At 39.8% G+C, this 288,358-nt stretch overlaps 10 protein-coding genes across 11 annotated transcripts in view; 4 read left to right on the forward strand and 6 right to left on the reverse strand.

Moving 5' to 3' along the window:
* The first annotated feature begins 5,260 nt into the window (after window positions 1–5,260).
* On the forward strand, window positions 5,261–13,307 carry LOC134537173 (uncharacterized). Its single transcript, XM_063377433.1, has 3 exons — window positions 5,261–5,714; window positions 11,247–11,435; window positions 12,825–13,307. The coding sequence occupies exons 1-3, from the start codon at window positions 5,618–5,620 to the stop codon at window positions 13,064–13,066; spliced, it is 528 nt and encodes a 175-aa protein (XP_063233503.1). The 5' UTR covers window positions 5,261–5,617; the 3' UTR covers window positions 13,067–13,307.
* Window positions 13,308–15,139: 1,832 nt separating this feature from the next.
* On the reverse strand, window positions 15,140–19,976 carry LOC134537174 (uncharacterized). The gene is made up of 3 exons (XM_063377434.1): window positions 19,831–19,976; window positions 18,643–18,834; window positions 15,140–16,189 (listed from the first exon to the last, which is right to left on the reverse strand). The coding sequence occupies exons 1-3, from the start codon at window positions 19,889–19,891 to the stop codon at window positions 15,954–15,956; spliced, it is 489 nt and encodes a 162-aa protein (XP_063233504.1). The 5' UTR covers window positions 19,892–19,976; the 3' UTR covers window positions 15,140–15,953.
* A 3,448-nt stretch (window positions 19,977–23,424) lies between these two features.
* LOC134537454 (protein catecholamines up) lies at window positions 23,425–37,620 on the reverse strand. Its single transcript, XM_063377910.1, has 4 exons — window positions 36,491–37,620; window positions 32,479–32,678; window positions 30,274–30,349; window positions 23,425–28,692 (listed from the first exon to the last, which is right to left on the reverse strand). The coding sequence occupies exons 1-4, from the start codon at window positions 37,191–37,193 to the stop codon at window positions 28,517–28,519; spliced, it is 1,155 nt and encodes a 384-aa protein (XP_063233980.1). The 5' UTR covers window positions 37,194–37,620; the 3' UTR covers window positions 23,425–28,516.
* On the forward strand, window positions 37,536–147,504 carry LOC134537453 (kinesin-like protein klp-20). 2 transcript variants are annotated; one of them, XM_063377909.1, is made up of 14 exons: window positions 37,536–37,993; window positions 57,216–57,870; window positions 58,794–59,067; window positions 60,376–60,483; window positions 62,426–62,542; window positions 66,295–66,420; window positions 134,376–134,536; window positions 138,673–138,886; window positions 139,542–139,693; window positions 142,305–142,443; window positions 143,267–143,437; window positions 143,894–143,998; window positions 144,801–144,945; window positions 146,678–147,504. In XM_063377909.1, exons 1-14 carry the CDS (start codon window positions 37,897–37,899, stop codon window positions 146,983–146,985), a joined length of 2,772 nt encoding a protein of 923 aa, XP_063233979.1. In that variant the 5' UTR covers window positions 37,536–37,896; the 3' UTR covers window positions 146,986–147,504. The 2 variants fall into 2 exon arrangements, with proteins under 2 accessions (XP_063233979.1, XP_063233978.1); XM_063377908.1 differs by having other exon boundaries at window positions 37,537–37,993; window positions 138,670–138,886.
* On the forward strand, window positions 45,704–52,836 carry LOC134537455 (uncharacterized). Its single transcript, XM_063377911.1, has 2 exons — window positions 45,704–47,616; window positions 51,306–52,836. Exons 1-2 carry the CDS (start codon window positions 47,269–47,271, stop codon window positions 51,792–51,794), a joined length of 837 nt encoding a protein of 278 aa, XP_063233981.1. The 5' UTR covers window positions 45,704–47,268; the 3' UTR covers window positions 51,795–52,836.
* LOC134537456 (uncharacterized) lies at window positions 67,424–98,323 on the reverse strand. The gene is made up of 2 exons (XM_063377912.1): window positions 97,939–98,323; window positions 67,424–69,506 (listed from the first exon to the last, which is right to left on the reverse strand). Exons 1-2 carry the CDS (start codon window positions 98,039–98,041, stop codon window positions 69,199–69,201), a joined length of 411 nt encoding a protein of 136 aa, XP_063233982.1. The 5' UTR covers window positions 98,042–98,323; the 3' UTR covers window positions 67,424–69,198.
* Window positions 147,505–150,108: 2,604 nt separating the features above from the next.
* LOC134537457 (pyridine nucleotide-disulfide oxidoreductase domain-containing protein 1) lies at window positions 150,109–151,621 on the reverse strand. The gene has a single exon (XM_063377913.1). It carries the CDS (start codon window positions 151,619–151,621, stop codon window positions 150,227–150,229), a length of 1,395 nt encoding a protein of 464 aa, XP_063233983.1. The 3' UTR covers window positions 150,109–150,226.
* Window positions 151,622–151,637: 16 nt separating this feature from the next.
* LOC134537458 (small ribosomal subunit protein mS40) lies at window positions 151,638–159,221 on the reverse strand. Its single transcript, XM_063377914.1, has 5 exons — window positions 159,040–159,221; window positions 155,058–155,211; window positions 154,617–154,714; window positions 153,336–153,466; window positions 151,638–151,779 (listed from the first exon to the last, which is right to left on the reverse strand). The coding sequence occupies exons 1-5, from the start codon at window positions 159,118–159,120 to the stop codon at window positions 151,638–151,640; spliced, it is 606 nt and encodes a 201-aa protein (XP_063233984.1). The 5' UTR covers window positions 159,121–159,221.
* A 6,698-nt stretch (window positions 159,222–165,919) lies between these two features.
* LOC134537175 (sialin-like) lies at window positions 165,920–194,082 on the reverse strand. The gene is made up of 9 exons (XM_063377435.1): window positions 194,016–194,082; window positions 184,875–185,080; window positions 182,542–182,781; window positions 180,508–180,595; window positions 176,908–177,119; window positions 174,846–174,998; window positions 172,989–173,118; window positions 168,042–168,286; window positions 165,920–166,159 (listed from the first exon to the last, which is right to left on the reverse strand). The coding sequence occupies exons 1-9, from the start codon at window positions 194,029–194,031 to the stop codon at window positions 165,965–165,967; spliced, it is 1,485 nt and encodes a 494-aa protein (XP_063233505.1). The 5' UTR covers window positions 194,032–194,082; the 3' UTR covers window positions 165,920–165,964.
* Window positions 194,083–244,269: 50,187 nt separating this feature from the next.
* The window catches only part of LOC134537243 (zwei Ig domain protein zig-8-like), a 474,593-nt gene continuing 430,504 nt past the window's right edge, over window positions 244,270–288,358 (forward strand). Inside the window, exon 1 of the mRNA XM_063377511.1 lies at window positions 244,270–244,781. The gene's annotated coding sequence lies outside the window, so the exon portion shown is untranslated. The remainder of the gene's footprint in view (window positions 244,782–288,358) is intronic.

Here is a 288,358-nt window from a genome sequence, read left to right on the forward strand (position 1 = left end):
AACTTTTCTGAACGATTCATGTGTGCTACGTATTTTCCTGATGTTTTAATTTACATAAGCGCATATCCACGAGTCATGTTCAGTATCGTTAGGATTGTTTTTCTGTGATTTTTTTTATCTAATTATATTAATATTGATTTTTATCTCTACACATATGTTAGTTGTCCCTGATGAATAGCAATTTTTATTATTAATAAAAACCTGAATTCTATCCCTATGTGTTGATATATGTTACCTAGCTACCTGTGTCCAAGAGTGTGTGTTTTATGATAAATAACATTTTTTTTTGCATGTTTCTAAGGGTCAGAGTACAAGAGCATAACAGTACCATTGACACATATATATATGTCTATATATATATTTTGAAAAATAGATGACAGCCAGTGTATATCGTCCCGACAACACACACACACAACAAAAGGGTCTATATATAAATAAACGAGTACTATTAATGGTACTGGCACCAGCAGTAAGAACACACCGAAGAAGTTTAGCAGCAGTATAGTATAAGAGGTACTTAGAGCCTTTTATAATCTCTAAAAGGCTTTTAAACATTATAGTGAATATTAGAGACTTGCCGTCACCCGGTCTCTGTGGAAGGCCCGGGAAGTATCTGACGGGCGCTACGGGCGTCGCGGTGCTGCTGTTGTCCGAGGGGGCGCCAGACTAGTGAGACACTAGGCCGTTAATGGTGGGTCGTGGGTACTCTGCCCCCGCGTGCCCCACCAGATACGCAGCTTGAAGTCTACCCTGAAATCCCCTGAAGCCGCTCGGCCGTGTAGAGGACGGGGTGGCACGAAATAATTGTATGCAACACCGGTTACATTGATTTATGTTTATGCTAATGCGCTATGCAGCGTCTGAGCCGTTGTACAGTACATGAACATACATTACTTACACAACACACATGACACTAATCTCACACAATGAACTCGCAATGGCAGTAGCGCGGGACGCGGTTAGGAGTGTTCTGGAGACGGCCAGTACCGAAAGTCTTAGGGTGGCTCAGTGAGCGTGACCTTAAATTGCACTTACTTGTAGTTGCAGCTGGCAGGCGTATGCACAGCGGATTATGAAAAATGTGTTGGCTGGAGTCGGCCAGTGCCGTACGTAGCGTGGTCCGCGACGCGGTGCGGAACCACTAACGAAGGCGGTCGGGATAAGCCCGGGCCCCCAAAATACACACCGAGTCGATGTGAGCAGCGATGAAATAAAATAAAAGGTTTAGGTTTTCAAAATGACTGCAGAATGACTGGTCGGTGAAACAAAGTGAAGGGCTGCTCACGGACACACGTCTTGACCTGGTGCAGAGTGGTTGGAGACTGCCAAACATGGCCGCCTCACAAGGGAGAGAAACTTTCTCTTCTTTGTGAGTTGGCGCCAAAAAACTTATATTAATTTAATTTACTCTATTATCAGTTAAAACACGTTCCAGGTGCCCAATTGTAGCACCTGGTAATTGGGTGCTTAAAGCCTAACAATGGTTTTAATGTATTTAATTATTCAAATTGTGACAGCAAGTTGGCGACTGTAAATTTACTAATATATTGTCCCACTGCGAATTGTTTTAGAGGGATTTCTCCTAGTCTGACTTGAGCATATAGTCACGGGCACTTTAATTAAGGCCAGTGGCCGTGGTGAATATTAATAAGGTTTGTTGTCTGCTCCGTGCGTGCGGTACTCGCCCGGAGTGGCTACGACGCACTTATTACATGTCGGGTAATTAGTAATTTCGTACTAAGGGCTTTTCCCTTAATTGAATTATAGGTTCGAGCCCCCAGGGTTCCGTGCCCTTAAGTTTAATTACGTCTATTGGGGTCACGCATGAGGCGCTCGCTTGACTCATTCCCGCTGGCCTGGGGGTGCGCTCCGAAAATGGGATCGGGTACTAACGGTGCAGAGCACGGGCTTAGAGGCCATGGTCGGTACGACGTCAGACTCTTAGGGCGGTATTCCAAGATGTTCGGGTAAGGTAGCGAATAAGCATTGCTTTGTTGGGATACAACCATATCCCAACTCGCCGGCCGTATTCGAGAATGTGTCCAAAGTGAATCCCAGTAAGGAAACATTTCGGCAGCCGTTTTAATAAATAATGTCCTGAACGTGGCTAGAAACTGGTTCCAACACATTCTAGTGGACTTTTCCATTAACAGATACAATTATTACGGCAAAAATCCTAGAGATAGCAGCACCATCACATAAAAATAGAACTGCCCAGGGCCGCAACTAGAGTCTCTGGCAACCGGGGCATGAATGGATTCATGCGACCCCCCCTCTTTTTTTGCACATACACACCAATAAAGCGGATATCCGGGGGCCCTCCCACGGAAAAATGGTGCTATTTAAGCATTTTCCATACCTACATGTAACATTTTCTGTGTTACTGTAACTTCCATGCAAAAACCTTTTACCATTTTCCAGTTGAAGTAGGAATTACAATGCAAGCTATTTCGGCACCCCCCACAGCTTTGTGCCCGTATGCCCCGCTTTCCCCCCCCCCCCCCCCTTAGTAACTGCCCTGGAACTGCCTAAATACACAAAGCAGATACAGCAGTAGGCTCCATGCCCAGGTAACAGGAGGAGTAATGTTGGTTGCCATTGCTAGATAGTAAAAATGTACCTATGCAAAATGTTGTTTTAAAATAAAAATATCATTACATTATACATATACACTAAATATACTTGAAAATAAGCAGATGTTGATCCACCTGTAAAGTTATTGAAATTTTTGTATTGTATTTTGTATTTACTGTATTTTGGCAAAGCGACGATATACATTAGAATTTATTATCAGTGCTAAAGTGAGCTCTGCACATAATGTGTGTTTACTGGGCCACAGATAGGTACCTAACGGATAGGACACCAAAATCCCATGTCTTATCTAAGGGTTTGGAAGCAATTTTGTGCACTTGGGATATAGTTAGGGTACAGGTGTAGCATATTCAAAACCTAATCCCTCTTTTTTTGGTCTTGGAATACCGGTCTTAGAGCAGATCTTAGAGACTCTAGAAGTCTCCAGAATGGCCGTTAGACACAATAATGTATTCTTACATGTTCAAACATTGTTCTAATAATGCTTTAAGAGGCGATATAGTTTTATTTAGATGGTCCGGAATGGCTCATAGACACTTTAGTGTAGTTGTCGATGGTTCTTTGGGGTTATAGAGAAGCTCTAAGAATGTGTTTAGTTCCTCTTGTTGTTGAACTAAGAGTTTCTTTATTATTTCTATAATTATTCTAAGGGGTATCCGGGTTATCTCAAAGGCACTAAATTTGCACTTAGTTCAGTATTTCAAGACATTCGGGTAAGGTACCTAGTGAATAAGCACTATATTGTTGGGATACATCTGTAACCTAACTCGCGGGCCATATTCCAGAACTGTCCAAACTCAATCCCTGTTAGGTAACGAAAAAGCAACAGTTTTAATACATTGTGCCCTGAACTAGGCTAAAAACTGATAACAATGCATTTTAGTGGAATTTGGCAACCATCGATAAATTCGCTACACCAAATATCCTTCATATAGCAGCACTATCATGCGAATTAAATTGTGTAATTTTAATTATCTCAAGTAATTGCAATTATTTCTTGTTATGATAATTAAAGTGTTCAAAATGTATTCCAGAATAGTTTCACCACCATTAAGTTCAATTTGGCACACCAATATGCTTGGTACGTCCCCCGATGATCATAAAAATTACTATATACGATTTAATGGCGCCAGATGCGATTCAGCCATCTGGATAACATCAACGAAAAAGTGAGCTCTGCGCATGCGTGTAATTTTGGGTAACAGAACGGCAACAGATAGGATACCAAAATAGGTTGCATAAAAATTAGGGACTAACCATGTCCTATCGTGAACTAGGAATATGGTTAGGATACAGGTGTAGCATATAAACACCTAAACCCTTAAATTTTTGTCTTGAAATACCGAACTTAGAGTTTCTTAGAGGTACTAGAGTGGCTCTTAGTGGCTCTTCAAGACTCAAGAGTGTGTCTTATAAGTTTTAGAGTGGCTTCTAAAGGATTTAAAGTGGCATTTGTCACTCAGAGATTATAGAGTGGCTAGGAGAGTGCTTTCAGTGGCTCTTTTACACACTCTTTGTAGCTATAGAGTGGCTCGTAGAGGCTTAAAAATTACTCTTATGTTCTCTTAGATCCTCTTAAAGGCTATACTGGTTTTTAAGATTAGTTTGGCTCCTAGATGCTCTTAAAAATCTATAGTGGTCCTTAGAGGCTATAGAGTAATTTTTACAGCCTTTAAAGTGGCACCTAGTGGCTCTAGGGTGGCTCTTATAATATCTCTTTTATGGCTATAAAATCTCTAAATTGGTTCTTAGAGGCGATCTGGAAGTACTAATGTGGCTGCAGATGCTTTTGGGTGTCTTCTACTAGTTCTAAGAGGCTCTATATTGGCTCTTACAAGCTTTTATAGGCTCCTTAGTGACATTAAGAGTTTCTAAGTGCAATTTTAAATTCAAGGTTAGCTCTAAATGTCTTTAGAGGCTCGTGATTGCTTCTAAGAATTTAAGAGTAGCTCAAAAATGATTCTAGATGCTTTTAAAGGTACCTTCTAAAGTGACTATTAGAAGCTTTTAATTTGGCTCTGAGATGTTCTTTAGTGGATATTAGAGGTTTTAGAATGGTTTTAGAAGGACCTAGAGTTGTTTCTATATGCACTTAAAGGTTATAAAGTAGAAGAGATACTTATACTCTTTATGGGCTTAAGAGTGGCTCTTAGAGGTTCTAGAGTAGATCTTAGAGGTTCTAGAGTAGCTTTTATAGGATATGAACGGGTATTTATTGCTGTTAGAGGATCTAGAGTGATTTGTAGAGATTTTGAGTGCGGCTATTAAATAATCTTAGAGGCTCTAGAGTGTCTCTTAGAGGCTTTCGATTTAATTTTAGAAGTTCTTAGATTTCTCTACTGGTTTTTCATGACCTTAGTGTTGCTTCTAGATGCTCTAAGAAATTCTATAGTAGCTCTTAGATACTCTAAAGTAGTTTTTAGAGCCATTAAAGTGTTTCTTATATGAAATTAAAATTTTTAATTTTAAAGGTAATTTATCATCAATAAAGTGGATCTTAGAAGCTCTAGAGTGGTTCTTAGAAGCTTTTAGATGGTTTAAATTGGCTTTAAGAGGATATAATTTATTATTCTTGGCTATAAGTGCATCTAGAGTAGCTCATATTAGCTATAGATTGCTTTTAGTGGCTCTATTAGAGTCTAAGAGGCCATTAAAAGTTTTAAGATGGCATTTTATTTGTGGTTCACATACGTCGTATTATCTATAACAGTGCAGTAAAACAATACTTTAGAATGGTTTCCAAAGTATGATAAGGAATGTGGAGAAAATCTGAAAATAATTCATGTCTCAGGGGAGGGGGAGGCGTGCCAGTATGCCCCCCTCCCTTCTCCCTAGGATCCACCAGTGGTGTCTACTCGTGCGTGGCCACGTGCCACAGGTAGGTTCCAGATCGCGCTTTTTTTTTTTAATCCGTTCCGTCGGCGTGGTGCGGGATTCGGGAAGATAAACAGCATAATCTCTAAATTTAACCGGACATTATTTCTGTCGGAGCGAGCGCAGGCGCGGCTCTTCTGACGCCAGTCACATGTGTCGCGTCCCGACGGGCGGTCGTCGGACGATGGCGCTGGGCGTCGGGCGTTGTCTGCGCCGCGCGTGGGTTCTGCTGGGAGTCGTGGCTGCAGGTACGCACAGGAGGGGACACATCTGACCTCGGTAACTAGCAAATTTGTGTGTTCTCGAATACGCCTATAATACGAATCTCGGACACGAATATTAACTTAACATTTTTTAAAAAAATAATGCCGAGCATTATAAATATAACTGTCGCTGCCGGAGCAAGTACGTTGACTACTGAATCATTTGATTAGCAGACCAAAAATTTAAAATATAAACCTAAACACGGCTTTGACAAAAGCGAAAAAACCTTGAAAAAAAAATTGGTTGTCTATAAAGTAGGTTTACGGACGATAGTTTAACGTGACAACGTCATAACAAAACATTGATGAAATGATTGCATACTTTTATGAATAAAATCGAATAATTTTTATTGAATTATCACTATTTTGTATGGATACAAAGAAGGAGTGAAATGAAATCTACAATTTAATTGATACATTTACTTTTATTTGCACTCATTAATTCAAATATGTTTATTACTTTAACGAAGAGATTATTTTAATTATAACTTTCATACATGTTTGCTATTTAACTTGTTCCAATCTGTGTTATTCTGATAAGGATAGGACGATGATAGGAAAAGTAGGAAACGAATGGGAGTGTTTCAAGTTTAATGTGCCTCGAAAAAGTCAAATCGATGGTTGTTCCAATTGAGTGGAAGAGAGATAGATGCGGCGCAAGCGTACAATGAGCATAACGGGACACAGCGTAACGGGATAATGTGCGTTACGGGACACTTTTTCGTGCGTGCAGCCGGCGTTCATTGATTTATTAGACGCTGTCACGTCAATAACAGAATCCCGGCTTTTGACCTGATTAATTGACGGAATTTTATTAAAATACTGTCCTTCTTGTAAAAAATCACTAAAACAGTTAATACTATATAGTGTCCGCACACACTAGAATTTATACTTCTACATTACTAAAATATTAACCATAAACATTTCAGAATACATATTATAATACCGTAAGTATATTTTTGTAATTTTTTTTTTTGCTTAAACGACTGAAAGCAGTCCGTAAATACTTCCTAAAAACAAACCCTAACCTTATTGACCTAAGTTAATATTATTATATGTAATTAAAAAAATTAAAAAAAAAATTCTAGTGACTAGGTTTGAACCACGTCCTTTAAGGTTAATAAGCGCGCTCTACAACTGTGCTACCGCAAATATTGACATAGGTTAAGGAGAATATGTATTAAAATAATTGAAATGTCAATTTTTTTTAATACTTAAGTATTTTAATACCTGAGATTATTTTTTCTATGGCTATTTTCATTTATCAGATATATTCCAGGGTATTTCACCATCATAAAGTTTAACACACCGACGTTGCGCGCGAACATGTTAGGCGGCAAACGCGCGTAGAAGTTCTATCATGAGGCCGGCAGTGACAAAACTAAGGCCGCGGCGAAACATTGCAGCACTGAAAAGTTGCAAATAAATTTATGTAATGACTGAAATTGAATATGAAATGTCAAAAGTACCCGATCAACAGTTATTAAACAGGAATGCAACTACATATATTTATAAGTCAAAGTTCGTGATGGATTGCAAATACGTTTAGATGTACGTGAAAATATACTGCCAGACGTGACTGTTACTGATGACTGCCGTGACGCGGCTGGATTGCGAATACAAAAGTCCTTACTTATGATGCTCTTACGTCATGTCGCCTAGATGCTGGTTTCGGCGCGTTGATGTCTGAGCGACGGGTGCGGAACGACATTCCCTAATGAGCGCCGGAAGGCAACTGGGGCTAGAGCGCCGCGCGATCTCGCGCCAAGACGCACGTAGCGCGGGAAAACAGCCACGACCAGTTATGGACTTAACTGTTAAATTTGATATTAGATGATTATTTTACAATTGCACATAATTATCATATTCTTTCTGTATATTTTAATTGTTATTATTATTTTGGTTTTGAAAAGAGGAATTACTTATTTACTTACACACTAGCGCATTGCCACACCCGGCCGGGCGCTGTAGTCGGCTTGCTGTTCGTCGCGGCGCACTTCACGCACGGGCGTGTTCGTTGCACTTACGAGTAAGTGTTGGGACGTAACGGCCTGTGCGACCCAGAGGGAGCACCGGCGGCTGGCGTCAAAGATGAGGTATTTGTCATTATAGTTAAGTTTTGATTGAAAATGCTGTTTAGTTTGATCATTTTAATTGCATTTCAGTGCTTTGTGGTATATTTTCTTTGATTCCGTCGTTATATCGTGTGTTGGCATACTTTTCGGCGTCATTTCTGTTTCATCGCAAATTCGCCGTATAATATTGTCCCTAACGATGAGGCACGAGAACAAGGTTGGGTTAGAAAGGCGCACCGACGGAATGAACGGGCGGAAACTCTAGCAAGCTCGCGGCGACGTCCGACACTTTTCCCAGTCGCGGGAGACCCCGTCTGGACTAGAACCCGGGCCGCATTGTTGGAAGACGAGTGATCTGACCGTTCCCGCGCCGTGCTCCCTCTGGTCAGCGATAACATGTGTGGGAAATTGGTGGGGGGGGGGGGGGGGGGGGAGAGAGAGAGAGAAAGACGGGGCTTACCGATTTGGCTTCAACTGCGTAAGCAGAAGGCAGGTGCTTCTTTCATCGTCCTAAAATATCTCGCCCGAGTGGGCACTAGTAAGCCAGAAAAAGCTCTTTTAATATTTTAAAGTGAAGTTTGACAGATATATTTTTTTTTTCAACACTGGTTAAGTTTGCGGCGTGGTGCAATGGTCATGCGCTATCTGTGACGAGTAACCAGCTCGGGTTCGTTACCAGATAGTGACATTTGTATTATTTTTTCTCTCGCAATGTTATACTATTAATTACGGAATTTAAATTTATCCAAACAGTTAACTGTATATGTTTAAAATGAATACATTCAATTTAGTAAAGTTTATAGTAATTTAATGTAAGTATTTGAACATAATTTTTTATATACCTTTTTTAATTGTGTTTACTGTAGAGCGTGGTTTGTGATTTTAACTTTTATCTTTCAATAGCAACGTTTAGCAAACGGTTAGAAACGTTTTCTTTTCGTTATATCCCCATTTGATCCTTTTTTATTTATTCTCTTACGTGCGTTCAGCGCACATGGCTCTGGCAGCTGTTCCAATTCCCTTTTTTCCTTCACTTTGTAACAGTCTCTACAGTTGTGAACAGCGTCTCGCCACATTTCTGCAGTGATTGATCATAAAAACGTATTATTTTATGGAAAACATGTAACGTTTCTGTTGATAATAAATAATATTCTGTGTAGATAAATACTTGCTGGAATTTTCGCAAATGTTTCTTTCATCCAAAGCATCAACAGTAGATACTATATAATAGCTGGAGCTAGTGCCGGGGCCATGACCCGGAGCCGACCGCCATATTGGATTGTGACGTCACGACTGCAATCTTGGATGAACTTGACCTTGACCTTAGTCGGCATCTTTAATTCTTCCAGGGACTGACGGCCCTGAAGGACAAAGCGCAGGGAAGCTTGTTTACCGCGTGTGTGTTGTGCAGGGAAGCCTAAGATGTCCATCAAGTTCTGTCCCTGCCCGAACACGCGCGAATATTCACCTTCGGCCAACCTCGGGATTCTGTTTTATTTTTGCGCAGGAAAAATGAATTCAAATATTTAAAGTGGTCGGTTAGGTTAGCTACATTAAAACACTTTAAAACACTAGGGACGGTTAGTTAGGTTAGTATAGCTACATTAAAATAGAGAAATATAAATATATATAAATAAACCCGAGGTTGGCCGAAGGTGAATATTCGGGCGTGTTCGGGCAGGGACAGTACTTCATGTACATCTTGTCGGTGGTCGTCTCTCGGGGCGTGCGCATCTCTCTCGCGGGCTGTTGGCTGGGAGTTCCCTGCGACCTATTGGGTAACCGAAGGCTGGCAGTGCGTGTTGGTTTTGTGTGCGTGCTGGGGGCGGCCTAGCAGCGCCATCTGCTACCGACCGCGTCCCGCGGGTGGCGGATACGGGAGCCCAGCCCGAGAGTTGCAATCTCGCTGGGGTGGCTGTGAATAACCAATAGCAGTCCGCGGACCAATGGCCGGCCTGTGGAGTCGTTATCACGGCTGTCGGGGAGAAAGGTAGCCTGAATGTAGCTCGGCGCGCGGCAGAAAGCAGCTTCGTCGGCGAAGGCACCGCAGGGGAGCTCGATGTGCCTTAGTAGCGAAGTGTAGACGAACTGCGGGCTGGAACTTGCGGAACTGTGGACTGCCGCGCGCGCAACGGAACTGAACAGCGTCGGAATTCTGAAGGAAGAGATGGCGGCGCCTTCAAGTTGGGGCCCTGTTGGAGCCAGTGGTAGCCTGGGCGGCGCGACCTTCAACCGACCCGGGAATTTGGGGGGCAAGAGGGTCCGACTCGCAAGATACTTCATTCGCCTGAACGACTTACCCCCACCCTGGCTTGAAAGGTCGTTGGCTGTTGACTGGAAGAAGGAAGATGAAGATGGCGCAATGTCAGGCTGCCTTTCGCTCCGAGAGCCAGCAGTTCGAGCCGGTTTACTGGCTCGTCTGCCCACTTCTGTTTTAACTGTGGCTGCCTGGGCAGCTGTGGCTGGGCTGACGAGTGAAGTCGCCCGCCCCTGGGGGTGCTTGCGCCCCTGGTTAATAATAACCCAGGAGTTCCCAACCTTTAAATGCGGGCCGCAAGGCCCAAGCACCCAACTCCAGCATGGTTGATTTTTCAGCCCCTCCAACTCTTCTTACCTGGACCCTTCTTCCTCTTGTCCAGTAGTTACCTGCTTGCTTAATGCATGTTAATTGATCCCCGCATGAACCGGCCCAGGGTTTTCCCTGTGTCTATGCAGGTTTTACCTGGGTCACATTAGCTAGCTTTTAAGCTAGGCGACCAATGGGGCGTCAGTCATGGCGCCAATTGCAGCCATGGCTGGCCAGTAAACCCCAATAGCACACGATGCACGCGCCCTTGTCCTGCATGGTTAAAAACCCGCATGGTAGAGTGTATAGGCTTCGGCCTGAGACACACTTAGGTCCTCCCCTAACCTGGACCCTCCCCTACACACTTAGAATTAACTTAGGCTAGGAAAAAAAAAAAATAAAAAATTTGTACATCTTAGGACCACGAGTCCAAGTGCCCAACCCCCGCATGGTAGATTCTTTTCTACTCTGTCCAACACTTCATCCAGACCATCCTCTGTCTCCTGTAAATTCCTACACGTAATGCATGCCAAATTGCATCCCGCATGAATGTGCCCAGGGTTTTCCCTGTGTCTATGCAGGTTTTACCTGAGCCCAACCTATATCTAGTTATACTCTAGATTTAAGAGTGAGGGGAGTTAGTCATGGTGCCAATCGTTGCCATGGCTGGCCAATCCCCTCCTAGGAGCACATGATGCATGCGACCCTCTCCCTGCATGGCTAATCCCAGCATGACTAGGCGTATAGGCTTCGGCCTGAGACGCACCTAGGTCCCTCCCTAACCTGGACCCCTTCAAAATACACTTAGTTTTAGTTAGGTTAAGAAAAAAAAAATGTACATCTTAGGCTTCCCGGGTTGTCTGTTGTGTACGGCAGCGGCGGGGCTGCAGTGCTACGAGTCGGCGTGTCTGCGCCGGGACCTCGCCGACTGCCTGGAGGACGGCCGCGCAGTGCTGAGGGACTGCGAGGTGGCGACCTTCGTCTCCCTGCTGCGCGCCATCCGCGCTCCCCTGCTCGACAAGTCCATAGAGTACAGCATGACGTGCGGCAAGCTGGGCTGGGAAGGTAGGCCTGCGTGCGTCCCCGCCCGAGATGGGCCGCCAACAAATTTTTTTGCTTTAGTACTGAACAGCTTTGTTGCCAACATCTTCAAAAAAATGTTTCCCTTTTCTCATGAAAGTTTCGGAAGAAATACTGAAGCTCATTCCATAGGTCTTCATTTAAAAATCCCACAACTAACAAACAACCCCCGATAAAACGTTAAAACAACCACAAATAAATCCGCTACAATATATTTTGTTGCCAACATCTAATAGAAAAAAAACAGCTCCCTTTTCTCCATGAAGGAATTTTTGGAAGAAAGACTTAAGCTCATTCCATACGTCTTCATTTAAAAATACCACAACTAACAAACAACCCCGATAAAAAGTTAAAACAACCACAAATAAATCTGCTACAACATATTTTGTTGCCAACAAGAGCTTTGTTGCCAAAATCTAATAAGAAAAGCTCCCTTTATTCAATGAAGGCATTTTTGGAAGAAAGACTGAAACTCATTCCATAGGTCTTCATTTAAAAATCCCACAACTAACAAACAACCCCGATAAAACATTAAAACAACCACAAATTAATCTGCTACAATATATTTTCTGTCTCTTTCAGATGTGAAACAAAACAGTTGGGACACACATGGCACATTGTGGAATTAGGCTTGTGCGAAGCTTGAACTGAACAAATCAATTGAAGCTCTTTTTAATACTCGGATTTGACTTCACCAGGAAATTTGCTGTTCGTTGTATTTGAAGCCCTGCTTGTAACGCAAAGCTTCACATTTGATGTAAATTTTCAAAATATCGGTATCTTAACATTAACTCATGAAAATGTGTAGTTTTTTTTGTATATGTTTAGCTTGAACAAAGTTGGTTACTTAAAAAAATCAAAAGGTGGCATTTTGTTTGCTTTTATTGAATTATATTCTTATTTTTACTTCAATCATGTATTTTATAAGATAAGTGTAATACAGCTTCGTCGAGAACACTATTTTAAAAATTCAATTTGATATTCGCTAAAGTGTAAATCAGTACAAGTTAGGGAAAGCTAATGGAGATACAATCTAACGAAAAGCTGCGTAGGATGACCAATATACTAGTGAAAATAAGCTGATGAACCAATGCCATTTTAAATTTTCAAATTGTATTTAAATAAACCCACTATTTATTAAAAATTATGAATGAAATTTTTATTTTGACTACATGATTATTATTGTCTACCTGACTAAGACCATCAAACCTTTTCTGCAATTTAAATTGAATATACAAAGTGTAATGAGATTTTATAACCTCAAAAATGTTCAAATTTCTTTAGTCAGTTCTTCTGGAAATAAGCCTTTCAAAGTTGTGCCCGCAAATCAGTTACTGAACGCGCAGCGTGATGTCGCCTTTTCGCTGTCCGCAGGTGACGACCTCGCCCACCGAGCGGCGGTCCTGCGGATGTGCCTCCCGGACGTGCAGGACCTGTGCGAGCGCCTGCAGAACTTCACGGTGCGCCGGTGGACGCATGTGTACCGCCGCCGGCCCCTCGTCGAGTACGGCTGCCACTTCTGCGACACGGACGGCTGCAACTCCGCCACGGCGGGGAGGGCGCTCCTCGCGCTGGCGCCGCTCGCCGCCGCGGGCCTGCTCCTGGCGCTCCGCTGAGCGCCGTGCCGGCACGAGGGAACCTCTCAGCAGCCTGGCTTGCAGGCGTTCAGATGGAGTCCCTGACTTACGCAAGCACGCTCGGTGCCGCCCCACCTCCGAGCGCCGACACCGGAGCAGCCGGACTTACAACGAGCGCGCCAGAATGAGAAGATGCCACGCCTCTCGCCCTAAATGACACTTAGGTTTACTTTCTCAGGGCAAACATCCTGATCCATGACTAGATTTTTTTCCCAATAAAGTTGACAACTATTTTTTTTTCTTTTCCAATTTGATGATTCACTCAACAGTTTCCTTTCGACCTCTTTCTTCTTCTGTTCTCGAGAGAATTTCGCCCGTCTCTTCAGTGTAGCGCTGAGAACATCGACATAGCAACAAGGTTCACTATTCAATAAGAGATGACTTCACAAACTCTGAAACGTTTATTTTCCAATAATACGAGTATAACAGAAGAAAATATTATTCATGATGTATGTTTGTTACTGGCACATTGTTGAGGTTATAAGATCTTACAGCACTCATCTGCGTTTCCTACTTTCAATGCAGGGTGTTAGAATTTATTGCTAGCTACCCTGCATAAAGTTAAAACCTGCACAATGAATAATTTTCACACAGCTGCCCCGGATCTGAAAATGTTGTCCTGGGAAACACGGACAGGGGCGCGGAGAGCAAGGCCATCCGTGGTGTCATGTCCCTTACTGGGGCGTCAGGACGGTCCAACATGCATGCAGCCACGAGGCGAGCTCCGAATACGTATCCACATAGTCATGGATCACGTCGTCTACAAACACCTGGTGAACTCATTCCAGGGCTTTTTCAGGACCTTTAAAATAAGTTTTCTTACAACTCCTTTATAGCACAGGGTCATTTTTATATATAACTAGCTAATGCCCCGCATGCATTGCAATGCCTCGTTAAATTTTTTTTTTGTAATTTATTTGAAGTAAGTACCCATACACAAAGCACCGCGCGCGCGCTCTCTCTCTCTCTCTCTTCTTATATCTCTCTCTCTCTCTCTCTCTCTATCTTCTTATATCTCTCTCTATCTTCTTATATCTCTCTCTATCTTCTTATATCTCTCTCTATATCTTTACATCTTCCTCTATATCTGTCCATCTCACTCTATCTCTATCTATACACTTACATATATGTCTATATATCTCTATTTCTCTATATGTACCTCTATCTCTCTCTATCTCTCCCTCTCAACTTGCGTACCACCATTATTTGGGCCATAGAAAAGAGTAACTGTCATAAAATACTTATTGGTAAGTACTACTCGCACGCCACCTTAAATCCTGCTTTCAGGGTTGGTTTTATAGAAATTTCACCTGACAGTGACCTTCATCGTGTTTCAAAGGTCAAGTTTGAAAAATTTCATTGCAATCGGATGAATGGTTTAGGAACGCATACGATAGAAACAAAAATATATTCATATACATACAGATTATATGCAAATTTAAAGTAATGAAAATAAGTGTATTATTCGGAGGAACGTTTCAATTTTTTTTTTTTTTATAGAAAAGCTACAATTTTTTCAGAGATAATTTTCATTTGATTTAATTATGAATTGATTTAATTATTTATATTTAATGTGGGATGATCCATTGATGTGAGGAGTTAAAAAACATAACACAAGTTAGCAAGCGGCTGCTGAAAATTAGTTTCGTAACTCAGAGCATCGTTACCGGTACTGCTTATTTAGGAATTTTTTTTAGTGACTTTAGTGACCAGTCCTTCAGTTTCTTGATTTTTTCATGATTTCCGGGACACATAGACATCACTTGGACGCTGCGCGCGCTCACTACGACCTGTTGCCGGGCGATCCGCGACTCCTCCATAGTTATCGTTACCTTGCCTGCGACTGATAACGTAGGCCCGGTCTGAGGGCATTCGTGACACAGGGGCGAGAACCACTGTGCAGGGACGATGTACAGGATGTACGACACATAATCCATTGTTTACAACAGAAAATTCCATGGTTCGTACCCTCTCGTGCAATCAAAAATGAAGGAGTTTTTAGGGACCCATTTAGATCATTTCCTTCACCACTCTCAAGAGGTAGAAAACTATTTGAAATAACTCACGAAAATAACCATTATAATATTTAATGCACAAAATAAGTCTTTCATTAGTCATCTCTTACAGATAAGCCCCTATTGTCCAGAAACATCTTTGGAGCCCATATATAACCCAAGCATAGTGTCTGAAATTTGTAGTTCTAACATTTAGTTTGATCACTCATTACATTTACAAGTTCAAATTAAGACAACATAACACACATTTTTAATTTAAAGGTGAGATGCAAAATATGAAAAATTAATTCAAAACTTTTTTATAGATAAAATATAGTTACATGGCCCGAAATTCGCCAATTGTGCTGCACATGCGCGAACATTGTCTGCTGCCAAGTCGGAAACAATAAAAACTTTCAAATACCCTTATTTTTCCATTATTTACGAGCTATCAGTCTTCATTAAGGACTTTTTAAGTATTCTTAGTGAAATTTAAAAAAAATATTTAAGGGCCCTTATTCAATTAAAGACAAAATAAAGGACTTTTAAAGGATATTAAGGAGGTGTAAGGACCCTGAATTCTTAAGAGTTCGTTTGGCAAAACGTACAATTATGATGTGCAGAAAAAAGAAAAATCAGTCTATGTCATCCATAGACTATTATTGAGTTTACTACGCATGACTCCAGCATTAACTTACGATTCGCCGACAGAAATGACATCGGCTAATGTAATGAATGATACACGCGTGTGTTCACAAATGGCACACCAACAGCCAATGATAACAGTTAATCCTGCAACTTGATCAGTGGCAGTTCTTGCTTCAGAGCAGTTCGAGTCTGCTGGCAGAAGGCGGGGAGCCGCGGCACAGCTCTCAGGCGAGGAGGGTCCCGCAGACGGCCGCCAGGAGCGCCGCCAGCCCCGCGGCGGGGCCCCGGGAGACGGCCCCGTTGCAGCCGTCCGAGCCGCACGTGTGGCAGGCGACCCTGAGCGGCCGGCGGTGCTCGTCCACCAGGTCGGTGGGGTCCTCGGCCAGCTTGCGGCAGATCTCGGGCAGGTCCAGGTAGCACATGCGCACCACGCCCGTCGCCTCCTCGCCGCCGACGTAGCCTGCCGGCAGCGACCACGTCCTTTCACTATTTCATTTCCACTTGCATCGTTTTACATTAATTCCGTTATTCCACATTAAGGGCTCTGCCTACCCGGGCACACACACGGTGCGCAGAGCTTCAGGAAAAACAACGCGATTTCAAAACTACTCGAGATATCCGAGTGGGGTCTGCTCACGGAAAACATGTTAAGAGTTTGCTGAGGCCCGAAAAGTACTTTTTTATTTCGGATCAAGTTTTTTTAAACTGTATTTCTAGAAGAATTAAAATGGCCAAAACGCATGTTTTCAGAGTAATTTTTAGGCGTAAAACAACCAGTACAGATTCTTGAAAGCACTTAAGGGACTTGCATTACACCTTTATCTTAGTTTCTCCGCAATATAATGTTACGGTCACCGCTCAAATTTCACAGATGTCCTGTGACGACGAGAAGACTGCGTGTCAATTTAGAGCCTTGCGCATAGAGGCGATACCGCGCTAGAAATACCATCAAGCATCGCGCTTATTATCGCGTCTAACACACATACACCCCTGATGAAGCGGGCCCCTTAATATGTACAGTTAGGAAACATTTCCACACATTTCAGTTCCTTCCTTCGATTTATTTAGTTACAATTCAAGCATTAAATCATTGAAACCCGATTCTATTAGAGTACACTTATTTCGTTATAAATGGGTTCTTCTGATGCCTTTTCATGTAATTTCCTGTGTATGACAGGGATCCTACCGTGACCGATTTTCGGAACCGGGCATTTCGGTACCAAGTCTTCAATGGAACCGACAATGAAGTAGTAATAAGTTAGTTTTGTACGACTAAACAAGTTTTAGTGACCAAAAGTAAAAAAAAGATAAAACATTTTTGATACAACTTTTGATTGTAAAAACGTATCTACTAAAGTGAACAAATCACTTTATTCTCAGTCTTTCTCTCACACTCTATAACTTTGAAAAATAAAACATTTAAACAAATAATAATCTTAACGCATGCAAAATCACAGAATGATTAACTTAAAATAACATTTCTTCTTTTCATAACAAACTTAAAAGAAAAGAATACTGGCCGGGCACTAGCACTGACAGGTGACTGAGGAACGGCCGCCCGCCGCCTCTACGCAATACTCTCTCCCTTCGTCACGCCCGCTGCGGTTGCCTAGCCTGAAGAGAGTATCAAATCAAAGTAACCTCAGTGCATAACAGGAAAACAAAATTTTTTTGCTGTCGATATAGAGTTCCTAAATTACCCAAAGAACCGGGAATTGATTTTAATTTCCCGCTTATTTTACTATATCAAAAGTGCCACAAATCCCCGGTTCTGAACCCTAGTTCGCACAATTCCTTAATATCCTTGAAAAAGTTCATAAATTGATTAAGGGCCCTTAAAAGTCCTTAAATTTCACTACGAATACCTTAAAACTACTTAATAAAGACTTATAGCTTGCAAGTAATGGATTAAAGCAGGTATTTCAATGTTATTTTGTTCCTGTCTTGGCAGCAAACAACCCTTTGTGCATGCCCAGTGCAATTGGCAAATTTTGAGCCATGTGATTAGATTTTATGCACAAAAAAAAAAAAACAGTTTTAATAACAATGATAAATAGTTAATGCACAGAAAATAATTTAGCTGGTTTGTTCAATTCTTACAGATAAGCCCCTATTGTCCGGAATCATCTCTGAAACACATCTAACCCAAGCAGTGTCAATCTGAATTTTATACCCCTGCCATTTGCTATGATCCCTAGTTATATTTACTTTAAAAGTTCGAAGTAAGCCAGTGAAACACACTATTTTTTAGTTTAAAGATGATAATAATTGAGAATTTTATAGGTGGGTACGACATACAAAAAAGTACCTACACAGGACAGTGTAGTCCCTACAGTCATGCAAGTGCCAAACCTATAAAGTCACTAAGTCACCAACTGACCCTAGCAGGCACTCCATTCCCGCAGGGATTACGACACACAAGACAAACACAAAGAACACAAAAACAAGCAAATAGATACAGATATCAGAAAGTAATAATATCCAATCCATCTTTAATATATATGTATAGATAAACAATTCCCCCCCCCCCCTTTTTTAAAGACATTTTAGGTGGTATGTAGTATAAAATGGAGTTATTTATCATCGTTATATATATATATATATATACATACATACATATATATATATATATATGTATATATATATATATATATATATATATATATATATATATATATATATATATATATATATATATATATATATATATATATATAATATGATTAACAAGGCCTGATTGAAATGTTTTATTTATGTAGACTAGCATACTGACCCAATGTTTCCGTCACATGTTGTGAGGATACTCACTGCGACAGTGGATCACACAGTCCTGCAGCGGTTGCCAAGAGGGAAGAGGGAAGAGGGAAGAGGGAAGAAGGGGAGAGGGGGAGAGAAACGGCTACTCGCGCGCACCTTCCTCCTCGATCTTGATGCAGGTGGTGGGCAGGTTGGTGACGATGCGGTGCCACGGACGGTTCATGCGGCGCGACGCCTCGCGGAACGTCTCGAGGTCGCACTCCTTCAGCACGGTGTCGTTGTTGAAGGCGCACGCCGTCAGCGGGTCCTCGTCCAGGCATGTGGACTCGTGGCACAGCAGCGCCGCGCCTGTGCTCGCGACCCGACCTCCGACATGTTCCCACCTCAACATCCCACTGAAGGGAAGCCTAAGATGCACATAAAGTTCTGCCGTTCCCGATCATACCCGAACAATTCACCTTCGGCCAAACTCGGCTTTATTATTTATATACATTTATATTTATCTGTTTATTTCAATGCAGCTACACCAACCTAACTAACCGTCCGTAGTGTCTTTAAAGTGTTTCAATGTAGCTAACCTAACCGACCACTTTCAATATTTGAATTTAATTTTTCCTGCGAAAAAAATAAAACAAATCCCGAAGTTGGCCAAAGGTGAATGAATTGTTCGGGTGTGATCGGGAACAGCAGAACTTTATGTGCTGCATCTTAGGTCTCCCGTTCGCCTAATAGAACTGTCAGGCAGGTGAAAGTTTCCAAAAACTGTCCCAACGAGGCTGCACATGGTACCAAACGGAGAAAACCTACGCTTAGGCTGGCCGGCAAGCAGGCAAGCTTATTCTAAACAACAACAATTTTTTTCGAAACCTTTTTTACTGCACATCATATAATTCTTTTGAATTACAAGACATATTAACTTCCTTCAAATCGGTCAGTGCCAAAACTCATATCTTAAAATATATTTGATTTTAAGGGGTGTAGAGAGGGGGGGAATCCCTCCACTCCAGCGATGATCTGGAGAGGTATAGAAGGGTCACGTTCGTTGCTAACATTACATGTCACTTTCCTACAGTAACTTACATGCTTCCTAACCAAACATCTACAATTGTTTAGTATTCTTTTAATTTACGGCTTAACGACAGTGGAGGCAAGCTAATGTAATTAATACTTCATTTATTTAAAAAAATCAGTTTTTTAATGTGCTGTCATGAAAAAAAAATGAAATAAGCTTGCCTCATTTCATTAGTTTTTTTCAGTTTGCATCAGTTGCTTATCTTTTGAACTTTCAGAAATTAAATTTGCCCCCTCGGGAACTCGGCCGGAGCGTAGCGTGGCCTACGGTACCTTCTGTGTACGCGAGGCCGAGCAGGAAGATGGTCGCCAGCAGACGGTGGCAGCACGCCATCTTCTGCCCGCGGCTCGGACCCGACTTCCGAGTGCCGGCACCGCAGCCGCGTCTATTCTTGATCTGGCAGCCCGGGCCCTTCCGTCACGCGGGGTGGGGGAAATGAAGGGAGGGGGAGAGGCTGGGAGGCTATCACGCCTCTCCGTCATGTCAACAACGCTGTTACCCCGGGTTCAACTCATTCCCTCCATCACACACTCCGTCACTGCTTCATCTCAGGCTCTTTTTTTTTTTTTTTTTTTTTTTTTTAGTACAGTCGAATCTCAATGATAAAATCCTGAAGGGACCATAAATTTGTCACTTTACAATAAAAAGGTTTGTAATAACCAAACTATTACAACAGTTAATCAATTTTTATTTATTTAGTTTTTTGTAATTTCCAAATCTAATTAAAAACTTGCACACAATTTCATACCACACCAAATGTACTGTTTTTTAGGGTAGTAAAATACAATTTTAGGATGGCTACACCTAGGGCTCAACAAAATTTTTTCTCATGTTTCACACTTAAAAGGATTAAATGAAGTAGAATAACGCAAAGGTTTACAAATGACCTACAAACAGACATAAAAATTTCTAGGATTTTCCCCCAACCTACTATGAACCAAAGTAATGGCATAAGTATAATTTTAGTTGAAACTTCAAATTGTTTTTTTTTTTTTTTTTTACATTGATCCTTTACTAGGTATAGGTAATAGTTTACTCTTAAAACAAAAACAATATTGTATTACTCAATAACCATATTTTTGTAATTAAATTGCTATGTTATTTCTGTGAAAACACTTTGCATTAATGAGGCTTTTGTACTAACAGGGTTTTTATTAATGAGGTTTCAATGTATGAGGCACTGCGTAGACAACTAAGGCAGGGTTCCCACTCATACTCTAAACCATTTCCCTGAGTTTTCCCTGATTTTCCTATTCAACCAAGCATATTTTTTCTGTCTCATAAATCAATCTTGTACGGCAGCATTTACATATTAAACTGCAAATGCTTATCAAAACACATTCCAACCACACTCAACATGTCAAACTGACCATGAAATTTTTTTCCAACACAATACATAGTTTGAACTGTTATCACTTCCATTAATGCTAAGCACACACCACCACATCTCGAATACAAAACCACAATATCTGCTCAAACTTTGAAAGGACAAGATTCTATGGTTTTAGTTCTAGGTAAATTCACGCTATTAAAACAGGAGATTTAGGTGTTATTTTTACTTTCATAAAACTAGTGTATTATTCAGCAAATCTGAATCTCAAATATTTCTTAATACTTCTTCCACCAAAATATTCACATTTTGACTGGCACATGATGCACCCATACAATAAAATCATCCGTAACAAGCATGTCTGGAACCAAACTCTAAGAAAAATAAAAATAAATCTGCAAACTTTTGTGTATAAAAAATGTGCTATCATTAATGTAAATAGTGTTACTAAAAAGTGATGAAAGATAAAAAATTTAATATTAATTTTTTCCAATCCATTTAGTTCATCAGTTTTGTTAAAAATTGATGCTAAATAAAATGCATTCAATGAATTTACCGTGATAAAAGATTAACATTTATTTTGCAATTAGATTTTACTGCTGTCAAACTGTAGATTGATTTTATGTTTTTAGTTAAATTTTGCTGCTGAATGGTGTGTTAAACATGCATTTTGGTGTTATCTGATATGTTATTTAGACTTGCTTTGTTGTGTTATTTCGGTTTTATTACAAATAACCATATAATCTTGTCCCCATAAATTACTGAAAATAACCAGGTGAATGACAATCCACATTTTTTGATTATGCTTCAAATAATTCAATTGGTACACAATTGATTAATCAATGGTTCTCTTATAAAACAGAAGGTTTTTAAACTACACATGAATCTATAATTTAAATACAGAGTGGTTTATAAGGAACACTAGTATTCAAAATTAATATACCAGTTTGGAAAACTTACCATTTGGTCAATTTCCCAGTGTCCTATAGATAGGTTTTGAAGATATCTTAAAAATTACCAGTGCATCACTGTCTGCGGGAACAACTACAAGGTAATTCGAAATATACGACCAAGATCAGGGGAGTTGAGGAAGGAATCTTTCACGACCTCAAAAATAAAAATTGGCTAGATCTGAATTTGAACCCTGGTTCTCTGAAATGCGAATTCAGTATTCTACCATCAAACCAACTCACTGATGTTTCTTTTGGAGTGAACTTCTTAAACAGTCATGGATGAATAAAAGGAAGGATATTGCTTCCACCCCCCCCCCCCCCATCAACACCATCACACAACTTCCTTAGGGATCGTCCATTAATCACGTGAGGCTCGAAAGTGTTTGGGGGGGGGGGGGGGGGGCAGGAAAAATCACGAAATATCACAAGGGGGGAGGGGGGGGGGTGTAGAGAGATATCACGTGTATTTATTTTTTAGCCCAATTTCTACTAAACCGAAAAGCGACGCGTGACCTCGACTCGCCGTAGCCAGGCAACAATATCCCCGCCCGCTGCAACATGAACCACCTGGCTCGGCTTGCCAGTCGCCAGTAAGACTGTGATTTTGGCGCCGAATACATGCGTAAATCACATATAAGCCTTTCCTTTATTATTTTTATGCCAGTGAGAATAAACCTGCAACCTTCATGTGTGTCTGGACATTTTTATAACTGTGCTTAATTTTCCAGAATTAAGATTTTAGATTATACCCATATTTAAAGATAATATTCTGAAATTTTTAAAAATATTTTGTACCATAAAAATACAAGTGATTTATTGGGGGGGGGGGGGGGGGGGGGGGGGGTGTTAAAAAATTTGCTAAAAAAACATCACGTGATTAATGGACGACCTTTACAAGGAAAGATATTTTATGAGTCACGCAAAATGTTGGGATTTGACTTTCTATGTGAGCACACTGGCGGATCCAGAACATGGGGAAGAGGAAGGAAGAGGGGAGGAAGGTATGTTGGAAATAAATTTTATTTCTGTTATTACCAGGAAACACAATTATATCCGGTTCAAGTTCTTCCTTGCCAACCCTTTCCCCCGTCATGCGGATTCAGGAAGGAATGGCGTAGATATGCCCAAACGAGAGCAACAACCACACTGAAGAACACACAGCAGCGTCAGCCAAACTGCTACACAGGGTTATAAAGCCAGTGTGTACCTTTTCGGAATGAAACATGATCCGGTACACTTTCACATTTTGTTTTGCAAGAAAAACTAAATTTAAATTATCGATAATAAATACTCTAGAAACAAACACCAAACAGCTCTAAGCTATTTACAGATAAAGCCTGAACTCACGAGGCTTTACAAAGATTAATTTATGAATAGTAAAATAGCTGATTTTATTATCTGGTGAAAAACTGTTTCCCTATTATTAGGATATTTGAAACACTGGAGGTTTAGTTTTAACATAAATTTTAATAATTACGAAAAAAAGTTTTGCCAAAAGAATAAAAAATTTGTTTTCACTGCCAAAATGTTGGTATCAACATCTTAAACAAAGGTACGGGAAAAAATATACTAGAACGGTTGTGTATTGGTCTCTTAAAGAGTATTTTTTATAACAATCACTTTGAACACCCAAGCCTTTGAAGTATTAAACTTCAAATTATGTATTTATTTAATAATTTATGGTTGCTCATTATTAGACTGATTTACTACATAGATGCCACACAGATGTAAAAAAAAAAACTTATTTTTTTCCAAAAAAACACCAATTTTATTTACTTTCAATTGTATACATACAATATATATTATAAACGATTTTTTTTTCTCCAACTAGTGAATCTAATCTGTACAACAAGTATACGTACTCTCACCAACATTAGTACATAATAGCATCCACACCATCTTTCCACCGAGACTTAATACTGCACAGCTTCGAGACGCGTGCACACCGATATCTTTGCTTCAGACTCGTTGGGAGGCTGAGGTCCTCACACACTGATGCTCAGCCTGAGCACACTGGGCCAGAACCTGTGTCTCAGAATGCTCGTGCCATGTCTGAACATTTGAGCTGGACCACACTTTGCCACTTGTTTTATCTAACTGTTCAACGCCCTCCAAGCAAGACAAGGAACACTAGTTGACAGAGGCCTTTTTCACACGGTCAAATCTGGCTTTGAATTAAAAAAAAAATATTGACTTCATCATCTTACCAATCAATAAGGACAAAATTATATGATGAATTGCGATAAAACCCAAATAACACCGAAAAGCATCACAATATAGCTTATATCAAAGAAATGCAAGTTATAAACACCACATCACAGAAATGCAGGTTGTATCATGGAATTAAGCAGCATTTAACTAGTAATTTTTTATTGTTTGAAATTCAACGAATGTCATTTCCAGACAAAAGATTGTACGAAAGTGCACAGGTCAGAAAAATTAATTGTTTTTTGTTTTATTGTGCATCTCTTATTGAATCACTTCTAAATCACAAATTCTCGCCAACTGATTTATATATTTTTTTGGACGTATCTGTTTCAGACCAATTTATTACAAATTATTTTATCGTAAAAATGCAACATATAAATATTACCACTATTTTGTGGAGTAACTATTACAAAACAATAACAAGAAAATATTCTCTTTATAAAACAAAATTGGACTAAAAATTAAACCATAAAATTTTGTCTCTATAGATCACATCATCATTGGTGTTTTGAATGATGGTTAAAAAAAAAATTAATTTTTTTTTTATCTACCCACCAAGCTGGTACCCCATACATTCACCAAACATTTTTTTCCAACCCCAACGCAGTCATTTAATATTGCACAAGGATTTAAAAAAAAAATGATGAATAACTGTACTGAAAGATAAGGGACTGGTGTAAAATTAATGCATGTGAAACCAAAGAGCTTTTTTAAAATGGGATATCCTAAACTGAATGAAAACAAAACCAACAAAACCCAAGGAAAAATGAATTGATGCTTTACTAGGACTTGTTTACCTAAGATACCATAATTTAGCTCATTTAAAACTAACCTTCGTATTGTACAAATTTTTATTAAAATCCATATTGAAATATCAATAAATTTAATTCATAATACTGAAGTCAATACAGCTTTGATCATGTAAAAAGGCCTTCCGTCTAACCCAGGGCTGCCCAAGATACAAAATTCTCTCCGGTCACTTACACATAACCCAAATAAAAACTATACCTTCACAATTATAGTTCAAACTGTGACAAAGACATCACAAACATTAAGTAACCATTCTTTAAGGGCAAGACTATGACAGGCAGATCCCAATATTTTACCATCCCTTAACCAAATGAAAAATTTGTCCATATAAAATCTTGATTGTCTATGTTATTACGAACAAACGACTTAAACTAGGTTTGTGGTAAAAAAATGTTAACCACCTGATTAAGAATCTGTTATAATCTATACCTACAGCATAAACTACATAATTACAGTAAATCAACTTAATGAACATAATATGCAATTTGGGTTTGTTTACTTTAAATTAGCATAAATCATTCATTTATTTTCTTTTAATAGCTGCAATATTATTAAAGTCATTCAAAAAGCCTTTGAAATCAGATATCAAGGACAACAGAAGCCATTGAATGATGTCTACCCCACTCCTTCCCCAAAATCTTTCAAGGAGCAATAATAATGACGTTAATCATGTTGAATGTCTAGGTTACAAAATATTTTAATTATTAGGTATATCATTATGTCTACTTAATTCTTCAGTCATCTCAGCCTTTGACATTTGGCTTGAAACTTTCCAGGTTAAAAAGTTCCATATCAAGAGGACAATCTTTAGTAACAATGCCAATACAGCTGAAAAAAGCAAGACTCACAGGAAAGTTTAAATGTCAATTTTGTGTACATGAGGACATTACTAAAATCAATTACATTTGACACTATTCATTAAAATTCTTTGTTACAAAAATACTGAAAAACAATGCACTACACAGCCAAGTGTATTTAAATTCTAAATTGTAAAGCTGAAATTAAAATTTCAATGATAGGCATCACAGAATATGACTAACAAAAAAATTATAAAAATTTCAAAACTTAAACATTTCCTGTAGACAGTTTTTAGTTAAGTGTATGTATGTATGTATGTATAAATGACTAATAAGCATCTTCATTCCTCTCCAAATTCATCATAACAAAACAAGTAATTTCTATCGTGCAAAATGACATGAAGACATCTTATACTAGAAACCTTCTTAAGGGCCCCTTTTACCCGGGCACACACATGGTGCGCAGAGCTTCAGGAAAAACCACGTTATTTCACAACCACTCAAGCTATCCGAGTGGGGTTTGATCACGAATAGCATTTAAGAGTTCGCTGAGGGCCAAAAAGAAGTTTTTATTTTGGATGAAGTTTTTAAACTGTATTTTTAAAAGATTTAAAATGACTAAAACACATGTTTTCAGAGTAATTTTTAGGCATAAAAAAACAGATTCTTGAAAGCACTTAAGGGACTTGCATTACTCCTGTATCTTCACTTCTCCGCCATATAGTGTTACAGTTACTGCTAAAATCTCATAGTTGCCTTATTCACGATGAGAAGACTGCGCTCAGAGGCAACACCGCGTGCGAGCGTCGCACTTACCATCCCCGCCTCACTGACACAGTGACACCCCTGAATAGGCAGACCCCTTAACCAACAAACTTGGGCAACCCTGGTTCCGCCCAGATAACAGTGGCATGCAGTACATTGTGTACCAGGCTTTCGACAACACACACTGAGATAACTGAACGAAAGCATCACACAAAATTGTATTGTTTTATTGAGCCAAGTAGTTGTTTGTAGGCATCTCCAAAGCAAACCATACTGAAGTTCTGATAAATATTAATCATATCCATCCTAATATTCTAGAACTCAGTCATGAAAGACAACTTGAAATAAAACAAAATACTCAATACAAAATAAAAAAAAATATGTTTTCCCGGTGGCACTTTACAATAAAATATTATGTCCTAATGATACAGTGTACATACAAATTTAAGTCTTGTCATAAAGTACATTTAGATACATGATACTATGAAATCACATTTCAAAAAACCCCTTACAAGTTTTATTTGTAAAAATACATGACTTTTCGGAGGTAATGTTTGCAATATCATTAGTTTATAAGTAATATAAAGCAACATAATGAGAATTTAAATGTCCTGCATGTTTACATACAATCACATTATGAATTACGCATGTAAAAATAAAAAATCTAAGAAAACCAAGAAAAAATGTACAAAAAAGGTACATCATACACTGCTGGTATCATGAAAACAAATGTTTAAGTAAAACCAGAAATTGACTCCATTCACAAATTTAAATGCAATAATTTCATTTATAATCAGTTCACATTCACAAACACATTTGAAAACTAAATCATTGACACTGGATTTAGAATATGGAATGTTTATTTATTAAGATACATATATTTTTATACTTACAAACCAAAATGAATTTTTTTTTGTGCATTACAGATAATGTCTGCAAATTAAATAATTAAATATTTTCCAATATGTAAAATTCACAGACAACTGTTTTTTTTTATTCTAGTGACAAGCAGTACAAATAGGCAAAAATTTACCTGATAGTAGTAGCAAATCAAATTTTATTACAATCATACACTCAAGTCTTCAATGTTAAACCAACCTTTAATAACATTAGCATCAAAACATTTGTCTAAAGAAAAAGCCTGTGAAAATTTTAAAAGCACAACTTCAAAAGAGCACACAGCATCTGGAATTGTGCGGAGTGAAACCACACTCTGCAGGCCTATCTGGAACAACTATGTTTAGAAACTTTCCAGGTAAAAGAAATTCTTTAAAAACATAACCAAACACAAGAGGGCTGATAAACGTTAAAACAATCAAGCCTACTTACAGAACTGTCACTGTAATCTACACCAGACATTGCGCATCTTATATTATTAAAATGTACATTACCTAAATTTCAAAACAATTTTTTTTTTCTCTATTAAGGTAATGCTTTAAGTGGTCGTAGGTAACTCTTAATGGTCTTCATTTGATATTTATGATAGTAAAACTATCACGGTAGGTCGAAACGAAAAGACATAAATATAATTAGGTACTTTAATTTTCACCCTTCCAAATAATAGCTCCAGGTACAGAATTTCCAGATAAAGGGTGCTCAAATATGTTAACTTTATTCGATTGTAAGCAGCAATTCCAGGTCTCACATACACCTATACATAAAGAATACAAAAAAAAAAATACTATGCTAACTAACCAGAAAAAAAAAAGGCAGAAATGGACGTAGTTATGCAAAAAGTAACCAACCCACATGAAACCTATTCTGAGTATTTTGAAGTTAAAGTTAATTATAAATTGTAATTCTCGTATTGATAACATAATGTGGGTATAATTTTAATGGTATAGTATAAATTCTGATATAATAATGGCAACGACGGTACGATCAAACCTTGTACTATTTTAATTTATTTGCAAACAAATATAACAAAATTGTGGGATGGTTCCTTTTTTTCATAATTACGTCCAAATATTCCTCGATATTCATCCTAAAAACTTAAGAAAGAAAATTGCACTACAAATCTCTGTGATGTTGGCTCGTCGAGGGAACAGCACCGTGGAGCGCCGGAGCGCCGCGGGGCAGGGAGGACGGGCGCGCGTCACTCGATGGACGCGATGAGCACCATCATGTAGACGCCGACGACGAGGGCCGCCATCTCCTTGACGGACTGCCACAGCTTCGTGTCGGACAGCAGCTCCGGGATCACCGACACCGTCGCAATGTAGATGAACCCGCCCGCCGTGAACGGCAGGATGCCTCCCGTGGCGAGGTTACCTGGCGCGCGCACGGGGAGACAAGGCAGGCGTGAGGGCTTGCGCGGCACAGCCAGGCCCCCCACATTTGATTATGGACCCTGGATCCTGGATCCAGGATCAGAGCCCCCCCCCCCCCCCCCCCCCCACACACACACACACACAAAATTTTACAGTCACGTGCTACATTATAACTGCATGGTTATTTCTTACCTATACTCTTTTTAAAATGTTACTTAACTTGAAAATACAGGGTATAATTATGGTTACTATTTTTCATGTCCAAACTGAGCTTTATTATAAAATAATTTTTTTTATAAAATGTTTTTATAGTTTGTAAAAAATTATAGTTAAAAATTTTAAAATAAACGGGGCCGGGCCTGGGGGTCCACCCAGACCCACCCTTGTGGGGGCCATGGGAAAGAAGCTCACGTAAACCTAACCCATAGGGTTAACTCGCTAAAGTATTTTACAGAGAAGATAATCCAGCAGTTCGTTAAAAATAGATTAGAACTGACAGCATGCTGATAAGAATAAGTACAGCTCTGTAAAAATCAAAACACCACGCGGGTGTTAAAAGTTGACAGTGGGTGTTAAAAGTTGACAGTTTTATTTATCAGAAGGCAAATCCACAGCATGTCAATCCTGTGATTAGTTTCGTTCTGAAAGGTGCTGCGAAGAGATAAAACTTGTATAGATCTCGTGGAAAACATCTGGTCGCATACCCACAGCAAAGACTCCTAAAGTCTAACAACCTACCACAACGTATTTCTGGTGGATAATACACAGTGCACGATGACCGGATACAGGCCCACACACACACACTCCAAGCGTAGTGACAACTCAGGCAATTATCTTGTCACTTGCAGCCGGAAAAAAAAATAGTCACACTACCAGGACCCGAAAAACTTCATCTTTTTTTTACCAAGAACACATCCCACTGGACAGAAAAACAAAGGAACATTCTAAGCAACTACTATGTTACTATACTTTAGTTAAAACAAGCCAAAAGATATAATCCATAAATGTTAATCTATATTAATATAAATGTTTTATTTTCACATAGTGCACTAAATTTCAAGCCATGCAGAACACTCGGAAAAACAAATACCCCCATCACATGTGTGCTAACACCATATGCGTGGGATAAGGCGATGCATAACATGTTTCTCGATTTTTGGATGACCTTTATGTGTTGTCCTATTTTAGTATGGTCTCTACCTCAGAAAAGTGACGAAACGGAGTGATTTAGTTATATTGTGTCAATTAACCTGATACTACACTCACAGTTTTGTCCCGAGATAAGCCATGTTATAGCCAGCTAACACCGTAAAGCAGCCCCCTCTGTGTTTCGGATACAAATTCACACTTGATAAACTACATTTTTGGATGGATGGGAAAGAAAAAAAAAAAAGATTTTTGATCACCCAATGGTCAGTGTACCATTGCATTGGCCAAAATAACATAACTTACACATATCATTATCTGAGGACATGATTTCCCCATTTGAATCATTCACAATTTATCTCCTCTCCAGCCCACGCATTCCTCACACTGACTTAAGGCCGTACCCGCTGCTGAAAGGGTGAACACACACACTCACCCATCCCTTCCGCCAGGAGAGAGATGACGGTGCCGGACAACGCTCCCAGCGCGGTGGTCAGCTGGAGGTACATGGCCTGGAACAGACAACGTCGTCGTCAGTACGTAGTACCGGAGCTCCGAGTGACGCAGCACAAACTCATCCGGTGCAAGCACTTTCAGGTTGGCAGAACATTACAGAAAATAACTAAGCTCAAAGAGATTACTTTTGATTTATTATAATTACAGTAAACAATGACAATATAGAGATTACTTTTGATTTATTATAATTACAGTAAACAATGCAAAGTGAACAGACTCGTTTGCCACTGTGAACACATGAAGAAAGCACTTAATTATTAATCAGAAATAAATAGATGGGAATTTTATTGGGTATTTTGACTGCCAGCAAAACAGTAGGGAAATGTGAACTGGCTGACACTATACATAGACGGACACATCAATATATGTAGATTTTTTTAATAAAAAAAAATAAAAACCACAAATAAAGATTGTTTGAAAAAGTGATTTCATATTAATTTGTTGTTTTTGTTGTTGTTATTATTATTATTGTCATCACTCGTAAACAATACTGCCTGACATTTTTTTTAAAAAAATTGAGTTTTTTGTTTCAATTGATTCTAGCAGACATTTCCAATCCACCAATACAATTCTTACAGCAAAAAAAATCCTGAAGACTGCAGCACCATCGCACAAAAATTGGAACCGCCTATATACACAGAGCAGACTTACTTACTGCAGCAAGCTCCATGCTGAGGTAATCTGAGGAGTGTAGTAAAAAAAAAAGTATTCAAAGTTGTTTTAAAATAAAAAAAATGCATTACATTAAATACAAACCATACATACTTACGCAGTTTTTGACCCGCCTGTGAAGTTACTGAAATGTAAATTTGGCTGTATTGTCAGCTGAGTGACGATATAAGTCCAGGGTCACCTTCTCATTAAAATTCACGTTTCATTAAGACTTCTCTGCCTGGAGTTCCGTCCAAAGCTAAATCCCGACAGGATTGGGGTGATGAGGATCGTGGTGGGGGAAAAGAGGCGACACCTTCCGGCTGCTCAAACGTAACTGCTTCTGCACGTCACGAGACTAGACGGCGAGATGGACCGGGAGACATGCGTATGACACACGACAGAATTTAACTGAATTAAATATAAAAGAGAGCTATATATAGAGTGATAGAGCTAGGGAGGTATAAAGATAGATAGAGGGTTAGCGAGAGATAGAGATGAAGAGATAGAGGAAGATAGTGTGTGCAGATACACGGCCCACATTAAGTTATACATAATAAATATAAACTTTTAAAACATAATCAAGAACGTGAAAAAACTTTTCTGGTTTACTTCAAAGAAACAGAAAAGAATTTTCTTTCTATTTGAAAAAATTAGGAGATATTTTTTTGCCAAAGACAGTGCAAGATTAATGCCATGAAATAGGATGTTTTCTATTTATGGCATCAAAAAGAAAACTATTACAGATAATAAAATTATTGTAAACATAGAACACACAACCAGCAGGAACCGGGTTTGAATCCTGGTCCGACCATCCTGATATAGGTTTAACTGGGTGACCCAAAAATCACCCTAGATGAACGCTGAGATATTTTCTTGTCACAGGCTGGGGTTGATATCTTCCTCGATTTTCCTGTGTTGCATTAGTTGTATGTTGTTTAGAATAACTATCATCTCACTGCGGGTGAGAGATGTACAGCCAAATAAAACAAACAAATAAAAACATTCATCTCGAGAATACTTCTTACAGATTGCCGGTGTTTTCAGTTTTTGAGTTTTGCGTGTAGTGTTTGTGTGATGTGGGTGTGTGTGATGTGTGATGTGTGATGTGTGATGTGTGATGTGTGATGTTTGTGATGTGTGTGATGTTGTGTGATGTGTGTGATGTGGGTGTGTGATGTTATGTGATGTGTGTGATTTTGTGTGATGTGTGTGATGTTGTGTGATGTGTGTGATGTGTGTGATGTGTGTGATGTTTGTGTGTGATGTGTGTGTGATGTGTGTGATGTGTGTGTGATGTGTGTGATGTGTGTGTGAGAGTGAGTGCTAGCATGTCTGTGAGTGCAATATCTTTCCTACTCCTGATGAAGGTCACCATTTGGTTTAAATTCGGAGTTCTACAATATTGTCCCCAAAACACCCGCCTCTTCAAATGTCCGTAGGTACTACCGTCGCGTGTGAGGGGCCACCGTACCTTCCTGCGGCTGCAACCGGACTGTATGAGGATGGCGAAGTCGCCGATCTCGTGGGGCACCTCGTGCAGCAGGATGGTGAGCGTGGTGACCAGCCCCACATTGCGGCCCGCCAGGTAGGACGCGCCGATCGCCAGCCCGTCCGTGAAGTTGTGGGTGAAGTCCGCGGCCAGGTTCAGGTACCCGGCCACCTTGATGTCTCCTGCGGCACCCGCGGGACACACGCCCGACCACTCGTCAAGCTCTGCCCGTTCGGCACGCAATTTCATGTCGCATTGCAGCCAGCAAGTGCTGCTGTATTTCGCACTGGAAGACATTGTTCTTATTCATAACGTTCTCCTACTAGGTAAGAGAGCAGTACCCAACCACTATAAGCTACCAACCCAGGTCTAGTAACAAGGTGTGTTACTTATAATAAAATATCATAAATGATGCATTTTTACAATGTGCACACGACATTGTTTATTACCATAAATTTATTTAACCATTAATGGTTAGATAATAAAAAAATCAGTACTTTTTTTTTTTTCATTTTTATAATTTATTATTGTTGATTTTAAACAAATATAATACACATAATCAATGGCTATTTTTTCAGTCAAGTTTTCCTGCAAAAATTTGGATTTTCTTTTACTATCCTCAAGCATATTTGGCATGACTTTCACTTGGTTACACAATTTAATTTATTTTAATATTTTATTAATAATACAACTGAATAAGCACTAAAGAAAAAATATTGTAAATGTCATGAACGGTTGACTAGGTTAGCTTTATTTTAAATACTTAATGAGGTTTTCTGAGACAAGAAGTACTTAATACCAACTAAAAATACCATCTTCTGAATAATTTATTTTTTCAGAAGGGAATCATTCTAGGAAATTCTTGTATTTTACACCTTGATTAGGACTAGCACAAACATATCTTTATTACCTACTTACATTATTAAGAATATATTTATAATACTCTATAACAAAATCACTGCTAACTTATAGTGTGAAATATTTAGTTTAAACTGTCCACACTCTGCATATATAAGTGAACCAAAAATATATTTGACTACCATCAAATTAAAACTGTTAAGTTGACCATAAGAGTGAAACAAAGGAAGTTACTATTCTATAAGGTGAGGTCAGTATTAAAACAAAGAACATTATCTTCTCTACAACATGTGACTAAGACAATAATGACAGACTACTGAATAACATAAAAGACCTTGAATTCTCATAGGTTTAGAGATATTTTTCTAATCAGTAGTGATTAAAAACTAGGTTACTATGTTACAGTAGCCAAGTAAAAACTTGAGTAGTGTAGATAAGGTAATAGCAGAGTAAAAAGCAACACCTATAAAACAAATAGAAAAAAAAAAAAGAATTATGGAGAGAAATATATTTTTTTTTGCTGTTAAGTATAATCTACTTAGTAAAACAAATTAATTCTCTACCTTTTGTTTGTTTTTTGAGAATGATTTATTTTTTGGGAAAATTCAAATCTTGATGAATGCTTAGACTAAGTTCTTTTTCGCGTCACGGCTGTCCCGTATATAAAATAATGAAATTCGGGAAATACCTTTTTCGAACCCTAAAGATGTTCGTCTATTTACCCGGTAAACAGTGTGTCTTAATTCCTACTGGTTTCTGAGAAATTACAATTTGTAGTTCACATTTGATAGCCTATGCAGTGAAGCAGCCACCGCCATGTTTTGTTTTAATGGCGTTGCCTATCCTGCGGTTTTCCATACATAAGAATGTGTATATATATTTTTTTAGATATTGTAATGGAATATAATGTAAATAATAACCTAAAAAAAAAAAAATTACAGCACTCCGAACTGTGCATCCAAACACAACCATCAACCCTTGACAGGGATTTTTTTTTTAGCAGTAAACAGGCACAAAGTGCCAAATTGTTACATGCGACACCACCTAACCTGACGTAAAAATGAATTGTCATTGCGTGTATCAAACGTAATAATTCCTTTTATACATCAGGTTACGTACTATCGCACGTAACAAGTCGGCGCATCGCGCCTCTATACTGATAAAAAAAAATTCATCAAGGGTTGACGTTTCTGGTTGGATGCACAGTAGGGACTCATGTAATTTTTCCTTAAGTTTGCATTTACGTTACATTGCATTACAAAATCCAAATTAAAGATATACACATTCTTATGCAAAGAAAACAACAGTATCAGCAACACAATTAACACAAAACTTGGCGGCAGCCGCTTCACTGCATACGCTATCAAATGAAAACTGCAAACTGTATTTTTTCAGAAACCAGTAAAAATAAGAAACACTGTTTACAGGATAAATAAAGGAATGTCTTTAGTAGAAACATTAAAATTTCAGGTAAATATTTACAATCGCGGTAGATGCCAAAAAAAATGCTAAAAATCCGAAAATACTTTTATTCTATGCTCTTTCACTTCCTCTTTTCAAATCAACCGGCGGAGATAAGAAATTCCAAATACTTTAGGAGATATCAAATTTTTTAATTTCATCATATGTAGAGTCGCGGTAGATGCCAAAAAAAATGTAAAAAATCCTAAAATACCTTTATCATATGCTCTTCAACTTCCTCTTTTCATTAAAAGCGGCGGAGATAAGAAATTCCAAATACTTTAGGAGATATCGAATTTTTTAATTTTGCAATACAAGACCTGTGGAACCATTTGAGCGGCGCCATTTTTGTTATTTTGCCGTGTGTTCGTGAATACGTGAATCGTGAATGCGTAATTAATAAAATGGTTGATTAGGTCAGGTCAGTTACATTATTAATACTTTCAAACTTAGCCGACATTAAAAATTATTTTGTGAATTAATTTTAATGGATGTTTAGTTTTAAAATATTTATAATGTAACTGACCTGACCAAACAAACCCGGACAGAGGGTGAACAGTAAACTAAAATGGTCGATTAGGTCAGGTCAGTTACATTATAAATACTTTAAAACTAAGGTGATATTAAAAATAATGTGAATTAATTTTAGTTATTCTTTAGTTTTAAATTATTTATAATGTAACTGACCTTACCTAACAAACCCGTAACAAAGGATGTACAGTAACAACTCACGTAAATTTTTTTTGTTACTTATTACTTGCGCAACAATATCAAAATAACAAATAAGACTTTAAAATTAGAAACGTTAAAAACTCACGTAAGTTGGAGGCGGTAATTAAACACCGTTTTAAACAATAATTGAACTAAATAATCACGTATTAGTTCATTTGAATTCTGGCCTATCACGAACAATCACGTGACATCATTATCCAATAAAAAAATAGATACTCGTACGTAAACAAGAAACAATGGTGCACGCACGCCACAGGAATGCGCTGGTTTTGTGCTGAAATTTAAAAATTCGATATCTCCTAAAGTATTTGGAATTTCTAATCTCCGCCGCTTTTAATGAAAAGAGGAAGTTGAAGAGCATATAATAAAGGTATTTTCAGATGTTTAGCATTTTTTTTGGCATATACCGCGACTCTACATATGATGAAATTAAAAAATTTGATATCTCCTAAAGTATTTGGAATTTATTACCTCCGCCGGTTGTTTTGAAAAGAGGAAGTGAAAGGGCACAGAATAAAAGTATTTTCAGATTTTTAGCATTTTTTTTGGCATCTACCGCGATTGTAAATATTTACCAAATTTCATTATAATTACAATACACTCACAACATTAACTACTTTGATTAACATAATATCTATATTGACTAACAATCTCGTAAACACACACACACTCGGGAAAACAAGGGTAAATAGAGGAATATCTTTAGTGTTTAAAAAAAAAGTGTTCTTGGAATTTAATAATTTATTCACAGAAAGGCTGCAATGTAAAAAAATTACCAGGATTTGAATAAATTAAAATAAATTTTCTCAGTGTTGTTTTGATCCTGATATGGAGGCTTCATTCAAAGCAAACTGCTATGAGAGCAGATTATTACTTATCAGCTTTCGGCTGAATACCTTAATACATTTACATACTAATTAATTAGTTATCTTAGGCTATGTACCATGTTCCTGGTGTTCTTGTTTGTTCTCTTTCTTCTGTTTCTTGCCACTGCCTGCGTTGGCAACACTGCTGCTGGCCGGAGGCGCAGAGGCGGCGTGCGAGTGCCCGTGGTCGCCTTTCACCAGCCGCACGCACTTCTCCACGACCAGGAACACGATGATGCCCGACAGCACCCAGAAGCCCACGCGCATGTCGTGCGGCCCGTGCTCGTGTCCCTCGGGGCCCCCGTGGCTGTGGCTGTGGCTGTGGCTGTGGCTGTGCGAGGGCTCCGCCCCCTCGGGCGGGTGCGGGTGCAGCGCGTGCGGGATGAGGTGCAGGAACGCGTCCCCCAGCAAGCTGCCCGACGCGAAGCTCAGCAGGATCTTCAGCAGCGGCTCCCGCTCCTTGGTGTTGTCCAAGGGCACCAGGTAGAGCACGAAGAAGGGCGCCGCGCTGATGAGCAGCGTGGAGCCCAGCGCCCGCGCCCACAGCGTCAGGGTGTCCTCCTTGGGGGCCGAGCTCTTCACCTTCGCCTCCGGCTTGCCCTCGTCATAGTGCCGAGCGTTCGCCTGCTGCGAGTACTTGAACGCTGGCGAGTCCTCTCCTTCATGCGAGTGTCCGTGACTCTGGCACAGCCACGGGAAGTCCAGGAAAATTAACAAAACTATCAAACCCAGACAAACTTTTCTGACAAAAGACTTGCCGAACACGGCGGACACAGTCATGGTGGTGAATCACGCACTAAACATTCAACCTAAACTCAACATTCTACAGCAAACACTTCAGTAAAACGATTCTGTTAGTCGATCTACGGATGCTCTAAATCTTTTTGTTGTAAGTATACACCATAACTATATGCACTTTCGTTGCTTTGTGGTTTATACACATGTGAAGTTGAAATGTTGAGCACAACAGCTGTGTTAACATTAAACATCAAGAAACTCGTGGAATGTGATGCGGGGTAGCCAACTGCCAACACTTTTTGTAATTGAGTTGTTTTTATCAAATTAATAATAGAATAAATATAAACTGTAAAAAACACTGAAAAATTATTTTTTTTAATATTTATAGGTAGATATAAAAAGCGCAGGAAGTATATGAGTACCTTAGTTAAAAACAAATTTATATTTTCAATGGCTAACGTGGTTTCGATTCTTGTTTATTTTATTTATCGTCAATTGTTTGAAAGAAAGATAGAATCAGTTTGTTAAACCAATCGGTACCAGGTTCAGAAGTAAGCTAGTCCAATATTGCTGATAATATCGTACGAATTTCGTGACTTGTCAGCCGCGAGGTTGGTAAGAGTTCTTTCTGTCTAAAGGCAAATGTTTTTTTCGTTAGTGGTTTTTTCAAACGTCAACGGTAGTGGTTATTTTATGAATTTTGAATTGTGGATAATTTTGAAACGTTGTTGTGTTACTTTAAACAATGTTAGTGTCTAAGAAAAACGTTCCACCGAGAATTAGAACAACACCCTTGTCTATATTTGTTGCTTCTCCATTTAGTGGTGATGGAAGTGTACATGGTAAAGTATATTTAATTCCAGTTAACTTTAACATCTTAGTAACTTTCTAGAGTAGGCACTCTTCTAAAAAAATAATATACTATCAAATATGTATTTATAAGTTCCTCTCATATCTTATTAGTCTTTAAAATAGCATTCCAGTAATTTAAGTATAGTATAGTATAGTAGTTTTGTTGTCCAAGTCGACTACAAACATATACAATTATATTGTACATGTAGTATAGGACTCTTCAAGAATATTAAACATTAGAAATACACATTTAAGTACAATCATATACACATAAACAAAAATAGTAGTAAAAAAACAAATAATGTACACCCGGTCTATGCGACATAGAGGAGCATTGGCGGTCGGCGTCAATATAATAATAATAATACATTTTTAGCATAGTTTTGCTTCCATAAAATCATTAATAGAATAAAAACTGAATTCCAACAGCAAATCTTTCAGTTTTTTTTTAAATGCACAAAGTTGGTTTTCTGATTTAAAATGTGGTGGAAGTTTGTTATAAAGACATATAGCAGAGTATCTCGGACTATTTGCAAAACATTTTGTACAATGTTGTAATATATGAAAACTATTTTTTGTTCTAGTCAAATAATTATGTAAATTGAAATTCTGCAATTCATTCAACTGTGAATGAGCAAATATAAGTAATTCATAAATGTATAATGATGTATAAGTATTGTTAAATCGTGTCACTGTTTGGTTAGATTACCTTCATTACTTTTTAAGTTGATAATGTTTGGTTAGTAACATTAAAAATAATTAACAGTGTTTTTCAAAACAAGTAGTTAGTACTCAAAAACACCAATTTTATTTATTTATTTATTTATTTCCAAAATTCGTTCAACAGATTCTTAAAAGAATATAGAACATGTCAATAAAGTCAACAAAAATGAACAATACAAACAATCAAATTAATTAAATCATATCACATCAAATTAGTACTTACTAATTAAAACAAAAATATAAATACATCAATATACAAACAAATCATCATAAGTTATTCTAAACATTATAATAATATTCATTTAATGTATAAAATGAATTTTCTAATAAATAGTTTTTGAGTAGAACTTTAAGTAGTCTTGGGTTGCAATGGGAGATTGCTTTTAGTTTATGAGGGAGTGCATTGAAAAGTTTTATGCCAGAGTACAGTGCACCTTTTTGATACCTTGATGTATTATTACTTGGCACATGCAAGTCGGATTTATTTCTGGTGTCATAAGTGTGTATTGCACTGTTATTATCAAAACTATCATTATTTTTAACTACAAAATTAATTAATGAGTATATATACTGACACATCATAGTAAGTATCCTTAGATTCTTAAACAATGGTCTACAAGAATCATAGTGATTAACATTAGACATTATTCTAATAATTTTTTTTGTAGTAAAAAAACATCATTAGCATAGGGTGATGATGCCCAAAAAATGATCCCATATGACATTACAGAATGAAAAAATTTTTTGTGGGCGGTAATGTATATATCGTTGCGGCTTTTCTGTAAATAAAATTATAAATTCCGATTTTTAACACTACAAACGTTCTTCTATTTACCATGAGAAGAGTGTCTGGTTTCTGAGAAATTATAGTTTATAGGTTACATGATTAGGAAGTCTGTGCATTGATGCAGCCATAGCCATGTTGTACTTTTTTTTTTAGCATAGCTGAGACAGTTTTCAACAAGAGTGTGGCCTGATTGCCTTTGCTTTCTTTAGTGTGGTAAATTTCTTTTGTCTTTAATAGTGCAGCTGAGACTTTTCAACAAGAGATATGCCTGATCCTTTTGTCGCCGCCGTACTGTTTTCTTGATTCTGTGGTTCTCCAAAGATCCTTAGGAATGCAGCATGGCCGAGACTGTTTTATAAAAGACACAAATGTTTTATGTTAGTTCATTAAGGCTGGGGCCAAGACTCTATTCCACCTTAATTGGTTTTCCATTCTAATGGGTTTTTTTATCATAATTGTTTTTTTTTTTATCCTAATAAGGAACAATTAGGGTGGAATACAGTCTTGGCTCTTGGCTCCAGCCATAACATACTGATATTAAAAATCCCTGTATTTTATAAAACAGCCTTGGCTACACTATATTCCTAAGAATATCTATAGAACCACAGGATTAAGCTATAGCTAGTATTAAATAAACCATAGGGCGGTGACAACAATCAAGCCAATCTCTTGTAGAAAAATGTTTCGGTTATGCTGAAATAGCATAAAATAACTTTGTCACCATAGAAAGCACAGGATATCAGGCCAATATCTTGTTGACATTGTAACTGCTGTGTCATTGCACAAGTTATCATATCTAATGTAACCTATAAACTGTAATTTCTCAGAAACCAGTATAAATTTTGAAATGCTCTTTTCAGGGTAAATAGAGGAACGTCTGTAGTATTTAAAAAAAAAAAACCATTTGGAATTTTACTATTTGGTAATTGTTTTTAGGACTCCAAGTTTATTATAAAATCCTGTCGTACATGATGCTTGATGTTTTAATTTAGCACATCGAGTTATTCTGACCAAACAAAAACTTGAATATCACAATTCAAATAAATATGTCAGGTATTGTTGAAATGTTTTCTTTTGTTTTCAACTTACAATCATAATTCGTTGTTATATCACATATTTAGTTATTGTGTTCTGTTTAGTACCGTTTGACTTAACTAAATCAAGGGATAAAATATTGTACCTACGTGATATGGAAGTTTTTTATGTATTATTTTGTTTTCTGGAAAAGTCACGACATTAGAAATTTACAATTTTTTGTTTTGGATGAGTCCTTACTCTAGGAACTTATAGTATTGTCCTATCAACTCCATATAACCACAATTGTAAAATTTTGTGGCAATTTTCTCATGGCGCTGGCTGGGTATTCAAACCAGCATTAAGGGGGCAGATTATAGATAATCCTTTATAACTCAAACCAACTTTAGGAATCCATTAAATTTCACATGATATTTGGCTGCAAGTTTTATGTTGAAGACATTATTATAGTAATAAACTGTATTAGAGATTTTTATATTTGAGATTTAGTCAGCATGCTGCAATATTAATGCAGTGTTAGCAAGTTATTTTATTTCTTCTGTAAAATTCTGAGCTACTATAATGGTAGTGTTATGTACAAAAATATGCTTTGTGTGGTATTTTGGTTTCAACAGAGCAGCAAGTAATTTGTGTTAAGTTTTTAGAGCAGTGCATTCTGGGAAATAGAGCAAATAATAACATTAATAAGTAAAGTGAAAGGTTATTCAGGTTCATTCAGCTTAAACCTTTCACTTCAGTTATTATTTGCCTTACGTCCAAGAACCACTATTTAAGGTATTCACCATTTAGATAAATAAACAGAAAAGTTCCATGAATTGACTCTATAAGGATAAACAATATTTTTATTTTCTTGTGTTTGAATTAGGCACTGGTTGTCATCTTATTTTCTGCCACATAAAATATCTTAAAGAGTTTTTCTGTTTTATTCTCTGTGTCATTTTAGTTTGTAAACAAGCACATTTTAATTTAAAAATTACCTTACACTAGTGACAGAAAACCTATTTTTTCAGAGATTATATCTCATGAAACAACATTGTGAGCCTTCTTTCCCCCCTCTATCTTTCCATATCTTTACAGACACTACTTCTACATCCAGTTTGATTTGTAGATACCAACAATCATTTTGTAGAAATAAAAAATATTTAGATAGTTCAATCCGTCCAAAATTAACTTTTTTAAAAATTATTTTAACAAAAGAAAAGATTACAAGACAGAGCACACATTCTATGTTTTGGATTAAGTATGTACTCCAAAACATTTTTGTAACTAAATGGGAAAAATAAAATAACCAGTAGATCAAGATGAGATTGTGTCATAAAGTTAACTTAAAGTTGTTCCTGTAAATTGTGTGTGAGATTCGCACACTGCTGTGTCTTGAGAGGAAAATGGAGAGTGTGAAGAGGAGAGCGGTGAAAAAGAAGTAAAGGATAGATGGACATCCTGTTGAATGTAGGAAGTAGAAAAATTGCATTTTCATTTTTTTAAAAGCATTCCTTTGTTAGATAATTAGTGAATTGAAAATGATGCTTATGAGCTTATGAAAAAAATTGGGGTGGTAGACATTTAAGTACAGGAGGTGAACTGAGAAGTTATGTGATGTTAAAAGTACAGAATATATGGAAAGAGATTTATTGAAGCGGGGGGGGGGGGGGGGGGGGGTGATCTATCATTTCCACCAACGAATGGAAAAAATTCGAAAGCAAACACCGGAATACATTCTATTTTCTCCCCTTCGAAAAAATAATTCTTTCACTTCTGTGGAGGGTTCCACAAGCAAAGCCTTTGAGCAAGGAGGGCAAGGAGGCGGAAGACGGTTGGATAAGGGTGAGTCTCTCTGATTATAAGAATAGTTTGGATGAGGAGTGAGTGTAAGTGAGGAATGTGGCACATTGCAGCAGCAGAGTAAGTGAAAGTAGTGTGGAATGCTTGTCACAGGGCATGTGCCCAACAGCAGTACAATTCTATAATAATTACATATCATACAATTCCAAATATCACTAAATTGAAATAATTTTACTTTCAAGGTCTAGAAATGATTATCATACTTCTGTTACTTAAAACTACTATGATTTTTTTTTTTTTGTTAAATTTGCTTGAAACATTTTTTTTTTCTTTGGAGATTTACTTGTGACTAATTGTTTTTAAATACATTAATCAATTTTGTTGTTTTACCATTCTTTAGATAGCCTCAAGGTGGCAAAGTGCTTTTACTTATGGAATAATTAAATAAAACTGACCTGCATTTTGGTTATCAAAACAGAAATAGTTTATGAAAACTTGGCTGAGCATATTCAGTCACCCAATTTCAGGGCATTACTTTTAGTGTCAACCAAAAATATAGTAATTTTTTTAAAAGAATTTCACAAAACAAGTTTATACAGTCAAATAGATACAAGATTTTTAACAGCAAAACTATCATTTAAGTAAAATTATGTTCTTGAACAATCTTATCACTAAGTATTGTTGGAATATGTGCAGAGTACACAATGTAGATCAAAGTGATACTTGTACATAATGCTCAATGTAAGTGTTTCTGCATGGATACAGTGTAGGCTGTCATTAGTATCAATTCATGCAACCCGATTTCTCGGGTAGACCGTTCCTGGCAAAAACTTGAATGTTTCCAATTATTTTGTGACTGTTTAAACATTTTATGGCTTGAAGTACTGATATCAAATACATATTACATAATATAATGGTACCAAAATTCTTATGAAAATTATAGTAAAACAGTAATGGTACATTCTTGATTATGATGTAGATACTATATATAATATGGTAGAATCTAGTTGACAGTACAAATTACAGTAAAAAAAAATTGGTTGTCTGTAAAGTTGGTTTACGGACGATAGTGACGTCATAACAAAACATTGATGAAATTATTGATTCAGAAGAAAAGGAAATATCATATTCGGCCTGAGACTGAGCCGTAATAGGTTTTTGCAACCAAACCATTTAGGCATTAAAAATATTATAATCTTTGAGGAAGAATTTTTTTTAATTTTTCAATCTTTTGCATGATAAAATCTACCTCTGCATACGTTTATCAATAAAATTGAATCATTTTTATTGAATTATCACTAATTTGTATGGATACAAAGGATTGAAATGAAATATGCAATTGAATTAATAAATTTACTTTTATTTGCATTCATTAATTCAAATATATTTATTACTTTTGAAATGTTGCGTGCGCCATATTTATTTTTACAAGTATAAAAAAAAAATTCGAATCTGCCGGGTTTCTAACCGACATCCTTTAGTGTAAGAGTTAGGTACGCTAACCACACGCCCACGAGGCCATACTAAGGTAATGCAGTTTCAAATGTTATATATATATATATATATATATATATATATATATATATATATATATATATATATATATATATAAAAACTTTGTTCACGGTTGGGATATAATATTAACACGATTTTATAACAAATACGCATCCCAAATACACCAAACTTATTTATAATGTGTTACAATATTTTTTAAATCATTGTGCAAAAGATCCCGGGTGTAATTTGAATTATTATGTGTAATTGTAAAACACCATTGTTGGTTCAAAACATATTTGAATTTTCAACATTACTTTTAAATAACCGTACCGATTGTGCTGAAAATCAGTGGACGATCGTTAAATTACATAATATTAATAATTCAAACGACGAAAATATGATTGAAAAGTCAAATCGATGGTTGTTCCAATCGTGTGGAAGAGAGATGCCACGCATGCGTACAATGAGCATGAAGAGAGATGCCACGCATGCGTACAATGAGCAAACAAACACATCCGTAGTGGGACACTTTTTCGTGCGTGCAGCCGGCGTTCATCGATTTATTAGACGTTGTCACGTCAAAAAAATTTAGGAAATTACACGTATGTAATCCATTAAATTTACTGTTTATTTCCCACCATCCAACAAGTGAATAAAGGTGATTATATAAATTGAAATACTATTTGTTTTCACATCGCTGATACCTCTTTGGATCTCTAGAAGCAGAACGCCGAAGATTGCCTCTTTGAGTCTTGAATTGTCACTTGATTGAAATTATTTAAGTAGAGCTTTTTAATTCTCATTTGGTCCTTCTCTCACTTTTTTTTTGGGGCGGGCAACTGATAAAAGAGTGGTGTGTGCTACTATTTCATCATTATATTATATCAAAAATAAATAAGCTTTGTAGTACAATCATGAAATTGTTAAAATTGTATTTTTAAAAATATTGTAGCAGAACAATATAGAAAACTAAGGCTTTTTAAAATGGCGAATGCTGGCGACACCCGACTGTAGCGATCCTAGTGGCTCAGCCTGAAGAACACCTGCAAAATTTTAATTTGACATATTGTTTTCGTAGAAAAATGAATTTACACACCAAGTATTTTTATGAAAAAGGTGAATTTATATTTGAAACAAGTTTTTTGCAATCTACAATAATATATTGATTTAACAATCATGAAAAATTTCTTAACATTGAACATGAAACAACGAAACAATGAAATATATTTAATTTTAAATCTGAATTTTTGTATATTAGTTATTATGTTATTAATAATTTTGTGAAAACATGATAAAATTGATAAAATTTTAAATTATCGGTGTTCAATTGGCTTATGTGTGTGTATACCTACATACCTACCTACCTACATACATACATACATACATACATACAATAATATGAAAATCCCAAAAATGGCATTTTTGTATAACTAATGTTCAGGAAAACATTATTAGGTGATTTTAATGTACATAGCTAATCTAATTGCATCAACTGTTCATAACAGTGAACTATTATTATAGGTACTACTAAAAATATTGCAATGCAATTTAGTAGTCATTAAATAGATTGAGATGAATTAAAAATACAACTTTCAGAATTTTATTTATGTTTTTAAAAGAGCACCTATTCTAGAAAAGTAGTATTTAATATTTGCAAAAAAAAAAAAAACTTTTAAATAGTATTGTATCTAAAATTAATTATTATTTAAAATGATTAAATGTTACAGGTATGTAACTTTGTTACTTCATACTCGGTAAATTAATATTATATATTTGTTTCTATAAAGGTTAACTTTTTTTTACATTTAGATGTAGCCAGTAATAATAATCCTCTTATTTTCAAAGTAAGTTGTATAAATTTTACCATTGAATTTTTTTTTTTTTTTCCTAACCTAACTAAAAACTAAGTGTATTTTGTTTGGGAGGGGTCTGGGTTAGGGAAGACTCTAAGTGCGTCCCAGGCCGAAGCCCTTACGCCTAATCATGCTGGGTTTAAGCCATGCAGAAAGGGAGGCATGCATCGTGTGCTTTGTTCGGGGATTGGCCAACCATGGCAGCAATTGGCGCCATGGCTAACTCCCCTATCTTAATTCTAGACTAATTACTAGATAAGTTGGGCCCAGGTAAAACCTGCATAGACACAGGGAAAACCCTGGGCACTTTCATGCGGGATGCAAAATATCATGCATTATTAGCAGGCAGGTTGAGTACAGGAAAAGGAGGATGGTCCTGGAAGAAGAGTTGGGCAGATAGAAAAATTCTACTAAGCAATTTGGGAGCTTGGACCTTTTGTCCGCATTTGTTTTGGTGGGCACTGGTCTTTAGGGGCAACATGATGTTGTTCCCACCAAGCTGCCAGTCAGCTCGCGTACCTAAAATAAAAAAGAAGAGTGATATGTTGTGTACGCACGATGTTGTTCATTGCATTAATTAACCGCGAGTATTGGCACTGGGTCGTACTCCGGAACAGACATAGCTTCAGGTCGCCTGTCGTTACCATTGAAGTACCAAAATTACTTTTTAAGGGGTGGAAAAGTATAATTGGCGTGGTTTTTAGTAATCTTGTTTGGACAGTGACATTCCTCTTGTTCTGAAATAAGTAGAATGCAAAATTTCATCAAGCTCGGAATAAAACTTTATATTTGTATAAAAAAATACAAACATAATCTCTTCTTTAAATGAATGTATAATACACACATATTCACATACGTATACCCAATCAATCATTTCGAAAGTTACTAAAATTTATTCCAGAATATTTTTGCTATTACAGAGATTTATTTGGCACACCGATACGCTTGATATGTCGCCCGGTGTTCATGTAAGAGCATATAAAATAGGTTAACCCCGTCACACACAACCAAACATTGCACGAACTTTTCCAGCCATAATAAATACAACAGCATAAAACTGGGAAAAAGCGTCGTACATTCAAAACTGTCAAAATACCCTTATCTGAAATGCGCTAACGCGGTAGGATCAGGCGCTGCCGCTAGAATGAGCTGCGGTACGTGTCTCCTGTTTTTTTTTCCCCGACGACTTTCCTAAATTGCTCTACTACAATATTTTATTTTACCGTCTCGAAAACATTTGTGAAGATTTCGTATTTTAGGTACTTCCGGCCATAGATTAAATGATATATATTTTTTGTATGTGATGTAATGTTTTTGTTTTATTACATTTCATCACGGGTTTTGTTGTTATACATACGTTGATAAAGGTTTAAAACATTTAAAGGACGTTATCAACTATATCGCGGTTTTCGCTCGGTTTCGACGGCGTCGGGTTGGCCACCGTGGAAACACTCGGTTGCGCAACGATTTCCGGCCGCCATGTTGTACAGTTGCACCAGATAATTTTTTTGTTGTGTTTGTTGTTGTTCGGCGTGAACATTAAATTGTCGTACGTGGCGGGGCGCCGAGGTCGTACCTTAGTTCACGTATGAATCCCGACAAAAGCCAGCTGGTCGGCGCCTCGGCGGAGATGAAGGCGGGCATGGCGGCGCCTCCCGCTGCTGCGATCCCGGGCCAGAAGCGGAAGAGCGTGAAGCGGGCGCAGCGCTACCGCAAGGAGTGGCAGCGCAACCCCCTGTTCAAGGACTGGCTGCGGCCGCACCCGGAGAACGTGTACAAGGCGTACTGCCGCGTCTGCGACAAGTACCTCGTGTCCGAGGTCACCGTCATCAAGTACCACAGCCAGGGCAAGCGCCACCTCTCCAAGATAGACGCCCTCATCAGCTCCGGGGCGCCAGGCGTCGACCCGGCCGCCTACCGCCGCGGGATGATGAAGGTGACCGTTCAAACTCCCGTCGACCGTCTCCCCACGTCTTGAGTTGTGGTGCCGTCAGGGTCTCCACAGTTAGTACTTTCGTACTAGATCCAGTACTTTCATAACAGATCTAGTACATCTTTCTTTAATATAATAATATTATTGTAACTCCAATATGTTTTATTATTAAGCGTAATTATTTTTAAAAAAACTATGGAGTGTGTGTGGTGTGATGTTTGAGCATTGCAATGTCATAATAACTTCCTAAATTGTTAAAAAAAAACCATAACAAATTATAATTTAGTACTTTTTTTTTCTAATTTAGTACTTTTTTCTCGCCTAAGTTGGTACGAAATATTTTTTCCTTGTGGAGACCCTGGGTGCCGTTGGCCAAAGTGCATGTAAAGCATTAGGCTCAAACGGGTTATTTTGGAATGTAGTGGCTGTTTTTGAAATGAAAAATCCAATATTTCGTTTTTTTTTTTCCTTCAAAATTCAGACTAGATTTGAAGAAACCAAATAGTGGGGAGGGGGTAGAAATTACAACATTTGGGAGGTGTCTGCTTTTTTTTGGGGGGAAGGTGAATTAACTGTCAAGTTAACCTAAAAAAAAGATAAAATGCTTTCATAATGTAGGTATATATATTGCTTTGCCAAGTTGCTGCAGGTAGCACGGCATTGCTGCCACTGGTAGTATGAAATGTCTGCCGGTTACTCTCCTTGAAAGTAAAATGACACAAATTTGTAATAACATGGTGATTATCCTGCATTAGATGGTTCTAGTAGCAAGTTTCTAACGGTGTCTAGGATAATTACCGTCTTTTGCCTTATCATACATCCTTGGAGGTTGCGGTAAGCAATTTAAAGTCGGCTATGTTAGAGCAGTCCAGTGCCATAAACAACCTATTGTGGTAGAGAAAGATATAAGATTGGGCTGCAAAATCTGCACATTCTGTGTGTTCGTTGTGAGCACTTGCTCTTAGCGTGACCGATAACGTTGGTGTTACTGCATGCAGTCTCTGCCCGAGTTCATTATGTGGTGTTGTAACGATTCAGACCTTCAGCCAGCGAAAAATCAATCTAGATTGCACATACTATAAACGCTTGCAGAATTTGTGGAATTCAAAAATACTGTTCAAATTTTGTATAAACGTAGCGCTAAATGATTCATGGTGGAAATAGTCTCTCAGACAAACACTTTTTTTTGCTAATTTTTATTAATGCTTCACAATGGCCCCCATATTTTGACCACAGTAATGTTTCAACTTATCCACAACTTCACTTTTTCCCAATAATTCACATTCCAACTTCCATCGAAACTTCTGGCAAAACAAAGCTGTTAAATATTTTCCTTTATTTCTTGGGCCACCGCCCAGCTCTGACCTTTGGGCCCCACTGCCACAACACATTTAACTTGGCGACCAATGAATACAGCTTCTTGCCAACTGAAAGGAGCTGGACTTATGCCATCAACAAGCAATCACAGTGCAGCTTACTCTATCAACAAATGACACAACATTACACATAGACAAATCAGCCAATACTGGTGCATGGCAACAGCATTTTAACCAAATACTGAGTGTCTTTATCCCATGCATACTGTATCATACAACTGTCTCTGTCTATCCCGAGTTCCTTGTCACGAGACATTGCATCATGTTTTCATACCAAAAACCATAGCACAAAAACAAAACAAAAAAAGTGAAAGCACATAAAAACCTAAAATTAGTAAGGAAAAATTAAGCAAAAGTATCTTAAAATTATTATTTTTTCATAAATTATTATTATTTTAAAAAAACTTTAAATAATTGTAAACTATTTTCATCAAACATTTTGTAAATGCACAAATCTCTCTTAAATTAATAAACAATTTTTTTTAATACGAGAAAACCTAACCAAGTATTATTTCTGTATATAAAACATAATAAATCTTTAATAAAATCAATTAGGAAGTGGGTAGGTCAGTAAGAAACCTGGATTGCTACAGTGTTTTTGAATTATTATTTTTTATTTATTTAAGATTTGTTGTAGCCTATCTACAGTTGGTAGCTTGATATGGTAGCCTCAATACAAAAACACTAATACATAAAAAGAAAGACAAATTAAAGAAAGACATAAGCAGGAGGAATAGACAACATAACATTTGAGAAACAATGTCAAGGACATCACTTTTCACATAGTTTAAATGTGGCTAATATTAGGTATCTTAAGTTAGAATGGAATATTATGAAATATATATTAATGCCTATGTTTACTCAATCTTCACAGAAGTTGCACAACACAATCAACTGCAGTGTTAAATAACTTAAGAATAATGTAAACCACAGGAAAAATGTAGGATATATATGATACAGGTTTTGCGAATTAAATAGGCATAAAATATTAATTATACATATTTTGAGAGAATTTAGATCTTTAAGGAATATATTATTGAAACAGGTTCTTGTTTATTTGTGTAAGGAAGTTGCTAGTAGGAAATACTTATTGGGCCAATCATAACCTACAAAATCAAAGTAAAGCATACTTTCACTATAACATTTACTCATAAAATTTCCCTAATCACAAGAACGTAATAACACTTCCCAAACCATACCTCACCGATATGAGAGCATCTTGTACTCAAGAGGCAAAAATACCCAAATTATCATAATGTTCCAGCAGTCAGTTTGAATCAATACAGAGAAAAACAATAATTGAGTTACCAACACTCTTAGAACATTAAATTATCAAAGCACATGCAGAAAGAATTTTAACTAAAATCATTTATTTTTTTTAGCTATTGTAATCACAGTCAAAAGACTTTGCTGGCCCCTATATTACTAGTCTTTTTTTAGGCATTGCCTTATTCTGGTTCAGCTAGACCACTGAGTTGGTAAATGCCTTGATACTCTGTGAGTTCTGGGAGTGTAAGTTTCTCTCAGCATCAGCCATTTTATGTTGTACATATAGTAACCTACATGGTTTGTATCATTAAGCTTTTGTTCTCCGTCTTTTAGCAAATGGTGTTTTTTTTTCTTTTTTCTTTTAGTGAAGCTGCATGCTTAGATCAGCATTCAAACTGCTTCTCTGGTGGTTCGGGTAGTTTTCTGAATTTCTCAGCAGTCTGGTGTGTGTGTTTTTGACGTGACAACATCTAATAAATCGATGAACGCCGGCTGCACCCACGAAAGAGGGTCCCGTTACGCACATTGTTCAGTTACATTGTGTTCCGTTATGCTGTCGGCGAGTGCAGTAATTATAGGTTATGTTACAATTGACTAAAAAATTATGGTGATTCATATAATCGATGATAGATATTTGATTACAGTTTATTTATATTGAAACTTGTTCATAATTATATTTAAACTTTATAGCTAAACGCCAGTTTTTAAAATTAATTACAAGTCATCTACACGTGTGAACTGTTTCGTCAACTGGTTTATAAAGTGAGGTGAAAAAGTTAATGTGGTTTTCATTGCTTATTACAAGAACAACAATTTCGGCAATGAAGGTTAATTATTCTTGCATTTTAAAAATCTGATTACTATTATTATTATTTTAAGTATTTATTCTTTTATTATTTAAAATAAAAATGATTCAAATTTTATTTATAAAAGTACGCGATCGTTTCATCGATGTTTTGTTGCGACGTTGTCACGTTAAACTATCGTCCGTAAAACCGACTTTACAGACAACCAATTTTTTTTCTGAAAGAGGTGTTCCTACCGCAGGCTGAAGAGGAGAACGTTCACCAGCTGTGCGACCCCGACGACCCGGAGAACCTGCTGCTGATGGACCCCGCCAACGTGTCGAACGAGGGCGCCTGGCCCACGGAGCTGCACAACTACATAAAGCCGGCGTCCAAGGAGGGCAGGGCGGACGCCGGCCGCAGGGGCGACGACGGGATGCACTTCCTCTCGTCCAAGTCCCCGGTGAAGTGCGCGCACAGGGACGACCACACGGTGTACGGGGAGAACGTCGCCAACAGGATAAGGAAGCTGAACGACGAGTACCTGATCTCCATTGCCCGGCACAAGATCGACCAGGCGCTGTTCTCGGTGGAGATGCTCAAGTACAAGGACCAGTCGGTGTCGGTGGTCTCGAGCGACCAGGCGGGGCCCGAGGCGGACCACATGGTGTCGAGCGGTGGCGTGGTCAACAACAACATGGAGATGAGGAGCGACGCGACGGTGATCTACACCATATCTCCCAGCAGTTAAAAGGTCTTTGGTGCGGCTCTTGTTGACAATTTCTGTACCACAGGGGTGGCCAACGGCTGACGCACGGGCGACTCTTCGCCTGACGAGGTTTGGGCAGCGACCCTCTACAATTCAGTCGACAAACACAACAGTCGTTCAGGAATGAACGTATGAATTTGATGATGATGTGTGCAAGCCTTAACGAAAAGGTAAAAATCATGGAAAGATGTGTCCGGCTAGTTTGTTTATTAGCTGTCGTGTACTATAAGGCTGGCCACCTTTACCGTGTTATTTTATTTAATGAGGAATTTTGCTGTGCTCTCAAATGACAGAGCCAGTGGTCTCTTGTGCAGAACATTGACAGTTTTATACGTGACTGGCCTACATCATGTTTGTGTAGGTTCCAAAAACTGGTGTTCTTTATATTAATATCACCACCAGTGGCAGGTTGAACAATTTTTTTGAACTTTTGCCAATAGTATTTAGATTTTATTGTGTTTTAAAGTACCCTCCAATCCCTCTGTGTTTATTAATTCCATGGCTTCTCATTTTCCTTTTCCTTTCACTAAGCTCCAATTTATGTTCTCTTGGAGAACATTAGTAGACTGGTTAAACTTGCCTAATTAGGTGCCCACGTCATTTGATATGCTTCGTGACACTTCAGTGCATAAAAAAAATGATTTATTGTGTTGTTTTAATGATGCCATATGAATTACTAATCAGATAAAGAACTAAGCATTTTATATACTTTTGCATGATTTTGTGTGTAGTTGTTTTTAATTAAGATTTATCAATGTGTCTGATTTCTGTTTATTTAAATGGATTTCAGAATCTCAAAAGATTTTTTTATATATTTTTATGTTTGTATAAAAGAAAATTTATTGTAGTATTTAGTAATAATTGGTAGCAACATTACCAATAATGTTGATTTTTTTTTTTTAGTGAAAGTGTACCTAAAGATGTTATCATTTTTATTTGTAAATAAACATTTAGTATGTGTGTCTGTGTGTATGCAAGCATTTATTGTTTGTCAATTAATCACCAATAAATTTGTTTTATAAAATATTGCTGAGAAAATTTTTTTCTTTATCGTAATTTAATTCTATACGGTCACCATTCTTTTAAGGGCCGGTTTCACCAAAGTTCTTTAAGCCTTTAAATCTTAATTAGTTAGCATGTCTTCAGGAAATTCTATGAATCATGCCCTTAAACTGAACATTTTTTTTTTATAGAAATGTGTTGAATGTTACTGCTAGAGAGTGGGGCCAAAACTAATCTCACTTAAATTGAAAAATATGTAATTATTGTGAGATCTTTGTTTATAATTTATGTGCATCTAAACAATCTGCCTTCAGATTTAGTAAAAAAAATTGTTTGGCATTTCCTTGCAGTTAGGGACAAGATTATAAGGTGAATTGTGATAAAACTGAAGTACACCTAAAAGTATGTTAATGCTCTATATTAACACAGAATTGCAAGTTAATAAACATTCAGTATTGAAATGCAACTAAAATCATGTCAACCAGCATGGAGTTTGTACCAAAAAGTATAGACCAAATTAATTGCACAAATTATTTTTTTTTTTATTGTACATCTCTTATTAGTAACAATTATGTACCATGATGTTGGCACTTTTTTAAAAACACATACAGTTTATTCAGATTTACTTTTATCTTGCTGAGTAGTTCTGTCCCACACTTGCTTATTTCAAATATTTTTATTGTAAAAGTGCATTATGTTAAAGTCAAAATGTGACTATTTTTTTTGAAATAGGTATTTCATATTTTTTGAATGAACTTATATTATTTAATGAAGATGATGTATAACATTTAAACAATAACCCTAAAATATCTTGTTTTAAAAATGAAACTGACCTAAAAATAAAACTATAACTTCTTGCCTCTATGCATGATAGAATGGTTAACATTTTTACCTAGTACCTAACATCAAATTACTGATTGTTTCACGCGAGCAACTTGCAGCCACCATAGTAAATACAATTCACAGGGCCCAGCCACCAGGGGGAGACAGTTTAGGTTTCAAGATATTTTTTTTATGCCCGAGTATCCTGATAGGATGGAAATTACAAGTCTATTGCTAATAGAATACTTTGGAAACTTAACAAGTCATGTGATACTTGCAGATCACATCACAGTTATGACAACGCTTACAGTCTTCAGAATTTTTTTTTAATTTGTAGGTTTTGAGAATTTGTACATTAATTAATGGAGAGGGGGTCAGACAAAATTTGTTATCCCCGGGCACTTTGTTGCGATGACTCGTTGATTAGAACTTGGTGAAAACATAATTTTTGGATGAAGATTAAAAACAAAATTTTAAAAAAGGTTTAAGGAAAATGCTCATGCAGTGACCACAATGTTAAACTTCACATAAAAATTTAATGAGAAAATATATACGTATATAATTTTTGTCCTAATTTTTATTATGCTATTTTTTCATTAAATTATTGTATATCAGTTACAGTTAGTGTTTCAAAACCAGGAAGGTAGTACCTTAAGCAAAAAAACTTAATTTTTTCAAGTTGTTCACTAGTAGCTATAAAACAGGGATGTTAATATAGTGAAAGGTCTTAATGCAGCACGTTCGGCACCACAGCCAAGCCGGACGAACAAATGTCTATGTAATTTCAGGAATACCGAAAGTGGAAATGTGAGGAAACTGGAAACACTGTAATGAAATTAAAACAGACGGTAAATGATAATTCTCTGAGCGAACTACAGATGCCGGCAGCGCAGTAATGTGACTTTTGGCCAAAGTCTAAGAGTCTAAATTCACCCGAAAAAATCTGAACGCAGCGGTTCGTATGGCGCTAGCTTACTGAATGTGCCAAACCAATTGATCCTGGATTAAAGACCTTTCACTTTAATTACTTTTGCTATTTGAGTAGTTAATGTACAATATAATGGATAACTAAATTAATATATTTTCAAATGATGTATTTTATATCAAAATATTGTTAAGGGTAAACTGAAGGAGAGGTGGGCCGGCCAGCCCTGCTGGCCTGTTAGACCGTGGGTTGGGCGTGGTCCATTAGCGCTATACGTCTAGTTCTGATAGAAAATGTGCCTGCAGTGCCCCTCTCCCTTACCGCAGCATTTTTATCATTCGGCCTGGAGAACTCTCCGAGGCTCTGGAGAGTTGGTCACGTTCCCAGAGCCCCGCCTGCACGAAGTGGCATAACTAGGATGCCGCTGTTCTCGCAGCTTCGAGTTTTAAGTTGGGGATTCCGATGTTACACTTCGTAGGACTGAGAGACCTTTCCACGGTGGGGCTGAGACCTGTATAGATGGGAAAATATGACCTGTGAAGAGGGCGAGTGACCCCTTGGCGAGACACAGAGGACGGCAAGCGACAGACCTCGTGTGCGGAGACTGGTGCGTCAGGAATGGTGGGCGTGTGACGCACGAGTGAATAACGCGAGGCAGTGTGAGCGGTAAGAGACCAGCAGTAGGGAGAGCCACAGTCGAGTCGAGCTCCAGTGGGGAGAGTGAAAGAGTGATTCATTTGTGGACAGGAATTTTAAGTGTTGTAATTTAATTGATATATTGTAATTAGTTGTGGATGAATAAAACTGTATTTAATTAATTGGGCTATCCTTTTCGAACCTGTTTTCCCACTTGTGACATTATGTTCCTGCTGGCTACAATATATTCATCACCAATTCAAATAATTACAAACTTAGATCAGACACCACATTTCCCTGAGGAAATTGTTATGGGAAAAGCAACAGAAATTTTGCGATGTGTTGATGTGTGACGGAGACGGTCGCAAGGCCTAAAAGCAGTTTGGTGCCGTTGGCAGGCTCATGTTGCATCTTGGTGCTCCTTTAGTGTTAACACGGACATGTTTAAATCAATTCTTTAAGCATTTATAGCTAATTAATTATATAGTGGCATATTGTTTATATCTATAATGTTATTTTTAAATGATTCTGAATTGATTTTTTTAATTGAGTTAATAGGTGCAGATTGATAAAAATCAACATTTTACTCTCGTAACATAAAATGAATAGAAAAAAACACCTTCGAAAGTAAACATTATATGTTTTTTTTTTGTAGTATTCGCTACAATAAAGTTTTCAATAATCAAGAATGTAAATCAGGATAACTACATACCTTTTGCAGCTATTGGTATGGCGTGAAATTTAGTGCATTACTTGGTAAACAAATTTTAACAGGTGTCCCTAACTCTGTGTATGCTAAAGAGTTTCAAAACATGAACTTATGAAAAGATTTTTTTTTTTTTGCTTATATGTTAATAATGCAATATTTCTCATGCTCTAATGATGTAAAAGTGAAGAACACTCCTACAGAATGATAGCATCTATGTAAAGTTTATGTAAATCTGTTGAAGACACTTGGTGTTCAAACATTTCAGGTATGTTATAATAATGAGGGTGGCCGTGGGCACTTGACACCACAATTAGACTTCTTGTAACACTCTTGTTCTGTCGCCCTTGGGGTCGTGATCGCAGAGGAATGAGGCAGTTAGTCGCTGACTGAGTTGGTGTCATGTCCCGCCGCTTGTGAAAAAGTGGTCATCACATTTTTGCTCAATGCTTGCATGGAGTTGTGGGAGCTTTGTTATCATGTTTAAGTGTTTGTCGGACAGCGTAATTAATCTACACGGTTACAAAACTTGGTTGTAAAATGTCATTTAAGAATGGTAATGAAGTAAACAATAGGTAGTATAGTTAACTGTGCTATCACTGAAATCAAGCGGAAACTACTGCTTGCTCCACATCCCACATGTGATAAAAATTGATAAAGGAAATGTACTTGATATAAGCACTTATCCAGGGCCAGAGTCACAGCAAAAGTAAACATTCCCGAAGTGGTTTTTCTGAAATCTTGTGTTCTTGAGAATATGGTTAAATCTGAAACTTGGGTTTACTGGAAATCAATAGCTTTGTGACATATTTCCCTGTTCTCAGCTGTATACTGTTATACTATATCAATAAATCGAGATCTCCTTACATTTAAATAAAATAAAAATGTATGGAATTAGTAAACTGAAAAAAATTACATATCAACAAATATCAACATCTCTATCAATTTTAGTTAGAAATAGAAATCTTATAACTATACACACTACTTAATATTTATCTAGTAGTAAGTGTGGGTTGGGAAATTTGTTTTCTTTGAGTTAAATGACGAAGGCAGATATGAAAGTGAAAGTGGCTTATGTTATCCAGGGTAAATTTATTTATTTTCAAGTGAGTGATTGGGATGGTGACTTATTTTTCTTTTTTAAAAAAAAAAAAAAATACACCCTACAGCAAAAGTTATTTCAAAATATTTGGTCCTAAAACTGTGAAATCTGAATAAAGTTAAAAATTCCTTTGTGATAAAATAAAGTTAAAAATTCCTTTGTGATAAGTGTGTGTAAATGTGTACAAAATCTTCATAAAACATTTTCCAGGCAAGGCGAAAAGTGTTTCTCCCGGCACTCCGCTCAGAGCTGCGAGCGGCAGAGGTCTGAATGCGTCGGCGAGGACCCCGGACCTGAGGACGGCCGGCCAGCAGCCGAGGAGGATGCCGTCGTCCCGGAGCGGCCTCACCTCGAGGTCTCGGTCCACACCGTCCCTCGTGGACGACCGGGAGACGGAGCGCGGCTCGTCGGTGGAGAAGGGGCGGCTCGCGAGCACCCCGTCTCGCGGCCAGCGGGCCGGCGGCAGAGACAGGCCGGCGGGGGGCGCGCCCCTGAAGAACTACCACAGCGAGACGAGCCTGAACGACCTGGCGTTCGCGCCGGCCGCGCTCGGCGGGGAGGAGGAGACGAGCCGGCTGGCCGTCGCCGTGCGGGTGAGGCCGCTGAGCGCCGCGGAGGCTGCCAACCCCGCGGTGACGAACGTCGTGGCGGTGCAGGGGAACGAGGTCTCGGTGGCCTGCGAGCAGGCGAGGTGCCGGTTCGCGTACGACCACTGCTTCTGGTCGTGCGACCGGGGCCACCCCCAGTTCGCGACCCAGGAGGACGTGTTCGCGACCCTGGTGCGCCCGCTCATCGACAAGGTGCTGGAGGGCTACAACACCTGCTTGTTCGCGTACGGCCAGACGGGCTCCGGGAAGACCTACAGGTAACCGTTCTGTCCCGTGATCTCGGCCCTGCGGGTCGGGTGAATGAATTGTGGCTTAAAGCATCATCGATATCAGGGCCGTGAGGCATGATGAGATGAGAATGTAGCATGAATGTTGAACGAATGAATTTGTTGGGGGAAGAGAGAGTAACTGAGAAAACTCACTGGCTCACTGCAACCTCTCCCACGTTTCCCCACGTCCGAAAAATTCTGAGGTTGTCCCCACAAGGTATTGAACCCAGATTTGGCCACAACCACTGTGTGCAAATTGAGAGATGTTTTTTTAAGTCTGGTAAGCAAGCAATATTTATGCAGTTCTAGAGTTTTCTTAATATTTTTTTTGGTGTGTGTGTGAGAGCCCGTCTACAATAGTCCGAACCTGTGCGTGGTCTGTGTCCTAATCCGAATGTGAGTGACGTCTCATTGTCTCACCGAAAACTGCCCTGTCCACAATTGCGATGTCCGATGTCAGAATGTATTGATTTCTAAAGTTGTCACCAGAGCGCAGTAAATGTGTCAAACCAAATGTTTTTGTTTATTGTTTTGATGCTTTGTAGTTTGAGATTGAACTTATGAAAGTTATATAAGTTACAATTGACTAACAACACCTTCCATTTCCTTCAATAACAAAAACAAACACCACGTTTTCAAACGGGAACCGGAAATTCAAATATCGCGAGTGTTCTGTTCTTTTTTTGTGTCCGAAGTACACAGGTTGGGACAAAACGTTCAAATTGACGAATGTCTTCGGACCAGGTAGGTTCGGACCTTTGCCCGCTGACGTGTGACGTCAGAGGGTCACGTGGACCAATCGGCGACGAGTGTCCTTCGGACGCAGTTTAGGATGTTGCTATTGTAGACGGGCCACGAGCAGGAGAAGCGCGCCTGTAGTTAGTGGGTTTGGACGTCAACTGTCCTGCCAGCATGACGGGCGAGGACCTGGACTCGCCGGAGGGCCCGGGCCCCGGCGCCGGCGTCATCCCGCGCTTCTGCCACGAGCTGTTCGGGCGCGTGGCGGGCGACGGCCGCAAGGTGGAGATGACGTACTGCGAGGTGTACAACGAGAGGATCCACGACCTGCTGGACCGGCGGGAGGCGGCGGGGCGCAAGTGCCTGCGGGTGAGGGAGCACCCGAGCCTCGGCCCCTACGTGGAGGACCTGGCCGTCAAGGAGGTCCGCTCCCTCCGCGAGGTGCTGGTGAGTTGCGATACACCGATACACCATGCAAGTCGATACACCTCGAGGGGCCCGCTTCGTCAGGGGTGTGTGTGTGCTTGTGAGGCGGGACGATAAGCGCGACGCTCGCTGGTGCTTCTAGCGCGGTTTAACCTCTGGACTGGCGCGCAGTCTTCTCGTCGTCACAGCACAACTGTGAAATTTGAGCGGTGACGGTAACATTATATGGCCGAGAAATGAAGATGAAGGTGTAATGCAAGTCCCTTAAGTGCTTTCAAGAATCTGTATTGATTTTTTTACGCCTAAAAATTACCATGAAAACATGCGTTTGATCCATTTAAACTTTACTAAAAATACATTTTAAAAACTTAATCCGAAATCTAAAGTACTTTTCGGTCCTCAGTGAACTCTTAAATGCTTTTCGTAAGCAGACCCCACTCGGATGTCTTTGAGTAGTTTTTTAAATTGCGTTGTTTTTCCTGAAGCTCTGCACACCGTATGTGAGCCCGGTTAGGCGGATCCCTTAAAGCACTGAAATGCAACAAAAAAATCATGAAAATACTTGACGTATTCAATCAAAACTCAACTCTGATTATAAAAATGTAATTTTTAATATACCAAATTCAATAAATGTAAATTATTCAGCATGATATTAGTACCTACCGAAATGTATGTACTAAATAGACTGGGGGGATAAAATTTGATATTGCAACTGTTATTTGTAACTAATGTTTACGTTACGACATCGGTACATTTTTTCAAATGCACATGTACGTGCCAATTTATTTATGTGTAGTTTTACAAGCTTATTACAAATTATTACATTTTAAATTGCGACATGTATTCGTCAAATTGACACTGTTTTGGTAAAGCAAGTAGATATATCATTAAATAAGTAATTTCTTATTTGTTGAAAATGGCAGTATCTTTATGAATAAACTAAGCTCATAAAAAATAGAAATATAAAATCTTGTCTCTATATATGGGTGTAATCTCGTGTGTTTTGATAGTAAGGTATGTTGGTATATCGTAGTTTGTCTGTTACACTGCCAAATACCAATTAGACAGGGAAAAAAATGTTAGTTGGGACAGGGAATACTTAGGGAAATTGGTTGAAGGTCATGTTTAAGGAATTAAATTTTTTGCATACTTTTTTTTTAAGTTTTACAGTGCAGAGTTATAGTACCAGTACAAAAATTTAAATTGGAAAAAATTTTTTTTTCGCACCATTATAAAATGTTAATTTTAACTATCTATAATAATATTATCTTTTATGTGAGAACTTGCATGAAGGTTTATTTTGCATGGCGATGTGCCGTCACTTTGCAGGAGTGGCTGAAGATAGGCAACAACCAGCGCGTCACCGCCTCGACGGAAATGAACGAGAAGAGCTCCCGCTCGCACTCCATATTCAGCCTGACTTTGACACAGACCCAGGTAGTGAAGAGAGAAAGGGCTGTAGTTTGGCTCGCTTAGACTGCAGCCAGATTTATACTACCCGGCTTGTTAAAATTAAATTCTTATTTTGTATACCACCGGTAATCATAATAAGTTTCGATATATTTTTAATTGTACTATTTCTTGTTTACTGGTATTGTATCACAGGAGAAATTATTTATAACAGTCAGTTACTATTAATAACGAAGGCATTCCATGTTAGTATGTGCGTTGCTGAAAAGAACCAAACCTTCTTAAAATTAATTAATATAAACAAAATGTAACAAAAACGGTTGAAACCAAGATGGTGTCTTTTAATTAAATCTTCTTAGAAATAAAATTTAAAAAATAGAAATTATTAGATAATGCTCTTGATGAAATACACCAGGAAAATGTATTTCCATAATTCTCATTCAAAATTTTACCTCACAAAATAAACTTTTTTTCAGTTCATTAAACATATTTTCACTACACCGTAATTTTGTTGTATTAACCTGGATAAGATTTAAAATTTGTACACTTCAACTTCAAACATTAATATAGACTAATGGGCATTCTTCACAAATTCTTACTCAGGGTTCGTACGCCGCCTTAAAATCCTTAGAAAGACCTTAATTTGTTTTAAATGAATAAGGGCCCCTAAATATAGCATTTTTTTTCTCACTGGATTTTGTGATATTATAAATAATTTTTTACCTCTTGATAATGGTGAAGGTGATGAATTAAGGGGTCCTTAAAAACTCCTTAATTCTTGATTGCTAGAGGCAAGATTATATAGTGAATAGCTATAAAAGTGAAATGACAGCGAAACATAAGTCGATACACTGCCAAACACCAAATGCATGAATATACCACGTAACACCGAAATGCAAGGCAAAACACAAAATAAATATATATATAATTGTTTCATGTACACATATTTAATATCCTACCATGAAGAGTTGAAGCAATTGATCAGCATAATTGATTTTGATATGTACTTATTATTAGCCTACATACTGTAACAACCCAGATTACAGCCTTCCTCATGCAATACAGTAATAATTTTTTGTTATAATTTTTTTTGTGAAATTTCAGGTTAGGTTTTCAAATGATGTAAAGTTGTTTCTTTTTTGAAGTTATTGTGAAAATAATTCTCCGGGTTTATTGTTTTTATTTTTAAAATTCACAAGTTTATCTTTGAAGTAATTTTTTTTTTGCTGGCTTCTTTGTGTGGGAAGGCATACGACGTAATTCTCCTTAGTTTTTTCCACGACTGAGTCTTTGTTTCACACGCTAGGCTTGTGAGTCACGGTCACGGGAATGTGATAAAGAGAGAAAATTTCTGCGTTGTGGGAACAGAAGGAGAATTTCGTGGAAGCTTCTGCTGCTATGCGCCGTGATTGGCTGAAAATCACGTCAGCGAGCCCAGGTTACTGCCCGCGCAAAGGGAAGGAAGGCTGTAAATTCAGTCATTGTGCGAACACCGGGCCAGGCAGTCGTTGTTTGAGCGCCGGGCCGAGCAGGCTGTGGCCAGGCGATGGCTCCGCGTTTTTCTTCTTTCTGAATAAACGGTTTAATTTTTTTTTTTTTGTTCTGTTCTGTGTTCTGATTATAGTGTGATTTTTTCATGAATAAAAAAAAGTAGGTAATACATACATCGAACATTGAGTAAGAATTTCTTCGTGACCTGCTACTAACCTGTATGTTCCACTCATCACCTAATTTTCAGCTAGATGGAGGTGGTGAGTGGTAACAATACGTTTTAGGTTTTAATTACGATAAAGGCGTACACACTGTTTTTGAAGACAAAAATTTCGTTTTTTTTTTTTTTGTAATGCCGTGAAATCTCGGCTGTGTTGATTGCGCGAGAGGTGGTTGCTGGGGTGTGGGAGTTGCCGCTCCCCTCCCCCCCTCCGCGAGTGTCCTGCGGGGACTGCAGGGGACACGGGCCTGTCTTCAGGTGGAGCTGGTGATGGGGGAGACCATGGTGAACACCCGCAGCAGCCGGTGCAACCTCGTGGACCTGGCGGGCAGCGAGCGCGTCGCGCAGACCTGCTCGTCCGGGGAGCGGAGGAAGGTTCGTCGCCCGTTCTGTTTCCCTCTGGGCCCGGGGGTGGTCACGGGTCCGGTCACTCCGACCCACTTTTCCTCAAGTACAAATTCAACGATTGATTCTTAACACATTCAGCATGACGCTGCTATATATTCCAGGCGTAGTAGTATGCTCATCCGAACAAGCATCCGTTTTCCTCGTCTTAAATCAGCGGTGCAGAATTATTACGTGTACCATTAACTGAAATATCTTTTCTGAAGTATTTAGTTTACACACAAGAGGATGTGGATGAGGTTTTTCAAGAAGTATGTGTTGAATCTGGTGCAGAAATTGACGATAGTGGTTAGATCTTTCATTTATGCCACATGGAAGTAACTGATTCAGGCATATATTATTATTTTTTAGTTTTTTATTTGTTTTAAAAAAAAACTATCTTCATTGTTTATATGCAAGAAACAGGCACAAATAAAAAAATATTTACACATTTAGGGTTACATTTTTAAAGACAAAGTAAATGATGCAAAAGACAAAGGATTTGATGCAAAACAATAGTACAAATTATATTTATACCTACACATTTTGACTGCAGTTTACATGACATAGAATGTTTTTTTAATTGCCACCATTTTGATTTTTTTTATTTAATTTTTTTTAATACCTGGTCTTACAAATATATGTAAATCACTACATACAATAATGCATCTATTTTGTGATTGATTACAAAGTGCAAGCCTAATGTATTGAAAGTTATTTCATTCAGAACTTTTGAAAGCCAGGGTTCAATAGGTTCAATAGGCCAACCTTCTGCAGTGCATGTATACTTGCAAATCATTTAGGTTTAAGTGTTACAACAGACAGTGGTCTGAAAATTATAAACAACCAAATTAACATGGCAGCCAGGCCCCCCCCTTTTTTTTTTTATATATATAATTTATAACATCTGGAAGTAAAAGTTGAATTAGTATTAATTTAGGTGAGGAAAATATTTATACGGTATAACCTCGTTTATCTGGATCTGATTTGTATGCATTTTATTTAATGTCCACATAGAAATTTTTAACTACGTTAGCAAGAACGAAACTATAAGCATACCAACTATTTACTTTTTAGTTTGTTTAGATGTACAGGTCCTGCATAGTTGGTAGAATTATGGTAATAAAACGCTCCTTGTTAAGTTTAATAAATCACACCAGCTGACAAACATCATGGGGTATTTGGAGTGTCAGCCCGACACCACTCCAGCTGAACTATAAATGATAAAATGTTTGTGTCGCTGTGCTTCATTCAAACACCATTCATGTTTGAAACGGAATACAGTGGATAAATTCTTTGTTAGTAACTTATGTGAAAAGTTATATTTTCTTAATGTCTGGTAACCAACATAGAGCATGTTAATGGGTGTTTTTGTTACAAAACTTAGTTGTTTATTGAAATTATCGGTAAGTTTGCTTATTTAAGGATTTTGTATTGCTTATTGCCCACACTACTCAGATTATCTGGATTTTCAATTGTCCGAATTGCCTTTGGTCCCAGTTCGGAAAGATGAGGTTTTACTGCAATAGGAATTCATTGTGTTATTTATAACCACTTTTCAAAAATGTATTGCAAACTATTTTTAGAGATATCTCTAATCAAAGATAAAAGCAGGCACCTCACTAAGCTTAGTACTAGTTTTAACACTACACTAAGGCCTGCTAAAGTTAGGCGTTGTGCAGTCCTAGAAATACAAGCCCAAGTTTGTCCTGTAAAAATTTAATGTAAAATTCTGCAAAAAAAAAATTGTTAGGAGGTACATGGTACATATGTCTTGTGACACAAAAAAAATGTAAAAACATATATAAATCTATTTAAGCAAATGTGTACAGTTATTAGTTATAAACAGAAACTAGACTCCAGAATGATGTAATACTGTACTAATTCCTTAGTAATGAAGATCTGTATCAAATGTACCTCAGATACTATGTATCATATATGTACATACTGTCTATCCACGTGTGCCATGTGAAACATTTCCTTCATGTTTAATGAAAAATCTTTAAATAACTCAACTGATATTAATGATGGTACTTTGAAATAGTGAACCCTCATTGCAAAGTATGTTTAACTTGAATGGATTTCTATTTTTGAACAAATATATGTATTCTTGTATTCCTACAAGCTGTTTTACATTTAGCAACATTTCAGTTTAATCTTTTTCAATTCTGAATATCATTTTATTTGTGCGCTAATTTTCATATTTACATAATTAAGATGTCAAACGTTTTACATACAATACCCAAGTATTCAATTCTATTTAAAACTCATAAGGACAAAATATCAACTTATTCAAAAGTCACTTACATACATTGTATCAAATCCTGCTACAGTGAAACCTCGTAAAGTACCTCACTATAAAGTATAGTATGTACATTTTCAGGTCCCAGGAAGATGTTTTTCATTTAGTAACAGTTCAGAATAAAGTACTTTCATTTCATTATTAAGTGCCAAAAAGGTGGGATTTTTCAGGTACGTTGCAGAGATTTTACTGTATGCCAATATGACAACATATCCAGACACCTGCTACAGGATAAATCCTTGTAAAGTAGTGTGTACTTTCATTATTAAGTACCAAAACCTGTATTGGGGAAAAAAATTTTTTTTTTGTTTAAACCTGTTTTTTAAGTTAGAATTGGCTTTTGGCTTTCAGTATATTCAGATGAAAGCCATACATCAGCTCTCCGTCACTTACGTTGTACCATAAAGCCAAGGCCACACAGAAAGCTATGCTATGTTCGCTTCACCAGGTGCCACACAGGATAGTCTAGTTCCCGATGTTGGAGAGAATGCTTGCCGTGGGATTTGAGTGATGCCGCCGACAATGATAATATTATGCTGGCTCTCACAGTGTGTAAACTTAAAAAGAAATGGGTTTATTAATTCAAAATAAAAACAAATTAATTTGAAGAATTTCATTTGATGAAACAGTTGCTTGATGTCTAAACCAAATTTATGGATTATTTCAGGATGAATTCAACTCGGTTTCATAGATTCCCTTGGAATCAAATTCCAGGCATTGTCCTGCATATCTGGCCTTCTATCTATATTCTTCCATCAATTTATTCCATAAAGTCGGCGATATTTTATAAAAATAGCCAAGAACCAAATACCTGGCGACATGCCAGTGTAGCGAACACAGCTTTTTGTGGCCAGTGACACCTGAGATACAGCTGTCTATATTTTACTCGCGCAGCGAACATCGTGAACATGGCAAGCATAGCGCCCTGTGTGGCCATAACTTAAAAGTTATAACATCAAAGAACTGAAGACCAGCAAATCTGCACATCCGACTGGGACTTAACGACAGAAAGGATATTTCTGCACAGGAAGAGGATTCTCCATAGAATGGGTGTTTCCCACAGAATGGGGATTTTCCGCAGAATAGGAATGAACTTTTTTCTTCTAATTTTAGAGGTGAATTCATTTGGGTATGATTTACAACTTATTCAGTTAATTTAAATGACAAGTATAATAACCAAACTGGTGTTGTTATTAGATTGGATAAGACGTTTTACTAAAAAAATTAAGATTTTCTATTTAAATATACAATACTGTATTTATTTATTTATTTTTTTTGTGAAAACCACTTTATTTAAACCATGGTAGTTTATATCAGCCAACCTTGACGAAAACAGTACTTTTTTTTCTCGAAATGTAATGAGATTCCACCGTACTGTAATTTTTTGGGGTGTCATGTGGGCATGTGTAACTAGTTCGTTGTGAAACGGTGTGCGTTGAAGGAAGGCGTCAGCATCAACCAATCACTGCTTACCTTGGGGAAGGTGATCTCGTCCCTGGCAGAACACGGGGGCAGCAGGAAGAGCTTCGCGCCGTACCGCGAGTCTCTGCTCACGTTCTTGCTGAAGGTGAGTGCGCTTTGTTTCCAGTAGAACTGGGTGGCGGTGTTCGCAGCTCGGAGAACTATAGCTCCAAGCCAGGGTTAGGGAAGTTTTCTGGCGATTCAGAAATTTTCAAGTCACTTAATCTAGTTCTGAAAATATATTATGATTTACACTTCTAGGCATGTCACATTTCATTTTTCCATCTTTTCCATTCTTGTATGCCTTACCAGAATTAATGAAATGTCTATATTGTTTTTTGTTAATTATGAATTTTCGTTGATTAATCTTTATAGGCAAGTTATATTTTTTTTGTATAAATCTACTTTAACTTGAAGATAGAAGAATCTTAAAGTTATCCGGATACTATACAGTATACACTTTACTTTCAAATAGTTAATTATGATTCTGGCACATACTTCATCTTAATTTTAACAAAAACAAGAGTACATCCATTCGTACAATTATTTCAAATAAATATTTAATGTGTATAAAAGGAACATTCACTTAATCCTCCCCCCCGGGTTTTAGGAGAAGGAAGATGAGAGTAAATGAGAGCAAATAGAGCTTAAAGTTTAATACAAAAAAAAATCATAATCTTCTAAGTTTGGGAAGAGATGCCATCTTGGTATCAACCATTATTGTGGTCAATAACTTTTTTTATCTTTTAATATTAAATTTTTTTTTCTTTCCGAAACCTATAGAACTGAAATAATAATACCAAAAGACTATGTAGTCCTACAAAAACCAGTAATAGTTAAATTGAAAAAATTCTAAAACTTATAAATTTCGGTACTGTACAAAATAAGGTTAACAAGCTCGATAGTACCAGTTTAGAAACAATGGGTGCTATTTTCTCTGTACTGCAATCTAAGCATGATAACAGATTATAGAACAGGTGCAAAGGATGCAGTTTATCTGAGGAGCTAGTATAGTCTTGAAGAACATACAAAAATGCTATAATGATTTTGGTGGTCGCCTTGGGTACATAAATATTTATAGCAATAACAAATAAATACTCAAAAGTGGAGAAAGTAGATGTTTATTAAAGCCTTCACACATTTGCATATTTGTATTATAAATAAGCTTTTATTTAATTACCTTATATTTAACACAAGTTAATTACTTTTTTTTAGTTATAGTACTACTAAATAAATTAAAAATACCGTAATAAATAACTATTATTCAGTCTTTTAAAATCTTATTTTTTTCTGTTATTAAAGTGTTAGCACTAGCAAATGAATACTACTACTTAATCTATATTTATAAACAGAGAGAGACTTATACCTTGTATGTTAGCCAGATAAAAATTTGTCATATGAAAGTAAGAAATATTTATTTTTATAAACAACTGGTCGTACAAATGAAATTACATTTGGCATTTAAGTAGAGTACACAAAAGCAAAAATGTAATCAGTGCTTGCACTTGCTAACAAATAAAAAAAAAAGGCCTTAGTTATCATCAACTATATAATTCTAACTTTAAATAAGAACTTAAGTAAGCAGTTTAAAAATGTTTTTAAATTCACAGACCAGCACTATTTTCAAATAAAAGTAACACTCAGTTGTTTCACAGAAATTTGCAAGTAAAACAAAATGAAGAAACAGTTTTTAAATGCTGCTTAAAATCACATTGAAAATTATTATTTTTGTGTTAAATTAAAAAACCTGTTTTATCAATATGTAGTGGAGATAATGACATGGAATGCTTACATTAGCTTCAATCAGACCATATTCATAATGCTGCAACTAATTTTTTTTTGGGGAAACATTAAACTTTGATATAAAAAATGTGTACAATTACTACAAAAAATTGTACCTAAATCATTTGATCATAATTTATGGTTAAAGCTTGTAAAACAATTTTTTTTTGTGAGATTGGAAAGAATTGTCTTTGTGAGCTGCAGTACCAGCATATTGTACTCTAGCAGGTAACATCTCATTGGTACAACACTGATTGCACAGTTTATTAATTTTTTTAATTTGTAGGTACTGTTTTCATTAACATGACTCAACACAACTGTAATTATGAAGCCCATTAAGCAAAAACTGAGATATTTTTGCTGCGAGCAAAAAATACTTGTAAGTTGTCTACAAAGGGTGTCCAACAAAAATTAAATATTGTGACAGTAGTTGGTCCATTTTGATTTCAAATGCATAGTTTCACAATGAAAATTTCGAAATAATGAAATAATGCAGTAGGTATTCAAAAACAAGTTCATGTTTGTGTACGTGTTTTAAAAGCTGCATGGAAGCAGATATTTTTAACGTCTGTTACCATATAAGATCATGTTAGCATTGACGATCATGTGATTATAATCCTATATCTTTCTTCAGACTGCTTAAATTATATGTTTAATTATTTCCTTTGACAGAAATGAGTAAAAAAAAGTGTGTTAAACTCAAGCTTCTGTTTTTTTTTTTTTTTTGTTAAATTAGGTGGTTGACCTCTGTCATGAGATGGTCATAGTTTTATGTTAGTACAGCCAGTTTTCCCTTCGTGAATGTTTGAACGCAAGGCAAAACTGGGCCCTGGGCTTACAACCTCATCGTTATTACCCCACGTGGTCGCCTCAGTCGAACACAGCTTGCTATGTTTCCGCGCTATCAGAGCAGCTTCGTGCATTCATTGCAACTGCTCGATACCTGGCAGGGGAGGTGCGTGAACACCTCATATCTGCTGGTGGATGGCGTCTCCCCCCCACCCTTTTTCTTAGACCCAACCGTCGCTTTTGTTGGACACCCTTTGGGTGGGAGAAGGCGGTTCAGGTGCGAGCGGGGCGTGCTGGATGGCTCACGCGCCGTTCACTCTGGGCATGGCTGTGGCTGCTGCTGCGGCGGCGTGGCAGCGGCATCCCGCCGGGCCGGCGCGCCTGTCCCCTCGCTCGTCTTGGCGGCTCCCTGCGGCTCTTCGCGCTCCCCCTCCTCCTCCTCCTCCTCCTCGGCCTCTTCGATGCTGGCGTCCAGCTTCTTCTCCTCGCGGGACTTGCTGCGGATGTAGGACGCCAGCGGCCGCCGCTGCCGCTCCTGGCAGATGGGGCAGTTGTCGCGGGAGCTCTTCCCCGAGCAGGCGGGCGTCTTCTTCGCCGGCTTCTTGTTCCCCCGGTAGCAGTCTGCAACACCACGTCCCCATTTCCACATCCCAATCCAGACAATGTCGGTCCACACAGTTAAACAGCTTGAAATTTCCTTTGAGCAACAGGGAGAGTTTCAACACCACATGGTCATGTGCATAAAGGATTATAGACTAGTAATGGGTCAGATCCCAATTTTCTTGAATCCGAATCTAGGTGTCAAGGGTCCAAAATAAAATAATGTACAAGAAATGAAAAAAAAAAATATATATATATTAACTATGGTGTTGAACCTTTTTTTTTTGTGCTGTACTTTAGACACTAATGAACAGAAAACAAATAAAGTGATCCTAATCTCAAAATTAGTATATTAATTTGCCTCATCTTGTTATTTATTGGAAAATAGTTATGTAGTTTATTGATATAAATTCTGAAATTAGTACGGGGAAATAATGGTGAGAGAATGCCAATGGTTGATCATCTACTTAGTTTGACTTAAAACAATTTAGATTTTAATTTAAAAAAAAATTTTAAAATTTTCAAACTGTCTCTAAAACAGTGGCTTTTTCTTATTAGCTTTCATTGTAATGTCTGAAAATCAGTACAAGATATCATATGTTCTACCAACAGATAGCCTGGCCTTAGTATTTCTGAAGTAACATAAAAAATGTTAGTTAATTGATAAATAACTGAACATACACTTTGTGTAAATCTATTGAATGATATATTTAGTTTAAGCTAATTGGTGTTGCATTTCTATAAATTTAAATGAAAACTTTTTTAAACTGATAACTGCTTTTACAGTAGAGGTAAAACAGTCTAAACAAACAAACATGAATTATAAATACCTAATTGAAATATGTTACTCCATCTAGTACAAATTATTCAAAAAAGTGTGTGTGTGTGTGTGTATGTATTTTAACAGGCTTCGGTAAAGCACTTGGGGTCGTACATACTGCGCATCACTTTGAGTTCTTTAGAAAGGTCACATGTGGGTTTCTCCTCGAGTGTGTTTGGATATCTAATCTTTGGTATTTGCTTCTTAATCGCTTGGCGGGGAAGGGGAGGAAACACCATCTTTCTGCTCAATTTCTGTGCTGCTTCCGTCATCAATGTAGTTTAAACAACGCTCAAGACTCCCGCCGTCTGAAGTCATTCTGTACACAATAATGCACCGAGGCAAGCGTTATGCCGGTGTGTGTTCATTGTTAACTTTTGCCTCCAAACGCTAGATATCACCAAGTTATCTGTTCATTCCGCTACTTTGTACTTTTTATTGGCAAAAAGTAGTAGGTACCTGAAACAGCTATTGTTTTCTTTTTGGTACAGTATTAGATAAGCCCTTTTAAGTTGAGTCTTAGTAATTGGCTGTGATTAAGTTGACCTATTTAAGTACAGTAGTTATTCACATTATTAACTTTGATTGTCTATTTTTTTAACATTGAAATATGGCTACTATTGTTATGAGACACATGGAACAGAAGTTTGAATTTTAAAAAAACGTGAAGTTAGTGTTGGGTACATGCTCTTTCTAAAATCGCTGTTGAGTGGTTAAATCACTCTTCTTACACCACTGTGATCTGGGTTGGATTCCTCCTGGCAGGTTCAGTCCAGGATTTTTCCGCAAGTAGGAAACATGGCGAACATTACAGTGAGCCGGTAAATTTTCTCGGAGTACTCCCATTTCCCCATCAACGCTGCATTCTCATCTGAAATGACCTTCGATGTTGGCAAGGCTTTAACTAGGGGTATGCGAGCATTTAAAAAAAAATATTTGATGTTCCTGAATAATTTTATATTTGAGTCAGCATTTCAAATTGAATAATTTTTTAAATTATTCATTACCAATGAATACACAGTCAAGGGCGTCTCCAGGGCAGGGCAAGCTGCCCCGCGCCCCATGCAAGCCTTTTACTATTGATGCAAATTTATGTCATTATTGTAAACCACTTGTCATTGTATCACATTATCATAATATATTCTAATTTCAATAAGAAAATCAAATTTTCAGAAGAAAAATTAGCAACCATTGTCAAAATTTAAGTTACAGGCTGGCTTGAAAACATTGTTTTCACTATTTTTTTGACTTGATGTAATCTTTTGGACATACGCCATTGCATAGCTTAGCAATGGCGTATGTCCAAAAGATTACATCAAGTCATGCACTCCCATTGCACAAATCTTTCAAAGATAATATCTATTTTTTTTTTCCTGAAGGATGGTTCCTGATCTGCTATTTTTCTCTGGGGGCTGTTTCATAAACCCCTCTTCCCCTCCATCAGGCCTCTCTTCAAGATATAAGGGTCCAGGGCCCCGCAAATATTACAGCCACCGCTGCACACAGTGGTATTCATTCACAAAAAATTTAACTGAAAAAAATGTAATCGGTATGAAAGTTAAGCTGATATATCTGGATTTAGATTTGTTTTCTCTATATAATAAGATACTGTTTTTTTTATACAACCAATAATCTGATTTAAAATTATTATTAATATTTTAATTTTATATCTATAAGGTGTTGAATCCAAAAAAAAATTTAAAATTCTAAATTGTAGTAATTTAATAAAATGCAACGGCAGGTTATTATTTTCTTTAATTTTACACCGGTCTATTATGGTTCCATATATGCCTGCATATGTATTTCTCTCTCTTTCGTTTCACTGTATTTTCTTGGACTCTTGCAAAGTTTGAAAAAAAAAATCACTATAAGTTTCTTAAGATTCAATTAGAAAAATATTAATATTATTCTAGAATTATTTTATATTTGATTCTAATTTGCAGAAGCCTAGCTTTAACCCTTAATTAAAGTTGCTTACTCATCCAAAACAACTGCCATGTTTCTTCATAAGGCTTTATTTATTGATCTGTGCTCACAATGAATAATTCACTAGTTGTGAAATTGTATTTTAAAAATGATACTGGCTTGTTCTGCTTGCCCGAACAATGCAGTTGGCCTTGGAAGGAGGCCTCACAAGTTCTCTGTGAGCCCAGCAGGAAATGAGGCTCAATACAATAATGCCTCACTTAAGCTATCATGACCGTTTAACGTAACCACCGCATGCTATTTTGAAGCCGAAAGAAACCATTGTGGTGGACAACTGCCAGCAAACTGGACTGACGCAAGGGTCTAAATTAATTGGCATTGCAATCTTCAAAAACTTGCGCTCTTGTGTGATGGTCGATATTTCTTAAAAATTGCAGTGTTATAGTGAAAACTATTGAAACAGGTCAGGGGTAATGTTAGCAGCATGCTTTAAACTTTTTTTTTTTTATTGTACTTACCTACCTCAAAAAAATTTATGGGAATAGTTTTCAACTAAACATTTTTTTGCAGAAATTCTTGTAATTAATTCTTACTTTCTCATTGGTGGTTAAGTTTAACATTGGAGAATACACTACGCTTAGCAAAAGAAACATTACTTCTCATTCTTTTGCTGACAGTTTGAAACATTTGATCCGGGTTAAGTAAATAAAGAGATCTACAATACAAATTTGTGAAAACAGTGCCACTTTTGTTTGAGAAAATTGTTTAGTTTTTTATCCTTGTTATCACACATGAAGATAAGAGCTCCCTGCTTGGCAACTACTCTGCGATATGCTTTTTTTAACAACCATTCTAGGAGATAAGAAAAGAAAAGAACTGCAAAGAAAATGGAGGGAGAACAACTTGAACTAAGAACTAATGATGCCAGTGCACACTCACCAAGAAAATTATCACCTTAACGTTCGTGCGACACTCATTGTCCTTCAGCGAGTAATCTAATCTGATTCCCTGCAGCTTGCTTTATGTAACACATGCTGAAAACCATGCCTGCTCTTTTTTCAACGGGCGAAATGACTGACACTCCTTGCACACAAGGCTTGAACTGTTTCTTACGAGCCGCGCAACTACTGGAAGTGACTGAACGCACAGCGATAGGCCAGCACCGCAAGCCGCGTGCTCTGATTGGTCGTGGCAGCCAAGGCTGTTGCTGTCCCTTCCCCTCTGCCAGTTGGGCCGGGGAGCTGCACTTGAGACTAGGTTCTCTTGCGCCCGGAATACCACACCCTGGAAAACCCTTCCTAGTCCGTTGTGGCCTGCAGATGGTTTTTATCAGACACCACCACTTTGTGATACAAAGATGAAGTCCTTGTGCGGCTGTGCGATGCTTCTGGGGCGAAGGATGGCCACTAGGACCGTTGGACAATGTGTCTTGACGCAAATTTCATATCGTTAGGACATTAAAAATCTGTACCGTTGACGTATTAAGATTAAAACACATTTGTCTCCTAAAATTATGGTAGACTTATTTAAGCCTCAAAATTATGTAGTTAATTTACTTTTTAAGATTATTATTCAAAAATGATTAAATACTGAGATGGCCTTCAGAAAGTTCAGGTCTGTTTCTGTAGAAGTATAATTTAAATACAATAAACACAGAGAATATTTTCGGGGCCCTGAAAATAACATACGCACTTGGGGATAAGAGAAAGAAAGGTTACAATATTAATTACTGCTTAATAAGGGACGAGGCACTGACTCTACTGTGCCCTTTTGCAGTAGTTTGCGGTATTCGTGGCGCGCTATTCAATAACACGTCACACTTACGTCATTAATGAGAGGTTTTGAAGTGCCATGATAGGAGGGTGAGAGATGAGGCGACATCGGGTTCTGTGGGGGGCCGAAGCCCCGAACAATGTCGCAGCATTATTATAGTTTATGAAAAGTTTGTTTCAATCAAAACTGTGTGTATCGGGAACTCCTAGCCGTTGGGTTTGTGTCGCCGATGCTCATGGTGTGGCTATAATTACACTAGAGACTAATACCACACAGCTCCAGGATGATTTTTGTGTGAAAACCTGGCGTTATCATCAAGTCAGTCCATTAGATGGCAAATGGTATGCCCATTTAATCTATCTATTTAATCTATTTATATCAACATAATGCAAATAATTTTATTTTCTCTTAGAAATTTATTTTTAACCCCACAGTTTTTCGGGAGAATATGAACTATCAGTTCTTCGAATTGCTTAAAAAAAGAAGTTATTCATGTTCAACATCAGATAATATAATATACAATTCAACCATTTACCTACGATATATTTTTGTAGTTGCGCCTCTTGCTGCTAGGTTATTTCTCACCCTCTTGCATGTGTTGTCGGCATAGAGCTGTGCAGTGTTAGCTCCAGTGTATCTGGCAGCTACTTAGCATGCGCTCACCGTGGTCGCAGGAGTCAAGATGACGGACATCGTTGACCTGCCGCCTCGCTAGGGTCAAGCCGCTGGCCTTCCGACACCGAACTTGCCCCCCCCCCCCTCTGCTGGCACGGCCGTGCACGGTCACAGGTCACGGGGGCCTCGCCGGTCATCTCACTAGCTCTCCACTTGGCACTGCCGGTGGGACGTTCTCACACTTGCGAAACTTATGCAGGGCTTTAAAAAATTATGAGCTTGTGTGTGAAAAATACGGACAAAATTATACAGTGGATTGCGATAAAACCAAAATAAAACCACCTAGCACTACACACAACACACAACACCGAAATGTAAGTTACTATGCCATTTAGCACTGAAATGCAACTAAAACATGAATTCAGTCGGCAAACTGACAAAACTTCACTCAAACCACAAAATGTGTTATTTTTTAGTACGGTTAAATTCATTGAATGTAATTGTTTAGCATGACTTTTGTACCAAAATGTAATCAACATGTCACATACTTTGTGTGTTATAATTAGCAGAAGTTATGCTATGTTACAAGTTAGAAATGTTTTTTTTTGCTTGAGAAGATAACCACTTGTCTTGAGTTTCTTTTACAGTTTTTTTTGTACTGAACGTTATATGTAATCCCATGTTTAATTCTTTCCATTCCTACTCATTGTGAATGTTGCTGAAGCATGTCAAAATCAGCATTATGATGGGGCAGACGGCTCATTATTCATCATCTTCCTTGCAAATCTGTGAAGAAGCTGGGAAAAGTAGAAACTGGCTACCATCAGCCCAATGTATATGCTTACAAAAAAAAAAAAAAAACTAACTAAAATTGAAAGTGAACCAACAGAAACAACTCTGCCCTGTAAGTCAACACACTGTTATATATAAATTTTTCTGCAGACAAATCTACTTTGCACACTAGGCAATGTTCAAGTTGAATTATGTGAAGTTGTGAACAGTTTTTTCTTGTTCAATGATTTACTTAAAAAAAAAAAAAAAAAAAAAAAAAAACAGATTAGTGCAAATGTGTATGGGTGCACATGGCATGTAATTCTTTATGGAAAAATAAACAAGAAAACAAGAACGTCTGTTTGACATAAAATGATTGTGAAGGGAAGTACTTAAGTTAAATTAAATATCAGAATTTAAAAAGTTTTTATTTCATAATAAATATAAATAACTTGAAGATTTTGTGTTTGGGCTTAACTTCACGTCGGTAGCGAGTTCATTAGAGACTGAAACAAACACCACGGATTAGGTCATTGAGGAAAGAATTGGTGTGTCTAATTAGTAGGGACAAGTTTTTATGGTTTTCAGATATTTCTTTATACTAACTTCACCAAAGAGCCATTTTGACTAGTATATGATGCACTTTTGCAATAAAATCATACTTCATAATTATGCCAAGGGCAGAACTATTCAGAATAAACATAAATCATCAAGCGTTTGTGCATAGTAGACGTCATGAATGTAAAAACGAATTACTAATAAGAGATGCTAGCTCGAACTACTTAAAAGTTTTTTTTATGATAACTTTGGTACAAACATCATGCTGACAAAATTACATTCATTGAATGTAATGCATGAATATTTACAATTTTGTGATTTAAGAAGAGTTGTGCTAAAAGCTGATTAATTTCATAAGTAAAGTGGAATTTCTTTTTTGCTTTATGGTGTAGTAACTTGCATTTTTGTGTTATACGGTGCCAAGACATGATTTTCAATGTTATTTAGGTTTTATCACAATTCACCATATAATATTTGTCCCTACTAATTAGTAAGGAACAAACCCTGCGATTGCTTGCTGTGTGATTCTGGGAAACCTTGGAAAACTGAAATCAGAATGGTCTGACCAGGATTCGAACCTGGGTCCTCTCAAATGCAAGTCAGTGACTAACCACTGTGCCACCTCGTTCTGTACTTACGGAAAATTAATGTTTATTTTGATGCAAATCTAAACTCTGAAAAAATAGTTGGCCTTGTCACCACGAGTCATTTCAACACCTAAAAAAATTTGTTTATAAACATTTTGTAAACAAAAATTTTAAATGAATGTAATCAGCATACAAGCAAACTGATACAAGATCTTATTTTTATGTGCATTATGCAATAATTTTATCAGGATTTGATAAGCAATGTTGGTTTTTCTTGAATTAACCTAGTGCTTACAGATAATACTTTTTATTTTGGGTGGCCTGAGCTAGTTGAATATAAAACCTATATTGTTGGAATAGTTGCTAGTATCTTTGCGAATTGTGTACATTTTTTTGGGTGAGATTCAATTGATGTTACTTTAAATTTTTATTTTACAATCATACTACTAAAAAAAAGTCAGTTATTGTAATTAGCAAGAAGTACAGACATGTAGTAGCATATATATGACCCTTGTTCCCAAGGTTAGGGTTCAGTGCCTGCTGATAGCAATATGCTGTTTCTTCTTTATGGGTTTTGCAGCCCAGTCACGGACAAACTGAAAATCTTTTGGTAAAAACAACCATAGTCAAAAAATGAAATTTTTTTTCAGAAGCAAAAAATGTTCCACCTTTGCTGGACTAAAATTGTTTTTCAGAAAAAAATGTGTTTGAATGAACAAAAATGAAAAGAATAGTCTTTATTAAATGATTATTGATATAGGAAAGTACTTTGAAACCAAAGAAACTGGTTAACAACAAGTATAGAATAGCCAAATAAATAAATAAAATTAAAAATCAATACTGAGAACAATGGTGGTTTTTGCTTACAATACTGAGGACAATGGTTATTTTTTATGGTGATATGTGGACAATGGTGATTTTGGTTTTAATAGTTGGTTCTATGCATGCCCACCAGGAAGGAGGGGGGGGGGGGGGGTAGGGATGTGCTTTATGTTACACATACATCAATTGAGAACGGGGTTTTCATAAAATCATCTACTATGGACAAAATTTCCCAAATTTCAAGTATATGTCCCGCAGACTTTATCGGGAAGCGCCAGTGTACTTGAGCTATTCTGTAAATAAGTATCTTAAAATTTTTCAGTGACCATTGTAAGTTGTGTTGATTGTTGCTGCAACTAAATAAGTTTCCAGGCATTTCTGAATATGGGCACACACCCTGCATACTCAAGCAGACCTAGGGCTTTGTTCTGCCCATGCATCTCGCACTGGCCTTGAGATGATGGGACAGTTGTTCCCTAATCCCCGCGTGATTCATTCCTGTGTGGACCAGAGTCACATGTGCCAGTAGAAAACACAAGTATAAATTATCTTCTGGCTGCCAGCTGCTGAGTGATAATAATCCATCGGAAATTTATGCAGTAGGATCAGCTATAGTTTTGAGTTGAATTTCTGAGACCATTGCTCTGTAATTAAAAATGAGCTTTATTGTGACATTTCCTGTTAAAAAGATTTTAAATTCATAGTTATATTACCAGATGCTCTAACTGACCAAGTATATGCATAGGTTAGTATCTTATTATATTATTTTGAATGTAACCAAAAGTTTTTTATTTTATTTTAAATTTGAGGTGTAGCAGGGGCATACACAGGGAGGCAGGATCAGGGGATATAACCCCTTCTCCTTTCCGAAATCCTAAATAAAATCTATCTTATTCCCAACAACAAAATAAAAGAATGTGAAAAACAGCGGGCATGGTGGTTATATTCCCCCCTCCCCTTTCTACTCCAAAATTAAATTTCTTTGAATTCTCCTGGAGTGTAGCCATCTCATTTTACTCCAAAAACAATTTTTATTTTTAAGTTGAGCTATTCTGTTTTTCTCCAAAAAAAAAAAAAGTTCTATTTTTTTAGTGTAGCTATTCCGTTTTGTCTCCGAAACTAAATCAAAGATACGGACCGCAGCTTGTCCTTGAAGTTTCCCCCAGCGCCCCTCTGCAGTGTCGGAGGGTTGAGCAACTAGGCTCTCGCGCCTACGTGCCCAAGTTTCACTTCACCCTCGAGTCATTAGTTCACGGTTTCTTTCTGTCCGTGTGGCAACCTTGCACTCACTCCCTGACCGGGAGGGGAAGCCTTCTTTTCACAGACGAGATAGCCAAAACCCGAAGTTCCCCGAAGTTCATGTTTTTTTTCCGTATATTTAATGTAGCTATTATCTTTGAAAGATTTGTGCAATGTATGGGAGTGCATGACTTGATGTAAGCGGACATACGCCATTGCTAAAGCACATGTATGTCTGTAGAAGAAAACTACATTTGTCTTGTGTTTTTTGTAGTTTTCTTCTACAGACATACATGTGCTTTAGCAATGGTTTATGTCCAAAAGTTTTATGTAGCTATCCTAACCAAATCAACCGTCCACAATGTTTTAAATTATTTATAATGTAGCTAACCTAACCTAATTGACCATTAGTTATCATGAGTTAAAATTAACAAAAAAAAAAAAAACGAAGATGCACGATCGGCCGTTTGGCTCTCTCGTCTGTGAAAAGAAGGCTTCCCTGACCGCGAGGACGTGCGGTTTCTCAAGTCCCGCGTGACGTCACGCACGCTTACTGCGTCGTACGAAAGTTTGAAACAGGGCGGGCTGGGGCTTCGCGTTCCCGTGATTGTTAACTGTCGTATCGAAAATCATAAAACGAAAACTCATTAACACAACGAATCAATTTTACGAATACAGTTTATTAACTCGGGGCTGTATGGACTAAAAACAAAATCACGATTCCCCCCCCCCCCCCCAAAATTAAATTAAATGTCTAAACAGATTGCGGTTTTTTTTTTTTAAGAATAAAAGTTTTAAAACATTAACTCTCACGGGAGGAAAATCCTTCAAACTTTTTTTTTTCTTCCGTGGAGTTAGGAGCTGTCAGGTGTCAGAATGCTGTGATGTAGCTAGTCACTTTTTTTTTTTTTTTAACTCGCCATCGCCATATTTTGACGCCCTAAGGTGAGTAAATCGTGATACGTTCTCTTTCCTGGATGATCGCCCTTCGAAGGAATTCCTGCGTACACTCTCGCCATCATGGAGTTGCTAGTCGAAGGGCATCTTCAGTTTTGAAGTCATTCTGCTCTGGCAACAGGTTAGCGAAACACACCGTAGCCCCTCTATAAAGCCTAACGCTATAGAAGTTCGCAGAATCGTTAGAATATCCATCGTGAATGTGGTATTGCTAAGTGGAGATATTAACACATCAGCATTCAATTAGCGTCGGAAGAGGCCCGCCTAGCCCGGGGGGGGGGGGGGGGGGGGGGGGTAATTCGTGTTGGTTGATGTTTAGCGTGGCACAGTCTTATAGTTTACCTATGTACGACGAGGACATTTGAGCGGTAAACGTGACATTATAGGGCAGAGAAAAAAATATACATATAATTGTAATGTAAGTTCCTTGAGTGGTTTCAGAAATCTGTACCGGATGTTTCATATTCAAACATTACTCTGAAAACAAGCTTTTTAACAATTGTTTTTTACTTTTATAAAAATACAGTTTTAAAACTGTACTTTTATAAAAATACAGTTTAAAAACTATATATGAAAACATATTTACTTATATTTGATATATCTCTCGGGCTATTTCAAATCTCATGTTTTTTTTAAAGCTCTGCACAATTGAAACAAATTATATTTAGACGGGAAGAGAGTGGAGGATCGGTTCCAATTTGATTCCAATCAACATGACAAAGATCAAGTCAATATTTTAGCAATGTCATAGAAGTAGTACAACTTTTAACGTGTGCGGAAACTTTATAGTTATCAACTGTTTAGTGAATCTTAGCAAGATGGACAGTATTTTGGTCGAAAATCAGGTCCGAGGCCGGGGGGGTTTCATCGGGGACCGTTTCTAATGGTTTAAAAAAATTTGCTGCTGTTTCGTGTTGATATCTGCGCGTGATGAACCGGCAAGCAACGTTTACGATTCATGCGGCAAATCCTTGCGGCGGGAATTTTGTTATTTGAAAAAATTTAATATTGTGTTTATCACGCTCCGCGTTATTTTAAAGTATTGTACGTTATGTTTCGTGTCCCTAGTTGCGTACACTCGCTCACATATATCGTCGGCTTACTTGTGAAACCTTAGTCCAGATTTTCCCAGTTTTATATTCCGGATGTGTTTGGTGTATTTTTTTTATTTTTTTTTATTTTTTTCATAGTGCATAAATGCTGATAAAACCTCGTAAGTCAACTCTACTTAGTCTCTTTTCTATTCACAAATGATAAAACCTCGCATCTTTGTCAGTCGAAACAGTGCTCCAAAAGCTCATAAGTTCTCCTGTAAAATTGCCTGAAATTGGAGTTACGAGGTTTTAGAAGTAAGCCGACGATATATATATATATATATATATATATATATATATATATATATATATATATATATATATATTTGCCTTCGAGTGTGTCCACATAGGCTCGAATACTCGAGTTCTCGAATGGGAAGAGGTTACGTTGAAGACTTTGGAAAAGGGGGGGGGGGGGGGGGGGTGTCTGTGGAGTGTGTTTGCCCGGCCTTGGCTCTTCGCTATCTCCCGGTTGATGCCCTTGCCCGCATAACCGGAATCAACACGCGCACCCGCTCGGAGAGCTGCCCGCGGCTGGCGTCCGAACTATGTGGAAAAAAATTTATAAAGAAACAGCTTTCGCGCCAATCCGCACGCTTTTGAAATCATCCTACAGAAACCATCTCCGCCGCGCGTTAGGCAATTTACGTTCGCCCGATTCAAAAAGCGGTGGTCCGTTTCTGCGTTATTTTAACGGCCACCGAAATCCAGCAAAATTGGTATTTCGACGGTGTTTTGAAACATTTCTCTTAAACACGGCAAATCGCGCATAATTATACGTGAACGATGACAGTCATTGTCTTCACCATTTTCTTTTTTTACAAGAGGCTAATAAGGACTCATTTTTTACAAATACTGTCAAGAACATTAGCAACTGTTAATTGTAAAAACCTGTAATATTGTGAACATTATGTAAAATACGTCAACACAAATATTAATCAGGAAACCTTTTTTTTAGCTTTTTTAAATATTAAGTAGTTTGCAAACCTGTGCGTTTTTTTAGTAATTGAATGGATTAATTAGTTGGTAATTGTGGGGCGAGTGTTAATTATGTTGTATACAGACTGTTATTTGGTAGTAGAGGTGTTTTATTGTATGCATAACATAAGATTACTGATTGGTGTGCCTTACAGTTGGCAGCAATGAGACGCTGTTCGCATGAAATAAATACACTCTAGACACTGAATTGCTGAGCAACGCTGACGTCATAAGTTAAGACTCCTGGTATATCTCTAAATTAGATAGCGAGAGAGGAAATGCGGTTCGTAGCGGAACACAACAGAAGTACGAACGTTTTTACAGATGACGGTAGGTACCTGTAGGATGACTGTGAATTCCGAGCTTATTCGGTTGTCTACTCTGTGATGAAAGTTGAGACAAAAAACTGTACACATATCAACTTTGTTCAGAGGACAATAACCATAGGAATTCGAAAAGCGAAAGGATTCAATTATGTAACTGCTGTCAATTTCCAGGCACATTAATCTAATTTATACGTTCAATAAAATACGTCTACGTCAAATACTAAACTATAATTTACGCTCACACCACAGTAAGAGACAAATCCATCCTTTAAATTATTTAATAACCATACAGATTTACAAATCTCTCAATATTTTAAAAATGGAAAAAATAATAATTTTTACGTTACCATTTATATTTATTTTCTTTTTAAGACTATAATTTACTGAATATGTTACATGTTTTCACAGCAAGATAAAAGTTTTTTTTTTTTTAATTTTTTTAAGTAAGGCAGGAATAAACAAACTAATTCTATTAGAGAACTATAAACGGTTGCTAATATTGGCTGCTGAGAGTCTCGATCTGCATTGAAAAGCTGTCGGGATTGGCCTTGGGTTTGAAGTGTGTAGCCAGAGTTATCGCCCCGAGTCACATAACTATCGTGCTCTCAGATAAGTCTTACACACCTGTCCACACAGGCGTGCCGGAGAAAATACACCGCAGACTAATGCCGGACAGATCAAATATTTTTTTTTTGTGTGGAAACCTGGCGTTGTCGTCACGTCAGTCCGGTAGGTGGCAGACGGTATGTCCAGTTTGAACCACTGAGGCATCAAGTCTACTTCTTACTTTCACAGTACGAACAATGTATCTGTTAAAAACATGTGGTACCGACATTAAGACAACGCAAATAACTTTCTTTTCCCTTAGAAAAATTCATTTCAGGATTCTGAAATTGCATCTAGCATCCTGGCAATAAACAAGTCTTGAGAAATGTTTATATTTATCATATTGTCACAAGAAACTGTCAAGGTTATTACAATGCTCAGGTGTAGTTCCTATTTTAAAAAAAAATTGATAAATTCTACTAGCAAAAAATGTTTCGTGGTTAGAATTGTTAACTGAAAATTGTATATAACCATTATTTATGTATATGTTGAAAAAAACTGTGCTCACAAATTGCTGGTCAGATGTCACGGGATAATAATTTGGTAGTTAAGGGTGTCCTCCCATTTCAGGTCATGATTTTATATTTATATTAGTCACTGATCAACTTTTAGACTTTTTCAATTGTTCAACTTTCACGAAATGAAAAATATATACAGCGCATACTTGTTGCATAATTAGCTGCCAAAGTTACATTTTTAACGTTTTTTGGGTTGCACAAATAAGGATATTTTAATTTATTGCAGAACTGAAACTTTTTTTTAGGTTTAACTGCAATGACACTGGCTACTTCATGATGTGGTTTGCATTTCTATCACAGAAACTCATTTCATGTTTCTTGGCCGTCGAAATGGTAGCAAATGTGAGAATTTTGAGATGCCAGGTGAAAATTAATTAATTATTTTCTGAAAGAAATTCCTACTTACTAACACCAACAGATGTCGGGGTACGTCACTGGCTGAAATCAACGGTAATATTTCGATAGTGAACAGGTTTGGCACTAGAGCTGTAGCAAACCGCGTGTATTCGGTACTGAGCAACGGGTGCGCCATCTACTACCCAGTAACTAAACGTTACACACGGCCGCATTTCGTTACTCGCATTTTTCGTATGTTTTACGCATGCGCGCGCATATTCGATGAATTCACGTAACAAAGAACGATGTTTGTTTATTAATTAAAGTATAATTTGGAAATTCGTCGTCCCAAGTGTTTTACTGTTTATTAAAGGTATTGTGTGTGTAGACAAAGTTTGAGATTGGAACAGAAACAACGTAAGAAAGTATTTTTTACAAATTAGAAATATGTATGTTTTTGTTTTTTATTGCGTATTTTCACTTTTTTTGTTCTTATCTTAAATGAGATAATATAAAGCCGGTCTAATGAGATTTAATTATTTCTTGGTTAACAAAAACTGTTAATCATCAAATATTGTTAATTGTTTATATTCTATTTATTATTATTTACGCGACGTCATACTGTACGCAATACGACTCGATTCGTTGCTGCAACATAGCATAGCATTTTATGCGGTATCAGAAGTAACGAGTAACGATACGATAGTAACGAGTACTAATTGTTATGGTAACGAATACATACGGGTATGCCCTTTTTCGTTACTTTTACACCTCTGCTTGGCGCATGCGGTGCGCACGGCCTCTGCTTGTCCGACCGGGGACCCCAGCCCGAGAGCTTGTCGGATCGCAGCCGAGGGTAATGGCCGCCGCGCGTTCCTGAAGGACCCGTGACGCGTTACGGCGAGCGAGCACGAACTGCCCCCCCCCCCCTCCCCCCAAACCGCCCTCCCCAGCCAAACACTGCTTCGGTCCATGAAGTGGGAAATTATTCACAGCCGGCGAGAAAAGTCGGGGCGATCGAGGCTGTTGAAAAGCCTGCGTCACACGATGGAAGGTTCTTTCTTATACAGGTCCCCGTACAGAAGCTTCCAGCCTCCGTCGTGGCAGCCGGTATGGGTGTAGGGGGTTTCTGTGGAAAGACCGGTCGTTACCACAACGCCGAACGTACAATAACGCCGAATACCATAACGCCGAATGCCAAATTGACCGCAACGCCGACAGCTAGAAAACTGCTGTGTACCACAACGCCGAAATACAGTAACGCCGAAAAATATACCACAACCTAACCTTACCTTACCTTACTTAACCTAACCTTTGTGGCAGTCCTGCAATGACATATTTCGGCGTTGTGGTACGCAGCAGTTTTCTAGCTGTCGGCGTTGTAGTCAATTTGGCATTCGGCGTTATGGTTTTCGGCGTTATTGTACGTTCGGCGTTGTGGTGCGTCCCAGGAAAGACACTATCACACATTCAATAGTGACTGCGAATACTTCTGTGAACATGCATGTTTATCATAACTGTCGCGTGATGCTGTAAACTGCTTCATAGGACCACATGTTAACTGCGTTTCAAATCAGTAATCGAGAAAATTTTAAAATCCCCTCCCCCCCTTTTTCCCCCCAAATAAATTACCTTATTCAACACCAGGGGCACGCGACCACTTAGTTCCCATTGGACAAAATTTCCACCTTCTACGAAATCTTCCAAAAAAATTCGAACACGACCGATTACAAAAAAAATTGGTTGTCTGTAAAGTCGGTTTACGGACGATAGTTTAACGTGACAACGTCATAACAAAACATTGATGAAATGATTGCATACTTTTATGAATAAAATTGAATCATTTTTATTGAATTATCACTATTTTATATGGATACAAAGAAGGAGTGAAATGAAATCTACAATTTAATTGATACATTTACTTTTATTTGCACTCATTAATTCAAATATGTATATTTAACGAAGAGATTATTTTAACTAAAACTTTTATACATGTTTGCTATTTAACTTCTTCCAATCTGTGTTCTTCTGTTAAGGAAAGGACGATGATAGGAAAAGTAGGAAACGAATGGGAGTAGTTCAAGTTTAATGTGCCTCGAAAAGGTCAAATCGATGGTTGTTCCAATCGAGTGGAAGAGAGATAGATGCGGCGCAAGCGTACAATGAGCGTAACGGGACAATGTGCGTAACGGGACACTTTTTCGTGCGTGAAGCCGGCGTTCATAGATTTATTAGACGTTATCACGTCAAAAACTTCCATGTAAACGGCCAGCGAGCTGCCGTGGAACACCTCGCCAGACAGGCTGTCAACGTGTAGTGAAAGCCGTAAGGCTGGGCGTGCTCTGCATCAGACAAGACACCACGCCGTAGTGTTCCGTTACGTTATTTCTTCCCACATTCTTGGAATCAAATTGCTGTAGCGATTCTCCTTCGAAGATGGATGGCATAAGATAGGTCTTTCGTGTACAAAACACATTAATCGATCTGCATCCAGTTCCATGATGAAAAAAAAAAATCAATCAAAATAATAAATATGAAAAACGGTATTAAACTAGTCAGCTATGAACACACTCCCTTAGAGTAAATACGGCCAAATGCACTGGATAAATATCGGACAGCTCTATGCTAACAACTTAGCCGAGAGAGAAATAACCTAGCGGAGAGAGGTGTAACTACAAAAATACTTTATAGGTGAATTGTTAAACTATAATTATATCATATGCTATCAAACATGAATATCTTCTTTTCAAGCATTTCGAATAACTAGAAGTTATATTCCCCTCAAAAAAATAAAAACGGATACATTCAAACACACATGGTCACACAAAAATTAACACAAATGTTGGTATTTAATCATAAACGTTCACCGATATCTCCCATTCTTTAGGTGCTACACATTATTTAATAGCCATGCAAACTATTTATTTTAAATATACGCATTAGACATTAGATCTTTTGACGAGCGCGATAAAAAAAAAGACATGGACTTCAACCTGACGGTGTAACATTTGTGGATTTGCACTTTTACAAAAAAAAAAAAATTCGTTAAGTGGTTTCCTCAACATTAAAATGCTGTACAAGCCAAAATAATTATATTAAGTAAGCTCATCGTAGGCCCTATCTAGTGACAGGCCCCTAGTATGACTATTTCTATGGTGACTTCGTCATGGTAAATGGTACGGAGGAGGTTCAATAGTGGTAAAAGTGCCATGGTAATAGTACAAATGCCACGGTAATGGCACAAGAGTCGCGTTAATGGTATGAGGGCCACGATAAATAGTACGAGTGCCATTATAATCGCACGAGTGCTGTAAAAATGGTACGTCGAGCAACCGTACCGCAGAGGGGGCTACGTGCAGGCAGTCACGTTCTTTTTTTTTTTATACTTTCTTTCGGATTTTTTTCTCTGTCTCGTATAGTAGCCTCGCCCCAAACAGGTCGTCGTGGAAGGCCAGGAATAGCCGGGAGGGGAAACCAGACGCCTTTAGGGACGTAGGGAGGTAGCACGAGAGGGGAAGCTGTGCCTACCCCCTCCCTTGCACCATCCCATCCGGGGGGGGGGGGGGACCCAAGTAGGCCACCGCGCATGCGCAGTGCCGCCGGCCACACCTCGGTGACGTCACGCGCGTCCGTACGCGACGTCCATCTCCCTTCCCCCTTCAATTCTCCACACTCGGGACCTTCCCAGCAGGCTATATATAGCATAGGCGGCACGACAGCGTTAGTGAATGGAAGACGGCCAAGTAGCACGTGGTTTCGACACGCCCTTTTGCTTTTCGCGCCAAGGGATGGATATACATTGTATCTCTGTCCACTTCTAGGCAAAAAAAAAAAAAAAAAAAAGCACTTATAACCAAAAACTTGTTCACCGTTTGTTGACGTTCGTCAAAAATTCACATAATTTTTGTAGAAATAGTTGAGTAAATAAGTGAGGTACCTGTTATTTAAAATTCTTTAAACTGGTTTCATGAAAAATATGGTTTATGTGACATGGAGTCGTATGACTCCGAGGTGTGTGTAATAAATAAATAAATAAATATATATTACATATATCTCGTGAGAGAAAGAGGACTAGAGAGAGGAGAAAGTCTTCAATCGATGTGGATTTGATCCTAGACTGCAGACTCCAACTCACGCACGACGTTAGAACTTTTAATTTTTTTTTGGATTTAAAGTCTTAACCGCGCGACTTCCGTTCCATTCACGAAATTACTCCTACCAAATGCCGTGTACCGATACCTAAAGACTCTAAAAGTGATCAGAGCATAATCGCATTGATTGTAAGGTTTCCCATGCACCCGGTGGATTTCGCCTGTCGAACCTGCACCGCCGTCGCAGGTTTGCCAACCCTCCAGATCATAAGTAGCGGCGACAGAGCGTGGTTGGCAGCTCCCTGCCGCATTCCCGTCCTCAGGGACATGCTAATACAGTATAAAATTATTACATTATTAAAATTATACAGTATTTTTTTTTTTTGGCTGTTTATGCCTCAGTAGTTTGCTGTAAAAGCCAACGATTAAAACTCATACAACGAAAATTGATGTTTCCACGTGTACAAAGAACATGGATATTAATCATTAAACGATTAATCATTTAAACGACTGTGTTACGTACGTAATTGTAATTGTTTGAAAACAGACTGCTGGGGGTGCCAGCCTGTCGGCAGTAAACAAGGTTTTAAGACGTAACCCTGGGCTATGATATAATAATATTAAAATATCTTGAGGTAAAAAAAGACGACGTAAGATTTCACTTACAATCAATTTTTTCTGGCAGCCTAGAAATAATTTCCTTGTAAGAAATACGTGCAACCGTGTTTTGTTCCGCGTACCTTGGCTGGCAGTTGTCGGCGCCGAGGTGTCGGCCAGCGCTCGCAGAGCACGCACGGCAGTACTTCAGCGGAGGGTAACGGCAGGGGGGAGGGCCTAACCGCACCTAATGACGTCAGTTATCACGGCGCCAATCGCGTCTCGTGACCTCTGCTCTCGCTTCCCCCCCCCCCCCTTCTTTTTATACTCCAACAATCGAACGGTGCTGGGGCCGGTGAAATAAGTGGAAGGTGCGTGTAGTAAAAAAGCACGCGCCTTAGAAGGTTTTCTTCTCTTATGTACACATTCTGGAATATCAGGAAAAAAAACCAGGGCAATTCTATATAGTGATAAGTAATTTAAGGTAGTATGTTCATCACCCAGACTGTTAAAGAATTTTATTTAGACGTTTTAGTGCACAGAAATGCACACTACGAAACGGAGTAAGCTAGGTTCGGCTAAGAAAACAGAATTAAATAAATAGTGATAAATACCTAGGGCAGCTATGGGGATGATAGAGGCTGGATTTTCTTTATTTCTATCAGAAAATTGCCAAATATCTAAGTTATTTTATTTATCAAAAAAGTTAGAAATTTTAGGGCAAAGTTAGGGAAATTTTATGACCGAATTTGTAAAAACACGAGAACCAATAAAGTGGTAACTTATTGGCATCATGTATGTTCTGATACAATTTTCACGGCCAATAAATTGTAAGTAAACCTGAAGGAAAACAAATTGCAGAAACTGTGTTTGCTGTTTTCAGCATAAAAAAAGTTCTAGTAGGTTTAGCTTATATTAAAAATATAATGAGCTAAATAATTCAAATTTGTTTCACTTCAAAGCCCTTAAAAAAATATATAACTTCAAAAACTAGATGATAAAGTTAATTCATGATTCGAAAAAAAAAAAGAAGCTATTTAAATTTGGCAGTATATTTTAAAACCGTTATAATGCTTCAAAGCTACGTTCTTTATTCACATGAGGCCCAATGTTTTGTTTCTTAAATTAACGAGACTAAAATGTCTCTTGTGTGTAAAATTCTGTAAGTAACAGGGAATTTATTTAACAAAACAAACATATTTAATTTTCGCAAATCGTCCTTATTATAGAAATTTGGGTTCAAATATTGGCGCCCTGATTTTAACATATAGTTTAGCCAGTAATTCGCAATTGTTTTGTGTTTTTTTGTATTTGTATAGCATCAGTCTGTTGGCAAAATTCTGACCTACGCTTCCGTGACGGAGACCAAGCGTGCTTGAGCAGGTTGATCTGATCCTTTGAAACTCTTTAGTTCCACTGATGGTCAGGTTTCCAAGAAAGAACATCCAGAAACATTTTACTCCTAAAGTACAGCAAGCCAGAGGGAATTCTGCATACGGGATGTTTCAGCCTCACGCGATGAAACGCAAGTTTACGGAAACCAAAAAAAAAAAAAATTGCAAGGAAGTAATGCCATTGCGCACGGAAGCACAATAAAAAAAAAAAAGTCCAACATCACTCAGGGTACGCAGCTGTTAGCACATGCGTGTACGACGAGTTGCCTATCACGCGAATCCCAGGCAACCCTCAGAGCAGTGGCGTACCTAGTGCTGCGTCGTGCCCCTGTGACTGACTATTTACGAGTGATACGAAAATATATTACTTTTAGTACACTTAAAATGGTATATGTGTGTGTTCGTTCATGAAACTTGGGGAAACTTTTCATTTGTCATGAGAATGAAGAAAACGTATAATGTGCAAGGTTTTTTTTTTGGGAGGCGGTGGAATTTAAGGTTGTAAAACAAAACAAAAAAAATCAAGTTTTGGTACATTATAAGCAAATAAAGCTTTTTTTTTTTTGTACTTTGGCCCGAATGGAAACCAACGCAAGGCGATATTATCCATAGAATAAGTTATATTAATTATTTTAAACTAAAATAAACTTATATTTTTTTTTAAATCGTTTTATTACTTAAAAATTGAGAACAAAAGACAATGAATTTAACTGCGAAACAATTTTACCACTGTTCGTAATCAGGATACGTTTTTCAAGGCAACGACTTTCTTCTCGACCATGTAGTCTTGTGGTAAAGTTACCTCGTCTGCGGATTTTTTAAGTCCTCGAGTTCGATTCGTGGATTAAAAACCGAAATCTTCCCTGGTTCGAAACTTGGCGTATTGCCGTTACTTGCCCACCATTTTTTTTTTCGGGAGGCAACTGCAAACCATCGCAGAATCGCCTTGGCCTGGTGAACTGGAACAGTCTTATCATCAACAGTAATATCGGTTATGTCACCGCACTTGGATCGGCGAACTGTACGTCTTGGCATTGACAACAGCGTCGAGTGCTAGGGGAATTTTCGTTACATCATTCTGCCGCCGATAACCTTCCACTCTCCGCGGTCCACTGCACGTCGAATTTTTCCGCCAGATAAGGGGAGCCATGGGAGGGAGATGGCTTCGCCTCTAGTGCTCCAGGGATGTGGTTCTCCACACGTGACGCCTGGCCGTCAACATGTTTATCCCCCGGGCGACCTTGAGAGTCGGGGCGTGTGTTGGCGCTGGCACCCGGCCACGAGGCGGCTGCATTCCGTTACCGAGCTCGTGCGCACCGTGCGCAAGTTAGGTACAGTGGAATATCTTCAAGTACCCCCGCCCAACCGGGCACGCATACGATGTGCAGAGCTTCAGGAAGAAAAAACTAGAGATACCACGAGTGGCCTCTGTAAGAAAAAAAAAGAGGGGGTTGTCTGTAAAGTCGGTTTACGGACGATAATATAACGTGATAACGTCATAAGAAAACATTGATGAAAAATTGCATACTTTTTTAATTTTCAAATATTATTTACAGTTTTTTTTGCAAATTTAATTTAAATAATTTGTTTAAATATAATCACGAACAATTAGTTAAAAAGCCAGCCTTAACCTGTTTTGATATTATAGAAGATTTTCTGGCACGGTGGTTGGCCGGTTCTTGCACGCTCGGCTCAGGCGGAACGTGACAATTTTTCGTGCGTGCAGCCGACGGTCATCAATTTATAAGACGTTATCACGTCAAAAAAAATTATGAAAACGCTGAGGGTCCGTAATTCCTTTTAAAAATATATATAAATTTTTAGAAACGTGGAAATCGCTAAAACGCGTGTAACACCCGGTACAACAAGAGTCTTGAAACCATTCAAGGGACTTTAATTACAATTGTATATTTATTTCCCTGCCATATAATGTCATGGTTACCGCCCAAATCTCGCACAAGACTGCGCGCCAGTCCACAGCCTTGCGCGCGGAGGCGTCACCGCGCTAGAAGCCTCACTTACACCAGGCGGGCCGCGCCGCACTAGCAATGTTGCCGGATTGTCCAACAATGCAATTGTAATGGTAATACCAAAGCTAAATGGATATACAGTTTTTTTTAAATAGTTGCAATAAGTCGTTCTGTAGGAAAAAAATACAGTTTGTTGGTATTATTCCATAAATCATTACGGTAATGTACCCGTGAAACGCAATACTAAAATGAAAAAAAAAAAAGAAGAAGACAGTAACGATAAAATCTGAGCGAACTGAAACCGCCGGCAGCGCAGTATACCATAAAAATAATTTTATAGTTTTTACCAGGGAAAAATCCGTGGAAACCCGTTTGGCAACGATATCACTCGTTAAACTGCAAAAAGATAAGCTCTACCTTGCAATGTTGCAATGTGGTAGTTGGTAACCGAGTTTCCAAGGACTTAACTTGTAAAAGTACAAAAAAATATTTAGTGTAAAAGCGAACTGGCGACCACGCGAAAAAAAAAATTCTGAACGCGAGGGGCTCGATTGGTGCAGAATTGCAGAATGTGCCGAACCGTAGAATGCCGGATGAAATACCTCTCACTGCAGGTAGTTCAGTTTATTTGCCTGGGCGAGAGCTCCGTCGTCTCCGCCATTACGACCAATCCAACGGTCAGGGGCTTCGACGTACAACCACTTTCGTAAAAACGAAAAGCACACTTAAGGGGCCCGCCTACCTGGGCACACATACGGTGTGCAGAGCTTCAGAAAAAACAACGCGATTTCAAAACTACTCAAGATATCCGAGTGGGGCCTATTTACGAATAGCATTCAAGAGTTCGCTGAGGACCGAAAAGTACTTTTAATTACGGATTAAGTTTTTAAACTGTATGTTTAGAAGCGTTAAAATGCCTAAAACGCGTGTTTCCAGTGTAATTTTTAGGCATAAAACAATCAGTACAGATTCTTGAAAGCACTTAAGGGGCTTGCATAACACCTTTATCTTCATTTCTCCGCCATATAATGTTACGGTCACCGCTCAAATTTCACAGTTATCCTGTGACGACGAGACGAATGCGCGCCAGTTCAGAGACTTGCGCTTAGAGGCTATACCGCGCTGGAAGCACCAGCGAGCGTCGCGCTTATCACCCCGCCTCACTAACACACATACACCCCTGACGAGGCGGGCCCCTTAACTGAAATATTACAGATTCACTCCCAGCAAATTGCAGAACACAAAACGCTTTACTTTCAAGAGTCGCCATTTTGTGTATGTGGCCTTGAAGCGAGAAAACAACAAAACAGTGCATGCTCTTATCTAAAACTGTTTTGAGTTAACTCTTCGTGACCTTGAACCAAAACTATGCAACGCTTTCAGTTGATACTATTAAAATTTATAACTGGGAAATTCTTTTATGGACATACTGTATTTCTGCATAGTTATTACCTGACTACACAAAACTTTGTCCCTGTCTGGAACTCACTGTGCAATGTTGGCACTAAGAAGATGAAAAAAGTGGCTTGACTTGTTAGTCTTATGGGAGGTGCAAGATTTTGAGTTAACTGGAGTTGAAACAGTGCCAAGAAACCAATCGCAAAATATGCATATGCGGCAAGTTTTTTTATTTTAACTTTTTATTTAAAAAAACGTGCTGATGAGCATGAATGCATTATCGTTATATAGTTACTAAAAAAAATACCAGAGTTCAATGCTTCGTAGACTAGATTCTATCGTCCGGGGAAGAGATAGGAACAGAAAGACGCCATATAATTTCCTACAATTTTATTCGATGATTGTTATTACGGTAAATAGTTTAGAACTAGAATTACAGCAAAAATATGGAAGAATCCAAGATGGCGGGGCCTAATCTCTCTTAAGACATTTACAAAGACTTTACCATTTTGACAGTTTTACTAAAGTTGTAGTCATTTTCTAAAAGTGAGGTCAATAATAAAGGCCAATGACCTCACAGGGGAATTATTTGTAACCAGTCATTATTAACTTCAGGCATTTCACTAAATTTTATACTTTGCTTTAACGAAGCCAAAAGACAGAAATTTATGACCAAAAAAATGGTGCATTTCGAAACGAAGATTTCAAGACATCGTGAAATAATGTTATTACTAACTAAAGCTTGTCGCGTTGGTTCACAATACTTGAAAGACGTGACAGATAGACAATGACTCAAATCGCGGAGGCAGCACGTAGCTGGAAGGTTTTTTTTCTTCCTTAGGCAAGTTATGAAAAAAAAAAAAAATATGAGTAAATTTTTGCGATGGGCGCGCACGTGCAACAAAACAATTGACATGATTAAAAAAGGCTACACACAAATAAATTTATGTATGTGCTTTTAAAGAATATACTTTAGTGATTGATACTGAATACTAGTCCATATAGTTAAAAATATCAATATTAGTGGTTGAAATAGTGTTAACAAACTTTTTATATTGTATCTACTTAAGTGAGGTTATGTTCTCGTATGCATAATTTATTTGCATTAAATTTTATCACATTATTAAATAAATATTAAAAATTATAAATTAAAATAAAGTTTTTTAATAATTAAAATTTATTTAAATTATTTTAATAATTTTGATAATTGTATACACCGTCTTTATATTAATACCGAATACTGATTATTTATTTAAAAAATAATAATTTCATTGAATTTATATATCACCAACCGTATTCATATTACTCCAGTTCTTTTATAATTTTATTTCTATTATTTTCATGCAAAAATTAAAGTTAGTTTTTTTTTTTTTAATACGCCAAGCAAGTATAAGTTGAAACGCGCGTACGTAAGTACACGCACCGCAGGACTTGCCAGTGCCCGGCCGTGGTCGGCGTGGCCTTGACTGCAGCGACGCCGGCGTCTAGCTAACCGTCGAAGATTCGGGTCGGGTGGGCGGGCCAAGGCGCCCTGCGAAACCCACATACTGAATCCCTTAATTTACTTCCCTGATCTCTCCAGGTCTTTAAATAATTTTTTTTCCCCCGCGCCGATCAAAATACGCGGTATTTCATGAAAACAAAACAAAAAAAAAAAATTCCGCGTCATTTTCCTGACGCTGCCCTGCAGTCACGGCGTTTTTACGGAAGTCTTTCAATGCCACGACAAAAATGCTGAGACGGTAATAAAAAACCTAGGAATTGAGCACAATTTTTTTTTTTACGTCAACACCAAGGCACAATTACAGATGAAGTTAAGTAGTTACACATGTGGTGATGTGGTGTGGAACAGGGCCGTCTACGGGGGGGGGGGGGGGGAGAATGATTAGCTGGTTGAGTTTCAATTTTTTCCCCCCCTTCCTGTGCTTGTCAAATTCATTGGAAACAACGGGTCCTTCGGCCTTGAGCACGTTCTTAAATGCTTGTCGTAAACAGACGCCACTCGGATATCACGAGCAGTTTTAAAATAGCGAGGTTTCTTAAGACGGCCAAGGTGTCTATTGCGGAGGGGGAGGGGCCGCATACTGCCGTCTGACGTCGAGAAACTACTCTGTGCCCTTCAGGTTGCTGCGCAACAATATCCTCCGGCCTCCGCCATCTTGCATTCTTCACTTACAAGCTTCATCTCACTAGCCATTCAAAGTACACAATTCAAACTCAAGCGCTAGTTAAAAAAAAAAGTTGAAAAACAATAGTTAAATGTTACGAAGTACAAGCAACAACTAATTTACACAGAACTGAAAGATCTTTCATTATTATTAATTCGCGGTTTCATTCGGAGTTAGTCTAGAATAGAAACACCTCCACCTTTCTGCTTCTTTTGCAATTGGCCCCCAGAAAGTGACGTACATCCCTTCAAGCCCACATATCACACACTATTTTTAAAAATTTTAACTAATAATTTTTCGTATATTAAATTTAAAAAAATGTTTTCGCTTACACCCCTTGAAGCCCACGTTCCTCACACTATTTTTAAAATATTACTAAAGTGAATAATTGACTTTACTGATAATTTTTCGTGTATTAAGTAATTTAAAAAAAATGTTTTAGCTTTGCTATATTCCATAGCTTTAGATCGCATGTATTTATTTAATAAATTATTATCAGTTTGTATTCATAACGTTACCTCCCCTGTTTACATAGCACCAAAACAGGCGTGGGTGGGTTTCAACCAAAGCAGGCGGGTCTGGTGACAGTGACCTCTGCGGCCGAGGCCGGTAAGGCTGCACCTTCGAACGGCAAGGTTCCGGGGTTCGATTCCAACCAGGAAGCTTGGAACAGTCGGCGTCAAACCATGGCTACCAGCAACCATACCAGCATCAAAACCATGGCTACGACTGGACCTTGCCATTCAGCTGTGATCACTGCGCGGGGTTTTCAAGCTCGAAGGGGTTGATGTGATATTTAAAAATAAAGTTTTTTTAATTCTCCTAGATTGTTGTATATCCGCACTGTAACTTTACCAACTGTTATTATTTTTCACGAGAAAATCAGTTGCATTTCGTTGTGTTTTTTTTTTTCGTCCCGTGTACCTTTTTACGAATATAGAACAGTAGAACAGTAGAGAACGAGAACAGTGGCTCTGCCAATAGTGATCACTTCCCCATGTCTTATGTCGGCGCTCGGGTTACGAAGTTGTTCAGGAGAAAGGAATGGAAAAAAAAGGGGGAGGGGAGCATTTGGGTGAAAGTTCAGTTAGGCCGGGTTTATAAACTAGAAAAGCACGCAAGAAACGCATTCACCAAATGCAAAAATAAAGAAATAACGACTCTTCAAATACCCAATTTTTAAATTACGTAAGACGCATAAACGCAAAGCAAGCATCGGCAAACATTCAACTAGTTTGCGTTTCGGCTTGTGTTTCTTCCTTCCATGAAGTGGTGTTCCGAAAAAAAATGTTTACAGAGCCAGACATTGCGTGGATAGAAGGCTACGATTTACTTTATTTCTCACACGTGAAATTTTTACTTATTAAAATCCGCACTGTGAAAGTAAATTTCGTTCTTGGATAAAATTAATAATTCAAAAGTTTTAGCTGGAAAAATTTTTTTTATGAAAAAAAGCCTGACGAAGAAAATACTTTTCCTGGTGTTTCAAGTTTTATGGTTAGTGATGTATTGCAACTACCGTAGTTTTCTTCCATATTGCACTCTAGCATAGTTTATAAACCCAGCCTAAAACTATATTATTCCTCGTCGTCGCGTACACACAATGGGTTCTACGACGTACTGTTTCTTATAGCTTTCAGCGACGTTGTTTTTTTATTATTACCTCCCAACTTGTTTACGTTTCTACAATCTGTTTTTGGGAAGGCGCGTTGTCAAGGTCAGTCAGCCCAAGACGGACGGCGTTCCACGAGGCTCAGAAAGGTTCGACTGCCTCAGACATACCTGCTCGAAATGCACAGCGGCGTTTAGGATCAGCTAGCCCAGACGTCAGCTAAGCTAGAAGCTATCGTATACAGTTAGTTAAACCTCGTTCTTCAGGACTGAGACTAAAGGCAGTCCAAACAATCGAAAATCCGGATAATCCGGGTACTATGGATAATAAGCGAACCAAATTCTTTAATAAGCAGACTTACCGTTTACTGCGATAAAAAAGTGTTTTGTAACAAATTCACTATATTGTTTACAACTCATTAAAAACTATATAATTAACTTTTTAACAAAGAATTCGTCACTTTTTTCTGTTTCAAACATGTATGGCGTTTGAATGTTCTAACCGTCTGTGTTTGCATGGGTGTAGAATACAGTTGTAATTTTTATGTGAATATTAACGAGAGCCAGATAAAAGAGGTTTTACTGTATTTAGCAAACCTGTTTTTTTTTATAACCTGCGGTAGGGTTCAGATGAGTGCGGACGCACTTGTTTCACTACCCCGGACACGTGGTTGAAGTTTTACTTAAATGTTTCCATGTTTATTTGAACCATCACGTGTTTGCTTGTAAATCTATGAAAAACACTGAAATGCTAAAGTATTTTTAACATATTAATTTGTTTGAGAAACCGTTACATAAACTATCACACTGTTACTGGTTTTAATCAGGAAATTAAAAGGCGATGTGGGGTAGTTACAAAACAGCGAGCTTTCATTAGTACAATTCACTCACCCCTCGTCTAATACTGGGGTATATTCAACAAGAAATAACTCCATGACTCCATGAAAAAAAAAGTAGTAAGAGTTAATGGGTTTGTATTGTTAGGAAGACGAATATATTATATCTTTATGATTGTTCATAAATTTTGGCAGTTAAATTTTAGAATAGTAATTAAGTAGGTAATTGTAAGGTGTTTTTAAAATGAAGTCAATAAATATTTTCAAACATAAATGAAGAGATTTTCTAATGAGTCACATGTTATAAATCCTGAATCTCATCTGGACCCATATGTCTGATACTATTATCGAAACATTCGTGTGCGTCTGGCGCCCTACGTAATCGTAAACGCGCAGTCCAGACTAGACGGTATAGCTAAGCTAGGCGGCTGTCCTGGAAGGAAGCAGTTAGCTCATGCCTACCTTTCTTGGTGGCGTTTTCGTTGGGCCAGTAGTCGTAGCTCGCGGTGTGCCGGGCCGCCTGGTAGCTGTACACGTCCGGCATGTAGTTGTACACGAGGTCCATCTTGCTTCCTGCGCCCGAAAGGGAAGTCTTCCTGTCGTTCGCGTCGTACACTGTCTACATTCACGCCTTCCTCTGAGCGTCTGTCGCGTTCGCCTTGTTTTGGTTGCCTCCCGCGTCCTCGGAGGTATCTAGATCCCCTTTCCCGCCGTCGCGCGGCGGTGGTTCCCTAGATCCTCTGCTACACCCGCCCCTCCCTGAATTTCTAGATCCTCTGCTACACCCTTCTATCTTCTCTAGCATAGAATACCTACTCGGCGCTAGATCCTAGATCCTGGACGTGTTAACTCGTTCCCTTTCAGTAGACCCCCCCCCCCCTGCTGGTGACGCGTGGGTCACCTAGATCCTCAGCTACACTCGCCCCTTCCGGCGACACTAGATCCCGTCTCCCGCGCGCTCTTGCCACCCCTCCTCCGTTGTGGACTCGCCCGCCCATTGGCCGCGGCGCCACCTACGTCGCATCCACGCCTACGTCCGCGCGTACCGGAATTACGGCGCGTTGTGCCGTGTGCACCTGAAAGTCGCCATCGTGACGCAGGAACAGCATAGTTTTACGTCAGCTGCCTACATAGGCGCCGACTATGGGGGGGCAGGAGGGGCGGTTGCCCCCCCACTGAACAGATAAGAGGGGCGTCGCCCCTCCTCGTTGGTCACAAAAATTATTAGTTACATTCTTGAAGTGTAACATAACTAGAACTTTCAGAATAATTTTAAGGTAAGGTGATTGTCAATCAATGTTTACGTTTTACGACTCATGGTGGTCACGCTATAGACATGGTGCATATCACATGGGCTCCGATTACGACCACAGGATCACTGCGTTGGCAGGATGTGCTGCTATCGGGTGTCACTTATCGGCATAATTTGTGCTCGGACGTTTTACCGCCTTTCACATGCTATCAGGTGTCACTTTCGCTTTCGGTATCTTTTGCTTTCAAATGTTACAACCCTTTACGTTCACGACTGCTATCAGTTGGAACATCAATTTATTTTGTTTTTAAATGTTGCCTTCCCTGCGGTTTGTATTTACCGATGCCGAGTATTTCAATGTTTTTATTGTGAGTGAAAACATGCCAATGTGCACGTTAGAATTTATAAAGTTTTAAGGTGTGTAATATAATTGACTTATTCACTTTAACTGTGGTGCATTATGTGGAAGTACATAAAAAAACTGCCCAGTGATAAAACTGTACAACACACAGATCTGACTGTTACCGACAGCAATCAGCAGACAACTTCTGCCTCATCAACAAAGGAGAAGGAAGAAGCACAAGTTCCTGTTACTGGTGAAGGTGGTGAAGAACGAAAAAAGACTTTCGGAACAAAAAAAGAAGGTAATCGACATTTTATTAGAGACTGGGAAAATAAATTTGCTTGGCTTGAATATGACAATAATAAGGATAAGGTATTTTGTAAAATATGTAAAACTATTTACTCTCAGAATAAGTGTGTGAATAAAACTTTTAGTGCAGCTTTTGTGGAACTAGGATTCTGCAATTGGAAAAAAGCGATTGAGAAATTCAATGAACATGAGAAGTCTCGGTTTCACAGGGAATGCACGGAGGCAGATTTTCATTCTCAAGCTGGTACTAATGTGCTCAAACAATTGTCCACAAAAAAAGCTAAAGAAATGGATGAGGCCCGAATTGCTTTGGGTAAAATTATAGGCAGTGTGCGGTTTCTAGCAACTCAAGGATTGGCAATTCGGGGTCACAATGACGAGTCATCAAATATCCTGAAACTACTGAAATTAAGAGCTGAGGACAGCATGGAACTAGATGCTTGGTTACAAAGAGATGGTTATAAATGGATTTCTCACGACATCGTTAACGAAATATTGTCTATTTTGTCACATGCAGTGGTGAATAAGCTTGTTTTCGAGATTAAAGAGAACCAACATTTTTCATTGATAGTCGATGAAACAACTGACTGTACAACTAAGGAACAAGTGTCATTTTGTGTACGAACAGTAGATACAAATCTTGAAATTCAAGAACTTTTTTTAGGATTCTACGAAACCCCCGACACTACAGCTCAAACCTTATTCAACATAACAAACGATGTTCTAGTTCGTCTTCAGTTACCAGTGTCGGACCTCAGAGGTCAGTGTTTTGATGGAGCCAGTAATGTAGCAGGTGTTCATTCAGGTCTGCAGAAGAAAATTAGAGAATTAGAAAATCGAGCCTTATTTGTCCATTGTCAAGCTCACTCTCTTAATCTAGTTACTCAAGATAGCATCAAGAATGTTCCAACTGCTAGAGATGCAATGAACTTACTGCGTGAGATTATTGGGTTTATTAAGCATTCCCCAAAACGCCTTGAGTGGTTTAAAAGGTTTCAAGAAGAACACAGCAAGAATTTAAGGCCACTATGTCCTACAAGATGGGTTATGCGTTACTGTTCTCTTCAGACTCTTTTGTCTAACTACAGTAATGTTATAGCCTTTCTAGACGAATTTTCTAGTCAAGATTCCAGCGAGGCTGCCACCAAAGCTTCCGGATTTCTCAGATATCTGGAAAAATCAGATACACTGGTAATGCTTGAACTGTTGTGTTTAATTTTCCAGCATCTTTCTGCCGCAAACAAATCATTACAAGGCAAAATGCTGCATATGAAAGATTCGTGCCACATTCTGTGTGTTTTGGAGGACACAGTAAAACAGCTGCGAGAGCAGTTTGATGCATTTTGGTCAAAAGTTGATCACAACTCAAAGGCTTTGAATTTAGAGCCTCCACGAGAAAATAGAAAAAGAAAATTGCCAGCAAGATATGATGGTCCTACTCCACCTCATGAATTCACTCCTAAAGAAAATTATAGGCAGATATACATTGAAGTCATGGATAATATACTATCAGGTCTCAAAACCAGATTTGATGTTGAAGCAAGGAAATTGCTGACCTCTGTGGAACATTTTCTTTTGACCCCTTCTTTTCCAGCTGACGAAGTTGTAGCATTTTATGGAAACGACTTCAACAGCAAACGGCTAGAAATGCATCGCGATATGTTCCATGATGTCCTGAAGGGGCAAAATTTAAAATCCCCTGCAAACTTCAAAGATGTGGTTGACATCTTAAAATCTGATGGTATGCAGCATATGAAAGACTATTTTGATGAACTTCACAAGCTTGTACGAATCATCATGGTTATTCCAATTACTACATGTGAAAGTGAACGATCATTTTCGATGCTACGTAGATTAAAAAACTACTTAAGATCTACTATGACAGAGGCGAGATTGAACCATATAGCCCTTCTGAATGCCCATTCAAGTACTGCCAATTGTTTGGATTTGAATGAAATCGCGACATCTTTCATTTTGAAGAATCCGATTCGGCAAAACACATTTTCGTGTAAGTGATGACTGTTCTTACTGTATTTACAAATCAAACTTTTTATGTTATTTACATGTGTTTTTGGTGTAATGGAATAATTTCAAATTAACAAGCCAACACTTGTTGAGATCCGAACTTTAATGAATGAATGTTGGTAATTGTGTGTTACCTGCTATGTTGTAAATAAATTGTAGCTTGTTCTTAATGCATTTTCCATTCTACACCCACTGACTCAAAATTATGGTAAATTATTATCAAGTCTAAATGAGAATGTTCAAATTTTATTATGGATATGGTTTTTATACTTCAAAAACGTGTCATTATATCGAATTTGTAACTTAAAATTACAACTTATGACGAAAATGGTTGGAAAGTAAGCCTATTTAATTTATGCATGCAACAATCACACACGACAGTGAAAGATAGATACAGCAATAGCATATCACTAAAAGTGCCCCACAATATGAGACTTGCCCCTTGCCCCCCCTCTGAAAACTAGAAGTCGGCGCCTATGGCTGCCTAAACGTTCCCGTAAAACAGGGTCATCGAGAGAAACTTATGGGCCCGTGAGGCAAATAATCTTGTCCCTATAATTGATAAAAAAAATTTCAAACCCCACAATAAAAAAAAATAATTCGGAACCCAACCCCTGGTGCCCGGTCCCGGAGACTTTGCTATCTCTCTCTCTCTCTCCCCCCCCCCCCACCCTTTTTCTCTCTTTTCCGCTTCTTTCCTCTCGACGGCTCTTCCTGGAAATATTTCAAACACGAACACCTGCCTACTAAATAAAACGAAAATCTGGCAAACACGTGCTAATTTCCTTCCTCCACGCATCAACAAGTGAGCATACTTGATGTAAGCTTTTGGACATACGCCATTGCTAAGCTCATGTATGTCTGTAGAAGAAAACTACAAAAAAAACCAAAAGACAAAAACAAAAACACAAATTAAGCAAAAAAATCGCTGTTGTCAATAGGATATAAACACCACATAATATTCCATAACAGGAATATGGTAAACAAACAAAGAAAAACAAAGAAAAATGGACTAACAGAACGAAAACCCCCCCACAAATGATGACAGCAGACGCCCAACCCAGACCTCAAACACTAGGTAGTAATTATCGACCTTGCTGGGAATCGAATTCGTGACCTTTGGCTTGATTGAGCGGTAAGTCTTTGAAGAGAAAAAAAAGCGTAACATCTAACTTCGGTAACGAGCAAATTCATGTGTTGTCTTGTTGAAAATACACTCATAATACGAAACTCGGACACGACTATTAACGTAGAATTCTTTAAAATAATGCCGAGTGCGATCAATATAAGCAAACTGGTTTTTTCCAACTGCATCTCTGGACGCGAATCTCACGTAGTTTCCGCACCCGCCGTTAGAATTCGCAGCCGGAACAGCTACGTCGACTAATGAAACATTTGACGAGCAGACTGAAAGTTTAAATTGTATAAAGAAATGGCTGCGATAAAAGCGCAAAAGACTTAAAAAAATACCAAACACCGGTTTTGGACCTGATTTTCGACAAGGAATTATATTCAAATACTGCCCATCTTGCCGAAATTAATTGAACACATAATTTCCTTTTGTATTTGAGCACCGTCTGTTACACATTTTCGTTCTTTTATTTCTGTCGCATTTACGAAATTATTCCAATCAAATGCCTTATCTTATACCGAGAGCTAAGATGTTACACACCAAAAACATTGTTGTGTCTTATTTCTCGCTCGGTTGATAGACTCATAGATTTTGTCGACAAATTCGGTCAGATGTTACTGAAGGGGCCAGTTGGAACACGGCCATGGAAATTAATCGTTTTGATGTGCCATAATTTCGGGAGTAGATACCAGAACTTTGAATGTGGATGGTACCGTAACTCCGTTGGCTCCATCTGGCAACGCTGATTCCTTCCGCGCTGGCTGCCTGCAGCGTGGGTGTGATGTTATTTACACTGTGCCACTACGTCGCACATTTCCCCTCCTCGCTGACTTTCTCTGTGTATCCCTCTCTCTCTTCTCTGCGTATACTTCTCTCTATCTCTCTCTCCCTCGACTCACTCGGCGTTTTGTTTGCTGTGTCTGGCGAGTCGAGAGGACGTGCATGCAAAAAAAAAAATTGGTTGTCTGTAAAGTCGGTTTACGGACGATAGTTTAACGTGAAAACGTCACAACAAAACATTGATGGAATGATTGCATACTTTTATGAATAAAATTGAATCATTTTTATTGAATTATCACTATTTTGAATTGATACAAAGGAGTGAAATTAAATCTACAATTTAATTGATAAATTTACTTTTATTTGCACTCATTAATTCAAATATGTTTATTACTTTAACGAAGAGATTATTTTAACTATAACTTTTATAAATGTTTGCTATTTAACTTCTTCCATTAAGGATAGGACGATGATAGGAAAAGTAGGAAACGAATGGGAGTGTTTCAAGTTTAATGTGCCTCGAAAAAGTCAAATCGATGGTTGTTCCAATTGAGTGGAAGAGAGATAGATGCGGCGCAAGCGTACAATGAGCGTAACGGGACACAGCGTTACAGGGCAATGTGCGTAACGGGACACTTTATCGTGCGTGCAGCCGGCGTTCATCGATTTATTAAACGTTGTCACGTCAAAAAAGTCTTTTCGGTGCTGGCCAGAGATGTGTAACATCTAACATCGATAACAAGCAAGTTCGTGTGTTCTCATGTTAGAATTCTATAAATATGAATGCTTGTTTATTTGTCTCTTGTGCGTTCCTAAACCATTCATCCGATTGAGTTTAATCTTTGCACACTTGGCCTTTGAAACACGAGGGATGTCACTCACTCACTCACTCACTCACTCACTCACTCACTCACTCGTCTACATGATATTTCGAAAACTAACCCCACATACCCCGTTCCCACCCCTTAAAACAGAACTTTAAGTCTACTCGATAAATTTTTATTCACTTTGCAGTCAAAATAAGGGTAGAATTATTTGTCTATAGTTGATTTCTAAAAAACGAGCTGGGTCACAGTCTACATTAAATAATAAATAAAAAAAGACTCCCATCCCTTTTTCTCACCTCCTAAAACAGAATTGTTGTACATTTTGATGAAATTTAGCACTATTTGTGTTTAAATTAGGAGGGGGGGGGGGAATTAGTGTCTAAACTGATTTAGAAAAAAGGGAAATGTCGAAAAACCTCTTATTCTCCGCTCTTTAAGGCAGAAATTTGGTACTAGATGGAAATTTGTACACATAATAATCAAAATAAGAAAAAAATTTCTTCCTACATACAATTTTCGAAAGAAAAAAAATCTTCACCCTGTGTTTAGCCCGGGCAATGCCAATTACTTAAGCTAGTAAGTACCCTTATAATAAGAAGCTTGGAAACGAATTTAACGTAGGTTTCTTCATAATAATGCCGAGCATGATAATTATTCGAAAATTGTGTTTTGAACTACATTTCTTGACACGAATCACTCATCTGTAGTTTCCGCACCCGCCGTTAGAATTCGTTGCCGGAGCAGCTACTTACGACTACAGAATCGTTTGATGAGCAGACGGAAATGTTAAACTATATAATAAAACGGCTCCGATAAAAGCGGAAAAGACTTGAAAAAAAATAATAAACCACGGATTTGAACCTTATTTTTGACTATTAATTTTAATTTTATTTAGTTAAAAGTGATTAAACATTTAATACTATAAAGTTTCCTTTTGTCTTTGTGAACTTTGTTTTGCGTAATCCGCCACAGATGGCAGCACCGTGGTTACACATTTCCGTTCCATGCGACTTCCGTTCCATTCACGAAATTACACCTACCGTATACCGAGAGCTAAGATGTTACACATCAAAAAAATAATATGAATAAACGAAGGTTGGCTTATTTTAGTCAAGTTTTGACTGAATTGATGGGTTGGGAAGGGGGGGGGGGGGTGGAGTACCCCGATAAAACCCACCGACGCACGGCAACGTTTCCAACGTGCGAAAAAAAAATTGGGTTTTTACTCCCGCTGGTAATCGAACCCTGATCGCCTTGGCAGGAGGCAAGATGTCAGACCACACAGCCACCACCGTGGTCCCTGGTTTGTTGGAAGCAGTTTTCCAAGAAAAGGCGCAAGAGGGAGGGAGTTTTGGGGAAAGGCACAAAAAAAAAGGGGGGGGGGGCAGAGTCAGTCCCACCTAAGATGGAAAACACGTACTTACATTCAATCAAGTAATAAGCTCCTCTCGGGGCATTAAAAAAATAGTTTCTAATTACACTTGTCTCTCCTCTAATGAAAGCAATCAAGCGCACTTGTGTGCTAACTAATGCAAACAGCCTAGTCATTTCGCAAGTCGAGTTACTATCTGTCACTTATTATTCTCCTGTCCTCTCTAGTTAATCACCGGCCTTTATGATGCCTTTGGGGAGATCTAAGGCAGTCCATTTAATGCTTCCGTATTATTAATTGTTGTTACATACATGCCGAACAATGAGCGCTAATTGGGAACTGTGATTGAATCAGAGCATTTGCGTTTAATTAAGCGATAACGGCCAGCCAAAGTTACACGCGATTGGTTCATTTTGACAACTTCAGCCTTTTATCAGACTGTTCAAAACATTTATAAAGAACACTTAAACCGTTTCTTAGAATTATTCTTCCTTGCGCTTTCACCCCCCCCCCCCCCCCCCTAAGTAATTCACTTGTCAACATATATAATTATCGTAAGCATTTAAAGCTTTGTAAACAGAAGGGTCATTGCGATTCAAGCAGTGAATGTAGGGACTTCTTAGTAATTTTTTTCTCTGTTTTTATACGGATATTTTTAATAAAAAAACATTTTCAGACATTTTTTACGAAAAATGTTATTTTTTTTTTTACTTTAGTCGCGTTATATTATTAAAATGAATAATTATTAACCATGGCTGTGGACAGTTACATGCACAGCTTGTCTTGTGTCGTTTCCTGTAGAGAAAGGTGATAGTAAATGTAACAATGTTTATTTTTTGTCACTTGACTTTCATCATGTGTAGTACTGACGGGGATCTGTTTTGCGAGAAATGCCTATTCGCCCGAGTATAAGGGAAATTGCAGTAAAAATGGTGTAATATGGTGTGGGGTGTTTCTCTGTAGTTTCATTGAGAATAAGTAGTTAAATCATTGTGAAATGTTTTACTATCAAATATATATAACTTTGTTTTAGACTTACATGTTTGTGCGCAAGTTTAGTTTATCTTTATATTTAATTTATCCTTTTCTGTATCCTCTTTTTATATCCAAATAATACCATGTGTCCACATTCAGGGAAAATCAGGAAAAGATTAGGAAATTTGAAATTGGTTAGGGAAAATCAGGGAAAGATTGGGAAATTCGAAATTGGTCAGGGTATTTACTTAAAATTCTGGAAAAGTCATGTTAATTCCCCGGTGATTGTAATTTGAGAAGGAAAATGTCAAGCTCTTGTCTGCCATCACACAAGACTGTGAAGTTTTTTTTTTTTTCAGAATTTTTTTTTAGTGAATAGTCATACTCACTATAAAATGGTGTATGCGAGATTCTGTTTGAACTAGATCAGCTTTATATATATATATATATATAATGTCATATATACAATATCAATAGGAATAATTATCATCTTACAAACAACAGTTATCTCAATAATAACAGGAATATTATATAAATCGTTTTGATTTTCATACATTTTATTTTTAATATTTATTGGAGGAATAAAAGCTATTTATTTATATAACAAGACTAATACCAAACATAATATTCTCAATATCATCAAAAAGAATAATAATTATTATCACTTTAATAATTATATTATTAACACAGAAAAAAACAATAATTAATAATGATATAGAATTAATAATAATAAATAACACAATATTAACAAAAATATATAGCTATCCAGTAAATATTTCATTAATTATAATATCATATCTATTCATTACAATAATTACTATATTTAAAATCACAGAATCAAGTAATATATAATGTGCGCGTGTGTGTGTGTGTGTGTGTGTGTTGTTTAATTGTTGTGTAAAGTGTTGGCGACATACGCTTGGGGTGAGCCCTACGTTCTAATTCCTGTAGTTGTTGATGCCGGGAACAGCCTAGCCTTGGCGTGTTCGCGAGAACAATAGGCGAGTATTCACGTCGCGAGTGGCTTCGGAGTTCAACCGGAACTCTCTCGACCTGCGCACAAACTGAAGCGCAGTGGTGCAGTACCGCCGCTGCGCTGTTGGAAATATATAGCAGTAAATTTACGGATGCACGCCGGCTGCACGCACGAAAAAGTGTCCCGTTACGCTGTGTCCCGTTACGATAATTGTACGCTTGCGCCGCAACTAACTCTCTTCCACTCGATTGGAACAACCATCGATTTGACTTTTTCGAGGAACATTAAATTTGAAACACTCCCATTCGTTTCCTATTTTTTCCTATCATCGTCCTATCCTTAACAGAATAACACAGATTGGAAGAAGTTAAATAGCAAACATGTATAAAAGTTATAGCTAAAATAATCTCTTCGTTAAAGTAATAAACATATTTGAATTAATGAGTGCAAATAAAAGTAAATTTATCAATTAAATTGTAGATTTCATTTCACTCCTTCTTTGTATCCATACAAAATTGTGAGAATTCAATAAAAATGATACAATTTTATTCATAAAAGTATGCAATCATTTTATCAATGCTTTGTTATGACGTTGTCACGTTAAACTGTCGTCCGTAAACCGACTTTACAGACAACCAATTTTTTTTTAGGCTAAGCACACACGTGAAAGAAATAAGTGTTTTTTTTGACGTGATAACGTTTTATAAATCGATGAACGCCGGCTGCACGCACGTAAAAATATCATGACTCATTGTCACGTTCCGCCTGAGCCGAGCGTGCAAGAACCGGCCAACCACCGTGCGAGATAATCTTCTATAATATAAAACAGGTTAAGGCGGGCTTTTTAAAAGCAGCAATTTAAAAAAAAAATGATTTATATGTCCAATTTCGTCATTTCAAACTAACGATTTATTGACATTGATTTTATTTCAGTTTATTTCTATAACTAATTGTTCGTGATTATATTTAAACAAATTATTTAAATTAATTTTGCAAAAACTGTAAATGATATTTGAAAATTAAAAAGTATGCAATTTTTCATCAATGATTTCTTATGACGTTATCACGTAAAATTATCGTCCGTAAACCGACTTTACGGACAACCCCCCCCCCCCTTTTTTTTTTACAGGGTACGTATAGGACAGTCGAGTAAAAAAATTCTGAGATAATCGTGGCTCTACAGGCTCGGATAAAAATAAACAAGGATGATTTGAAGTGGGGGGGGGGAGGGGGGAGAATGTTCGTTGTCAACTCGGACGTAAGTATCTGTGCGTGACAATGCTTGAAGGTTAGTTCCGTCACGTGGTGAGGCATGTGACGATGACGTAAATGCCTTGTGTCCCCGTTTCGCTGCTGCATGGGGTTTACTTATCCTTCAGATAACTAGAAAACGTGTTGAGGAAGCCGAGTCGGTTATTTCTTCGCGCTCTAGGTCCTTCTAGAACCAACATGCCAGTTCAGACAGTGGCCCGCGAAAGCCTGCGGAACTCAAATTACAAGTTAGCTTAATTGATCTGTTGCCGGTGAATTCAGATTACCGGTTGGGCCCCAGAATCACCGACAAAAGTCGTCCGTAAGGGAATTTTTAATTTCAAACCTACGGATCTGCGCAAATGGATGACTGCATCGCATTTATAAACAGACACTCATCCTTAAATACACACACACACACTCTCTCTCTCTATGTATATATATTTTTTCTATATATGTATCGTTTATTCGATTTGTTTTACCTTGCGTATAGAGTCGATAGCGCATTAGCTACACCAGCGATCGTCGCCTTACCGTTTTAATATGCGCCTCGCCCATACGAAAACCTTACAGTAGGCGATCGTGCTGAAAGAAAAAGAGTGTTGGTGGTCACGTCATACCATTGTTCTCAAAAAATCATGTGTTTGAAAGTTAGTGATGATAGCAGCAATGCTGAAGACAATTGCGTAGATAATATTTGTTTTTTTCTTCGTAGAAAATAACTACGTTGCATCAGAAATGACGAATCATCATGTTTTATCTTTACTCATTACTTTGCGAGTCATTCTGCGATACCAGTATCCGGGGGTGAGTCGGAATTCGTAAGAGACAAACTTTGGATGCAGGTTCATCGCGAGAGGTAAAAGCACAGGTCCGGAAAGGATAGCCCAGTTAATTAGGTGCAGTTTGGTTTACCAGATACCATTTACACTGTTAGCTAAGTCATTACAATTCAATTGTGCGTCCACAAAGTAGTCACACTTTTAACGAGTCCACTATTCACTCTCCGTACTAGTTATGGCAAAGGGGTTGCGCCTATCGACCTACCAGCATTCGAGAGGGCGAAACTCTACGACATCGAAGTGGGGACGCACCACAACGCCGAACGTACAATAAAAACCGAAAAAACATAACGCCGAATGCCAAATTGACTACAACGCCGACAGCTAGAAAACTGCTGTGTACCGCAACGCCGAAATACATTAACGCCGAAAAATGTCATTGCAGGACTGCCACAAAGGTTAGGTTAGGTAAGGTTAGCACACAAATTCATTCAGTTGTTTTTCATTTTGCTTCTGTGGCTCCCCCTCCCCGCAGCAACATTTTTCGGCGTTACTGTATTTCGGCGTTGTGGTACACGGCAGTTTTCTAGCTGTCGGCGTTGCGGTCAAATAGGCATTCGAAGTTATGGTATTCGGAATTATTGTACGTTTGGCGTTGTGGTAACGTTGTGGATCGAAGCTACCGGCGACAGCACAAAGGAAGCCAGAGGGCAGAAGTGAAGGCGGAAACGCTGGAAGGATGGAAAGACAGGAGGAAAACCTGCGACGGGGGCAGATGGGACAGCTCGCCTGATCCCGGACATCAAGACCTGGATCGACCGAAATCACGGGTGAGACGAGATTTCTCCCTGACTCAACTGTTGGGGAAGCCTAAGATGTACATCAAGCTCTGTCCCTGCCCGAACACGCCCGAATATTCACCTTCGGTCAACCTCGGTTTTATTTATATATAGTTATATTTTTCTGTTTATTTTAATGTAGCTATACTAACCTAACTAACCGTCCATAGTTTTTTTAAAGTGTTTTAATGTAGCTAACCTAACCGACCACTTTTAATACTTGGTCATTTTTCCTGCGCAAAAATAAAACAAATCGCGAGGTTGGCCGAAGGAGGATATTCGGGCGTGTTCGGGCAGGGACAGAACTTGATGTACATCTTAGGCTTCTCCAACTGTCGACAGGCCGTGGCTCATTTAACGCACGCCTACACTCCGTTGTGCAAGTACTGCCCGGACAAAACCCGATGACGCTGAGCACACGTTTTTTCGAGTGCGAACGATGGACATGGCCCCCCACATTCGATTACGGGCTCTGGACCCAGGATCGGAGACGACTCCCCTCCCTCCGAAATTCCCCTGAAATTTTACAGTCACGTGCTACATTGTAATTGCATGTTTATTTCTCACCTACACTCTCTTTTTAGAATGTTATTTAACATGAAAATACAGGGTATGATTATGGTTACTATTTTATAAGTCCAAACAAGGCTTTACTTATAAAATATTCAATATGTTTTTATAGTTTGTAAAAAAATTAATATAGCTAAATTTTAAAAATAAGCACGGGCCCTGGACCCAGGGGTCCACCCAGCCCCGCCCTTGTGGGGGCCATGACGTTGGAGGAACCACAGAGCCAACACCGAAGCAACAAAAAGGCAAGACTTTCAATCCTGCGAGCCTAGTGAACCTTACAATACAAAGAGAAGAAAACTAGAATGAAATCGCTGCCTACGTGCGGTGCATTCTCGAGGGGGGGGGGGGGGGGAATCGTCAGAGAGAGAGAGAGAGAGAGAGAGAGAGAGAGACGGGATCGGACGTCGTTTGACGCAACACGGACTGGGTTGAAGTAATGCCCAGTCTCCCCTGCAACACTTACGGGGAAAGTGGAGAGGAGTGTTTTTAGTGGCTGGAAATACCACACCATCGACCATCATGTATCATCCCTCAACCTCAAGGCGGTGTTTTTGAAAGATTTTCCCTCCTCTATCTCTCTCTCTCTCTCTCTCTCTCTCTATATATATATATATATATATATATATATATATATATATATATATATATATAAACTGTTCACTCTCCGCGCTGGATATCGACTCGACAATGGCTCTCCCTACTGACCGAAAGTTTTTTTTTGGCTGATCTGCTTTATTGTAGTTACGCCCTTTTGAATGTTTATATTATATTCTTGTTTGGTCATTTAATTTCTTGTTGCTGAAATTATTGGTAATTATCAGTCCACAAGTTTCGACTGATCAGTCCACCTTCCTTGCTCCCACACGGCAGTTCTGACTGTGCAGTTCCAACTGGGAAGTCCAAACTGACAGTTCAGATGGATCATGTGTGGGGAGGTCTTAAAACATGCGCAGTAGGAAACTCTTGGATATCCCTGGAGAAGCCCCTTTTATGCTTCAACGTGAAAGCAATCGCAAGTTTTTTTTTTTTTTTTTTTTTTGTCAGTGAGATAAGGCAATGTTTTGAGTTCATAAGTTCAAAACAACGTTCATAATCGGGTGTTTTTTTTATTATGATTGTGCATGTAAAGAAAAATATACATTACGTATATGATTAAAATTCTAAAAATAAATTGAATTAAGCAATATGTATATTCAGGCATTTTTCTGAAAGTTTGGAAACATTTACAGACGGGTTATAACGCTTTTTTGTACGTTATATTTCAAAAATGTTACGATTAGTTCGAATGCAATCTATATAAATTTAAAAAATGTAAATGTTGGTTCGTTCAAAATGTTAAATCTCGGAAAGTTCTTCACTGATTGCTTTGAAATTTTGGCGCAATGTTGCATTCGAATACGCGCCTGTGTCACACCTGTGACAGCTAAAAATATAAAATATAGATGGGTATAAACATAGACTTTTAATATTTACGTTGCTATAGAATGACATGTTTATATATGTAAATAGATGAGAGATATAGAGGGATATATAAAGAGGTATAGGTATATATATGTATGCATATAGATACGTAGAGATAGGTCTATATAGAGATTTACATAGCGAGATATAGAGGGCTGTATATAAAGCTAGATAGATGTAGATATGTTAGAGTTGTAGATATAGATATACTTAGAGATATAGAGATATTCATAGAGAGAATAAGAGAGAGATAGATGCTGGGTGTATGTACCTACTTTAGCCCGGGCAACGTCGGGTACTTGAGCTAGTACTTCAATAATTTCTTGTCTCCAAAACATCTGCAGTTACTTTGTAATTGTTACTTAGCCAGCATCCGTTTTCTGTTGCTTCTTAACTTGTGCTTGAGTCAGAACCGTAGACTAATCACGTATCTGTGGACCGAATCTCGCCCTCTGCGCAGTCCAAAGTTGGCCTCACGACGTGTCTGAATGAATCAGCGGATATCAGAAGTTAAATGAGTAGGGACCGGAAAATTTCGCGGTTTCGATGGCCTTCAGGATAGACTGCACATTCCTCTGTACGCTCGGGTAAATAACGCAAGTTCATTGGCTGCTGACTTGTTAGTCGTCTCAGCTGGTTTTTCTGTGATTCGATTCTTCTTTGGTTGAGGGTTTATAATTGGTTGAGATTCGTCCAGATGAACACTAAGCCAATAGCAAAATCATTTAAAAGGTATATTTATTTGAATTTTAGCCTATCGGTGAAAGAATCGGCGAATTTTTCCGGTCTCTATAAATGAGCGTTTACAAAATTCCACTCCCGGCACTGACGTGTCCGCTGGGCAGCTGCCGCTCGCGTCCACCTCGTGGTTGCTTCCGGCGTGAAGCATGTCGTCGTGTGTCGACAGTTTTCCTCTCTGCAGGTTGTCCGTGGCGTTTCCCAACTCGTGCGGCATCCAGGAAGCCCTGCGCCGTCACCAGCACCTCTCTGTTCCCGGAGTCCTCCGAGTCGCTCCATCGAGGCGAGGCCGCAACGCTTTCCGGACACGCCCCTCCCCCGTGTCTGCTTGAACGAGCGCCCGCCTCGTCAGGGGTGTGTGTGTGTCGGGGAGGCGGGATGATAAGCGCGACGCTCGCACAGTGTGCAATATGACCAATCTAGAGGGACAAAACTATTTTTTTCGACTTTTTAATTATGGGTTGTGGTTATTGAAATGTTATAGTAGAGACTTCAGACCATTCAGTAATGTGCTTGGTTGACCGTTTTAAAAATGCTGTGTGCCTTCTGGAGAGCTGATAAGAGAGCTGTATCGGAGGAGCACTCCCGGCCCGGGGCAGTATTGGTGCGGAGTGCGCTCTTTCAAGAGCTGTTACAATTAGTGCGAGAGGTATTTTCTTGTTTTATGATCATGGAAGACGTTCATAAAGGTATTTTCTTTAATTTGTATGAGTAACGCATACTTAATTGTGAATATTTATCCATACATTTATAATTTATTAACTGACGAAAAATAACAATAAAATGTAAACTTCATAAATTTCAATTAGAGTTATAAAAAAATGTCCGCAATATACCCTCACGAAACTTCTGCAGTGCAATGCTCCATATTTATATTAAATGTTTTCGTTTTAATATTCTGCGCATATTTGCGCAATTGATGGTTTTTAATTTTTTTCAGAGGTACTGCGCATGTCACGTGGCGATCTCTTTAACATTTGGTTGCGTAGTGAGAAAACAAAAAGGCACGAAGAAGTATGTAAATACGTAGTGAGTTTCTTTGTCTTGGAAGAAGTGCCAGAAAACATTCAAACTATCTTTAAAAAAATTGAGTGAGGTTGTTTTTAATTAAACTGAATAAACTTTGGGCGCAAAGCGTAAGGCATTATGATAGATTTGTTCAGCGAAACACACAGTGGCTTCGGGGGGAATTTAAACTAGGAAATGAACTGTTGGCAATGTTTTCGTCTGCTGTTACACAACCCTGCAATACACCTGGGCCAAGCACATCGCCTGCAACTGATGCTGGACACCCTAAGAATCGTTTCAAAGATTGTAGCAGAAAGAGTAAAAGGAGGAAAGTTCAACATTTGCTGCAGTCCCAGACTCCTGAAGAGATCTCATTTGCCACTGAAGTAAGTTTACGAGCTGCTGGGAAAATAGATGCAGCAGATATTGTTAAAGAATTATCTACAGCATCATCACAAAGAGCGACAAAACTAAAGAAAGCAAGAATGTCCGATAAAGAACCTATATTTTACAAAAATGAAGAGGCATTGACTTTCTTTCTTGATGCACAACTTACAACCTACCAATACAAGCTTCTGCATTCTCAAGCCAAAGAAAGAAACTGTAATATATATCCACCATATTACATGTTACAGGAAGCCAAACAAATGTGTTACCCACTTAAAGAAGCTATTTTGATCACTAAACTGAGCGCAGAAATAAATCTACAAGCCCTTCTTAACCACACCATTGAACGCATTTTACTAGTGCAAAATGAAGTAGTAAACCAGATGCTGTCTGAATCTGATATCAATGACATGTCGTTAATATGCAAGTGGGGTTGCGATGGAAGTTCAGGCCACATTTTATTTAAACAGAGGTCTGAGAAAAAAAAACAGGCGAGGTTCCCTATGACGAATATCTTTTCGTTATATCATTTGTTCCTCTGCAGCTCCACACAAATGAATATATAAACGAATTATTTGGCAGAATCCAAGACCTTCCTCTACTAGATATTGTCGACCAATAAAATTGCTATTTAAAAAGGAACAGAATCATTAATCCAAGATGAAAGTAAGAACATCAACAAACAAATAAATTAACTGTCACCAACCAGAGTGATAATTTGTGGCAATGAAAGAGATGTTCGTCAAGCAATGTTGATGACTATGGTTGATGGAAAAATTTCCAACGCTTTGTCCAATAATCGGTCATCACAAAAATGTTATATATGTGGAGCATCTTCTAAACAAATGAACAAAAACGAAATATCACATAAAACAAATAGATCCATCAACATATGCATTTGGTCTGTCTACACTCCATGCCTGGATTCGGAGCTTCGAATGCTTGCTGCATATATCTTACAGGTTGGATATAAAAAATTGGCAGGTCCGAGGAGCAAGTGATAGATCAAAGTATGAAGCGAGAAAAAAATGAAATAAAGAAAATAATTAGAGATGAGTTGGGGTCTAGTGGTTGACACGCTAATACCCGGTAGTGGAAACACAAATGATGGAAATACTGCCAGGAGATTCTTCAAAAATGCACGTGAAGTCGCATCTATAACTGGAAATAATGAAGCCCTTATTAATCACTTCCGTGTTATCCTGGAATCCATATCAAGTGGTCACAGTATTAATGTTGAGGCGTTTGAAAAAACTGTTGTTTGGTGATATTTGCATACTTAAATATTTTATGTAAAAACCTTTTTAACTTCAAAGGATGGCAATAAAACGCTTCTATAGTAATAAATTTAATTTTATAAAAACTTAAAAACTTTGTACATATATAAAAACATTAACTAAAGAATTTTCACTAACAAGTAAAGTCTGGTTTGAAAAAAAAATCGTACATTTTTTTGCAAAGTAAACGAATTTCAGTAATGTAACCCTGTATGGTCTTCTATAAATACTATAAATTTTGCTGCCAAAGTTGTCATAAATCATTAAGTTAACTAAAAAATCATTAAAACAGCAAATAAAAGCAAAAGGAAACATCATTGGCTTGAGTTTCGAATTTTGTCCCTCCAGAATGCTCATATTGCACACTGTGGCTCGCTGGTATTTCTACTCCGCCCAACTCTTCTTACCTGGACCTTTTCAAAAATTACTCTGAAAACACGCGTTTTTAGCCATTTTAACGCTTCTGAAAATTCAGTTTAAAAATTTAATCTGAAATCAAAAGTACTTTTCGGCCCTCGGCGAACTCTTAAATGCTTTTCGTAAACAGACCCCACTAGGATATCTCGAGTAGTTTTGAAATCGAGTTGTGTTTTCTGAAGCTCTACACATCGTGTGTGCGTCTCGGTTGGCGGAGCACCTAATTTGTCATAGTCTATTGGCATTGGCCACGGCTGGCTAATACCCGAACAAAGCTCATGATGCATGTTATCCTTTCAATGTGGCTGAAACCCAGCATGATTAGGCGTATTGGCTTCAGTCTGAAACGTCCTTAGTCTTCCCTAACCCAAGGACCTCCTAAACAAATACTTAGTTTTGAGTTACGTTAGGAAAAAAAATTTGGGATTCTCCCGCGTTGTGGCCCGAAAGGAAGAGACTGATACCAAAAGATGCCATATGTTCTCGGTATTGTTTTAAAAAAAAAAGTATTTCATTTATGCAAAATTAACCATAGCTATGTGTTGTACAAAGTTACAATATATTTCTTATAGCATTTTAAACTATTTATTGGCTCTGGTTTCCAAAGAAATCTTTCCTGAAAGTACAGACAATTTTTTTTTCTGTGAAAGAAAATAGTTTATGGCAACTGTCGTCAAATTTACGACGTGCGGAAAGCAGTATGTAGCTTGGCTCCGCCTGTTTTCGAAGATGGATCGTCTTGGTGGAAATCTTGACAAATCGGAACACTCCTTCGCTGTGACGCCATGAAACTTGGATCACGAGGTGTTTCCGACTTATCAGCGGGACCTTGGCCACTCCCGTGATAAGCATTGCGACTGGGAGGCAGGTGATACATGCGAGTTTTCTAGAGATATTTTGGCACACGCACACACACATACACGCATCTATCGAGAACACCGATAAGGAACGTCGTTTTGAACTTATCTACTCACAACGTGGCCTTATCGCTTAAATAAACAACTGGGGATTATTTTTAAGTTACTTTGAAAAGAAAGGGGCTTCTCAAAGGATTCTCCGAATGTTTCCTACGACACATTTTTCTTGCAATACAGGTGAATGGTATTTCCACGCTGCAAAAAGTCCAGTAGTCAGTTTTTATTATCTTTCCGCGCGTTCTTTTGGGGCGCTGAATTCGAATCTGGAGTTATCCAACAAAATTTCCAGGTACGTTTTAGACATATTCGCAAAAAAAAAAAAAACCCAGCTAAATGTTAGCATTTTATTTAGTACGCTTATAATTTCAAAACTATGTGGGGTAGCGAAAACATAATTCGAACCTTTTTTTAACGTGGGCTAGATGTGCTACAATTTGAACTCTGTAGGTCCAATTGTTCTCGAGACACCGTACTTCAAAATTTGGCCATTATTTAAAAAAAGTGAAATATTAAGTTTTGGGTCAACATTTGAGCCAAATACTGGGGAAAATACTACACACTTTTGAAAATATAAGCAAAAACACTTTTTTTTGTTGAAAAAAAGAGCGAAAATTTTGCTGGTCTTTCCTAATATCTCAAAACGCACCAGAAAATTTTGTTGGAGATCTCCAGGTTCGGATTCCGCACAAAAAAAAAGTGAACGGTAATACAACCGAATAATGCATTTTTTTTTGCAAAGAGAGCGTTTTTTAACACCATTGGCCAGGGTTATTGCTGCTTTCCTATAAAGTCCGTGATATGAAATTTGTCTAAAATTTAACTGTTCTTAAAAACAGTGGCAGAAGGATACTTAGGACAAACGCACTTGCCTTGACAACTGTCCAATTTGAGCCAGGTTACACTACACAGACTGTAGGCTAGCAATAATTTATGCGTGTAGCAAAATTCGAAATGTTTTGTCTCAAACGTTTTGACGACGATCTTGAAGATTTAACCAATAAATAATGTTTTAGGTGGTTAATGTTAAGAAAGTTTTCGAATTTTTAGTATGAACCTGCAATAAAAAAGTTTCAGAAAAATGCTGGTTAGGTACCTACTTGCAAAAAAAAACTCTAACAAAAATAAATGTTACTGAATTGTTTATTTACGCCCGTATTAATTCTTGGATAAATAAATAGATACATAAGTTTTGTTTTCAGAAAGTGAATTGTGTCTCCTCCGGTTTTTAGGGCTGTCAAATAAATTTGAGTCGTAGGTAATTTCCGCCATTTCGGCCTTAAAAATTATTCTGAAAAAGGAAGGAACATGTGCGCTGTTGGTGGTTTGTTTGTTATTTGGGCGTAAAGTTGTAAATGTTACCTATATAAAGATATGAAAAATTAAAATGTCAATTTGTTGTTGAGTCTAATGAAGTTTGGGATGGTGAAAGTGAGCTTATGTGTTGATGGTGAGGACAGTCTTTTTGTTATAAGAGAAATACCAGCAGATGCTTCAAAAACAATGAAAGCTCTGGACTTGGTGACAGACGACAGCTGTTCGCAAATCTGTACAAATATAGCTCATCTGTAGAGCCCAGGGTAAATATTTTCCCAACCTTCGGGATATCTTAATCTGCAAATATTAGTCAAAGTAACAGGCGGACTGATAGGCCTACTCTGTGTCTGCAACAAAACTGGAATGCTAAATTTATGGTAATAGCGATACGCGATCGTAGTTTTCCAATAGTTACTCGTATCTGTGATGAGAATAACAGTGAATGGTTTACTGTGTTTAGAAATAAAAAGTAGACAGTATAGTATGTCGTGCATTTAAAGAATAAAAACTTAAGATGACGATAACTTTGAGACACGGTCGCCCACGGGGGAACGGGTGTATGGCGCAAGTTGCGCCATTAATAAATCTTATTTGGGAAGGGGGGATGATTCAAAACATTTCGGGGAAAAAACTCACTCGTACGTCTCGCACAGCACAGTCCCCGATGAAGTCTCCGCACAAGAAGCCCGTCGCTTGTCGTCCGCGTATCGCTCGCCGGAGGATCACTGGCTCTCTTCTCTTCACTACCTCGGAGGCTGGCGTCGCCGGTTTTTTACACCCCTCAGCCGCCTTCTGGAATGGTCTGGCACCTCACTGAAGTGCCGCATCGTAAGGGTCGATTTGACAGCCCGAAGCTCCCAGAATGACGACGTCCTAGTTACGCCACTCCACGCGGCGGCCACCTGCAGCCCGCAGAATCCTCGAGAGGGACTGAGGGTTCCGTGACAAAGCGCCGAGGAAGAAGGTGATCGGCAAGAGGGGGGAGGGGGGTAGCGTGGATCGCCGCTAATTCGAGAAGGAACATGTCCCGCTGATGGACCGCGGCCCTGCCTCCAGTATCTCCTTAACAATATATTAAAATAAATCTTTCACCAGCACGATTAGAAGAAGCGGTGATCATAACAAAATTTGAATATTTGGAATGTTGACAATTAAATAAGTGCGGCTTACCATGGCATGCAAGTGTTCCACCATCAGACAGAGAGGTGTACAGTCTCTGAATAAAAATAAAGCACTGTTACCAGTAAATTATCCTGAAAAGGCTGACGAGCTATTACCCTCTATGGTGAATTAACGGACTTCCCTCATGATTCGGACTTCAAATTGGAATGGAATTTACTGTGAAAATGTTTGAAAATCCCTGATAAACCAGTAAAGTGTAGGAATTTGCACATTCAAGTGGAGAAATTACGTCAGGTTTCTATTTTTTTGTTCAAATTTACACTATAAATAGCAAACAGTGAAAATAACTGCGAATTGGTGAGATTTCTCTGGAAAATTAAAAACTTTCAAGCTTCTTTGAGAGTAGGCTGTAGCAGTTGTTAAGTCATTTAGTGCATTTAAACGAATTTTGCTGTGGTTCAGAGAGTTTCATGTCGAGAGCTGTGCTATCTCCGCGCCGGAAGCTGGCCTCGTGGCGAGCACCGGAACTAGGCGGCCCGAGGCTGTGGTCGGTCGTGTCCGCCATCTTGCAGCAGTGTCCGCCATCTTGCGGCAGTGTCCGCCATCTTGCGGCAGTGTCGCCACACCTCAGGGATCCCCACACAACTGGGAACTGTCATAATTTAGAACCACATAAAGTTTAAACACACAAAGCCGAATTGTGCAACTTTGAAACGACATAACTTAGAAAGTCATAGTTTTGGTAATTATATCGTGTGTTTTTCTAAGTTATGTGTTTCTAATATATGTTTCTAAGTTACGTACTTCTAAGTTATGTACTTCTAAATTATTTGCTTCTACGTGATGTGCTAATTTATGGTTTTCTAAGTTATATGCTTCTAATTTGTGCGCTTCTAAGTTACGTGCCTTTATATCCTGCCTTTACAACTTCCCCCTCAGGCGAGAGTATATAAAGGCAGGATAACTTGTGAGAACCTCAGTAGGTAACTGCTCCCTGATGATGGTGACTGCAATATCGACCGAAACGTCGGTGAATTATTCGCCAAGGACACGGCTACAACCCAGAAGCCAAGCTACTTCGACGAATAAAATCGTGAAGAATTGACCGGACTAGCCCTGTAACGAAAGAATTGACAAGAAAATTAGACACTCAAACTCTGGCGCCATTGAGATTGGGTTTGTCCTCCCTCCCATCTTTCCTTCACGGCTGGGAGGGCCCTTATCGACGATGTTTCAAGGTCGTGCAAGCAGCCAGGGCTACCGACGAATAGGCGCGGAACTCAAGCATTACATAACAGGTGTAGGCATTACATAAAATGATATATGGGGACAACATGGCTATCTAAGGCAAAGTTCGCCATTTAAAAAAAAAGAAGTTTACCAAGAGATTTAGTGCTGACGCAAACCACGCGATTCCAATCTTCAGCCTAATCCTGCTGTTTGGATGCGATAACGCCAACAGAATAACAATAAAGACCTTGAGTGAGAACTGTCAGCAATGCACATTTACTACAGCGTGGGTAACGTGACCCGGGTGTATTTACAAACATCTTAATTATCAAACGCATTTTTGTTGGTACCAACTCATGCTGTCGACGAGAAAATAGTGATAAAATACATTGACTAACAAAATGGTCATCACAACGGATGAGTTACAGAATAGGTAAGCGTTCAAAAGTACCGCGAGAAAACCCAACAGTAATTTCGAGCTTTCAACTAAAACTGACGTAATATAGTGAGCCATGTTCGTTTCAGTGCTATTAATATTTCCCGCAGTACAAGGAATTTTGGTTTTAGTCTAAAGATTTTTTTTTGTTAAATTAGCTAGACTGCACACATATTAGTTATCCCACACATTTGTTATTTTCATCAAAGCTTAGTTATATTTAGTTGGTGTTCCCGGTTGTGTTGATTCCTTGATTCTGATGAGCATACATATTGGTGAAAGAGGTTCAATGTGATTGCCCGCGCTCATAGGTTTTCGTGTGTCGAAAAATTAAAATGTCTAACGTTAAGTGGGTAAGGTCACTAAATTAAAAAAAAGAGATATATTTAGCTATTTATTTAAATATATATTTATTTAAATATATACACACATATGTTTTTATTAATGTGAATGTTTATTTAACGGCATAAAACACAGTCAGGAAATAGTGAGAGACAATTTTCATGCTGCTGTATGCCGTAACTTACAGTAAAACATACAAATTGTGTTCTGTAATAGCCATAAAAATGTTATTATGTAGCTTATGTCTCTAATTTTTGTCAAAACACACAAATATATATCTGTAATCCTTAAAGCATAATCAGTAGCCGATACTGGATATAATTTTCGGGGAGGGGGGTGGTTTGTGAAAAAAATAATAGAAGAATAATTAACTTGATGTAAGTTTTTGGACATACGCCATTGCTAAGAACTTTTTCTGTTAAAGAAAAACTAATAAATAAAATAAATAAAAATACACAAGAAAGACAAAGAACACACAAAATTAAGCAAACAATTGCTGTTGTCAACAAGAATATAAACACCACAAAATATTCCGAAACAGAAATATGGTCAACAAACAAAGAAAAAACAAAGAAAAAAGTACTAAGTGAACAAAAAAACACACAAATGATGACAACACAAAAATATTGAAACCAAAATAATTCAGCACAACAGTAGAAACGAGACAAAAACACGACAAAACGAAAAGACAAAAAAATACAATAGTTTTACCAGAACAGAAACAAGCGACGTTTCGGGAACTGCTATCTGCTCCCGTCCTCAGGCAGAGACGCACATGGTACGGAAACACAGGTGCTGAATTATTTTGGTTTCAATATTTTTGTGTTGTCATCATTTGTGTTTTTTTTTGTTCACTTAGTACTTTTTTCTTTGTTGACCATATTTCTGTTTCGGAATATTTTGTGGTGTTTATATTCTTGTTGACAACAGCAATTGTTTGCTTAATTTTGTGTGTTTTTTTTGTCTTTCTTGTGTATTTTTATTTATTTTATTTATTAGTTTTTCTTCAACAGAAAAAGTTCTTAGCAATGGCGTATGTCCAAAAACTTACATCAAGTCATGCGCTCCCATTGCACAAATCTTTTAAAGATAACAAAGAATAATTAAAACAGTCCAAAAGTGGTTTGGACTGTTACATTACCAATCTCAAAATGAGTCACTTCCTGTGTAGTTTGATCCAAGCGTTGTTATAGCTCGCTTTACATTACCAAAAATATCATATTGCTCTCGCCTAAATATTGCAGATTTTTTCCGTAACTTGGGGGGGGGGGGGGTGTAATATCGCTCCAATTTCCCCCTTTTTTCCCCCCGTTGCGTCCGTCACTGGGGATGGTAATTAGTGTTCCATCGGCTCCGTGTTCAAACAATTGGTCTTATGTTTCCTGAAGAGGTTTCGGCTATAATGTGTGTCACTCTTAAATTGCAGTACGTACTAGATGGCGCCTACTGTTGCCAGGTTGGTACTATCAGGCTTGTTATCATTAAACATTTTATTTTGTATACCATCATTACTTATAATAAGTTTTAGTATATTCTATTTTTTTAAGATGACAAAATAGTGTATGTTGGCAGTATTATTACAGTTTGTCATTCTGGGGGGAAAAAATGGGTAGGGGGAAGTTTTTAGTTCTAAACACTAATTATGATTTCATAGGAGTAACTATTTGTAGGAGTTGGTCACTATTAATAACTAGGCATTCCAGTGAATTATGTTCTATGCTCAGATGGAGCCAAAATTTATATTGCTGAGTGATGTGTTAATTTGTTGACAAAAGCGGTTGAAACCAAGATGGCGTCTTTCAGTTACGTCTCCTTAGAAGTAAAATTTTTAATATTGTAAGATGATGCTCCCTCCTGCTCTTGGTGAAATACAAGAAAATGTTTTTCCAACAACTTTTCTTTAAAAAATACGTTTTAGATATATTTCAATGAATTCTCATTACATTATAAAGTTGTTGTCTAAATCTATTGTGCTCTACGGCGTACATCTGGAAACAGAGCTAACACAAAAAAAAAAAAAAAAGAACAGTGCTAATGGCGGAAATCGTTCATTGGAAATATAGAGTAAATGGCCCATTCATTAAAATGCTCACTCAATTCAAGGATGAGTTACACAGGCACGTAACTAGACTAGTTTCCTCCTGAGAAAATATCTTATCTTGCCTTTCCCCCCTTTTTTTTTTACTTTCGAAACCAAGCAATCCAAAATCTTTCACGCCAACGCCTCATATCGTCACCACACATTAATTCCACGACACCATTCCGAACACGTTTGTGATTCAACTTGGATGGCAAAATAAATAAATAAATATATATATTTTTGCAGTCTCATTTAATTTTTAATTCATCGCTAGTTGGATAGTACGCGAAAACATTTGACAATATACATGTATGTATCTTTCAATGCATATAATTCAGTTCATCTGCCCTCCAACAATTTTTTTTGTGTGTCTGGCACTACGATAGTCAAGTAAATATCTAAGAGTTAAAGTTACTCTGGCAGTTTAGCTCTCCCCCTCCCATTAATGTTGCGCCCGGGGCAAGAGCCCCGTAAGTTCCCTCTCCCCCCCCCCCCTACTTTTCTAGTTACGCCCCTGGAGACAAGCTGCGGGATAAGGTGCCGCCGTAGAATGGAACCGTGCGGAGCAAAGCCCTTGTTAATTGCATTCTGCCAGGCAGCAAAGGTCAAAACTTGGATACACACGCCGTTACATTGTACGCCAGCCGGAGACAGAGTGCGCACTGCTGCTGATAACAGGGTGTCGTTTATCATCGCGCGGCGAGGAGGCCTTCAACCTTCGCCAACCGCTGATAACTTTGTTCCGCGGCAGCGTAGAACCGTCGCGTCGGGCGCACCTGTGCCGCCATGATCCGTGTGCACCAGTAGCGACGACCAGTTCACTCGTACACATCCGCTTCACGTTTACTCTTGAGCCAGTTACGAGTAGAGACCAGCAAAATTCGCGGTTTCGATGGCCTTCAGGATGGACTGCACATACCCCTGTACACTCGGGCAAATAACGCAAGTTCATTGGCTGCCGACTTGTAAGTCGTCTCAGCTGGTTTGTCTGTGATTCGATCCTTCTTTGGTTGAGGGTTTATAACTGGTTGAGATTCGTCCAGATGGACAGTAAAGCCAATAGCAAAATTATCTAAGAGGTATGTGTGTTTGAATTCTAGCCTATCACCGAATGAATCCGCGAATTTTGCAGGTCTCTATAGTCATGAGTTACCCTGGGAAGTAACTAGACTAGTTTCCATCCGGGACAAGGTCCTATCTTGCCTCCACCCCCCCCCTTTTTTTTTGAAGTGAAACTTGTAATGCGACTTCCAACAAGGTTGCGTTAAACGTTTAACGCTACCATGGAGGGGGGTAGCCATTAAGTTTTGCTATTGTAAGGAACCAAGTAGAGAGTAAGAAAAAAATAAAGATCCTGACAGTTTGTAGTGTCGCCATATTTGTTTCATTTTTCAATACCCTTTTTGTATATTACAATTTAAATTGCAGAAAAAGAATCATGTTTCATAGACACATAAATAGTGAGTGTGTGTCATTTCTCTATGTCCACGAGGTCTCGCCGCGTCAATTTTCTCCTTGGGGCGAACCCGTCCGCTTAATTAAATAAACAGCTTTTATCGTTGAATGATTTCATGATTTATTTTTTTAGTTTGATTTGATACAATATGATTTCACTAAAAATCAATTTCTACCCCTTCCTATTTTCATTTCCACATTACGAAGTTTCACTTCTTCCTCACGGATGGACTCCGCGCACTATTTTTTTTCCCTTTCGAAAACCGACGAATCCAAAATCTTTCACGCCAACATCTCATATCGTCACCACACATTAATTCCACTAGACTGTTCCAAACCTTTTTTGTGATTGCCGACAAAAATTATTGTTTCTGAAACCAATAAAATATTTTAATATAATTAATGAATTTTTTGTAGAATCATGGTGGTTGGATGTTATGTGTAGTGTGAGTAGATTAAATACAAATTTAGTAATTTTAAGACATTTTTTTTCCTCTGGCTACTCTGAAATCCTGGAGTGCCCTCTCCGAGGTGAACCTCTGGATCCGCCACTGGTCCTGTCCTAGGGAGATCGTTCAGGACGCAGCTGTCGCAGAGTCTCTCTCCGCCCGCCTCCCAACCCCCTGGAGACACTGCGTGTGGAGGGATCCAATCAGCTTGGGAATTAGTGTCGACCGATTCCCCCCGGGTTCGTCTTGGAGCGCCGACTGTGGTCCGGGCCGTGGAGGAGGTGTATCGATCTTCCCTCCCTCGCCGACCTACTTCCGAGACGCAGGCTGGTGGGAAGCCTTCTTTTCGCAGACGAGAGAGCCTCCCAACCCCAACGTCCGATCGTGCATCTTCGGTTTTTTTTTTTTTTTGGTTCATTGTAACTCATGATAACTAATGGTTAGAGACCCGGAAATTTCGCGAATTCGTCTGGCCTCAGGGTAGAATTCAAAGTCATAGGTGTGTTAAACCGATGTTTTGCTTATCCATTGGTTGATTTCTTAGTGAGAACAGTTTCATACTTGTTAATTGGCACTACCTGATTCGCTTACTTCTCTCCTGGCTGGGCATCGTTGGCTCACACGGTCGTGGAGGGGCGTGTCCAGATAACTGCGGTCCAATCATGAACACAGTGCGACAGTGTGGAGGTTTGCATTCTAACTTGCGACTAAATGAATGCGCGAAATTTCCGTATCTCTACTAATGGCCAATTCGGTTAGGTTAGCTACATTATAAATACTTTAAAACATTGTGGACGGTTGATTTGGTTAGGATAGCTACATTAAAGATACTGTGAAATCATGTAAACAAAAAAGCTAGCATGAACTTCGGGGAACTTCGGGTGTGGCTCTCGCCTGTGGAATAAAGGCTCCCCTGCGAGCGTGGAGCCCTGTCCGGCAACCGTGCATGTTTGCCAACAGCAGTCTACACTTGGTTCGTGGTGTGGCATATTAGAAATTATGCATCTTCTACTCATTTATAAATATCATGCCTTTTTTTGTCACAAACAGTATTGTTTTTTTACACAGTGTAAATCTTTTCCACTAAACATTTAGCCGTTAAGTAGTTAAATTATAATTATAAAGCTTTGGATGTGAACCTCCCGCCCAAGTTTTTTTCCCTAGTAGTTACGGGCCCACCCAAAATATAGCGTCACTTGTTCTGGCAAAACATGTTTTCAGCTTCCACTAATAGAGTCGCTTCAGGATGAGACAATGTGATTTGAAAACTACTCAAGATATCCGAGTGGGGCCTGTTTACGAAAAGCATTTTAAAATGCGGCGAGGGCCGAAAAGTAGTTTTGATTCCGGATTAACTTTTTTCGACTGTAATTTTAGAAGAGTTCAAATGGTTAAAAGGCGTATTTTGCAGAGTATTTTTTAGGCAAGAAACAACCGGTATAGATTCTTGAAAGCACTTACGGGACTTGCATTACACCTTTATCTTCAATTCTCCGCCATACAATGTTACGACTACCGCTCAAATTTCATAGTTGTAACCATGCACGACGAGAAGACTGCGCTTAGAGGCGATACTGCGCTGGAAGCACCAGCGAGCGTCGCCCTTATCATCCCGCCTCACTAACAACAGATACATCCCTGACTAGACGGGACCCGTAAGGGGAAATATGCCTCGCCATTTTGCAGTTTCAAATAAAGCTTCCATGCTAATTTGTTTGGTTTGACATGGCGTAGGACTTATGGCTACTAGTTGAAGTTAAAACTCGTGAACTGATGTTATCATCATGGTAGTTGTAGTCGCTCGCATGAAACAATAAGTAGGGGCAGGCATTTTTCGCGAAAATATCTGCACACTTATTAGACTGCAACAAGGTATACCCGCACCTGTGTTTTTTTCCTTGTGATTGGCGGCCGTCTGCGAGAGAAGTCGTTGCCTTATTTGACCGAGCCACTCAGGACGCGTTTACTTCCGCACTGAACTACTGAGATTGGTGTTGTAACAATCGATATGTACCTGGGAGAAACTCACCAAATCACGAAACACAGACGGTGGTACAGTGTTTTAACTTCATCTAGTGTCGAAATCTTTTCGCGAAACCTGCATGCCCCTAATAATAAGTAATTTCCTCGTGGCCTGTTGGTAAATACGTGGTTGCAACAAGGTATACAACCTGCCGGAGATATGATTTATGTATTGACATTCCCGAAAATTGATATAAATAGTTCAAAATTAGAGTAATAGCAAAAATTATGGGGGAAAAAAATACAAGATGGTGGAGCATGAGAGCGTCATCTGATAATATTTCATTTTAATTCCAAGGAGACGTAATGAAATTCGCCATCTTGCTTTCAGTAATTTTTGGCAACTATTTTTTTTATCATTTAACATTAAACCTTTTTGCTCTGTTCGAATATAGCACATAATTTAATGGAATACCTGTTTATTAATAGTGATCGACTGCTACATATAATTTCTTCCGTGAAATAATAATTTTTAGGGGCATGCATATTTCGCGAAAGGATCCCAAGACAAGCTTAAGATCAAAGCACTGCAGCATCTTCTGTGTTTCGTGATTGGGCGGGTTTCTCTCGGGTACCTACATGTCGATTGTCAAAACGCCAATCACAGTAATTCAGCGTGGAAGCATACGCGTCCCGAGTGGTTTTGTTCAAATCGGGCAGACGGCAGCCAATCACAAGGAAGAAGCCGCTGGTGCCGCTATACCTTGTTGCAGTATAATGGGCGTTCCGAAATATTTTGTTTTTTCGCGAAAAATGCCTGCCCGTAATGATCGGCGTTTAGAATTGAATCATTATTATTTTATATAATTACTTCAACTTTGGTAATACTGTCAGTTAACACTATTTTATGGTCTTGAGAAATTAAACAGCGCAGCACGACACATAACAGCTCATATAATATGTTTAACGGTTATTGAAACTAGATGAAAATGGATTTTTGAAACAGTTTGGAATGTTTATATTGATATAAGTAATTATTTAAAGTCCACGGTAACCTGTTTATGATTTGCAATAAGTAAAAAAGTTAAAAAAAAAAAAACAAGCCTGCTTACATTTGATTGCTGACAAAATATTAGGCTTACGTGATGTATTTTGAGGCAAGGATTTTTTTTGGGGGTTGTCCGGCCCGGGGGGGGGGGGGGCATTAAGGTTTTTCGCCTAGGGCGCCAATTTACCTTGCACCGGCCCTGAGGGTATAATTATGATTACTATTTTATATGTCCAAACTAATCTTCACTTACAAAATATTCAATATGTTTTTATAGTTTGTAAAAATATTAAATATAGTTAAACATTTAAAAATAAACAGGGCTGGGCCCGGGCCCTGGGCCCAGGGGTCCACCCAGCCCCACCCTCGTGGGGGCCTGCGGTCTCTCGCCCCACCCTGGTGGGGGCCTGCGGTCTTTCGCCCCACAATCGTGGGGGCCTGCGGTCTCTCGCCCCACAATCGTGGGGGCCTGCGGTCTCTCGCCCCACCCTGGTGGGGGCCTGCGGTCTCTCGCCCCACAATCGTGGGGGCCTGCGGTCTCTCGCCCCACAATCGTGGGGGCCTGCGGTCTCTCGCCCCACCCTGGTGGGGGCCTGCGGTCTCTCGCCCCACAATCGTGGGGGCCTGCGGTCTCTCGCCCCACAATCGTGGGGGCCTGCGGTCTCTCGCCCCACCCTGGTGGGGGCCTGCGGTCTCTCGCCCCGGGACGAGACTGCATCGAGGAACACAGCAGCGCCCCGGGCACTGGTTTCGAGAGATAAGGGACAGGCCACTTGCCGCCTTTCCGCTCCGGCGCCTCGCTCTTAAGTCCCTATCACACTCCACACCTGCCCCTTCCTGCCCCTTCCTGCGCTTTCATCTCCCTGGAGTCTCCCACGCTCTCCGCACAGTTCGTGTGCACTGTGTTCGGTGTACGAACGTTCAGAAACTTGGTTAACCTACACAAGTGTTTTATTTCCCGCAGTAAAATTCTTGTTTGTAAACTCTGGATGAACACAAAACTGTTCGTTGATATAAGATTTTTTTTTTTTTTTTAAATATTTGATACGGATATTGTTGTGAATTTGCTGTTTATTTCAGCAAAAAAAAAGTTTATGGAAATTTGTGCGGTGAATGATTAATTTAATTACTTTTAATTTATAATGGTAACAATTAAAGCTTGTCATAGCAAATGACAAGCACTTGACAGATTTTTCGTAGTATAGTAGGTATAGATTTCCAGTCATACATACATGCATGCTTGTCTTATAAGATAAAAAAAGAAGAAGAAACCTCGTCGGCTAGTTTTTGTAGCAGCAGTTGTGACGAAATTAGCAACAGCTTTTTTATCTAGTTGTGGGGAAATACGAATGTTGTGACACACCCAGTAGTGGTGCTGCGAGGAGAAAAAAGTATAAACATTCTTTAAAGGGTTTTTCTACACACATTTTGTGATGTGGTTCAGTAGAAGCATTATGTGTATATGTAATTTTACAAGGAAAGCAAAAAATGGCGTGGTTAAATAGTTAGTGTTGTTTTTGTTGATCACGAAGGTTGAAAAACAGGGGGTGCAATTAGTTTGGGCGAGTGATTGCTTGCATCACTCCTAAAACATTGGATTTTTGAACATTAAAAAACTAAAGTAGCTTGGCTACTGGGTTGTAGCCGCTTCCTTGGCGAACTATTCCCCGACTTTGTCGGTCGACATTGCAGTCGCCATCATCAGGGAGCAGTTACGAACGGCTCGGTAGGTAACTCTTCTCTGATGATGGCGATTTGCAATGTCGACCGAAACGTCGGCTACAATCCAGAAGCCAAGCCACTTCAGACAATGGCCGCGAAAGCCTGCGAACATTATTAAACAACGAAGATGAATCATGTTTATAATGTTCATTTACGGCAGTAACAAAATATATCTAAATAAACTCCCTACTTTAGCGACTCGAACAGCAGGGGCGTAGGAACCGGGGGGGGGGGGGGGACAGGGGGGACGTGTCCCCCTGAACTTTTTGGGTGGAGGGGGACTGTCCCCCCCCCCCCCCCCAACTTTCTAGACCGTGATATATTTATTTTATAATATTATTCTGCCCAACTTTATTTGTAATTTCTTCACTCTCAAATTTTATCTTAAGGAAACAATAATAATTTTAACATCGATGTGTCCAATGGTTAGATACAAAAAATGCTTAAAAAACGCTATTTTGCACTTTTAAAATCAAAATTTTCCGGTGGAGGACCCCCGGACCCCCCGTCTTAGTAAGAGGGGAATGGGTTTACATGACATCAAAATCATTATTTGTCTCCCCCCCCCCCCCCCCCCCAACTTTATGAACACAGCTACGCCAATGTCGAACACTCAGGACGCTAAAGAAAAACCTCGTCACGTGAAACACGTTGTGACGCATATGAAATATTCGCGAGAACGCCGCGCGGAAGACGTCGGCAGTGACCTTTGCGTGCCCCCCCCCCCCCCCCCCCCCAGAGGCGTTTCCGATGACGTCAGCTCGCAAGATAAACAAGCCCCCCGCGCGCGCGCGTAATGCATTTTGCGTGCGTGAGGTTGTTTTACGACACTCGAAAGCACTGCGACAGCGGTACGTGCCGGGGGCAGGCGTGCATCGCTGAATCTTTGCTTGTCGCCAGGAAAGGCGTTTTGATGTGTCGGCTGGAGTTCTTTCTTCCTGCTGTCTGCGGTGATTCCTCTCCTGTTCCTGCTTCCTCGGCGGTTACTGACCCTCGCCGTCTTCCATTCGGCGAAACGTGGCTGAATACTTCCAGTGATAATGCGTTTTATTAGTCACTAAGGCCAGGTTAATAAACTACCAAAAATTCCAAGTTAAAGAGCTCCGCCTACCCGGACACACACACGGTGTGCAGAGCTCCAGGAAAAACAACGCGATTTCAAAACTACCTACTCAAGATATCCGAGTGGGGCCTATTTACGAATAGCATTTAAGAGTTCGCTGAGGGCCGAAAAGTACTTTTGATGTCGGATTAAGTTTTTAAACTGTGGTTTTAAAAGAGTTGAAAGGGCTAAAACGCATGTTTCAGAGTAATTTTTAGGCGTAAAAGAACCGGTACAGATTCTTGAAAGCACTTTAGAGACTTGCATTACCCCTTTTCTCGGCCATATAATGTTTCGGTCACAGCTCAAATTTCACAGTTATCCTGTGACTGCGCGCCAGTTCAGAGCCTTGCGCTTAGAGGCCAACGAGCGTCGCGCTTATCATCCCGCCTCACTAATACACACACCCCTCACGAGGCAACTACGTTTTCAAATACCTGTTTTTAAATCACGCAAGACGCAAGTACGCAACGAGAGCGTCGGCCGAATTTCAGCTGCTTGCTGTTATGCTTGCGTTTCCGCCTTGTGTATTCGTATTGAAGTGTTCCGTAAACTTTAAAAAAAAAATGAATGTAGATATAATGTTAATGGACGGCTGTAATCTTATTTTTATCGTACACAGCACGTTTTCACTTATTTAACTGTTGCACATTTTCGTGAAGAAAAAAATAGCTAATTATGAAAATAATTCTGATTAATAAATTTTTTCCTAAAATTTCACAGTTTATAGTTGCACGTCACTGAAAGTTCGGTATGTCTGTCTGTCTGTCTAGAGCTCTAGACGATAAAGGCGGCGGTTTCAATAATGCTGACACCTCGACACATTGATTTTGATGTGTCTGTCACAATGTGTTGTTACCGATACCACTGTTTCAATTTTTTTTTTGTTCGTCACTGTAGGCTATATTTAATTTATATCTTCTGGAAATAGAATTTAATTTTTTTTATTTCACTGCCCTATATATGTTGAGTGAAGTTAAAAAAAAAAAAAAGACCCATCAATGTACATAACATGTCATTGTTCACAAGTCGCACAGTCTCAGCATCACCCCCCCCCCCCCCCCCCCCCCTTTTTTTCTCCTCCCAGGGACCACCCAGCAGGAGCAAGGTGAGGCAATGGGGCACACTCAGTTTCAAGTCGTGACAATGAGTGTTGCCAATACCACGGAGCGTGCTTTCCCTTGAAATTCAATTTGGCAATCACACCATTTAGCTAGGTATATCCTTTGTATTCTCTTGCAGTTCATATATATGTGACCAAAGTCCTTGACTAAAACACACCATTTAATACTATTTTTTTTTTTACATATTTGTGTCTTGTGTTTTGGATGTCATATATGCAAGGAAAACAGAATGGACTTTATTCTGCTACTATTTTGAAAGCTGCAGATAATGACTAGAAGGTCCATTCATGTAATTTCTCTTTACGATTATTATTGTGTACAATATTTCTTGTCTTTTAGCTAGAGTAATTTATATTTTTATACGTAGGTATATGTAAATGCAAAAAAAAAAAAAAATTAAATTAATGAAATCAAACAAGTATTGCAGTATGTGCTGCATAATATGAAATACCGTAAAAGATTGCATAAAATGTATACTTAATAAATTATATAAAATAAAATTTAAAAATCAGAATTTTTTTTTTTTAAACAAAACTGTGTTAATGTATTTATCTAGTGTAAGGAAACAGCAGTACCTCATTGATTTTAACATTTACAAATAATGATGCATTTAAAAAATATTTTGGAATTCAGTTACCTGCATGTCAATGCAGTGATGTGACACATGTTGACATTTCTCATTAAACTTCGCACATCCATGGCAAGAACACATTTATATATTTTCATTGTTGACAATTTACTAGAATTGATATGCAAATTTTGCTTCGCTTGTATTGTCAATTCTTCCTCCAGTGGCCAATATTTTTTTTTTCCCTCCTTTAAATATTGTCTTCTGATTTTAAGACCTGGAACTCACCACATTCACTTCTGTGATCTCAGGTTACATGAGTTGTCATTCTTTGTGTAAGCAAATAAATACATAAGATAGTTAATATAAAGTTAGAGATAAAATCTGCATTAAAGAAAATAAAACCAGATTAAGAGATTCTATTTAAAATTATAAAAAAACCTGACAGTCACTTAATTCAGTCATTTATTAATATTTTTAATCAAAATCATCTGCCCCTGCTTAAAAAGTACATAATTCCTATGCATGTATATGATATTGGATACCATATTTGTAATCTCCCTTTTATAGTGAAACTTTATTGATAAAAATACTTTTAAAAAACTTATCATTTCAGAGTATTTTCAGTCTCCCTAAAAATTACAAAATTGTTTCTGTCTGTTACAAGACTCACCAGTAGAAGTACAGGTGCAGATATGTCATATCCTTTGACCCCATTTCTGGGGTATGATACATGTCAAGAACATATAGTATATGTATGTGTGTATATATATATATATATATATATATATATATATATATATATATATATATATTAAGTTTCACAAAAACAAAACACAAAATATACAATTTCACAAAAAAAAACACACACAAAATATACAATTACATTTTACTTATAAGTTATTAATTACAGCATATGAAACTACTGAAAATATAATTAAAAGTGAAACAGAACATATAACACATAATTAGTATGCAATAAAGATAGTAATAGCATAAATTACAAGTGGGTTTGAAATTACCCCATAAAATCTTTACTATTATTTATAAAGTTATGTGCAGGTTTTCTTACAGCACATTATACGTTTTTAGAAGTGTATGAGCAGTAAATTAGGAAAGTAATGTTTAAATCTTTATTTGTATTTTATTTAAAAATGCCGAAACTATGGTCCCTTTATATTTGTATTCGTGAGGTTTGAGTGTATAGCTATTGTTCCCTCAGATCCCACCAGGTCACTGGGTGGTGAGCTACAGAGTGATGCGACGATGGCGCCGTGCCTGACGTGTGCTCCCGTGCCCCGCAGGAGAGCCTGGGCGGCAACTCGCGCACCGTGATGCTCGCCACGGTCAGCCCGGCGAGCTGCCACGCGGACGAGACGGTGGCCACGCTGCGCTACGCTTGCCAGGCACGCAAGATCGTCAACCGCGTGCGCGTCAACGAGGTGCCCCAGATCTCCGTCATAAGGTCTCTCTCTCTCTCTCTCTCTCTCTCTCTCTGTCTCTCCACCCCGTGGTCCGTCCCGTGGATCTCAGCTTTAACCGGAGCCTTTCTCACGGTTAGGGGCATGCATTTTTCGCGAAAAGATCCGGACACTCATTAGACTGCAACAAGGTACACCCGCACCTGTGGTTCCTTCCTTGTGATTGGCGGCCGTCTGGCGAGAGAAGTCGTTGCCTTATTTGACCGGGCCACTCAGGATGCGTTTGATTCCGCACTGAATCACTGTGATTGGTGTTGTTACAATCGATATGTACCTGGAATAAACTCACCCAATCACAGACGATACTTCAGTTTTAGAACTTTCAGCTAGTCTCGAAATCTTTTCGCGAAATCTGCATGCCCCTACTCATGGTTCAAAATTTCTGTCTGCTTTGTGCTGCTATCTGCGCGTGATGGTGACAAGCAACATTTTATGATTCAGGCAGCGAATTCTAGTAGCAGGCGCAGAAAATACATGTGTGATTATGCATTCAGATATTTGCTACTTGTTAAGCGACTATGTTATTTATCACCCTTTGCAGTATTTTAAAGAATTCTACGTTAAATTTTGTGTCTGATATTCATATTATAAGTTTATTTGCAACATAAGCAACATGATAACACATGTGTTTGCTTGTTACTGAGGTTAGATGTTTACCCATCACTTGCGAGAATTGAAACATTCGCTTATTTTTTTTTTAAGCAATACTTTTTGTTACAAACTGTGGAAACCCAGCAACCTAACTTCTGGCGAGTGACAATTATGTAATTAGTCTATCAAAAATTTGAATTATGAATATTTGCTTGACTCTTTACAAAGTGCAGAACACATGTAGCATACATAGATCTGGTGACCAAGTTTGCTGTAGAACACAAAATGCAATGCTCATACAGGCTGTCCGCAGGTCTCGAAAGTTACAAAAAGTCACGAATAGGTAACAAAACTAAAGTATTAGTCACGAAAGCCACGAAAAAAGTCCCAAATAAACAGAAATGGGTACTGGAATACAGTAAAACATGCATTTACACCAATCTCCTGCTAACTTTCATTTTGGTTTTTGAGGCCTCGCATCAGATATAAAAAGGTGGAGACTGTCCATTTAAATCATGTGAAAATTAATTCTGAAAATTTTTTAAGTTTCTAACATGGAAATTGGTACTCTCCTGTGAATGGTAGATTATTTTTGTATTATAATAAATTTTTATAAACATGAAAATAACTCTGGTGCAGTGAAAAAAAGTAGTGAGGAAATTTTACAAAAATATCCTGATGATGTCCTGAAATTGGTTCACTAGGTTTCGTAGACACCCTGTTATGCAGTGGAACATCAATTGCCCTTGATAAAAATTAATGAATTGTAAAACAATAAGTCATCATGACAAGTGTAGCAGATAACAAGTTTCTAGGCAGTACAGTTGTGATGTGTGGACAGGCGAATCTTGCCTGTCACAAATCCAATAAAGGGGTTTAAGAAGGTTTTCCTGACCTCTTTCCCTCCCAGTTTGGATCGCTGTGTGAACTCTTTGTATTGTTAATACATAATTCATAAATCTGAAAGAAATGTTGGGGAATTATTCAAATTGGTTTAAACATTTCCATGCAGTTTTGTGGTGAAATAAATAATAATTTTCTTACTTCATATTTATTTATCGTCACTTTACAATTGAAATTAATACTTTTTATCACAACTGAATATCACTATCATGTTAACATTTAATTTGGGAAGTTCCAGCATTACAAAGATAAGAGGTCTAAATTACTAATGTTTTTTTTACTGCTTTGTGATACTCAAGATTTCAAAAGGTTAGCCCCCTCCTATTAGGAAATACATATCCACCACTGAACAGACCTTTTATCATGTCAATATTTTGTAAGAGAAAATGCTTTGCAGCCTGAAAGAAGAAATGTTTGTTACATGCTGCTGAAATTATTAGGATAAAATAATTGGTATGTTACATTTAACATCATGGGCATTCTCTCATGGTGCACCATTCAGAGATGCTGGAAACACTTGCATGTGCTTGTGGGGGGGGGGGGGGGGGGGGGAGGGGGGATCTACCCACTGACGCGACAAGCACCAAGCATGTACCTGCTGCCTCTCGAAGGATGCCGTGACAGGGGTCCACTGACTTGCTGCAGTAGTGGGGGTGGATGAGATTGCCTGCCAGACACACACTAATGCCTGTCCTGCTTCCCTAACTGTGGAAACGTGTGCTTCACCTTGCTAGGGACTGCGCTTCGATCCACGTGGGTGTTGTGTGACCTCGCTGTTGCACCAATGTGGTCCCATGTGGTGGGACTTGGTGTGGAGGCTCCAAGTCCCTCACCGTAGGCTCTGCCAGTAAGGGGATGCCGTGTTTATGTGACAGTGGCTTGATCACTGAATTAATTCTTAATTTATAATTCTAATATATGTACAGATGTGAATGGGAAAATTTTAACATATTTTTCAGGAAAATTTTTTTTTCCCATTTCCGACATAGATTTGCATAATTGAAGATAGGTCGATACACATTAAACAATACCTAATTAAATTTCTGCAGATAGGTAGGTACTGTTTAAAACACAAATTTTTTAAAACACAAATTTTTTTTTTGTTCCTATCAGTTAGTTGAGGGTAGCATGGGTCCTACCCAACTCTCAGATGTTAAGTGAGCCGTTATGTGGTTAAGAAAGACAAAATGTATGTTTTATTTGGTTCCCTTTGTATAAATGTTGATATAATTTATTTGGCTGTTTCTGTGAATGTTAACTCTTGGAAAATTTTCCCAAAAATACTTTCCCGGAAAATTAACATCTCTAGTTATATGATGTACTAGGTGTGCAGAGAGTAAATTTCCATATTATGACCCACTTCTGCATTGAAAATGATGACAAATGCCATGCCATGGCTTCAGATTATTGTATACATGTGTCCAACAATCTGCAATTCTGCCCTCATACAAGTGTGGACACATTGAAAAAAGTAATGTAAGTTGCACCATTTGGTGTGTGCCTATAGTGCAGAACTCGTTGGACATCCCGTATCTTGAAGTCTCAAAGCTGCTCGCAAGCAGGAAGGCGTCATGATTATTCAGGACTCGGCTACTGCGCCCGGCGAGCCCGACGGTTGTTTACCTTGAGCGGGCTACTTGTCATTGTCACGCTGTTTGCAAGTCACGAAGGTGAAGGCTATACACACGTACGTAAAACAGTTGCAAATGCAAGAACCAGTGAGAGCCTAGATTCAGTAGTTACCGCTTGCTCATAGACTTCTACAAGCAATCCTGATGGTTGTGCATCTCATTAAGGTCAAGAAAAGATGCATTGAGACTTTTTATACCATTGACACTTTATAAAAAATTTATATTTTATGTTATATTTAAAATTTAGTGCGAGAAAATTATTTCTACCAACACCAGTACTTTGGTTATGATTTTAGCGTCACTAGTTAGGGCCGACACGGTCCCGCACAAGGTGGCCAGGGTCTTCGAGAGGGAGGGGCAGAGGAGACAAAATCCCCGGAGCTCTGGGAACCAAGGGGTTCAGTAAATTTTGGGGTCCAAATTATTTGACGCTAAGTAATGGGGAAAGGGCCCGATAAATGTATTTGCCCCAGGGCCCTCGGTCTTCTCTCTGGACGGCCCTGGTGGTGGCACACTGCAGGTGCGTGCGTCGTGCGTGCACGCAGGGCCGCAACTGGGGGGGGGGGGGGGGGGGGGGCGGCAAGCGGGGCACACGCCCTGGGCGCAAAGCTGTGGGGGCGCCGAAATCATTTGCATTGTAATTCCTACTACAACTGGTAACTGGTAAAAAGTTTTTTTAACTTGCATGCCAGGAATGTCTAATCTGATTTACAATATAAACGTCTCAACATATTTTTAATGAACAAAGTCTAGTGATTATACGGACTACTTTATGGACGTAGTGGGTTCATGCATGGAAGTTACAGTAGCACAGAAACTGTTACATGTAGGTATGGAAAAATCCTTAAATAGCACCATTTTTCCGTGGGAGGGCCCCCGGACCCCCCCGCTTTATTGGTGTGGTATGTGGGAAAAAAAGAGGGGGGGGGGGGGGCGCATGAATGCATTCATGCCCCAGGTGCCAGAGACTCTAGTTGCGGCCCTGCGTGCAGGAGCCTGACGGCGGAGGTGGCGCGGCTGAACGCGGCGCGGGAGCAGTACGAGGGCCACCTGAAGACGTGCGGGGACGACGCGCGGTCGCGGGAGGCGCTGGCGGAGCTCCGGAGGCAGCACGACGACCACCTGCGCGGCTGCCGCGGCGCGGAGGAGACCCGGGGCCTGCGGGCGGAGCTGGAGGAGCTCAGGCGCGCCGCCGCCGCCGCATCGCAGGTGGGCTACCTACGACCACACATGCTGTATGAGTATCTCTCCACGCAAATTGTTACTGTTCATTAAAGATGTTCCTCTACATGTAAGTCTTCCATATTTTTGAAACCACAAAAATTTTTCTCTATAATTTTTTCTGATTATTGAGGACCTGAATTTGTTTAATAAGAAAATCCAATTTTTTTTAACAAAAAAAACCTTTTTATTGTGAGTTTGCACCACCATTGTCACGAGTTATAATGTTGAAGATTTGGGACTGCACCTTTCCAATCACAAAGGCATTAATTTGCTTTGTCAGAGTATGAAATTTGATCTAATATGACTTTTCACTAATGGTCACACTGTACTCGTAATTCATAAACATAGCAGGCTTTGCTGGTAATGGTAGAGTATGTGTTATGTACTGTCAGCTCGGTTGGTAAGGCTGAGAGTGTTGTGTTGTCTATGGTTCGTTAGTCAGCCTCTGACGAGCTATCAGCCGTGATGCCAGCTGCTGACTATTGAACCATAGACAACACAACACTCTCAGCCTTTACCAACCGAGCTGACAGTACATAACAGTATGGTATTGATTACGTTTTAATCGTACATTAGTTTATCGAAAGACTAAGAAAAGAAGAGCTGGTTGTAGCTGTGTGTGCGTGTGCGTGTGGGCCAGGGTGAGGCCGCGCTGAAGGAAGAGCTGCGCGCAGTCAGGCGGGAGTACGACGCGCACCTCGGCTCCTGCCGGCCGGGCGTCGACGCTGAGCGAGTCCAACAGCTGGCCGACCAGCTGCAGCTGGCCCGCGCCGAGCTCGCGCAGCTCAGGAGGTGAGACGCACAGTGGCGTAGTCCGGGGGTCCTCCCCCCTGGGAAAATTTGGATTTTAAGGTGTAAAATAGTGCTATTTTAGCAGTTTTCAGGTTCTTAAATTTAAATATTGTAATGGTAAAATTTTTTATTAATTTTAATATGAGATTTGTTTGAGTGATGAATAAGAAATTAATTAAAGATTTGGTGCTAAGGGGGGGGGGGGGGGGGGTCGAACCCCTAACCACCCCCCCATCCCCTGGCTACGCCCCTGGAGACGCAGCAGGGGCTCATAATGCTCACAATGTCCGAGTGGTGCCTGTTTGCGATAAACATTTAAGGAAACGCCGAGGGTGGTCGAGTAGTTCTGTTTCCGTACTTCGTTTCAAAACTGTGCGTTTAGAAGTGCGAAATGGCTAAAAATGTGTTTTTTCGGAATAATTTTTAGGCACGCCGACACCCGGTGCAGATTCATGCAAGCACTCAAGGGCCTTGCATTACACCTTTATCTTTATTTCTCCATCAATTTAATGTTACGGTTACCGCTCAAAATCTCACAGTTCCCCCATGTACGATGATAAGACTGCACGCCAGTTCACGGCCTAGTGCCGAGAGGTGACGCAGTGCTAGACCTTAACATTCCACCTCACCAACACACACACACACACTCATTATCACTCTCACTCTCACACACAACCTGACCTTAGGAGGCTTCACCCCCACGTTGAATTTTTTTGGTTTTTATGAAAAAAAAAATTTCATAAATAAGTTTATAAAAGCTATTTTTGTTTTTTTTTTTACCCAGTCATGGAAACCCATAGAATTAATCTCATAGGGTGGCCTCGATACAATTAATTGGGCTGTGAGGCGGGTAGACTAATCACGAGGCGCATTGTGCCGCACTATTCGCATCTCTTGCGATAAGTCTTGACGCTGTGAGAGAGAGGGAGTTCCAGGCGCTGGCCCTGTATCTCTATTCACTGGCAGCTAACTTCTTCCAAGAAGGCATCGATAAGCTTGTGTCACGATATGACAAATGCTTCAACCGTTTTGACGATTATGTAGAAAAATAAGTAAGACCCTGCTGAACTTTGAGTAGTAAAGTTATGTTATGAAAATTTTTTTTTTTTAGCCCATTTAAAATGTTTAAATAATTTTTCACTTTACCTATATTATATGCATAATGTAATTTAACTCTTTTTAAGTAATTTTTCCTGGTTAGTAAACTTAAATTTTTAAGTTCTTCGAGAATCTTCTCCACAGAGTTTTACAAAAAAAACCTTACCATATTACACATACACGTGTTAGGTATTGAAAGTTATATTTGTTTTTCCACTTGTGGTGAGGCTGGGTAAACGCTGCGATGCATGCTACTGCCTCTCGACACACACACACACACACACACACACACACGTTCCGCAGGCCTTGGCTGACGACTGTTTGAACACTTACCTGTCTACTTGTTTGCTCAGGCCATGGCCTGCAATGCTTGCGCGCTTTTACGGGGGAGCTGAAATACCATTACGCACGGAACCAGCCACGAAGTCTGCCAATGTCGTTTTGTTCGTCAGCTTGAGTTTTATTGCAAGTTTATGTGGGTTATTGTGTGTTATGTGGACGTGCTAATGGAAATGAGGAAGGGAAGCAATCTGGAGAATTTTCTGAATAAATAAAAAAAAAGCCAATTTAAACACTGCATCCAGAGGCAGGCTCTAATGGGTGTTTATCTTATAAAAAAATATGTTTTTTTCCCCCTTTAAAACATATTTTACTTTAATTAAAAAAAAAAAAAAAACCAACTAATAACTAGTCTTTGAGGCTTAATTCATCACAAAAATGTAATCTTTTATTGTATTAAACTTAATTAATGGAACTTGTTCAACTTGAAGTTTATGCCAAAATATATGTACTAAATAAATAGACCGGAAAAAAATATTTACTTTTTTATCCTCTAACTGTTACTAGTAACTTAGTTTTACATTACGAAGCTGGTACAATTTTTCAAACACACAAATACGTGCTGATTAATTTTTATTTTTCTGAGCATTTCTGTCCTAGACATGATTATTACAAATTATTATATTAAAAAAGTGCATTGTGTATCATCAGAATGACACTATTTTTGGTGAAATAAGTATGAAAAAATTAAATGTTAGTAATATGCTACCTTGAAATAGCTTGGCTTCTGGGTTGTAGCCGTGTCCTGGGCGAATTATTCACCGACGTTTCGGTCGACATTGCAGTCACCATCATCAGGGAGCAGTTACCTACTGAGGTTCTTACAAGTTATCCTGCCTTTATATACTCTCGCCTGAGGGGGAAGATATAAAGGCAGGATAACTTGTAAGAACCTCAGCAGGTAACTGCTCCCTGATGATGGCGACTGCAATGTCGACCGAAACGTCGGTGAATTATTCGCCCAGGACGCGGCTGCAACCCAAAAGCCAAGCTATTTCAGACAATGGCCGTGAAAGCCTGCGAACATTGTTAATATGCTACCTTCTTTATGAGTTAACAGAATTCGTAACAAGTGAAAACATTGACACCAAAACCTACTGCTTTAGAAACTCAGTTGGCGTTGAAATAAAGCCATCAAATGTAGCCTGTGGTTGTGAGCGCCCGGTGGTTGCAGCCGCGGCCAGGCGGACGAGACACGGGCCGTGGCGTCGCAGTGCGACGAGTGGAGGGAGAAGTGCGCGGGGCTGGAGCGACGTTTAGAAGAATCACAGCAGCTGTGCAAGCAGCAGGACAAGGAGCTGAGCGAACTGAAGGTGACACTATCCCGTGTCCGTGGGTCGGTGCTTTTTCTTGGCGGTTCCCTCGATTTTAACAATTTTTCCAGTGGTTCCTTGACCAGCACGTGAATGGCTATCCGTTGAAATCCATTAAAAATCGTTTCCCGTATTGAAAATTAAGGTGTTTGAGGACCTGGCATGACATAAACACGCTCTTGGAAGTCTTTCTCAACTTAACTGAATATGTGGAAGCTCCCGGATGTGTTCTCCAGAAAATGTATGATCAGTGGATTTACAGACTTTATTAGATTTTGTTAAATACTAGGTAAATTCAGCACTGCATTTATAAAAAGTTAATGTGCATAAACACCAGTTATATAAAACTCTATTTTTTTTAGATTATATAATATATTTTTATTTATCTTGCGGTAGTCTCTTGTTTATCCAATCTTCGCTTATCTGACATTTCATATTGTCTTGAGGTCCCAGAAAAGCAGACTACAATATAAAAATTCTTAAAATCACTACAGGGCTGAACTCTTTAATTTCAAACACGTCTGTAGCTGTAGGTTCATTTTTCAGATAGTTTTTTTCTATGTAAATATGATTATTAGGTTTGTATATGCAAAATTATAACAAAGTTGGATGTTTAGAAAATATTTTCTTAACACCTCCATATTATCAGACATTTTTGCTTATCGGACATTCTGCTGTAATTTATGTCAGGTAAGCAAGACTCTACCATAGGTATTTTTTAATTTAAAAAAATATCTAGAATCATTCTTTGAGCTATCAAATAAATCAGTTTCCTGTAATGTTGTTAACTGCTAATTCACTACTTAATAATGTCTCTTCGTAGCATCAGCACTTGAAGGAGCAGTCGGACGTTAGCAACCAACTGAATAACTTTAATGTGCAATTGAAAAGCATCAAGGACCGATTTACCAACTTGCCACAGTTCTACGACCAACCACTGCCTGCATCCAGCTACGAGAACACTGCAGACTCATTACGCACCAGACTCTTGAAGGTTGGTACAAAGTAGTTTCCCATCTTCAACTTTTAATTTATTTCAAGTTAAAATTTAAATACTTAGAGTTGAGTAGGTACCAAACACTGCTTCTGCAAATACGTAGTATATTTGTAACATTAAATACACACACACACACACACACACATATATATATGCATTGATTACACTTGTACAAATCTTGTCTGTAAGAAGTGCTTAAATTGTGGTTCCTCATTATTTTGGTTGTTAATGATGTTTCCAGTAATTATGAATCTAAATCTGTTTAGTATCTGAGGAGGAAACTTCATTAATAATTGAGTGAAGCAAAGATTTATCTAGCATTTTAACCTTCATAGGAATGCCTGGTGTTGACTTGTGCAGTGGCTGACTGAGAATTAACAGCAGCACTCTCACTGTTTAAGATATTGCAGTTTCACTCGCTTAGCTAAGGTTCTTCAACCTCTCTTCCCGCAGAAGTTGGCGAGTGCATTATCAAATGACAAGTCAACCAGTGCCAGCGAGATCACCTCGACATCAGAGGACATCCAATCACCTCTCTCCATCAGTGCCTGCAGTTCAGTAAGTCGCTCGATTTATCTCCTACGTCAGGCTAGTCCAATATTATTTACAGTGGCCATGTTTTATTCAGTATGAGGACGGGTTTGGATTGGGACAGGAAGTCTGTCTTTACGGAGGTTACTGGTTATGAAAACTAGTATCGCCGGATGCAAATGATTTAGTTATCAAAGCATCAGTACAATTACATTTTGTTTCCTGCCTTGTCAGGAAAACTTAGAGCCTTAAATATTGATTTTTTTTTTGTTCAGCTATCAACAAAAAAAAAATGTTTCCTTTCACTGTAAACAGCTGAGTCTTGTGATGAATTTAACAAATAGTGTGAAACAATAAAAAGTTTTAATAGTAATCACTGGTCAAGGTAAACGATTGAAAGTAGCCGAAGATGAAATGTAATCAGTGCGTATTTTGAATTTGTGCACAGTTGTTAAAAATTAAATATTGTTGGTTTATTATACATTTTAATTACCCAGCCACAATTTTGTCAGTCCTCCTCACATGTGAGTAAGTATGCTGTGTGCTGTTTATCTGATGGCACTGACTTAGGTTTTTTTTACAAACTATGGTTTAGTGTTTGTCCAAAGTTTTTCTTTAATGCTATATTTAGATAACTATTTTTTTTTTGCTAAAGTTGGTTTCTGGCTGTGTTACTCACTGTAGAGAGACGAGCATTGACATGAAATAATCAAGATGCACGCTAGAGAAGCAGATTGACTGATACCTACTGCCACGTTTGCTAACAAAGCCCAGTACTAGTTTTCTGCTCCAGTCTGTTAACGCACAACTCTGCTGTTTCTGATTACAGACAGTGAATGAGGCGGACTTGTCTTCGCCACAGCTGGAAATTACCCTCGGAAGGCTGTCGACTGGCTCGACCGGCACAGACAACACTGACGAAGATGCACTCGACCAAACCCAGTCGTTTATTTCACAGGGTTCCAGCACAGCAGGTAACATTTGCACCCCACTAAATTGTTGCATAGAAATGGCTGTACGGGAAACGATGAAATAACTTCTACCATCAAGTACTGAACTCTGCTGTATGTATGAAGAAAGATAGTGAAGGAAATATTCAGTTAATTTTTATAACTACATACAGTAAAACATTTATCTGACCCTTGTTGGTCCATATCAGATTTGTAGACGTTTATTTGATAATCACATTGCATTCTACATTTATGCAAAACAAAGACGGTTAGCACACGAGAGTGTTTCTGACAATGCTCCATGTAGAAGGAAGTGATGAATTCTTTGTTCAGAAATGATGTTAAAAGTTACTTTTATATTTAAAAAAAATTTTTTTATCACAGTAAATGGTAAGTCTGCTTATTTAAGAATATTGTTTTGCTTATTACCCATATTATCTGAATTTTCGATTGTCTGGATTGCCTTTGTTCCCAGTTAGTCCAGATAAACAAAGTTTAAATCTACTTATCCATTCTACCAGATGGTCTCCTGAGGATTGATACTGGTATAATTTGATAAATACATAGTTTACTTTTTGAAGCTTTGTGGTGAGGTAGGGAACTAAATGCTCAACTCTGAACCAATGCTTCGTTCAATTTATGAACGCAAGGTTGGCAAGCAGCCTCATGGCTGGAATCTTTTTTCAAAACTTGCATGACCCATTCCCCGAAGCTTTTCTATGCATGTTTGTAAAGCACAAAATGCTAGCTTTGCAGAATTTTTGTAGCCATACACCTTAAAATTTTACCTTCACCTGATTGTACATTTATTTTTGTTTCAGCATCCACTAAGAAAGTTTGAATGTATGGTAGTTATAGCAATATAAAAAAAAATTAGAAATTTTTTTTAGTTTTCATTGGAGCTGTCTCGGATGCTCCGAGTGTACGATGTTCTCAAATAAAGGGCGACCTCCAATAAGAAAGGTCTTTCAGATATTAGACAAAATTATGAAATAACTTCAAACTTAAAGACATTCAATAAGACAGCAACTGTGAGGTATCTAAATTAAAGTATATTTTAATACAAGAACTACTCACATTATTCAAAATTACTTAAAAATCTGTGTAAGTATTAATGTGAATTATTTTTTTGTTAAATTATTTAACCTACAGGAGATTTTAATTTTTTTTTATTATTTTACATTAGAAGAAAATGTTGCATCTTAAGGGGACCGCCTCGTCAGGGGTGTATGTGTGTTAGTGAGGTGGGATGATAAGCACGACGCCCGCTGGTGCTCCTATTGCGGTATCGCCTCTAAGCGCAAGGCTCCGAACTGGCGCGCTGTCTTCTCGTCGTCACAGGATAACTGTGAAATTTGAGCGGTGACCGTAATGTTATGTGGTGTAAAAATGAAGGTACAGGTGTAATGCAAGTCCCTCAAGTGCTTTTAAGAATCTGTACCGGATGTTTTACGCCTAAAAATTACTCCGAAAACATGCGTTTTAGCCATTTAAACGCTTCTAAAAAATATAGTTTAAAAACTTAATCAGAAATCAAAAGTACTTTTCGGTCCTCGGCGAACTCTTAAAATGCTTTTCGTAAGCAGACCCCCGCTCTTGATATCTCGAGTAGTTATGAAATTGCTTTGTTTTTTCCTGAAGCTCTGAGCACCGTGTGTGTGCCCGGGTAGACGGAGCCCTTAACCGCGACGTATGTTTCAGTTTCCTTGTCACCAGCTGATGAAGAGCAGTGTTCACGTAGCTGGTGTGCTTGCAGGCCCGGCGGAGGAGACTGCGGAGGAGATCCTGTACTACCTGCAGGACGGCTGCGACCGCCTGAGGGAGCGGTGCGGGGGCGGGGAGCGGGTGGGGGCGGCCGTCGCTCGGCTCAGTCAGGCCGTGGGAGACCTGCAGGAGGCGCTGCTGGAGACCCCGTCGCAGTGGGAGCTGTCCAGCCACTTCTCCCCGCCCAGCCCCTCCGTCACGCCCGCCAAGCCCAGCCTGCGGTCCCCGGCGGTCGCGCGCCAGGCCACGCCCAAGTGCGTCTCCTTCCGGCTGCGCGACGACGCCGATGCCGACGCCTAGCCGCCCTCCATTGTCTGGCTACAGTCACTAGTTCTGGTGGTTTCCATTGTCTGGCTACAGTCACTAGTTCTGGTGCTTTCCATTGTCTGGCTACAGTCACTAGTTCTGGTGCTTTCCATTGTCTGGCTACAGTCACTAGTTCTGGTGGTTTCCATTGTCTGGCTACAGTCACCAGTTCTGGTGCTTTCCATTGTCTGGCTACAGTCACTAGTTCTGGTGCTTTCCATTGTCTGGCTACAGTCACTAGTTCTGGTGGTTTCCAATCATACCACTTTCCTGAGGTTAAGACACAATAAACTTCAACTGCGGTTTTAATTCAGACATGGTTGTTCTTGATTCTCTTATTGATAATTGTTAGATTTATAGCATTATGCGTTTATGTACCAATAACAGGAAAACTTTTTTTTCAACTGTTAAAAATGAAATTGTCACTTTTCAATTAGTTTGTATAGCTTATTAATTTTTTTATATGAATGGGTTTGCATTTCCAACTACTTTGAATACAAGTTAAAATTATAATAATTGTTTTTTTTTTTTTCCTACCTCCCTCCAGAAAAATCTTTAAATGTGGTTGTAAGATTGAAAGACTTTGGATGTATTGGTTGAAATGTAAAGCATGCTTGGATTAATAAAAACATTGTTTTTTTTACATAGCATTGGAGTTGTGAAAACATGAAATGCTTTTAGGCAAACCTGAATCTGAAATATTAAATTAAATTGTAATACTAATAAATAATACTATATATTAGTTTTGCTCTATCTGTATAGTGCATGCTAAATGAATGGTGTGTCGTGTTTTTATCAGGAGACTTGAGGACTGCTACCTTTGAATATATATACTGTATAGAAGTCGCCAGCCCAGGTTAAAATTTCTAATACGGTTTTGAGGTAGTTGGTTAATTCACCGCCGCAATCGCCACCATCTCTAGGGCATCGACTTGTGGTGGTCCCTAGCGGACAAGTGTCCAACTCTTCAAACACCCCTTCCCCCTCCCATTGAACGACCGTGAGCTGCAGTGAATGATAGATGGGGGGTGCGGGGAATGACAGCGGGCGACAGGGCTGCGCCCTAACGGGTAAATAACAACTAAGACGATACAGGGCGTTACGGCAGCGCACTGCAGCGGTGAAGTTCCCAAGCTGCTCATCATACGCTTCTGAAAAACGTAGAGTAAATCCTATCCACTCGCGACTTCTATACAGTATATATATTCAAAGCTGCTACTGTCAGCCAAGAGTTGGAATATCCCAGAACAGCATGTTGCTCTCATAGTCATTGCATATTTATTAAACACCAGCACTGACAAGTTATTTCTGCACATATTTGACCACAAAGTGTAATGTTAATTTTTTTACCCAAAATTAAAAAAAAAAAAAACATTCCATAAGGATTGCAGAACATGTTATTAACAAAAATTTTTGCATATAATGTGTGACCCATACGTGGGTAAATATGGTATACCACCCAATTGTTTTATAGTTTAACACTCCCTATAAACACCCCCCCCCCCCTCCCCAACTAGTGTTTCAGGTAAAACTGCAATTCCTGCAGGATTTGATACATGGTATGACACTACCCTCATTTGGCAGTGGTCATTAACTAAACTAATTCAAAATTTGATTTTAATGCTTGAAAATGAAACCAAATAGCCGTCACCCGACCTCTGTGAAAGGTCCGGGGGGTACCTGATGGGAGCTATGGGCGTCGCGATGCTGCTGTTGTCCGGAGGGGCGCCAGGCTAGCGGACTGCTAGGCTGTTGATGTTGGGTCGTGGGTACTCTGCCCCCGCGTGCCCCGCCAGGTACATGGCTTGAATCTAACCTGAATGGTTCTCCCTTTGTTGTGAAGGCCGCTCGGCCGTGTGGAGGACGGGAGATTACGGAAAATGATTGTACACAAGTTGGTGAGCATACATTTAATTTAGGAGTTTCACCGGGGGCCCACGTGGGTACACGGTACGCTCTACAAGTCCGCTCCGTGGTTCAGTCCCGCTACAAAAATTCTCACCAACACTTGGCGACGTCTAGCGGTTACACAATTAACAAGAAAAAAACACAACACTACGTGACACTGAAATGGTTACCGCGGCAGTCTCGTGGGTCGATGCTCGCTGGAGACGGCCAGCGCCGAAAGTTAACGGGTGCAGGGGGGGGGGGGGGGGGGGCGCTCGATGAGTGGGCTCCTAAGTTCGGCGAAACACTTACGTGAGTGATACGATATGCAGCACGGTATCACGATGAAGACGGTCGGGATAGGCCCGGTTCTACAAAATACGCGCCGAGTTGACGTGGGCAGCGATGAATTAATAAAAGGATTAAAATTTGAAGGTGTGGTGCAGTATAAAAATAATCAATGAAACAAACTTGAATGCTGCCCACGGACACACGTCTGTTCCCGGCGCGGAGTGGTTGGAGACTGCCGAACATGGCCGCCTCGCAAAGAAGAGAAACTTTCTCTTCTTTGTGAGTCGGCACCAAAAACTTATAATAATTTAATTGGTTGTATGATGAGTAAAAAACATGCTTCAGGTGCTTGATTAAAACTTTGCACCTGGTAAATATTTGCCTAAGGCTTAACAATTGTTTTAATTGAATAATTAATTTAAAAAGCGGCACCAAGTTGGCGACTGTAAATTTAACTACAAATTGTCTAAATGTGCACTGTTTGGGTTTGAATTCCCTTAGTTTGGCTAGACCACTATCATAGGCCAATTAATCAAGGCCCGTAGCCGCTGTGGCTAGTAACGAGGGTTGTTTTCTGTTCCGTGCGAGCCGCGCACGCACGGAGTGTCTACGACGCACTTGCTCACTGCATGTGATTACTTAATTTCGTCCTAGTGCCTCGTTTGGGCATTGTTTTCCGTAGTCGAGCCCCCGGGGTTTCGTGTCCTGTTGTTTTAATTCAGTTAATTGAGGTCACGCCCGGGGCGCTCGCTTGACTCAATCCGGCTGGGCGAGGGGCGCGCTCCGAAAACGGGATACGGTACTGGCAGTGCGGAGCACGGGCTTAACGGCCATGGTCGGTACGTCAAAATGAAACAATTTTTAGGTTCAGTTCATGCTGAAAATTTCTAATGTATTGACACCCCTGCAATATGTATGTAGGGGTAATAACTTGACACATTAGAAAATTCACATTTTTTTAATATACATATAATCCATGTAATAATTGTACAAACTGATTAACTACTTAGTCATTTTTTTCCACAGTACACATTATAACTGCGAGTGTCCCGTGCAATCAATCAAAATAATCCTCGATGTCGACTCTGGGGTCCAGGATGTCGATGCCCGTGATGTCGATCTGGTTGAGGATGAGGTTCTCGCACATCTCCTCCAGGTCTGTCTCGCCCACCAGCACGGCGCCCTGCAGCCGGCCCTCCCTCACCACCAGCTTAACGTACTCCTCGCGCGGCGTCACGCGCAGCAGCACCTCGTACTGCCCCTGCAGCCGCTGGCCGTTGTACAGCCCCAACAGCACCACCTTCAGGCCGAAGAAGCGCGTCACATGGGAGAACAGCTCGAAGCAGAAGTCCTGGACCACCGGCTCCGAAGCCAGCGACGCGGACATGGTCTTGGCGGCGTAGGCGCCCATCTGCCAGGCCTGGCGCCACAGCCGCATCTGGAACCAGTGGGGGGCCGCCTCCCAGGCGGCCGTGCACGCGTCCCCGGCCGCGAACACGTCCGGCGCGGAGGTCTCCAGCCTCTCGTCCACCGCCAGCCCCCCGTCCGCGGACACCTCCAGGCTGTTGCCCTGCACGAGCGCCGCCACGTTCGGCGTCACGCCGGTCGCGGAGATGACGAAGTCGCAGCCGTACACCTTCCCGTTGTTCAGCTCGACGTAGACGGGCCACTCCGCATCTCCTTCCCTGACGGCCGTCACTTCGGTGTTGTACTCCACGGTGACAGCTCGCTGCCGGACGAAACTTCCTTCCATATCGTAGTTAGCGTGCCAGTCGGGCCCCAAGGCCGCCCCCTTCCCCGCATGCTGCTCCGAGGAGACGGTGTACTTCATCCTCTTGCAGGGTGCCTTGGCATCCCCTTTACCCTCGTCGAGCCTCGACAGCAGAAACTGGGCGGCCCCCGGGTCTATGTACGGGGCGGATATGTGCTTGTCTTTTATGGCCCACACCATCTCCACGCCTTCTATCTCGTACACCACTTCCGTCGCGATGCCGCCGTTCCCCACCACCACGACGCGTCGCGCCTTCTGGATCCGCCGCTGGAGGTCCTTCACGGAATCTACGTCACGGATGCCGATCACGAATTTGTTTCCTTCGGTGATGAGCTTTGGTCGGCCTCCTGTGCAAATGCACAGTTTCTTGTAACTCACGCACGCACCGTTCTCCGTGAAGACTCTGTGGTTCATCGCGTCAAGTTTTATGACCGTGTCGTGGATGATGGAAACGTTGGGATGCTTATCTGAAAGTGTCTCTGCTGCCTTTTCTTCCACGTCGAAGTCGAATAACATTTTGGTGTACGGGACTACGTTTGTGACGGCCTTGATGAGAGAAGATGCTGTGATCAAGATTACCTTCTCGTCAGAGCTGTGGAAAGGTAACATCTCGGCGCACGAGACGCCGGCAATGCCGCCCCCTATGACGACGAAAGTTGCGTGTTCTTCTCCTGCAGACATGTCGAGATGATGTACACTACTGAGCTAGATGTTCCTTGTAGTACTGACGGTAGTCGTATTCCCTGAACGGGACATCAAACGTGATGAAACCGTAGTCTTTGGCCTTCTCTATCGCTATCAGTAACTGCTCGTGACGTTTCTGGCACAGGCCAGTCTTCCTGAAAAGTTTCAAGGACAAAAAAATTCTATTAAAATACATTACGTACATTAAAAATGATTATGCTGTTTTAAATTTGCCTGAAGCTTAAAAAATTTTTTTTTCTCTCTCTGGAATTTTGACACAACAGAGCATACTGTACTAACCCAAATACAGGCCAAAGTTTTTATTTGTAAAAACAGCCAACAAAACTTAGGTCGGCCAGGGAGAGCACACCAACATCAAATATAATTTAACATGAAAATAAATAATAGTTAAAAAAAAAACTAAAAAAAAAACTTTTATAGAAAATCCAACTAAAAAATAGAAAATAAATTTTAATAAATTTAAACTAAGAAAGTGTAAAAAAAAATAATTAATATAAATTAAAAATAGTGTAAATAAGAAAAAATGTTTTTTATTGTAAAAAAGTGTGGGGTGCATAGAGTCAATAGTTATAAATATTTTATGGACATACATGAATAGACAGATTATCATTTTGATAACATCTTAAAAAGCACCCCACGCTTTCTTTTACAATAAAATTAATTTTTTGTTATTTACACTATTCTTAAATTATATTTATTAAAATTTTTTACACTTTCTTAGTTTAAATTTATTAAAATTTATTTTCTATTTTTTAGTTGGATTTTCTATAAAAGCGTGTTTTTTTAGTTTTTTTAAGCTATTATTTATTTTTCATTTTTTAGTTGGATTTTTTTAATACATCAATTTACTATTAAAATGAATTTGACTAGATATTGCTGCTTTTAATATATATATTTGATATAGCGTGTTAAAGAACTATAATACACAATATTTTCAATATCCTACTATGAAAATCAATGAATTTCAATAAAATCGGGAAGTCATTGATGTTTATTCTAAGTCGGTAATTTATCCGAGAAATGAGCAATTTGGGCGCCTGCTGCCTCCCTTGGATGAGATAGCCGGTTCTCAGGTTCCCTCCGAAAATTTCATCTTATTCAAAGTCGGTAACTTAATCTGAGAAATATGTGATCGGTGCGCCTGGTAGTTTCCCTTCTTGATCTTGGCGCAAAGACACTACTAGTTTAGGAAAACAAAAAGAATTGCTAATCCTGATTATCCTAGTAAGGATAACGGGTCTAACTGTTTAAAATATTGAATTGTCATCGGTCCTTGATAAGTATGCCAAATTTCGAGTCAATCCGTTTTGAAGGGGGGTCAAAATCATGTTCAAAGTTTCCGTTACATACTAACATACATACGTATGAAGCTAATAAAAGCGTGTTAATCACACAACACTGAACACTTGAAACTGATATCTGCCAAGTCATCTTTGTTCATAACAGCAGAAAATTGCACATATTAATACTAGTTTGAGTGCTATCCTCCAACACGGCTGAAAATAAATAACTATTGTTAATCAGTGGATCAAAATCAAATGTTCAGAACTAAAATAATTGATACTCACAGATTTAGTGAGCAGAGTGGATTTCATAGATGATTTGAGATTTTAATCATCATGAGAAAATAACTGACTGAAAAAATACTTGAAAATCCCAACGAACAAGCATTAACTCGGTGGGAACTTACGTGAAACTGAGTATTTCGCCGGTGTGCGGTGAGATGAACTGCTTCAGCAGGTCGACATTCGTGTGGTCGATGACCAAGTACTCGTCCCGGCAGATGGGGCACGGGTTGCCCGTGGCGATGATTCCCTGCCTCTGAACAGAACATGCAAAGGTAATTGTTACTTAATTTTAAATAAATTAATATTTGTTAATTACAGAGTTACTACAAATACAACTGGAGATTTTTTCCTAACAGTGAAGCATTGTATGTATTTATTTAAATACAGGATTCAGGATTTTTTTTTTTTTTCAAAACTTACTTCTAAAAAAAATTTGTTATACTTTTCACCACCAAATACCTTTAGGATCACTACACATTTTAATCTTTACAACCTATTCTCATTACTATTAAATAATTTCATACAAAATTTTTTTTAAAAAATTAAATATTTAACTATGCAGTTGAATAAAGAAAATGTATTAAATTGGTATAAGGTTCAGGCATTAGTAATGAAAAATATGGCTAAGTCAGTTTTCCAAGTATATTTTTGCTTAAAACAATAATTTTACCATAAATTATTATGTTTGAATATTTTTTTGCATACAACAAAGTGCTGTGGTAGATAAAATGGAAGTGCTCCATAAAATTTACTCTGTCATAAATTTACAAAGTCCCACAATCAGGTATTGAGTCTTAGATTCACCCTCTCTTCAACCTGCCACAATCACATCTAAGGCACGAGACAACTGGCGATTCTAAAAACTATTAATGATTAAATGAATAAAAAAAAAGTTTACTGTCTGGTACAAACCAATTTTCCCGTGAAATTTGCTACAATTTGAATTATGCCAATTAACATATGAATAAGCTGAAATATAAACACTATACACTTTGTAACAATAAAGTCCTCAGCTAGCTGACAATTGGATTGAATTACACATACATGAAAACTGTTAAAATTCATAAAAAAAAGTTTCTCGAAATGATTTATGATAAAAATAACATCTCTCGAAAACAATTATTGATTTTAACTTTTTTTACCGATCCAATACGAAAAATTCACAATAGCATAATGGCCACCATCTTTCGACCACAACGCTGCTCCAGATTATACACAAAACATCTAAAAAATAAACGGTCGTTGCTTCAAGAAAACAATATATAAAAGAGCTTTAACTACTTTAGTTAACAAGTTAAAGTAACAGTTCTGTTGTTTGCAAGCTGTCACCGAGAAGGTACACACTGTCTCTGTACAAGTATTCCTCAAGGTATCAGCACACATTTATGACAGAGGTTACGCACAATGCATGTCTTCCTGGTTTTGCTCGGAGCAATGCCGCCTTTGTGATTCCTCCTGTACAGACGCCACACCGGGTCCACTCCGTACGTTTCCTGGTAGGCTGAGAAAACAACAACGTACACGTGAATTACGTAAAGAGACACCTCACATTTCAGCTAGGAATAACTTTTAACAATATGCACAACATTAAAAAAAATTGGTTGTCCTCATCTTACCCTAATAAAAATCAAAGGATTCACTTTCAAGTAGGCCTATATGTATAGTAGGCATAAAAGCCTTGTTTGAAACTTTTTCATGAGACCAGGAATAATTCAAGCTAAATGCAGCGAGGTATAAATGATTCTGTTGTAGGTCACCAAGCAAAAAATTTTGCTCTAAAAAGTAAGGTTATTAATTAATAGTCAGCACAAATTAAACACAAGTTAAATTTATAAATGACATACCTTTACTTTTCAGGTAACTTATGCTTGTTTCCACTGAGATGATTTGAGTCCTGTCTTTACTAGGATCTATGTTTTTCACGACTGCTGTCTCTTCTCCTTCGGCAGTTTCTTGGGCCAAACACCGCCCCAGTGACACAGGTCTAGCAAGTACCTCCTGCGACAACAAAATGCACTACCATGGTTCGTCCCCTCCTGTGAAATCAATAACTAAGGAGTTTAAAGGGACCTCTTTACAATTATCAACATTGTAATATCACAAAATACCTCCAGAAAATTATTTAACTACATAGTTATTGTAAATAAAATTATTTTGTTGGTTAGTTCTGTAGAACGTGGTATATTTATTTATTGAAATTGGGCGCCTAATTTTATATATATGTTTCTCCAGAAATAAACAATTGATTATGATTCCTCTTATTAATATTGTTTTATCCAAGTTATTACACTCATTTGTTCCTGGCTAATTTGTTTCCGCTTACAAGACATGTAAGTGTCAAAAATGTGTAATAAGGAAGTGTAGAGTGAACCATAAACTAAATATTCATTTAAGAATTCTATTTGTAAAATGTATATTTTAAAAGTAATGCCAAAGGTTAGGAATTTGACGTAACTAGTTATACCTTCCAAAATATTAGTTTTTTATTATCTTGACTTAAAAGAACAAGCGAACATAAATGACATCTATTTAGGTGATCAAATAGTCTCAATAACATATATACTATATCAGTGATAGTTATCTGTATGCGGACATATATTCCTAGAGAGCCAAAAATCTAAGTAAAGGTATTTCATACTAGTAATGTCTCGATTCACGTAACCTTATGTCTAGTTCAGTTGTTCGGAGACACTGCAAACTCTGCAACACTGGACATCTGGATAGCGGTAACCAGAGACAAGGATGTTTCGACCAGCTGAAAACTACGAATACTACTGTTCTAATTGTAAAATTAGATGACGGCAGTCCAGCATCCTTCTCTGATCCTGAAAAGTCTTTATAATTAATGTGAAACGATCTCACCGACGTAGACAACATGGAACCTTAGATGTATGGTCGTCATGGTTGTGTCGGGAACTCAGGCCTCAGAACTCTTGTGACAGCGACTGACGGCACCGACCATCGTCCTGCAGGGATGGAAAGTACGAAGATTCGAACCCAGGATGGTCATGAATGTAGATAACGACCGAAGAGTAAGTTCATTCTTGAAGTTCGGAAAATCCATAATTCCGTCAAATTAATGCGGAATTTCATGAACCCAACTTGACGTCTATCAAAATAACGTAACTCCGCTGTAGTCTCTTCTTGTGAGCTGAACGGAAATGTAAAGAGAAGTACGACCCTCACTCAGTACGTATCTTCCTCTCCAGATAATTTTTCCTTATTTTATTTGCTTTTTACACATCCATATTCGAAAAACCACTATCGAACGAATACCTGTTTATAGCAACCATAGATGAATTAAACAAAGATGGAATTGAAAATCCACAGACTTATGCAAGTAGGAATAACGAGAATTTAAACCGCGCTAAAATATAGTAATGGTTTTATAAATGCATAGATAAAATAGCTTTGCAATAGCATCATTAATTAGATTTGAGGCTCTCTATTCACATCTTCCTCTTACTTTTTTTTTAACATAAAACATTTAAAATAAATTACATCAATTTTGCACTCATAATCTCATAAAAAAATGAAGAAGAAAAAAAACTGTAAACATAGTGACGGTTTACAGTTCACTTCTTAAGGTAAGCCCATATCATCTAGAATTATCTCTGGAACACACATGTAACCCAAGCATAGTGTCAATCTAAAATTTATAGTCCTAACATTTAATCTGATAACAAAATACATTTACTTTATACATTCAAGGTAAGACAATAAAACACTTTTTTAGTTTAGATGTGAGATGTTAATTATGAAAAACCAATTCAATATTTTTTTACACATAAAATCTAATCACAAATCTATATGCATAAAGAAATGCATTATGCATATACATGTATGTATACACATATAATTCAAAATTGTATTGCAAATATGTTATTTGCTGCCAAGTAGGAAACAAATGAACATTAAAATACCCTAGTTTATAGATTATTTGAACACAATCAATCTTTATTTAGTTTTTAAGAATTACTAGTGAGATTTAAAGACTTTTAAGGATTCTTATTAAATTAAAGACAAATTAAGGACTTTCTAAGGATATTAAGGAGGGTACCAACCCCGACTACTGAGTTACTGCTGAGTATAAAACAGTATTTATCACTTTTATGCCGTTATGGTGCTCATTTAAAAATTGATTTACGAAAATAGCATTTTTAATAGTGTTGATATCCCATGAATGGGCCATTTTTTTTTCAATAAAAATTACTAAAAATGAGAAAAAGAGAAAAATTCCACCAAAGGGGTAGAAATTGGGAAGGTTTTTTGAAAAACACAAAAATTGTTGTAACTCCCATAATATGATAAATATTGCATCCATTTATGCATATTATAATGCTAATCCAACAAACTTTTGTCTAAAACTTTTTTTATAATGCCACCCAAAACTGCAAGGGGTGGAAAAAAACAGGGTTTGGAAGCCATAAAAATTTATACAATTTTAGTAGTCATGCTATTAAATCGGTTCAAATTGTTTCTAAACCTTGAAATATTATCTAAAAGCTTTGGCTGAAACAATTTTTGATCAGACGAACTACTTATTTAAAAAAAAACCAAGGGTTAGAAACTGTCAAATTCATTCAAATTTAATTAAATCATCTTAATATTTTCTTAAGCCTTGAACCAAAGCAAATTTTTACACATCCAAGTATTGGTGCAAAGGATGAAATACTGTGTTTGAAATTTTAAAAAAAATTCATAACTATCTTAGTAGGCATAATATGAAATTTGTTCTAATACTGGACAACATACTTATAGAATGTTATGTAAATTAAATTCTTAAATATTCCAGAATTTTCTAAAAAATTTCAAGAATACTTTGGTACTTCAAAATCTACAGATGCCTTTGGTCTATGTCAAAAGGAATCTTTTAATGTATCACACTGCACAATTTTCGTTTATTTCAAGCCCTTACCAACTAAATAGTTTTTTCCCCCGCAGTTAAGCCCGAATTTAAAAAAATATATATTCTTCAGTTAACTGTACAACAGTTAATCAAATATTTTGAATGTGGCTAACCTGACACAAATCTTTATATTTAATTCTATAATAAATTAAAAAACAAAAACCCTAGGCCTACATTTTCTTAGTCTTCATTGAAGAATCATAAAAAATCTACAGCAACCCACATGAAAAAATTACTACACAATTAAAAGAAAACAATAAAAGGAAAATTATAATAATAAATTAACTTAAGTATTTCAAGGGAAGTATAAACCCCTACCCTAGCACGTCATATATAAACAAAAAAATATATTTTGAGCAAATTTAGTTTTTTTTATGCCGAAGCCAAAACTGTCAAGTGTTCCCTGACTTATCATTTCTCTGTCTGTCCAAGCAAATATTTAGGAATGCTAATGACATCAGCAACATTATTTTGATGAGATAAGTGCTATAATTCTGGAATTGTATAGTAGACTAAGCCAGAGAAATTAAAAAAAAAAAGCTTATATTTAGAATTAACCTTAAAGAATGCTTTTACATTAATTTTCTCCTCTGTCCCATCATCACGTAAAACAAATGCTCAAAATTTTTTCTCATCCATTCATTTAGCACGTTTTACTAAAGAATAATTCACCTCCACCCCCCTCCTTGGCTAAGAGTAACCAGTGCATGAACATTATAACCTGCCTCTACGCCACCTTCTCCCTTGTAATATTCCTTACTCCATTTTCCTGTTACGTACCCAAAATTACATCACTCAGCTGTCATCCTAAACAAATACCATATTATTTTAGCACATCAGTAATTAGTTAAACGTACTTATACTGATCAGGATAAACAAAAAACGGCAACAGTTATTGGAAACAAATGCTAACTTACCGTTTGAAGATTCCCAGGTACTCGAAATGCCAAAGTATTGAATTTTCTTAACACCACGATATGCCTAAATATAACATTCATAGTCTCTAATAAAAATTAAATATTTCTTTCCAAAAATCACTTACCAAAATTAAACATAACCAACAAATACTTTACACCAGAGAATACACGACATTGGTGATGGCAGAGAGTTACCACATCTGTTTGAGTACATGGTTCGGAGACCTAAGATGCACATAAAGTTCTGCCATTCCCGTTTACTCCCGAACAATTCACCTTCGGCCAACTTCGGGATTTGTTTAATTTTTGCGCAGGAAAAATGAATTCAAATATTAAAAGTGGTTGGTTAGATTAGCTACACTAAAACACTTTAAAACACTCTGGACGGTTAGTTAGGTTAGTATAGCTACATTAAAATAAACAGAGAAATATAAATATATATAAATAAACCCGAGGTTGGTCGAAGGTGAATATTCGGGCGTGTTAGGGCAGGGTCAGAACTTGATGGACATATTAGGCTTCCCCTAAATAATAGCTTAAGCACAGTATTCCAAGTCACAAAAAATAAGGGTTATAGTTAAAGTTAAAGTATTTCAAATGCACGATAGGACAGGGCCAGTATATATTTTGAGGCAACGGATTTAGGTATCGTATTTGTGCCATGTTAATAAAATAATCATACCAGAGCTTTAGATCTTTCACTCAGGTATTATACATCCAGTCATCAGTTAAATCTTTGTTCAGTAATTAATTAATCAGCGTGTCGGGCAGCTGCAACAGCCAGAGTATTTCAGCTGTCATATCCTGCCATCCGCCGACCATATGGCTATGCCATATCCTTAATAAGAGTCGGTGTTCTCCCTACGAGCTAGCACCAACGATCTCATAAATTTCTATTTGGCGCATATTGTAAAACTCATCAACCTCACCAGATTCAGAAGGTGGCAGGATGTGTTTATATTAATTAGCCTTACTTACAATTTGGGATTTGTTTTTAAGGTAGTACCTATACTACCATAAAAAAAACTACTTTTGTGATTGTTTTCACAGGGACCACAGTGGTTGAGTGGTAAGATATACAACAGAACAACAGATGGTCATACAGTCCATTATGCTCCATTGCTACCTCAGAAGGGAGTGTACAGCGAGTGTAAGGTAGTGCGCAGTGCCGAATGCATCGCACGATCAACTTGTCGACTATCGCACACACAATAATCGGGCAATGGTTTTCATCATTTTATGTTTTAATTACTGTATAGAATTTTGTAAACAATAATTTAATAACCGTACAAATTTTTTCAAACTGTTATTTCTATTTCCCATATATGGTTTTAACCTAGCAATAGTATTTAAAAAATATATCTTTTTAATATGGAAAGTAATTGTGTTCAAATAAAACGACATATTAAAACATCAAACTACAATAATGAACATTTCAAGTTGGAAGTAGTTGTTATGTTATAAATAACAGCATTTTTCATACAAACATTATATATGTATGATCTTATTTCAGCACCAATTTCTCCCCTATTGGTGGGTAGCCCTTGGGGGTAGGAGAAGTCGGCCTCCAACTCGCGCCACAAACGATCAAAATACTTTTTCACTTAATACTGGCTAAATATCTTTAGCACCAGCCACTGTTATGTGTCCATGTGGCCATCCCATATCTCTGCTAGCCATGGTATTGTAACATGTGTCCACAGTAGATCCCAGTGCAACAAACAGCATACACACATAATGATGAGCCAGGCCACACCGATGACACCAACCATGTATCATTTGCTGTAAATGAGAGTCTTACCAGAGATTCCGTTTATCATTCCCTAAGTATTGTTAGCATCCTGGGGGGATCACATCCCGGGTACTTTTCTGTATCACTGAACCTACTGTCTTGAAACCACATGACATCATGCACTGGGAACAAATAGAGTCTCTATGTTTCATGATTTTGGGCAAAAGAAATTACTCACCAAATGAAACCCTGGTAATTTTCACTCTTCACATTACTATCCAAAAAGTAGTAGGCGACAGGCTCTCTAGAGTCTCCCTCAAATATGTGGCATGTAGGGTCAGCTGGATGAAGAGAGGGTGAAGTGAAGATATTAGGGAACTCAGCTACCTAAACCATGTCAAAAAGAGCCATTTAATTCTTCTGTCTTTAATGACGTGTTAAAGTAATCTGTTTTTATTTATCTCAAACCCAATGATCTCAGCCACAGAAGTTCGAGGGATTATTCCTCTAAACATTGCACCAGCACATACTGGAACAACATTATATTTGTTTGTGTGAAGAGTTCAAATATTTAAAATCTGTGTCTACTTGTGGCAACAGTGTCGAAGAAATGTTAGGTGCATTTCTTATAGTGGGTTGGAATGTTTCAAAGTAGCTACAATGGTTTAGATGGTCACCACAAGTATAGTGTAGCAGTGATCCTGCGGTTTCCACCTCATATAGTTGGTTTTTTAATGTCTGAAAAATACATAATAGCATTAAAAAGATATCTCTCTTTAATGTGGAAAGTAATTGTGTTCAAATAAAAAGCCATATTAAAACATCGAAATATGATAATAAACATTTCAAGTGGGAAGTGGTTGTTATGCTAGAAATAACAGCATTTTTCATACATGCATTATATAGGTATGATTTGAAATTAAATTTTGTTAATTATTCTCTTATATTTGCGACTAATACAATGATAATATGCATAAAACCCATAGAATTAAAGACTAAGATTGCTAGGTGGCAAAAGTTAGTGAGTTAGTATGTAAAAGCCCATTTATCAAATAAATTCTGTTCATAAATATTTAGTTTGAATATATATGTTACCATGTTTACATCGCCCTCCTGAGACCTGATGTTTTTGTTTCTGCTACAATAATGATGGTGATGGTAGTGAAGATCATGATGGATGATAATGGTAATGATGGGTGATATTGACAATGATGATCTTGCTGATGATACTGATGCAGCTGTTGTTGCTGCTAATGATAAGTGTTGATGTTATGTAGGTAGGTACCTCGGGCATCAGCTTTATTATTGAGTATTTTTGTTTTTAAGATACCTAATTTTAAAAAGCAATCGATATATTGTCATTGCATGAGGTGTTGGGGCTAGTATTTAGTGATGGCAGAGTGGATAATTTTGCTAAATTCTCACTGCATTTCTCTGGTGACAGGCAACAGACTACTCTATTACTTTTAGAGTGAGTCTCGATGCTCTAACTCGTAATTAATTTTACACATATCATATTCGGGAATTTAAAATTAATTTTCTTTAGGTAAATTTATAAATGAAATACCTATTCTTTGATTAAGTTTCAAGAACTGACCAGCTGTCGGCTAGGTAAAGGCCCTGTCACACTGTCAAATATATTGTATCCAATAAATTGGACAACAAAATTTGAAGGGTGATTTTGGATTAAATATGTCTTCAAATATATTGTATTCAATATTATTTGACGAGCAATGTAAAATATATTTGAAGTCATTTCACACTATCAATTTTCTTTGAGTGAGCTCGTTTTACCAAACATTCTGTAGAGAACTGTAAATGACAGTATTTAGAATCAAAAAACAAATTTTGGGTCAAGGAACGCGGGCTTTTTTAAGTAAGTTATATTCCAATTTAGGTATATTGTGATCATACACAGTTTAAAATTTACGTTTTCCAGGTGTTTGCAATGCCTGCATTAAGAGCATCAAAGTGTTTCAAAAGCTGTAGCTGTAATTGCAATTAAGTCTTAGTAAACTAGAAGAGAAATCTAAGAAAAGGAAACGCAGATGGTGGACGAGACAGTGGATTCTTTCCCGGCAAACAAATGGTGTTTTACCCCTTTTTGTCATGAACTTCGATACAAAGATGCCGATTCATTTCCGAACTATGTAATAATGGATTCTGAAAGTTTTGATCTTCTTCTTTCAATTGTGGAGTCTCGCATTGCAAAGAAGGATACTCATTTGTGCCAGTCTATACCAGCAAAGCAGAGGCTGGCAGTTACATTAAGATTTTTGGCGACAGGGGAATCATTTAAGTCCCTTATGTTCTCTACAAGTATTCCACACAACACCATCTCAAAATTTTTACCTGAAATTTGTAGTGCAATTTATAGTGCTCTTCAAAAACAATATTTAAAGGTATGTTTAGTAAGAATAAAACATATAATTAAATGTAAATCTGCAAGTAGGCATATCCCTTCTCATTCCCGCTTATTTTCTCACCCAACTAGCTGCTGTTGTATGGACACTTTCACTTGTATTTCATCAAAATTGTTCCTATACTTTAAAGTGAATGTGTTGATTTTTGCTGTGTTTAGAAATTGGCAATTTTGTTTTATTTTGAATTAAGTGTATTTACTGTTACAAACCTCAACCTGAGCCTTTAAGCTAACTTCACCTCAGTCACATTATCTCTTTAAAATAATTTTTTAACGAGATATTAGACCAGGTATGCTTGTTTCGTACAGCCTGGCAAGTATAGGCTTACTGACAAGGATCTGCTACACAAATATTTACATTCACGAAAAATGGTATTACTTTCAAAACTTAAATAATAATAAGTGAACACGTAGGCAGAATTTTAATATTTCTAGGCCTTTCTTGCAAATCACCAGAGCTACTTGCTTACTCAGAGATGCTGCTTTAACATAAGTCAGTACCATCTATTGTCAGGAAATTATGAGTCTATATTCCAGAAAATTCCAGACAATACTTACAGAGTAGCAGCTATTGTGAAATAAGGAGAACAATGACTTATAAGAAAGATTGATTGGGTAAGCCAAAATAATTTTAGTTACATTAAGTCTCTGAATTGAAATATTTTAAAATTTATTTTAGGTGTTATTAATTTGGATTTGTAGGTAAAAGTTCCGAAATGCATATCCTAATTTTGATACCTCATTCCTGATGGCACATTTTGTACGCAATGCTTGCTGTTTTAATTTAGTGTATCATTCAACAATTCCTGAACATAAGCAAAACTGGTATAGCAATCAAATAATGATAGTAAGTTGAATAGAAGATGTTTTCTGGTTTAAGGACCATAATATTCCAAAACTACAGTAACTTCTTTTAGTCAAATATATTAACCTGCACTTCCGTACATACAGATTCAATTGGAGGAAAATATACAATAACAATTATTCCAGCAGGAAATAAAATAGTATTAATTCAATTACTGCATTTATTTCCCATTCGCCATTGCTGATATATAAACTATTACACTTCGGAAACGGAAACAAAAGCGGCCGCTTTATTTTAGATAACTCTGATTGGCTGATCCCATCCAACATCCAACATATTTTAGAACCAGTCCTATACGTAAAATATTTGAAGGAAACTCTAGACATTCAATCTCTCAAATAAACATGGCTGCGATAGTGACGTTGAACGTGACGTCACAACCCTCAAAGATATTGGATCCAACATATTGGAAGGAGTTGGAAGCTAAAATTTGACAGTGTGACAGGGCCTTAACAAAAAAAAGTTGCTCACCACCAGGAGTACACACACTACATACCTACTGGTTATCAATCCCGGGTCTTTTATAAATTAGTGTGGACATTTATATAAAATCACCCTACCTATGCATTGTAGAACATTTTCTGTCTAGCGCAACTATTTCCCTGGACCATCATTTTTTTTTTTTAAATATTACCTACTGTTTAAAGTCATTAATACTGCCACCCACCTTATCGAGCCTAAGGCTTATCCCATTGTCTGTGTAGGTTCAATATCCCTTAAGAGCTAGTCATTTCATCAATATCTGCCATGACTGGCCAATCCCCAATCAAAGATCATGATGTATGCTACCCTTCCTGCATTGTTGAACCCCGAATGATAAGGCATAATCAATTATAGACTTCCGCGTAAGATGCACTTGGAGTCTTCCCTAACCCAGACCTCGGCAAAACTCAATATATTTAGTTTAAGGTAGATTTAGGGGAAGAAAACTCTGTATGAATGTCGGGGCAATCGCCGGACTGCAGATTCTTCAGGAGTGTGGTCTCCTGATCCATGGGGCGTGCGCTGGATCCATGTGGCGTACGCTGGACTGGACTGGAAAATGGTCCCTGAATCATCATAGGCCAGAGACATCTACTTCCTCTGCCTCTCAGACCATGATTAACTCTAGATTGACTTGATGTAAGCTTTTGGACATACACCATTGCTAAGCACATGTATGTCTGTAGAAGAAAACTACAAAAAAAAAAAAACACCACAAATTACAAAAACACAAATCAAGCAAAAATTGCTTTTGTCAGGATATGAACATCACACAATACTCCACAACAGGAATATGGTCAACAAACAAAGAAAAATGGACTAACAGAACGAAAAAAACCCCACAAATGATGACAGCACATAAATACCGAACCCAAAAAATTCGGCACAACAGCTGAAACGAGACAAAAACACAGCAAAACGAAAAGACGAAACAAACATAAGGCTGGGTTCACAATTGAAAAAATAACAGTAACAGTACAGGTCGTGTGCATGGCTTGCTATGCACTCGCTTAATTTTTTTAATTGTGAACCCAGCCTAATAGTTTTCCAAAAACAGAAGAGAAAAAAAAAAAAAAAAAATGATGACAACACAAAAATATTGAACCCAAAAAAAATTCAGCATAACAGTCAAACGAGACAAAAACATGACAAAACGAAAAGACGAAACAAACACAACAGTTTTCTAAAACAGAAACAAGCGACGTTTCGGGAACTGCTATCTGCTCCCGTCCTCAGGCAGAGACGCACATGGTACGAAAACACAGGTGCGACTCTAGATTATCAGAATAAGGGAATTCAGTGGAAACCACTATCAGTAACTAAATAATTTACATTAAATCACTGAAGCAAATGGTGGGAAAGAAATAAAATGTGTCTGTACATAAATAACAAAATATAATAAACTTATTTACACTTAACAAAACTAAGGTGTGCTTTTTTGTTGTTCATTTTCGGTTTTCTTGTCAGCTGTTGTTGCGTTTTGGTTCTCGTCATCCTTCTCCTTAATCTTGTTCCACGGCTGCTCCTCGGTCGAACCGCAGAAGAGGAACATCAGGTAAGGAGCGACGGAGAATGCTATCGCTATGTAGAACACCTTCTCCCATTGCCCCCTCGTTTGCTGGAATAAAATAAGATAATTTGGTAATTAAAAAAAATTATATGTTACCTGAGTATAGCTGATGATTATATTGTCATTAAATCTCACAAATCAACTGGTTTCAGTCTCAAAAGTGTCTCCTGATTTGTCAGTTGAAGAAACTTATAACAATAGAAAAATATGGTTTCTCTTAAGAAAGAATATCGCACAGTAAAACTTAGTGCAATTAAATTTTCACTTTAAATAGTGACACAGAGGCACATGGAATTGGAATATACTACTGAATACATACTCTAATGGTGTGGCATATTTGTTTTACCAGTGTAACAAAAATAAGTTTTATTATTTCGCTATCATAACACTTAACTCAGAAGTGTGTTGTACTAATAGAACGAGTTTTACAATTCTAATGTTCATTTATGGCTGAGATATTGTTACACTTTTACTCACCAAATTTAAAAAAAAAAATACGGTTGAGTTGTTGTCATAGGTGAATTTTAATGGCATTTTTGTGACTGTAAGAAACCTTTCTACAAGATTCATGCGTCAGTATTAAATTACTTTTCCATTGAAATATGGTGTAATGTTTTAAAAATAACTAAATAAAAATATGTTCGTAAATAATTTAAACATTTCAAGTGTGTGCCGCAAAAATACTTACAAAAATAGACACAAGAACCAGTGGCACTTAAAAGGCTATCACAGAACATGACACTATCCAACTCGGGGTGTACTGGCTTGATTTCTAGCTTACATGACAGCAGCTGGGACATGATTCTGAATATTACTACACACCACACTTACCCGTGATTAGATGTATGATTCCAGTACACCCCGACACTGTCATGGTAAAAGAACACATTTGTCACCCTGTACCAGCTGCCAGTGACACGAGGTAAGGGTGTATCCAGGGGCTGTCTCTCCTTCCCAAGTGAAAAAAAAAAGAAAATTAAAATAAGGAGCAAGAAATCGTAGTTAGAGAAAATTTGTGATTTTCTCCCATAAACTATTGATGAAAAAAATTGTTAATAAATGATGTTCTACATTTCGTTTTTATTTTTGGGGCCCGCCTAATCAGGGGTGTGTTTGTGTTAGTGAGGCGAGATGGTAAGTGCGAAGCTCGCTGGTGCTTCTAGCATGGTACCTATCACCTCTAAGTGCAAGGCTGAGTACTGGCACACAGTTTTACTTCGTGTTTAGATAAACTATGATATTTAAGTGGTGAACGACACTTTATATGGTGAAGAAATGAAAATAAAGGCACAATCCCTTGAGAGCTTTCAAGAATCTGTACCAAGTGTTTCATGTCTGAAAATTACTCTGAAAACACACATTTAGGTCAGTTTAAATCTTCTAAAAATACTGTTTAAAAAGGAAATCTGGAAACAGGACTACTAAACTGCCCTCAATACGTTCTCATATACGTTTTGTAAATGCAGTTCAATCGGATATACTGAGAAGTTTTCAAATCACATGTTTTTTTTTCTGAAGCTCTGCAAACTGTATATCGTGGGCTTAGTGGAAAAAGTTGGTAAGTCCACTTTTTTGTGAAAATGAGTTAACTTCACAGATGAAGTTGTAAGGGCAATATCTTTGCCAAGAAAAGTTTGGAAGTCCAAATAATGAATGATTGTGGACGTTTTCTTCTAGGTTTATTTCGTCAAGACCATTATAACGCTATTCTAGGCAAGCAAAACTTGGTAAGTGAACTAACAGTCTTTTTCCAGAAATTGGACTTACCGACTTTTCCCACTAAGCCCACGATATGTGCCCAGGTGGGCGGGACCATTAATATTGTATGGCACCATGGACCCCCGTCTCCCACGGAAAGAGGTCGAATTCCGAAAAAATGCACCCCTGTTTTGATCTGGATACGCCCTTAAACCCGAGGTTGCGTAGTTACGTTGTTGTTGGTGAGCGCGCCCGCCACCAGCGCCGTCACGATGCCCATGGAGTTGGCCACGGTGAGGTTCATGCCGTACAGCGTGCCAGTGAAGTTGATGCCCAGGTCGAGCGCATTGGCCACGCTGCCGCCGCCGTAGAACGTGGCGTAGAAGAGGTTGGCGACCACCAGCAGCAGCACGATGGCCGTCGTCTGGCAGCCCACGAACGTGATGGCCAGCAGGCAGACAGCCGGGCCGATGGCGTCTGAGGGGCGACACGCATGGCTCTCGGCTGTTGCTCGGCATCGCAGCACAAAAATAGACACAAGAACCAGTGGCACTTAAAAGGCTATCACAAAACATGGCACTATCCAACTCGGGGTGTACTGGCTTGCTTTCTAGCTTACATGACAGCAGCTGGGACATGATTCTGAATATTACTACACACCACACTTACCCGTGATTAGATGTATGATTCCAGTCAGGGGCGCAACAACTAAATTTCCAAAGGGGGGGCAATATACCTTTTTATAAAGAATCATCGATCCCCCCTATTGAAGCGGGTCCTGGGGTCCTCCCCCGGGAAAATTTGTATTTTAAGGTAGAAAATGGTGCTATTTAAGCAGTTTTATTATCTAAAAATTGATTACACAGCACTTACTTTGCCCCTGTTTGCCCCCACTTCAAGGTTTCAGAGGGGGGGGGGGGGGGCAAAATACCCTTGCCCCCCCCCCCTGTTGTTGCGCCCCTGATTCCAGTTCACCACGACACTGTCATGGTAAAAGAACACATTTGTCACCCTGTACCAGCTGCCAGTAACACGAGGTAAGGGTGTATCCAGGGGCTGTCTCTCCTTCGCAAGTGGAAAAAAAGAAAATTAAAACAAGGAGCAAGAAATCGTAGTTAGAGAAAATTTGTGATTTTCTCCCATAAACTATTAATGAAAAATTGTTAATAAATGATGTTCTACCTTTTGTTTTTATTTTAGGGGCCCGCCTAATCAGGGGTATGTTTGTGTTAGTGAGGCGAGATGGTAAGGTGGTGACACACATCGGGGCGTAGTTGTCGTTACATACTAACAACTCAGCCTGCGGTCAGCATTGTGTGCTAAGCTACTGGCAGTGGGGATCAGAATAATTGCCTTATGAAGCAACCCGGTGCAGCTATAACTGACTGCAACTGGGCTATCATAAACACCATAGCGGGCCCAAGGGTTGAATACAAGAACAGGGCATCGGCAAACCTCGGCGGTCAGTCGCAAGTACCAGGCGGCAGAATGCCGCCCACATCTTCCAGGTTTGAAGTTTGAGGTTTTATCATATGTAAAGAATACTGTATAGTCAAGATGCTTTATTGAAATTAATAAATATTTGGCCATTGGCTAAATTTAATAGGTACTATGAGGGAAAAGGTTTGAAAGTAAAAATTAAATTTTCGGGAGGTAATATTATTTGGACAAAAAAAAAGGAAGGATTTTTTTGGACTAACCGTCGGAAATTTTCCGTAGTTACTCAGTTATAAAAATAGATATGATTAGTTTGAATTTAAAATTCTAAATATTAGTGTGTTGCATTACTGTTAGGCAGTGACTAAGGCCTTTGGCGCGGTTATACACCTTGGCTGGTGAATTCCATCAGATATGGAGGTCGCTGAACGGGAAGCTCTGGCTCTTGGAAAGGCGACTGGCAGGGTCTCGCTTTTTTAAAAGCTGCTGAGTAAATTCATATAGCGGGAACATTTCACCGTTCCTCCTGATCAGCACAAGAGTTAATTTTCAATGAGCTGAAAGCACATTAATTGCCAATTCAAGATGATGTAGTTAATAGACACAAACTAAAAAAAAAAGTTCGCTTAGTCGTTCCCTCGCAATTCAAATGTTCTCTCGTCTTAATCTGCTTATGTGTTGTAAGATAAACGTTTTTGTTCGTCCCGCGCAAAGAGAAAATTATTTATTTTCGGGAATATAGAGGACGAGCTCGCTAAATAATACTTTTTGCCACGCCCAGACTCAAGAGAGGGGTAAAGAACACAATTCTCAACCCCCCCTTTCCCCAATGTCCCCCAATCCGCAAATCTTTCTATTCAACAGCAACACGCGACCACTCAGACCTGTGTGTTTGCCTTGTCGTTCAAAGAAGTTTTTATCGCTCACTCCCCCTTCCAAACCACCGAGAAAAAGAAAGAGAGAGAGAGAGAGAGAAAGAAAGAGGCTGGCGCATCGGCCCGGGGTAGGCCTATACATAAAGAATCTTCTGCGACAAAACAGCCGTTATTTATCACTCCTACTTCTCCCCTTGTTCAACTCTTCCTGTGAAATAAAAAACACAAATCGTCATTCTCAACAATACATCTCGGTATTAATATTTTTTTTCATTTCTTAATTTTAGAGTTTAGTGCTGGAATAATGACCCCATCGGGACACATGTAATAATTTTTCCGTTATTTTTCCCCTCTCAAGCTGAACTTATTTACACCCGGGAAGGTGAGTTTAGGCCGGGGCACTATAAAGACTAGGTGTTAAAGGTCGCCATGTTTGGTCTCGCGTGAGAAGTTACGCAGAATCCCGGTCAGCACAGCAGTACATCAAAGAAAAAAAATTAACTCGTCACTGTGAAGTAATAAACGAACCAAATTCCACATGATTCAAAGGTTTGTCACGTGTAACGTTAATAAAAAGTAAATTTAGTTTTCTCTGTTTTTTATTTCACACGGTAATGAATGGATTTCTTTAGACTGCGCTAATACCGGAAAATGTGTTAAGAGGATTGCTTATGCCGAAAGGAATATTGATTGGATACGTTTGCTCTGTAAATTATTTAGGACAACAATAAATACATGTAAGTTTTAAAATTATTAAATTTTTAATTATATGACATATTTTATTTGTCTTGAGTGGATCTCAATGATGAACCACATCAGTGGCAATGCAGACATGACTACATGCCTGAGGGACACCTAAGGCTAAGACGTTTGGTGAACTACTGTGGAAACAGGTTTTATGGAACTGAAAAATTGCAATTGTTGGATGACAATATTAGGAGCCGTCTGTACTACCCGGGGGAAGACTGCGTGAGGTGAGATGAGGTATGAGGTATAAACGGAATGTATTGGTGGGGGGAACCCCGAGAAAGCCCACAGGCCACAGCAACGTCCACCACGTTTCCCACTAGCGGTTCGACCCCGCCTTGGTGGAAGGCAAGTGATCTAGCCACATAACCACCACGCCTCTTTATAGAAGCGATTGTGTGCACAATTAACGCAATGTTTTGTTGCAATCTGTTGACGGTGAGGTGAAAAGTGGCATCAACTACGCCACAGTATGCCATCTCCTAACAATTCCTAACTCCAGGCACTAAAAAATAACCCGAAGTTATAATCAAGAGTGAGGTTTGATGTATCGATACTTTCTACTCCGTGGGGCGGCAGCTACAAATATTTGTTTTTTTGCATTCATCTTGATATATTTTATTGCCTCCATGGATTATTTTGGTGATAGCCTTTGCCTTTGAGTATTTATTCCACTTTAATTGCTATTTAACGAGTTAATAGATTATAAATAAATAAATGCATTTCGGCTACAATAATTTGCATTTCTTAAGGCTTCTACTACAATATTTGATGAAGTCTAGGCTTCCCGAATTCCAGCTGACAATCCATAGAGGTGGCAGTGGGTAGAAGCATGATGACACAAATTTAAATTTCGCACGTATGCTTACAGATCACGCCGCTAGGATCGTTGTAGTAATGTTTCTCGTGCCTCACCCATATTACCGGGGCTGAGTTTCCTTCATTGCATTCTAAAATATTTCCTCAAAGTTGGAAAGTGTACAAAATTATAATGAAGCTAAATATCGAAAGATTTCACATGTTTGGAGTACGAAGTGGAGTTCATTCTGAACCATACCTACTAGTTAAGATACAGACAAGAGCGTAGACAGGGGGGGGGGGTTAGGGGTTCAAACCCGCCCTTAGCACCAAATCTTTAATTAATTTATTATTCATCACGCAAACAAATTTCATATTAAAATTAATAAAAATTTTACCATTACAATATTTAAATTTAAGTACCGAAAACTGATAAAATAGCACTATTTTACACCTTAAAATCCAAATTTTCCCGGGGGAGGACCCCCGGACCCCCCACGTTGATACGGGGGGGGGGGGGCATGCTTCTAAACACCCCCCATACACAAATCCTGGCTACGCCACTGGATACAGACATGTATTTAATTGGGTTTAAAATTTTGATGATTGTAATTCTTTTTTACCCATTGCTTCGGAATCAGATGACAGCACCAGATGTACATCGTCCTTCAGACTATGCTTTTGAGCTTTTGCTGGCATGGAAACCAAAATCTTCAGTTTTTATGATTGCCCGATTATCGCAAGGTGTTTTTTTTTTTTGCTGAAGTAGGACTAATATTTTATTATTTTTTTGTTTTAGTTTATGAAGTACGTGGTCAGACTCATGGCCCCCACAAAGGCGGGGTTGGATGGACCCCTGGGTCCAGGGCCCGGGCATGTTTATTTTCATCTCAAGTGTGTGAAATAAATATACATACTCGCTGTAGTTGTTTTCAAGTAAAATAATGTTATAAATGAAGCTTAGTTTGGACTTATAAAATAGTAACCATGATTATACCCTGTATTTTCAGGTTAAAATACATTCTAAAAAAGAGAGTAGGTAAGAAATAACCATGCAATTATAATGTAGCACTTGATTGTAAGTTTTTGGTTGGGGGGGGGGGCAGGGTCCAGGGCCCGTAATCGAATGTGGGGGCAAGGGCGTCACCAGGGGAGAGGGGGTAGGGGGGGCAGTTGCCCCCCCCCTAGAGCCTTAGAGATATAAAATAATGTAGCCAAATGCAAAAAAAAATACATGCTTTTCCCACAACTTGCCCCTCCCTCCCCCCTACGCCATCGGCTGGCGACGCCCTTGTGCGGGGGGCACTGCAACTGCAACTCACTGATGCCGTTGAAGACCCTGTAGCAGGCGAGGCGCGACCAGCCCCGCCGCTGCAGCAGCTGGGACAGGTAGCCGCTGCCCACACACCCCAGCCACGCCGACACGTAGGGCAGCGCCGACACCACGCCGCTCTGGGACACGCCGGAGGAACTCACCGTTGGAAACCAACAACTATCCGCGTGCCCAACACATGACTCTATGTAAACTAGTGGGACGGTTTGTGATTGCCGCGCAGGAATTTTAGACGGGTGTGATATTTTTTTTTTGACGTGACAACGTCTAATAAATCGATGAACGCCGGCTCCAAGCACGAAGAAAGTGTCCCGTGACGCACATTGTCCCGTTACGCGGTGTCCCGTTACGCTCATTGTACGCTTGCGCCGCATCTATCTCTCTTCCACTCGATTGGAACAACCATCGATATGACTTTTTCGAGGCACATTAAACTTGAAACACTCCCATTCGTTTCCTGCTTTTCCTATCATCGTCCTATCCTTAACAGAATAACACATATTGGAAGAAGTTAAATAGCAAACATTTATAAAAGTTATAGTTAAAATGATCTCTTCGTTAAAGTAATAAACATATTTGAATTAATGAGTGCAAATAAAAGTAAATTTATCAATTAAATTGTAGATTTCATTTGACTCCTTCTATGTATCCATACAAAATAATGATAATTCAATAAAAATGATTCTTGTTATGACGTTGTCGCGTTAAACTATCGTCCGTAAACCGACTTTACAGACAACCTATTTTATATATATATATATTACCTTTCTAGCAGAACCCAGCAGACGTTGTCCTGCAGATGGATGGTTCGTATCTAGAATGTGGTATTACATTTTTTAACTCACTCACCAATTGCTAATCACAATCCCTATTTGTAGTTATTTGGGATTAAAATCACAATACAAAAATTTTCATGGCGATCGGTTTGACGAAATAGAAGTTGATGCGCTGCAGCACCATCTAGTGAAGAGTAATAACACAATGGATATTGCGGAAATATTCCCGGTGTTAAAATATCTATGCATAAAAATTTTCATGGTGATCTGTTGAACAGTATAGAAATTGATGCGCTGCAGCGCCATCTAGCGGAGGGTTTCAAAAAATGTATAGCACAAAAACCTTGTCAATAAAAAAAAATAAAAAAAACACTTCGATGTTCCGGAGTTTATCAAAGTCATACATAACAACATATACGGTAACTTTATATTCATAGATTTAATTCTTGGTCTGGTAAATGTCGCGATGGTCGTGCGGTCAAAGGTGTATGTTTTACATCCAAGAGGTCCAAGCTTTCATGTTTTGAATCACCTTGGTTCCAATGTATTTTGTATATAAAAAATTAAATTTACTGTGTCGTTAAGGATCATAAAAAAAATCATAGGTAATTGAACATCATTTTACGTGCATGAGACAGAGCGATGCTCTCCAGGAATAAACAGCAGAAAACAAATATGTCGATATCCAAGATGGCGGCCTCAAGCAGAACGGGAAAAACCAAGATGGCGGCCTCCAGCAGACGACAACAAGATGGCGGCTGTGTCTTCAAAATCGAAAAAAAAAAAGGTTTGTGGTCTCAGATCAAAGATGGCAGCCATGACATTAGCATTCAAGATGGCAGCCATAACGAAAATTGCAACTTCTGGTGATTGGAGTGCTTGATGTCAGGATGGTTGAATTTTAGATGGCAGGCTTAATGAAAAGTGCTACGTTCGGAGAGCGGGACGTTAAATTTAAAGATAGTGACTGAAGCCAAATGTCAAGGTCGTCAAAGATGGCCGCCGTGACGGCAGAGGTTGGTCGGCACCTCGTACCAGGGCTACTCACACAGTTAAAAGAACATACTCACGTCTGATATGTTGAACTTGAGGATGTTCTTCATGTAGGTCGGAAGCTCTGACAGGAAGGTGTAGGAGATGAAGTTGCCGCCGGTCTGGCTGAGTATGGTGGCCCACAGCGGCGCCGAGGACAGGATCGCGCACCAGGGCACGGGGTGACTCGCCTGTGGGACGAACAGTGGCGTAGCCAGTATTTGTGTATGGGGGGGGGGGGGGTTAAGAAGCATGCCCCCCCCCCCCCCGTATTAAAGCGGGTGGTCCGGGGGTCCTCCCACGGGAAAATTTGGATTTTAAGGTGTAAAATAGTGCTATTTTAGCAGTTTTCGGTACTTAAATTTAAATATTGTAATGGTAAATTTTTTATTAATTTTTAATATGAAATTTGTTTGTGTGATGAATAAGAAATTTAAATAAAGATTTGGTGCTAAGGGGGGGGGGGGGGGGTTAACCCCTAAACCACCCCCCCCCCCCCCCCTGGCTCCGCCCCTGGGGACGAACATAGGAGTGCGCCGAGTCGAGTCATCGACTGCCACGTGTCGAGGGACCCGTCTCGTCAGGATTGGCGGGATGATAAGCGCCACGCTCGTTGGTATTTCTAGCGCGGCATCGCCTCTAAGCGCAAGGCTCTGAACTGGCGCGCAGTCACAGGATAACTACTGTGAAATTCGAGCGGTGACCGTAACATTATATGGCCGAGAAATGAAAACAAAGGTATATTGAAAGTCCCTTTAAGTGCTTTCAAGAATCTGTACTGGTTGTTTTACGCCTAAAAATTACTCTGAAAACATGCATTTTAGCCATTTTAACTCTTCTAAAAAATACAGTTTAAAAACTTAATCCGAAATAAAAAAGTACTTTTCGGCCCTCAGTGAACTCTTAAATGCTTTTCGTAAACAGACGCCACTCGGATATCTTCAGTAGTTTTGAAATCGCGTTGTTCTTTCCTGAAGCTCTGCGCAGCGTGTGTGTGCCCGGCGTGCAGAGCGCCAGGAAAAACAGCGCGGTTCGGAAACTACTCAAGTTATCCGAGCGGGGGACTGTGCGGTCTATCGGCGAGGACAGGGACTGATCAAAACTTGGCGCAGGGAGCAGGCGGCTGCTGCAGTTCGCGCGCGGTCTGCGCCAGGCACACGCGGTGTAGGAGGGAGATGGGCTGTGTTTCCTGGCCGTGATGGTCGCGGGCCCGTTAGCCGTCCGCCGCGGCGCTTCGCTGGTCGCCGTGACGGATGCGGGACCGCGTCGTTTGGAAGGCTGTCCCCGCTGTGGCGAGTGCTAGCGCATCCCACCTCGCTGACGCACATACCAGGGCTATTCGTGAAGTGAGCGCCGTTCAGCCATTAAAAAAATAATAAATAAACACTCGCGACAAAAAGTTTATGAAGTGAAACTTGTTTTTTTTAATTTCTATTTTTTTAATTTTTTCTAACATAACTTACAGCTATGAGTGTGCGGGGAGAGAGGTCTGGGAATTACAGCAAAAAAAATTACAAAATTTATATTGTCAACTGGTTTATAATTTCTATGCAGAGGGGTTTAAAGAAAGTTATTGCAACATTGCGAAAAGTGAATAACGAGTGTATGAAAATGTAAAGTGGGTCTGTAGTAAACTAGGAAACAATAAGCCAATAAAAACTTTTTCTCGCAATTTTTTTTTTTACGTGACAACGTCTAATATATCGATGAACGCCGGCTGCACGCACGAAAAAGTGTCCCGTTACGCTCATTGTACGCTTGCGCCGCATCTATCTCTATTCCACTCGACTGTTTATAAAGTGAAGTGAAAAGTTAATGTGGTTTTCATTGCTTATTACAACAACAATTTTGGCAATGAAGGTTAATTATTCTTGAATTTTAAAAATCTGATTACTAGTACAATTTCAAGTATTAATGTTTTTGTTATTAAAATAAAAATGATTCAATTTTATTCATAAAAGCATGCAATCATTTAATCAATGTTTTGTTATGACGTTGTCACGTTAAACTATCGTCCGCAAACCGACTTTACAGACAACTAATTGTTTGACGATGAAACGGAGCTGACTCGGTGGAAGAGGGAAGGGGGGGAGCACCCACCTTGCTGGTCTCGCGCGCGGAGTCCTTGAGGATGTAGTGTCGCTCGGCGGGGGAGATGGAGGGGTGCTGCTCCGGGGAGTCGTGCAGCAGCAGGAAGCACAGCGCGCTCCACGCTATGGCCAGGGCGCCGTACACGTAGAACACCAGCTCCCAGGCGGCGGCCGCCAGCACCCCGGTCACGCCCATCGCCGTGATGGTGCCGATGTACATGACTGCGGGGCACAGCACTTGTCATCGCTTCGGTTCACCACGGCGTGTGGCGGTGTCGCAGCGACAACAATACACTCTACCAAGTAATAACTAGAGACCCTGGAAAAAATTCGCGGGTTCATTTCGTGTTATGCTAAAATTCAAATAATTATACCTTAGCGCTGCTTCTGTCATTGGTCCACTGTGTAATCTGGAGGACTGAGGGCCAATTAGAGACCCTCACTCATAGAAGTGTCGAATCACAGGCCACCCAGTCGAGACGACTCACAAGTCAGCAGCCAATGAACAGTTGGCATTTTCCCGAGTGTGTAGAGGATATTGGAGTCCATCCTGGAGGTAATTGAACCCGCGAATTTTTCCGGTCTCTAGTAAGAACTAAGGGCACGCATTTTTCGCGAATAAATCTGAACGCCTATTAGACTGCAACAAGGTATACCCGCACCAGAAATTTCTTCCTTGTGATTGGCGGCCGTCTAGCGAGAGAAGTCGTTGTCTTGTTAGACCGGGGGCCACTCAGGACGCGTTTACTTCCACGATGAATCACTGTGATCGGTGTTGTAACAATCGACATGCGCCTGAAAGAAACTCGCCAAATCACGAAATACAGACGGTGTTTTAACTTATAACTAATCTCTGAATCTTTTCGCGTATTATGCATGGCCCTAGTAATAATGTTCGCAAGGCTTTCACGGCCATTGTCTGAAGTAGCTTGGCTTCTGGGTTGTAGCCGCGTCCCCTTGGCGAATTCACCAAGGACCGCGGCTACAACCTAGAACCCAAGCTACTTGATTCTACCAAGTACCGCAGCATTACAGAAATATAATTAATACACACATTTTGGCCTTTTTGGATATGGCCATGCGTGTTGATGACCGTGGTAATAATGAATTTGTTTTCTCATCGTCTTACACACTTGTGAGGGTCTGACTCTAATAAATCTACCACTTCATAAAAGTGGAGGAGTATAAGAGTATTAGCAAAGCACAATGGACTAGCTACTGGAATACTAATGTAAAAAAATCTCTGATGGGAATAACAGTTATTTAGGTGGTATGTAAATTTTGTATGGTGATAATTTTGTCTCTAGTTCACAAAATTCACACATGAGACATACTACTGCCACCATCTAGCAACGTATGATTTACATACCCTTGTTTACTAATACTTTTTTACTTCTCTTGTTTTTCAATATTCTGAAATGTTACTTTCTAAATCTGACCAAATTCCATGTAATTAATGTTAGCTTATAATCATTTACAGTCACATAGGCTATATTTGGAGTGTATCAAACAAATTCCACTTTCAGAGCATCACAAGTGTATAAAAAATATTTTAATTGTGTACTGCAAAATCTAATTGGGCAATATTTTATTTTCTGCTGCTGTGGGCTTACATTTACTTGCGTGCTTTCGGATCGGCCGAGTTTTACCAACGGCAGAACGCGGCCGGTAACATGGGCTCTCGGTCTCTCGAACATTTTAACTCGCTTTTCTCTCAAGGAACTCTCCTGTGGGTGCTCGGGCCAACACAACTTTCGTGTCGCCGGGATTTCCTCCATTTTCCCCGAGGATAAGCTGCTAGTGCTTTCTCTCCACAGCAAGCATCGCTTCCGTAGACGTAATGGGTTCCACTGATGTTGTAAGCGCTGGTGAATAACCACTCGAGGTTCTCTGGCCGGCAGATGGATTGTTTACTGTTCCGAACGCCATTTCAGGCTTTAGAAACACAGAACATGAAATTTATGTAAATAAGAAACTCATATTGATAAAAAAAATCATTGGTGAAAATATTCTTCATTTCAAAATAATTTTAAAAACCAACAATTGATTTAAGATCAAGTGCATTTTCTATTTTTAAAGAACTCTATTATTCAGTTTGTAGTGACGTGGGAATATGGATTCTGTAATAATTATTTTCATATTTTATTTATTTATAGGTATTGAACATTCTTATTGTTTTAATTTTGTTGGATAATATTGAAGTTTATATAATTTTTATATTGTTTCATTTATATTAAATTCGTTGACTTTCAAATAGCTTTGAAAAACTCGTTGAAGTTCTTGATAATTAATTTTTTGTACAATTTTCGGGGCAACATTTTTGCCTTTACCCTTTTTAATAATTACATATTTTGAAGTCGAGAAAACCTTGATATTTTGTGTAAAAAAATTGAAATTTTATTTAAAAAAGTGAAAATTCGATTGTTCTTACTATTTGTAAAATAATAATTTGGAATTTTTTTTACTGGATTTTGCGTTTTATTTAGATTGGAATTTCGTAAGATTTTTATTAATTTTCAAAGGCTTTTGCAAATGCACGAGAATTCACATGGCAATCTCTACTAATTGTCACTTGTACGTATACATGTGCTGAAAGTATGGCAGGTCATATGTAATAATGAACAGTAGATTTTTTTCCTTGTGTTTGGTTGATTTGTACGTGTCTGTTAGCATTATTGTAATTAAACCTCCTAGTGGATCCGTAATATAAGGAAAATCTACGACATCGGCATTTACGAAACCTGCTTTGTAGAACTGGTTGCCTGTGGCGATAAACGTAACCTGCCTTTAAAGTCCTTACTTAAATCTTAAAATGTTCAATGACCCACTTCAGCAATGATAGGTTATCATGAAGTAATGTTTTTCTATCTTAAGATAATAATCTCATTGCAGATAAAATAATAATAATAATGGAGGATAATTTCACATTCAGTGCTTATTATAATATGGCACAATTCAATAATAATATTGTTTGTTACCGATGTGTAACGAACTTTGAAGCCATACGAGCTAGATTTTGTCAGTTTTTTGACGTGACAACGTCTAAAAAATCGATGAACGCCGGCTGCACGCACGAAAAAATGACCCGTTACGCACACTGTCCCGTTACGATGTGTCCCGTTACGCTCATTGTACTCTTGCGCCGCATCTATCTCTCTTCCACTCGATTGGAACAACCATCGATTTTACTTTTTCGAAGCACATTAAACTTGAAACACTCCCATTCGTTTCCTACTTTTCCTATCAGCGTCCTATCCTTAACAGAATAACACAGACTGGAAGAAGTTAAATAGCAAACATGTATAATAGTTATAGTTAAAATAATCTCTTCGTTAAAGAAATAAACATATTTGAATTAATGAGTGCAAATAAAAGTAAATTTATCAATTAAATTGTAGATTTCATTCCACTCCTTCTTTGTATCCTTACAAAATAGTGATAATTCAATAAAAATGATTCAATTTTATTCATAAAAGTATTCAATCATTTCATCAATGTTTTGTTAAGACGTCACGTTAAACTATCGTCCGTAAACCGACTTTACAGACAACCAATTTTTTTTATTTGTTACAAGAATCAGTATTAAATATTGAAAAAGAAGCACACTTACAAGAGTTGAGCACTCCACTGAAGGTCTGATGTTCCTCACGTGGAAACCACTTGGAGAAGATTCCCTGCAGCGAAGGGAAAAATACGCCCTGAAAATCAAACAAGCACACAATTAGAAAAAAATAATCCATAGTGTTTGAAAACTGCAGCAACATTTCCCAGTGCATTTCAAGCCTGAGGGATGGACGATTATTTTGGAGGGAACATTCACGAACCAGAATAAACCTAGAAATTTAACCTACATTTTGAAAGAAAAAAACAAGTATTAATTTGTGTTCTGCAAAATACTATTGGTATTAGAGAAAAAATAGATAAATTATCTTTTTCTACACCGAAAACCATTTCGCACAAAATAAAATTTGAAGCACTGGAACTTTGAAGGTAAGAAAAAAAATATTTGTGATGGAATTCTTCAGAAGAGTTGTTGGTAAAGTTTCTTTTGATAGGACGCCATGCGGGTTCCAGTTGGCGCAAAGGTAGAGAATTGAAGTCTCGTTCAGGAAGGACCATGTTTCCAACACTGGCCAACAAATCGTGATTTCGGTTCCTAAATGTTTTCCCGGAAACATTCCAGGAAAACTCTTGCCCTGGGCCGTACAGGCCATGAGCGATATCCCCCCCCCCCCCCTCCCCAAATCCATTTACTCAAATTTTTGAAGCGTGTGCTTGCCTCTGCACAGAAAATATTTTTCTGTACTTTTACAAAGAAAAAATCTTTTAGAAACCATTTGCCAAGACGTAGTTTGTAATACTAAAAGAAAAAAAAATATGGTAAATTTGTACAACTCATTTTAATGGTTATCTCTGCACATATTAAATATGTTTCTGGAAACAATACGAAATATTTTTTCGGGCTTGCAAAAATTGGCGTAAAATTTTAAAAACTGTTAAATATTTTGTACACGCATCACTTTTTTAAAACTTAAAAAAATATAATTTAATTTTTAACAATTGAACTTAATTGTGGTTTTATTGTGCTAATTAATGTGCGCAGTTATTACTGGAAAGCTATCCATTGAATGGTTTAAAAATATTTTTTACTAATGAAGGTACTGGGGCAACATAAAGCAGAAATGCCAGGGTAAGGATCCGAATCCGGTATAACTGCGAACACTATTTTATACGGATGCAGTTGTTTCCATGAAAATGTACAAATTTACAAATACATGGTTATTTCAGTTCCTTAAAAAAATAAAAATAAAACTTTTTCAGTGCGATGGCTTGGTTGTCGACGAGGTGTATCATTTTTGATCTCTGCTGTGATTTTGTGTTTTAAAAAGTATCATTATCTTTCTTGTAGTGTTACAAACTATTTCTAGGCAAATGGTTTCCAAAATAAATTTTTTTTTTTTTTCCTTACGTGAAGCAGTGTCTCAGTCTTGTTCGTACAGTGTCCCAGTTACAATATTCGCCAACACCAATACGTATCTATGGACTCGACCATCTATAGACTCGACTATCCGTGTACTCGAGCATCTATATACTCGACTATCCGTGGACTCGACCATCTATACACTCGACCATCTATATAATCGACAATCCATAGACTCGACTATCTGTGTACTCGACCATCCACAGACTCGACCCTGTGTAGACTCGACCATGTATAGACTCGACCATCCATAGACTCTACCTACCATATACTCGACCATCCATATACTCGACCATCCATATACTCGACCATCCATAGACTCGACCATCCATAGACTCGACCATCCATAGACTCGACCACGTGTAGACTCGACCACGTGCAGACTCGACCATCCATAGACTCGACTATCTGTGTACTCGACCATCCACAGACTCGACCCTGTGTAGACTCGACCATGTATAGACTCGACCATCCATAGACTCGACCTACCATATACTCGACCATCCATATACTCGACCATCCATATACTCGACCATCCATAGACTCGACCACGTGTAGACTCGACCGTGCGCAGACTCGACCACGTGTAGACTCGACCATGTATAGACTCGACCCCGTGCAGACTCGACCGGGCGCGCGGACGGACCGTGACGGGACACTCACGCACAGCATGCCGTGCCCCACCCGCGCGGCGACGAGCGCGCCCACGTGCCAGCGCGCCATGACGGGGCTGAGCGCGAACAGCGCCCCCGCCAGCCCGATGCCGCCGCCGATGACCCGCTTGGTGCCCAGCATCTCGGACAGCCGGCCGCCCAGCAGCTGCGTCGCCACGTAGCCGTAGTAGAAGGCGCTCAGCAGCACTCCCTGCAGGCTCTCGTCCCACGCGAAGTCGTAGCGCTTGTGCTGCGGGCAGCGTCCACGGTCCTCGTTCATTACTGTCATCACGTAGAGACCCGTGAATTTCGCGGGTTCATTTCGTGTTATGCTAAAATTCAAATAATTATACCTTAGTGCTCCTTCTGTCATTGGTTCACTGTTAATCTGGAGGACTGAGGGCCAATTAGAGACCCTCACTCATAGAAGTGTCGAATCACAGGCCACCCAGTCGAGACGACTCACAAGTCAACAGCCAATGAACAGTTGGCATTTGCCCGAGTGTGTAGAGGATATTGGAGTCTATCCTGGAGGTCACTGAATCCGCGAAATTCACGGGTCTCTAACTATAATTAGTAGAGACCGGAAAAATTCGCGGGTTCATGTCGCGATAGGCTAAAATACAAATAGTTATACCTCAGTGCTGCCTCTGCTATTGGCTCACAATTCACCTGGATGACTCTGGGCCAATGAGAAACGCCCAACCAAAGCTTTATCGAATCACAGGCTGCTACGTTGGGACGTCTCACAATACAGCAGGCAATGAGTGGGTGACATTTGACCGAGTGTACGTAGAACTATGGAGTTCGTCCTACAGGTCATTGAACCCACGAATTTTTCCGGTCCCTATTCATTAGTAGAGATTCATTCGGCGATAGGCTAAAATTCAAACACATATACCTTGTAGATGATTTTACTATTGGCTTACTGTTCATCTGGACGAATCTCAACCAGTTATAAACCCTCAACCAAAGAAGGGATCGAATCACAGTCAAAACCAGCTGGGACGACTCACAAGTCGGCAGCCAATGCTCTTGCGTTTACTTGCCCGAGTGTACAGGGGAATGCGTAGACTGTCCTGAAGGCCACCGAAACCGCGAATTTTTCCGGTCCCTATTCATTAGTGACAACCAGACCCAGCATTGGCATTACCCGAGGTTATTGGGGAAACTTTCAACATCTTACAACTTAGCCCGTGTACACCTAGGTCTACCCGAACAACAACACAGAACAAAGAAACCATTCGCGGTTTCAGGATAGACCACACAGTCCTCTGTACACTCGGGTAACTGCATACACTGTTGAAAAAAATTTCACCTTAAATTTAAGAATTATTCAGGAATCTTCTAGAATTTACGGTTATCTTCGTAAGTTTACGGAACTTTAGTTCACTTACTTTTAAACATGAATAAACAATAATAAATCTTATTATATTATTAACAAGGCATTCAAAAACTTATTAGGTGTACAAAAAACCGTCTGTTTTTCTTCCGCGAATGTGCTTGCCTTTTTTAAAAAAAAAAAAAAAAAAAATATGAAACACATAATTCGGAAGTCGGAGATCCTGCCCGGTTATCTGATATTATGAGGAACTCTTCGTTTACTTTAGATAAGTTCTTTGTTAAATAAAAAAGGACAGTAAAATGACTGTTATTTCTAAACCGTGTTAACAACAGTTCGTTGGCTGCTGACTCGCAAGTCGTCTCAATTGGTTTTTCCTGTGATTTTATATTTCTTTAATTGTTAGAAAATACATTAAATTTACGGACTATTTTTTACGAAGAAATTATGTGAAATAAACTAAGTGTGCTACGTAATTTCGAAATATTTTTTCCTATACATAATAAATAATGATAGAAAACTCAACCTTTGATCCGCGACCTCAGCCAAAGAGAATTATATTTCCTATACATAATCGTTTGATAAGCAATAAGTTTCACTTCTGTAGCGCGTGGACTCTATGTTTTTTTTTTTCAAATGTCAGCCTAGGGAAGCCTTCATTTCACAGACGAGAGAGCCACACCCGAAGTTCCCCGAAGTTCATGCTCGTTTTTTTTCCGTACCACGACAGGTGTATTTATTTGGGGGATACCGTTTACATGATTTCACAGTATCTTTAATGTAGCTATCCTAACCAACCGTCCACAATGTTTTAAAGTATTTATAATGTAGCTAACCTAACCTAATTGACCATTAGTTATCATGAGTTGTATATTTATTTACAATGAACAAAAAAACCTGAAGATGCACGATCGGGCGTTTGGCTCTGTCTGTGAAAAGAAGGCTTCCCGTCAGCCTATCGCGGATGTTTCTAGTCTGCGTGGACGGCGAGCCGGCCTTGCCTCGTCGTCGCTGCTGGAGTTTCCGGGGGTCGCCGCCCCGGGACACGCCTGCTCGCCGCCCGCGGACACCTCGCTGCTGTTGGACGGCTGCACCATGGCCACTATGGCCACCGAGAAGCCCACCTTGATGTTGTACTGGCAGATGGTGCCCAGGCACAGGATGGACAGCACCACGAACCTGGCCGGCACCCGCCTGAGGCAGCCGCCTGCCGGACAGACAACCAACCAGCCGCCGCCATTGTTGGGAATGTCCGCCTTCGTGAGTTCACGGGGAACTTCACTGGGCACGAATCCAAAAACACTCGTTGTTTGGACTTTTAAATACTGTGTGTAATTTAGTGCATAGTGTTTGAAACATATGAATTTTGAACTTCCCGCGCTGCTTGCTAGCAGCGCCAAATTTTTCAAGTTGGCTACCTGCCAAGGTGGGTAGCACTGCAGCTTCCGGCGACGAAGCAACAGTTGTTGTTGAACCATCATGGCGGTAAGTTGTGCTATCGTGCAGGCTTGCTGCCAATCGAGTTGTTTGCGAGTTCCTCATCATTAATTGTGTCGTTTTTTATCTGGATTTTACAGTCTCGTACGTCTCCAGACAAAACACTCGTCGAGTCATAACAGCAAGAACACTCTGCCTCCTTTACACTGGTTGGGCAGGCCTCCACCGGACCACGGGTTCACCGGGTGTTTCGAGGGGTCCCAGTGTGACGTGGGAGATCGGGGGAAGGCGCCAGCAGTGCTGACAAAGTCTACAGAGCTCAGAACACAGCCCACTGTCTGGTCAGCTGAGCGAGGCGGCGACCATGCTGGGTCGGTGGCCCCAGCCGCTGGTAATTGCCCAAGCTCTAACACCTTCCCGATCAAACAACAGGGAGCGATCCCTAACAGTTCTGTTATTAAATAGCTCTGGAATGTTTACGAAAAGTGAACTGGAATGTTACTCTCAACCTTCCCTATTAGGGCGCATCATATGTGGGAGGGGAACGTGAGAATGCCGGCTGTAAGGTCGGAATAATCTGCCTCCTTAGACTTGCCTGTTTACTTTGCGGAGCACGCAATTACGGAAGTTTTTTTTTTTTACTGTGACGCAGTTATCTGAAATGACGAAGAACTCTTCGTTAAAAAAAAAAGGCCGTGAATGTACAGTATTTTTCCGACAGCGCGCGTTGCTGGACTCGGCAGCGCCCGCTGCTAGCTGGACTTAACCACCGCGCGAAACCGCCCACTGGCCGCCGCGCGCGTTGCAAGCGAAACATCACAGACTAGAAGGATAGGACAATTTCAGGCTACTCTAATACTTTGATCATGAGTTGAATTTAGACCTTTATTTACTAATGTCTGTCCACGTCTCCATTGGAATCTAAGAACGAATTAACGGGCTTGTGATAGCTAAAATATGATATATATAAAACCCTATTGGAAATGTCTGTACAAAATGTCTCTGTTCTAATGCTCACGCTGGATCCAACCTCAGAGTTTAGAGTTGCAAATTAAGAGTTGAGAAACGTAGGTAAAAGAATGCCTGAAGCCTGTGAAGAAACAAGATAGGGAAGCAACTATCGGCCTATTTCGTGCCTCTATTCTTCATTGGCAAACGATGTTTCCTTCTGAATCGCAGACGCAAAAAAATTAATGTAAGTCTGTGTAACGTTACGTAATGTACTTGGCGTTGGACGTGTCATAAATATTTCAGTGACGACTACAAGAGGCACTCAAGTTTCACTTTGGAATAATGTTCTCTCTTAGGGGGAGACAGGGGCCAGATGTTCAGACGGAATTACAAATGTCCGTCATCCCTTCGTCCGTCAACGTCCAGCCAAGTGATTTACAACTCGACTGCATCCGTCCGTCGGAATATTTTCCCAAAATAAGTGCTGCCAACAATCCATTTTTTCTCTCTCTCGGAGATCATAAAGATGTTTGCTATTTCTTTCTCGGAGATTAAAAATATGTTGTTTGCTATTATGTCATGTTTTCGTAACGTGTTAATTTTTAATTTCCTCTGACAAATTCAGTCATTGTTAAATTGTTTAGACATCAGTTTTAAGAACCGCACTGTTACTACACAAAACTTCAGAACGACCGATGCAAACACCACAGGCCTGTGTCAGGGTAACAAATGGTTGCCGCGGTCAAAACCATAGATATAATCCATCCATCCGTCCGTCAAAAGTATGAAGTTTATCAAGCTTTTGAAGGATGGACAAAATGTTTCGGGACATCTGATTGGCTGCAGGTCACGTGGCCGACGGTTGGAGGCTTCGCGCTGTTGTAATTCCGCCTTCGCACGAGGCAAGTCGTTACTTTACCATTACAAACACACTATCGACAGTCGTTCAACCGTTATTTCCACAGATAATACATATCACTTATCGGATTCTCTGTTCACGAGTCTACAATTGTGGTATGAAGAATTGTTCAATGCTTTTATACAAAAAAAGTGCTTCCTGCTGTTGGAGTAATTTTGCATTTTTTTTCTAGTTTTTTCTTTTCTTTTTGTATCAATTAGTAGTCCATGAAAACTCAATGTTCATCATTTGCAAAGAACAGACGAAATCCAGGGATTTCAATGTTATTTCATAATGTAGTATTTGTTGTGTTTGTTTATTGGAATCTTATTTTAAATATAACGACACGCGAAGTAGTATGCTGATAAAACAACCTGGGGGTTAGTTGTTACGGTATGGTACAGTTACGATACAGTATTAAAAAATATAATAACATTTTTTAAAACTCCGTATTGTTATATTTTCATATCCCGTATTGTAACATTGTTACGTTTTGCAAGTGTATAGTTAACATTAGTTTACACAAAAATATTATATTTAAAACAACGCATAAAATGGGGTTGGTAACCTTACATAACCAACAACTTATTTGCATGTGCACATAGATAAGAAATAATATTATCAAACTCTAAGAAACATAAAAAAAAGAAGTAACAAATAGCCCCGGTGTCCAAAACTGCGCAGTCAAAGACAGTTATGAGTTTGTTTTTAAACTTTCTACATAAAACAATTCACGCACTATCATACCGTTTAAAAAAATTAGACAAAGGATGTAGAGCGGCATGCTATCTCTTTAAAAATGTTTTAAGTACCGTTTTATCAGAAACCTTGAACGACATAAGAAGCACATTCTTTCTGCACAAGGTCTCGGTTTTAGCAAATGCTCTCCATTAACTACGCTATCGCTGTAATTATTACTTTTTTTGTAAATGAAACAGAAATATTCATGTAAAATTACAGATATTTTAAAATTTGTTCACTTAGATGAAAACAACTGTGTCACTACAAAATAATTTTCCTAGTAATTCTGGGTTCGGATTCTTACCATGTGTTGTCCCAGTACCTCCAATAGTTAAAGTTATTTGAAAAAAATTGGTTGTCTGTAAAGTCGGTTTACGGACAATAGTTTAACGTGACAACGTCATAACAAAACATCGATGAAATGATTGATCCAGAAGAAAAGGAAATATCATATTCGGCCTGAGACTGAGCCGTAATAGGTTTTTGCAACCAAACCATTTAGGCATTAAAAATATTATATTCTTTGAGGAAGAATTTTTTTTAATTTTTCTATCTTTTGTATGATAAAATCTACCTCTGCAGACTTTTATGAATAAAATTGAATCATTTTGATTGAATTATCACTATTTTGTATGGATACAAAGGAGTGAAATGAAATGTACCATTTAATTAATAAATTTACTTTTATTTGCATTCATTATTCAAATATGTTTATTACTTTTGAAATGTTACGTGCGCCGTATTTATTTTTACAAGTTCAAAAAAAAATTCTGCACCTGCTGGTATTCAAACCGACAATCTTACGATTAGAAAATAGCGCCGCTGACCGCTCAGCCACGAGGCCATATTTAATAATTGATAGTTTCAGATGTTATATATACCTTTATAAAAATTTTGTTCACGGTAGGGGAATAATATTATTTCGTTTTAATAACTCGATTTTATAACAAATACGCATCCCAAATTCACCAAACTTATTTATAAGGTGTTACAATATTTTTTAAAACATTGTGCAAAAGATCCCGTTTGTAATTTGAATTATTATGTGTAACTGTAAAACACCATTGTTGGTTCAAAACGTATTTGAATATTCAACATTACTTTTAAATAACCGTACCGATTGTGCTGAAAATCGGTGGACGATCGTTAAATTACATAATATTAATAATTCAAACGACGAAAATATGATTGAAAAGTCAAATCGATGGTCGTTCCAATCGAGTGGAAGAGAGAAGCCACGCATGCGTACAATGAGCATGAAGAGAGATGCCACGCATGCGTACAATGAGCAAACAGGAACATCCGTAGAGGGACATCCGTAGTGGGACACTTTTTCGTGCGTGCAGCCGGCGTTCATCGATTTATTAGACGTTGTCACGTCAAAAACCGTTCCCTGAATAGCTTTGCAGTATTAACTGCGCACATAATAAGCATCAGGGGCGCAACAATAGGGGGGGGGGGAAGGGTATTTTGCCCCCCCCCCCCCCCTCTGAAACCTTGAAGTGGGGACAAACGGGGGCAAAGAAAGTGCTGTGTAATCAATTTTTAGATAGTAAAACTGCTTAAATAGCACCATTTTCCACCTTGAAATACAAATTTTCCCGGGGGAGGACCCCCCCACCCCCCGCTTCAATAGGAGGGATCGATGATTCTTTATAAAAAGGTATATTGCCCCCCCCCTTTTGAAAATTTAGTTGTTGCGCCCCTGATAAGCATGATAAAATTAAAGTCAAATAGTTGAACAATCGAGGACAAATACGAGATCTGAGCGATAACCATAACATTTGATGGCGTATAGATGAACATAAAGGTGGGATGCAAGACGCTTGATTGCTTCACAAAATCTGTACCATTGTGAACACGCGTTAAAACAATTTTCACTCGTCTAAAAAAAATAAAAGTTTGAAAATGAAATTTTGGAAAGTGATATTCCGTAGACGGACACAACTCTGATATCTTGGGCAGTGTCTGAGTCGCTGTGGTAATTATTATTAGAGATACGGAAATTTCGCGCATTCATTTAGTCGCAAGTTAGAATGCAAACCTCCACACTCTCGCACTGTGTTCGTGATTGGACCGCAGTTATTTGGACACGCCCCTCTACGACAGTGAGCCAACGAGGCCCAGCCAGGAGAGAAGTAAGCGAATCAACTAGTGCCAATTAACAAGTACATAAAAATGTTCTCACTAAGAAATCAACCAATGGATAGAGACATGCAAAATTCGCGGATTCATTTCGCGATAGGCTAGCATCAAAACAACTATACCTTCGTACCGCTTCTGCGATTGGCCCACATTTTATCCGGGGAACTGTGAGCCAATGGGAAACACTAAACCAAGAAAGTGCCGAATTACGGACAGCCTAGTTGAGACGTCTCACGCGTCAGTAGCCAATGAACAGGTGTCATTTCCGCGAGTATTTCAAGGACTGTGGAGTCTATCCTAGAGGTCAATGAATCCGCGAATTTTGCAGGTCTCTACCAATGGATAAGCAAACATCGGTTTAACACACCTATGACTTTGAATTCTACCCTGAGGCCAGACGAATTCGCGAAATTTCCGGGTCTCTAATTATTATTTTTCCCTGAGGCTCTGCACACCGCATGTGGGCGGGGGGACGTCACGGATTGATTGTTGTCTGGTTCAAAGCGACCTCGCGATTGGCTACACCGCGGCCGCAAGGGGACGTTCATCGCGATGACGCCCGCTAAGGACGACATCGGCGGCGCGTGATCAGGAGCCGTAAGGACGACGTTCGCACGCGTGTCGCATGCCCGATCGTCTTTATGACGCCGAGGAGCAGATAGGGGCCTCCCTCTGAATTTAAAATGGCAGCCTCCTTTCGGTTTTCAACCAAACGGGAAAAGGGGGGGGGGGGAGATATTTAAAGCTGTAATGTAGCCCATCCCAGACTTTCCCTCTATGGGGGGAAAGAAAAGAGATCAAAATGGAAAACTTGTCTCTGGTTTCAACGTATTACTTTTTTTTTCTTTTTTTTTTCCGTGATTGCTTAACTCAGTATTAAAGATGCGCGCAATGTCTTTTACTGTTGTGGCTAGCCTACTACTCGCTTTCCGAGTCAGTAAACACAAGTCGAAAATTTTTTAGTTAATTTTAACTAACCATTAAATCCAGATTTTAATCTTCAATTAACAAACCTATTTTTTTTTAAAAAAATACACGTATTTAAAATATATCGTTAGGCCTACTAGTAACTCTTAACAGTATACCAACTTAACAAAATATAAATCTTGTGACTTACAATTATTAACGAAATAATATATTTTAAAAATTAATTTAAAGTTGCATTTAAAATAAAATAATGTTCTTTCAAAGCCAAAAATTATTTAAGTCCAGTGCACACTGCTAAGTTGTTCATTACACAGGTCTTCAAATTAAAAACTTATTGAGAGTCTTTTTACATTTGAAAGGCGATTCTTAATATTTCAATATCGCTAATAAAAAAATAACTTTCATTTAACACCAGGCTGGAATTGCCATAGTCCTTTAAGTACTTCAGGAATGGTGAATATTTCATTGGGTGCTTCTTGCGTTAGACGCCAACTCCGTCTGCGACTGAGCCATGGTCACCTTTGGCTGGAGGTTATCTGACGCGTGTTGGATTAGAGGCAGCAACAATCAACAATAGAGGCAGCAACAATCAACAATAGAGGCAGCAACAATCAACAAAACTCGTAGAAATGTACAGATGCTTGCAGGGAAACATGGTGGCAATAAAAAAATATACCGAATGGCTAGGGCCATGCATATTTCGCTAAAAGATTCCGAGAGTAGTTATAAGTTAATACACTGTAGCATCGTCTGTGTTTAGTGATAGGGTGAGTTTCTTTCAGGCGCATGTCGATTGTTATAATAACACCGATCACAGTGATTCAGCGCGGAAGCAAACGCGTCCTGAGTTGCTCGGTCAAATAAGGGCAACGACTTCTCTCGCTAGACGGCTGCCAATCACAAGGAAGAAATCCCTGGTACCTTGTTGCAGTCTAACAAGTGTTCAGATTCATTCGCGAAAAACGCCTGCCCCTACGGAATGGCCGACTCTTCCCGCAATTTCCCCGCATCGTGTAAGTTCCGTGCGCGCATGTTCGCCTCTGGTGCCAGGGGTCAGAGAAGTCACCAGTGCCGGTGGACTACACAATATTCTGCATACTAGTAGAAATAAAAATTAAAAAGCCACGCGCTGATTCGCTGTCAACTCGTCTGCACGTCGCAGACGTGATTGGACACGTCTTCTGTCGATGGCTGAAGACGGAAGTTAAAAGTGTTTGAAATGTTTACACATTCGAGGAATGAATCAGCGATAAATTTCCTGTCTCTGTGAACAGCTAGACGGAGGTTAGGTAAAAATCACAGGGGAGAGGGGAGGAGAAAAGCCTTTTCCATAGATAAAAAAGCACCGAAGATGTCACCATTGCGTGTGTAACACATAAGACTCTAGAGCCGCTTGCGGAGTCAGCTAAGTTAAAAATCCAACCAAAAAACCCTTGCAGGGGGAGATATTCAAAGAAGTCACTACTGTTCAAGCCGGCCTTAGAAAGCTGTCGCTGTCGAATCATGATCTGTTTGTTCAAATGAAAGACACTTAAAAGTTTCGTATTAAGTAAAATTATTTGAGAACATGGAAATTTTGCTAAAATTCTTTCAAATTATCATTGAAGGGTGTAGTTGTGTTAGTGAGGCGGGACCATAAGTGCGACGCTCGCTGGTGCATCTAGCGCGACATCGCCTCTAAGCCCAAGGACGCGGACTGGCGCGCAGTTTTCTCGTCGTGCGCCGTGAGGTTAGAATGGTAATCGTATTGTACGGCTGAGAAAGGAAGATAAAGTCCCGTGAGTGTTTTCAAGATGATGTTTCACGCCTAAAATTGATCCTGGAATCACGCGTTTCAAACATTTTCACTCTTCTAAAAATTAATTTTAAAAACGAAATACGCAAAAACACAACTACTCATCCACCCGTAGAGTACTCTCAAGTGCTCTACGTAAACAGACATAGCTCGGAGATATTGAGCAGATTTAAAATCACGTAGTTTTTTTTTCTGTGTGTGTGCCCAGGTAGGCAAGGGGCATTAACATCAGTGCTACGACTCGGGACGATTCACGCGTAGAAACCTCGTAGGCATGGCCGTTGCGACGTTTCACGTCTGTTTTAGGTTCCGGCCCCTCCGGAACGAAATCCTCGTGCACGCCACTGCCCCGCGAGGTGGCCTCGTTTGTGACGTCCAGTTGCCAAGAACTAGTTTGTGACGTCCAGTTGCCAAGAACTAGTTTGTGACTTCTAGTTGCCAAGAACTAGTTTGTGACGTCCAGTTGCCAAGAACTAGTTTGTGACTTCTAGTTGCCAAGAACTAGTTTGTGACGTCCAGTTGCCAAGAACTAGTTTGTGACGTCCAGTTGCCAAGAACTAGTTTGTGACGTCCAGTTGCCAAGAACTAGTTTGTGACTTCTAGTTGCCAAGAACTAGTTTGTGACTTCGTGCGACACACGGCTATGGTAATTTTTGCATGTATGAAAATACGTAATTTTTTTCCAGATAATGCGAGTATCACTTACGAAAATTTCAATTCATGTTTCATTCAATTTTTTTTTAAAATCACGGAAAAAAAGGTGTTCGAATATTCAATATTTTAACTTTAATTTTATTTATGTATTATGCTTACTATGTGCGCAGTTAAATCTGGGTAGCTATTCAGGGAACGGTTTACAAATAACTTTCAACTGTTGGAGGTACTGAGACATTAAATTTTCATTCTTTTTTTTTTTAAACCATGTTCGAATATTCAAATATTTGACCTTTTTTTTCAGGGAACGGTTTAAAAATAACTTTCAACTGTTGGAGGTACTGAGACATTGATGTTTCAATTTAAAAAAAAAAAAACATGTTTGAATATTTAAATATTTGAATATTTTTTTCATTTTGCTTACTATGTGTGCAGTTAAATCTGGGAAGCTATTCAGGGAACGGTTTACAACATAACTTTCAACTGTTGGCGGTACTGGGACAAAACACAAATTTAACAAACGTCTGTAAAATTCTAATGGTTGTTTCCTGTTACGTTTACAAAAAAACGAAATGGAGGCGGAGTGTCACTCACCTGAGACGGCCTTCATGACGGACGGAGCGGCGCTACAAACGTGTGAGTCGCGGGCCTCATTCGCCGACAGACTGACGGCCGTTTCCCTTCTCCCCCCGTCACCCCTTCCCCAACGTGTCGTCACGCCGAGTGCCCGCCGTATCTCGCCCCCCTCGCCGCTCTTCCTCCTGACAACCTCCCCCCTCTCCCAACCTTCCCCCGGGCGTGACGCAGCTGTTACACGCTGAAGCCGCGGCCACGCAAGGCTCGCTGTGTGTTCGCTGTATATCCACCATGTTTTTTTTTATTTACGCGAGAAAAATACTACAGCCAGCTGCATCTCGGGTAGTCGCTGGCCGCACCGAGCTGTGTCCGCCATGTTGGCGATATGTCACCGGGTGTTTGGTCCTCGGATATTATATATATATATATATATATATATATATATATAACGGGGTCGTTACCACAACGCCGAAATACCATAACGCCGAATGTCAAAATTGACCACAACGCCGACAGCTAGAAAACTGCTGTGTACCACAACGCTGAAAAAACAATTGAATGAATTTGTGTGTGCTTCTTAGATGTACCTTAACGCGGAAATACCACAATCAAACCTAACTTTACCTAACCTAACCTAGCGAAATATAACCTAACCTAACTTAACCTAGCCTATCCTAGCCTAGCCTAACCTAACCTAGCCTAACCTAACCTAGTCTAACCTAACCTAGCCTAACATAACCTAGTCTAACCTAACCTAGTCTAACCTACCTAGTCTAACCTAAGAGTGTAACCCAACCTAGTCAAACCTAACCTATCCTTTGTGGCAGTCCTGCAATGGCATTTTTCAGCGTTAGTGTATTTCGGCGTTGTGGTAATTCGGCGTTGTGGTGCGTCCCCTAAAAAACGTCTCTGACTTCGCGCATGCGCAGACAACCCAAAACAATATATATATATATATATATATATATATATATATATATATATATATATATATGTGTGTGTGTGTGTGTGTGTGTGTGTGTGTGTGTGTGTGTGTTTTCGCGCGGAACTTTGCTGTAGTACTTCTGCGTTTATTTTTTTTTACGAAGTTTAATTTTCTCAGCATTGCGTTTAAAATTGTCGAGTAAAATTTAATTTAAAGATTACTAAAATACCCATGTTTATGGAATAAATCGATGGAAGAATATAGAAGGCAGGATACGCATAAATATGCCTGGTAATGCTATCGAACTGAGTTGAATTTATCCTGAAATAATCCATAAATTATTAAATAACATTAAATAATAGTTCATATTTTCCATTTTTTTTTAAAATTTTGCTTGAATGAAACATGAACTAAAAAGTAAAATTATGCGCCAATTTTCGTAAGTAAAACTCAGTATTATCTCTTAAAACGGTTTTAGTATTTGCAAAAAATTAATAGCTATGTTTGTACTATTTTAAATATTTTTTGTAGTGTTGCAAAATATTTCTTTGCAACTGGTTTCCAAAGGAATTTTTTTTCAATAGTAGGGGAGGACGGGGCAAGTTGACGAGCGGGGCAAGATGACGAATGACTTATTTCCACGTCATGGCATTAGATAGCACCACCTAACAGACACTACTAGCGCTCCACACTGGTGGGCACTAAAGAATCGCACAGTGAAGCCGCTGCCACCATTTAGTTGTTTGTTAGATGATGTTCGTACATTTGGTCTGACGTATTGTAATTTTCAAGAACTTCGAAGTAATATCTCATGGACAAACAGGTAAGATATTTGGATATTCAATGCCACACATTATTACCTTAGACTATATACTTTTCTTAACCACTATATATTGTTAACCTTTTATTTTTTTTCCTAGCGAAAAAATCCAATACTAATAACATTGCTGATCGGGGCAAGTTGACTGGGGCAAGATGACGACTCGTCATCTTGCCCCAAGTGCTTTATACGGTTTTTATGGTATCCACATACAACTCTTTTATAACTTTTGTTTGATTTTCTGAGCTTTATAATCTCATAAGCAAAATGCAAGTGTCATCACAAGCTCACCCATGAAAGCGATTCTGGTTCAGAGGAGAGCTCAGAGGATAGAACAAGAACGTTTGAAGCAACAAAGACAAGAGTCTAGAGAAGCCAAAAAAGGAACTGTTACTAAGAAACTGAAGCTCGATTCTCGAGAAAAATCCAAGAAGCTCCAACTTTCGACAGGCATGACTTCAGCTCAAATATCCGAAGTGCAGTGTCCAGTGTGTGATGAGATTTATGTCAATCCTCCATCAGAAGACTGGATCGAGTGTTGCAAATGCCACACATGGTGGCACGAGGACTGCTCGAACTTTGAAGGAGGAAAATTTGTGTGCGATTATTGTTTATAAAACACCAACTCTGAATTAGTTATGTAAGTTAACTATTAATTGTAATTTTCAACAAACCAAGCCTTTAATAACATGCCTTATATGTAAAAACGCATGTAACAATGTTAAATTAGTTAGTTTACAGTAGTTTTCATTCTAAGAATAAATATGTTTAAACTTGTGTCAAAAATGTCATCTTACCCCGTAGTCAAAGTCATCTTGCCCCGGTAACGGGGCAAGATGGCACATTTGCATTATATTTTTAAAAGGGCAGAATTTTTGAGATAATATAGAAATATAGATTTTTTTCATGTAGTTACACCACGACAAAAGACTATTCTAATAGTGTCTGGAAAGAAGGAAATCGTATTTCCAAAATTAAAATTATAAAAAATGGTGAACTCTTAACATCGCCAACTTGCCCCGTCCTCCCCTACATAATTTATTTCTGTGTGGTAGAGTGTTCGTTCACAATTGATCCAGTAGTGACGATGGCGGTAAAAACGACAAAGATTAATTTCACCCTGAAAAAAAAATAGAGACGTTCTCAGGGGTCCAAAGTCCTACAAAATCAGTAAAAAATCTATCATTTCCTCAAAAAAAAAAAAAAAAGGGAAAGAAATTTAAAGCAAAGCGCGGGAAAATTTGTTCTATTCCCCCTCCCCCCAAAAAAACACGAAATTAAATTCTGCATACACTTTTGGAAAACTATATGGTTGCAGGAACAAAATTTCAAAATACCGTTAACGTAAGGATTTGATAGGAGTTTTACGTCGCACGGTTGTGCTCAGAGTCTTAAGGCTACTGGACGAGCAAGATTGCAGCGGGCTCCGAATAACTTGGGCACCAATTGAGTGCTCATGAATATGAGTCATGCCTGGATGTTGGGCTCTAACATGAGCCACTGAGAATACTGCGTTAATATAGGGAGGAGAGAAAGCTAGGTTGGTATTACTGTGCCACATTATAACTGTTCCTGCAATCTTTTACTTGTAAAACCTGTTATAGAACTGTTCTGTTCGTGTGTTTATCTTGGTTCGTTGTTATCAGCGAACGCAGGAACGATATTATGTATGTACCGGAGTAGAGTATAGACATAACAACTAATATGTTGTTACTTGTGGGAAATACAGGTCCGGAAAATATACTACAAATTTGTTAAAGTTTATTTACTAACTACTGTGTCCCTTTTCTTTCCCTAAATAACAACACTATAAAAGACTGTACAAAAATTAATCACAGGTTCTTAAGATCACTATTTAATATCCCCTCTGGAGCTCAGCTTGACAGTGTCTCTCTCAGTTACTCATCTCTTACCGCTCACCTCAGTCCCAACACACTGCCTAACACTTCTCACTTGTCCACACCGCTACACTGTCCCCGATGCACCAGTCTACGCACACGAAGGCCGTCACTCGTCGCCCACTATCGTTTTCCAACCCACCCTCTTCACATCACTGCAGTTGGCAGGTCGGCCCCTGCCTTTTAAACCTCTAAGGTCCTCCCACGGAAAGATCTCGTAGGCGCCACATCCCTCCCCCCCTTCCCGTAATATTACGTCAACAAAGTCCCCCCCCCCCCCAACGGCTTAACACTCAAAGCTGCGAGAACAATGGCGTTCTAGTTACGCCACTTCACTCGGATGGGCATCTGAGAACCTACCAAACCCTCCAGAGAGACAGAGATGCGCCAGGATTGCCAGGACGGAAAGAGGCTCACTAATGGGAAATACACGTAGTGGTAGTTGTAGGGGAGGGGTAGGGACGGGCCTCACCTGTATCGCGCCCACTAAAAGTGGGAGGTGGGGTTGGGGTTTGCTTCAGTAAGCCAGCAGGCTGGAGGGATTTTCTCTCTAGCAACAATTTTTGTAAGTAATGCTCAGTATTATCTCGAAAAAAAAAAAAACGTTCTTCATAAAAAAAATTATAAAAAAATTTAATAGCCATGTGTCGTACAAAGGTACAATATAGTTCCTGTAGCGTTACAAATTATTTATTGGCAAACTGGTTTCCAAAGGAATCTTTTGTAAAACAACAATTTTTTTTTGACCACGTTCATCGGTTGTAGTGTGGCATAAAGTGTTGACGTAAATTTATTTGTCTTTCGCCTAAGCGAGCGAGGAAAAATTTCAGATTGCGTAGGTTGTATCTCTCATCATTATTATATGGATTTTTTTTTTTTTTTTTTTTTTTTTTTTTTTTTTTTTTTTTTTTGCGCCTGTTCTGGTAGGATTTGACAAGTCTTCGGTATCTGAAAGTTGGCGCTTTTTAAAATTCTAAACAACGCAACTTGTCGACTCTTTCTCCTCCCCCTCTCTCCCCCTCCCTTGTGATAATCCCTTGCTCGGGCAGACCCACTAAACCGAGCTCCGGGGATGACGCAGTTTCTCTGTCGGGAAGTTTGCCCCGAAGACTCGGGGGTGTTGAGTCCGCAACCCTGCGACCCTTATTCCTTCCACCACCAACTTGTAACAGGAAAGAAATCGCGCTTCGATGAATCTGAGCTTTCACTTCCCATGCTGTACTCGAAGCAGACTGCCCAAATACATACATACTTCGAAGCACAAATAATTATTAGCAGATAAAAATCATCACCGCATTATTATTTTAAAAAAAATCATTTCTCGCTTCGAGGGTCCCACCTACTTAGGCACACATGCGGTGTGCAAACTTTCTGGGAAAAAAAAAAAATTGGTTGTCTGTAAAGTCGGTTTACGGACGATAGTTTAACGTGACAACGTCATAACAAAACATTGATGAAATGATTGCATACTTTTATGAATAAAATTGAATAATTTTTATTGAATTGTCACTATTTTGTATGGATACAAAGAAGGAGTGAAATGAAATCTACAATTTAATTGATAAATCTACTTTTATTTGCACTCATTAATTCAAATATGTTTATTACTGTAACGAAGAGATTATTTTAACTATAACTTTTATACATGTTTGCTATTCAACTTCTTCCAATCTGTGTTATTCTGTTAAGGATAGGACGATGATAGGAAAAGTAGGAAACGAATGGGAGTGTTTCAAGTTTAATGTACCTCGAAAAAGTCAAATCTATGGTTGTTCCAATCGAGTGGAAGAGAGATAAATGCGGCGCAAGCGTACAATGAGCGCAACGGGACACAACGCAACGGGACAATGTGCGTCACGGGACAATGTGCGTCACGGGACAATGTGCGTCACGGGACAATGTGCGTAACGGGACATTTTTTCGTGCGAGCAGCCGGCGTTCATCGATTTATTAGACGTTGTCACGTCAAAAATATACAGCAGGGAAGCTTTAGCGAGGGGAATAGGGCTAGAGGAAAGGCAGCGAGAGCTGGTGTCACGAGAGTGGACTGTACGTGGATTATCCGCGTAGTCTCCAATGAGAAGCCTGAGAAAGTCACCGGCTGTCTATAGAGCCCGCTTAGAACCGAACCTGGTTATCTCTGCAGCTAGCTTCTCGTTCCAGGTCATTATTCTATTTTTACGTTTAACGTGGTTACACCCGTGGACTTTTATTTTTAAAACGGCTGAACTTCAACACAATGAAAATAAAATTAATGCATACTTTCTGCATAATTAGCTGACAACTGGAACGGGATATACACACTTAAGTGGGAGGGACAGACGCCATACTGGTTTCAAAAGATTCAGGACCATGAGTGAGAATCTTCTGCATTTAACACTGAAAATTTGCCTTCTAATGGAAGGCATCACATAATAAGAGATTTTCAAATACTGTAACAAAAGTGTCAATTTAAAAAAAAATGACTACAAGTGTAATATTGTTTACTGTAAATAAATTATATTCTTAATGCCAATGACTTCACAGGGAAAATTATTTGTAACGGTCAGTCACTGTTGACGTCAGGCAAGTTCGAAGCCAAATTTTGAAAATTAAACGTTTTACAAATTGTTTTGGGGGCCATTAAAATGTTGAAACCCTTACATGTATGTATATTTTAAATGTCTTAGCTATTGTCGTTTCCCAATCAGAACCATAACCAAAACTGTCAAAAATTACCAGCTTAGGCAATCTTTCACTGCCGGATTATAAATTACCCTTCGTGTGCGTGTTTTTTTAAATACTCTATCGCATGCATAGAGACTGGAAAAATTCGCGATTTCAATGACCTGTAGGATATACTCCATGATCCTCTATGCACTCGGGAAAATTACATCTGCTCATTGGCTACTGACTCGTGACACCTGTTAACTGGGACGCTAGTGATTCGATACTTCTTTTGTTTAAGGTTTTTCATTGGCCGAGTATCGTTCAGATAAACTGTGGCCCAATCACTGATGCAGTAAAAAGGCAAACTTTTTGGATTCTAGACTATTACGAAATGAATCCGCGAATTTTTCAGGTCTCTACGCATGCAACACACTATCAAGTTAAACTTATGTCACTGTTTCTTCCCGCAATATTTAGAATCACTACAGTTGACGGAAAATCCCTGCTGACACTCGTGTGTAACATGTGATGCGGCTGATGTGCTGTTTATCGCCCGGTATTGTCTTGATAGCTGTCATTCGCACTGATAACGATAAGATACCACTCACTGTTCACGTGTAATCAAATGACTTGAGACGTAGAATTAATTATGGAAAGGCTGTGAGCCCCATCCATCACCGGTATCTGTAGAGCACCCGAAAAAAATATTGACGCAGTTAAAGGGTCGAAAATCAATCTTTCTCAAGTGCGGATCGGATGCGTGTTACATAAAAAAAACTGTAATGAGGTTATTGGATCCTTAACATGATGACAAGTTAAACTCAATAATAAGTATCTTGGACAAGGGGAAAAAGGTTGGGAAGAGGGGAGGGGGGGGGCAGTGTCAGCAGCCGCCCGGTAAATAGTGTGGAAGAAAGAAACGTTGACATTTATACTAGTGTATCCGCCGGGAATAGAACACACTACCTCTGAAATCGATGACTAAGTTATTTAAATTATAATTTTTACACTTTTAAATGAAATTTTAAATTTTTTTTTCTATATTATAATAATAATAGCCCTATAATTAGGCATAATGTTTGTCAGCGTCCTGCTTCATGTGGCATACGTCCTGACTCCCGGAACCCCTGTGGACCTGCCACGGGACCACAGGGTTGGACGGAACACCTATTAGGGAAATTTCTTTATTTCAGGAAATTTATTCTTTTAAAAACACTTGGAAAATTTTTACTGTAATTTATAACAGTGTATGAGGGGACGTTTCCAAAATAACTGCGGTCCGTTCATGAACACGGTGCGGAAGTGTGAAAAGGTTTGCATTTCTAATTTGAGGCACAGTGAAAGCACGAAATATTCCGCAGTCTTTGTGAGTGGTGCGTCGTTAAAAACCCCTGGTGGGGTCTGCTCGCCGTTCGTGCGACTTCGTCCCTTGCGCGACGGACGTCGTAACTTTCTGAACGAATGCCCCCCGCCACGACTTCGAAGGCTGCCGAGGGACTGGCGTAAGAAGTGGGCGGGGGTGGTTGGGAGGCGCAGAGATGGCGGCACGGAGACCAGATAAATCCCTGCCTCCCTCCCCTTCCCATTCAGGACCGTGCGGACCCTTCTGGGTCCTTGCCAAGAGGACATGACGGAGCTGCGCGGTCCTTCCAGGGTCCCTGCACCGTTCGTTAAGGAACACAGCCTCAAGAAGTCATGACTTGATGTAAGCTTTTGGACATACGCCATTGCTGAGCACACGTACCTATGTCTGTAGAAGAAAACTAAAAAAAAAAAAAAATACTGAAAAGACCAAAAACACAATTTAAGCAAAAAAATTGCTGTTGTCAACAGGATGTAAACACCACATAATATTCCGTAACAGTAATATGGTCAACAAACAAAGAAAAACAAAGAAATCAAAAACAAATCTTTCAAAAGTAGTATAGGAAAGTATTTCCGGAAACTGGCGCCGGCGCGTGGTGTGTGGTGTCGGTGTCCGCCATATTGGATTTGTGACGTCACGGCGGCAAAAATTCCTCAAAATTCCTCAAAATTCCGCCAAAAAATCTCAAAAAATTCCACAATTCAAAAATTCCCGTTTTCGAGAGAAAAATTCCCGTTTCGAGGGTAAATTTCCCGTTTTTAGTCCTTAAAAATCCCAGCGGCTAGAAATGTCCATATGTAGGCTTAAGCATCCATGTCTACAGCCTACGATAAGCCTCTGACGTCATCATGGATTATGACGTCACCGTTGTAATTTCCGTTACAGCCGCCATCTTTAACTTTTTTATTTATTATCCGATTTTAATGAAATTTTTTTTAAAATTATAAAAATATTCATTTAATAAAATTTCAATAAAATTTTTTTAAAAATCATACATTAACGACACGGAGCTCGGAGTCCTCGGTTCAAACCCGACGAGTGCAAAAAAAATAAAAATGGCGACCGATCCTTCCCCCCGCGGTGGCTGCAGGCATACTGACTCCCACCACTTTTTTTCAAAGCATATATATCGTCAGGTAGTATGACGTCATGTCCGCCATCTTGTCCTCGTCTGCTGGAAGCCATCATCAGTGTATCGTCGGCGAGAGTGCGCTGACGCCATGTTAGTTTAATTCTTATCCGCTAGAGTGCAGTAATCATTTATTATTGCTGTGACACCCGACATCTTGTCATTTGGCCGCCATCTTGAAAATCCGTAATTATTTAGCTAGAAATTCGGGAAAAATTCCAAAATTCATTAAATAAATTTGTAATCTATATAATGATTGATTAGGTCGACTAAGGTCCTTGGTACGATCTAGGACGATGCAAAAAAAAAGGAAATATAACATCAATTTAACATAATAGTAACAGGTTCGAAAATAAAAACACTGCAAGTTCTTTTACAAACATAATATTTATTACATAATTTCTATTTTACTACAGGATCACCTGCGAAGGTTAGCAATCTTACAAACATTTAGGTCCGCATAGGCGTGAAATGACTAATTCTTAGCTCCAATCGGTTTATACAAGACAGAGTCCAGCCAGATCCTTTACAGACATAGTCCTCCTCTTCTTGACAGAGTTTCTGGATACCTTGTTTAACAGTTTGCTTGATATTGTTAGAACTGTAAATTACTGCAGCCGATGTCTTGAATGCACACTTCTTCACTTTGTCATCGAACGGATAAGGCTTTCCATATATACAGTCCAACCACAAGTTATATTTCAAAGGTCCGTTTGTTGCTACGTCATCAGTAAGCTGATTGATTATGTCCTGTCTGATATCATCAAGAAAATTACAAATGTCCTTTGACTCACTTAACGTACTTGGATAATAGTAGTCTTTCAATGTTCCACGAAATGCAGACTGCGCCAAGTAGAAGCCATTATCGTTCACTTGTAATGCTCCGATCACAGTCTTATGTTTATTTTCATGTTCAGATGCCACAGCAATCGGTTGCTGCACATCAGTTTTTTTACTTGTACGCTCACGAGTCACCAATCTAAACTCAGGAGTCGTAATTGCTGCAGGTAGTTCAGCAGTAGGCGCACTGACTTCACCTTTACAGTTTATCGAATGTTGGCGCAAATTATCAATTCGAGTAAACCATTTATGACACTCGTCACAGCGAAACTTCATGCGAGAAGGATTCTTCGTACATTTACTCCTCTCATGTCTCCGTACATCATGTGCAAATGCAAACGTCATGTCGCAGTAGCCACAAGGATGCCTAGTTGAAGACAAACCCGAACCAGATGTCGCTGTTACTGCAACTGAATCATTTCCAGGCATACTCTTATGCACATCAATGCATCGCTGTTGTATAGAAACCTTTACTTTCTGCCGCACTGCAGGTCCTTTACATGTCTCCAAGTGATGCTTCAAATTAGCATTTCTTGTAAATTGCTTGCGACACTTAATACAACCAAACATTTTACGATAAGGGTTCTTGGCACATTCTCTCTTCTCGTGTCGACGAGCATTGCTGATGTTTGAGAAAATCTTGTCACAGTAACGACATCGATGTTCGTTAGTTGACGATTCGCCATCCATTGAAGTCTCCATCGAGGGCGAAACAGCGTTCGTCGAGGTTTCCTGTACAGTCAGCACTACCGGCATTAAAGTCTCTTCTGCTGGTGGTATCACATCTGTTGAAATCCCCTCCAATGTTGACGTCATCGTTACCAACGGGATCTGCTCCTTCTCCGTCGTAGCTGTCGATAAGGTTCCCGTAGTCGATGGTACAACCTCCGAGTTCAACGTTAAAGACGGTAAAGATGCCATCGAGTTCGCAAGAACAGGTAATTACGCGATTTATGCACCAGATTAAACAATCTAGGTGATCCTTACACCGCCGTCGTCAGAAACAAACTGAGCGTCCTGCTGTCTAGGACTCGCTTATATACATGCACCGGATGGAATAATACGCTAGTCAAATCAAGAACAATTTATTATAATACTAGAGTCAAAACAACATTAAAAAAATATAAGCACCATCAAAAAAAAAGGAAGCACACTTGGAAGCACCGACAACGAAAAGGCAGCACATTTGGAAGCACCGACAACGAAAAAGGCAGCACCATCATCGAAAAGGCCGCACATTTGTCATTGGCTCCAATATTCATTGGCTCCAATATTCATTGGCTCCAATATTCATTGGTTCCATCAGTCTATTGATTCTATCAGTCTAGTGACTCCAACAGTCATTGACACCAACGGCCTTTTTCTTCATCAGCTCCAATGATATTTGGCTAGAATGCTACGAGTCTAAGAGACCATGAGACTACAATTCTACGAGTGTACAAGACTCCTCCAACTACCTTCAAGTGTATAAAGCTCCAAATGCTCCAACAGCTCCAACACGCAATGTACGCGCAATACATGCAATTTACACGCAATAAATGTAATGATTACACAGTACACACACACAGGAAACGGAACGTACACACAGTACACACAGGAAACGGAACGTACACACAGTACACACAGGAAATGGAACGTACACACAGTACACACACAGGGAACGGAACGTACACACAGTACACACAGGAAACGGAACGTACACACAGTACACACAGGGAACGGAACGTACACACAGGAAACGGAACGTACACACAGTACACACAGGAAACGGAACGTACACACAGTACACACAGGAAACGGAACGAACACGTAATATTCACGCAATTGACACACAGTACACGCAGAGTACACGCAATTTACGCAAAGTACACCCAATGTACGCAATGTACGCAATATATATGTAATGTACACACAATGACTACGCTTCGTTCGCGCAGGACAAGCATTTAATGAAAACGAAGCACGTTTGGACGGAAATTCTATAAAACGAAAGCTCATTTAACGAAAAGGAGGCGCATTCTCTCGTTCATTCAACTTGGTAGGATACGATCTTCAATGATAAGTTAGGATATAATCTCTCCAACAGTCTATGAATCCAACAGTTTATATTTCCATTAGCCATCGACTCCAACAGTCATTGACTCCAACAGTCATTGGCTCCAACAGTCATTGCCTCCAACAGACATTGTCTCCAACGGCCTTTTGGTTCATCATCTCCAATGATATTTGGTTAGAATGCTACGACTCTAAGAGACTATGAGACTACAATTCTACGAGTGTACAAGACTCCTCCAACTACCTTCAAGCGTACAAAGCTCCAACTACTTCAGCAGCATTATGTTATAATAGTACAAGGCTACTTGACTACGAAGCTACAAGTCTACATGGCTCCAATTGCGGCATCTGTCTTCGTCTGAATTTTCTCTTTGACTCCAACTCCGCCCGCCAGCATCTCTTCGATCTGCACCTCGATTATGTTATAATAGTACAAGGCTACTTGACTACGAAGCTACAAGTCTACATGGCTCCAATTACGGCATCTGTCTTCGGCTGAATTTTCTCTTTGGCTCCAACTGCTACAGCAGCATTATGTTATAATAGTACAAGGCTACTTGACTACGAAGCTACACATCTACAAGGCTCCAATTATCACATCTGTCTTCGTCAGCATTTTCTCTTTTGCTCCCACTGCTCCAACAGCATTATGTTATATGATTCCATGGATACTTTGTTACATAGCTACAGGTCTACGAGGTTCCAATGCATCATGTTTACGAAGCTTCCAGAACACAGGGTTACGAGACTGCGAGGCTACAGGACTACGAAGCTTCCAGGACACGAGGCTACATGGCTACGAGACTACATGACTCTAACTGATTACAATAGCACCACTCAGTGGTGAGAGTTAGGTTATCTCATGCAAAAGTACTTTATGCATGTAGTTCTGCTTTTCAACAACAGATGTCGCCACATGTTGCTTGCAGGTAAATAATATTTAGTTCTTTTATGCGGGATGCGGGATGCTCACTAACGATCGCAAAAGAAGGATGGCTTCGCTAGACTCCAAGGAAAAGGAAGTTCGTCTTACATGTTGGTGCTCCACAGATGTCTCATGGCGTAATATTAATTTGACTGAGTAATGATATTTGTCAATTCCACCTGATAAAAATATTGCAAGTTTTGATTTAGTAGCAGAAATTATCGAATTAAATGTAACTCCAATTAAAATGACATGTCTCAATAGACAAAAAAAAATCCATGCAGAGAGTGGTTCCTCAGAATAGTCAGAAACACTTGAAGAAACCACAGGAATGATTGCAAGAACACGGGAAAAACCATCAAATTATTGACATTAATAATCAGGAGCACACGGAGAAAACCATCATAATATTGACCAGATTATTCAGAAGTACTCGGAGAAAACCACCACATGTTTTCCTTGATATCATAAAATTACAGGAAAAAAATATTTAAAAAAATAAAAATGAATTAATAAAAAAATTAAAAAAATAAAAAAATGCATAAACAGTTTCTGCTAGCTTGTAAACATATCATTGTTGAGCAAAGATAGAGTTCTTGTACAAGCCAGAAATTTATGCATTTTTTTATTTTTTTAATTTTTTTATTAATTTATTTTTATTTTTTTAAATATTTTTTTCCTGTAATTTTATGATATCAAGGAAAACATGTGGTGGTTTTCTCTGAGTACTTCTGAATAATCTGGTCAATATTATGATGGTTTTCTCCGTGTGCTCCTGATTATTCTTGCCAATATTATGATGGTTTTCTCCGTGTGCTCCTGATTATTAATGTCAATAATTTGATGGTTTTTCCCGTGTTCTTGCAATCATTCCTGTGGTTTCTTCAAGTGTTTCTGACTATTCTGAGGAACCACTCTCTGCATGGATTTTTTTTTGTCTATTGAGACATGTCATTTTAATTGGAGTTACATTTAATTCGATAATTTCTGCTACTAAATCAAAACTTCAATATTTTTATCAGGTGGAATTGACAAATATCATTACTCAGTCAAATTAATATTACGCCATGAGACATCTGTGGAGCACCAACATGTAAGACGAACTTCCTTTTCCTTGGAGTCTAGCGAAGCCATCCTTCTTTTGCGATCGTTAGTGAGCATCCCGCATCCCGCATAAAAGAACTAAATATTATTTACCTGCAAGCAACATGTGGCGACATCTGTTGTTGAAAAGCAGAACTACATGCATAAAGTACTTTTGCATGAGATAACCTAACTCTCACCACTGAGTGGTGCTATTGTAATCAGTTAGAGTCATGTAGTCTCGTAGCCATGTAGCCTCGTGTCCTGGAAGCTTCGTAGTCCTGTAGCCTCGCAGTCTCGTAACCCTGTGTTCTGGAAGCTTCGTAAACATGATGCATTGGAACCTCGTAGACCTGTAGCTATGTAACAAAGTATCCATGGTATCATATAACATAATGCTGTTGGAGCAGTGGGAGCAAAAGAGAAAATGCTGACGAAGACAGATGTGATAATTGGAGCCTTGTAGATGTGTAGCTTCGTAGTCAAGTAGCCTTGTACTATTATAACATAATGCTGCTGTAGCAGTTGGAGCCAAAGAGAAAATTCAGCCGAAGACAGATGCCGTAATTGGAGCCATGTAGACTTGTAGCTTCGTAGTCAAGTAGCCTTGTACTATTATAACATAATCGAGGTGCAGATCGAAGAGATGCTGGCGGGCGGAGTTGGAGTCAAAGAGAAAATTCAGACGAAGACAGATGCCGCAATTGGAGCCATGTAGACTTGTAGCTTCGTAGTCAAGTAGCCTTGTACTATTATAACATAATGCTGCTGAAGTAGTTGGAGCTTTGTACGCTTGAAGGTAGTTGGAGGAGTCTTGTACACTCGTAGAATTGTAGTCTCATAGTCTCTTAGAGTAGTAGCATTCTAACCAAATATCATTGGAGATGATGAACCAAAAGGCCGTTGGAGACAATGTCTGTTGGAGGCAATGACTGTTGGAGCCAATGACTGTTGGAGTCAATGACTGTTGGAGTCGATGGCTAATGGAAATATAAACTGTTGGATTCATAGACTGTTGGAGAGATTATATCCTAACTTATCATTGAAGATCGTATCCTACCAAGTTGAATGAACGAGAGAATGCGCCTCCTTTTCGTTAAATGAGCTTTCGTTTTATAGAATTTCCGTCCAAACGTGCTTCGTTTTCATTAAATGCTTGTCCTGCGCGAACGAAGCGTAGTCATTGTGTGTACATTACATATATATTGCGTACATTGCGTACATTGGGTGTACTTTGCGTAAATTGCGTGTACTCTGCGTGTACTGTGTGTCAATTGCGTGAATATTACGTGTTCGTTCCGTTTCCTGTGTGTACTGTGTGTACGTTCCGTTTCCTGTGTGTACTGTGTGTACGTTCCGTTTCCTGTGTGTACGTTCCGTTCCCTGTGTGTACTGTGTGTACGTTCCGTTTCCTGTGTGTACTGTGTGTACGTTCCGTTCCCTGTGTGTGTACTGTGTGTACGTTCCATTTCCTGTGTGTACTGTGTGTACGTTCCGTTTCCTGTGTGTACTGTGTGTACGTTCCGTTTCCTGTGTGTGTGTACTGTGTAATCATTACATTTATTGCTTGTAAATTGCATGTATTGCGCGTACATTGCGTGTTGGAGCTGTTGGAGCATTTGGAGCTTTATACACTTGAAGGTAGTTGGAGGAGTCTTGTACACTCGTAGAATTGTAGTCTCATGGTCTCTTAGACTCGTAGCATTCTAGCCAAATATCATTGGAGCTGATGAAGAAAAAGGCCGTTGGTGTCAATGACTGTTGGAGTCACTAGACTGATAGAATCAATAGACTGATGGAACCAATGAATATTGGAGCCAATGAATATTGGAGCCAATGAATATTGGAGCCAATGACAAATGTGCGGCCTTTTCGATGATGGTGCTGCCTTTTTCGTTGTCGGTGCTTCCAAATGTGCTGCCTTTTCGTTGTCGGTGCTTCCAAGTGTGCTTCCTTTTTTTTTGATGGTGCTTATATTTTTTTAATGTTGTTTTGACTCTAGTATTATAATAAATTGTTCTTGATTTGACTAGCGTATTATTCCATCCGGTGCATGTATATAAGCGAGTCCTAGACAGCAGGACGCTCAGTTTGTTTCTGACGACGGCGGTGTAAGGATCACCTAGATTGTTTAATCTGGTGCATAAATCGCGTAATTACCTGTTCTTGCGAACTCGATGGCATCTTTACCGTCTTTAACGTTGAACTCGGAGGTTGTACCATCGACTACGGGAACCTTATCGACAGCTACGACGGAGAAGGAGCAGATCCCGTTGGTAACGATGACGTCAACATTGGAGGGGATTTCAACAGATGTGATACCACCAGCAGAAGAGACTTTAATGCCGGTAGTGCTGACTGTACAGGAAACCTCGACGAACGCTGTTTCGCCCTCGATGGAGACTTCAATGGATGGCGAATCGTCAACTAACGAACATCGATGTCGTTACTGTGACAAGATTTTCTCAAACATCAGCAATGCTCGTCGACACGAGAAGAGAGAATGTGCCAAGAACCCTTATCGTAAAATGTTTGGTTGTATTAAGTGTCGCAAGCAATTTACAAGAAATGCTAATTTGAAGCATCACTTGGAGACATGTAAAGGACCTGCAGTGCGGCAGAAAGTAAAGGTTTCTATACAACAGCGATGCATTGATGTGCATAAGAGTATGCCTGGAAATGATTCAGTTGCAGTAACAGCGACATCTGGTTCGGGTTTGTCTTCAACTAGGCATCCTTGTGGCTACTGCGACATGACGTTTGCATTTGCACATGATGTACGGAGACATGAGAGGAGTAAATGTACGAAGAATCCTTCTCGCATGAAGTTTCGCTGTGACGAGTGTCATAAATGGTTTACTCGAATTGATAATTTGCGCCAACATTCGATAAACTGTAAAGGTGAAGTCAGTGCGCCTACTGCTGAACTACCTGCAGCAATTACGACTCCTGAGTTTAGATTGGTGACTCGTGAGCGTACAAGTAAAAAAACTGATGTGCAGCAACCGATTGCTGTGGCATCTGAACATGAAAATAAACATAAGACTGTGATCGGAGCATTACAAGTGAACGATAATGGCTTCTACTTGGCGCAGTCTGCATTTCGTGGAACATTGAAAGACTACTATTATCCAAGTACGTTAAGTGAGTCAAAGGACATTTGTAATTTTCTTGATGATATCAGACAGGACATAATCAATCAGCTTACTGATGACGTAGCAACAAACGGACCTTTGAAATATAACTTGTGGTTGGACTGTATATATGGAAAGCCTTATCCGTTCGATGACAAAGTGAAGAAGTGTGCATTCAAGACATCGGCTGCAGTAATTTACAGTTCTAACAATATCAAGCAAACTGTTAAACAAGGTATCCAGAAACTCTGTCAAGAAGAGGAGGACTATGTCTGTAAAGGATCTGGCTGGACTCTGTCTTGTATAAACCGATTGGAGCTAAGAATTAGTCATTTCACGCCTATGCGGACCTAAATGTTTGTAAGATTGCTAACCTTCGCAGGTGATCCTGTAGTAAAATAGAAATTATGTAATAAATATTATGTTTGTAAAAGAACTTGCAGTGTTTTTATTTTCGAACCTGTTACTATTATGTTAAATTGATGTTATATTTCCTTTTTTTTTGCATCGTCCTAGATCGTACCAAGGACCTTAGTCGACCTAATCAATCATTATATAGATTACAAATTTATTTAATGAATTTTGGAATTTTTCCCGAATTTCTAGCTAAATAATTACGGATTTTCAAGATGGCGGCCAAATGACAAGATGTCGGGTGTCACAGCAATAATAAATGATTACTGCACTCTAGCGGATAAGAATTAAACTAACATGGCGTCAGCGCACTCTCGCCGACGATACACTGATGATGGCTTCCAGCAGACGAGGACAAGATGGCGGACATGACGTCATACTACCTGACGATATATATGCTTTGAAAAAAAGTGGTGGGAGTCAGTATGCCTGCAGCCACCGCGGGGGGAAGGATCGGTCGCCATTTTTATTTTTTTTGCACTCGTCGGGTTTGAACCGAGGACTCCGAGCTCCGTGTCGTTAATGTATGATTTTTAAAAAAATTTTATTGAAATTTTATTAAATGAATATTTTTATAATTTTAAAAAAAATTTCATTAAAATCGGATAATAAATAAAAAAGTTAAAGATGGCGGCTGTAACGGAAATTACAACGGTGACGTCATAATCCATGATGACGTCAGAGGCTTATCGTAGGCTGTAGACATGGATGCTTAAGCCTACATATGGACATTTCTAGCCGCTGGGATTTTTAAGGACTAAAAACGGGAAATTTACCCTCGAAACGGGAATTTTTCTCTCGAAAACGGGAATTTTTGAATTGTGGAATTTTTTGAGATTTTTTGGCGGAATTTTGAGGAATTTTGAGGAATTTTTGCCGCCGTGACGTCACAAATCCAATATGGCGGACACCGACACCACACACCACGCGCCGGCGCCAGTTTCCGGAAATACTTTCCTATACTACTTTCAAAGATAACAGCCTCAGGAAGACCGTAAGCCCAGAGTAACTCAGCTCCGACTCGGCGCTGACAAAACTTGAAACGAGATATAATGTACCGGGGGAGAGGAACTAGAACATAAGCTCTAGTTCGGGTTATGGGCGTGGCCTCTTTTTACAAAGCCCACAGCCGCTCATCATTATTCATTACTGTGCTCTCTTCTTAAAACACCATTGAAATTTAGGATGGTCCTTTAAATGCCCATAAACTGAATTTTGGCCAAAGCCAAACATGGCAACGCAGTCTTACTGTCTCACTGTCTACGCAACCATTCTAGAAATGCTGTGACGTAGGGAGAAAGGGAATGGGAGAGAAAGAAATAACTGTCGTAGATAATCTCAAGCAGAAACTGTAGTGTTTAAACTAAAAACATACTCATAGTTCATGGGTGATCAATACCTACCATTTTGGATTTTTTAACATTTTGCCCTTAACCCTCAGCAATATTTCGTATTACAAATTAACGGCTTGTCGTGACAATTCCAACGAGTGAATTACAAAAGACATGGGTATACCCAGGATGAATCAGTATATCACAGGAGGCACATGGTTAGCTAGGCTAGGTGGATGATTAATTATTTTGGGAACGTGTGCTAACCTGCGCGAGAGGGATGGACCATGCTGGTAAATATAATATATAATTCATAACAAATAAATGCGTGGCCGCCACGCCCATTAGGAGGCAAATGTCAGGCTTAAATATTTTACTTCATCGATAAAGCTTAATAAAAACCCTGAAAACATGCTCAATACCATGTCTACAAATTGTGAAGCTGGGAGACCGTCTGAATGTGTTGGTCGCCGTGTCTACAGCGGACTGTGTCGCGGTGTGTTGTGTCAGCAGCGTAACTAAAACTGTAGCACTGTGACGTCACTTACCGAGTGAGGAAATGGGGGGGGGGGGGGGGGGGGGGATGAGCGGCTCAATATTACCGCTCCCATTTTTCGCATTCTCACGTCCCACTCCCGAAGTCATTTTTTATGATGAGTCATAATCTCAAAGCTTACATCATAGAACCTGATAACAACAAAAATTGTAGTTTCTTGGCTTCTGGGTTGTAGCCGCATCGAAAGAAAAATATATCACCGACGTTTCGGTCGACGTTGCAGTCGCAGTCTTCAGGGTAGCAGCCACCTGCCGAGGTTTCGGAAAGTTCTCCTGCTTTTCAGTACTCTCTTCTGAGAGTGGGGTGTCACCTGATTGGCTGCAGCTGTGGGCCAATAAGAGCCATCCTTTCTTCTGGTTGGCTGGTTGGCTGGCAGGAGGACTTCCATAAACCTCAGTAGGTAACTGCTACCCTGATGATGGCCACTGGAGCGTTGACAGAAACGTCGGTGATGTCTGCATGGCTACAGCTCAGAAGCCAGGCAACTCCAGATAATGGTCGCAAAAACCTGGAATCTTTGTTAAAAAAAAAAAAAAAAAAATGCATTTTACTGTTATTGTTACACGTTTCATTAAAACTAATCCAGCGAGGAAGTGGAGGCGACTGGCTGTGTTTTTTTCGTTCTTTAAATAATAATTCTTGCGATTGGCTTTTATGAATTACTTCAATTTATTTTGGACATACGCCATTGCAGTTTTGCACTGTTTGTCATGGATTAAATTTTAAGAATGCAAAATAAGAAATAAAAATGAAATGTCACAGGAAACCTACTGGTTTTGTCGGTGCTTGTCATCGTTGTGTCACCCATAAGACATGTTTTATTTTCATCGTTGTGTTCGTAAGTTTGCTGCGTTGTCCAGATTTGCTGTCTGTCTGCATTTACTGTCTTGTCGTTGCTAGCCCCACTGTGTTCGTGTGCGCTGTTCGTTTTTCATTTCCTTACACGAGATTTCTTGTGCTGTCTGATATTTTATATTTGAATGTGCTTGTCTGCGCTGTCGTCGTTGTGTTATCCTTAGTATCATCATTAGATCCACCTATTCGACATTAGCTGATTTTAGGCTTGTTTTCTGCGAGTTTCTGTTTTCATTTTTTGACTTGACAACGTCTAATAAATCGATGAACGCCGGCTGCACGCACGAAAAAGTGTCCCGTTACACACATGGTTCCGTTACGCTTTGTCCCGTTACGCAGATTTTTCCGTTACGCTGTGTCCCGTTACGCTCATTGTACGCTTGCGCCGCATCTATCTCTCTTCCACTCGACTGTTTATAAAGTGAAGTGAAAAGTTAATGTGGTTTTCATTGCTTATTACAACAACAATTTCGGCAATAAAGGTTAATTATTCTTGCATTTTAAAAATCTGATTACTAGTATAATTTCAAGTATCTATTCTTTTATTATTAAAATAAAAGTGATTCAAATTTTAATTCATAAAAGTATGCAATCATTTCATCAATGTTTTGTTATGACGTTGTCACGTTAAACTGTCGTCCGTAAACCGACTTTAAAGACAACCAATTTTTTTATTTCTTTTTTTTTGGATACTTGAAAAAAAAAATTCCGTGACAAAGAATGCAAAACTGAAATAGCGCAAGTCTAAAATATTATATTAGAGTTGTTTCGGCCGAGCAAAGAGCCGGTGGACAGACAGTAGTCGGGCTGGCAGAGAGCTCGTGGGGCGCACTCACTCTCTACTCCCTCGTTCCCCTCTTAAGACCCTACCCTCTGGTCCTCCGTCGACGGTCCTGCATGGTGGGGAGGGGGAGGGGGGAGCACAAATGGACGTTGGTCCCGGCACTCGCCGCTGGGAGCGCTGTCCTCGGTAATACAGCCGGGGGGGGGGGGGGGGGGAGAGGAGATGCATTATCTCCGCGAGGAAGAAGAGAAAGCTCGGGGCTGCGACCGCAGTTTACAACAGCGAGGCCGCTTCCCCTCCCTCCCCTATCAGACCCCTTCTTTCCCCCCCCCCCCCTACTTCCTCCCCTATCAACCCTTCTGTTCCCCCTCCCCCAACTTTTCCCCGGCAGCTCGTAGCCTCGCGAGATGACAGGCATTTATGAGCCCGCTGCTACACGCCCCCCCACCACCCCAGAGCTGGAATTATGGTCCTGTCGGAGGCGACGCGGTCAAGAATTTCTGCAAACAGGCTTCATCCTCGCTCATTCTCCCACCGGCCCCACCCCCCATAAACCCCCTTTATTTGGCATGTTCGCAAAGCATTTTAGCTCTCTCTCCCCCTGGCCTTGCCACAACTAGGTCACAACTAATACTGAAAAAATTATTTAACTTTTAAAAATTTAACTATTGGAGGTAGGTACTGGGACAACACAAAGCATAAATGCCCGGTTAAGAATCCAAACCCAGTATTACTGTGAACACATTTTTGTATTCATACAGTTGTTTTCATGGGAATATACATATTTACAAACATCTGTAATTTTACATGAATATTTCTGTTCCATTTACAAATAAACATACAGCGAACGAAAAAAAAAAAAAAAACGTAACAAAAAAAAAAGATAACGCTCAGAAATTATGAAGTAGAGGGTCAGAAAACTTTAAGACTCTTAGCAGTGTTTGTTTGTATACGGCAAGGACAACCATTTTACTTGCTGTGACAAAATACATTTTTTCTGATCTCACTAAATTTTGTGATTTGGAACGTTCCAAAAAGCGAAAGCGATATTGTGAAATGAGCACACTATTGAAGTAATGATGAGTGATAGAGCTTTGTAAAAGAGGCCAGGCAGCACACTACCGAACTGAAAGTCTTTTGGTTCCTCTTCCGAATACTTGTATATTGTGTCATTTTGTCAGCGCTGAGTCCAAGCTAAATAGTTCGGAGCTTGCAGTCTTTTTGATGCTGTATTTCTCCTGTATCCACGTGACACACTATTTCTTATCGCACAGTATTTTCATCAGTAAAAATATACTGACTGAAAGAATTGTGCTGACAATTTGTTACTAAACTTACAGATCAGTGAGGCTTCCTACTAATCTGTAATTATAATAAAAATCACTGAGAAATTATTAAAAATTACTTTTAAAAAACTTTGTAATGATCTAAATAAATACGCTAGTTCGAGTGAAGAAGTTTCATCATTTCTGTGGTTAAATTTCTTTTATTTAAAGAAATTTCAAGAATTTGGTGTTTTTATAGGGCACGTCAACATTTTTGGCAATTTGTTTCGCGATTTTCTTTCAAGGTTAATAAAATTAATTAATTCATAAGTGAAATTCTGCACATTTTCCATTCAGAGTAATCCGTTTCAGAATATTTAAAATGATCTGTGTTTCAATTGAACACTGTTCTCTGATTAAAATCAGTCATGTCAGAGTGTCTGAAGGGCAGGGCTGACGCCGGGGTGTTTGAATCGTCTCTTCTCTCGGGCTTATCGGCTGGAGAAGCAGGAAGCAGCAGACAGGGAGATAGAGAGAGAGAGAGAGAGAGAGAGGAAGAAGCGTTTAAAGAGAGAGCGAGAAGGAACAGTTAATTAAGACGTGTTCAGCTACGACCAGAATTATTACTTGTTTGCGATCCTTGGCGTCGCTGTGAAATTGATTACGAATTTAAGAGACTCTGTGGAAGGCTGTAATCCCCTCGTAAACCAGAGACAAGATGCTGCGAAATTGCGGCGTAAGTAAGTCGCTCAGAAGCGAAACTTCGACACGACAGATACCGGGTCGCACATTGGCTGAACGAGGTTCCTGGGAACGACGGTGTTTCTGATTGGCTGCTGCGGAGGGAAAAATAATTATCGCTCTCTGTGGCTCGAATGCAAACTGACATTAACGTAAATTTTAAGAATATTACGATACCATCACATTGAGTCCCAAGCTATGAATGTCTTAACATTTGCATGTAAAAACGCAACATGGCCTTTTTGAAGACCGACCGATATAGTTTGTTCTCTACACCGTAAACTTTATTTTGTAAACGGATCAGAAATATACACGTAAAACTACAGATATTTGTAAATTTGTATATTGACATGAAAAAATAAAACTGCACCACTACAAAAATAGTGTTCGCAGTGATACTAGGTTCGATTTCTTACCCGGACATTTATGCTTTGTGTTATCCCAGTACATCCAACAGTTAAAAAATATTTTGTTAACTGTTTCCTGAATAGTTTTCCAGTATTAACCGCTATAATTAATTAGCATTATAAAACAAAATAAAGTCAAAAAGTTGAATATTCGACTATATTTTCCGTGGTAAAAAAAAATGTGCCTATTTTCGTAAAACGTGCTTCATACATGCATAAAATAAACATAGCTGTGTGTTGTACAAAGTTACAATATATTTCTTGGCAACTGTTTTCCAAAGTAATCTTTTGTAAAAGTACAGAAATTTTCTTTTGTGTTTAGCGACTGTGGAATATGGAGACGATGAAGCCATAGAGTTAGGAATGCTGTGACGTAGTTAAAGTCAATTTTTAACCTCACCATCACCATATTGCTAGGGACTGGAAAAATTCGCGGTTTCGACTACCTTCAGGATAGACTACACAGTCCTCAGTATACTCGGGAAAATAACGCCTGTTCATTGGCTTCTGACTTGTGAGTCGCCTTAACGGTTTGCCTGAGATACGACAATTCTTTGGTTTAAGCGTTTCACATTGGCCCAGAGTCGTTCAGATGAGCAGTGAACCAATAACAAAAGCAGCTTAAAGGTATATGTATTTGTATGTTAGCGTATCGCGAAATGAATCTGCGAATATTTCCGGTCTCTACATATTGTTCATCCCAAAACTTGTTGCTTCTCGATAACGTTATATGATGGTTAGTGAGTATTAAGTTAGAATCTCCATCGTTAAACATAGCACTAAAATAATTAAACCCTCAAAACTGTTTCCATAACGCAAACACACTTCAGTCAATGTTTTGGGCGTCTAACCAAAATGGCGCAACAATTAGCTGAAGGAAAAAAACCCGGCTCCACACACTTACAATGCAATCAAGCAGAAGTGGCCTTGGAACAAATTGTTTGATGCGAATAAAAATATCGCCATGTGCTCTAGAGTTTGTCATACACGTTGAGGTATAGATGGGATCATTAAATTCAATACACTTTTTTTTTTGGACACACGCCATTGCAGTTTTGTAATGTTTTTTTCACGGAATAAATTCAAGGATGCAGAACAAGAAATAACAATGAAAACATAAAACCCACAGATATCGAACCTATAACAGCTGATGTGGAACAGATGGACGATAAATTTCTGTGCGCTAGTCTTTGTGTTGTCCATAATGCCTGTTCAGTTTCATCGTTACGTGAGTTTGTTCGACATAAGCTGATTTAGGCTTTGTTCTCTGTGGGTTTACGTTATCATTTTTTATTTTTTATTTAGAATTTTTTTCCATGAGAGACAGTGCAAAATTGCAATGGAATATGTCCGAAAAATTGTATCAAATAAAAACTCGCAATTGCATGAATGATTTAAGGAATGGGATCATTAATATTTCATGACGTCTGTACCGCGCTGAAATTTTCCAGTTCTCTAGATGGTTGGTTCTTAAAAAAAAATAAAAAAAAATAAAGGATCTCATTTCAGTTTATTGGCGTCGTTAGCAATACTCAGGTCTCTTTCTCCTTAATTTTCACGGCGTGGTAATCTAGATGCTGGTAATTCTCCCGGGGCGCGATAACCCTTGCCCCGAGCTGTGAGTTTCGGAGTAAGTGTTTCTGCGGCCGTCGTAGTAAGCTAATAACGTCGTCACCCCCTCGACGCCTCACGGACTGAAGAGACGCGCAGACGCGCCGGCGTAATGAGGACCGTCACTGGGGCAGGTACCCCCGGGTTCGCCGCTTAACTGCACCTTAATTCCTCCGCGGCGAGCGAGACTTCTCCGCTCTCGGCGAAGAGGTCGCCAATGTCGTTTTGCAGCCGAGTGCCGCGGAACTTTCCTGAACGTAAAAGATTCCTCTGAAGAAGACCAGTCGCCAAGAATGATATCGCAACTTCGAACTTATACACCCGGGAGTTTATGTTTCGTGTTGTCCCAGTACCTGTAATTAGGGACCGGAAAAATTCGCGGTTTCGACGGCCTTCAGGATAGTCCACGCATTCCCCTGTACACTCGGGCAAGTAACGCAAGTTCATTGGCTGCCGACGTGTAAGTAAGTCCCAGCTGGTTTGACTGTGATTCGATCCTTCTTTGGTTGAGGGTTTATAACTGGTTGAGATACGTCCAGATTAACAGTAAGCCAATAGCAAAATCATCTACAAGGTATATGCAATTTGAATTTCAGCCTATCGCCGAATGAATCCTCGAATTTTTCCGGTCTCTACCTATAATTGTTAAAGTTATTTGTAAACCGTTCCCTGAAGTGAATAACTGCGCACATTAATAAGCACGGTAAAACAGAATAAAGTCATATTGTTGAATATTCGATTATCTTCTCCATGGTTTAAAAAATTATGCTTGATTGAAACATGAATTAAAAAATAGTACATACAGTCGAACATAGAACCTCCTTCTTTTTTGAAGTCGGCTTGAAAACTAAACTCATGCGCCAATTTTCGTAAGGAATACCCAGTATTTTTTTTTCCTAAAAAACATATTACATATATCAAAAAATAACCATGGTCATGTGTTGTACAAATTCGCAATATATTTCTTGTAATATTAAAAACTATTTCTTGGCAAAAGGTTTCCAAAAGAATCTTTTGTGAAAGTACAGCAATTTTTTTTTCCTGTGTACAAGTTCGCGTGAAGAAATAAGAAAAGTTTTGTTTTGTTATTCATCAACCTTCTACCGGTTGAATCCATAGGAAGGAGAAGGGGGGAGGGTGGAAGAAGAAACGAAGGAAAAATATTTTCTGAACAATAAATTAAAATTAAAAAAAATACACTTCAATATTCATTTCGCGAGAAAACTTATGCCCGTATGACCTGGATAAGAACGTAATTCACTCGCAAACTTCAAGTTCTCTATTTTCCCTGTCGCACTGCGCAATTTAATTTCTACGTAAAAAATAAAATTGGCGCATTAGAAGTGAAACTTCACATTACAATAATTCACTCGGAGAATCAAAATAAGTATAATAATTTACATTGACAATAAAACAAAACAATCACTGCATAGTATAAGACAAAGTCGCTTCCCGCTCGCAAGGCAACCTACTTAAACATAAGATAAATCTGATCAGTTAAATTATCAAGCTATGCTTATTATAATTATTTAAAATTAGAAACAATTTTTCAAAGCAAAATTTCAAAGATTACTGTGAAATTATTTTGTGCTTTATAGGAATAGCTATATATTTTGTGTATGCTGAGTAGGATAATTATAAGCTGCATAATTTAACTAATTTTAACTTCTATTCATTCAATAAATGACATCTGCAGTTGATTCCCAAGTAAAATTTGGAGACTTCAAAACCGAGTTTTTTTTAATCTAACTGATTTTTAACTGTACATAGCATAACCGTTATTAATTTGGTTATGGTTTACATCAATTTAGGCTACTTGTTGGGCTATAAAGCGCTTGATTGGAATGGAGTGATTAACTAAATCGGGAATTTTTATTTAATACAAATTTTTGGACATACGCCATTGAAATGTTGCAGTGTTTATCATGGAAAACAACACAAAAATGCAAAATAAGAAGTAAAAATGAAAATATAAAACCTCGGAGGAGAAGCTTAAACCAGCTGATGTCGGACAGATGGACCCCAAAAATGAACTTAAACTTGTATTATGGACAACACAATGACATCACAGTCGAACACTTTCATACTTAATTATCAAACAGTACAAGAATTCCGTGGAAGAAATTTAGTCATGAGAAATAACAGCACAGAAGAACACAGTGGGCCTATGGCCCGTCTACAATAGCAATGTGCTAAACTGTGTCCGAAGGACACTCGTCGCTGATTGGTCCACGTGACCCTCTGACGTCATGCGTCAAGTGGGCGAAGGTCCGAACCTACCTGGTCCGAAGAAATTCGTCAATTTGAACTTTTTGTCCCAACCTGTGTACTTCGGACACAGAAAAAGAACAGAACACTCACGATACGTAGGTATTTGAATTTCCGGTTCCCGTTTGAAAACGTGGTGTTTGTTTTTGTTATTGAAGGAAATGGAATGTTTTGTATGTCACTTATAACTTACATAACTTTCATAAGGTTAATATCAAACTACAAAGCAATAAACAAAACAATAAACAAAAACATTTGGTTTGGCACATTTACAGCGCTCTGGTGACAACTTTAGAAATCAATACATTCGGACATCGGACATCACAATTGTGGACAGGGCAGTTTTCGGTGAGACAATGTGACGTCACTCACATTCGGATAAGGACACGGACCACGCACAGGTTCGGACTATTGTAGACGGGCTCTTACAATGACGAGTCAGTCTCAACAAGAACGGGGAATGCAGTTAGACAACAAACATGGACAACTCAGCAAACATAAGAACACAGCGATGAAAAAGAGCGACGACAGCACCGAAGGAACACAGTACGTTTCCTATGACAAAACAGTAGCAACTGCAACGGCGAATGTCCAAAAAAAAAAAAAAAAGGGGGGGGGGTGTTGTCTGTAAAGTCGGTTTACGGACGATATTTTTACGTGATAACGTCATAAGTAAACATTGATGAAAAATTGCATGCTTTTTTATTTTCAAATATTATTTACAGTTTTTGAAAATTTAATTTAAATAATTTGTTTAAATATAATCACGAACAAACAGTTATATAAATGAACTGAAATCAAATCAATGTTAATAAATAGTTAATTTGTAATGACGAAATTGGACAAATAAATCAAATGATTTAAATTGCTGCATTTAAAAAGCCCGCCTTAACCTGTTTGATATTATAGATTTTCTCGCACGGTTGTTTAGCCGGTTCTTGCACGCTCGGCTCAGGCGGAACGTGACAATGAGTCATGTTTTTTTTTTCGTGCGTGCAGCCGGTGTTCATCGATTCATAAGACGTTATCACGTCAAAACTCGTAAAAACGTTTCTCGCAGCGCTGCGCTTTTGTTTCTCGCGTGGACTGTATGAGCTTCGGCAGGCAGCTAGAAGCAACGAGGGGTGGGTTTGTAACATCCCCCCCCCTTTCCCTTCTTCATAGCCGCGTACTCCATTTACCCACAAATGTGATTGGATTAAAAAAAAAATACGCGCCGTAATTTGTAGTCAGGCGACGGCGCATTACCGTAATGCGTTCACGTCACGAGACCACTAGGCGGTGTTGTTCGGCGGGGAATAAAGAGGCGTTCGTATTCTGCCCGAATGTATGTACGAAAGAAATAAAAAAAAAAAGAATGCACACTCGCACAATGGGTCCTCATCCCTTCAGACAAACGACGGCAGCCACAAACGTAATCAAATTGTTTGCCGAACACGCGTATCTGTCTGGTTCCTCTCTCGTCTGATGTGCCTACTGGAGTGAGGGTGGCGTAGTGGTAAGGCCACTCTCACCACAGTCCGGGAAACCTGCCTAGTATGAAATAATTAATCCAATATGAGCTACGCATTTAGTAATACTATAGAAATAAGATAAATACATATATTAACTTTAAAAAAAAACTATTATACAGTGATCTGTTATTTAAAAAAAAAAAAAAATTTCTTCCGCTTACGAGGTTTGAACCACGGCAAAACGTACTATTTCAATTTAACAACCGCGTGTTCTGCCACGGTGCCATACATGTTTATAGCAAATTGGAACAGAAAGTAGCATTTAAATTACAAATATTTGTAAATTTGTACATTTACACAAAAGTGTTCGCAGCATGCTTTGTGTCGTCCCAGCACCAGTTCCCGGAATAGCTTTCCAGTATTAACTGCTCACATTAATAACAAGATAAAGTCCAATTATTCAATATTCGATTATCTTTCACTCGGTTTAAATATATTATGCTTGAATAGAACATCAATTTAAAAAAAATTGCACTTATTTTCGTAAGAAATTCTCAGCATCATACGTGAAAAAATAGCCATAGCTACGTGTTGTACAAGGATACAGCATAAACTATAGCTTGGCAACTGGTTTCCAAAGGAATCTTTCGTGAAAGTACAGAAAATTTCTTTTTCTCTCTGTCAAGAGTGAACTTGAAACCATCGATAGGCCGGAATTCGATCGGTGCCGGATTGAAATTTCCGCGGAACCCTGTAATGCCGACTTGATGTAGGCTAAGCTTTTGGACATACGCCATTGCTAAGCACATGCATGTCTGGAGAAGAAAACTACTCTCTTAGTCCATTTTTCTTTGTTTTTCTTTGTTTGTTGACCATATTATTTCTGTTATGGAATATCATGTGGTGTATATATCCTGTTGACAACAGAAATTTTTGCTTAATTTGTGTTTTTTTTGTCTTTCGGTTTTTTGTAGTTTTATTCTACATACATACACGTGCTTAGCAATGGCGTATGTCCGAAAGCTTACATCAAGTCATGCACTCCCATTGCACAAATCTTTCAAAGATAATACCTACAATGCCGGACTAGAGACCACTGCCCGCACGTGCCACGCGGCGTGTGGTTGTGTCGCTTGCGGCGCTCTTCCTCCCAGGTCACGTGCGAGGGGGGCACGTCCCTGGTGGTGGGGTGGTTGGGGGGGGGGGGCGAGGCTCCCTCTGGTATCAGCACGCGCGGACAAAACACTCCTGGGGTCCGGATCGGAAAGGCAAGTCGCGGGAAGGTCCCAGGGCGTGCGCGATAGCACTCCAGGGCGAGGAGGGGAGGGGGGGGGGCAGGTGGAAGGAGGTCGACGCCGACCCCAGGGGCATGTCCCGGGTAAAGTGCGCGAGGGGGCCCGCCCCAAGGACCTCTGTCTGGGCGTTGGCTTGTTCTCACGGGGGACGCCCTTCGCTTTCTCCCACACCGCTAACAAAACTACCAGCTCGAAATTAACAAAGAACGCTGGTTTATAATAAAAGGGGGGTTGACTGTAAAGTCGGTTTACGGACGATAATTTTACGTGGTAACGTCATGAGAAAACATTGATGAAAAAAATTGCATACTTTTTAATTTTCATATATTATTTACAGTTTTTGAAAATTTAATTTAAATAATATATTTAAATATAATCACGAATAATTAGTTGTAGAAATAAACTGAAATCAAATCAATTTAAATAAATTGTTAATTTGAAATCACGAAATCGGACAAATAAATCAAATTTTTTAAAATTGCTGCTTTTAAAAAGCCCGCCTTAACCTGTTTAATTTTATACAAGATTTTCTCGCACGGTTGTTGGCCGGTTCTTGCACGCTAGGCTCAGACGGAACGTGACAATGAGTCATGATTTTTCGTGCGTGCATTAGGCGTTCATCGATTTATAAGACGTTGTCACGTCAAAATAATCCACGAATCTGCATAAACTCACGGTTGCAAAGTTTACATTATTTGAACATCATTAATCCACAATAATACGTAATAGCACACAACGTGAAGGAGAGAACCAGACCCAAGCATATAAAATAGTATATAGAAAATAAAAGGATCAGCTCAGAAAGCATGAAAAACAAAAGATATATCTAAAAAAAAAAAACCGCCAGATTTGTAACACATGTTACCTAAGTAACGATTGTGATAAATATACGATAATTTTTTTTTCATCGTACAGTTATCGTATACAAAACTAATTAATATATTGACGTGACAACGTATAATAAATCGATGAACGCCGGCTTCACGCACGAAAAAGTGTCCCGTTACGCTGTGTCCCGTTACGCTCCGTAAGCTTGCGCCACATCTATCTCTCTTCCACTCGATTGGAACAACCATCGATTTGACTTTTTCGAGGCACATTAAACTTGAAACACTCCCATTCGTTTCCTACTTTTACTATTATCGTCCTATCCTTAATAGAATAACACAGATCGGAAGAAGTTAAATAGCAAACATGTATAAAAGTTATAGTTAAAATAATCTCTTCGTTAAAGTAATAAACATATTTGAATTAATGAGTGCAAATAAAAGTAAATTTATCAATTAAATGTGGATTTCATTTCACTCCTTTGTATCCATACAAAATAGTGATAATTCAATAAAAATTATTCAATTTTATTCATAAAAGTATACAATCATATCATCAATGTTTTGTTATAACGTTGTCACGTTAAACTATTGTCCGTAAACCGACTTTACAGACAACCAATTTTTTTTTAACGTTTTGTTAATATACCCGGAACACAGTGTTTTAAAAATTTACTGCAGATGAGAAGTGTTAATAGTGTAGGATGGGTCAACCTTGATTCTTCTAGACTTGGTCACAAATGTGTCAAACTCTACGAAACTTTCAATTAAAACAAATTTATGTCGTTGACTAGAGTTAAGAAGACTGCTAGTGTCCGCTCTACCGCTCTGGTTCTGGGGTAGAGCGCCTGCCTTGTGACTTGTAGGACCCGGGTTCGCGCCCCGGCTCCTCCAAGGCGGATTGCCCAGACAAAATGGTGGCATTTTCTCTGGTAGGAAAACAATCCCTTGTAACAAGTCAGGCTACCAAAGAAACGGTGGGTGGAACAGAAAAAAACCTTCCAGGTGGCTTCCAAATGGGGAGCCCGTTTCTTTTCTTGGGCTCCCCATGCGGTGGCCATTCCGGGGGTTTCTCCGGGGGAACGGAGTTTTGCAAAAATATTTATTAGTTTTGTATAAGAATACTGTACGATGAAAACAAAATTTGAGTGTATTTATCACACTAGTAACTTAGGTTAGATGTGTTACAAATCTGGCGTTTTTTTAGATCTTTTTCCATGCTTTTGGAGCTGATATTTTTATTATTATATACTTTCTAAAAATTCATTTTCATCTAATTTAAGTTAAGGTTATTTATAATTAATTAATCGAAATTTATTTATGCATTGCCATCCACTAAATATCCAGTAGATAAATTTATATATATATATATATATATATATATATATATATATATATATATATATATATATATATATATATATAGCTATGTGAAATAATTATATATACACATAAACTCATGTTTTGTTGCCCTTGTGGTGTGTACACACGTGCTCAAATCTAATTCCAGTTGATTAAAAAAGACATAGTTGTGCATATTTATTCATTGTTTAATCCAAAAATAATTTGGATATATAAATATAAAATAATTAGGAATAATATGGAATAATTTGGATATATATATAAAAATTATTTTTGGATTAAACAATGAATAAATATGCACAACAATCCCTTTTTTAATCAACTGGAATTAGATTTGAGCAAGTGTGTACATACCACAACGGTAACAAAACATGAGTTCATGAATACAGTTAAGTACATTTAGATACATAAAAATTACATCATTGAATATATAATTATTCAATATTTACATACAATATTGTTATATCGCAACATATACCTATACAAAGTAATTGCAAGCACGTTAAAAATATCGGAGGCATAAAAAAAATTGCCTACGCAGCTTCTTAAATCACGTCGAAGCCGTAAGAATGTTTCTACGTTTTTCACGCCATTTTACGTGTCTCTAACTGATGACGCTTCTCTTGCGCATGTTCCTGTAATGTTTCAGGATCCAGGTCAGTCTGTTGAGATCTAGGACCACAGTCTTTGTCTCCATAGGTTTTGGTGATAGCGGCTGCTTCTGTAGATGATTTATTTACTTATTATTTTTTTCTAGTTCCTTGCTTCTAAGCTCCAGCCGTGTGAATTTTTTTTTTCGTTCTTGAACATGCTTTTGCGCCATTACAGCACCGGAAAATCTCCTTTTTTTTATGATAGTTTCGTTGAGATATACTCAGACGCAGTTCGGGTCAGATGTTTCGTGAAAACTTTTGGGATTTAATTTCTCTTTCGACGCTGCCGCAGCTCTCGCTACTCAGGATTTTTGGATTCATTTTGACGCAATCTTTCCTCTGACTTGCGTTTCATACAATTCCGAGCATATTTATATGAGTAATGTGAGACGACATCTTTAATCATTTTGTAATTTTCAAATTAATGTAGATCTTCAGTCATATTCCGGCGAATATTTTTATTGTCATTCCTTTCAATGACACCCGAATCAATGACTTGGCCAAACGTCTTTCCACGCGACACATATTTGCAACTTTACACGAAGCTAATTCGCACCAACCACGCGCATGCGCCTACACTGGCACGATGACGTCACGGACAAAGCAAATACTGCGCAAAAAAAAAAAAACGTACAGAAATGACCTATCCGTTGTGGGCTTAAACATATATATTTTTTTTTTTTACATATTATTACTGCACGAGCGTCGATAGATTTTGACAGAAGCTGACGATTGAAACTGAAACGAACGTCGTAGCTTCTCCGAGTCAAAAGTTTATACTAAACGGAAATCTCGCAACGCAGCAAAATGACCTGAAATGGGGGCGCGTGATGCGTCACAGTCCTCACTTAGGGTAACGAATTCTTTGATCCTTTAGCTATCCAGTGGTGTAATTAAATTTTGGATGGAGCTATTTAGCTGCAACACCAAATTATATCCCCCGATTTTGTTATCATTCCTTTTTGAATTGCCTCCCACAATGGAAGCAATTATAAATACGTATTCACGTCAAAATAGACCAGTAGAACGTGGATTTCGACTCGTGGCACAGCCCTGCCCACGGTTGGAGGACCACAACTCGTCCGCTCACAGTCGAGTTGGTCGCTCTCTTGCGCTGTGGTGTCGGCGGCCGCGGTATGCTGCTCACGGCTCGCTGTTGCCATGGCGACGGGAGTCGGCGAGGGGCAGGTGGGGGCGGACGAGTCAGAACACACCTCCCCCCTCTAACCTTCCCTCCAGGAGCGAGCAGTCGGCGAGATCCGGCCAAGGTCGACCCTTGCACAGGGTCCACCCTCAAGTACTCGGTCCCACACGAGTCCACTCTCAAGTACTCGGTCCCACACGAGTCCACTCTCAAGTACTCCGTCCTACACGAGTCCTCTCTCAAGTACTCCGTCCTACACGAGTCCTCTCTCAAGTACTCAGTTCCACACGAGTCCACTTTCAAGTACTCCGTCCTACACGAGTCCACTCTCAAGTACTCGGTCCCACACGAGTCCACTCTCAAGTACTCGGTCCCACACGAGTCCACTCTCAAGTACTCGGTCCCACACGAGTCCACTCTCAAGTACTCGGTCCCACACGAGTTCTCCCTCAAGTACTCGGTCCCACACGAGTCCACTCTCAAGTACTCGGTCCCACACGAGTCCACTCTCAAGTACTCGGTCCCACACGAGACCACTCTCAAGTACTCGGTCCCACACGAGTCCACTCTCAAGTACTCGGTCCCACACGAGTCCACTCTCAAGTACTCGGTCCCACACGAGTTCTCCCTCAAGTACTCGGTCCCACACGAGTCCACTCTCAAGTACTCGGTCCCACACGAGTCCACTCTCAAGTACTCGGTCCCACACGAGACCACTCTCAAGTACTCGGTCCCACACGAGTCCACTCTCAAGTACTCGGTCCCACACGAGTCCACTCTCAAGTACACGGTCCCACACGAGTCCACTCTCAAGTACTCGGTCCCACACGAGTTCTCCCTCAAGTACTCGGTCCCACACGAGTCCACTCTCAAGTACTCCGTCCTACACAAGTCCTCTCTCAAGTACTAAGTCCCACACGAGTCCACTCTCAAGTACTCCGTCCTACACGAGTCCACTCTCAAGTACTCGGTCCCACACGAGTCCACTCTCAAGTACTCGGTCCCACACGAGTCCACTCTCAAGTACTCGGTCCCACACGAGTCCACTCTCAAGTACTCGGTACCACACGAGTTCTCCCTCAAGTACTCGGTCCCACACGAGTCCACTCTCAAGTACTCGGTCCCACACGAGTTCTCCCTCAAGTACTCGGTCCCACACGAGTCCACTCTCAAGTACTCGGTCCCACACGAGTCCACTCTCAAGTACTCGGTCCCACACGAGTTCTCCTTAAGTACTCGGTCCCACACGAGTTCTCCCTCAAGTACTCGGTCCTACACGAGTCCACTCTCAAGTACTCGGTCCCACACGAGTCCACTCTCAAGTACTCGGTCCCACACGAGTCCACTCTCAAGTACTCGGTCCCACACGAGTCCACTCTCAAGTACTCGGTCCCACACGAGTCCACTCTCAAGTACTCGGTCCCACACGAGTCCACTCTCAAGTACTCGGTCCCACAAGAGTTCTCCCTCAAGTACTCGGTCCCACACGAGTCCACTCTCAAGTACTCGGTCCCACACGAGTTCTCCCTCAAGTACTCGGTCCCACACGAGTTCTCCCTCAAGTACTCGGTCCTACACGAGTCCACTCTCAAGTACTCGGTCCCACACGAGTCCACTCTCAAGTGCTCGGTCCCACACGAGTCCACTCTCAAGTACTCGGTCCCACACAAGTTCTCCCTCAAGTACTCGGTCCCACACGAGTTCTCCCTCAAGTACTCGGTCCCACACTAGTCCACTCTCAAGTACTCGGTCTCACACGAGTCCACTCTCAAGTACTCGGTCCCACACAAGTTCTCCCTCAAGTACTCGGTCCCACACGAGTCCACTCTCAAGTACTCGGTCCCACACGAGTTCTCCCTCAAGTACTCGGTCCCACACGAGTCCACTCTCAAGTACTCGGTCCCACACGAGTCCACTCTCAAGTACTCGGTCCCACACGAGTTCTCCCTCAAGTACTCGGTTCCACACGAGTTCTCCCTCAAGTACTCGGTCCCACACGAGTCCACTCTCAAGTACTCGGTCCCACACGAGTTCTCCCTCAAGTACTCGGTCCCACACGAGTCCACTCTCAAGTACTCGGTCCCACACGAGTTCTCCCTCAAGTACTCGGTCCTACACGAGTCCACTCTCAAGTACTCGGTCCCACACGAGTCCACTTTCAAGTACTCGGTCCCACACGAGTCCACTCTCAAGTACTCGGTCCCACACGAGTTCACTCTCAAGTACTCGGTCCTACACGAGTCCACTCTCAAGTACTCGGTCCCACACGAGTCCACTCTCAAGTACTCGGTCCCACACGAGTTCTCCCTCAAGTACTCGGTCCCACACGAGTCCACTCTCAAGTACTCGGTCCCACACGAGTTCTCCCTCAAGTACTCGGTCCTACACGAGTCCACTCTCAAGTACTCGGTCCCACACGAGTCCACTCTCAAGTACTCGGTCCCACACGAGTCCACTCTCAAGTACTCGGTTCCACACGAGTTCTCCCTCAAGTATTCGGTCCCACACGAGTCCACTCTCAAGTACTCGGTCCCACACGAGTCCACTCTCAAGTACTCGGTTCCACACGAGTCCACTCTCAAGTACTCGGTCCCACACGAGTTCTCCCTCAAGTACTCGGTCCCACACGAGTCCACTATCAAGTATTCGGTCCCACACGAGTCCACTCTCAAGTACTCGGTCCCACACGAGTCCACTCTCAAGTACTCGGTCCCACACGAGTTCTCCCTCAAGTACTCGGTCCCACACGAGTCCACTATCAAGTATTCGGTCCCACACGAGTCCACTCTCAAGTACTCGGTCCCACACGAGTCCACTCTCAAGTATTCGGTCCCACACGAGTCCACTCTCAAGTACTCGGTCCCACACGAGTATACTCTCAAGTACTCGGTCCCACACGAGTCCACTCTCAAGTACTCGGTCCCACACGAGTTCTCCCTCAAGTACTCGGTCCCACACGAGTCCACTCTCAAGTACTCGGTCCCACACGAGTTCTCCCTCAAGTACTAGGTCCCACACGAGTCCACTATCAAGTATTCGGTCCCACACGAGTCCACTCTCAAGTACTCGGTCCCACACGAGTCCACTCTCAAGTACTCGGTCCCACACGAGTTCCCCCTCAAGTACTCGGTCCCACACGAGTCCACTATCAAGTATTCGGTCCCACACGAGTCCACTCTCAAGTACTCGGTCCCACACGAGTCCACTATCAAGTATTCGGTCCCACACGAGTCCACCCTCAAGTACTCTGTCCCACACTAGTCCACCCTCAAGTACTCGGTCCCACACTAGTCCACTCTCAAGATCTCGGTCCCACACTAGTCCACTCTCAAGTATTCGGTCCCACACGAGTCCACTCTCAAGTACTCGGTCCCACACGAGTTCTCCCTCAAGTACTCGGTCCTACACGAGTCCACTCTCAAGTACTCGGTCCCACACGAGTCCACTTTCAAGTACTCGGTCCCACACGAGTCCACTCTCAAGTACTCGGTCCCACACGAGTTCACTCTCAAGTACTCGGTCCTACACGAGTCCACTCTCAAGTACTCGGTCCCACACGAGTCCACTCTCAAGTACTCGGTCCCACACGAGTTCTCCCTCAAGTACTCGGTCCCACACGAGTCCACTCTCAAGTACTCGGTCCCACACGAGTTCTCCCTCAAGTACTCGGTCCTACACGAGTCCACTCTCAAGTACTCGGTCCCACACGAGTCCACTCTCAAGTACTCGGTCCCACACGAGTCCACTCTCAAGTACTCGGTTCCACACGAGTTCTCCCTCAAGTATTCGGTCCCACACGAGTCCACTCTCAAGTACTCGGTCCCACACGAGTCCACTATCAAGTATTCGGTCCCACACGAGTCCACTCTCAAGTACTCGGTCCCACACGAGTCCACTCTCAAGTACTCGGTCCCACACGAGTCCACTCTCAAGTACTCGGTCCCACACGAGTTCTCCCTCAAGTACTCGGTCCCACACGAGTCCACTATCAAGTATTCGGTCCCACACGAGTCCACTCTCAAGTACTCGGTCCCACACGAGTCCACTCTCAAGTACTCGGTCCCACACGAGTTCTCCCTCAAGTACTCGGTCCCACACGAGTCCACTATCAAGTATTCGGTCCCACACGAGTCCACTCTCAAGTACTCGGTCCCACACGAGTCCACTCTCAAGTATTCGGTCCCACACGAGTCCACTCTCAAGTACTCGGTCCCACACGAGTCCACTATCAAGTACTCGGTCCCACACGAGTCCACTCTCAAGTACTCGGTCCCACACGAGTCCACTATCAAGTATTCGGTCCCACACGAGTCCACTCTCAAGTACTCGGTCCCACACGAGTCCACTCTCAAGTACTCGGTCCCACACGAGTCCACTATCAAGTATTCGGTCCCACACGAGTCCACTCTCAAGTACTCGGTCCCACACGAGTCCACTCTCAAGTACTCGGTCCCACACGAGTTCTCCCTCAAGTACTCGGTCCCACACGAGTCCACTATCAAGTATTCGGTCCCACACGAGTCCACTCTCAAGTACTCGGTCCCACACGAGTCCACTATCAAGTATTCGGTCCCACACGAGTCCACCCTCAAGTACTCTGTCCCACACTAGTCCACCCTCAAGTACTCGGTCCCACACTAGTCCACTCTCAAGATCTCGGTCCCACACTAGTCCACTCTCAAGTATTCGGTCCCACACGAGTCCACTCTCAAGTACTCGGTCCCACACGAGTTCTCCCTCAAGTACTCGGTCCCACACGAGTCCACTATCAAGTATTCGGTCCCACACGAGTCCACTCTCAAGTACTCGGTCCCACACGAGTCCACTATCAAGTATTCGGTCCCACACAAGTCCACCCTCAAGTACTCTGTCCCACACTAGTCCACCCTCAAGTACTCGGTCCCACACTAGTCCTCTCTCAAGTACTCGGTCCCACACTAGTCCACTCTCAAGTACTCGGTCCCACACGAGTCCACTATCAAGTATTCGGTCCCACACGAGTCCACCCTCAAGTACTCTGTCCCACACTAGTCCACCCTCAAGTACTTGGTCCAACACTAGTCCACTCTCAAGTACTCGGTCCCACACTAGTCCACTCTCAAGTACTCGGTCCCACACGAGTCCACTATCAAGTATTCGGTCCCACACGAGTTCTCCCTCAAGTACTCGGTCCCACACGAGTCCACTATCAAGTATTCGGTCCCACACTAGTCCACTCTCAAGTACTCGGTCCCACACGAGTCCACTATCAAGTATTCGGTCCCACACGAGTTCTCCCTCAAGTACTCGGTCCCACACGAGTCCACTATCAAGTATTCGGTCCCACACGAGTCCACCCTCAAGTACTCTGTCCCACACTAGTCCACCCTCAAGTACTCGGTCCCACACTAGTCCACTCTCAAGTACTCGGTCCCACACTAGTCCACTCTCAAGTACTCGGTCCCACACGAGTCCACTATCAAGTATTCGGTCCCACACTAGTCCACCCTCAAGTACTCGGTCCCACACTAGTCCACTCTCAAGTACTCGGTCCCACACTAGTCCACTCTCAAGTACTCGGTCCCACACGAGTCCACTATCAAGTATTCGGTCCCACACTAGTCCACCCTCAAGTACTCGGTCCCACACTAGTCCACTCTCAAGTACTCGGTCCCACACTAGTCCACTCTCAAGTACTCGGTCCCACACGAGTCCACTATCAAGTATTCGGTCCCACACGAGTTCTCCCTCAAGTACTCGGTCCCACACGAGTCCACTATCAAGTATTCGGTCCCACACGAGTCCACTCTCAAGTACTCGGTCCCACACGAGTCCACTATCAAGTATTCGGTCCCACACGAGTCCACCCTCAAGTACTCTGTCCCACACTAGTCCACTCTCAAGTACTCGGTCCCACACGAATTTACTCTCAAGTACTCGGTCCCACACGAGTCCAGATCTGAGCTTTTAGATTTGCCGTTATGGAGATTGTAAAATACATGGCTATATTTTTGCTTATATGAAATACGTTATTTGAGATAACACAGAGTATTTCTTACAAAAAATTCGCGCATAATTTTTATTCAAGAATAATTTTTTTTTTAACTGTGGAAAAGATAATCAAAAATTCAACTATTTGACTTTATTTTGTTTTACAGTGCTTATTAATATGCGCAGTTTGCAAATAACTGTAACCATTGAGGTACTGGGACAACACAAATTGTATACACCCAGTATTACTGCGAAAGCTATTTTGTAGCGAAACAGTTGTTTTAGTGTTAATGTACAGATTTACAAATATTACTGCTCCATTTACAAAAAACATTAAGAGTGTAGTATTCCGTTATTTGAACGATGTACTTCCCGTCTGAAATGGTCTCGGTTCTTGACGAGACGTAAATTAAAAAAAATATTTAAAAAAATATAGATAAAAAATAACCATAAATTTGCGCAGGTTTCTTTGAGCACGCTCGACCTTTGGAGTGCTGCGTCAAGCCGCTAGCCTCTCGTGCGCGTATGATGACTTTTATTTTTTATTTTAAGGGGATGAAGGTGTTTTTTGAACATTCTTTTTTTCCATTTTCTTTCAATTCCTGGCGCTTTTAATTTCGCATCGACGACTCTGCCCCACGCAGATGTTCGTGTCTCTACCTCCCCCCTTATCCCTCCACTGTCAAAGCCGGTTGAATGGGGTTCCCGGGCGTTTTAATCGCGCCTTGCCGCCCCGCAGGAAGAAAAACAAAAATTAAAAAAAAAAATCCGATAACGTTATTAAAGCGCGGTCTCATCATGGAACCGCAACTTCGACCTTCGACTTCGTCTTCGTTCTCGAATATCGAGTAGATCGGTCGGTGCGTGTCCTGTGCTTCTCGAATACACCGTCGTCGATTCGAAGTCATCGATTATTATTTAGTTTCACATTAAACTGATATTATCATAGATATTATGCTTCTTTGAGCGCGTTATAAAATAAAATGATGATAATGTTTTTTTTACGATGCGAGGCGATATTTTACAGGACAAAAAAAAAGGTTACATACAAATACAAATTACATAAATGTGTTTTTAATTTTTGTACTTATGTGATTGATATTAAATACTGGTCTATATCATTAACAAAATTTATACATTGTGAATGATAATGACATAAGTAGTATATTTTAAAGTATATTTACATAAGTAAGGTTATGTTCCTGCATGTTAGATTTATTTCCATTATGAAGTATAAATAGTTAAATTTCGTTTTAATAAATATTATTAATTAATAAATTAGAATCAACATTCAGCATATTTAAGAATTTCATTATTAATTAAAAATTTTCTTATTTTACTAACTTAAAAATAATTATTTGTACAAGTGTTTAAATTAATATTGAATATTTAATAATGAGTGTATTTCAACTTTACCAACCGTATTTATAATATTACTCCAGTCGTTCTTTTATTTTAATTTTATTAATTTAGTCCAGTATGTAAAGGCATGATAACTTGTAAGAACCACAGTAGGTAACTGCTCCCTGATGATGGCGGACTGCATCGTCGACCGAAACGTCGGTGGATTATTCGCCAAGGACGCGGCTACAACCCAGAAGCCAAGCTACTACCAGTAATGATATGACCATAGCGAACTGAACAACCCCCTCCCCTCCCACCAGGCGGCAGTAGAGCAATGCGACACGACGGCGTATGTCAACAGCAGGAATCAATAAAATCAAATGTAAACGCTAGTGGTTCTATTGTGGCCTGATTATAGGACGTGTCAAACTATATAATTACGAACATAATCCCTTTTAATTACCTCATGTAAATAAAAAATACTGGATGTTTTTAGGTCATCTCCATGATTTAAATTTATTTCACAAACATTATTACTTTAATTGTACTGATTTTTTTTTTGACACATTTCACGTTCATCGGTTATCAGTTAGTAACAGCCTGGATTCATTACTTTTTTTATTACACAGATAAATTAATCAAATCTATCTTTTATGTTCATATGATGGTCATTTTATTTACCAGAAGAGTCAATATTGGTATTCGGCTAGGATTTTTTTTTAAAAATACAATGCAGTTTGGAATCAATCTGTTACGCCTTTCTTGTTTGCAGGGGAAAAAAAAAATGGAATCAGCTCCTTTGCATTGTTCCTGAAGCAACTGAAGCATGAAACTTTCCATTTAAATTCCAGAAATAATCAAATAAATCTCTTTTTTTTTTTTAATTTTCCGCAAGTGCGAAGGCTGCTGTTTAATCAGAATATTCATGCCGTCTGAAAAAAAAAAAAGCAGCTCCGTAAAGCAAAGGCTAGAAAGAGATCTTTCAAATTTAGACGAGTAATTAATTATTAAAAGCCTTTTTAAATTTTAAAATTATGTGAATTTCAACCATGTCATAATCAAATATTTAGCTGGGATTTTTTAAGAATTAAATGTATGAAAATTCACAGGTGCAATGATCCCTCCGTAAAACCTCACAAGAGGAGGTTGGGCCGTTCCACTGATTTACATTTTAAACTCTAGAGATAAAAAAATAAATTGATAAATAATTTCTTGATTTATAGATTTTTTACTAGCACTAGCCCCTAGGGTAAGGTAGAACTATTGCGACAATACGAACCTATAGGAAAAACTGTATTACATAGTGACACATTAAGTTGCACAATTAAACATGACATGCATTAAACTCAATATCAATATAATTTTGATTTTTTAAACAATATGTCTTATAAATAAGATTATATATTTCTGTACATATAATATATAATTTTTTTATTCCAAAGCTCACTTATTCAATCCTTTTCTTTTGCAACTACATTCTTTCTTTGCACGGTAGTCCCTCTCAACAAGTATGCTTGGAGACGCCTTGCTGACGTAGTATCTGTAATTGGCTGATTGGCTTTAGCTGCCCGTGCAGAATAATTGTGCTTCAATTGCAGTCTGTGAGATCGCAGAAGCAAGTGATGTTCTGCCATTAAACATTTAAAACAGTGAATTTCCCATTTGTCTCCGTGAACTGTGGTAATCACTATTCGCTACAAGATGGCAGCACCGTTAAATGTACATATTTCATTTCCATGCGACTTCCGTCCCATCCACAAAATTACTCCCACCAAATACCGTTCAGCGAGAGACCTGAAAAATTCGCGGGTTCATTCCGTGTTATGCTAAAATTCAAATAATCATACCTTAGTGCTGCTTCTGGCATTGGTTCACTGTTAATCTGGAGGACTGAGGGCCAATTAGAGACCCTCACTCATAGAAGTGTCGAATCACAGGCCATCCCAGTCGAGACGAATCTCAAGTCAGCAGCCAATGAACAGTTGGCATTTGCCCGAGTGTGTAGAGGATATTGGAGTCTATCATGGAGGTCATTGAACCCGCGAATTTTTCTGGTCTCTACGTATACCGAGAGCTAGAATATTACACACTAAATATATACTTGGCGTATGAGACCGAGTCTTGGGGTGTACATGTACAATTTTGACCTCAAATGTACAATGAAATTACAATAACTCGACCGTCATTGGTAGTCCAAGTGCGGCGGGAATAGCGGGTTGATTGTGACGTTGTGTTGTGTGTGTGTGTAGGGGTAGCGGGGAAAACACAGCCCCTTTGTTCAGGGGCTACTCTTACCGCTGGTACACCACGTTATGAAAACATTTCCCCTCCCTGTTCGCGGCCTGCGCTTCAAATAACAGCGGCGTTGGTTTGCGGTGTTTGCAGTCCATTTGAACACGGGGCTTAGTACCAACAGACACCTCGCGGTTAATTAGGGCGTGGTTACACGGGAGTCTGAACTACTTCAGGTGAACATGTTCAGCTGTTGAGTGCGGTTACACACAGTCTGAACATGTTTCGTTCGAGGCCATTTCTCATTTAACTTAAACAGGTTGGCAAAGTAGTTCAGATCGACATATCTTCTACATTAGCCTCTGATTGGCTGGTTAGAATATAAACAGTCTTTTGCAGAAATTCTAGATGGAAAGTGTTTCTGGCACAAGTTCGAGTAATATTTTACCGAATGCAACAAAAAAACCAACAGATAATTATACATATTTTTTAATTTATCCTGACCTTAATTTTCTTAAAACTGAGATAGGTACTCTCGCTCAAAAAATAATAAAAAATAAGTTTACAAATTTTACTGTGCATGTTTGAATTCCCGATTTGTAAAAAAATATTGAGCAATATGTAAACACATTTCATTTCTGCTGATAATGCTGTATAAACAAGTGAGAAAATCCCGCGTTTTCTGGATGCAATTAAAAAATAGAGATCAACAACACAGTCATTCGTTGACAGTAGACAATCGGTTTTAGAGCTAAACATACTTTTCAGCAACTACCGTGTAACCGCACACTTTCGCGTTTGTAAACGTGTTTACTTAAACATGTTCACCTGAAGTAGTTCAGGGTCCCGTGTAACCGCGCCCTTAGTCACGTCTGAGAGCAAAGCTGTGTTCCTCGTGATGGCCTCGCCAGCAGTCGGGTCCGCCGCTTACTGAAACAGGCGTAGCGCGTATACACCGCGCGGCAGGCTGTACTGTAAACAGCTGCGGAACTCAGGCGCGAACTTCACTTGCTGATTGCTACAGACCTGACAAATCCGCGGGTTCATTTCGCAATACGCTAGAATCCAATTTAAGCTGCTTTTGTTATTGGTTCACTGTTAATCTGGACTACTTTGGACCAATGGGAAATACTCAATCAAAGAAGTAATCGTATCACAAGCAAACTAGTTGAGACAGACGACTCACACAAGTCAGCAGCCAATGAATAGGCGTTATTTTCCCGAGTATACTGAGGACTGTGTAGTCTATCCTGAAGGTCGTCGCAACCGCGAATTTTTCCAGTCCCTACCAATTACGCTATTTTTTTTGGGGGGTGAGGCAATACGGTGAATTTTTTTTGGAGGTTAAAAAGAGACTTCACTACGTCACAGCACGCCCCCCCCCCCCCCCTCGCCAAGGGCTCTGTTGCGTAGTAGCTCCGGCGCTTCGCGTCTCGTTTACAAACACCGGATTACTCTCCGCGGCGCCTTCTTCCGTCGCGGGAGAATTTCATTAGCCGCGCGAACGCGAGGTCACGCCGATAAATTTCACAAAGAAAATAAAAAATATATATATATATTGCGGGAATTTTTTTTGCAACCCCCCCCCCCCCCCCCCCCAAGTCCGGCCGGACGGGCGAGAACTCGCGCGCAGGAGGTGAAATATAATCTAGGTGACCCGAGCCGCGTTCCGAAACACTGTTTAAAGCGCACGAAGCTGCGGGGAGAGTGTTCCGTTCGCTCCACCTGAAAAAAAAAAAAAAAAAAAAAAAAACACGTTCTTTATTTATCAAAGGAAAATATTTAATGAAGTACTTTTTTTGCTAAAAATTTAAATACATTTGAAACATAATTAACGATATCATTAAAGAAATACAAAGTTACTGGGAATTTTTTGAAGTTATACCTACTTCTTTAGGCGCATTTAAGGAAAAAATGATGACAGTGAATTTTCCACGATCCGCGCGCATCATGAAACAAAATTTTTCTCCAGATGAAAAAAAAGTTACATACCAATACAAATTGTACATGTGCTTTAAAATCATATACTTTTGTAATTAATATCGAATACTGGTCCATATAATTTAAATCATTGTTTTATTGTGAATATTAGTGACAGAAATTGTATTTATAAAACTTTTCAAGTGATTTTTCAAGTGTATTTTTATAAGTGAGGTTATGTTTCCGCACGTATAATTTATTTGTAATTTAAATTAACAAGTATTAATTTTTTACTAAATAAATAATAAAATTGAAAAAAAAAATTCTTAAAATTTATTGATTTTTATTAATAATTAAAATTTATCACAATTATTTTACTAAATTAGATAGCTAACTTTATAAACGTGTTTATATTAATATCGAATACTAAGTATATGTATAAATTGTTTAGTTTTATTGAATTTCTACTTTACAGCCATATTTATAATATCACTGCAGTCATTTTATTATTTTATTTATATTAATTATTTGTATGCAAAATTGAAGGTAATTTTTATTACGCTGAGTTAGTATAATTTCTACCGCGCGTACATAAGTATACGGGCCTTTTTGTATATGGAATTTTTTTTGATCTGGCATATAATTTAACGTTTTGGTTATAATTCATAAGTTCGTAACACAAACCTTGTTTTATAGCGATTGTAACTAATTGGAGTGTTTTAATGTCAATAATTTAATGGAATTCAAATTATTTTTTTGCGGCAACATATTCCTTCTGTGCTTTATATTCGCGAATTTTTTTTTACGTAACAAACCATTTTTGTTAAAAATAAAACAAGTATATAATGTATGCGTTTTTTTAAAAATTCTGTTTTGTTACACTAAAACGATATCGGTATCGATAAAATACACCACCTGCTTTAAATATTGAAAATCAAAGCCGAGATATGTCTAAACAATACGTTATAAAAATTAAAATGAAAAAAAAAAAAAAACTTGTACCGCAAAATTGATAAATCAGATAACGTCACGCTAATTACTTTCGTCGAATATATTGACTTCTTGGTTATATTATCCGGCACAAATAGATATCGATAGTGGAAACCACAGCGCCTCCATGAGGTAAAGCTCTGTCCTTGTTTCGTTGTGCTCTGTTGCCAGATATACATACGCCATAGAGGACAAAAGTTTTAGACAAAACTTTATAATGAAATTAAAAAAAAGTGTTGAAACACTTCATTTTTTAAAAAGGAAAATTTGAAACGAGAAGTTTGGAAATATTTTTCCTTGTGTTATCATCAAATAAATATTCAGAATTTTACTTCTATGTAAGGAGGTGTAGCTAAAAGACGCCATCTTGGTTTCAACCTTTATGGTCATTTTTTTTATATAAAATAAATTGGTTCTGTTAGAGCATAACACATAACTAAATGAAATGCTTTGCTATTAATAGTCACCAACTGCTACAAATAGTATTTCTTGTGAATAGATAATAGGTGTTAATTTTTTTTTTCAGAATGACTACAACTGCAATGATATCAATAGGCACTGTTTAATAGTCTTAGGAAAATAAACAAATAGTAAAATTAAAAAAAAAATAAAGGAAATAATATTGTTAATGCTAACAAGCCGGGCAGTATCAATCTGTAGGGACAGGCATTTTTCGCGAAAAGATCTGAACACTTACTAGACTGCAACAAGGTATACCCGCACCAGTGGTTTCTTCCTTGTGATTGGCGGCCGTCTGGCGAGAGCCACTCAGGACGCGTTTACTTCCGCACTGAATTACTGTGACTGGTGTTGTTACAATCGATATGTACCTGGGAGAAACTCGCCCAATCACGAAACACAGACAATGCTACAGTGTTTTAACTTTCATCTAGTCTCGAAATCTTTTCGCGAAATCCGCATGCCCCTACGCAATAAGTTTTGTATGTCCCCTGAAGTTAAAGAAAGCGATTGTATACGGGTTTATGCTGCTAATGTACACGAGGGTGGTCCGTGTAAATTCCCACGGAATAACTGCCACCGAATCCCGTACACCGCGAGCCGAGACTCGGTCCGGCTACCAGGTGAGCTCGCAGACGTGTCCACATCCCGCGCTTCAACACCGACCTCACCCGCCACATTCGGAGCTTTGTTCCAACCCCCTGTCCTCCCATATGTGCGTCCTTTCCGGGTAGAATGGGAGTGGCTTACAGATCATTTTTATTAATTCTAGAGCAAGTGAAATTACGACAGAGCTGTAGCAAACCGTATGTATTCGGTACTGAGTAACGGGTGCGCCATCTAGTACCGAGTAACGAAACGTTACACACGAATGCATTTCGTTACTCGCATTTTTCGTAGTATGGAACAGTTCACTTGTAGTTCTACACTTTACCTATTAAATCAAATTAAATCTAGAATTACTTAAACACAAGTCTGGTTAAAAATACGGGAAAGTGAAAAAAATGCGCCTTACGCAGTTTGGTATGTAATGTAGGTATAAGTATGTTTTCTACAAATTACGAATGGTTGCGACGCCGCGACGTCATACTGCACGCGTACGCAATACGACTCGATTCGTTGCTCTAACATAACATTGCATGCTATGTAGTATCATAAGTAGAGACCTGCAAAATTCGCGGTTTCGATGGCCTTCAGGATAGACTGCACATAACCCTGTACACTCTAGAAGATAGCGCAAGTTAATTGGCTGCCGACTTGTAAGTCGTCTCAGCTGGTTTGTTTGTGATTCAATCCTTCTTTGGTTGAGGGTTTATATCTGACTGAGATTCATCCAGATGAACAGTAAACCAATAGAAAAATTATCTAAGAGATTTTTGTGTTTGAATTCTAGCCTATCACCGAATGAAACCGCGAATTTTGCAGGTCTCTAATTATAAGTAACGAGTAACGTAACAATACGATAGTAACGAGTACTAATTATTATAGTAACGCATACATTCGGGTACACATTTTTTCGTTACTTTTACACCTCTAGTCACGATGCGGTACAGTTGTCGGCGCACGTACACGCTCGACGAAGCACAAGTGTCCGAAAAGAACAAACAAAATTGAGCCGCCTTGTTTTGTTTTGAACGGCGTTGACAAGTTCGCTGACGTGCCGCGGTATCTGCGCCCGCCATCGCTCGGTCGCCGCGCCGGAAGCACAACACAGGGCGGCAGAGTCGCGCAGCTGCTCACGACGTCCGCGCTGCCACCTGGCGGGAGAAGGGGAGATCCTGCCCCTGCAGCGACGTCGACGCGTGGTTGACGTGCTCCCGCGGTCGTCTGTGAAGAAGGTTGGGGGGGGGGGGGGGAACTCGCTCGTTCGCCGGAGCCAATCGATAGCCGCGGCCGTCAGGCTTGGCAACCGCGGGCTGCGCCAGTGGCGGTCACAGCTTCCAGTCGTGGGGAGGAGCTTTCCGTCGGGACGTACAGTCCGACATTTTTTTTCCCGACGCCTTTGAAAAGTCACGCGGCTTTTTTTTACCTGATTTTTAGAGCATCGAAAAAAACAACATAAATAAATAAATAAATAAATAAACAAACTAACACACGTAGAGTGTCTTCGTCCGACCACTCGGTCCGGTTGCTAGCGTGTCTTGGCTGGAGGGCCAAGGAACCCGGGGTTCGATTCCCGACCCATTGTGGAGAGGGGGGGGGGGGTGGAGTAGTTCTCCAACCCTTCTCCCTGGGTTCAGGACTGGGCGCTCGTGCCGTCCCGCGGAAGGCAACGCCAAAACCATCGCGGAATCATCCTGCTGTCACGTCTGTCATCACCTATCACCTGTGCTCGCGACACTCAGCAATGTCTCATATTAAATGATGATTTCCTTAGCATTAGAAGCATTGTGGCATATTATTGCTTCCATATAGCCTACAATAACGCCATATTACTAAATACACTTTAATATTATATTCAAACAAATTTACACTCAAACTAATTATTCTTCAGTTATTAAATTAGGCATGGCTATGTTCACAGATACGATTGAGCAATCTTTTAATCACTGCCATAGTCAGTGCAGATATTACAATTATCAGTTTTTGGATACTAAACATGAACAACAATTTTCGCGGAAACCAAAAAATGCATTTTGTTCATTGAAGCCAGCTTATTGTTTTCCTGCATCATCAAAGTAGTGTTCCCCTCAATCTACACAATAATTACCGGGATATGTACTAGTAACTAAGTTGTTGGTTTCCTGTGGACTTTCAAATTTTTATGTAGGTGGAATAAGCGTAGACGTACCAGGAAATGAAAGTTTTCGTGTCACTTTTAATGGACTGTTATTGTACTGGGTTGTATTCTTTTGATTTCTGGTGTCTCTTATTATATTCCGAGTGAGGGCATTTTGAGAGGTGGAGAATCAACCTGCCATACTTCGGGTTCAGTCTCCGAGGGTGATCGGGAAGTTCCACACTCGACCACACTGTAAGTGCAATTCTGTTTATTTTTCGATCGCGTGCCAAAGATTCGCCATTTAACAGTTAGTGGACGTGGCGCGTGCGCGACCGAGCCGGGAAAGAAGGGGGGGGGGGGGGGGCGAATATATCGATTGTAATCGACTCATCAGTTCTGCCGGTCGTTTGTTTCGGCACGGAGACAGGCAAGGGATTGCAATCCACGTCCCTAGCCGTTCTCCGCTCGGAGATTTATTTCGCGCCGGACACCGTCCGCCGCTCGTACAGCGACGCAGGGTAATCCACATCGAGGACGGTCGGGGAAAATAAACGTTAACGTTAACAAGAAGTCGTTTACGGCCCGCCGTTTGTCTTGCGGCGGGGTCGCGCGCCGAACGTCCGTCGGGGGAAAGGGGGAGAGGAAAAGGCGAAAGGGAAAAGGCTGCGGGGAAGGGGGGCGGGATGAAGACGTCTGACGTGTCCGTCGGGGTCGCCGCGCGCGGGTTCGGGTGACCTCGGCCGTTTCCGCCACCGCTCGCTACCCTCGGTTCAGGGGGAGTGGCACTTCGGCAGCGAGCGAGTCCTGCAGTGGCGTCTCGACGCTCGACGTGTGCGCTCCGATATCCGCGCCCGGGCGCCTCGGCCGACCAATCAACGGCCTCGAACAAATATTCAAAAACATTCTTTTTTTTTTCAAATTTTTTCGTTCTCGCTTGCGATCGACTGCTGTAGCTAGATTCTGCACATAAAAAAAAGTATCATGTAGGTGTGGTTGTGTAAACTGGAATAGACGAATGGAAAACTAGTTTAAAGTGGACTAATTAGAATTGTGGTTAGGTATTTAAATACTATAACCTAGGATTTCATTACAATTTTCGATATTAGCAACTACGTATTAACCCGTATATACCCAACGTGTGTAACTTTGAATGTAAACTAATTTTCTCTTTAATTAAAATATTGCAGTAAATTTAACGTTTGAAATATAAAGTGTGAAAATTTTTAGCAATTTTTTGCTGCTAGTTAATAATAAGTTAAGGATATCTTGACTTAGTTCAAAAATATTCGCTGAACTAATTCCAATAATTATTACTTGTGAAGAAAATCATCTGTATCCGCCATTCAGCTATAGACGGTGAGTAATGGATTATTTTTTGTTATAATTTACAGTTGATTGTGCATTAAAATGGTGTTATAATTTAGTGATATTTTAATACATACATCGTGGGTATACTGCGAAAGTGACCATGTCATAAAGCGACACGAATATGATTAAATTATCATAAAGGACAGAAGTTTGCTCTTAAAATTCCCATTTAGTTTTCAATCATAGTCTAGGAATAATAGCGTCGCCATTCTGACCAAGTCTCAATACCTAAAATATTAATTTATGAAAAATGACTCAACTTAGTAAGTTTCTGCTATATTTTGACTAGGTGGATTTTTTTTTCAGTGCACATTTATACACACACAGAGGTGCACATATAAATTTATTGAACCTTTTATGACTAGCGAGAATTTTTTGATACAGTTATTTTTATGTACCCCATTCTAGACTCATGATTAAATGTATGTGAGGGCATGAACCATTAAAGCAAACATGATTACTTTTATGAAAATTGCTCGTAATGACTTGAGGTAACGTGAAAAAAATTGATAACTTGACGTAGTTTCAGTTTCATACAATTTTCGTTGTTTGACTCACGAGATCACATTGACACTCGTCGTGAACTATAATTATTGGAGTAGTTTTCTTCGTATCCAATGTCACAAAATAGAATAATAGTTTAAAATTACGAACTAAACATTTAAACAATGAAAGAAAGTGAAAAAGTTTTTTTGTTTAGTTTTAGATCTATGTTTAAGGCAAGGGTGTATATAGGGCGTAAATATTGGGAAATGAACCTCCCCCTCCCCTCAACGTAATAATATGTCGGCTACACCCCGGTTTATGGGAATGGCGAATGAAATGTGCTTTCCTTTACGGAATGTGAGAACGTTGCTTGAAGCAAAATAATATCAGTCGTCGAACTTCTATAGTAGTGCATGCACATGTTCTCAGAAGGGAAAGCATAATCAGGGAATTTAGAACTTGAAGTGAAGTTAGGGAATAGCCAAGGAAATAAATTTTAGTTCAGGGAATTTAAATCCACTGGTAACACAAAGTCTCGATCTGTATCGTTAACCCATCAGCTGTATTAGCCATTTTGTATTTGGGTTGAATAGTTATTGAAATTCTTGTGTGCACTAATTATTTTTTTTGTAAATGTTACAAGACATATAAATGCAAATATACCGATATTTGTAAATTTGTACATTTACACGAAAACTGCTGTATGACTTCAAAATAGTGTTCGCAGTTATGCTCGGGTCATAATCCGAACCTAGTATTGCTGCGAAAACTTTTTTTAGTGATGCATTTTTTTTATGTGCATGTACAAATGTACAAATAAATAACATTGCACCAACAAGATTCTTTTTTTTTATCTTGCCGCCTCAAACAAATACACTCTTGACTGGGTGGACATACCTAGCGTGGACAAGATTTTGGTTCCCAAAACCCGTGGCCGTAACTGGACTAGTTTTCCCATTAGGTGCCCCCCCATTTTTTCAAACCAACCAAACCAAAACCTTTTCTAAAATACCTCATATCACCACAACATATTAATTCTACTATTACAAATATTTTTTTTTCAACTTGATGGTAAATAAATATATTTATTTGCAGCCATTTTTTTTTCATTTTTTTTAATACATTGCAATACAAGTTTTAAAAAAATTTTTTGACGATATTCATTTGTGTATCTTTCAATGCAAATAATTAAGTTCATCTGCCCTTCGACATGTGTTTTGTTTTGTGTGTTCCAACACTACGACGTTCAAGTGAATATCTTTATTAAAAATTAAAAAAAATTACTCTGCCAGTTTAGCGCCTGGGGCACAAGCCCCGTTACCCCCCCCCCCCCCCCCCGTCCCTGCCGAAATCATTCTTCTTCTCCTGAACAGCCAGGAAGGGGGGGGGGGGGAGAGAAAGGATCGGACTAGAGTCGACCCGGAATGTGCGACCGGCAGCTGTTTCCCGAGGATCGCAGGATCTCTTTTCGACCTGCGAGGTAAGCGGCTTACCGGCGCCTGAACGGATTAACTTTCACCCGATACCCATCCGTGTCTCATCCGCTGGAGTCGGATCCTCTCAGGGGAAGGTAATACGGGTTAAAAAAAAAAGAAGGAAAAAAAAAAGAACAGTTCTGCCTGATCAACATTTTTCCGCTAGTCGAGCGGGAGAAATTTGATTTAGCCGCGAGTTTGATTGACGTATTACAGAAGGCCGCTCAAAAAAAAAAAAAAAAAAAAAAAAGGACACCTGGAGTTGCGCGAAGAGTGCATTTGACCAAAAATGTGCATATTTTAAAATTTTTACTTGCCACCACATTGCACATTAAAAGAGTTAAATAACGAAAACTAACGTTCTTTGAATGATTCTTGCTATGAAAACTAATTCCTTCGATAACCTCATATTTAGGGACACCTGTATTTTGCGATTTCATTTCGTGTCAAGGTATTTCACAGAACACTGTAGCTTTTTATAAGAGTCATACCAAATTGCGAGGGTGCAGCAGTACGGTGACCACATTCTCATTGGCCCCGTCAAGAGCGGGACGACACCTCTCACCGACCTCAGCCAATAACCACACGAGAAAAGATACAGTATTTTGTGAAATACCTTGTCACGAAATGTATTCGCGAAATACAGGTGTCCCTACTCATATTACCAAAGAAACGAAGGTACAGTGCCAATAAAAATTTTTGTGGCAACATAATTATACTGTAGTGAACTGCAAAACTATTTTTTTTAAGGTGACAAAAAAAGAAACCAAATTTGGTATCACTAACATACAGATAAAGAAATCGCTGCACAGTAGTTTTGTTATCGCCTAGCCAAAGAGGTTTTTTCAGCTCCAATAATCCATGAATGAAATATCTACTTAGTAAAGGGAACGCCAAACTTTGCTTCATCTGAAATGAAAGCCACTCAAAATAAAAATTCGTGTTTTTGTATTTTGATTTATTGCAAGGAGGAACAACTGAGCTTTGATTTGGTGAAAAAAATTAACGATGTCGAATATAATTGTTGTTTCTTTATGAGTTTAAATAGTACTTTAGTGGCTATAGTGGCAGTATTTCTAGTATTATTTTTATAAATTCTGAATTCTTGGAAAATCACTTTTATTCTACACTTTTAGAAATTGCAGTAGATATACAGACGTTGTAACTAAAATATTAGCTCATACAAACGAAAATATCTCTGAAGTTTTTCGCATAACTCGTAAAAACGAAGCAGGTTAGCAGTTTTGAAAAATAAAGGGTAAAACAGGGCAAGTTAAGTGTGGGCTCAACAAGTTTTCAAGTTTTTTGTTGTTATTGCACTGATTAGTAAGCAACCCCAGTACATCTTAATTTACCCATTTACCCAACATCTCATGATAGGATGGTGACCTGTAATTTTCGTAAACTATCAAAAATACTTTTTTTTTTTAACACAGCGACACACAGGAATACCCAGCGATGAAACTGAACACACAGGCTCATCGGTACAAACGACCACAATACGCTTTCTATGAAAACACGTCGATAACTAACTGGCGTCTGATCCAATCAGAAGTTTTTCTGTGTCAACCAATGCTAACATGCAATGGTGTATGTTAAAGATGTTACGTAAAAATCAGTCTTCCTCAGTGTACTGTAATTTTTTTTTGTAAATAGATCAGAAATATTCATGGATAGGGGCATGCAGATTTCGCGAAAAGATTTCGGTACTAGATGAAAGTTAAAACAATATAACATCGTCTGTGTTTCGTGATTGGGATAGTTTCTCCCAGGTATATATCGATTTTAACAACACCAATCACAGTGATTCAGTGCGGAAGTAAACGCGTCCTGAGGGGCTCGGACAAATAAAGCAACGACTAATCTCGCAGACGGCCGCCAATCACAAGGAAGAAACCACAACTTCAGATCTTTTCGCGAAAAATGCCTGCCCCTATTCATGGAAAATTAAAGATATCTGTAAATGCATTTACATGAAAACAACTGTATCACTACAAAATAGTATTTGCAGTAATCCTGAGTCAGATTATTACCTGGGCATTTATGCTTTGTGTTGTTCCAGTACCTATATTAGTTAACGTTATTTGTAAACCTTTCCCTGAATAGCTTTCCAGTATTAACTGCGCACATTTATAAGCATAATAAAACAAAATAAAGTCAGATTGTTGAGTATTCGATTATCTTTTCAATGTTTTAAAACAATTATGCTTGAATGAAACATCAATTAAAATATAAAATCATGCACCATTTTCGTAAGAGATATACAGTATTAACTCTTAATACGTATTTAACAGATGCAAAAATAACCATTGCAATGTCTTGTACAATTTTACCAATGTTACAATATCTTTGTTGTAGTATTACAAACTATTTCTTGGCAACTGGTTTCCAAAACGGATTCTTCAGTAAACGTATATATATATATATATTTTACTTTGTGCCGAGTATCAATAAAAGCGATGTGATTAGTTTTCCAATCTTCTTACCGAACTTCAATCTTCAGCCCATGATTGCTGGCAGTATTCAACAGTCACATACGCGTTTCTTGTCTTGTACGGTGTTTGTTTGTAGGTTTTCCTGGGAACACCACATAACTTAGAAAGTCACAACTTAGAGAGATCATAACTTAGAAACATACAACGCAGAAACACACAACTTAGAAACTTCATAACGTAGAAACTCATAACTTAGAACGATCACAACTTAGAAACACACGAATTAGAACTGCCATAACTTAGAAACACGTAACTTAGAAACGTCATAACGTAGAAAGTCATAACTTAGAACTATCACAGCTTAGAAACACTCAACTTAGAACTGTCATAACTTAGAAACACGTAACTTAGAAACACGCAACGCAGAACCACACAACTTAGAAACGCCATAACGTAGAATGTTGTAACTTAGAACTGTCATAACTTAGAAAATTTTAAGTAGTGTGTTTCTAAGTTGTGTGTTTATAAGTTATGACAGCACCCCTGTATTCCTGAACAGACAGATTACGAGGGAACGTCGGGTCGTAACTAGATGTCCATTCATCTCGTGGTACATTGGACCTCCAGGCAGGACTCATGCTTGAGGGAAGGCAAACCGTTCCTTGGCAGTGACTAGCGTTGAAGATAATATTTTCATTTTTTTTTATTTGGTTGAACCAGACGTAATTCACCTACACACACAGAAAATTTTTTTTCTCTTCTTTTAATAAGATTCCTTTGGAGACCAGTTGTCAAGAAATAGTTTGTAATACTACAAGAAAGATATTTTAACTTTGTACAAAACATGGCTACGTTATTTTTGCACATGTGAAACACGTTTATCAAGATAATACTAAGTATTTCTTACGAAAATTGGCGCATAATTTTATATTTTAATTTATGTTTCATTCAAGCGTATATTTTTTTAAAAACCATGTAAAACATAATTGAATATTCAATAATTTGAATTAATTTTGTTTTACCGTGCTTGTTAATATGTGCATTTAAAACTGGAAAGCTATTCAGGGAACGGTTTTTCAAATAACTTTAACTATTGGAGGTACCGGGACAACACGAAGCATAAATGCCCGGGATAAAATTCCGAGCCCAGGTATTACTGTGAACAAAATTTCATTCCAATCAACAGAACGAAGCAAAATTAATATGTTTATAAGTCTAATTTGCTACCCAATGATTCCCGAGGAAGAATCGCGGCTCTGCCTGTATAGCCAATGGTACATTTTCATCTCTTGGAGTAAGCGAACTACGTCTGTTTCAAAAAAAAAAAAAAAGATCACGGCATCCAACTCGAGTGACAGGCAACGAACGAACGGTTTACCATCCCGGAAGTGTGTGTGTATGTTTTTTTTCCTTTGTCTTTCAAACATGCGTGCTTCTCTGCGACTTCTTCTTTGAACGTTCAGCGTAGAGAAGTAGTAAATCCTATATAGGCCTATGTTTACAGTGTGTGCCTCGTGATGTTTCAACCTTCCCTTTCCCTTCCCAACCCCTCCCCCGGCCTATAAGAGTTCACTCGCTGCGCACCACGCGGCCTGGAGGTTTCCCTCTAGAGAGAGAGAGAGAGAGAGAGAGAGAGAGAAAAGAGAATCTCATTTCCCGCGCCGCGCGGTCGCCTCGTCGGCGATACTTGCCGCGCGACGTGATTGGCGGCGAGACAGCCCCCCAGCGCAGCGGCGCCAATCACCGGCCCCTATTGGCTTGTCAGCCCGCGCGTCGTCACGCCCTGTCAGCCGCAGAGACAAGGCTCCTTCGCCGCCGGGTTGCAGCCAGCGCCGCCGCGCGATCAAAGAGCCCCGACACAGGGTGTCCGCGAGCCGCGAGAACAGCGGGGACACGTCCCCCCAAAATAAACAGCAGCGGTGCTGGGGTACAGGCAGCTTTTTGGCTGGATTATGTTTTTAAATAGAACGTTAGTTCTACAACCAGCGCGAATTTCGTCGCTGTAGAGCATTGGATTGTGTGTGTGTGTGTGTGGAGGGGGGGGGGGGGGGGGTAGAGTAAGTGAGTGATACGTAGGGGCAGGCATTTTTCGCGAATAAATCTGAATGCCTTTTAGACTGCAACAAGGTACACCCACACCAGCGGTTTCTTCCTTGTGATTGGCGGCCGTCTGCGAGAGAAGTCGTTGCCTTATTTGACCGGGGCCACTCAGGACGCATTCGCTTCTGCACTGAATCACTGTGATTGATGTGGTGACAATCGACGTGGAACTGAAATAAACTCACCCAATCAAGAAACACAGACGATGCTACAGTGTTTTAATTTTCAGCTAGTCGAGGTATCTTATCGCGAAATATGCATACCCCTAGACTGATACGCTACAAAAATACGTGGAAAAAAAAGTGTTCGGCTACACCGAAAAAAAAAAATCGTGGTGGTTGTACAACTTCGTTTAATTAGACATAATACAGTTGCTCAATGTTGTATTTTAAACATATTTTCTCTATCATTTACAATAAATATTATTGTTCAGCTCAAACTTAAAAGACGTAAGTATACCAGCCGATATTTGTCGGTTAAATTCAGACTCACCCAGTACAAAAAAACATGTACGTGGCCTTTACACTCGTTCGACGTGAAACAACTTAATAGGAAAGCTATAGAAAGCTCGTCAAGCTTTGAAACACATGTAACCATGCGGTGAAAAAAATAGATCTTTATTCACTAGTGCCTATGTCTTCAGTGGAATCTGAGAACGAAATAATGGGTTTAAGAAAAAAACGTAATATTCATTTTTGTTGTGTAGCCCAAGAGTGAGGAGTGGGGCGTTCAATGATGTCCCCTTCTCCTCTCCACATTTCAGCGCCCGACGTCTGGGGCGTTGCACTTTTAGTTATGCTCTGATGAGTCATCGTCACGACTCACCCGAACGGCCATGAAGATAGTTTCACTTAAAAAAATTAAACTACGAACATTGAAACTATCCATGGCTAGAGACCTGAAAAATTCGCGGGTTCATTTCGTGTTATGCTAAAATTCAAATAATTATACCTTAGTGCTGCTTCTGTCATTGGTTCACTGTTAATCTGGAGGACTGAGGGCCAATTTGAGACCCTCACTCATAGAAGTGTTGAATCACATGCCACCCAGTCGAGACGTCTCACAAGTCAGCGGCCAATGAACAGTTGGCATTTGCCCGAGTGTGTAGAGGATATTGGAGTCTATCCTGGAGGTCATTGAACCCGCGAATTTTTTCGGTCTCTAGCCATGGCATGTATTCCATGTATTCCACATACTCGACTAAACCTCTCACATCAATCACACTCAGCCACAAAACCAATCCGCGACTCAGGACAGCGAGCTAGACCTCTCACCAGTTCGTTACACTCTGTCATTCCGGTTGGACGGCCGCCATTTTGTGTCCCGGTGGACCAGACACTGGTGAAAGTTTCGAACTTTCAATTCGCAAATGCTACACAAAAGTAAGAAAATGAAGAAAAAAAATTATGCATAGTAAGTTTCATCAGTATAGTTTAAAGGTACTGTACATTAGTTGGGGCATGCAGATTTCGCGAAAAGATTTTGAGACTAGATGAAAGTTAAAACACTTTAGCATCGTCTGTGTTTCGTGATTGGGTGAGTTTCTCCCAGGTACATATCGATTGTTACAACACCAATCACAGTGATTCAGTGCGGAAGTAAACGCGTCCTGAGTGGCCCCGGTCAAATAAGGCAACGACTTCTCTCGCCAGATGGCCGCCAATCACAAGGAAGAAACCGTAGGTGCGGGTATACTTTGTTGCAGTCTAATAACTGTTCAGATTTTTCGCGAAAAATGCCTGCCCCTATACATTAGTTGTAACACATGTTTCTGGCCACAAGTATTTTTTTCTTTCGAAAATCCTGTTAAAATATAAAACTATAAATAAAAAAAACATGTGAGAGTCTTTCAGTATTTGACGGAGAACAGTAACATCTAACCTCCGTAACTAGCATAGTCATGTGTCCTCATGTTGCAAATACACTTATAATTAGAGACCGGAAAAATTCGCGAATTCATTTCGCGATAGGCTAAAATACAAATTGTTATACCTCAGTGCTGCCTCTACTATTGGCTCACATCTCACCTGGATGACTCTGGGCCAATGAGAAACACCCAAGCAAAGCTTTATCGAATCACAGGCTGCTACGCTGGAACGTCTCACAAGACAGCAGCCAATGAGTGAGTGGCATTTGTCCGAGTGTACGTAGAACTATGGAGTTCATCCTACAGTTCATTGAACCCGCGAATTTTACTTATAATACGAAATATGGACACGCAATTTAATGACGATTTCTTAAAAATAATGCCAAGCGTGATAAATACACGCAAATTGTATCTTCAACTACGTTTCTGGACGCGAATAACACGTCGTTTCCGCACCCGCCCCTATAATTCGCTGCCGGAGTAGCTATACGTCCACTATCGAATCATCCCATTTGCAGAGCCGAATGTTAGAGCCGAATTATATATATATATATATATATATATATATATATAATGTTACGGCTCCAATAAAATCGAAAAAGACTTGAAAAATACACAATCCCGAATTAGGTTCTCAATTTCGTCAATAAATATTTATTAAAATAGTGGCCATCTTGTAAAAATTAACAAAACAGTTTTTTACTATAACGTTTCCCTTTGTCTCTTTGAATTTTGGTTCGCGCCATCAGCCACAGATGGCAGCAACGTGGTTACACTTTTTCCGTTCCATTCACGAAATTGCTCCTACCAAATGCCGTATACCGATAGATACGATGTTACAAATATAAACCGCATTGTTTCCTTTTTTTACGTATACGTTTCAGGCCTGCGGGGCTAAGAAAGTTGATCGAAGAAAAATGGCGTGGGCTCCTGATCCAGACATACGTCACGCAACTCATATAGACTCTCCCATTCCCCCTTCCTAAAGCCATTACTTTCAGATGCTCGACTTCCTCCCCCCCCTCAAGCACAAAGTTGTAGAGCCATGTTTCTTGTTTGAAATAGTCGTCCAGAGCCTAGTTAAAATCAGCTGTTTGGAAATCGAGAGAAGAGAGAATATTTTTCCATCAAGAATAAAAAAAAAACTGTTAAATTTGAAGTTATTGTCTGTTTGTGGCGATAAGCTAAAAATAAACAAAATTATACTGATTCTTAATAGGAACACTGATAATCCAGACAAACATTAACATTAAACAATAGTTTATTGATGTACTTTAAACATAGTTTGTGATTCGTTCACGGAAATAAATTACTTAACGATTACAGACATGCCAAAATGTACGATTTGCCGACAGCCTAGAATGCCAAAGTTTGTACGCTTTGACGTTCATGGTAATTGTATCACTTGTTGTTTGTAGGGACCAGAAAAAAAATCTCTGATTCAATGACCTCCAGGATGGACTGCAAAGTTCTACATACACTCGGGCAGATGTCACCCACTCATTGGCTGCTGTCATGTAAGATGTCTCAACGTGATTCGATACAGCTTTAGTTGAGGGTTTCTCATTGGCCCAGAGTCCTCGTTGTGAGACAACAGCAGAGGCAGCACCAAGGTATAACTATTTGGATTTTAGCCTATTATCCCGCGAGTTTTTCCGGTCACTAGTATTTCGACATGAACTGGAGCACCATAAACGAATGAGAAATATCCAGGAATATTTCTGGTCGCACTTAAGAAAATTAGCGCATAGTTGTAAATTGTGATTATTTTTTTATGGATGCATACATTTAAAAAATCATAAAATAATAAAATATTCAATAATATCTCTTTATTTTGTTTTATTATGCTTATAAATATGTGCAGTCAATACTGGAAATATATCTAGGTACTGGGACAACACAAAGCTAAATCTGCCCCGGTAAGAATCCGAACCCAATATTACTGCAATATTTGTTTGTAGCGATACAGTTGCTTTGATGAAACTAAAAAAAATTACAAATATCTTTAATTTTTGTTGTTATTTCAGTATCATTTATATAATTTTTTAAAATTATGGGGTACTTCCTTACTATAGACTGTAGGTTTTAATAATTGGCAGATACGCGGATTAATTTCTCTATAGGATGAAATTTAACTACGTATACCTTCATGCTGCACCTTCTTTCAGCTCACAGTTTATCTGGAGTGCTCTTGACCAAACGACACTGTCAACTAAAGAAGTACCAAATCACAGGCGATCCAGTTGAGATATGAGATATCTCACGAGTCATCAACCAGTGGACAGGTGGACATTTGTCCAAGTCTACAGAGGACTGAGGAGTCCATTCTAGAGGCCACTTTTTCCGCCAATTTATTGCAGTCCAGTCTCCACAGATTTATTACCCGCAAGTTGCTGAACTGTGTTGTTTATTTCCTTCCCCAGTGACTTCTGGCGGGGCTTAAAACGCCAAAGGAAATTTACGATTAAAAGTCGTAAACGAAATATCATTAACTAGGGGTCGGCATTTTTCGTGAAAAAAAAATTCTGAACGCCCATTAGACTGCAAAAAGGTATACCCGTACCAGCGGTTTCTTCCTTTTGATTGGCGGCTGTCTGCGAGAGAAATCGTTGCCTTATTGAACCCTGACACTCAGGACGCATTTAATTCCGCACTAAATCACTGTGATTACTGTTGTAACACTCTACTTGTTTTGAAAGAAACTCACTCTTTCACGAAACACAGACGAGTGTTTTTAACTTTCATCTATTCTCGGAATCTTTTCGCGAAATATGCATGCCCCAATCGATAGCGACCTTGAAAAATTCCTGGATTCATTTCGCGACAGGCTAGAATCTAAATACGTTTGCCCTTTCGCTGCTTCAGTGATTAAGACCACAGTTTTATCTGAATGACTCTTGGGCCAATGATAAACCTTCAGCAAAATAAGTAGCGAATGACGAGCATCCCAGTTAACAGGTGTTACGAGTCAGTAGCCAATGAATAGAGCCATGTCGTTATCGCGAAAAGATTTCGAGACAAGCTGAGAGTCAAAACACTGTAGCATCGTCTGTGTTTCGTGATTGGGAGAGTTTCTTTCAGGTACAGGTCTACTGTTAGAACAGAAATTCGGTGCGGAAGCAAACGCATTCTGATTGGCCCGGTCAAACAAGGGCATATCTTCGTTTACAGACGGCCTCCAATTGAAAGGAAGAAACTGTTGGCGCAGGCTTACCGCGTTGCAGTCTAATGGGTGTTCAATCTTTTTGCTAAAAAAAATTGCCTGCCCCTACCAATGAGTAGATGTTATTTGCCCGAGTGCATAGAGGATCATGGAGTTCTATCCTGTAGGTCACTGATATCGCGAATTTTTATTTCCGGCCTCTACCCATCAGTAGGGGCATGCAGATTTCGTGAAAAGATTTCGAGACTAGATGAAAGTTAAAACACTACAGCGTCTTCTGTGTTTCGTGATGGGATGAGTTTCTCTTAGGTTCATATCGATTGTAACAACACCAATCACAGTGATTCAGCGCGGAAGTAAACGCGTCCTGAGTTGCTCGGTCAGATAAGGCAACGACATCTCTCGCTAGACGGCCGCCAATCACAAGGAAGAAACCACAGGTGCGGGTATACCTTGTTGCAGTCTAATAAGGGTTCAGATCTTTTTCAGCGAAAAATGCCTGCCCCTATCCATCCGTAGAGACCAGAAAAATTCGCGGGTTCAATGACCTCCAGGATAGACTCCAATATCCTCTACACACTCGGGCAAATGCCAACTTTTCATCGGCTGCTGACTTGTGAGTCGTCTCGACTGTGATTCGACACTTCTATGAGTGAGGGTCTCTAATTGGCCCTGAGTCCTCCAGATTAACAGTGAACCAATGACAGAAGCAGCACTAAGGTATATTTATTTGAATTTTAGCATAACACCAAATGATCCCGCGAATTTTTCCGGTCTCTACCTATCCTTCAGTAACCATCGTGTTCTCTCAATTTCAAGGGATTTGTCCCGGGGGGACATGTTCTCTCCGGCGAGCCCTGCCCTTCTCGCCGTGTTGGCGCGGTGCAGGAGGCCGGCCGTCTGGGGCCAGGTCTCCGGAGGCCGTCAGTGGTCCAGGGGTGGCTCCTGGGAGGGTGATGCCGCCCCTGTTCCTCTCTTCGCTCCCAGCTCCGGGGCAGGGCAGTGGCGGTTCCTACGGGAAGGGCGATTGGTATAGAGAACTGAAAAATTCGCGGATTCATTTCGCGATACGCATAAATCCAAATGCATATCCCTTTAAACTGCTTTTGTTATTGGTTCACTGTTCGTCTGGACGACTCTGGGCCGATGGGAAACACTCAATTAAAGAAGTATCGCATCACAGACACAAACCAGTTGAGAACGACTCACAAGTCAGCAGCCAATGAACAGGCGTTTGTTTTCCCGAGTATACTGAGGACTGTGTAGTCTATCCTGAAGGCAATCGAAAATGCGAATTTTTCCAGTCCCTAGCAATTGGGTCATTACCCCCCCTCCCCCCGCCTTTTTAAAACACACAGTCCCGCAAACTTAATAAAATATATACAGATGTATGTGAGCGAGTGTTTCAGTACTCGCCAGTGATGTGTAACATCTGACCTCGGTAACGAGAAAAATTCACGTGTGTTCTCATGTTGCAAATGCACGTGCGTTTTTTCAACTACAATTCGGGAAGCGAATCACACGCAGTTTCAATATATACTACGCCGGAGTAGCTACGTGCAATATCGAATTATGTATGTGGTTTGCGGAGAGATATTTTGAACTGTATAATGAAACGGCTCCAATAAAAGCGAAAAAAAAAAAAATAATAATAATGAAAGAGACGCGTGTAACTCAGTACGTGCGATAGAAGTGAAACCTCTTTGGCAATTCAAACCTCCACTCGTAATTTATATCGTAAGGCGTATAAAACTTTTGCAATGAATTCGACCATGCAATTTTACTTTCATCGCACCCAAAGAAGGTTCATTTCAAAAATATATAGTTACCCTGTTAAAATAATACTCATTCAACACTGTTTAAATATATACTGATATGCACAAGCTATTAAAATAGTATACGTACTTGAAAGAAAACTATATTTTCATGCGAACATGGCCCGTGGCGTGGGTTCACAACAATAAGCTCACAACCCCGCTGTGTTGCCCTCTGCCCAAATACATACATACTCCCTTACCAGATGCCAGCAAGTCGGTGTGGCGTCAAGCGCAGGCGGGTTACTGTCTGAGTGACCCGCCTATCCCTGCAGCATGGCGGGGTTCAACCTGAGCCGCACTAAGCCACGTGGAGCCCGCTCGAGCAGTGGCGTAGCCAGGATTTGTGTATGGGGGGGGGGGGGGGGGCGGTGTTAAGAAGCATGCCCCCCCCTCCGCATTTTTTATCGGGGGGTCCGGGGGTCCTCCCCCGGGAAAATTTGGATTTTAAGGTGTAAAATAGTGCTATTTTAGCAGTTTTCGGTACTTAAATTTAAATATTGTAATGGTAAAAATTTTATTAATTTTAAAATGAAATTTGTTTGAGTGATGAATAAGAAATTAATTAAAGATTTGGTGCTAAGGGGGGGGGGGTTTGAACCCCTAACCCCCCCCCCCCCCTGGCTACGCCCCTGCGCCCGAGGGAACGGGTTTTCTGCACCGTCCGCAACCTGTTCTCCGTTCCTTTTCGCGTCAGGAAAAAAAAAAAAAAAAAAAACGTTGCATCAGAATTCGGCCTGGAATTTTTTTTTTTTTTTAACTCCCTTCGTGCCCGAAGGAGTTTCACTTTATGAATTAGCTCGTTCGGGCGTTACTTCACCAAAAAAAAAAAAAAAAAAAGATGAGGCCTTAGCGCGCGCGGCTTCAGAGGAGAAACGCCGGCCTTCGCCCCGTCGACTGGCGCCTCCCGTCTCCTTTGTGATCCCCAATCAGTTTCCACGCCCGTCAGCGGCTCAACTCGTCAGAGGGACAGCGAGACAGCTCTCTCTCTCTCTCTCTCTCTCTCTCTCTCTCTCTCTATCTCTCTATCTCTCCGGATTCGGTCGGGCGCCCACAGACGGCGACACCCGCCTGGAGAAGGAAGAAGGAAAAATGATCCACAATTCCCGCCCCGAAAGCTTCTCTCCGGGAGCTTATTGGCTCGCATCGCAGCCAATTGGAAACAACGACCGCAGTAATTAAATAAGAGCATTTTGGAAGGGTTTGCAGGTTTTTTTTTCTTCCTTCCATCAACGGAAAGAAACAACCACCTAAGCGACTTTTCGAGTGGTCCTTTCTATAACTTGTCTCACTCTTGGATTGAAGTACTGTGTAAATGTCGCCCATTGTCGCCATTTTGATACTACCCGGCTTGTTAATTGTTATAAAATAACTTTTGTATACCATTGTTAATAATATGTTTTAATATTTTTCTTTTTAAATTATACAATTTATTGGTATTTATAAGACCATCTCCTAAGAAGTAATTTTTTTAAAGATAATGAAATAAAACAAGAAAATTGTACTTTCAAAATTCAAATTCTAAATTTTGATTTACAAAATACAATGTTTCATTTACACTTATAAAACTTTTCTTTACATTATGAGTTTGTCTAAAACTGTCTTACTCTATGGCGTATATCTGGCAACAGAGCACACCAAAACAAGGACGGCACTAACGGCAGAAACCGGTAGACATTCCTGGAAACTTGGAAACTGCCGTTGATGGGCAACCCGCCAGTGCTGCCAGCATTGCAAGTTGTTTAATTAAGTTTACGTGAAGCGCATGCGAACAGTTCTCAAACATCGGAGATAAAACTCAACAGGGATTTATTTAGATCTACATGATTTTTTTACGTTTACATATAAATACTATGTTTGTAGTTTATAATGTTATTTGGGGCAAAATTCAATTTGAAAATGAAATGAACTCGAAGGTAATTTGAAGTAAAAAAAGGGGTAGAAATGGGGAAAGGCTTTTTGAAAAAAAAAATTGGTTGTTTGTAAAGTCGGTTTACGGACGATAGTTTAACGTGACACCGTCATAACAAAATATTGATGAAATGATTGCATACTTTTATGAATATAATTGAATCCTTTTTATTTTAATAATAAAAGAATAAATACTTGAAATTATACTAGTAATCAGATTTTTAAAATGCAAAAATAATTCACCTTTATTGCAGAAATTGTTGTTGTAATAAGCAATGAAAACCACATTAACTATTCACTTCACTTTATAAACAGTCAACGAAACAGTTCACGTGTAGATAACTTGTAATTAATTTTAAAAACTGGCGTTTAGCTATAAAGTTTAAATATAATTATGAACAAGTTTTCATATAAATAAATTGTAATCAAATATCTGTCATCAATTATATGAATCACCATAATTTTTTTGTCAATTGTAACATTACCTATTATTACTTCACTCGCCGACAGCGTAACGGGACACAGCGTAACGGAACAATGAGCGTAACGGGACACAGCGTAACAGAACAATGAGCGTAACGGGACATAGCGTAACGGAACAATTTGCGTAACGGGACACCTTTTCGTGCGTGCAGCATGCGTTCATCGAATTATTAGACGTCACGTCAAAAAAAATTAAATTACGACTTATAGGTATTCCCTGAAATTTTAAGGACGTGTTTCAACCTGGGATGTTCACGTAAACTGGAACGCTCCTTGTTCCACGAAAACATGTAATTTTGTTTGTAAATGGAACAAAAATATTCATGTAAAATTACAGATATTAGTAAATTTATACATTTACGTACAAAAAACAACTGTATCACTACAAAATAATGTTTGCAGTAATACTGGGTTCGGACACTTACTCGCACATTTATGCTTTGTGTTGTCCCAGTACCTCCAACAGTTAAAAATTATTTGCAAACCGTTGAATTTTTTTCTGGTTTAACTTATCACATTTATACGCAAAATATAACAAAAAAATGTCTAGTTACTGATTTTTTTATTACCTTTTTTCTTGGTCAAAAAAAGTTTTGCTTGAATAAAACATAAATTAAAATTTGACATTTTGCGCTAATTTTCATTATTTCGAAAAACGTATTTCAGATATGAAAAAATAACCATAGCCATGTGTTGTACAAAGTTACAACATTTTTCTTGTAGCATTACAGACTATTTCCTGGCAACTGGTTTCCAAAGGAAAGTACAGAAAAAAATATATTATATCTGTGTGCGGCTGAACGCAACTTTCGATTCGTGACCTCTACTCTAGCCGGAGCCAGTATCAATGCGAACACTATGTTTTAGTGATGCAGTTGTTTTAATGGAAATGCACTAATTTGCAATCCCATGCAAGTTGACATGAATATTTCTGTTACATTTACAAAAAAAAATTCGCTCGCTCTCCCGTTTGAGGCAGACATCAAAGAGCGTACCTACGAGATCGCTGTGTTACGTTGTGCTCGACTACGCTAACAGAACGGTTGGCTGAACATCCTTGTTCAGTTTACGCGGAACAACATCGACAATTAATTGTTAATGCAAGCGAGTTCCAGGTCGACTAGGTAAATCGTACAAACAACAGCTGATCGCTACACGTTTTGTTTTGTAGCTGCTCGGGGTGGTTTAGCGTATTGCAGTGACAGATTAATCTAAAAAAAAAAAATAGCCACACAGAATTATAAATATGTTTTACTGTACACTTAAAGAACATTCTGGATTAAAAAAAAACAGGGAAATTTTCCATCTCTATGCAGTATGAGTTAGAATAACAGCAACAACCTACGGCATCGTGAAAAAAAATTTTTTAAACATGTATATGATACAACGTATGATCTAATTTGCTTTCCAAGCCTGACATACGCCATTGGAGTCGGGACTGCATATTTGAATTAATGAGTGCAAATAAAAGTAAATTTATCAATTAAATTGTAGATTTCACTTCACTCCTTCTTTGTATCCATACAAAATAGTGACAATTCAATAAAAATGATTCAATTTTATTCATAAAAGTATGCAATCAATTCATCAATGTTTTGTTATGACGTCACGTTAAACTATCGTCCGTAAACCGATTTTACAGACAACCAATTTTTTTTTGTGACGCGGCAAGTATAATCTTAATTCTTTTTAACATTATTTTAATAAGTGACAAGTTTTTTTCGGTGATTGAAGAACTTTGTTAAATCAACTATCACTCAGGCTCTTGGGAGTTTAAATCTCAAATGTTCAACTTCAACCTCAAATGCGCATATCAACCTTGGGACCGTAAGTCGCCTATGTTTCAACTTATGTTTTTTTTTTTTCGCGATGAAAAAGGACTGGAAAAATTCGCGGTTTATATGACCTCTATACATAATACGGGGAAATGCCACCTGCTCCATTGGCTACTGATTTTGAGACCTGTCAGCTTGGATGCTTGCTATTCGATACTTCTCCGGTTGAAGGTTCTTCATTGGCTCAAGGGTCCTTCAAAGGCGCATGCGACTGGGTTCCAGCGTGACGCGAAATGACGTGACGTGACGAGCTGGCAGCAGAGGTTTGTCGGCGGAATGCTGAACCATCCTGTATACGTCGTCCTGCCGGTATCGCATCCCAGAGTCGATGTCGCGCGACAGATATTTATGGCTTTAAATGCCTGAAACAGCGGATCGAAGTGTGGCATGTTCAGTGGACTTTCGATGGGTTTTGGTAGGGTCTGGGAACAAAGAGGGTTGGGAAGGGGGGGGGGGGGAGTTGGTACTGGCAGACGACCAGCCAATAGCGACGAGGGGCGAAAGAAGCGGAGCTGGCGTTGTTTATGCGCGACCTTTCCCTTCCCTCCACTTCCCCCCTCACCATAGCCGGGCACAAACTCTTCACGAATTCAGCTACACGTTACCATGCCAACAGCTCTTCGGCAGCCACTCCAGCCTCGCTGTCACCTCCTCATTGTTCTGTCGTGCGCTTTTTTTGAAATTTTTTTTTTGATGCGTTACCTCCCCCATTTTTTCTCTACACCGGCCGCGCAGCAACAATAATAAAATAAAACACAAAGAGTGCATTATTCGTCGATCCTTAAACATTAATACGACGCATATTCATGAAAGTTAAAAACAAAATTTCAATTTAACGGTTAAAACATATCCTGGCGCGAGCGCATAATGGCATTTTAATTCTACGTATCGCAAAAAAAAAAAAAAAAAAAAAAAAAAACCGCCACGAAAAGGATTTTTCACCGGAAGCATTTTTTCCCCCGCAACGGTGCACACAAAAAAAAATAATTAAAACATAAAAACTCACGCACTAAATACCACGAGAGTGCGCTGGGAAAGCGCAGGGGAATTGTTTTCCCGGTTCTACCTCGTTTTTGAAATATACTGTACACTGCCACTAGAGTTTATTTTGTGGTCTGATGACGAGAGGAAAGTAATATATATATATATATATATATATATATATATATCTGAAAAAAACCAGTGGCTTTGAAAATTTAACCAGTGTTTTGAAAATAAATTAAAATATTGTCACTTCTATGTGTGTTACTGAAAAAAAAAAAGCTTTTGTCGCATTTTACTACAGTATGTTGAATACCTTGAGTGAAATATTCAAACATCGCCTAGTATTTTTTTAAACATATAATGCAAAATTTAGGCAATGGCATTTTGTTGACTGAACGGAAATCTCGTGCAGTAAATATGTAATTTTAAGTATGGATTATTCGAAAATGTTTCTTGGAGCTCACGGTTTACGAATAGCTAGGGGCAGGCATTTTACGTGGGGGGAGGGGGGGGGGAATCTCTAATGCCTTATTTGGCCGGGCCATTCAGGGCACGTTTGCTACCGAATAAGATGGCTGTGATTGGTGTGCTGACAGTAGAAACGTTCCTGAAACAAACTCGACCAATCACGAAACACAGACGATTGCACATTGATTTAACTCTCATCCAGTCCAGAAATCGTTTCGCGAAAAGTGCATGCCCTTACGTATAGCCTTACTAGGATGTTAATGTAATTTTTTTGACCTGACGTCTAATAAATCGATGAACGCCGGCTGCACGCACGAAAAAGTGTCCCGTTACGCACATTGTTCCGTTACGCTGTGTCCCGTTACGTACTTGTTCCGTTTCACTGTGTCCCATTACGCTCATTGTACGCTTGCGCCGCACCTATCTCTCTTCCACTCATCTGTTTATAAAGTGAAGTGAAAAGTTAATGTGGTTTTCATTGCTTATTTTACAACAATAAATTTCGGCAATAAAGGTTAATTATTCTTGCATTTTAAAAATCTGATTACTAGTTTAATTTCAAGTATTTATTCTTTTATTATTAAAATAAAAATGACTCAATTTTATTCATAAAGTATGCAATCATTTCATCAATGTTTTGTTATGACGTTGTCACGTTAAACTATCGTCCGTAAACCGACTTTACAGACAACCAATTTTTTTAACAGTATATTTAAAGACCTTACCTTAAATTTCCGAAGGAAAAATCACATTTTATGGAGCTATCGATGTACATTATAATATATAATCTCAGATTTCTCAATCGACTGGAGTCGTCCAGATTAACAGAGAGTCCATAGCTAGAGACCGGAAAAATTCGCGGGTTCAATGACCTCCAGGATAGACTCCAATATCCTCTACACCCTCGGGAAAATGCCAACTGTTCATTGGCTGTTGACTTGTGAGTCGTCTCGACTGGGTGGCCTGTGATTCGACACTTCTATGAGTGAGGGTCTCTAATTGGCCCTCAGTCCTCCAGATTAACAGTGAACCAATGACAGAAGCAGCACTAAGGTATAATTATTTGAATTTTATCATACCACGAAATGAACCCGCGAATTTTTCAGGTGTCTACCCATAGCACAATCAGCTAAAAGGTAGACGTGTTTGTACGTCATCCTATAGAGAAAAAGAATAGGAATTTTTTTTTCTGGTCTCTAACCCTTAAGTCGCTTGGATGTGTTCGGTTTATTTTGTCGTGATGAACCTGAAGTTTGGCGGTGGAATTTAGACGTATATTTAGAGACCGGAAAAATTCGCGGGTTCAATGACCTCCAGGATAGACTCCAATATCCTCTACACCCTCGGGAAAATGCCAACTGTTCATTGGCTGCTGACTTGTGAGTCGTCTCGACTGGGTGGCCTGTGATTCGACACTTCTATGAGTGAGGGTCTCTAATTGGCCCTCATTACTCCAGATTAACAGTGAACCAATGACAGAAGCTGCACTAATGTATAATTATTTGAATTTTATCATACCACGAAATGAACCCGCGAATTTTTCAGGTGTCTACGTATATTATATATAAAAAATAATATATAGGGCCATGCATATTTCGCGAAAAGATTTTGAGACAAGCTGAAAGTTAAGACACTGTAGCATCGTCTGTGTTTCGTGATTGGGCGAGTTTCTTTCAGGTACATGACGATTGTTAAAACAACAATCACAGTAATTCATTGCTGAAGCAAATGCGTCCTGAGTGGCTCAGCCAAATAAGGCAACTACTTCTGTCTCAGACGGCCACCAATCACAAGGAAGGAACCTCTGATGCGCGTATACCTTGTTGAAGTCAAATTGGCGTTCAGCTTTATTCGCGAAAAATGCCTGCCCCTAATAATATATAATAGATATAACATCTTGTGCACTTGAATACCTGCGCACTCGTTTACTAACGCACTCGCATGCTTTCAAACATTCTTATACATCCTCAAATGAACCTTTACTTTTGAAGATTTATTCACAACACGGGTGTTGTCCATGCTCTTAGGACCGTTATTTGATTAAATTTTTTTTCTCAAACATTTAAATTTAAAAAATATATATAATACTTTTAAACTACTAACGTAACGGTGGCGTTTACTGTAAATGTGACCTGCATGTTTCGCAAGGTTTTCAATGACGCATATTAGCTATAGACTTGCTATTTATTTGAACTATCAGGGTAAACAAATGAATTAAAAAAAACTATCTCGTTACTCAACCGGATCTCAAAGTTTTTTTCTTTTTAAACATATAAAGTAATTTACTAAAGGACGTACAAAATGTCCAACAGGTAGAGACCGGAAAAATTCGCGATTTCAATGACCTGTAGGATATACTCCATGATCCTCTATGCACTCGGGAAAATTACATCTGCTCATTGGCTACTGACTCGTGACACCTGTTGACTGGGACGCTAGTGATTCGCTACTTCTTTTGTTTAAGGTTTTAAATTGGCCGAGTATCATTCAGATAAACTGTGGCCCAATCACTGATGCAGTAAAAAGACAAACTTTTTGGATTCTAGACTATCACGAAATGAATCCGCGAATTTTTTTAGGTCTCTACCAATAGGTAGGGGCATGCAGATTTCGCGAAAAGATTTCTAGACTAGCTGAAAGTTAAAACACTGTAGTATCGTCTGTGTTTCGTGATAGGGTGAGTTTCCCCCCAGCTACATATCGATTGTAACAACACCAATCACAGTGATTCATCGCGGAAGCAAACGCGTCCTGAGTGGCCCGGGTCAAATAAGGCAACGACTTATCTCGCCAGACGGCCGCCAATCACAAGGAAGAAACCACAGGTGCGGGTATACCTTGTTGCAGTCTAATATACATTCAGATCTTTTCGTGAAAAATGCCTGCCCCTGCCTGTAGGAAGGCGACTTATCCAGGTCCAGGCTGTGCCTGTGTTGCGAGCACGTCCCGCTAGACTCGGGTGGGGAGTGACCCTCCCGCCTTCCCGCCGTCCACGCCACTGCTTCTGTGCCGCGCGCGTCGCTGCGGGGTCCCCGTCGAGGCAGCTCCTAGGAGCGATTTTTTCCCCTAACATAAATTAAAACTAAGTGTGTTTGGGAAGGGGTCCGGGTTAAGGAAAGACTCTAAGTGCGTCTCAGGCCAAAGCCTATACGCTCTAATCATGCAGGGTTTAAGCCATGCGGGAGAGGGAGCATGCATCATGTGCTAGGAGGGGGATTTGGCCAGCCATGGCAGCGATTGGCGCCATGACTAACTCCCCTCACTGACTGTTCTAGACTATAAACTAGATAAGTTGGGCCCAGGTGAAACTTGCATAGACACAGGGGAAACCCTGGGCACTTACATGCGGGATGCAAAAATTCCTTGCATTATTGACACGCAGGTTGATTACTGGAATCAGAAGGATGGATCTGGAAGAAGAGTTGGACAAAGAGTCTACCATGCGGAGGGGTTGGCGGCTTGGACATTGCTGTCCGCATTTGTTTGGATGGCACTGTTTTTTTTTTTTTTTCCGGGGGCGACTTTAGTCATTTCCCGCCGGGCTGCCAGCCAGCCCTCCTAGGAGTGCGCCGCTTTTCATCATTGGGGCGAAGCCCCTCAGCGCAGGGGAGGTACAAGCCTTTTGAGGGGCTCTTGTCCTCCCTTTTGGGTTAGAGAGGGAAAAGCCCCCTCCTCCTCCTCTCGTCAATCAGTGGTATTTCTGTGTTTGCAGCGCAAACCCAGCGGATAACTTGGATGGAAGGAGTGTCGCCACTCCCTACCTTGGCACCTTTTTGATTTACACCCCCCCCCCCCTTTCCAAACTGTGAGAGAGTGTGGGCATGCGTCCCCACCTGCCCAGTCCCTGTTAGTGTGGCAAGATTTTGAATAAAGTGGGTCTTGTTGCAGTCATATCATTTTAGTATAGTTATACCAAGAGGGTTGCATGAAGTGCAACTGAATTTTACGTTATGCGGTCGGGGAACCCTCCTAGGAGCGGCTGTTCTGTAGGCACCTTTATCCCGAGGAGCAGAAGCGGGCGACAGGAGACAGAGATTGTTCGGGATTGCCTGCGAAGCGCCCTTCTTGGAGAGGGTGGCCGGGGGGGGGGGGAAGGCAAATGTTTGACCTCGGCGGGCCGCAAGAAGCCGCGCGCGCAAACACGGGCGAAGTGTGGCAACAGCGCGCCGCCCCGCCGGCTCCGAGCACCAGCATTCCCCCCACCCCTCTTACCCTCTCCCCCCCCCAATCACCCGGTTAACGTAATTATGTTTGCACCGTCGACGGTTAGCGGTAATTAATTATACACGGGGCGCGAGCGGCGGACGTATTCGGTCTGGCGGCGCTCGGACACTTCAAAACGACTAATTGAAGAGAGCGACGGGGCGGGTTTCGTATCAAAAGGGAGGAAGAAAAGGAGGGGAGGCAAAGATTAAAGATTAGTTTACGTCTCGCCGAATATTTTTTTTTTAAAGTTTGAAATAAGTTACTGCGCACTCGTACTAACATGAACAGTTTCGTAATCAACTTAAAAAAAAATTATATATGGACTGAAAAGTCCGAAAACAGAATAATTGAAGCGGCTGGGCAAAGAGTACTCGGGAACGGAAACGTCTCACGGATAAAACTACCTCCAGGAGAATCTCATTAGTCATTACTAGGGCCATGCATTTTTCGCGAAAAGATTCCGAGACTAGCTGAAAGTTGAAACACTGTAGCATCGTCTGTGTTTTGTGATTGGACGAGTCTCTTTCATGTACATGTCCACTGTTACATCACCAATCACAGTGATTCCGTGCGGAAGCAAACGCGTCCTGAGTGGCTCGGTCAAAAAGGCCCACGACTTCTCTCGCAGACGGCCGCCAATCACAAGGAAGGAACCGCTGGTGCGGGTACACCATGTTTCACTCTAATAGGAGTTCAGATTTTTTCGCGAAAATTGCCTTCCCCTAGTCATTACTTGAGACAGGATGCATTTCCCTCACATAAACTGTGGGCCAATCGAAGAAGCAAGTCAAATGTAAAACATTTTTGAATGTCTAGCTTAACGCGAAATGAAACAGCAAATTTTTTTCTGCCCCTAGTTATAGGGCTTCTGGGGCGTGTCAAAGTAACGACCGTCCAATCACACTTAAAAGAGGAAACGTACAGGTGTTTTAAGGGTGGCATGATGGTAAAATTCACAGTGAAATGACAGGCTTTCTTATATTGGAGCCTCACCGGAGTTTATGTGAAACGTCTAAAAAATAAGATTCAATAATAGCGACGAGTTGAGTACCTGCTTATTGACCTCACGATGTGGTTTTGTCTTTTTGTCACTAGTCGAAAAATAAATTTGTTTGTTGAGGGAACCAATATTTTAAAATTTCTGATATGAAGATGAAACACTTGCGAGGTAGAATCCAAGTTCAGTCCTGTGGGTCCAAAGAAGGGAACTTAGAAATCCACCGGCGTCATGTTTTTTTTATCGACCGTGATTGGTTGGGTGATGATCTCACCCGACACTGAAATAAATAAAGAAACATATATTATACAACTTTTAAAAAAATCATAAATATTTTCAGAATTTTTTAAGGAAAATTTTAAAACTCGGATTGCCGTGGTATTGAGAACTTTAAAGAATGGCCATAGTTAGTTTAATCCAGATTATAAAATTTATGTAATGAGTTCATTTAAAACTAAGAATTTCTTTATCGATGTTGCATTAAAGTATCCGATATTGTGTACAGGATAACATGTATGCGTGTATTATAAATAAATATAAATTAAATACGCGAGAGTTAAAACACTGCACCATCGTCTGTATTTCTTGACTGGTCAAAGTTTCTTTCAGGAACATGTCTGCTGTCGGGACACCAGTATCAATAATTCCTTGCGGAAGCAAACGCGTGTTAATTGGCCGAGTCAAATAACACAACGGCTTCTTTTGCAGACGGCAACCAGTTACAAGTAGAGACTTGAAAATTTCGCGGGTTCATTTCTCGATAGGCTAGAATCCAAATACATTTGCCTTTTTTGCTGCTTCAGTGATTGGTAGGGCTATGCATATTTCGCGAAAAGATTCCGAGATTAGTTATAAGTTAAAACACTGTAGTACCGTTTGTGTTTCGTGATTGGGTGAGTTTCTTTCAGGTACATAGCAATTGTACAACACCAATCACAGTGATTCAATGTGGAAGCAAACGCGTCCTGAGTGGCTCGGTTAAATAAGGCGACGACTTCTCTCGCAGACGGCCGCCAATCACAATGAAGAAATCCCTGGTGCGGGTATACCTTGTTGCGGTCTAATAGGCGTTCAGATTTATTCGCGAAAAATGCCTGCCCCTAGTGATTGGGCAACAGTTTATCTGAAGGACTCTGGACCAATGAAAAACATTCGACAAAAGAAGTATCGAATAACAAGCTTCCCCGTTAACACGTGTCACGAGTCAGTAGCCAATCAGCAGGTGTAATCTGCACAAGTACATAGAGGATCATGGAGTCTATCCTAGAGGTAATTGACAACGCGAATTTTTCCGGTCCCTAGTTACAAGGAAGAAACAGCTTTCGTGGACATACCATATTGCTAGACTAGAGACCGGAAAAATTCGCGGGTTCAATGACCTCCAGGATAGACTCCAATATCCTCTACACACTCGGGCAAATGCCAACTGTTCATTGGCTGCTGACTTGTGAGTCGTCTCGACCGGGTGGCATGTGATTCGACACTTCTATGAGGGAGGGTCTCTAATTGGCCCTCAGTCCTCCAGATTAACAGTGAACCAATGACAGAAGCAGCACTAAGGTATAATTATTTGAATTTTAGCATAAAACGTAATGAACCCGCGAATTTTTCAGGTCTCTACATATTGCAGTCTAACGAGAGCTCACATTTTTTCCCCCACGAAACATTAACATAATATAAGAAGCTACAAACCGTTAGTCAATGAAACTTTTTTTTTTGGCAGGGTTTCCCCTCTCTGTCTCTCTGTGCGCGCACGTCTCTCTCCTGCTCTCTCGCCAGTCTCCCTGCCCCGAGACGCGGCCAGGCGCGAGCCTGCGCAGGTGTGCCAACCCAGGGCCGACCCTCGCTGGAAATGAAAAATTTCCCTCCCGTCGCGCATTGTTCCGCTTCACTGCCGGATTTCGTCCCAAGCCGATCCGGGATCCGATCGCGCGACGGTCGAGCACACGGGGTGACGTCATCCCTGAACGTTCGACGAGGCGAAGTGGCAGGAAATACGAGGAAAAGTCGGTGGACACTAAATACGCTTAAAAAATTTATTTATATATATATACACATATTTAAAAATTACATAATTGGTAACTTCAATCAGATACAGTTATTCTAAGGGGCGGGTAATTTTTTTTTCGCGAAAATATCTTAACGCTCATTGGAATGCAATGAGTAGAGACCTGCAAAATTCGCGGTTTCGATGGCCTTCAGGATAGACTGCACATACCCCTGTACACTCGGGAAAATAACGCAATTTCATTGGCTGCCGACTTGTAAGTCGTCTCAGCTGGTTTTATTGTGATTCGATCCTTCTTTGGTTGAGGGTTTACAACTGGTTGAGAAGATTCGTCCAGATGAACAGTAAGCCAATAGCAAAATTATCTAAGAGGTATATGTGCTTGAATTCTAGCCTACCACCGAATGAATCCGCGAATTTTGCAGGTCTCTAATAATTGGTAGGGACTGGAAAAATTCGCGTTTTCTATGACTTTCAGGATAGACTACACAGTCCTCAGTATACTCGAGAAAATAACGCCTGCTCATTGGCTGCTGTCTTGTGAGACGTCTCAAATGTTTTGCCTGTGATACGATACTTCTTTAATTGAGTGTTACCTATTGGCCCAGAGTCGTCCAGACGAACAGTGAACCAATAAAAAAAGCAGCTTAGAGGTATATGTGTTTGAATTTTAGCGTATCGCTAAATGAATCCGCGAATTTTTCCGGTCTCTAATAATTGGTAACTTCAACCAGAGACTTTTTGGGGCAGGTAATTTTTTTCGCGTAAATATCTTAACGCCCATTGGACTGCAATAAGGTATACACAAGCCAGCAGTTTCTTACTTGTAATTCCTTGCAAGAGGAGCCATTGACCCGCCGAGGACGGGTTTGCTTCAGCGCAGAATGGTGTGATTCGTGCGACGACAACTGTGTTCCAACCTATGGTCGGCACCCTCCACCTGTACTCCCAAATATGCGCCCTTTAGGGTAGATTAGGAGTCGGCTTGCAGATCAATTTTTTTTTGACATTCCAGAACAAGTAATATTGAGACAAAGATTTCAAGGGATTACTCCCCCCTTTTGATCAGGAAAGGTGTTAGAGCTTCAGCCATGACCAGGCCAGGGCTACCCAGCAAAGTCATCACCTTTAGCCCCCTACCCTACTTCTCGTGTTGCAAAATGTGTCCTTGAAAGAATAGCAAAACACTGACTATACTTACTGGCAAGCCAACGTGAACCCTGAAAGAATCCCTAGGGACCGGAAAAATTCGCGTTTTCAATGACCTCTAGGATAGACTCCACGATCCTCTATGTACTTGTGCAGATTACACCTGCTGATTGGCTACTGACTCGCGACACGTGTTAATGGGGAAGCTTGTGATTCGATACTTCTTTTGTCGAACCTTTTTCATAGGTCCATAGTCCTTCACATAAACTGTTGCCCTATCACTGAAGCAGCAAAAAAAAAAAAAAAAAAAAGGCAAATGTATTTGGATTCTAGCCTATCGAGAAATGAAACCCGCGAATTTTTCAGGTCTCTAAAGAATCGCGAAGCACAGACTATGCTACAGCGTATTTACTGGCGAAGCCAACAACTACCCCCCCCCCCCCCCCCCTCTCTCCTTGCGGACCACAGCGATGACGACAGCATACCCTGAACCTTTGAATATATATACTGTATAGAAGTCGCGAGTGGATAGGATTTACTCTACGTTTTTCAGGAGCGTATGATGAGCAGCTTGGGAACTTCACCGCTGCAGTGCGCTGCCGTAACGCCCTGTATCGTCTTAGTTGTTATTTACACGTTAGAGCGCAGCTCTGTCGCCCGCTGTCATTCCCCGCACCCCTCATCCATCATTCACTGCAGCTCAGCGTCGTTCAACGGGAGGTGGAAAGGGGTGTTTGAAGAGTTCGACACTTGTCCGCTAGGGGACCACCACAAGTCGATGCCCTAGAGATGGTGGCGATTGCGGCGGTGAATTAACCAACTACCTCAAAACCGTATTAGAAATTTTAACCTGGGCTGGCGACTTCTATACAGTATATATATTCAAAGCCCTGAACAGTTCTCGTCTCTCCGGAGAGCGGAGGGAGAGCGGCCTGAGAAGGTCGCGTGCGGTCGGGACCTACCTGCCGGCGGGGTTATCTCCCTTCCAGAGGCGAAAGGCACGGCAGCGATTTATGGTTCGTTCGCCCGCCCTCCCGAATTCTATAAATTACCCCCCGGGGCTCCTGGCGGTCCCTCCTCTACCCCCCTTTTCACCGTGGCCCCCCGCGGGGTCACGCTCGCACGGGCCGTGACCGAGTTCAAGTGCGCGCATGCGTACCTCCCTTGCCCTCCGTGGCGACCCAGACACGTATCACTTTTGACGTTATGAATTTCCGACCGGAACATGAATGTCTTTAATCTAGGGGTTGGGCGTCACTTCGGCTGAGGATTCTACACCTCTTAAAACTCGTAAACTGTGCAAGCTACAGAGTTTAAGTGTGTGTGTGTGTGTGTGTGTGGTCGGTCGTTACGTATGACTAGAGACCTGTAAAATTTGCGACTTCAAATCCCTAAAGGATAGACTCCATGATCCTCTATGCACTCGTGCAAATTACATCTGCCGATTGGTTACCGACTCTCAACACCTGTTGACTGGAATGATCGTGATTCGCTAATTCTTCTGTTAAAGATTTTTCATTGGCCCAGAGTCCTTCAGATAAACTGTGGCCCAATCACTGGAGCAAAATAATGTCAAAAGTATTTGGACTCTATCCTATCGCGAAATGAATCCGCGAATTTTACAGGTCTCTACGTATGACTCACCCGGTTAACATTTGAAGTGATGACGTAATAAGTGCTGAAGGGGGGGGGGGGTGTTGAATTGAAGTCAGTGAGAGCTGTGACTTCAAGAGTAATAGGTAGATAGAGACCGGAAAAATTCGCGATTTCAATGATCTGTAGGATATACTCCATGATCCTCTATGCACTCGGGATAATTGCATCTGCTCGTTGGCTACTGACTCGTGACACCTGTTAACTGGAACGCTAGTGATTCGATACTTCTTTTGTTTAAGGTTTTTTATTGGCCGAGTATCATTCAGATAAACTGTGGCCCAATAACTGATCCAGTAAAAAGGCAAACGTTTTTGTATTCTAGACTATCACGAAATGAATCCGCGAATTTTTCAGGTCTCTAGTAATAGAACGATTTGCGTGATTTGAACTTTAATTTGCTCGTGAGTGAGCAGTAAGTGTTGCTAGTTGAGTGGAATGACTATAAAGTTACTAACTTGGGTTTTGAAGCCATTAATCGCAAAATGCCTAAGCATTAACGGGCTATGTTGAAGAAAAGAAAGAAAACTAGCGAAATTGTCCGAGCAGAAGCAATTAAAAATGCAGAGAAATAAAAGTAAGGTATTGAATGAGGCAAAAAGTAGCCAAGAGAAATGAGCCAGTGGGGCAAAACGATTCCCCAAACGAGGCGCGAAATTAGCGCTCGCTCAGTCGTCCACCTCGCGGGAAGCGACGGGGAATGCATAGGGGAATACAGATTTTGCGAAAAGATTTTGAGACTAGATGAAAGTTAAAACACCATAGCATCGTCTGTGTTTCGTGATTGGGCGAGTTTCTCCCAGGTACATATCGATTGTTACAACACCAATCACAGTGATTCAGTGCGGAAGCAAACGCGTCCTGAGTGGCCCAGTCAAATAAGGCAACGACTTCTCTCGCCAGACGGCAGCCAATCACAAGGAAAAAACCGTAGGTGCAGGTATACCTTGTTGCAGTGTAATAACTGTTCAGATCTTTTCGCGAAAAATGCCCGCCCCTAGGAATACAGAATATTGTTTGGCCTACCGCCGGATAAACCGTCCGGCGTGTTTTCGAACGCCCCTTATCATTAGGGACTGGAAAAATTCGCGTTTTCGATGGCCTTCAGGGTAGACTACACAGTCCTCAGTATACTTGGGAAAACAACGCCTGTTCACTGGCTGCTGACCTGTGAGTCGTCTCAACTGGTTTGCCTGTGATACGATACTTCTTTGGTTTGAATGTTTCCCATTGGCCCAGAGTCATCCAGATGAACAGTGAACCAATAACAAAAGCAGTTTAAAGGTATGTGTATTTGGATTTCAGCGTATCGCGAAATGAATCCGCGAATTTTCCCGGTCTCTACGTTATCATCGCCGGAGCAGTGTTATATCGCGACCGCAAACTGCTTGCGCTGTCGTTCGCTCGGCGGCGATTGGTTCCACCCCCTTCCCCCTTCACCGCCCAACCGCTCTCCAGCTGCTGACACGCGGTGCGGTCGACGCGCTGTCGCCCACGCCAGCGCTCTGATGAGGCCGCGACCGTCGAACCGTTGAATCATGCAGTCGGCGCTGCGGTGTTGCCAGACGTACTCCAATCCGGGCGCCCGAGTACCCCATTCAACCGTGTGTGGACCCGTACCCTCCGCTCGGGTACCCAATTGTTAGAGACCGCAAAATTTCGCGAATTCATTTCGCGATAGGCTAAAATACAAATAGTTATATCTCAGTGCTGCCTCTGCTATTGGCTCACAACTCACCTGGATGACTCTGGGCCAATGAGAAACACCCAACCGAAGCTGTATCGAATCACAGACTGCTACGCTGGAACGTCTCACAAGACAGCAGCCAATGAGTGGGTGGCATTTGACCGAGTGTACGCAGAACAATGGAGTTCATCCTACAGGTCATTGAACCCGCGAATATTTCCGGTTCCTACCAATTGTGCCCGAATTTAAGGGGAATGCACAGGCGTTAGAAGTTATACTAACTTGGCGTAATGAAAAGCGCGAACCTCAATATTCATTTCTCATCGAAATCATTTTACGATAGTATTAAATGTTCTGCAGTAGTTTAAAGAACTTTGTGGAAGGTTCAGATTCAACTCAAAGGACATTGTATCAATCTTAGGAAACGCTTACGCACGTTTAAGAATTAATTATTTTTCATGCTAAAAGTGCAGCCCAATTCTGACTCACAGCGTCTATAAGCATGTTCACAAGTATGTACTTTATCCGTTTATATGTTAGCAGCTCTGTAGTTCTTAACTAATGCGATCATTTTACGATGTACAACCGAGTTTGACATTAAATAAATATGCGTTTTAAGTATGTTTCGCAGTTCAGTTTTTTATTATTTTGGCTAAATATTTAACATATCCACATCGTGTAGTTAATATCGGTATCAACAAACAAGTTGAGGTATCGTGACATATGTGTTTTAGCCGTAGATAGTGAAGAGCACACCAAAGTTTCAGTCGACATTGTTGTCGCCATCATCAGGGTAACAGTCTCCTATGGCCACGATTAGTATTAGTATCTAATCAAATTACCGTAGTATTTTTTATTAAAATTCAATTTTATTTTGTTGCAAACTAAGACCATTCTATCCGATAATCATAACCATTATGTCATACATAGAATTTCAAGTAAAATAAATATTACATTTAAAAATCTTTTAAATACCGAAACGCGTTCAGCAATGAATTATTTCATCGAAGTTAATGGTAATGCTTGTATAGTGAGAAACGTCCATCAAACCTAATTTTTTAGTTAGTTTTTTTTTGAACGGCCAGCACGAGAAAAAAAAAAATTACTGCGCGGCAAATCCAAAATCTGATTGAGTGCGTTCCATCAATGTTTTTATCCACACGAGGCAGTGAATTATTAAATCCCAATTATGACGGAAAGCTTTTTTTTCCCCCCTCTCCGCTATTGGCTTGACTTGACCGCTCAGCTCGAAGCCGCAATTTGTCTGTAGGGGCGAAAATTCTGAACTCCCTCGTGCGGAACTCGACCCTAGTGTGTTCCCCGAGCCAATCGCGTGAAACGGACGGCAATTTCCCACGCCGCTGGTGCTTCCTATTTAACAGGGCGCGTTGGAAGTTATTCCCTTGGCGTTTTCCCCGCTTTGTCTCTGTTTTGGGGGTCCACATTTTGAATATTTGACAGCTCATTATCTAGGGATTCAAGTTTTTTTTTAAAAAAAACTTAATTTGATTGACGGTGGTTTAGGTTAGGCAGTGCCCATGTTCGGGTCGCCACTCGCCGACTTCACGCGGCTTGCTGTAGCGCGCCTCTTCCCCGCTGCGACAGTGAGGGCCTTTTTTTCACAGACGAGAGAGCCAAAACCCGAAGTTCCCCGAAGTTCCCGTTTTTTTTAATCTTTAATGTAGCTATCCTAACCAAATCAACCGTCCACAATGTTTTTAAAGTATTTATAATGTAGCTAACCTAACCTAATTGACCATCAGTATCCTTTTATCAACACCGCCATATTTATTTACTATGAACCAAAAAAAAAAAAACCTAAGATGCACGATCGGGCGTTTGGCTCTCTCGTCTGTGAGAAGAAGGCTTCCCGAGTGCACCAGCCAAGCAGAACTGTCACCGCCGAGCCAGCAGAGTGGCGCAGGTTCTGAACACTCCGCCCCGCGCTGCAACCCCCCCCTCCAACCCCCGTCGCAGGCCGGAGGCTGACTCCGGACCTCTGGACTCCCCGGAGTCCGCGACCCCGGCGGCGGAGGAGGGGGTGCGGGAGGAAGGCGTTGTCGAAAATTTAATCAGCCCTCGGGGCGACACCCCCCCCCCCCCGGACTGAAGGGCAGGAGGGGGAGGAATGCCCCGCGGAAGACATAATTGGCGCCGGCGAACCCCGCTCTCTGTAGATCCACTTATCCCGACTTCCTGCCCTGCCCCCTCTCCGCCCACCTTTCACCCGCCGAGGAGGACAATGAGGTGAACCCCCCCAAAAAAGGGGGGGGGAAACTCAATTTCGCGAATTCTTTCGGAAGTGGCCTAAAACTCCGCAGTCATCATCACATGGTCGCTGCCCTCCGTCTTCCGCTTATTTAATTTTTTTTTTTTTTTTAAATTATTTTTTTCCGGCAATATTTATATTAATAATTTACATGGCACTGGATAAGAACCACAGTTCTGGAATTAATTAAGAGGCTTCCGCACGTGACTGCCGATATAAAATTAACAACTGATAAAAGTCTTCTAGATAACTGTAGATTATGCCGCAGTTACAGTAGACTACGAATGTTGACTAACACAGTTGTCAAATGCGGTTTGTCTAGCATTTTTGTATTTAAAAAAAAAAACCTACGGTCACAGCAGACAGATTTAGGTACATTTCTTCTGGAAATGTTCTGGTAACTTCTATAAACATCCGGAAAATTAAGAAATCAATGTACTCGACATCCTATAAGTTCTAAAATATTCCGAAATGATCGATAAAACATTTTCTCATATTCCATACAGCGAAAATATTTCTAATGTTTTTTTTTTTTTTAAATTCAAGGCATTCCAAAACTTTTTAAGACTCCAAAAACAAAAACACAATTTTATTTCTCCTACGTGTGTTTTTACCCCATAAACAGAACTCGGAAGTCGAAATACGGAGTAGTTTTTACGAAGATCCAACTGTCTGAAATTACGAAGAGCTCTTCCGTTCATTTGGGTTGGATTCCTCGTCGAAAAGTCCGCAAATCTGCTGTAATTTCCGAAAGTGTGCACCGCCTCGCATATTTCACCTCCACACTGCGGAAGTCAATCGCTGAAACAGGAAAAAAATATAGTGTTTCGAGTTTAGCGTGTTCCCAAATGAATCAGCGGATGTCTTGCCTGCAGACTAATGAGTAGGGGCAGAGCTGACCGCGACCCGGCTATAGTTAGCGGTCTCGCGGCGGGGCTGCCGCGTGATGTGTCGCGACCAATCACGAGCGAGCGTGACCCGAGCCCCCTCCCCCCTTCCCCCCTTCCCCCCTGAACGTTCCTCACGCGCCACTGACAACATGGCCGCGTCAGATCCGCGCAATCAGCCACGTTACCCTGTTTGAAAAAAAAAATCTCTTAATTTAACGGCAGTGCTAACGATAGTGGCACACGCTACAGCACACCTACTTTCAAGTTGGCAATTCCCTTTTCTGGTTGATTACATTTGCGTCCGAGCTTTCCCCGTGAATTCATCGTCGTTGTGAATACCCCACAAAATTTCGCGGATTCTATTGGTCACAAGGTTTGATTGCAAACGTCTATACCAATGCCTTGCTTCTATGATTGAATCGCAATAATTGGTTTCGACACTCCCTTCTACGTCCCACTTTGGGCCAGTCAACTACCAGCGAGCAGCAGAGTGGCCAAATAACCTCGATCGACTCCAAAGATCGGGAGATTCTACAGTAATCAATCAGCCCATAGGAATTCATATGTAGGAAAAGTATGCATTTAAGCCTGACACTAATTAATAGAGACATGCAAAATTCGCGGATTCATTTCGCGATAGGTTAGCATCAAAACAACTATACCTTCGTATCGCTTCTGCGATTGGCCCACATTTTATCCGGGGAACTGTGAGCCAATGGGAAACACTAAACGAAGAAAGTGCCGAATTACGGACAGCCTAGTTGAGACGTCTCACGCGTCAGTAGCCAATGAACAGGTGTCATTTCAGCGAGTATTTAAAGGAATGTGGAGTCTATCCTAGAGGTCAACGAATCCGCGAATTTTTTCAGGTCTCTACTAATTAAATATGCAAAATTTCCGTGTCTCCAACCATAGCGCTTTCGCATTTTACGTTTCGTATAAAATTTGTTAGATACTGTTAAAAAATTTAACCTTATATTTACGAGGAAAGCTGGTTAGAGATTATCTCGGGATCTTCGAAAATCTATGGCTATCATTGCACTGGGTTCATTTACTTTGAGCATGAATCAGCAAGAACAATATCGGTATAGTGATGAAACTTTGAAAAACTTGTAAAAATACTCCTGTTGTTGTGTTCATATCTTTTTTTTTTATACTAAGGAACACAAAACTCTTGAATTCGGATCACGGCGTATTTTCTACGGTTATTAAGCTTCCTGAAATTACGAAGAACTCTTCGTTTATTCGATGTCCTTCCTGCGTTCAAAAGTCGGTAAATTTACTGTAATTTCAAACGGGTGCACTTAATAAATATTATCTGAAAGTGGCGAAACGTTACGAAATGTATTCACTATTTTGATCGCTCTCATGATCTTTCACAGCTCTAAAATAGCATTAAGTTTGTATATCAGGTTAAAAAAAATTATCAAGAAGCAACACAACATGCAATAGAGCTATCGCGAAAAAAATTATGACCTTTCACAATCCGAAAAAAAAAAACGCTTAGTGATTGTTTGGAGATAAAAAAAAGGGGGGGGGGGGGGGTTGTCTGTGAAGTCGGTTTACGGACGATAATTTTACGTGATAACGTCATAAGAAAACCTTGATGAAAAAATGGCATACATTTTTAATTTTCAAATATTATTTACAGTTTTTGCAAATTGAATTTAAATAATTTGTTTAAATATAATCACGAACAATTAGTTAAAAAGCCCGCCTTAACATGTTTGATATTATAGAAGATTTTCTCGCACGGTGGTTGGCAGGTTCTTGCACGCTCGGCTCAGGCGGAACGTGACACATTTTCGTGCGTGCAGCCGGATTTAATCGATTTATAAGACGTTATCACGTCAAAAAATCTTTGACAGAAAAGCAAAATGAAACAGAACTGCAGGAATGGAAATGCAATATTCCGTAGTCCAGCAATGGAAACGCGAAGAAGGAACTGTGCGTGCGAGGCAGGGCCTTAATATGTCGCCTGGGGAACATTAGGCACCTTCTGATCCTCTGGGAAGCTCTCTCCAGCTCGGGTCTCGGCGGTTATTGGCCCCCGCGGCGCGCCCCCAGAGCACCCGGGGGGCGACGCCCCGTCACGCGCCACTGCCGCCCTTATTGCCAAACACTTCCCCCTGCAGGGGCCGCGACCCGCAGCGCGCCAAGGCGGACCGGGACACACACACAGGGTTGTACAGGCTGGGTTTCGATTTGACCGGCAGACTTCGGCAGACTTCGGCAGACTTCGGCAAACCTCGGAAAACCTCGCAAACTTCGGCCGCAGGTTCAACAAGACTACTTATATGCAGGGGCATGCAGATTTAGCGAAAATATTTCGAGACTAGCTGAAAAGTTAAAACACTGTAGTATCGACTGTGTTTCGTGATTGGGCGAGTTTCTCCCAGGTACATATCGTTTGTAACAACACCAATCACAGTGATTCAGTGCGGAAGTAAAAGGATCCTGAGTGGCCCGGTCAAATAAGGCAACGACTTCTCTCGCCAGACGGCCGCCAATCACAAGGAAGAAACCACATGTGCGGGTATACCTTGTTGCAGTCTAATAGGCGTTCAGATCTTTTCGCGAAAAATGCCTGCCCCTAGCTTATATGTAGAGACCGGAAAAATTCGCGGATTCATTTCACGACATGCTAAAATGCAAAAAAAAATTGTGTTTTTATGCATACTCTGCTATTGGTTCACTGTTAACCTGGAGGACTGTGGGCCAATTATAGACCCTCAGTCCAAGCAGTATCGAATCACGAGTCTCCCAATTGAGACGCCTCACAAGTCAGGAGCCAATGAACAGGTGACGTTTGCCCGAGTATGCACAAGAACGTGGGGTCTATCCTGGAGCTCATTCAACCCGCGAATGTTTCCAGTTTCTACTTATATGCAACAGTTCAGACGAACACAGTAAACTTTCTAAGAAAACAGTTCGGACGTTTCGGGAGTTGGATTGCAGTGTTTTTTTTTTTCTTTCGAAGGACAGGTTGTGGCGCAAAATACATCCCGTCACCCACATGTTAAAAGTTAATTACTTAATCGAAGCCAAAATAAATTTTTAAAAATAATTTTCTTTAACGTCTTCGACTTTTGTTTCGTTACAGTAATTTAAGGTAAACTAAATTCAACCTAATCTTATCTACAATTAAATTTGAACCCAGAAACTCTCGACTGAAATTGACGCCGTACCCTTTCCCCCAATAATTTAACTATATTTTTTAAATTATTTACCTCAGTCATCTATGTCAGTTAAATTTCATTAAATGTTCAAAAACGTGAATGCTCTGAAAATCAATTATTCCACATACGCGTTGCGTGACGTGTATTGTTCTGCAAACTCAAGTACAATGATTACGTAGTATATAGCATATTTGACTACAGTTGACGACATAGTGTCAGGCACAAACCCCACCGCATGACTGGACATGGAATATGCACAGATTAACCTAGTTTACAGAATGAATACTTCACAGCAGTGGAACGGAGTCACATATATATATATATATAACCATGCTAGAGTTTACGGTCGTTCATTGGCTTCGCGGACATCTGCAATCGACACTAGCGCCTCCTGGCAGGAAACAATTGAATCAAAATACCAATCATGACGTCGTACGACATGCTCGTCGACATCTGACGATCGCTGCAGACGAATCTGGGTGGTGTGGGGTGGGGAAGAGAGGGTGGCTAGGAGAGCGTACCATAATTTCTTATTGCGACAATACTGCGTACGATAATTTCTTCCCTAACTTCCAATCTCGTGCCATAAATACGACTTTAACGTACCATGATGCCGGTTCAACGTACTATAACTTTTGGACGTACCACGGAAACAAGTTCGGAGTCCTTCGTTCTCCCTTTATGGACTGGAGCGCTGAACTATTACGCGTTGCCTCACGCATGTTTGAGGTGTTCCGAGCAGCGAGCGTTACTTTCTGTCGGCCTGGAGTCCGCAGAGGCTGCCGCGAGAATGCGCGACGAGCGTCATCGCTCGCCGGGCGCCGACCCGGGCTCTCGCCAATGTTGCCAACATCTATAACGAAAACTGTGGGGCCGTTGTCACACAACTACCATCCATAAGGGCACGCATTTTTCGCGAATAAATCTGAACGCCTATTAGACTGCAACAAGGTATAGCCGCACCAGGGATTTCTTCCTTGTGATTGGCGGCCGTCTGCGAGAGAAGTCGTTGCCTTGTTTGACCGGGCCACTAAGGACGCGTTTGCTTCCGCACTGAATCACTGTGATTGGTGTTGTAACAATCGACATGCGCCTGAAGGAAACTCACCAAATCACGAAACACAGACGGTGCTACAGTGTTTTAACTTCTAACTATTCTCGGAATCTTTTCGCGTAATATGCATGGCCCTAACCATCCAGTTATCGTAGCAACTAAATACCTTTTTTTTTACTTTCAAAAGTACAACTACTTCAAGCAACAATAATTTAGTTAATCAATAAAATAAATTGATTACACGCAGCTAAAACATAGTAAGTTAATACTAAATAAAGTTACATTTTACTTGAGCTTAAAATAAACGATAATATAAAAAATCTAATTAATTTTGAAGTTACCTCTCTTTATGAAGGTTGAAATTAAATTTGCATAGACCTAATGTTTTTGAAAATTAAAAAAATACAAACTTTGTTATTAAGGTTTTAAATCTTAATACAAATCAATGACTGCATATGATTAAGAAGTTAAATATATCATGATTTTTTTATAGATTTTTATTAGCTCAAATACGGATGATTACTTGCGCATTGGCATCCAGAATAATATACAACATATTGAAATAAAATAAAAAAGACTTCAAAGTGTAGAAAAGTAACAAAACAAATTTGATTTTGAATTATCATATTTTGGGAAGAAATACAAAATATAGAATATAACGTGTTATGCGAATCATTATATAGTTCAAAATTCAAAATTAAAGTTATTTATCTAAGCGCTTATAGCTCAAGCCTTGCCATTATGGCCCAGTATTTATCGAGAAGAGGTTTTCAGACCAGATGTGTGTTAAATAGCATTGTCTGTGTACCGTGGATGGCTGGGTTTATTTCAGATGCATGCCTACTGCCAGCACACCAATCACAGCCATCCAGTGCGGAAGCAAACGCGTCCTGAGTGGCCCGGCCAAACAGGGCGATGTCTTCTTCTTCAGACGGCCGCCAATCCCAAGGGAACAGTCGCTAAGAGCTGGCACACCCTTACTGCAGACTATTGAGCGGTGGTTAGAATTATTTTTTCCAGCGAAAAATTACATGCCCCTCCCCCCATACTTACCGTACACACGCCTGTATTACCGGGTGTCCCCACCACAATTACCGTACTCTTGAGCGCGACGTCGGCAAGTCGCGGTCGCTACTGCGCATGCGCGGCGCCTGTTCGTCTGTCGGCCTTGGAGGCGCGCCAGAAGTTTGCACAGCGAAGGGCCGACGAGTGAGTGAGAGAGAGAGAGAAAGAGGGAGAGAGGGAAAAAAAAATCGCATGAAGAAAAAGGCTGGGACGCGGCGAAGGAAACAGTGGTACCAATCCCTGGTAATGCCTCACGGATGCCAAACCATTTCTTTTATTGACCGCCGCGGAGGGTGGAAGAAGAGGGTGGTTGGTTGGTGGGGTGAGAGGGGGGCAAAAAGGATTCGTCTGAACGTTGCCGCGCGGAAGGACAGCAACCAAGCCCCCCAACCCCTACACCCCTTGTGGCGGGGAGAGGGGTGTGGTCTGGCCGGGAGCCATGCCCTAGTGGTCCTCCCATGACGTCCGCAGAGGCCGCAGGAGGTCGTATCTCCAATACAAACCAGCTCGACCGCGCCGCAACTTTCCAGTGGTCTCCGGAAGCCAGATCCGTAGAGACTGGTTGAATTCGCGGATTTATTTTTACAATTTGGTTACAATCCGATTACGTTCGCCTTATTTTCTGCGTCACTGATCGAGCCAAAGTTCATCCGACGAACTCTGAGCCGACAAATAACCGTCGACGAAAGAAGAATCTAAACACAGGCATTCAGGTTGACAGGTCTCACAAATCAGTAGCCCGATGGGCAGGTGACATTGGCCCGAGTGCACAGAGGATTATGGAATCCATCCTAGAGATAACTGAAATAGCGAAATTTTCCAGTCCCTACAGATCTGCCCTTACACAGGCTTCACAAAAATACAACACTATTTGAAAACTGATCAACATATCCGAGAGGTGTGTACGATAAACCTGTACAGATTCTCGAAAGAACCGAAGGAACTTGCATCACACCTTAAGTTTTCATTTCTCCACCATCTAATGTTAGGTTTATCGCTCAAATATCAAAGTTGTCCCTATACAGTTTGGGAAGACAGCGCGCCAGTCCAAAACCTTGCGCTTAGAGGCGATACCGCGCTAGAAGCACCAGTAAGCGTCGCACTTATCATCCCGCCACACTGACTAGGCGGTCCCCCTTGGCATCAGGTCGAGGGAAAGTCAGTCAGAGACGATGGCGCAAGACTGTTCCCAGACTGGGAACATTGCCCAAGGCATCGGCGGTGCCACAACTGGCCCTGACGTGATTCAGCAGAACCGTGACAACTGAAATCAGGGCGGGTGGGCGGAGCTTCGAAACAGGATCCTCAAGAATGTGTGTCCAGTGCCTTTATGACTGCCATGTCTCGCTCCAGAGTCACCGAGTAGAGCGGTAAAATTAAACCCGAGATCTTTTCTGCCGAACCACCTATAGGAAAGAAACGTCTCGGAAAGGTCTGCACCAAATTTTTCTTGATGCCGTCTCACACACAAGTCGATAAGCTGATCAGGATGTCCAAAATAACATCTTAAATATTTTTTTTAATGTATGGCCTTGGGTGCATTTTACGATGTGGTAGAATTATTTACCTGCAGTTCTCAATGAAGGAGGTCGCAGTCCCTGTAGCTTATTTTATGGAAGAAAATGATCTTTTAATAAAGACAGAAATAGCTTGTTGGAGAGGGAGGAGAAGAATGCTCTCTGGCGAGGAAATCTGGAGGAGCGCCAGCGAGTGTGGATCGAGTGTACTCTCAACTAAGCCGTCAGCGACCTAATGAAAAAATTTCTGTGAACGAGTCTCACATCTAGTTGACGAGTGAACCCGGACGAGATGTTCAACCCCTCAGACGTTCCTCTGGCTCCAACTTGGCTTCGTTCTTGTCCTGTCTCAGGGCGATGGCGAGCGAGGATTGCCGCCAAGTGCTGGCGCCATGGCGAGCAATCTCCCGAAAGAAGCCGAAAGCAAAATTTCAGTTCGATCTTTCAATTCTCGCGTCTCTGGTTCCAATCCTCATCCCGCAATTTCTAAAGAGTCTTTTCCCTTCGGTTGCAGAATATTTTTGCGGATTTATCTGGTAGACTTGAAGCACATAAACATTTGCTGCGTGTCGCTGATTGGACTGCAGTGCCCTTGAAACCCCCTTGACGTTTCTGAGACAGTTATAAATAGGGACTGGAAATATTCGCGATTCCAATGATCTCACACTCCTATATGTACTCGGGCAAATGCCACCTGCTCTATGTCACCTGTGAACTGGGATGCTTGTGTTCATGGACGGTTATTTATCGGCTCAGAGTCCATCAGATTAACTTTGGCCCAATTACTGACGTAGAAAGAAGTTAAACATACTTGGATTATAACCTATCACTAGGGACCGGAAAAATTCGCTGTTTCGATGGCCTTCAGGATAGTCTACGCATTCCCCTGTACACTAGGGCAAGTAATGCAAGTTCACTGGCTGCTGACTTGTAAGTCGTCCCAGCTGGTTTGACTGTGATTCGATCAATCTTTGGTTGAGGGTTTATAATTGGTTGAAATTCGTCTAGATTAACAGTAAGCCAATAGCAAAATCATCTACAAGGTATATGTATTTGAATTTTAGCCGATCGCCGAATGAATCCACGAATTTTTCCGGTCTCTACCTATCGCAAAATAATCCCGCGAATTTTTCTTGTCTCTAGTTATAAACGAGAAGAAAAAATTGTTAAAAAATCACCAGCAAACTGGCCAAAGGATGTGACATTGTTGATCAATGGGCACTTGTATTAGGCAAGTTGACTTTAGCCTGGAGTGAAATTAATCAACGAAGTACCTTTTTGTTTGGTAATGGAGCCTTATATTATTTAGTGGTATAGATGATTTTTTACTGCTCCGCTTTGTTGTAGATTGCACTTCGACATTTATTGGTCGCAAGTTGTAAATTTGTAGGCGAGTTTTTAAATTCTCATTCCGTTTTTCGTACTTTGAAGTTATTCCCACAAGCAGTTTACATGTAACGGCTAGGGGCAGGCATTTTTCGCGAAAAAAAATCTGATCACTTATTAGACTGCAACAAGGTATACCCGCACCTGTGGTTTCTCCCTTGTGATTGGCGGCCGTCTGTGAGAGAAGTCGTTGCCTTATTTGACCGAGCCACTCAGGACCAATTTACTTCCGCACTGAATCACTGTGATTGGTTTTGTTACAATCGATATGTACCTGGGAGAAACTCGCCCAATCACTAGATACCGGAAAATTCGCGGGTTCAATGACCTCGAGGATAGACTCCAATATCCTCTACACACTCGGGCAAATGCCAACTGTTCATTGGCTGCTGACTTGTGAGTAGTCTCGAATGAGTGTCCTGTGATTCGACACTTATATGAGCGAGGGTCTCTAATTGGCCCTCAGTCCTCCAGATTAACAGTGAACCAATGACAGAAGCAGCACTAAGGTATAATTATTTGAATTTTAGCATAAGAATAAATGAACCCGCGAATTTTTCAGGTCTCTACCATTCAAGAAACACAGACGATGCTATAAGTAGTGTTTTAAATTTCATCTAGTCTCAAAATATTTTCGCGAAAAATCTGCATGCCCCTAGTAACGGGTTTTGTATCTACACGAAGTTTTCACGTGTTGGCTTGTTTGGGAAGCGGCGCATGTGTGCGTCTCGTCTCGACATCAGGCTGCCACGTGGCGTTCTGCAAGGATTGCGAATCTCTCTCCGCGCGTGGGGTCAAGGTCTCCTCTGCTCGCAGCAACAAGCCAGCCTTGTTCGCTGCCCGTGTAGCTCGCCTCTCGCTGTGGCCTCAAGAGTATTTAAAAAAAAACCTTTGTGGTTAACGTGCTTGAAATTTAGGTACTTCTCACTAGGAACTGGAAAAATTCGCGGTTTCAATGACCTCTAGAACAGTTTCTGCGATCCGATTATGTACTCGGAAAAATCGCATCTGCTCATTGGCTACTGAGGCGTGAGAACTGTCAACTCGAAGGCTTGTGATTTGAAACTTCTTTCGTCTAGGGTTGTTCATTGGCTCAAGAGTCCTGCAGGCGAATTGTGGTCCAATATTTAAGCAGCAGAAAGTTAAATGCATTTGGATTCCAGCCTGTCACGAAATGAAACAGCGAATTTTTCCGGTCTCTACTTCTCATTAGTTGCACGTGAACACTTTTAACTTCATACGTATTTGTATGCAATTTCCTACACGGGGCAAGAATAGATACAACATTTGCTGATATGCCCGAGGTAGGAATCGAACATTAGATCCTCACCACATTAGTGACTAGCGCTTGATGTGTGTGTGTGTGTGCTATCACCTTTCTCCTCTGTCCAACTTTTTCATGTAATACTGATTTTTTAAAATTATTGTACTTGTAACCTAGACTGTAATATAATGAGTTAATTTAATTATATCTTTACTGCTGG

This window comes from Bacillus rossius, chromosome 12 (genome assembly GCF_032445375.1).
Source record: "Bacillus rossius redtenbacheri isolate Brsri chromosome 12, Brsri_v3, whole genome shotgun sequence".
NCBI classification, from domain to species: domain Eukaryota; kingdom Metazoa; phylum Arthropoda; class Insecta; order Phasmatodea; family Bacillidae; genus Bacillus; species Bacillus rossius.

Excerpts from the sequence above, each read along its gene's own strand:
- LOC134537456 (XM_063377912.1), bottom strand. The coding sequence starts at position 98,041 with ATGGACCTCGTGTACAACTACATGCCGGACGTGTACAGCTACCAGGCG. Across the intron at positions 69,507-97,938 it reads CGAAAACGCCACCAAGAAAG|ACTGCTACCGGGGGAACAAG; the intron begins GTAGGCATGAGC and ends GTGGTGTTGCAG.
- LOC134537458 (XM_063377914.1), bottom strand. The coding sequence starts at position 159,120 with ATGAATGTTATATTTAGGCATATCGTGGTGTTAAGAAAATTCAATACT. Across the intron at positions 155,212-159,039 it reads TACCTGGGAATCTTCAAACG|GAGGTACTTGCTAGACCTGT; the intron begins GTAAGTTAGCAT and ends TTGTTGTCGCAG. Across the intron at positions 153,467-154,616 it reads AAACCAGGAAGACATGCATT|AGGCAGGGAATCATCGCCAC; the intron begins GTGCGTAACCTC and ends TGTTCTGTTCAG.
- LOC134537174 (XM_063377434.1), bottom strand. The coding sequence starts at position 19,891 with ATGGCGTGCTGCCACCGTCTGCTGGCGACCATCTTCCTGCTCGGCCTC. Across the intron at positions 18,835-19,830 it reads CGGCCTCGCGTACACAGAAG|GCGCGGCGCTGCTGTGCCAC; the intron begins GTACCGTAGGCC and ends TCGCGAGCACAG. Across the intron at positions 16,190-18,642 it reads CATCAAGATCGAGGAGGAAG|GCTACGTCGGCGGCGAGGAG; the intron begins GTGCGCGCGAGT and ends CGCTGCCGGCAG.
- LOC134537175 (XM_063377435.1), bottom strand. Across the intron at positions 182,782-184,874 it reads ACTCCAGCAGCGACGACGAG|CACAAGCGCTACGACTTCGC; the intron begins GCAAGGCCGGCT and ends CGCTGCCCGCAG. Across the intron at positions 180,596-182,541 it reads TGGGGCACGGCATGCTGTGC|GGCGTATTTTTCCCTTCGCT; the intron begins GTGAGTGTCCCG and ends TTTGATTTTCAG.
- LOC134537457 (XM_063377913.1), bottom strand. The coding sequence starts at position 151,621 with ATGTCTGCAGGAGAAGAACACGCAACTTTCGTCGTCATAGGGGGCGGC.
- LOC134537455 (XM_063377911.1), top strand. The coding sequence starts at position 47,269 with ATGAATCCCGACAAAAGCCAGCTGGTCGGCGCCTCGGCGGAGATGAAG. Across the intron at positions 47,617-51,305 it reads ACCGCCGCGGGATGATGAAG|GCTGAAGAGGAGAACGTTCA; the intron begins GTGACCGTTCAA and ends TTCCTACCGCAG.
- LOC134537453 (XM_063377908.1), top strand. The coding sequence starts at position 37,897 with ATGTTAGTGTCTAAGAAAAACGTTCCACCGAGAATTAGAACAACACCC. Across the intron at positions 142,444-143,266 it reads AGGAGCTGAGCGAACTGAAG|CATCAGCACTTGAAGGAGCA; the intron begins GTGACACTATCC and ends GTCTCTTCGTAG. Across the intron at positions 143,999-144,800 it reads CCATCAGTGCCTGCAGTTCA|ACAGTGAATGAGGCGGACTT; the intron begins GTAAGTCGCTCG and ends TTCTGATTACAG.
- LOC134537173 (XM_063377433.1), top strand. The coding sequence starts at position 5,618 with ATGTGTCGCGTCCCGACGGGCGGTCGTCGGACGATGGCGCTGGGCGTC. Across the intron at positions 5,715-11,246 it reads GCTGGGAGTCGTGGCTGCAG|CGGCGGGGCTGCAGTGCTAC; the intron begins GTACGCACAGGA and ends TGTGTACGGCAG. Across the intron at positions 11,436-12,824 it reads CGGCAAGCTGGGCTGGGAAG|GTGACGACCTCGCCCACCGA; the intron begins GTAGGCCTGCGT and ends CGCTGTCCGCAG.
- LOC134537454 (XM_063377910.1), bottom strand. The coding sequence starts at position 37,193 with ATGACTGTGTCCGCCGTGTTCGGCAAGTCTTTTGTCAGAAAAGTTTGT. Across the intron at positions 30,350-32,478 it reads CCGGTTGCAGCCGCAGGAAG|GCCATGTACCTCCAGCTGAC; the intron begins GTACGGTGGCCC and ends TGTCTGTTCCAG. Across the intron at positions 28,693-30,273 it reads TCTCCTGGCGGAAGGGATGG|GTAACCTCGCCACGGGAGGC; the intron begins GTGAGTGTGTGT and ends TGCGCGCGCCAG.